Source organism: Crinia signifera, chromosome 2 (assembly GCF_055691185.1).
Source record: "Crinia signifera chromosome 2, ASM5569118v1, whole genome shotgun sequence".
NCBI lineage: Eukaryota > Metazoa > Chordata > Amphibia > Anura > Myobatrachidae > Crinia > Crinia signifera.
Window position 1 is genome coordinate 392,760,115 of NC_139218.1, and position 282,694 is coordinate 393,042,808.

Consider the following 282,694-nt stretch of genomic DNA (forward strand, 5'->3'; position numbering starts at 1 on the left):
TGTTTGGCTAGGGCCGGCACACCCAGTTTTGGCAGTACAGTGGGGGTTCTCTGTGAGGAGGATCTGTCCAGAATGGGCGAGGATATTAAGTTGAGGTCACCCAATAAGATTAGGGAAGAGGGGTTATACGGGAGTAGCCTAGTAATCAGGGAGGTGAAGAAAGATTTCTTGTATACATTTGGGGCATATATCGTACAGAAAACATAAGGTACATTGTCAATAGTAGTTTCAGCTATAAGATATCGACCGTCGGGGTCAATGTCGGTCTTTGTAATAGAGATATTTAAACAGCGTCTAACAAGAATAGCCACACCACGAGATTTGGAATTGAATGGGGCAGCTGCCAGTAATTTCCAGCCCATCATCTGTAATTTGAGATGTTCGGCTGCAGTTAGATGTGTCTCCTGGAGACAAGCCACATCCAATTTCAACTTGGTTAGATAGGTGAGAATTTTCCTTCTCTTGGCCGGGGAGTTAATGCCTCCCACGTTCCAAGTTCCAATTTTTAATGACATTTAAGTAATAGGAGAATTGTATCTGCACCAGTGTAAGACATAAATACTGAATCCAACAGAAGCTGAGTTATAGGAGGGGGGAAGGGAAAGAACACAAGGAAAGCAACATACGGACAGGGGGGGACAGTACGACTCATGAAAAAATAGGGCTGATAAAAGGTACATTGGCCCAATTCTAATAATCTGAAATAAGCAACTAAGCATGAACATATAATTTATCATTGTTGTGAAACCGAACTTTATCACTATGGTGATAGGAGGTAGAAACAATGAACCTCAAACCTGAACACTTTGAACAACCTACGTGTATAGAATGTATGTTAAATACGCTCTGACATTAATTTCTCTCTAATGCTCTATATGTTATTAGGAGCAATACTATTATATTCAAAACATTTAAAGAGCTATGAAAGCCGTTGAAACTAACTATGAACATTTTTTATGAAGAAAACCTGACAGTTGTTAGGCTGTAATTCTGTGGAGATCATCCGTGACCTGAGGGAGGGTCAGATATATCCGAAGTATGGTCACTATGTTGTCTGTCCTCCCTGAGGAACGACTCGGCATCTTGTGGGGTGTTGAAGTCTTTGAAAGAGGTCCCGTCAAAGATTCTCAATTTGGCGGGATATATCATTGCAAATTTTTTCTGCTCTGTCACCAGACGAGAGCAAATCGGGGAGAAGGCTTTCCGCGCACGAGACAGTTCCACAGAAAAGTCTTGGAATAGGTATAGTCTGGAGGACTCCCAGATAATTTCTTTTTTGCTCCGGGAGGCTGACCAGATGGCTTGTTTGTGGAGATAGTTAAGGCAACGAAACAATACCACTCGGGGGCGGTTGGATGTGGATGAGGAATTCTGGCCCACTCTGTGGACTCTTTCGATCACCATGTCTCGACAGTCCGATTCTATGCCCAAAAGGGAGGGCAGGGTGTTCCGGACGAAGTGGGCTAGTGCTGGTCCCTTGACTGCTTCTGGGAGGCCTACCAGACGGATATTGTTCCGTCGAGACCTATTTTCGAGATCATCCACCTTGTTCCAGAGCTGATAGTTGCTTTTGTCTAGCCGTGGTACATCTCTTTTAAGGCGGGAGACATCTTGAAAAATTTCGCCGACTCTATGTTCAGTCTCCTCGACTCTGTGGGTGAGGTGGTGTAGCTGAGCAGTGATATCTGCTACCGCCTTTGATAGTAATGGGCCCATAGTTGCTGTAATTGCATCTACTACAACATTATATGTGACATAAGAGTCTTGAGCTGCCACCGCTTTTTTATGAGCAGGTGATAGATCTTGGTTCTCAGAGTCGGTTGTCGTATTCGGGTCAGCACGTCTCTTTTCCTGACGTTGCTGATGGGACTGCATGGTAGAGAGTAGCAAGGAGGGTTTATTTATGAAAGATGTTCTAAAAGTATACGGGACAGGACAGGAGAGTATGTCTGAATGATATCCGTATCAGAGCGTATTGGAGGAAGTGGTCTAGGTGAGGCTCATATAAGATATGTTCAGTGCATGACCACGTTAATTAGCATAGAGAATTAAATAGACAGGATCAGTTGTGAATGAGATTCAATTAGAATTGGCTATCTGTAGAATGTGAGTAGCAGACTGACCAGCATGTCTGCAATCACTGAGGAGAGGTTTTGTCTACAGATGTATAGCATACAGTCAAATGTGAAGGTCACAAAGATCCTTTAAGGGGGTGGTGAAGGATGGCAGTGTCCACTTGTGGCTGCAGACCGAATAGGGGAGAGACTGAGTCTCAGTAAGCAATAGTAAGCTGGAGTGTGGCACCTAGCTGCTAATAAAGCTTATATACAGCGATTGTCTGGTAGCTGAGGAGTTGCTGCTAAGTATGATTAGCGTGCAGAGACGCTGAGGCAGTTCAGCAGGGTTAGGATTATACTCACTGTTGTGTGAGGGAGCTTTTCTGTGTGCTGCTGCTGCACCAAAGAAAATGGCCGCCGGTCTGTGGGGATGAGAGCTTTTAGATGGCGTCTTCTGCCTTTCCAGCCCAAGTAAGCTGCGCTGGAGGTCCCCTGGGAGCGTCCACGTAGGTAGGAGAGATGGTGAGGGGTATGTGAAGCGAGCTATGTGCCTCCAGCGGGTTTTCAGGCCCGCGAACGTAGCTGCGGCGTCCGCGCCCCGGCTGGGTGTTGAAATCGAGGCCCCGGCTTCTCCGGCGGGTAGGCCGCAACCCGCAAAGACGTTATATAACGTCCCCCGGCTCCGCTGCGCTGCCCGCCGGGTGTCTGCTGTGTCCGTGGGGTGGGGAGAGTCTGCTGGTGTGGGGATATGGGGTGTAAGACTCCCCAAAGGGCTTGTTTGAAGAAGCTTGATCGCGGAGCTCCAGGAAGGTGCGTCTGCTCCCTATCTCGGTCAGGCCACGCCCCCCTGTATTATATGTTATATTAATAGTGGTGATTATATAGCGCTCCCTGTATATAACGCAGCCCCATGTCCCACCAGGCCTGCGCCTGTATTCTGGTGTGGGGTCTTTGCTGGCAGTTAGGATACACTTAGATTTATACTGTATTATATGTTATATTAATAGTGGTGATTATATAGCGCTCCCTGTATATAACGCAGCCCCATGTCCCGCCAGGCCTGCGCCTGTATTCTGGTGTGGGGTCTTTGCTGGCAGCTAGGATACACTTAGATTTATACTGTATTATATGTTATATTAATAGTGGTGATTATATAGCACTCCCTGTATATACCGCAGCCCCATGTCCCGCCAGGCCTGCGCCTGTATTCTGGTGTGGGGTCTTTGCTGGCAGTTAGGATACACTTAGATTTACTGTATTATATGTTATATTAATAGTGGTGATTATATAGCGCTCCCTGTATATAATGCAGCCCCATGTCCCGCCAGGCCTGCGCCTGTATTCTGGTGTGGTGTCTTTGCCGGCAGTTAGGATACACTTAGATTTATACTGTATTATATGTTATATTAATAGTGATGATTATATAGCGCTCCCTGTATATACCGCAGCCCCATGTCCCACCAGGCCTGCGCCTGTATTCTGGTGTGGGGTCTTTGCTGGCAGTTAGGATACACTTAGATTTATACTGTATTATATGTTATATTAATAGTGGTGATTATATAGCGCTCCCTGTATATAACGCAGCCCCATGTCCCGCCAGGCCTGCGCCTGTATTCTGGTGTGGGGTCTTTGCTGGCAGTTAGGATACACTTAGATTTATACTGTATTATATGTTATATTAATAGTGGCGATTATATAGCGCTCCCTGTATATACCGCAGCCCCATGTCCCGCCAGGCCTGCGCCTGTATTCTGGTGTGGGGTCTTTGCCGGCAGTTAGGATACACTTAGATTTATACTGTATTATATGTTATATTAATAGTGGTGATTATATAGCGCTCCCTGTATATAACGCAGCCCCATGTTCCGCCAGGCCTGCGCCTGTATTCTGGTGTGGGGTCTTTGCTGGCAGTTAGGATACACTTAGATTTATAGATGAATCATCTGTAATAATATCACATGTGAATCACTAGTATAATATGTCAGATATGGAATAAAGTGTCTCTATATGGCTGATTTACTCATCTGGTCTAATGCTGGCCACACATCAGACCAACTTTCCTCCAACCATCCAACTAGTTGCTTGGATGGAATACAAATCCGGTACTGGATGGGAGCAAAGGACAATCAGAAATGTTCTCACAAACCCAGGAAAATGGACAAAAATATTCAGTCAAATTGTTTAAATCAGTACCGGTCTGAGCGACAGTTTTTGTCCTTTTCTAGATTTTGGGAGCTAATTTCTGAAGTAAATATTACATTAGCCCCCATCCAGTACCATATTTTTATTTCATCCAAGCAACTAGTTGGATGGATGGAGGAGGAAAGTTGGTGTGATGTGTGGCCAGCATTAGTCTTACATTTATGTATATTAGGTGTGTTATTGTATGTTTAGTGTAATATTGTGTAATGCTGACATACACATCAGTGTTATGTATATTAGGTGTGTTATTGTATGATTAGTGTAATATTGTGTAGAGATGAGCGGTTCGGATTCCAAACATCGCCGGCCCGCGAGCCACACTCACGAGTTTCCGGCTTTGTTCAGGAACCCGAGCGCGGCTGAACGCGGGAATCTGGCGTCGGATTCTCGCGAGACGCCAAATCTATAAAGGCTCGGCATCCCGAGAATTCAGCGCCATTTCACACTCACGCTTCCATCTGCGCACAGCTCGGGTCATGGCCGGCGGGTCTAGTAGGTGTGCTGCGTGCAGGAGCCTGAGGTGAACTTGAATCATCAATCACTTGTCACATCAATCATTAGTGTTCAGAGGGGTGTATATATATATATATATATATATATATATATATATATATATACTTAGAATGGCACTCCATGTGACAAGAATAATAATGACCGGGGTGCACACACAGCAGGGTAGATAGACGTAGGGAACAGTGGCACGCACTCGGCTTTGCACAAACAGAGTCAGACTACTGCTGTAGTCTGACTCTGTTTGTGCAAAGCCGAGTGCGTGCCACTGTTCCCTACGTCTATATATATATATATATATATATATATATATATATATATATATATATATGCTTGTTTGGAGCTGAGCAATGTACACCTATCCATTGGACCACAAATGCCATTTGTGGATTTTTCAAAAAAAAAAAAAATTATATATATATATCTTTGAAGGCCGTTTCTTTCACCAAAAAGAACCTGAGGTGCTGTCATTCTATATAAAACATACAGCAGCCAGTGGATACCTTGTCGTTTGTATAAATATTTCCCGAGAATCCCCTTGTTATACCATTATACCGCCTTGGAGAATTTTGTCCCATTTTATGATTGTGCGATCATCTTGTCCAATTGTCGTATCGTGCCCCTGATGAAGTCACGCTTATGACGAAACGCGTTGGGCTTATGGGCTTATTGAAATACCCATTGTGACTGTTCATCATTTGGCAAAAAGGATATTATTCACTGTAATTGTATCAAATCAAACCTTTGTTGTACACTGCTATGCCCTTTGGGCAGTTTTATATTAAATAGTTTTACTGTATTTGAATGATTCTGTTCAATCAGAAAAGGTTAAGCGCACCCTGAAACCCCCTTTTTTCTTCATACAGATGGAGCACTGTACATCCTGGCTGGCGGATCGCCAGAACGTCCCTGCTGGCGATCCGCCAGCAGCCTCGCCATCCATTATACTGAGACTCCGCATCAGGGAGATGGACAGGATTAGGGGGGTGAGGGGGGGGTGCGGGCAGGCGGCAGGGACCCCGGGTTACTGCCGACAAGCCGGCGGGGACCCGGGGGGAGCGGATGGAAGCGCCGTCGGAAGGGGACGCGCGCGCCTCTCGTGCGCACGCGTCCCCTTCTCGCCATCGATATGGCGCTGGCGGGGGATGGCGGCTGGCGTCGCCAGCGCCATCCCCTGCAAGGATGGGACATACTCCATCTGTGTATATATATATAAGGAGCAAGAGGCTTTTTTGGCTTAATAATTGAAACCACTACACCTGAGTATGTGGTGCTATACAAAGTCACAGTCCTCCCTCCCTTTTATTATACAGGGGGAGCAGCCTGACCCTTTGTAATGTAGCCACTCCCACTAGTGTCATATGGCCACGCCCATGACCACACCCATTTTCCACCGTGCACCTTCGGCAGGAGACTTGAGCTCTGGCTCAGCCGGGAAGGCGGGCACAGCGGGGAGCTGGAGAGCTGGGCGGGTGAGGGCGCGGGCTTGGCAACAAGCCAGGTCGGTCCCCCTTGGCAACGAGCAAGGTCAGTCCCCCTTGGCAACGAGCAAGGTCAGTCCCCCTTGGCAACGAGCATGAAGTTCCTAGCAATGAGCATGTAGGTAAGTGGCACTTATGTATCAGATGTGTAATAGGCATTACGGTTTGTTATATAGTATGTAATGGGCATCATATGTGGCCTTATGTGTAATTGGCATTACGGCATGTGGCTTTATGTGTAATGGGTATTACAAAGTTCGCCAAAATGTGCAATGGGCATTACGGTGTGTGGTATAATGTTAGGCCACGCCCCCTTTTCGCAGCACAAGAGCCTCACCTACTACAAATCAGGGGGGGGCGCACAACACTCCCTTTCTCCGGGCACTGTGGCATCCCTCTGACGGGGTGGCATCAGGGGCGCCAACAGGTCATCCGGGCCCTGGTAAAATGGAGGGGGCATGGCCACCAGTGAAAAAACAAACAAGAGGGAGAGAGATGACAGGCTGCCTGCCGCTGCTGCCTCTCTCCCCAGCTCAGCCCACAGCACTGAGCAGCATGTACTGAACTGGGAAGAGAGGCTGTGCTGCAGCCTGTCATCTCTCTCCTCACTGCCCGGCTCCCTGCAACGTATCCCAGGCCCCTCCAGGAGACCAGGGCCCAGGTAAAAAGTTCCCGCATCCCCCACCCCTCTTGAAGTCACTGGTGGTGTATACCTAATCGCAGGGCTCTGCATAACCCCCTTAGCCTTAATCTCACAGCCACCCGCTCACACTCCTCTAAGGGGAACTATAAGACAATACAGGAGAGGAAATACATCAGCAGTTTTAATCGTTTGCAGACAGGAGGCACTGCGGAGGTGTTACATACCGAGACATCAGCAGGACAGAACCACAAACCTCTACCTCAGCAGCACATTCATGTGTAACCCTATCTGCTGTATACTGACTGGAACATTTGTCATATACCCATTGGGCGGTATTCAATGAGAATACCTGCGAGGTGCAGCGAATCCTTTTTAGGATTCGCTGCACATTCGCCACGTTCCGGAGCCGGTGGGCTCCGGTATTCAACGTGTCAGGGGCTCGCTGCCCCTGACTGGCGAATATGAGCTCCTGCGGCAAATGCCGCAGGGAGCCTGAGGACGGTGGCAGGCAGAGAGATGGAAGTCTCTCTGCCTGCCCCAGAACGTTTGTGGGGGGGGGAGGTGGGCTCCCCGGGTGCCAGGCAGCACAGGCTGCCCCCCGGGGGTGCCAGCAGGGGACCGTATATTCACTATACCCGATCGTAACGATCGGGTGCAGTGAATATATGAATATGTAATGAGCGGCTCGGCTCCGGCGCCCCCTGCTGGCTGCTGTGTAAAAAAAATATATATATATATATTTTTTTTTTAATTAAATATATATTCATGTGCTTACAGCACATGAATAAAAGTAGCATGCCCCTTCTCAGAATAAAATTCCTCATTTTTTGACACCAAATGTAAAAAAACAAAACACTTTATTTTAAAAGTTCACCTTCCACTTCACCATAAAAAGATAGCGATTGCTACTCGGTGAATCATGGCGAAAAAAACCTTCAAATGTATTCGCCATGTGGTCATTGAATAGGGTGATTCACCGTTTTAGTCCAAAATTCGCCAAACAGCAAATTCGCCATAAAAACATGGCGAATCAGGCTCATTGAATACCGCCCATTGTCTGCGTCACTACATCACCAAATACCAGGCATTACCAACACAGTTGTTAACACACTTTTTCCAATATTTACATTTTTGGTACTTTTCATACTACAAGTAGGAACATAAAAGTGTGAGGGAACCCGGTACGCCAATTGGATTTCCATGTGCTACAAAAATGACAAATTGATCATTTTATAGAGCAGCCATTTTTCACGTTGACCTTTTCACTGTCCACCGAATGAGCCACACCGCCCTGATTCTACCCATAAATCTCCTCCCCTGCTACTGTGGGTGTTGTTAGACAGGCCGCGATGGGGTTATTGCCCCTCTTCTGTCACTGGCAGGACCGTGGGGTCTATTAGTTTGAGGGCTACCCACCTTAATAAGGATCTGCAGCCCTGTATCTGACCTCCTGCCACACCAAGGGATCACCATTACCTAGGTGACTACAAGATAAACCTTTTACTTTTTTCCTCATTCCCTCCCGGTATATTTCAGTTTTAGATGAATGGAACCTTTGACTATTTTTTTGTACTCTCATTTTTGTATTTAATAAAAGTGTCCCAGCATGCTGGCAATGTTCCTATGTTTCCCTAAACAGATGCATCCACATACATCTATCCTCCATGCGTTACAACCCACTTTATACATAACGTGTGCGCTCCGTGTCACTCCGTAGCGCCGGCATTTTCTCTTTGCGAGTTTTTTCGTTAGATAGCATCTTATTTGCAAAATGTAGTGAATAGGAAGCACAAGCATCTTCTACGGATTAAAATGATATTCAGTGTGTGACTGAGGCTATATCTGTGGAAGAAACTTCGGTACTTGTGTAATATCTGGGCGCCCAATTTTTTTATTGCATGCTTGTACTTAAGGCATGCGATGCGTCGCGATTGGACCCGATTTTGTTTTTTTTGGGACGTTCCTGGTACAATGTAAAAATCGGTCACAACGCATGCCATTATAATGGCATGCGATGCGACCGTCCCGATTTTTACATTGGACCCAATGTTAAATGGTCCCGATTTTTCATGGTATACCCACCCTGATGGTTAATTATTAGGTCAAATGCCCCCCCCCCCCCCCCCCCCATTGTTAACGCCACCCCACGATTAATGCCAACCCGAAGTGTGGCGAGCGCAGCAAGCACGCGAGGGGCGGCGGTACGTGTCCTCCGACCTTTTCATACCCCCACTATCCACGTCGGCGTGGCGTTAATAATGGGGGGGGGGGCATTTTACCTAGTAATTACCCATCAGGGTGGGTATACAATTAAAAAGCGGGGTCTGGGGGGGCATTTAACATTGTAATCAGCCATCAGGGTGGCTGTACAATGGAAAATCGGGTCGAATCGGTCGCATCGCATGCGATTTGGTCGCATGCGATGCGACCGATTTTTCAGACCCAATGTCAGAATCGGGCCCCCAGATATTACACAAGTACCGAAACTTCATATGCAGATAGAGCCGCAGTTACACGCTGAACACACACACACACACACACTGAAGCTACTTGTGCATCCTTTTTACTACATTTGCAAAAAAATGCTATTTACTGGAAAAATGATGGTATGGCATTAAGGGCTGTTTCATGCGAAAGGAGGCTATATGCACTGGACATACATTAAGTGATGTCCTCGGATGTACACAGTGACATCACTCTGTATGTATATAATGTCCCCCCTCTCGGATGTACACGGTGACATCACTCTATGTATATAATATCCCGACTCCAGGATGCACACCGTGACATCACTCTGTATGTATATAATGTCCCAAATCCCGGATGTACATAGTGACATCACTCGGTGTGTATATAATGTCCCCCCTCTCGGATGTAGACAGTGACATCACTCGGTATGAATATAATGTCCAGACTCCCGGATGTACACAGTGACATCACTCTGTATGTATATAATGTCCCCCCTCTCGGATGTACACAGTAACATCACTCGGTATGTACAGATGTAGCGGGTCCCACCTTCGCAGGGGATGGCGGAAGAATCGCCAGCAGCCATCCCCCATCTGATCTGCGAAAGGGGATGCGCGCGCTTCCCCTTCCGACAGCGCTACCCCCGGGTCGCCGCCGCTTTCTGGCGGTCACCCGGTGTCCCCACCGCCTCCCCGCTATCCCACCTAACCCTGTCACTCTCCCCACTGCCCGGAAACTGAGACACGCGTCTCAGTCAGACGGAGCGCCTTGCCGCTGGTGGATTGCCAGCGGAGACAATCTGTCGATTCGCCAGCAAGAGGGAGGCTGGCTCCATCTGTATATAATGTCCCCCCTCTCGGATGTACACAGTGACATTATTCGGTATGTATATAATGTCCCCACTCCCGGATGTACACGGTGACACATCACTCTGTATATATATAATGTCCCCCCTCTCGGATGTACACAGTGACATCACTTGGTATGTATATAATGTCCCCTCCCTCTCGAATGTACACAGTGACATCACTCGGTGTGTATATAATGTTCGCCCCCTCTCGGATGTACACAGTGACATCACTCGGTATGTATATACTGTAATGTCCCGACTCCCGGATGTACACAGTGACAGCACTCAGTATGTATATAATGTTCACCCCTCGGATGTACACATTGACATCACTCGGTGTGTATATAATGTTTCCCCCCTCTCAGATGTACACAGTGACATCACTCGATGTGTATATAATGTTTCCCCCCTCTCGGATGTACACAGTGACATCACTCAGTATGTATATACTGTAATGTCCCGACTCCCGGATGTACACAGTGACAGCACTCAGTATGTATATAATGTTCACCCCTCTCGGATGTACACAGTGACATCACTCGGTGTGTGTATAATGTTTCCCCCCTCTCGGATGTACACAGTGACATCACTCGGTGTGTGTATAATGTTTCCCCCCTCTCGGATGTACACAGTGACATCACTCGGTATGTATATACTGTAATGTCCCGACTCCCGGATGTACACAGTGACAGCACTCAGTATGTACATGTTCACCCCTCTTGGATGTACACAGTGACATCACTCGGTATGTACATAATGTCCCTCCTCTCAGATGCACACGGTGACATCACTCGGTATGTATATAATGTCCCCCCTCACAGATGTACATGGTGACATCACTCGGTATGAATATAATGTCACCCCTCTGAGATGTACACAGTGACATCACTCGGTATGAATATAATGTCACTCCTCTGAGATGTACACAGTGACATCACTCGGTATGTATATAATGTCCCCCCTCTCGGATGTACACGGTGACGCATCACTCAGTATGTATATAATGTCCACCCCTTCGGATGTACACGGTGACGCATCACTCGGTATGTACATAATGTCCCACCTCTCGGATGTACACAGTGACATCACTCTGTATGTATATAATGTCGTCGTCCCCTCCCTCTCGAGTGTACAGTGACATCACTCGGTGTGTATATACTGTAATGTTCCCTCCTCTCGGATGTACACGGTGACGCATCACTCTGTATGTATATAATGTCCCCCCTCTCGGATGTACACAGTGACATCACACGGTATGAATATAATGTCACCCCTCTGAGATGTACACAGTGACATCACTCGGTATCAATATAATGTCACCCCTCTGAGATGTGCACAGTGACATCACTCGGTATGTATATAATGTCTCCCCTCTCGGATGTACACAGTGACATCACACGGTATGAATATAATGTCACCCCTCTGAGATGTACACAGTGACATCACTCGGTATCAATATAATGTCACCCCTCTGAGATGTACACAGTGACATCACTCGGTATCAATATAATGTCACCCCTCTGAGATGTACACAGTGACATCACTCGGTATGTATATAATGTCCCCTCTCTCGGATGTACACAGTGACTTCACTCTGTATGTATATAATGTCGTCGTCCCCTCCCTCTCGAGTGTACAGTGACATCACTCGTGTGTATATACTGTAATGTTCCCCCCTCTTGGATGTACACGGTGACGCATCACTCTGTATGTATATAATGTCCCCCCTCTCGGATGTACACAGTGACATCACACGGTATGAATATAATGTCACCCCTCTGAGATGTACACAGTGACATCACTCGGTATCAATATAATGTCACCCCTCTGAGATGTACACAGTGACATCACTCGGTATGTATATAATGTCCCCCCTCTCGGATGTACACAGTGACTTCACTTGGTATGTATATAATGTCCCCCCTCTCGGATGTACACGGTGACTCATCACTCAGTATGTATATAATGTCCCCCCTTCGGATGTACACGGTGACGCATCACTCGGTATGTACATAATATCCCTCCTCTCGGATGTACACAGTGAAATCACTCTGTATGTATATAATGTCCCCCCCCCCCTCGAATGTACACAGTGACATCGCTCGGTATCAATATAATGTCCCCCCTCTCGGATGTACACGGTGACGCATCACTCTGTATGTACTGTATATAATGTCCCCCTTCTCGGATGTACACAGTGACATCACTCGGTATGTACATAATGTCCCTCCTCTCGGATGTACACGGTGACATCACTCGGTATGTATATAATGTCCCCCCTCTCGGATGTACACAGTGACATCACTCGGTATGTATATAATGTCCCCCCTCTCGGATGTACACGGTGACATCACTCGGTATGTATATAATGTCCCCCCTCTCGGATGTACACAGTGACATCACTCGGTATGTATATAATGTCCCCCCTCTCGGATGTACACAGTGACATCACTCGGTATGTATATAATGTCACCCCTCTGAGATGTACACAGTGACATCACTCGGTATGAATATAATGTCACCCCTCTGAGATGTACACAGTGACATCACTCGGTATGAATATAATGTCACCCCTCTGAGATGTACACAGTGACATCACTCGGTGTGTATATAATGTTCCCCCCCTCTCGGATGTACACGGTGACGCATCACTCTGTATGTATATAATGTCCCCCCTCAGATGTACATGGTGACATCACTCGGTATGAATATAATGTCACCCCTTTTAGATGTACACGGTGACATCACTCGGTATGAATATAATGTCACCCCTCTCAGATGTACACGGTGACCCGTTACTCTGTATTTATATAATGATACCCACTCAATATTTATAAAATGATCGCCACTCATTAAATATATAATTCCCTCACCCCTCGCAAATATATATATATATGTATATGTATACAGTGGTCCCTCACTCAGTATGTATATAATAGTCCTCCCAACTATCTCGGGTGAATGTCCCCACTGGAATGTACTGTACATAGTTACACCCACGAGTCATCATCTTGGTGTCACCCCTCAGCTCCCAACACCACTGTCATCGGCCCAAGGATATTTCCAGATTTATATGGATGTGTAGGAGGAAAGACATCTCTTGGCTGTATAAAGCACATTGTTCTGTCCCTACGACCAGAGGCGTAATTCTGGGAGACATCTGCCGCCGGGCTCCTGCTCCCAAGGGGGCACCTCTCCTCCCCTGTGAGTTTGAATCAGAATCAGTGAATTGAAAGCCATCAATATAGCTTATGTGTCTGACTCCCCCTCCTTGCAGGTTACACTCTTTTTATTTTAAACGTAATACAGTATTTGCAAGTGTCACACTCGGTATTAGAACTCATGTCCTGTTCCACTAGAAGCAGACACCTTACTGATGGAGCGATTTGCTCCTCTATAGGAAACATGCGAATTGTAGCTCTATGAAGTTACTACACTGCATAGCTCTGCCTAATGGTAATGGTTTTGAACTAACAATTATACATAGTCAGAATCTGCATACTTACTGTGCAGGAGCAAATAGCTCTATCAGTAAGGTGTCTGCCTCCAGTGAGACCGATCCCGGGTTCTAACCCTCCCCTCATTGGCTGCACAGGAAGGAGGTGTGCCCTCTGTGAATCCTCTTGTGCCTGCAGAGATTTGACTTGGCAGCAAAACACTTCCCGCACTCGGAGCAGGAAAATGGCTTCTCCCCGCTGTGCGTCCTCTGGTGTTTGATGAGCGTGATTTTCTGTGAGAAGCATTTGTTGCACTCGGAGCAGCCGTATGGCTTCTCGCCTGTGTGGACGCGCACGTGTATGGTGAGGTAGGCCTTGCACTTGAAGGACTTTCCGCACACCGTGCACACGTATGGCTTGCTGTCCGTGTGCGTCTGGAGATGCTGCAGAAGGACCAGTCTATCCGCGAAGTGCTTTCCGCACCGGGAGCAGACGTGTTTCTTCGGGTGACCCTGCTCGTTGTTGGTGACGTGCGACATCTGACTGGCAGACGCCGCACACTCGGGCTGGCTGAATGGCTTCTCACTGGCGTGACTCTTGAGATGTCTAATGAGAAACGATTTCACCGCAAATGTCCGGTCACATTCAGAACAAGAAAACGGCATCTTCCCCGGCTGCGCCCTCTGGTGTATCGCCTGACGTTGTCTGCAGGACGGACACCTCCCACACGTGCAGCCTGTGTAAGCGCTCTGGTGGGTGGTGGGATCCGGGTGCTGGGCCCACTCCCAGGTGTAGAACCTCTCTGGGTCAGGTGGCACCGCTGGGCCTGTGGAAAGGATGACAGTTTTAGTAATCTGCTAAATAAATCCTACGCGACATGTTTAATATACACACGGTATAAGGGACACTACACAGACACACAACTGCAAAAATCCAACTAAAGGGAGGGGGGGGGGTTTCTAAAAGTGGAGTTAACTCCTCCATACACTAGTAACATAGCACAGATGACTTACAGTATACCACCAGCTTAAACTACATTTTGTGTTATTAAACTGGTGATAACATTTACTACAGAATAAGGAGCTAATTTATCACTAGAACACCCAAAGTGAATCCTATTTCTGCAATTGCAGAAATTTGGGTAGACCCATGCCACCGCCATTTATTGCAATATGTGAAATCATGCAGCCCCCAAGATTGGTCCGGATGCACCTGTGTTGCTGGGGGACCCTGCTCCGACCCCCCCCCCCCCCTCCCATATAAGTCCTCACTGACACATCACTCATCTCCCATCTCCTGCTGGGTACCCTGCTCCTCCCACTATATAACTCTCAGTCTGTGGTTTCCTGCTGCTTCCATTCCCCTCCTCACATCATGTCATTCCCCCGTCACATGCAGCCCGGTCCTCACTGACACATCACTCATCTCCTGATATACTCTGTGCTGCTGGGGACCCTGCTCCTCACACTATATAACTCTCAGTCTGTGGCTTCCTGCTGCCTCCATTCCCCTCCTCACATCATGTCACTGCCCCTGTCACATGCAGCCCTGTCCTCACTGACACATCACTCATCTCCTGATATACTCTGTGCTGCTGGGGACCCTGCTCCTCCCACTATATAACTCTCAGTCTATGGCTTCCTGTTGCCTCCATTCCCCTCCTCACATCATGTCACTGTCCCGTCACTTGCAGCCCTGTCCTCGCTGACACATCACTCATCTCCTGATATACTCTGTGCTGCTGAGGACCCTGCTCCTCACACTATATAACTCTCAGTCTGTGGCTTCCTGCTGCCTCCATTCCCCTCCTCACATCATGTCACTGCCCCTGTCACATGCAGCCCTGTTCTCATTGACACATCACTCATCTCCTGATAAACTCTGTGCTGCTGGGGGACCCTGCTCCTCCCACTATATAACTCTCAGTCTGTGGCTTCCTGCTGCCTCCATTTCCCTCCTCCTATCATGTCACTGCCCCTGTCACATGCAGCCCTGTCCTCACTGACACATCACTCATCTCCTGATATACTCTGTGCTGCTGGGGACCCTGCACCTCCCACTATATAACTCTCAGTCTGTGGCTTCCTGCTGCCTCCATTCCCCTCCTCACATCATGTCACTGCCCCTGTCACATGCAGCCCTGTCCTTACAAACGGATCATCAGACAGGAACCAATAATATCTGCATGATCCCTTAAATACTCTCAGCTCATAGGCTAATAAAATGGGCATATTATGTTTGAACATGTAATGAAGATTATATACCGTCCACCATTGGTTATTCCATATTTATGAAATCAGACTTTGCATTTGATGGTAACAAAATATATGAAATAATGCTACATATACACGATGGCCTTCTATATTGTCACACAACCTCTAAGGTCAATCACTACAAACATGTGATTAATGTAGATCCCGTTGGGACTTCTGCACCTTTAGCAAACTGTTCCACCTGTCTCAGGTGTGATGGTAACTTCTCCAGGTTGCACATCTCAGCTATTTCCATAGAAGGTCTATAGGGTTCATATCAAGTCTCATAGAGGCCACCTCAGAACAGCCCAATGTTCTGTTCTTCTCCGTATTTGAGTCATAATCCTGTTGGAGGACCCAAGAGCTTTAGCTGGGACGGAGCTTTCTATACTGGGGTAAATTTACTAAGATGGTGGTTCTATTGAAGAAGGGATGTTCATCATAGCAACTATCGGAATCTACGTCTTATTTATTTAGAACCTTCTAGAAGTTAATAGACAGATCTAATTGGTTGCCCAAAGTGACATCTCATCTTCAATAAAACTCCTTAGTAATTACACGCCTACGTGCCACTCCAAATTGCCTTTATAGTCCTGAGATTTGGCTGTGCTCTGCATAGGTGCAAGGAACCCCATTCCATGGGGATAGGGGCAGCAGTGGCGTAACTACTGTAAGGCATCCCCAGCTGCCGCTTGGTGGAGCAAGCGGTAGTGGGGTCTGTGTGGGCGCCGGCACCCGCTCGATGCACTGACATGCTGCTGCCTGCCGCTGTCCACTGGTTGAGCGCCGGAGGCGAGTCAGCCGAGTGCGGCCATGGCAGAGATGACAAATCTCCCCATCTGATTCAATTGACTGTACACAGAGCCGGCTACAGGTACAGGATGGGCAGGAGGATGGGCGTGCTGGGGCGGCCTGGGATGCGTCGGAGCCAAGGAAAGCAGCAGTGTCTACTGGTCTCTCTTCCTCTCTCCTGCTTCACCTTCTCTGTTATGCGTGTGATGTCATCATGTCTCTCAGGATTTGAACCCACAGCTTCTGTCTCTACAGTCTGCTGCTCTACTGACTGAGCCATTCTGGCTGCTCGACAGCTCCCTGCCCTCACTCTGTGTACTACTTAGTTTATCTGGTTTCCTGATGTTCTAGCATGTTCTAACTCCACCCCTTGAGCTTCCTATATAAGCCCAGCCTGTTCCTGCCTCCTTGCCAGATTATTGTGCTTCTGCCAGTGATCTAGTTCCTGTTGCTGTTTCCTGCTTTATATATCTACTACTTGTGTACCGAACCTTGGATTGCCCTCGACTAAGCCTCTGCCTTAACCCCACGGACTTGTTGTTGTTGTTGTTTAACACTACCTTCAAGTATCCTGTCTCCTCCTTGTAATCGGACTCGAGTTCTGTCTCCTGACCATAACAATGTTACACGCTGGAGAGGAGCCCGGGTCGGAGGGGCGGGGGAGCAAAATTCATAGTTACGCCACTGAGGCGTAGACTAGATGGGCCAAATGGTTATCTGCCGTCAAATTCTATGTTTCTACGCGTTCCATGTGAGTATGGTGATCTTTTGTTTGAAAGCTTCATTTTGTCATCTGTGTACGTACGGTTGATGCGAGTACTCAAAATTCTCCAGCTGCGACTTATCTGTGCAATGGTCAATCTCCCGGATACATATTGCCTGATTCAGATCTGATCGGTGGGAGATTTAGGACAAACCCATTTCCTCGCCCATTCCCTCTATATATTCTATGGTTGATTTTCCTCTTGCCGCAACATCCAGAGAGGTTGGCTGCAGTCTCATAGACTTTAAAATTCCGGAATAATATTTGCAGGAACATCAGGCTGCTCGGAGATAGTCTTATCCTTCACATTTAACATGAATTAATGATTGGATATTGGGGGGTTATTCTGATTCACTTGGAAAGGCACAATCACTCTCTAATGAACAAAGCCATATGCAGTGCAGGTGGGGCTGATGTAACATGTGCAGAGAGTTAGATTTGGGTGTTTTATAGTCTGAGTTTGTTCATAGGTTCAATCCCTCCAATATCCAAACTGACCTTATCCTGCCCAAATTCCTTCAAGTCCTTGGGATTGCTGTGGTGATAGGTGTGTCAGGCTACAGAGCCAACATGTTCTAAGATATGATGTTTCAGTGTCCTCATGATGATGCCGACGTTTCACATATTCATGTTCATATTTCATTGGAAATGTCCAGAGAGGAGCCGCTTCAGAATACTTCACAGGGAAGCACTGAACTCTCAGGTCATTAGGCCCCACCCCCTACACACAAAAAAAAACACTCACAATTCATGGGTCTGTCACAAGGGGGTCAGAACCAAATGATACAATTTGACTTTTAGTCCGGCCCCCTAGTGATTGCTGGTGAATGTCACACACATGCGCAGTTTCCAACAATCAGAAGACTGCGGCTTGGGTTGCACAACCTTTAGCTCCATAGTGAAATATTTTACACACAACTAATAAAAGTACATTTTTAGTTAATTTATAGATAATAGAATGAAGACTCTTTGTCACTGCCATTATTTCAGTTGATACACCCATTAACCCTTTCACGCACATGTATGAGGGCTAAAAGCAGATATTCTATTTTTACTTTTTTTTTTTCATATTCTTGTTTTTGCTTGTTGTTGTTCTTTATTTAATGGTAAACAATTGGTATACTGATATATTGTTAATAAATAATATATATTTTTTAACTATTGGTGTTGTGTTGTCTAGCGCCACATAGAAGTATCTTGCAGTTCTAAAAGCAGATATCTCTTTAGGTCTTGGCAAGACTCTTCCTTCATTCTGTTATCTATATAATGGGGAATTATTCCATTTATTGAAGGATTGTGGATTATCACTGAAACGCTACAGTTAGATGTACAGTTTAATTGTTTTATAACCAGAATATATTTCAGCCAGAGTATTTATTGCATAACAAACTGTACACATATTACATGAAGTTTATTTCGTAAAAACAAAACCCCTCTCCCCCCCCCCCCCTCTCATTATATCTGGGAATTGCGACACCAATAGGTGATAGGGGGTTATGACGTAGGGATTTCTATCCATGCGAGTCAAATGATTAAGGAGCAATTAAATCGATATTTCATGAGCGTGACTCCTGCAGTGTGTACACGCTCTTAGTTATGTTTGTATGTTTTGTGAGTCCACTTTTGGACAATTAAAAGTAAAACATGACCTATTTTAATAGTGCCCTGACAATAAAGAGTTTACTGTTCTCTCCTCCTATGCTGTGTGTAATTTACCCAAGATTGAATCATTGTTGCCTATCCTCCCACATCCTGCAGGAGGCTACCGTTTCAGTCATAGATCTCCTGGTGCCCTGGATTGTACTTCTAAAGTCCTAGATTCTTCAGATTCTGCCAGGGGTGTCACTAAGGAGTTTCTTTGCAAGGACCCTGATTTGCTGTAATCACTGTTATTTGCTGTAGGTCATGAGTCCCTGCTGACAAGTCTAATTATCCCACTTTGTGGGTCTTGTCATCTGTGCTGGTGTGCACTCATCCATAGCGTGTTGCTGCTAGTGAGTAAGAATTTTTGCTAGTAATCTTTAGTTAAACACATTTGTTTAATTAGAGTACATGGGGCTGGATGTAATGCTGCCTGAGTTTGGTGACTGTGCGGGATGCCGGACGAAGTCCTGACTTTTTTTTGTAAAGGGGCAATCACTTAAAAGGCATTTACTTTGTAAATGATAGGCCTTTAAAAAAAAAAGTCTGAGGTGACATTAAATCCCACCCTTGGGGGTTGATCCTATTAGCCGTGATTAATTTGCATGTGCGAATCATCAAGACACTGGACACACTTTACAGCAGACGAAATTCTCACAATAGTTTTGCGCAAATTCAGGCTGAAATTGGGTGCGGTTGCGAGCGTTTAAACGCCGTTGGAATGGCACCTCCCACCCTTCGCAATTAATAGGATCGACCCCTAAGTGTCCATAATGATTTGGCTAATGCCATAATGGTATGGAAAACAGTTGAAGACAGTTTAGGGGTCACAATAAATTAGCACTTAATATGCCAAAAATATAATAACATTCTTAGGGATGAAATCACACAAGGTCAAATTGAATTAGGAATTTATTGCATAGGCATCATATTAATCATGTATAATTTGCTGAATGAGAATAAAATAAATATCACAGCATATATATATATATATATACAGTAGTTGCAAACAAGAAATCCCATATTGCAGGCAGCAATGTTAGTACCAATACTTGCAAAACTTCCCAACATATATTGTTACTAATGTTATATAGAAATATCTCGCAACAACAAGCCTAGACATACCTATATGTGAAGCTAGACACGCCTCTTGGCAGCGTGTGACACGTCTCCCCAAAGGCACGGCGCATTTCGCTTGGCGCATCCTACGGTAATCTCTCTTATTCTACAATTAAAAAGTATGGATTGGATATCTGGTTGGGAAATTACCCATATCCTCACAGTCTCTTTAAGGTAACTTATGGCAGAGTGGTATGTGGGGTGTTATGTGGAGGCAAGTGCGGAGGTTAGACTGGTATGTGTAGTAGTGTGTCTGAAAATACATTGCCAGACACCAATAATGCCACTGCCCACCAGCCTCTACTTTTGAAAATAATAAAATGAAATGAACCTGACCACACTCCTTCCCTGTTGATAGAACATGGCCCTCATTCCATTCCAGCATTCCAAGTGACCCAACACAGTCATTAGATCCCCTCGAGTGACACAGTTCTTATCCCATTTTGGCATTCCTGGTGACCCTACACAGCCATCACATCTCCTCTTCGGGTATCATGGCCTTATCCCATTCTGGCATTCCTGATACCCCTACACAGCCATCAGATCCCCTCAATTGACATGTCCCTTATCCCATTCCAGCATTCCTGGTGCCCCTACACAGCCATGAGATCCCCTCAAGTGACACAGGCCTTATCCAGTTCTGGTATTCCCGATGACCCTAAAACAGCCATCAGATTCCCTTGAGTTACACTGGCCTTATCCAATTCTGGGATTCCTGGTAACCCTACACAGCCATCAGATCCCCCCTCAAGTGACTTCCCATATCCCATTCTGGCATTCCCAGACCCTACATAGCCATCAGATCCCCTCGAGTGACACTGGCCTTATCCAGTTCTGGGATTCCAGGTGACCCTACACAGCCATCAGATCCTCTTGTGTGACATGGCCCTTATCCCATTTCGTAGAAAGAAAAATACCAACTTAGTCCTGGGCGCTGATTGTAGTGATCCCCACACTTTCTTCCCTCATTCAGGGTATTAAACCGAAAAATAAAACAGAGGGGGGGACACACAATAGCGTAATATTGTTTAGATACACATAAATTATATCAACAAAATATATGATGTTTCTGAGAAACTCGTACCCTTTAGAGTAGTCTGCTTAAATAGGCAGACAATAACGCTCGTGCAGGGGCGGTAACGTCACCGAATCGTCATCAAGGATGTCCAATTGTAATCAAGCGTACATGCAAAAAAGTTTAAAAGCTGGTATAGTGTGATACCACTTTGTTTATTTGACATATAAACATAAAAACAATGGTGTAAAACATCAGCCTCTCACCGGATGGAGTGGTCTACAAAAACAATGCAGACAAACAGGCACAGATTGAATTCCCAGGCGTCCCCGGAGCCCACTGTCCAAACCAGTCAGAGTCCAAAAGTTCTCCACCTTCTCTCCAAGGCCTCACTACAAGGATCACTACAATCAGCGCCCAGGATTAAGTTGGTATTTTTCTTTCTACTATATGTCTATTGTGTATGATAGGTGATTCATACGTTACCAACCAGATCCTTGGCTGCAGATAGCGCAAGAATCAATCTCAGAGAATCTATTTGTTTCAGAACTTATCCCATTTCGGTATTCCCATATCCCATTCCGGCATTCCCGGTGACCCTACATAGCCTTTAGATCCCCGCAAGTGACACATCCCTTATCCCATTCTGGCACTCCCAGACCCTACACAGCCATAAGATCCCCTCGAGTGACACAGGTCACACATGCGATTGAGGTTAATTTCACCTGGTTTCTCGGCCCAATCCCCCGAAATCAGAAGAAATCTGGCTTAAATCGTGTAGTGTATGGGGGCCTTTAGCATGGTAAGACACGAGGATCCACAGCATGTAATACGCAGCTTCACAGTGATGCTACAGAGCATTGTATACAATAGCAGTGGATGAATATGGCACAACAGATTACAATTACAAGCTCTGACAGGCGGGCCAATCATGTACACAAAACATGGAAACATAGAAAGGGACGGTAGATAAGAACCACATGGCCCATTTAGTCCGCCCATATACATATACACACTAAGTTTTATTTTTGTCTGGAGCTAATTAATCAGGATATTTTTGGAAAGTGGGAGGAAACCGGAATATCAAGAGGAAATCCACACAAGCATGGGGAGAATATACAAACTCCACACAGATAGGACCATGGTGGTATTCAAACCCATGACCTGAGTGTAGTGAGGCAGTAATGCTACCCATTACATTTCCGTACTGTACAGTGTAAACCAGGCATGTCCAACGTTGGCCCTCTAGCTGTTGTGAAACTACACATCCCAGCATGCTTTACAATAGTTTTAGCATTCTCTAATAGCAAAACCGTGGCAAGGCATGATTGGACCTGTAGTTTCACAACAGCTGGAGGGCCAAGGTTGGACATGCCTGGTGTAAACGGTCTTCTAATTACAGCATTTTGGACGATCAGCCAGGACAACACCGGAGCAGCAGTTTATTTTGTGTGTCCTACACATTGTTCTGTAACCACCTTTTAGCGATGATGAGCAGCACTCACAAACAATTGGGGTTGGTAAAGTTGAGGGATGCTCTATGAGATCGCCCCTCCACTACAACTACAAGTCTCAGCACAGAAAAAGGGTCTGTTTAGACACAGTATGTGCAACTTTTGACTAACTGCTAACAAACATACATACACACACACACACACACACACACACATATGTAGCGTATCTATAATGGGTGCAGTAATTTTTTTTTTAATACTTACCCTCCGGAGGCCATTTTTTCGGTGATCTGCGCTTGCGAAGTAGAGTCTGAGCGCTCTATTGCTCAGACTCCACAACGCTGCCGGGCAGCAGCCGCAGCGATACAAGAATTGCCAGAAAATTGTAATTTTTATAATCAACCTTTACAGATCTGTAATATGTATAGCTTACCATTCATTTTATTGTTACTCAATATTTACACTAATACCTATTACATGAATATATTAGAGTGGCACCTAACCAATAACCAGATTACCACAACATGTGGTTTCCACTAGTTATTTTACTTCCTGTTTTAAATAAAGTTTTTTTTACTATAACAGAAAAATTGACTGAAATGCATTGGGACGACATACGGACCCCACAAACACTATGAGAGCTTACAGTGGAGCGGCACCAGCTATCACATCTACCCTGCTGCACACGGGAGCTGGAAACTGGTAGCTGCAAAACAACTTTACTTTGCCGCCACTACGAAGACCAGCCCTACCTCCGACCCTGTGTACATGGGGACTGGATTCGGAGGCTGCGGCCTCCTGAAAAAAAACACCGTCTGGTAAGATAGAGACAGATAGGAACTAATGGTCCAAACCTCTCTAGAGGTCTGAGCACTCTAGTGATCACACACTACTACACAGGGCCGCTCCTGGAGAGGTTCCAGCTGGCGGAGGCTGCATACAGTTCGCCTCCTCTCTTAAGACGCCTCTGACACACAGGCTCAGTAATTATCACTATAAATACACACACTGATCGCTATGTACCATATTCACCTTATACTGTACAGCATACCGCACACACATATACTGATCGCTGACGCTACGTCCCAGGTGCTATAAAACCGCACCTTTAGTGTGTCATAAAATGATGGGGTTCTCATGCTGGGAATTGTAGTTTCACTTGGTTGTCAATTTTGGAGCAAAATAAAAACAACACCCTTTTTTAATTTAATTTGAAAGAAATATAGTAAACAGGCGCACCATGTATCCGTCACACCGTTCATCTAGGGCACATCATATTTCCTGAGCTGTGACTTCTCTGATGCCGGACAAAAGCTGAGCCGTCAGAAAAGCAGCGGTCGCACTGGGAACATGCGAACGGCCTCTCTCCGGTGTGGAGGCGGCGGTGTTTCACAAGGCTGGATCTCTGAGAGAAACACCTCCCGCATTCTGTGCAACTAAAGGGTTTCTCCCCAGAATGAATCCGCTGATGCGCAACAAGTGTAGAACTTTTGGCAAAGCATCTGCCGCACTCTGGACATGAAAATGGCCGCTCCCCGGTGTGAGTCCTCTTATGGTACAGAAGATGTGATCTCTGATGAAAGGATTTCCCACTATAACTATGAAACAGTTTTCCCTCGGTGTGACATCGCTGGTGGGCGGTGAGAGCCAGTTTGGAGCTGACGCACATTCCGCAGACCAAGCACCTACACAGATTACTGGCGCTATGCGTTTGCTGATGGGTGACGAGGGCTGAATGATTAGGGAAACATTGCTGACACTCCGAGCACTGATGCGTCATCTCAGGATAGTGTGAGGAGGCGTGCGGACCTGTTGGGGACAAAAGTACTGAGATAAACCCTCTGTACATCAGCGGATGGGCGGCGTCATCATGTGTGAGACATTCAGTGTAGTTATACATATAGATATCACATTTTAAACATATTCAGTATAATTTACAATTGTTCATTTACAATTAGCCCTGTCATTCCAACATTAAATTTTAATGTGTCTTGAGTTATTATTTAATACATATTCACTATTTGAGTGACAACATCTCTGTGGAAGATGTGCAAAATTTTTGCTTAAAATGCCAGCATCACTCATATTTGTTATATACGTTCAAATTAAAAATGCTGTGTGGAAACTTATTATATTTCCCATATATATAGTACACATTACAGGTCATTATGAGGAATAAAAAGGTTTGCTTGGCAATTTTCACACCTATTTTGTCAAATCCCCTTGGCAAGGGTTAAACCAAAAAGGACTGCAGCACTGCGTTTTATTTACTCCAGTACAACGGAAGCAGCCATCTTTTTTTTTTTTTTACAGTACTACAAAGTTGCTGAATCCGCCTCCTCCCCACACAAGGAAGAAGGGGATGGGGCAGGTTTAGGAAGACGTAGGGTAAAATGATGTCAGACATCCACATTTACGTTACATTACTAAGTGGGATTATATGTCTGACGATGCACGTGTGGATGGTGAGGGACACTCTTCCTCTGCAGCATATTATTGTGGGTGCTGGTCCAAGGGGCAAACGCAGAATTTCTACATGAGGTCTCCAAATGAAATCCACAATCTCCCACTTGAAGCTCCATATTGAAGCTAGCGCGGGAGTCTGAGCGATCGGTACGAAAGAACCCAGTAACGACCCTGGACATTATGAACTTTGTATACACTGGATAATATATGTAATACAGTATTGATATAACACTATAGATGTAGAGGCTGTATCAAACATTTATCTAATATAAATAACGGAACTGATCAGGAAAAGATTAACCATCCCATAATAATTACACAAACATAACAGAACCAGCAGGAGACAAAACTGCACTTTATAAACACATATTCTCTCACCTCACCGTAAGGCTCCTGTCTCTAGTTCCTTACTGCTGCTCTCTGGTGCATGGGAACACCCATGACACTTTGGGTGTTCCCATGGTCCAGCACCGTCACCACCCTCGACCCTCCCTCCCCACAAGGAACGGCCTGTCAAGTGAACTCACTGAAGCCGTTCATTGCCAGGGTCGGAACATGTTGAAATACACGCTTGCGCAGACCCCCCACACATAGAAACGGGTCAGACTTCGCTCCGTTCTGAGTGCATGCGAATAAGGGTCTTGTAGCATAAGCTGCTGCCTCTGATGTGCAGCAGCTGTGCTCTGTTCCTTAAGGTGCCCATACACGGTACAATTATTCTCGTGCGTTCTGAACTAGATCGCATTGCATCGCATGCGATGCGATGCGATTGGTACCTAGTTCAAAAAGCATGCGCTGCAGAAACTTTATGTGCTGTGCGATGGGATGCCCGCGGGAGAGCATATCGCATCGCTGTACCCAGCTGGAAAAGGGGGAGGTCAGGGGGTTCCGTGAGGAAAGGGGTCAAAGGACAAAGTGAAGCTGACAAAGGGGAGGACAAATGTGGGAGGGGACTGGCCTGGTCCCAGAGGTGGGGCCGGCCCACGGTAACTAGCAACACACTGTTGGGCCATGAGCTGGATGCAGGGGGGTGGGGCCTGGACATGGGTAGAGAAGCGTTATCGGGAGGGTGGAGACTGAGCAGCCTGGAAAGGGTATTTCTTCCTTCTGACACTGCCCATATTAACTGTAAATGGCTGCCGCACTGAGCCCCTCCACACAGTAATTTGACTGGCGCATATCAAATAGGTAATTAACTCAGGAGAGGATGCGGGTACACTACAAAGTGTACAGGGGTGGGGTCCTGGGGTGCACACCAATTGAGAGGTGCGACCCTGCGGAGACCTTTCAGTAGAACTGCATACAAAGTCAAAGGTGCAGGTGCACAAATTAAACTCCCAATTTCAAAATTTTTGCAATAAAATTTTGCATTTTTAGCGAGGTTCTTCGCTTAGTTATGGCCATAAGTAACGGCTTGCCCACCACGACCAGGTGACCTCATTAGTCGGGCAAGTCCCTAACATTTTGCGGGGTACAAATCTAGGGCACAGGGCACCCCAAAATGGTGCAGCTGAGTGACCCCAGGGCAACACAAGACTGAAAGAAATATATAGTGAAACAAAGTGAGGATAGGTTAGTGAGAGAGGCTGCTAAAAGATAGCAGGGATAAGTAAGTGAGAGGTAAAAAAATGAGAGATGAAGTAGTGAGAGGTGAAGTAGTGAGAGGTAAAGGTTAGAAATGAATTACATTGAAATAAAACACACAATAGGGATGAAAGTGAAAACTACAAAGTGACTTAATTAAACTGATAAATGTAAAGCTATTCATTATGGGATCAAAAATGAACAAGCTACTTATAGACTGAATGGAGTTATTATAGGGAATTCTGCTGTAGAGAAGGACTTGGGGTCATCATAGATGAAATATTGGGTAATAGTGCACACTGCACATGCATTAAAAGGGGAATGGATTCAAGGGATGCCAATGTGATAGTGCCTCTTTACAAGGCATTGGTAAGACCACACTTGGAATATTGTGTCCAGTTCTGGGCACCACACCTTAAAAAGGACATAAATGATTTGGAACAGGTACAGAGAAGGACGACTAAGCTACAGTAGTAAAAGGTCTTGAATCACTAGAATACAAAGATAGGTTATACCAGGCTGAATATGTTTTCACTGGAGAAATGGAGGTTGAGAGGTGATATGATTATTATGTTCAGATACAGGATTGGGAATCATATGGAACTGGGAGATGATTGGTCACTAACAGGCCTATACTTAGGACACGCGGGCATGTACTGAGGCTCGAGGAAAATAAATTCCTACTGAATTAAGAAGAGGATTCTTCACTATTAGAGCAGTAACATTCTGGAACTCATTGCCGGTGGGGTGATTACAGCAACTATTGATAATGAATTTATATCAAAACTGGATGCATTTTTGGCCACTAAGGGAATCCTATAGATATGTATTACTTAAGTCAGTAGTTACAAGTCAGATAGATTGAACTCGATGGACTAAAGGGTACTTATGTATTAGCAGGGCGCCCATTACGTAGTTTGCGTAGTGGTGTATTGAGAATACCAATACACCACTATGCTGGCTACGTAAACTACATAATTTACATAACTGGAGCCCTGCTAATACACAATGGATCATATCCCCACTATCCACGTCATACCCCCATTATCCACGTGGGTGTGGAGTTAATTTTATAAATTTTGGCGAGGGCAGCGAGCCGCGCGAGGGCCACAGATACGCGTCCGCTCGCTGCACTTCGGGCTTGCTGACTCGCCACACTTTATAAAATTAACTCCACGCCCTCATGGGGGTATGACGTGGATAGTGGGGATATGTGTGTGCGTAGTGCATTATACTTACCTAATGTCCCCAGTGCCAGAGTTCCCCTCGCAGCCTCCTCCAGGACACCCCTGCGGCAGCGTTCCTCTACTCCGGCAGCGTCCTCCATGACACCCTGGCGGAGACAATGTACGCAATTAGCGTAGTGCCGCTGGGGGAGCAGGGAAACCATGTGATGCTCCCCCAGCGGCAGTACGTTGAATTACGGCCATGACACGTCTCCCCCCCGCCCGGTGCTGCTCAGATGTCCCCCCTCCGCCCGGCCAAGCCCCGCCGCCCGCCCTTCAGCCCGCCATCTGCCCGCTGTAAGTATAAAAGCACATATTAGCAGGGCGCCCGGCTAGGCTACGCTGACAACGTAGCCTGAGGTACGTTGTCAGCGTAGCGTAGCCGGGCACCCTGCTAATACATAAGTACCAACTAAAGTATTTTTTCAGACTTTATTACTATGGTTTTATTTTTTATGTTATTACCATAATTTGATCTGCTGGCCAAGAGGCGTAGTGTTTCCAGGCACCAGAAATCCCCCCCACCCCCCTCCCCCCTGCCTACGGATTCTCTGGGGTAAATTTACCATGGGAGATCTATTAAACTTATGGTAGGTGCAGATTTTCCATCTGAATATGGCCTCAAATGTGAGCACGTAATCGCAAACTGTCCATGACATGCCCAAAACACGCCCATAAGCAGTGCTATTTTTCAGCAGGAACCAGCAGGAACTCAGTTCCTGAACCTCTAATTAAATATGACATCATCAGGAACTAAAAATGTACTTTCCATAAGATAAGTTGTATTTTAGAGTCACCTGTGAGTGCCTTTGTTTCTAAATACAATATATACATCTATCTCTCTCTCTCTATTATATATATATATATTTTTATTTAATTGATCCACCCCCAGACCTGGAGTTCCTGGACCTATTTTTCCAGAAAAATAGTACTGCCCATAAGTCAGACCAGTCAACCCCAAGTCACCGCACTGACCACTCTCCAACTCTCTATAGAACCAGCAACCTTTATTACATCCTGGAATTGCCGCTGCCAATAACATATTACATACAAAATAAATCAGTACAGTTACAGTATGTTTACCCGCATCAACAAGTTACAATAATATCGTGTGGTCAAAAGCTAAGATTAGATTCAGTGGGGGCTCCAGAGGAGGGGCCTGCAGGACAGTTAAAAATTCAAATAGGGGAGAAACAATAACTGCCAGTAAGTCAGTTTGGAATGTCAGTTGGTGGCAGTGGGTGTGAATCCACTATTTGAAATTTGAACTGTGCTTCAGCCACACCCCTTGAACCACCACTGGTTATATTTACTATGGAGTGGGTTGTTCCAGTCGGCGATCATCGGAGCCTTTGACAACTTGCTCCTTAGTAAATCTACCCATAACCCTCTACATGGACAGCATTAGCAACACTGACACCTGCAGGCTATAGAGGAAAACTACAGTGGATTTGTTATTGCGCAAAGTGGAAGCTGCAGTCTGATTCCCAGTGAGCTTGGAGCTTTCTAGATGGCTTTGAACTAATAAAAACCCTGACGGTCATTAATAATATAAGCTGAGAAGTAATGCATATCGCCATCATAATGTACATATTGTTTATAAGAAAAATGTTCCCTTTATAGGCGCCATTCCAAGTCCTGCATTTGGCGGGAAAAGTCTGTTTGCAGTTTGTAAATAAGTCTTGTTACTTCTGTGACGGGCGGTTTATTCACCTAGCCCGGCGTGGACCCTCTTATGTTGCCGAAGATTTGAGCCGTCAGAAAAGCAGCGGCCGCACTGGGAACACGTGAACGGCCTCTCCCCAGTGTGTATGCGCCGGTGTTTCACAAGGTTGGATTTCTGTGTAAAACATTTCCCACAATCTGTACAAGTAAACGGCTTCTCTCCGGAGTGAATCCGCTGATGTCTAACAAGAGTAGAACTTCTGGCGAAGCATCTGCCGCATTCCTGGCATATATATGGCCGCTCCCCGGTGGGCGTCCTCTTAAGTGACATAAGGCGGGACCTCTGATGAAAGGATTTTCCACTGTAATACTGAAACAGTCTGTCCTGTGTGTGACATCGCTGGTGGGCGGTAAGAGCCAACGTGGAGCTGAATCGCACCCCGCAGACGGAGCACCTATACAGATTACTGGCGCTATGCGTCTGCTGATGGGTGACGAGAGCTGAATGATTAGGGAAACATTGCTGACACTCCGAGCACTGATGCGTCATCTCAGGATAGTGTGAGGAGGCGTGCGGACCTGTTGGGGACAAAAGTACTGAGATAAACCCTCTGTACATCAGCGGATGGGTCGCGTCATCATGTGTGACACATTCTGTGCAGTTATACATACAGTATGTTTGATACAGATATCAGATTTTACATATATTCAGTATTATATACAATTGTTTCTTAACAGTTAACTCTGTCATTCCAAAATAAAATCGGAATGTCTTCCAATGATACTTAATATGTATTCAAACTGAAAGTGACTGCTGCACTGAAATATAATTGACTCCGGCACAATGGAAGCAGCCATCTTACTTTGTTATTGTACTACAGTGTTGCTGATTATGTGTAATGTGCTTTTATTAGGGATTACACTATTTAGGCAAGGACAACATTCCTGAGGAAAGGGCTGTTTGCATTTTCTATGTGCGATGAGCTTTTATAAGGGATTACACAATTTAGACAGGGACAACAATCCTGAGGAGGGGACTATTTGCATTTTGTATGTGTAATGTGAATTTATTAGGGATTGCACTATTTACCCTTAAGACAATATTCTGTATGTGCATTGTGCTTTTATTATGGATTGCACTATTTAGGCAGGGACAACATTCCTGAGGAGAGAATTGTTTGCATTAACTATGCGTCATGTGCTTTTATTAGGGATTGCACTATCTAGGCAAGGTCAACATTACTGACGAGTTGGCTGTTTGCATTCTCTATGTGTAATGTGCTTTTATTAGGGATTGCACTATTTAGGCAGGGACAGCATTCCTGAGGAGGGGACGATTTGCATTTTGTATGTGTAACGTGCTTTTACACTATTTAGCCGAGGACAACATTCTTGAGGATGGGGCTGTATGCATTCTGTATGTACGATGTTCTTTTATTAGGGATTGAACTATCTAGGCAAGGACAACATTCCTGAGGAGGAGGCTGTTGCCTTCTCTATGAGCAATGTGCTTTTATTAGGGATTGCACTATTTAGGCAGGGACAACATTCCTGAGGAGGGGGCTGTATGCACTATGAGCTGCTGCCCATTGTGACATTTGTGTTACTTGTAAGCTTATGTAACCAGTGTTAATGTAAGTCATCCTATACTTTCTCTGTAACTGCTAGAATATAAAAACAATACGAGGGCGTTGCCCAGGGAGATGTAAACTTTGCAGTTTTTGGTAACGTTTGAGCTATGAAGCCAGGCATTTCCTTGGAAATTTCGCTGACTTCAGGAGCGAGAGGTAGAATTGCTGATTGTTATACTTACAACGTACTGTACATAGATTCAAAATCAGTAGCTAAGTATTACAATTGTAGTCATTATCGCCGGGTATAAGGTCGCTGAGCAATTATTTTTCATTAACCTTTTTATGATTTTGTTTTAGCCTTTTTGTTATAATATTACTGTGAACTATCGCTATGCATATGAAACCTTGACCTTTTAATACTGTCTTACATTAGAAAACCAAAGTTATTTGGCCTTGATAGGATTTCTTTGAAATCTTTCAATAAAACAAATTTCAGACAAAACCTAATTAAAACATGTAAAAGTACTTTTCAGAGAAACACACAAACACAAAAAAAAGAAGGAATTAAGCATTAGTATTGGATATGTCACAAGGTTTTGAATTGAGGTAAACATGAAGATTACATCATGTGTTTCTCTGTGTATTGAGTGTTTATTGTGTTGGGGGGGTTTACTCTTTAAGATTGTGAGTGTTAACTGTGGTTCCTGTCCTGTGGGAATGTTGGGGGAGAAGCTTGATGCTAGGCAGATTTAGTACCTCTCTTATCTGATCCACCTTCCTTCTTTGTTGTGTGTGTGATTTACTGCATTGGTTCAGCTTACTTAGATGAAGACTACAAGCAGCAAGAATGTGGAATATAATTTTTTTTTTAAAGAAGTCACGGTGTTGTGCCTGTAGTCACCGCATATATAAAAAAAAGGTTTTGTTTTTTTTTTTTACTTTTTTATATGTTTAAAATAGCCAACCTTGGGTTTTATGCTTATCATTTATAATCAGCTGTTCACCAGACAAGAAACTGAATACTCAGTAACTGGTGGGAAGGTTTGGGTGCTTCCTGCTGTACAGCAAACAGAAATTAAAGGGAGAAATAGTGGCCAAAGGATTAGGCTGAGTTATTATGTGTTACTGGAAGGTGATACTAACCCTGTTTATTTTCCCACTAGCTTTATCCAAGAACCACCTAAAATGGCTGCCAGAACCAGTAGACTTATTGGACATCGACGCCAGCACCGCGGCCAGCCAACTACCAACACAGCATCAACCAGCCCAGGAAAAGACCACAGCGGCTAGATCAGCGCATCTCCCCAGCATGCCTTTTGCCTCTGGTGTTCCTACGTCCCCTAGCAACGCAGAGGATGTGTGTGCCAGCTTGTTGTATCCTGTGAGGGTGCCCAGCGATGCTCCTGTTCCTAGTGGTTTGCCAACTCAAGCGGTGAGTATGAGTGACCACACTGACCTGTCCATGACTGAACCCAACCATAATGACCCTAGATTCCCCTGTAGAGTGTCCCCCTTAAGAAGAAAGTGAGGGGCACTGGCAGGGGGTTAGGGAGGCTCCACTCTCTGACCCATCCCTGACAGGCATAAGGTGCCAAGCTTGCAGTGGCCTTGATGGGGTGGGGGTAGGGAGTGTGCCCGGGCAGGAAGGGTTCAGGCCCAGGGTAGTCAGGAAGTGTAGAAGGGGATACACCCGACAGGGTGGGTTCTCCAAGATGTAGGTCCTTTGAGGAGGACAGGAGGGCAGGTCTGACAGTTATTGCAGATGGGTGCCCGGGAGAAGTGACAGAGGTGCAGTGCCTGGTAGATAGTGTGGGAGGAGACAGGGGTAGGCCCAGACCAGTGAAGGCAGAGGCGACCAGAGGCTGTCCCCGGCCCACAACCCCCAGACAGGTACTGACCTTAGAGACTGTAAGGCCCTACAGACCAGTTGTCTCTGACTTATTGGACAGACACAAAACCGGCCGAGGACATCCCAGAACTATGTTACACCACCAGGAACTCTAATATCATTGATTTAAGAAATTATTTTGCCATAATTACACTAATGTAATACCAGATTCCAGTCTTTTTCTGGCTAAACCCTTCCAATTGGTTCTCAGGAATCAAAGGCCGGGTAGCAGGCATAATACTTAATGTAATGCAAGATGTGAAATGAAAGTGTAACGGGCAGAGACCAGAGCAACCCCTAAAAAAGCAAGGTTGGTTTGTGATAGGCATACAACCACCAATGTTCATTCTCAATAAGAACGCAAAATAAAAATGGATACAGCACATCCAGTCTGTATTTAATTGAGAGCGGAAGCCGGCTAACTCAGGGTTAAACTTATCCCCTTAACTTATTCCCTTTAGACCAAACTTCTGTAACCGCTAAAAACAAAAATGAGAAGCGCATTAACAAAGTCCAACTCATGTATCAAAAATAACACTGTTTAATAGAATACATGGAAACAAACGTTACATAGACAATCAACGGTAAAATGTTATTGGTTACAGCCATATAAATAACACTTACAATTCTAAACAAATAAATACATAGAGGGGGGGAATTCTGGTTAATTTGCTCAGATGTGAATTCACATCCTTGCGAGTGATCCAGATCCGGCCTTGTGAATGATGGTACGCCGGGCCCCCCATTCGCGAGGCGTGTATGTTTGAACTGGCTGCGAATGGATGCTTTACATAAACATCATTCGATGGTCGTGGAACCATCGAATGATGTGGAACGTGGACGCAGATCTAAGGTTGCTCAGAGCAACCTTAGATCTGCGTGCACATTCGGAGGGAGGTGGGCGATGGTGCGGGTGATGTCAGCTGCCCGCACCATCGGCCCATTAACATAGGAATGCCCATGAAATGCTGGGCGTTCCCATATGCTAATGGCCCCACCCCCCAAAAAAAACATCGGCCCAGTGTGAACGGACCACAATAAGGTCCAAAGTACCCTTTTACTTTTAGAACAGGATGTTTGGCCCGTGTTCCTTAGTGCTCCAGGGGTCCCACTGCTGGCATGAACAACCCACTGCACCAAATGATGGACAATCACTAGTGAAAGGCACAGAATAAACCCTTAGCAAAGTATTTAATATTCCTTACAGATATTGTGAATCCAGCTCGCATCTATTCATTGGCTGGAATCCTCGGGCCCATGCCCTGCAAGTAGTAGTATACGGCCCAGAGCAGCCTGTAACTGCGGCTATTCCGCTGGTGGGTGACGTTGGCACAATGATAGGCTATTCTTGTATCCTGCCAGCTGTAAGTGCTGGCTGCAATGTACAGTCTCAGGTAAAAGGGCACTTACAGATGTTCATTCCCTATGTGTGATGTTTTTATTAGGGATTGCACTTTTTAGCCAAGGTAAACATTCCTGAGGTGGGGGCTGTGTGCACTATGAGCTGCTGCCCATTGTGACATACTGTATATGTGTTACTAGATTACTTTTTTATTTAGCAAATATAGGGGGTGATTCAGGGAGAGCACAATATGCAGCGGTCATCGCAAACAAATGCCTGCCCCATGCATCCCCTCAGAGGCACGTGAATGGATGTGTGCGCTGATCGCCGTGCGAGCGGGCGGGCGGAAACATTCATTCAATGGTCACCAAAACTGACTTTTATTTGGCTCGGGAACGTCCGAGAACGGGGCATGTGATGTTGGTGTCCCGCCCTGTGCAGGCTTTGCCACGCCTGTGTTGGGGACGCCCATTGTTTTTCTGGGTGCACCCATTGTTTATTTGGGCACACCCAGGAAACCAGCCACCCGCCTGTCCGCCCCGATGTATGCGAATGGGCCTCGGTGACTGTGAAAGTCGCACAGGGGTCTGCACGTGCGCATAATCGTCTATGCGCAGTCCTCAAAACATTGGAACGGGGACGAATTTGGCCAAAAGTGACCGGAGCTGAATCACCCCCATAGTGTCTACACGTAAGCCACCCTATACTTATATATACAATACTGTAGTAGACGTTGCGTGGGGAGTCGGAGACGGTTCAGTTCTTAGTAACATTTGCACTATGAAGTTAGGCTTTTCCTTGAAAGATTCACTGAATTACAGGAGCAAGTGAAGGAACTGTTGAGTGTTATAGTTACCCCCCCCCCACCCCCCCCACGTCGATTTAAAATCTGATATTAAATATCTACCTAAGTCTTACATGCTGTAGTGTGTGTCATTTTGTTTTCACATAATACTCCATTACACTCCTGAACCCTCGCCAATAACCAGGCTGTGAGTCACTGTGGTGTCAGCACAGTGATGTCACCCACAGCAAAACCAGCAGAGAACCTTCCAACAGGGCCAATATGACTCGACCGCCATAGGTTTCTTTGCATGTGGTGGGTGAGCACGAGAGGTCAATATCAATGTGACTTCTAATCCGCTAAGTCCCCCCCACCACCAATAATAGGGCCTGATTCTCAGTTTAAAGTCCTGCAACCATTATATCATCTTTTTTGTTGCTGCAGTCACAGCGAAGACTTTACACTAATACTAGTATCTGTGCTTCCCCCGGTGTATATCCGTGCAAATGACTGTGCAAGGACTGAGACGCACACTTTGTAATACGGCTGAGTGCGTCAGTAGATGCTATAATCAATCGCACCATTGGCCCTAACACCAGCTATTTGGTAGGTGTCCATTTTTCCATATGGGTATGGCCACGGATGTGTATTATTACCCTTCATTTATAGGGAGCCACAAGGGTTCCGCAGCGCATAACAAACTACATAAACACATTGGGCAAAGCATGGACTTAGAGTACAAGACAATGCAAAACAATGACATGGTATATAGACATTGCTGCATCAGTGGACACGACACTGGCTCTCCTTCCCCTTAAGGGATTCATTTCAAGCTTCTCACACTCAATTACGAAGCTCTCACACCTCTCTCATTACATTTGTGACCTTCTCCCTTTAGACTCCTGCCTATAAAGGGTATGAATACAATAAACAGTATACTTATGGTTACCCTCTTTAGTATGTTACCTATGACGGCATGTAGTCCAAGGCTAAGGGTGATTTACTAAGAAGCGGGTTGTCACAACAGCAATCATTGGTACCTTTGACACCCTGATCTTTAGTAAATCTACCAGCAACCCCCTACATCAGTTGTTCCCAACCTGGGGTACGCTGCAGACAGGTTGGGTGTACTCGAAAATAATAATGGTAAAGGTGGAAGAAGTCTCCCAATGGCGGAAGAAGTCTACCGTTGCGTAGACAACCATGTAACCGGTTCTGTCTGCAATGCCTTCTCGTACTTTTGCCTGACCAGCGATTCACTGGAAGCCGCCCTCCGACATCAGCGATCATCTGCCCTACACTGACACAGGTGGAGAAAGCAGCAGCATTAATCCTACAGGCATCAGCGGGAACTCTGGAGACAGTACACAGCCAGCAGCCAGGCACAGAGGGACCCGATTCCTGACAGCACACTACTGCTCCACTACCGGAGACAGTACACAGCCAGCAGCCAGGCACAGAGGGACCCGATTCCTGACAGCACATTACTCCTCCGCTACTCCTTAAGATATGGACACGCATAACGCTCACTGCCACTCCACTCGTAAGTACTGTGGATATTTGAAATTGAGCTACTCATAAATGAAAAGCCTAATCAAAAAGTTTGAGAACCGCTGCTCTACATGGACAGTAGTGGGTACCCTGACCCCTGCAGGTTGTAGATGAAAATAACAAAACACTACAATAGACTTGTTGTACACACAAAGTGATAGATGCCTGCGCTGAAGCAATATATATGGTTATATATTATAGGTAGACATGGAGCTTTCTAGGTGGACGGAAACCAAGAATGAGAACAGAGAAAAGTAACATACCAAAAAGAGCACCTAACTGTGTGATTACATGGGTTTCATCCCGCAATCCATAAACATACTGGTAGGGTTATTGACAAACAGAACCATTGTACGTAAGTGTGTGTGCGTATGTGTGTTAAGGGCAGAGTAGATCGGCCAAGTGATTCTTATCTGCCATAAAAATACTACGTCTCTACAAAGTAGTGCATATAACAAGCAAATTGTAAATGTTTATATGAAAAAACAGGCGTTCCCCTAACATGCGCAATTCCAAATCCTGAATTCGGCGGGAAAGTCTTTTGCAGTTCGTAAACAAGTCTTTATTCCCCTAAACCGGCGTGAACCCTCTTATGTTTCAAAAGATGTGAACCATCATAAAAGCAGCGGCCACACTGCGTACACGCAAACGGCCTCTCTCCGGTGTGGATGCGCTGGTGTTTCACAAGGTTGGATCTCTGAGTGAAACACTTCCCACATTCTTTGCAATTAAAGGGTTTCTCTCCAGAGTGAATCCGCTGATGTGTAATAAGAGTGAAATTTCTGGCGAAACATCTCCCGCATTCCAGGCATAAAAATGGCCGCTCACCGGTGTGAGTCCTTTTATGGCACAGAAGACGTGATCTCTGATGAAAAGATTTTCCACAGTAAGAGCAGTGAAACCTTTTTCCCTCAGTGTGACATCGCTGGTGGGCGGTAAGAGCCAATGTGGAGCTGAATCGCACCCCGCAGACCGAGCACCTATACAGATTACTGGCGCTATGCGTTTGCTGATGGGTGACGAGGGCTGAATGATTAGGGAAACATTGCTGACACTCCGAGCACTGATGCGTCATCTCAGGATAGTGTGAGGAGGCGTGCAGACCTGTTGGGGACAAAAGTACTAAGATAAACCCTCTGTACAGCGGATGGGTCGCGTCATCATGTGTGAGACATTTTCTACACTTATACACATGTACCATATAGATATCACATATTACATATATTCAGTATAAAGTCAAATTGTTTCTAAGCAAGTAATATCGCCATTACGACATAATATTGGAATTTGTCTTGAATTGTTAAACATGTATTAAAACTTAAAAGTGACTGCTGTTGAATCAAGGCTAAAAGATTCTAAAAAAATTGTCCACTAGATTAAGAGGGATGCTGCCAAATCTTCTAACACCACACCAACTCGGTTCACGACAGAACGACATTTGGTATTGTGAATTCATTTTGCCATAGCAGTAATAGTTTCCTCATCAAGGAACTATACCACGTCCACAGTGCTACTAAGTTTAGATGCCAAAAAAGCCTTCAACAAAATCTTATGGAAATATTTATTTAAAATTTTAGAATACAAAGGCTTTGGACTCACTTTTATAGACACTATTAAATACTAATATCTAAACCCTACTACTAAATTATTGGTTAATGGTCTTCTTGGCAAACCTTTAATGATGCAACAGGGAACACGACAGGGCTGGCCACTGTCACCTTTGCTATTTAATATGGCATTGCTTCCGTAATTACACCATCTACAACAGTGGACAGTCCTGCAATGACCAAAAATTGGGATACAGGAATTAAAATTGCATGCTTTTTCCAATGACCTACTGATATTTATCTCTAATCCTGAAAATAGCCTGGAACCTTTGGTTGACACTCTTCATCAATATGGCTTACTTTCGGAATTTAGGATTAAACTTTCTAGGTCAAAAGCATTAGTCTTAGGCAATCGTCCATATAGATTGACTAATCCTTTTGGAGACTGAAATGGGCCCCTTCCCAGATACAATACTTGGGGATTACATTGACCAAGAATCTGCATGACCTATATTATTCCCACTTATTACAAAAATTGGGATGGAACTAGAAGGTTGGCAACACCTTCAATTATCATACTTGGGAAGAGCCAACTTAATCAAATGAATCACTTTTCTAAAACTGTTATATCCACTTCAAGTCCCCTCAATAGTTCTCACCCTAGCAGACGAAAAGAAAACCACAGAAATGTTTAGAAATTGAATCTGGTCAAAGAATAAACCAAGAATCAATCTAAAAATACTACAAAGAACTCTAGAGGGGGGAATACATTTTCCCAACATCCAATTATACAACCAGGCAGCCATTTGCAGATACATTAAGGACTGGATCCATCACAAAGACCAATATGCCAATTATACGATAGAACGACAATTTCTTCCTAATCTCAACATGACCTGCTTTTTACATTTACCCAAATATGAACTTTCCACACAAATACTGGAAAACCCTCATGGTTATCATGACGCACAATACGTAATAAAGCTAAACTTCGTACCCTATATTCTTTACATCTTACTTTTTTAGGAAACTATAATTTTTCAACATGGTTCGGCTACTCAACCATTTGGATCATGGTACGAACAAGGAATACGTTCAAAGGCAAAAGAAGAAGAAAGCACTCTCTCTTTTTTTTCTGGGGCACTCTTATGGAAGAAAGAAATTTCTCAAAGAAATATGTATGATAAGTGTTTAAGCATAATATAGCAAACTACACTTATCTGTGTCCAAAGTATGGCTGATCTGTGTTTTGAATGAGGGACAAAATGTATCTAATACATGACTTTTCTTCTTCTTTTGCCTTTAAACTTATTTTACTCTCCAGGGTGCACCTCCGCGACAATTACTACGGACGAGAACACATCTCATCATAAACATTCCGAATTGTGGATGACTAATATCAATTACCGTACGATATTGACCTGTGCACTGGTTTCCCCTTCTCCCCCTTTCCCTTACCACAATAAGGAATACGTTCAGTTAGACAACTTGCAAACTCAGAAACAAAAAAGTAACTCACTATGTACAAGTGAAATCCCACCATGACTTTTTGCCACCATGTAACTTAGCTTTCTCCCAGGCCCAACATTATACTAATAAGGTAATAACTTTCTTAAATGATACAGATTGGGATAACCAACTGGATACAGTTCTCTTAAATGAGAATTACTCCAGAAGAGCTATAACCTACTTTTACCTTTAAAAGGTAAACTTTAACTTTGCGAAAAAGCGATCTTGAAAACTTTATTATATTCTATCAAAACAATATCAGCCACATCCTATGAGGATGTTTTTTAAAATATTTTACAGGGGTTACTTGTCTCCCCATTGCTGTAACTTAATTAATAGGCTTAACTAATTCTTTAACTTAAATGTACTCATTCTGATCCAAACTTATACCACTTTTTATGGGAATGTCCGGCAATACAACGATTTTGGTTGACAATCAGACATTTCAAAGTAGATCATCTAGTAAATTATATTTCACTAATTCCAGACGAGTGGGCTATCTTGGGATTCTTACCAACTACCCCCAAAATTTTGATTGTTGTAAAAAGCTAATGTTATGCCTATCAACGGTAGCTAAATAATGTTACAACAGAAGATTCCTACCACCCCTCCTTCACTTAATATGTTTAAAGAAAAATGATTCCAAATATGCAAACTCGAATGGACAGAAAAAACTCTCCATAAAGGAAAGACAAACGGAAACATTCTTTGAAATATTGGAAAGTTACATAGACACGTTACCAGCGGAAACGAAATAACAAATACATAAATGTTTCTTCCCTTTTTACCCCTTTTTATTTTTCTTTCCACCTCTTTCTCTTTACTGGGTTTCATGTATGATCATATGATCTATATATTTTTTTCAAATAGTGTTGTAAGTGTTTAAAGAAGCCCTTATGAGACCTTTAATTCACCAAAAGTGAACATACATACTATGGACTCCTACATTATACTCATTTATTGAAATTGAAAATACGATACTCACAATTGCTTGTAGGAAAATAACATTACTATTGTACAGTTTGTAACACTACACTTCATACTTATTATAATATTATGACTACATGCAAAATTGTTATACAATTTATTTATTGTACAACCTGCTATCAAACTACACAATTGTTAATTTATAAAGATAGTAATGAAAAAATGTATGCATGCAAACAAATGTATTATTGTTCAATGTTGATGCAATAAAAACATTTATGGCATTCACTCCAGCACAATGTGTATATGTATGTATGTATGTATGTATGTATATACAATTGTGGAGTACAATGGAAAATGCTGCACTATGTAAACTGTAAACAAATAAATAAATGTGTGTGTTATTAAAAAAAAAGTTTCAATATTATTCAGAAATTCTGTGCAAGTTTATGGAGTAAACAAAAACATATAAACAACAAGCATAAAATTACATGGATCAAATGAAATAAAGAACCCTATAGATGAGTAAATTAGAACTAATTTTGTAAAATACTTGGATATCCATTCATTTATTAGAAATACAAAGAGACTGAATAAAAAAAAAATGGTTAACCACCAATGTAAAATATAATGACCTTGGTATGAGTTGGGTACACAAAATCCTGATAAAAAAGTAATGTAATTAATAGTGCTAAACGCCACATTATAAATCATTGACAAAGAACACCATCTTCACTTGGACTGTGTATGGCGGTTTGGCTGGAGATCCGTTTCTTGATTAGTATATTGTATCTGGTCTCCGATTCCACGGACGTTTCTCTGCTCTAAAATCACTAGTTGAGAGACATGAAGCGTCCGTTAAATGCACTGGCTGGCCTAGCGTTCCCGGGTTCCGCTGTAGAAGGCTGTTACGGAAAGACAAGCTGGGTGCTCGGGAATAACGAGTGATATCGGTCGCAGTTAATCGCCACATTTTGCAGTGCAATATGGTTTTCCCAGTTGCTTGTTTTTTTTTGCTTCACTTGCATACATGAATCAGGACCATAGTATCTGAATACTAAGAATAACACAACAAACTGCATTCATGAATTATATTAAAGAAACCCTAAACATTGAGAATTTGTGATTACTCTTGAATTGCTGAGTATAACCAGTTTGTCAGCAGGATGAGGCCTAGAGATATCATTAGACCAGTGCGCAAGCTCCAATTCTCCCGTTTGTGGTGTTACAAGGGAGAAACAAAATTGAACATTTCAGCTATGCTGTTATTTCAGACTGTCGGGAACAGAACTCAGTGGTCATCTGCTGCTTCCAGAGGATACTCTGGAACAAGTAGACAAAATATGAAAAGTCACCAGAAAAAAAGATTTTCTACTTCTCCAATGAGTCAGCCGCACAATTTAAAAACAAGGAAAGATTTGGGGACGCTGAATACATGTGAAGTAATCCGCATCCCCTCGACATGCTTCGGGCTTGGTGGCTCGCCACACTTTATAAAATCAACTCCACGCCGACGTGGATAGTCGGGGTATGAACAAGTCGGGAAGACGCGTAACGTCCGCTCGCCACGCTTCGGGCTGGCGTGGATAGTGGGGGTGTTTTAGGAACACATTCACACCGCCCATATCATACATCTGAGACAGTAATGACGACGTATTAACTGTTAACTGGATTTTACTTAATAACAGGTTCACAGGTGACAGGTTCTGCAGCCATTACGCAGTCACTGACAGGGACGCTGACTCTCTGGCTGTGGGAACACTACGCTACTTCTGACTGACTACGCTATCTACACTAGCCGTGCGAACACTACGCTGATTCTGACAGCGCCGTGCTAATACACAAGTACCAAAACCTGTAATGCCAATGCTAGTATCAGCCCTTCCCCTGGTGGACATCCGTGCGTCTGAGGTCTGAACCACTTGCTTTAATTGTCTATGGATGCTGTACCAATTGCGGCAGGTTGTATGCTGACTAGTGACAATTCCGTTTCAGTTCATGTTTTTAAACTTCATTTGGCAATTACATCACTGATTTATTTTGTATACAATGTAATCTTTAAAAGCGTGGTTGATGTTTGTCATATAAATAGAATATGCTTTTTAATATGACAAAAAATGGGTGTATGTGTGTGTGTATATATATATATATATATATATATACATACATACACACACACACACACACACACATACACCCATTTTTGTCCTATTAAAAAGCATATTCTATCTATGGTCGCTGAAATCATTCGATGGTTGAATTCGGCTCTGTGCAATCAAAACTGAATCACCCCTAAATTACTTAGGTTGCGGCCTATTAGATCTACAGGTTCTAGGTCTTTTGACTGTCGACCAATAGTTGCCATCCTAGACACTGCAGACCTAATCCCAGGATACCAGTTTTCATATCTCGAGCCTAATGGACTCATAGAACGTATGCTGGGTGTAGGTTTTGCCTAAAATCTTCATCTAGGCGCGCTATACCTTTTACCATAATGTCTGGCAAAGTTCTAAGATCAAACGATTCTGGTGGAAGGTTCCCACATTTCGTTCAGCTAAGTGTAGCCCTCCTTGTGCCATATTCATGGTCATCAGTCCTCTTAGCAGATGTCACCACCTGGTCACCTACCTCTAGCCAGAAAGATAATCTTGCAATATTGTCTGTCTCCAAAATGCACTGACAGCGGAAATTGGAGTCATTAACTAGTTTATACTGTGACAGGAGCTATGCAATGTAATATATTCTATTGAGAGGCCAATAGTGGACACTGACGGTACTTCACCTCATAGAGGTGAGGAGTAGTTAATCTTTTATATATATATACATAGGCAACGAATCTGTCTTCTGGTTCCCCTTCCTTCCCCTGTTCCCATTCTCTTTTCCCTTTCTCTCATTTTCAGTCTCCCCTTCATCGCTTTATCTCTTTCTTATTCTTTGCTTTTCTACTTATCAATCAAATAAAGGATGAAACGTGAATTCAGTTTTGAGAACTTTATTAGATTCCGTGTTTATATTTTTACATTGAATCCTTGTTGGATTATTATATACTGTACATTTGTTTAGGTCTTTGTATGATTTACAACTCATCATTTGCCGCTTAATTGTATCATGCTTAGTTCCATAATAAAATTGTTATTTTTTTCAATTATACTGTTTTATTAGAATTTCAAATAAAGCAGTCAGGTATAATACAATATCTCATGGTAATCATTTCAGAATTCCAAGTATACATGTAGGTCGTGAGAAAACGTACATAGAGGTATTAGGGAAATTGGCCAATACAAAGAACGTAGTCTAATGTCAGTAACAATCTCTGCGGTGACTGTAACTGAATGCAGATTGGACAGCCAGATTTACAGTATATTATCCATATTCTCAAAATACCTCCCTCCTGGATACATATCAATAATCCAATATCTGATCAATAACTTTCACATTTTGCATCAACAACAGAAACAGAACAGAAAAACTTATAATGAATCCATATATGACCTATGAAACATTTATATACCTACAGTAGAGGGAAATAGGACAGGGATAGGGAGAGGAGACGAGACAATCGCTCCGAGTATGCCATGCAGGAGAGGAATAAAATGAAGGCCTAATTTATTCCATGCTTGTTAGCCGTCACCCGTCCCGATGTAATGTGGGGGGAAACGTTAGTAAGGTGACTGCCAGGTGGCTGTGCCAATGTAACGTACTGATGGAACCATTACTTTATGTACATTGTGCTACAGCGCCAGCTGGACAGCCTAAAGCCAAAGTCTCCTTCACACGCCACAAGCATTAGATCCTACATTCCGGTTGTATGACCTTCATTACACGCAAATGGGCAGTATGAATGGCGAGTCCCTGAGCGCCCAATCTATTTGCCAAACCACAGGATGTACCCTAAAACTCCACAACGCTGCAAGATGCCTCTCTTCAACTTACTGGATCCAAGACCATAGAGTCCTTAGGAGATGGATTGGGGCATCAACTCTACCCGCAGTTGGAGTGATATTAATTGTGTGGCAACTGTGCAGGAAATGGATACTTAATCAGCATGAAAGTCATACTAGTGCGAGAAAAAGAAGGATTCGCGTTGGGGCGGATGTAAATGACGGTCGTGCAGGATTCTGGCTGAACTTGGACTTCTTTTAAAAAGAGGCAATTATCCACAAGACACGGTTTTTGCCTTGAAAGTCATTGCCCCTTTAAAAGGAAAACATTCGAGTTGGGCCAACGTCCTGCATGACCACTGAACTCAGGCATCAATACATATTGAAAATGACTGATGACTGGGACAATCAGCCATTGTATGTGTCTGGTTAAATTCAGCCTCCCTGTGCAATCGGTCAGGGTAATAGCTGTGTAGAGCCAGGAACTAGCCATTTAGTAACTTTCTATGCCAAACCATTGGTTCTTAAAGCGAGTAGAACACTTGTAAACTATTAACAGATAATGTATAATACCAGTAATGAAAGATGGGTACAGTATCTAAATTAATCAAGTGTGGCTATTCTGGTAAAATCCAGCAAATCGGTTTGCTGCAATATAAAGGTGGCTCATAGGAATCCTAACCAATTAGGATATGGGTTTTCTTATGTTTTTAGCAATATATTTGGTGATTAAATGTGATACATGGTTAATAGGTAGGCTTTGTTCTAGTTTTTAAAATGTTAAACCATATCCTTTTAAGGATAACTGCAACTTGGTGAGTATTTGGTGCAAGGGCGGACTCAGAAGTGATTAAAAAATAAAATAAAGTTTCACTGTTTTAGATGTTATTTTTCCCTGTTTTCGGGCAGCTGAAAACCAAATACAGATTATTGCAGTGTTTTTGACTTGGACATACAGTAGGTCAACATTGGAATCCTTGGTTCTTAATCATGGGACAATATTGTTCACCTTGTGTCTTAAACCTATATATTCCATGTAATACAATGAATTATGATTCTATTTCTAACGCTCAAAATTGAGGCAACAGTGCACCCCACAGGGAATTAGCATTTATGTAAATTTCATAATTTTGATCTTTATACCTATGAGTTTTCAGCCTAGATAAGCTAGAATCTGTCATTGTTAAGTAGCCTGATGCCTGGGTCCCAAAACAATCTGAATATCTCAGCCTCTAGGTGCAGAGGGCGGGGCTTCTGAGTTTGCTGATGTGGCTTTATTGATCATCTGTCGAATTGATCATGCCTAAGTATACAATAAATCCATATTTATATTAAAGTTATTTGCTGAAGTACATTTCTGGGAATCTACACATGGGGGTCTCCTCAAACTAAACCCACCTGAAACAGCATCTGTGTACACAATCACTTCAGCACTATACCAGTGACACTACCATATCATGCCCATAAGACCGAACAGCCACCTCTCAGTCACCTCTCTGAAAACAGTCCAGCTTCCTGGAAATATAGCATGGCCTTTATTACATTCCAGTAATGGTCCTCTAGTGGTGCAGCCCAAATAAAATCATCAATACATGTTATGGAAATATAAAAATACAGTTATGTTTACTCTCTTTACCATGGTACTCTGATAACATGTGACCAAAGGCTCAGGGTAATTTACTAAGAAGTGGTTTGAGGGAGCTGGATATCATTGGCGCCTCTGACTTCCCACTCCTCAGTAAATCTACCCATAACTAACCACATCGACCGTACTAGCAACACTGACACCTGCAGGCTAGAGGAAACTACCCAAAAACTACAGAGGACTTGTAACTGCACAAAGTGGAGGCTACCATCTGTGGGCTGGAGCAATGTCCATGGAGATGTCACTTGGTCCAGTGTAATAAAGACAGCAGCGATTGTCCCTCAGTGTCATGGATACTGTAATGTAAGTTGAAAAGTAAAAGTTCTATGAAAAAAAGAAGACGATCCTAATGTAGTACTAGGTCCGACCATGACGTGATATCGGTTTTACCTATACCAGGTCAGATTTTCAGATGTATCCATTACACCAGGGAGCACGAAATGCAGCACAAAGTGGAGAAGTTAGTAGCAAACAGGCGCACCATGTATCCGTCAGACCGATTATCTAGAGCACAGAATATTTCCTGAGCTGTGACTTCTCTGATGCCGAATAAAAGCTGAGCCGTCAGAAAAGCAGCGGTCGCACTGGGAACAAGCGAACGGCCTCTCCCCGGTGTGGATGCGCCGGTGTTTCACAAGGTTGGATCTCTGTGTGAAACGCTTCCCACACTCTGCACAACTAAATGGTTTCTCTCCAGAGTGGATCCGCTGATGCGTGACAAGAGTAGAACTTTTGGCAAAGCTTCTCCCGCACTCCGGGCATGAAAATGGCCTCTCCCTATTGTGCGTCCTCTTATGTGCCAAGAAATGTGACCTCTGAGGAAAGGATTTCCCACTGTTACAATGAAAGACTCTGTCCTCGGTGTGACATCGCTGGTGGGCGGTAAGAGCCAGTTTGGAGCGGACGCACACTCCGCAGACCGGGCACCTATACAGATTACTGGCGCTATGCGTTTGCTGATGGGTGACGAGGGCTGAATGATTAGGGAAACATTGCTGACACTCCGAGCACTGATGCGTCATCTCAGGATAGTGTGAGGAGGCGTGCGGACCTGTTGGGGACAAAAGTACTGAGATAAACCCTCTGTACATCAGCGGATGGGTCGCGGCATCATGTGCGAGACAATCTCTGCAGTTATACATATGTACCATATAGATATCACACATTACATATATTTACTAACATATAGAACTGTCCCTTAACAGGTAACCCTGTCATTCCCACATAACATTGGCATTTGTCTTGAAACGTTCTTTAATATGCATTATGGTATAGGTCATTAGGTCGACAGTCAAAAGGTGGACCACTTTTGATCGGCAGTCAGTTGACATGCATTAAGGACCTTATTCTGGTTGATTCGCAAGGCTGCCTTGCAAGTTCCCCAGATGCCACCTGCACGGCCGCCCACCCCCCACTCGCACGCTGCAATCCCTCGCAGGGCTGCGAATGGATTATTGCATAACCATTCATTCGCTGCTTTGGCTGCTGGGAAGAAATAATTTGATGGTCAGGGATCATTGAATGATTTCTCCAGCGCTCGCAGATCTGAGACACCTTTGTGGTGTCTCAGATCTCCGAGCACCCTGTGTGGGAAGTGGGATGGCAGCTGCACTCAGCACACCATTATATCCCCCCCCCCCCCCCCCCGATGCCCACTGGGATGGTAACATATGAACGTGCCATTTTAAAAAAAAAAATCGTGAAAAACTGACGTCAACCTTTTGATCATGTCTACCCGTCGACCTAATGACTGCTTACCATGTATTATAGCTTAAAATAGCGGTGTCTATCACCCTGCCCTATCATATTATCAGCCCCAGCACTGTGAGATAGAATAGCAATGGGGCTGTGTGTTACAGTGATGTCAGCAGTATGACATCACTGTGCTGGGTTATACTATTCCAGGAAAGCAGCTTCCAAAAGTGTCAATGTGACAACAGCCATAGTTGTCTTTTTACCTGTTAATACCATTTATAGTGCATTCATGTTCCACTGCACTTTACAATCAGGACAAACCTGTAATAAAACAGGACTTGGCAATAGCAGCTGGACATAGCGGTAGGAGGGCCTTGCTCACAAGCGTAAACTCTATCGGGGAATAGGCACCGATACAGAAGGATAGGTGAGATATATTGCATGCTAATCCAGACAGATTTCACAGGTGTTTGGTGGGCTGTATATATAGATAGATATGACAGTCACACAGCAATGTCGGCCTAGGGTCAGGAGAATGTGAAAGTGGAGAAATACGTGAGGTTATGTGCGGACTGTATGGAGTGGTGGTAATTGGGTAGGATAGTATTATATGGGTAGGTCTGGATATTGATGGGTTTAAGTTGTCTTTGTGGGGGTGAGCACCACTCTTCCCCTGCATAGAAGGGGTTAAAATCGGTGAGTGTGCTGGTCATCTATGTCACTCCGACCAATCAGAGGGCCTGATTTCCTTTGTGAAAGGCATCACAAGCCGGGTCGCACCCGGGTTGGAGCCGTGGCTAAAATCCCGGGTGTGATCCAGCTTGATGGTGTAAAATGGGTATTAGTTCTGACAATCACACAAGTAAGGAGGAGAGCAAGGTACAATGGCACCTTTATTACACAAAAAGCAGACATACACCAAGTGCAATACAATAGTCCCTATAAACAACACAAAGTGTAACACAATAAATAACATACCAGGGTATTATCATTCTCAAAAATATCCCCCATGAAGTCCAAATCAGCCCACAACAAGGCGCAGTTCCGGTGTCTCACTATGTAGCAAGGAGAATTCCAAATGAGGTAGCCATCTTGGCGAAACGGCCGTCTACCAGAAGGGTCTCCCGCTGTGCAGGGCCAAGCCATGTCATCTCACCCAGACCATGGACCAACTGCTACAGCTCTGTTCAAACAGGCCAGCAGGTATCCCCGTACGTACTGTACCACTCTCCCTCTCTATTTCCCCCTCTGCACATTGAGCCCAGGCTCTCCATACACAGAACTACCTAGCGCCAGACCAGGTAGCAGTACCGCTCACACCTCACCAATACTATACAGCTAGTGAGGGGCAGCAGCAGACTTTTTGCATGTGGAGGACACGGTCTGCCTCCCCAATTTTGCACCCTTCGTAGGTACTCCCATCACAGCCACACAGTGGCAGCGATCCTGCAATGAATTAATATTCAGTGCTCCAATATGGGGAAGTGAAACCAGATATCTACTGACCTATTCACCCTGTGTGGACTGCAGCCTGTTCACTTGCCAACCACATAACAGTATTAATACTGGTGAGTGGTCACCATTATTCTGCTTGGGGCAGATCACAGGCAAGCAGGGTCCATGTTCTCCCCCTACCCATCCCTAACCCATCCCAAATTAATGTGATGCAATATGAAGGATTTCAACTGAAAAGTCAGCCTCTGAGTACACACCAGAGATGAAACTACCATTGGTGCAGCAGGTGCAGTGCACAGCGACCCCCGCGGATTAAGGAGCCCACTGCTACCCCTGTCCCCCTCTTCCTGTCACACTCTGCCTCCCCACTGCCTTTCTCTGTCACCCCCTGCCTTACACTGTTAACCTCTGCCTCTCCCTGTCCCCCTCTGCCTCCCATGTCCCCCTCTGCCTCCCCCTGCTAACCTCTGCCTCCTCCTGCATCTCCCTTTCACCCTCTGCCTCCCCCTGTCACCCACTGCAGTGTTGCACATTGTGAACTTGGGTTGGGGTCGAGAAGGGGGGCCAAAATAATATTTTTGCACCTGGGCTTACAACCCACAAGTTCTGCCACTGGTACACACATTTTTTGTTATCCTGATTACTGGTCCTGTTTACCTACCTGAACCGTTATATTAGCAACTGGGTTGTTGAAACTATTAGAATATTGGCACTTATAATTCAAAGACCATATACTGTAACCTAATATGAGCCGGCTCAAAGCAAATGCTTTAAAAGCTAGTAGATGTATGTTCACAGCAGTCTGCTACTTATCTAAGGAAATAGTCCAAAACTATTAACTAATAATCACCTATGACATTTTGGTGTCTATGTATTTAGTTTTGTGTGTGAATTGTTAAGGTACGACGACCCCTAGTTTTTACATATTTTGAAATAAAGGTTATATTTTAATTAGAAAAGACCACACAAGAGTGCCACCACCAAAAGAGAGTACTTTGCTCTTCCTTTTTGTGAAAATCCCATTACGCTGAGGAGCGCACCTCCATATTCAGTACACCCGGGAGAAACCCTCCACTCATGGAATAAAACATTGTGGACTGATAATTCACGAATACACTTTATTATCCCATAATATTCTCATTTTACCCATTCCCTCGATTGAGAAATAAAATGTTATAAAGGTAATCCTATAAACAGACTAATCGCTGCCTTTCTTACACTGCCTCGGGTTCCAGTCTTTGTTGTCTACTGTCCGCTTGACCAAGCTCTCCACCAACATGGTGGGACCTGAGATCTCACCAGCAGGACATTACTGCAGAGCGAATGAAAGAGCTAGTCCCAATGGAGAGATGCACTTAATGTGTTCTTAAAGGTGAATTAGGTTTGTTAGCAGTCAAACAGTATCTCTCCCATGTATATCCTAGGTGCTGGTAGAGATCAATATCACAACACCAGACCAGATGTAAGTACAGACTTTTTACAAAGACACCAATTCCCATTGGGGTAGACCTGCTTACAAGGGCTGTCCAAGGGGTGGTGTTGGTCTGCCTTTCTCACACTGCCTCCCATTCCAGTCTTTGTTTTAAAGGTCCTGGTCTCTTGGCCAAGCACCAGACCTCATCTAAATATCATATAGCTGCACTTGTGATGCTACTTTGACAATGTCACCATTTCCAATATAGCTAGTCAAGGTCTGATCAATGTGTTATTAGAGATCCAGAAAATTGTGATCAGAGATGGGATGGAGGAGGGTCTGGTTCTGTGAAGCCAACTGCTCATCCTCTACCACAAAGCTCTAGGAGAGAACACTAGGGGTTGATGAGGATAGCCATCCTAAAGATCTTAGTTCAAGTCAGTCCAAGAAAGCATGTCGCTTTCTGTGACATCCAAGTAATTGAAGCAGATATTAACTTTCTGGCTGGCAAATGCTTTTCATTAGTGGTCTAAAATGTGGCAGAACACCAGGTGGCATTTAACAAAAGGTTCAGAGCTCAGTGGTGCCCTTGTGCTTCCATAAATAATTATGAGTTCATTAGTACAATCCCTAGGTAAAACATTCTTAAATAATCCCAAAGTAGTCCTGTGGACAGGCCGTTAGTGTTAGTCCAATGCCCCTATCCTGTTTGCACTATCCCTATGTCCATCTAAGTATGACCTCCTATGTGAGTAAGAATCTGTATACCCTGCTTCAGCAAACCATCCATGACCCAGAACAAGGCCATAAGATGGACCAGCCAAATCCCAGTCACTGCTTTGACCACACGCACTAGATAAATAACACGGCCTTTATTATGCTATAGCGTTACCAGTGACCTTACCTGGTCATCAGTTCTCTAGTGATACAGTCCAAACCAAATCATAAAAATAACATGTTGAATACAAGGTTATAAAACAGTACAGTTGTTTTTTTTAGCAGTTACTATGAATGGCATGTGGTCAACGGTTATGGGTAGATTTACTAAAGAGCGGGTTTTCAAAGTCGTTGATCATCGGCAACTTTGTCAACCAGATCCTCAGTAGATCTACTCAAACCCCTCTAAATGGACAGTAATAGCAAAAATTACACCTGCAGGCTACAGGGGGGATCTAACCAAGCACTACAGTGGACTTGTCATCACAAAATGGAAGCTGCTACCGGTGGGCTGAAGCATTGTCATGGTGATGTCACTGGTTCCCAGTGAGCGGAGAGCTTTCTAGGTGCAAATGAACCAATGTGATACATGAACAATCAAACGTTACACATAAAAAAGACAGCCTCATTGCACCCTCATTGTCATGAATAATGTAAGACAAGATAAGTAATGTAAAATCATCATCATCGTCAATAAGCAAAAGTTTATATGAAAGACGAGGCTGTTCCTTTACAAGCACAATTCCAAGTCCTGCGTTCCGTGGGAAAATATGTCGGTTTCCAGTTAGTAAACAAGTCTTATTATGTTTGTGAAGTGCAGTTTATTTACTTAGATCGTTGTGAACTCTCCTATGTTGCCAAAGGTTTGAGCTGTTGGCAAAGCAACGGCCACACTGGGAACACACATACGGCTTCTCTCCGGTGTGGATGCGCTGGTGTTTAACAAGGGTGGATCTCTGAGCGAAACACTTCCCACATTCTGCGCAACCAAAGGGTTTCTCCCCAGAGTGTAGCCGCTGATGCGTAATAAGTGTAGAATTGGTGGCAAAGGATCTCCCACAGTCCTGACATGAAAATGGCCGCTCCCCGGTGTGAGTCCTCTTATGGCAAAGGAGATTTGACCTCTGATGAAAGGATTTCCCACAGTACGAACAATGAAACAGTTTGTCTTTGGTGTGACTTCGCTGGTGGGTGGTAAGAGAAAATCTGGAGCTGAAACTCACCCCGCAGACCGAGCATATATACAGATTACTGGCGCTATGCGTCTGCTGGTGGGTGACGAGGGCTGAATGATTAGGGAAACATTGCTGACACTCCGAGCACTGATGCGTCTTCTCAGGATAGTGTGAGGAGGCGTGCGGACCTGTTGGGGACAAAAGTGCTAAGATAAACCCTCTGTACATCAGCGATTGGGTCACGTCATGTGTAAGATGTCAGATAGTACAGGGTCATTCCACATCAGATCAACACCCCACCCCCCCACCACCACCCAAAATCAACAATATGAATTGTCCACCACCCATCTCAGATATTTACATTTAAGTTATAAGATGTCAAAATAACGATTTCTCCCTAATATCTCCACTGTCTGCCAATTAGGTTATTAAATATAGATTTTTCTGTTTATTAAATTATTTACTCATCGCAGCTTCTTCATCCAGTTTATTTGAAGTAACATGGTTTTTTTTTCTAAGTAATCACCACAAGATTTGGACTCCTAATGTAACTTTCTCCAGAATCCAAACCAAATGACTTTCTTTATCTTATGTTTCATGGAATGGTTAAAAACGCTAATTTTTCAAGAAATTTAAATTCTAGGTTGAATCGACATTAGATATCTCATTTTTAGGTGCTTAACAAAGGTATACATTATTACCACAAAAAAAATCAGCATGGCAATCTGTTTAATAGCGGAGAAAAAAAAATACTTTCCAATACTGTTGTACCGCATACATGATTAACACAAGAAATCATAAAATTTAAAAACTTTAACTTAACTTGAGTCAATAACTTAAATTGAGTCAGCTATGCCATTATTTTTCCATTTTTTGGAACCTAATGGTCTGTAATTTTCCTTAACCTTTTAAGCTACAACATCTCTGTGAGAAATGTGCAAAATATCTGCTAAAAAAATGCCAGCGTTGCTCACATTTGTTATATATAAATTCTTATTTAAAATTGTTGTGTAAAAAAATAAAAAGTATATTTCCTTCATATGGTGAATTTGTGAGATAACTATGATGAATAGAAATGTTTGCTTGGCAATTTTCATACCTAATTTGACAAATTAATTTGGCACTCGAAGGGTTAAAGTGTCAGCAGAAAGTGTATACGGTCTTCCAGTACTTCCTTGGATAGTATGCACTTTTGTTTGAGGCCAGGACAGCACGTGGTGAAAATAAAAGTGGTGCATTATGAAATTTGGACCCTTCTATCCAACCTTAGATTTTATATATAAAAAAAAGCACATGCACAGTACAAAAACCAAGCACCTCACTTCTGTGGCTGAAGTGTTTAGTTTGAATGGGCACCCACAAAAGATTAGATCTTTGCGTTTTGGTTAAACCAAACTAACACAAAGCTTAATGTAGTTAAACAAAGTCACATTTGGAAAAAGTCAGACTCATCACTTCCCTCTCCACTCGTTAATATCTTCATTATCATCATACAATATTAACTCCTCTCCCCAGTTACAACAGAAGAGTATGTTTGGTGTAATTGGCTGCCCAGGGCTTTGTCATCATTTATAGTTGATTTTAATAAACATCAGTTTTTCAAAAATTTTTGGATGCAGCCGCTTACTCCGATCAATCACAAATTACCTGGCTGTACTAAAAACCCTTTCAAAGGGACTGCTAATTTTGTCAATGTCATTAAATTAATCCTCCACTATTCTATTGATGCTTACTGTATCAAACCGAATCATGATACAAGGTGCCCCCACCCAGAGTTCTCCTTTCTCTCTCTCCTCCTTTGGATATACATAATCAAACTGAATCATGGAAGAAGTGTCAATACGTGTGTACAATTTTTTTTAGCTTGTCTAGATGTCATAATATTGCTATAATTAAACAGGATATTTCAGTTTTTTTTATCATTTACATGAACTTGCTACAAATGTCATAAAAGGGACGAGATGCCTAGATGGTGAATGTCCCTACCTCTTCATTCCTTGGCCTCACAAACGGTAGAAACATCTTGGCAAATGCTAGGATTTCGGTAAATTTGATTCAAAAGTTGGATTTTTTGTGCCCGGGCATGACAATAGCCATAGTTGTATCATCAAGCAGTGGCTTAACTATAGAGGGTGCAGGGGATGCAGCTGCTATGGGGCCCGAGGGCTGGGGGGCCCGAGAACCAGCAGGCAGTCCCCTGCATCCTCTATAGTTACAGCACTGGCTGCTACCTTTTGTATATTTTTCGTAGCTGTTCACTTTTTTGCGGCGCTGTGCTGAGTTAAGGAGTGGGGACTCGGCACTTCCTGGCTCAGAATGAGGACGGGAGCTGTGCTGCTGGGGACCTAATAGGGCAGGCTTCTGCAAGCGCCAGACTAGAGAGCGCTGCGACTGCCCCATCCATTTGCCGGGCGCTCGCTGAGATTGTTACAAGCGGGCGCCCGGCGGCTCTTGCAGGGACATTTGAGTGAGAGCGGTGCAATGCTCTCACAGTCACCGCTACCCGCCGCAGCAGCACAGCAGAGAGGGTAACTGCATGGGATCTAGACACTACCCAGCAGGGAGTCGGATGGCAGCTGTTTATCCGTGCTCACACCTGGCCAAGTGCAGTCCACACTATCTGACATCAGGTAACAAGGGGTGAGGGAAAGGGGAGATTACATGTTCAATTTTAAAAAACTTTGTGCCTGTTTCCCATTTCACCTAAATATTCCTACTACCCCTGTGACAGCCTGCCCCTCTCCCCCACCTGCGCTTGCCTATCCACCCCTCCCCCCAGCCTGCTTCCTTCCCTCTCACCATAATGTGTCTGCCACGGACACCCACCCTGTGACAGCCTGTCTGTCCCCCTCTCCAAGCAGCACGTACCTGCTGCCCCCCCCCCCAGTAAGTGATAGCCTGCACCCCCACTCTTAGGGGGCCCATAGCAAAATCTTGCTATGGGGCCCATAAAGTTCTAGTTACGCCTCTGTCATCAAGTCAAGAACTGCTGCAATTGGTGGCTGACCTACATCTTTCTCCTGGATTTGAGCAACATTTTCTTGACCAACACATTATCAGTATCCTCAAAAGCATCAGATACACAAAATTTCCCTCACACTAATTCACTTCCAGAGAAGAATCTTCAATTTCCATGTCTGACTCAGTCTAGATCATTACCATACTTACTTTTACTACGATAAATAAGCCGGGTCGCTGACATCAGAAAGGGGGGGGCGCAGAGGAGGTACGTCATTGGGGCATGGGAGGAGGCAATGCTTGTAGCTGACACAGCCTCCTCCCTATAGTGTGATCGAGACCCGGGTCGCTCAACCTGGGTTACCCGTTCACACTGCACAGCAACCAGGGTCCGTCACAGGGTTATAAGCCTTTTTTTTTTTTTAACAAGTCAGAATGCCGGGTTGCTGGACCCGGGTAATTTTGAAAGGCCATTTCACACCAATTTTTTTTTTTTTTAAACAGTCAAGACAACACTCTAAAGATGGCATCTTGGGGTGCAGCTTAGAAACAGGATAGTTTTTGGACAAATAGTGTAAAATCAACACAGTCTCTGCAGGACTCGCACACAAAAGACAAGCATATTGCAGAATAATTTCCTTTAGGGGAAAAAAAAATGTAAACATTTTTTGCAGCCCCGCGTTTGCATTGGAGGTGTGTTAGTGTGCAGTGTGCGACAGACACACACACACTGACAATGATACCCGCCAGTCAGACAGTCACCTACTCCTGCCTCCACCTACCGACTATTAAAAACTCTAAAGCTAAATGAACTCAGAGTGGCGCTCTAAAGTTGTGCTAATGGAATTTGGGAAATCGAAGTGCTCCAGTCCCCTCCCACACCCTCTCTCCACTCTCCGTTGTGAAATTAAGCCTGATCACAAAGGATTTTTCATATGGAATCCACAACACACTAGATCCAACTCTGGTAAAAAAAATCACTTTGTCTCCCCCGTGATCTGAGTGTGGCGGGAAAGGTAAATTATGGGTGCCTGTCCCCATGACCTATCAGCACAGGGAGATGCAATAGCGTTGGGGCTGTGAGTCACAGTGATGTCAGCAGTATGACATCACTGTGCTAGGTTATTCTATTCTTGGAGGTGTGCAACCAGCAGAGCACCTTCCAACAGCACCAATGTGACTTCATGGCCATAGAAGAGTTTGATTTTTACGCGGAGAGTGAACGTTACTCTTCTACCGCCGTAAAAGGGTTATTATTGGTGTGAGTGCTGACCATCGTTGTCCCTACACACCGGTCATAGGGCCTTATTCTGAATTATTTTTGAGACAGTTGCCTAAGACATTATATTAATGTTAGTATCAGTGCTTCTTCGGGAGTATATTACGCGTCTGTGTGTGCAAGGGCTGAGATGTCTGCTATGCGGCTCTTGGTGTTCCGTCGGCACTTGCAGCTGTCCTATAATAGGTGTAGATTTTCCATCGGAGTACAGCCTCCATTGTTAGTAAGGATCAGTGTACGCAACCACTTCAGCAACCCGTCCCCAACCCTTCCATTATACGTCCCATAACACAGACCAGCCACCTCCCAGTCATCATCAAAACATGTTGATACAAAAAAAATAAATTCACAGATCTGGTTACCCTCTTTAGCGTGTTACTATAAGAGTGTGCGGTCATAGTCGAAGTGTGATTTACTAACTAGCGATTGTCACAATAGGCGATTATTGGAACCTTTGACATTGTTCTACATAGTAAATCTACCAGTAACCCTCTACCTGGGCAGAAGTAGCACCACTGACACCTGCAGGATATAGAGGAAACTAAACAAATACTACAGTACAGTGTACTGGTCATCACCAAACAAAGTGGAATCTGCCACCTGTGATGTCATGGTGATGTCACTGGTTCCCAGTGAGCTGAGAAATTTCAAGGTGGAGGTGAAAAAATACAGCTGTGATGTTCCCTCACTGTTCCGAATAATTTAAGAGAAGTAATGTATGTCACCATCCCAACGTAAACGTTTCCATGAACGATAAGGCTGTTCCTTTACGTGCGCCATTCCAAGTCCTGCGTCCCGGGGGAAAATAAATCTGTTTGCACTTAGTAAACAAGTCTTGTTATGTAGGTTTATTATGGCAGTTTATTCACCTAATCCGGTGTGAGCCCTCATGTTGCCGAAGATTTGAGCTGTCAGAAAAGCAGCGGCCGCACTGGGAACATGTGAACGGCCTCTCCCCGGTGTGGATGCGCCGATGTTTCACAAGGTTGGATTTCTGCGTGAAATTCTTTCCACAATCGGTGCAAGTAAATGGCTTCTCCCCGGTGTGAATCCGCTGGTGCGTAACAAGAGCAGAACTTCTGGCAAAGCATCTCCCGCAATCCGGGCATGAAAAAGGTTTTTTCCCGGTGTGAGTCCTCTTATGGCAAAGGAGAGTGGACCTCTGATGAAAGGATTTCCCACAGTAAGAGCAGTGAAACGGTTTGTCCTCGGTGTGAGATCGCTGGTGGGCGGTAAGAGCCAGTTTGGAGCTGACACACACCCCGCAGACCAAGCACCTATACAGATTACTGTCGCTATGCGTTTGCTGATGGGTGAAGAGGGCTGAATGATTAGGGAAACATTGCTGACACTCCGAGCACTGATGCGTCATCTCAGGATAGTGTGAGGAGGCGTGCGGACCTGTTGGGGACAAAAGTACTGAGATAAACCCTCTGTACATCTGCGGATGGGTCGCGTCATCACGTGTGACACATTCTGCGTAATCATACATATGTACCTTATAGGTAGCACATAAAACATATATTCAGTATCATATAACTTGTTGCTTAGCTAGGATTCACAGTGACGTCAGCAGTATGACATCACTTTGTAAGACTATACTGTCCCGGGAGGTGCCAAAATGACTCAATGGAAAAAGGTGACTTTCAAGGGATCCACCATTTAACAATTAAGTCAGCTGTGAATAATGTGGGGTGGCATTTGGGGGACAAATAGCACAGGTACTCCTGAAATCACACCAGGGATCCTCTGGACCCCACACAGTTCACATTTTACAGGTCACCTGACAGGTGCATTCATTACTGACTGACACATTTTAAAAGATCCACAGGTGGAGCTAATTATTTCAGTTGATTCTGTGAGGAGACCTGCAAAACATGCACTGTATGGGGTCCTGAGGTCCGAGTTTGAGAACCTGAGCCCTAGGCTATACCAGCCAGCTCTAGTGGCATTATAGCAGGCCCACCTTTTCAGCAGCGGGCAGTATTGTCTGTTCTCTTCAGCCTTCTCTGCTTTGTCTTTATATATAACTACTACCTGCACACTGTATTTTTGTATCTCTGTGAAATTATTTACGGTCTGTCTTATGTTGTACTTATGCATTTTGTCAGTTTTATCATCTTGTACGGCGCAACAGAACCCTTTTGGCCACTTCTTAATAAAATACAATAGAATAATAGCAATGTTTTTTTTTTTTTTTTAAATATAGGGCCCTATTCATAACTGATTGCATGGCCACAAATTCGTACGGTGGACATATATCGAAAAACCGCACATGCGGGACTCCAGCCATCGATGAAGTCCTGCAACTTTTTCTATTCGCATCTACCTGAACACAGGTCGCTGCACATTCGCTGTGTCGCCTACGACAGGCGTAAGGTGACAACACAAGCTGGTCCTGCTCCTCACAAGACACAAGTAGTGCCATCGGCAGATGACACAGCTTCTTCACCATAATCTATCCACTTTATAGACCCACGATAAGGCACAAAGCTGGTCATTAAGCTGTGCGCAACTCTACTAAGGGTCCTCCGACGGTGTTTTACCTGAGGGTGTCAGGTCAACTTTAGCGCGGCCCCCCTTCACCCAAATCCAATCTGATTGTTAAGAATATTACTTAGAAAAAATACTTTCAATTTATTGCACTAAGTACAGATATCGATACACAGACAAAAACAAATCATGAACAGAATCAGTTTACATACTGATTAGTAACACATACACAGAGGCGGCCATTTTGTATGTTTATCTTCTGTAGTATGTTACAGTAGACAGCTGTTAATGACAGGATAAACCTCAACCCCACATACATTGCCGACCGTTCATCCACCACCACCTTGCACACTGATGCTGCCCCCCACCCAGGACATGGCAGCTAGTACTGCAGGATGTGAGGTGGGGGCAGTTTGATGGGGCAAGGTTGTGGTGGGTGATGGTGGGCATGATGACAAATAGGGGATGAACCAGGAGTGTGACAGCATGAGTGTGTCATTGTGGCCATTATGAGCCACAATGATATGATTCTGCGCTAATTGTGTCATCAGACTTGCCCTGGACCTCAACAACTATGGTGGTGGTGGGGGGTTTGGGGGGACCAAGGGAGGGTGTTGGTTGCAGGGGGCTGTAACAAACACCCATTCTTCTAGGAGGTCAGGAGCTTCACCTGATTTCTGGGAGCCTCTTCTATGTTCCAGGAGTTTAGGTATGTATGTTGCAACAGACTGCAGTAGTGACAGTGAGACAGGCAGGTAATGGGGAACGCTAACGATACACTACAGAGAACTTGTTATCACAGTTAGAGCTAAGCAAATATGATAACCCGGCTGTTATTTAATGCGGATCTAGTGATATCACTGCTTCCATGTGCTGTGATAAAAATCTTATTTTTATCTACTCGGTCCATAAAATGGCCGCCATGCCTCACCGATGTCAGTGGTTCCTAGTGAGTGTATAGGTGGCACTGTCATGAGTCATAAGCTCGGCCCACAATATGAATGCCACCACTATATGCCTACAGCACAGCTAAATCCGCGTCAATTTTTTTTCCTTAAATGCCATTCCAATAATGTATTATATTATAAATTATTTATAATTTTTTATTACTTTAATTATACATCACGCAACATGTGAAGGCTCATTTACAAAATGTATAAAAGTGCAAACGCCATAATCTGATGTCACCTGGCTAGCTTGACTGTGCATTTGCTTTATTGGCTGGAAAATGGATAGGTCAGCCAACATGGAGGTGTCTGAAGGGGAGGTAGGAGTTAGGCCATACTTTGATGCTTCCTCCTCCAGGAGGCGACAGCTGGACCAGTCCATAGGGGGATATCCAGGGGCGTGGTGGCAAGATTACATTATTTTGGCTCCACCCTTTTCTACAGTGCTGAGAAAACAGGCACTATATAAGGGGGAGGAGATATGATGACAATACACCACAAATTGCATCATTGGGTCCGCTCGCCCCACCCACTCCTGATCTAGTGTGGGCAATCGAGGGGAGGGGGAAGTGCACAGAGCGGGAGGGAGAAACGGGAGACTTGCCAGCCTTTGCTGGGAGGGCAGGAGAGCCACCCGATGTTTGGAAGCCTCCCGGACATTATGGTAAGTTAGGCAAGTATAAGGTTGCAGAAGCCTATTGTTACAATGAAGTAATTTGGAAAAGAATGTGCATTTTAAGTGGTGTTCCAGTAGGCTGCTGAAGGATCATAGGGAAAGACAGCAAGAATTAGCACAGACTTTCACAGATGAACCAATACAATCATAAAAAGTCAAACAAAAGCGAGAAACAGAATAAGGACACCCCTAATATAATCTCTCTGTATGGCTATTACAAGATTAAGTATTTCAAGAGACAGTTTCATTGTTCCCCACCATACATTTTCAGATCAATCCACAAAATGGCTGCCACTAAAGGTCAAAACTGGGTGCACAAAATGGCTGCTGGATAAAGAAGCAACGTCAGGTAAGATTTTTTGCAGTCTGTATACAATTCTCATGTATCCGGATGGCTGTGCGTCCACCTAGAACACAGGAGAGGTCAATATTTCCCCCCGGAGTGAATGATCTGATGCCGAACGAGATTTGAGCTCTGGGAGAAGCAGCGTCCGCACTGAGAGCACACAAACGGTCTTTCCCCGGTGTGAGTGCGCTGATGCTTCACAAGGTTGCAGCTCTGGGTGAAACGCTTCCCACACTCCATGCACTTGAACGGTTTCTCGCCAGAATGTATCCTCCAGTGCCGTACAAACGTAGATCTCTTCTCAAAGCCTCTACCGCACTCCGGGCATGAAAATGCACTGTCCTCGGTGGGAGTCCTTTTATTTGATAGGAGACGGGACCGCTGGTGCAAAGATTTCCCTTTATAAGGACGATGGAGCATTTTGTCCTCGGTGTGACCTCGCTGGTGGGCGATAAGAGACAATTTGGAGCTGAATGGCACCCCGCAGACGGAGCATATATACAGATTACTGGCGCTATGCGTTTGCTGATGGGTGACGAGGGCTGAATGATTAGGAAAACATTGCTGACACTCCGAACACTGATGCATCATCTCAGGATAGTGTGAGGAGGCGTGCGGACCTGTTGGGGACAAAAGTACTGAGATAAATCCTCTGTACATCAGTGGATGGGTCGCGCCATCATGTGCGATAAATGTTGAGTTTCGGTTTGAATTAATTTGTTCAATATTATAAAGAATGGTCACTTTAAATTTCACCCTGTCCTTCCCAAATAAAACTATCTAGATTCTGTACCTATATTATCGTATCACAAGTATTCCACAACGCCTAACAATACATAAATGAGTAAAAACAAGCAAACAACGACTTACAGTACAAAGCAAATAAGGAGAAGTACATGGTAAATAAAGATTTCTGCATAAGGGGACAGGACACAGATCATTATTAGGGGGGCAGAAACCTGGGGTTAGGTGCCATTGAAAGAAGTATGGAGAAAAAAAAATTCTAAAAGAGGACGGTGCACATGTGGGAGAGGGCCCTACTCCTGAGAGCTTACAGTCTAAAGGGGAGGGGCACACAGGGGTGGCTCAGAACGGGTATTATTACATCTTATTTATAAAGCGCCGCTGGTTGGCAGCGCCATACATATAGCACATATTAGTACAATACAGGGTACACAGAACTACATATTAGAGTAACTGAAGAACTAAAACAGAGCACAGGTGACTATTATCAGCACAATTATCAGTACACAATACAGCTGGGATGTGGGGAAGCAGAGGAGGTGTCCGCATACTACCAGGGGCAGCGGTGGTTGGTAGAGATGAATGATTACAAGTGAGAAGAGATGTGGGTATAGATGGTAGATTGGTAAGAGAGCCGTAATTGATGTGCGGGAGAACAGGGTGGTGAGAACATGAGGTAAGAGGGCCCTGCTCCAAGGAGCTTACAGACTAGAGGGAGCGGAGACAGACAGGTGACATGAGGTGTGGGCAAGAAGGCCTAAAATGTAGAAAGTGGGGATGGCCTAAAATGTAGAAAGTGGGGACGGCAGGTAAGGAGAGTGGCCTCAGTACTAGGTTATGTGGAAGGGCACGCTTTGATTAATAGGAGGGTTTCCAGTGCCCGTTCTAACCTTTGCAAGGTTGGAGGGAGGGGGGGGGAGCAGGGGCATGTCCTTGGATATGCAAATGGTCATTGTGACCAGGATAGAGGAGAGGTGATAGTCATTGGCCAACCAGAGAGGGCGGGAGGGAGCATGTAGGGAAATAAGGTTGGAGATGTAGGGAGCAGTGGAGTTGGAGAGGGCCTTGTATGTGAGGAGAGGAATCTGTAGGAAATGGGAGATGCCACATTTTTGGTGAAGGGGCTTGGCAGAAGTGGAGCGGTAGGAGAGGAAGATAAGTCCTGCTACAGAGTTGAGAACAGACTGGAGGGGAACGAGCTGGTAGTGCAGAAGGCCAGTGTGAACAGAATGGAGGTGAATGAGCTGGGAGGGTGAGGAAACTGTTGCAGGAGTCGAGCCGTGAGATGACCAGTGAGTTAATACGTTTAGTCGCAATCTGGGAGAGGAACGGCCTTATGCACGCAATGTTGTGTAGCTGGATCTGACAGGTTTAAGTCAGAGATTGGAGGGGCAAAAGACAGGGAGGAGTCAAGAGTTAAACCCAAGCAATGGCACTGGGGAACGGGGGAGATGATGTCAACAGTGATGGCATTATGGGGTATGTGTGTGTGGAGACTGTGGATGGAGAAAAGATGAGGAGTTCGCTTTTGTCCATGTGGAGCTTCAGAGAGAGCACCAACATAGCAGAGGGGTAGCTATATGCATGAGAGAGGACAGAGCAGGAGAGGTCAGGAGAGGAGAGATATAGTTACGCGTCATCAGCCTAGAGGTGCTATTGGAGCTAAGGAGCTTATAAGTGCACCCAGGGAAGAGGTATACAGAGAGAAGAGAAGGGGGCCTAGGACAGAACCCTGTGGGCCTCAAAAGGGAGGAGGAAAAAGGGTGAGGTGGAGCCAGAGGCCAACAGGGAGAAGTAGTAGTTTGAGAGGTTAGAGATGAACCAGGCCAGAACAGTGCTAGAGAGGCCAATAGTCTAGAGGGTGTGGAAGAGAAAAGGATTATCCACAATGTCAAACACAGTAGAAAGGTCCTGTAGGATAACAAGGGAGTGGAGCCCCTGTACTTGGCTGAAACCAGGTCACTGGAACCTTTGACCAGAGCATTTTCAATGGAGTGGAGCAGATGAAAGCCTGACAGGAGGAGACCGAGGATATAGTGAGGTAGCTGGTCAGATTTTTAGATTTTTTTTTTAAAAGGTAAGACAAGAGCATGTTTGAATGGCGAGGGAAAGATGATGTAGAGAGTTAAAGGTTGAAGAGTTGAGCAACTAGAAAGCACTCAGTGGAGGAGAGAAGCATAGAGGAGAGGGGGAAGGGGAAAGGATAAGATGAGGGAGTTGACTTTCTTATCTGTGGTGGGGTGGAAGGAGCACAAGATGTGAATGTTTGAGATAGCATGGTGGGTCAGAAGGGGGAAGAGAGAGTTAAAGAAGTTATAAGGATCACAATGGTGAGTGAAGACAGGGACATGGTAGTAACCAAGTTTGTGAGTGGGGGTGGAGAAGGGAGTCCACAGAGAAAGGCCAAAAGGAGAAGAGGGCAAGAAGATTATTGGACACTGGGTAAGTAATGTCAATAGGGTTGTTAAAGTCACCGAGGGTGATGGAGGAGAGGTCAGAGGAGGGGAAATAAGGAATCCAGGAAGTGAAGTTGTTCAGGAATGGGGAGGAATGCCAAGGGGGACGGTAGGTGAATGGGGTAGAAGAGTCAGATAGAATGGACCTCAAAGCTGGAGAAAATGAGCAAGAGTTCAGATGACATAAAACAACAGTGCAGTTCGGGGAGAGTAGGATGCCCACTTCACCACCTTGGCGGTTATCAGGAGTCACAGAGGGTAATGGAGAGACCCGCAAAGAAGAGGGCAGCAGGGAAGGTGGAAAGCCATGTTTCAGGGATGATGTAAAGGTTAAAGAGAGTGGGAGATGATGAGGTCCTGGATCTGGCAGCTTGATCTGGCATTCCAGAGAGTACAGAATATAAGAATGGAAAAGACAGGTGAGATGTGTATCAGGTTGATGTGGGTGCAGGGGTGGTGGTCTGGAAGCATGCAGAGTGGATTGGTATGGGATAAGTGAGCAGAAAAGATCTGTTCCAATCACTGTCACCACAGGAAACACTGGATTTACACTACAGGAATGTTGCGGAGTCTGTCAATTCCCCATACTGGCATAAATATCAGAACATATGTAGGCATACTCATACCTGTATGTACATTTTTATATGAGACGAATACAACCTCTAATATATGAGGGAAACTTACTAATATGCCATTCTATTTCAATGTCAAAGTGGAAGAGGGGCCATTCATCAAGTCCTTGAGGTAACATCTATATGATCAATGACTATAAACAGAAAACCGAAATGGTCTGACTTCATCCTTTCCTTCACCCCTCTCCTCTACCTGAGGATGTTTTAATCTCTTCCACTGCCAATGGACCATTGTAAGTCTTGGCATCATGTCAGTCAATGCAATTGGCCCAAATGCATCTAAAAACATACACTATTAAGCGCAGAGTTCCTGATCCTGGTGTAAGAATGTGTAATGCTCGGACTGAACCATAACGCGGTCATACAAGGGCTATGAACTGATTCTGAACAGTTTAAAAAAAAAAATGTTGTCACCGGCCTCAAAACTGGGCATCAGGAGAGGTATAACGTTCTGTAATCATCTTGCCGCACACAGTCTGTTGTCTAAACTCAGTAATGATTCCAGATCTAAATACTGAAGACATACCAGCTGCCACCAGCCACCCATGTACTAATACAAAGCACAGTCATCCAAGCAAACTCCAAACAGATAGGGCCATGGTGGGAATTTAACCCATGACCTCAGTACTGAGAGGCAGTATTGACAACCATTACACCATCCGTACTGAAGCCTGAACGGTTAATAAAGCCCCTACTGTGTGTGATAGATCATCATTAAGTCTTCAATAAGCAAAGTGTTCACACACACATTCACATTTTCTTGTACACGTTGTAGACTAAAATAATGCAACAATGTACTGGAGGTTTATTGGTTTTTTAAAGCATGTATTTCCACATTTTAAAAAAAAATAATAATTAAAAAAAAAAAAAAAAAAAAAAAAAAAAAAAATCGGTAAAACATTGTTACTTTACACAAATTATTCCACCCAAAACCTTAACTCCAAAAAGATACAAACTGGTACAATAAATGTATTTACAATTGAATTGGTACAGGTTGAGTATCCCTTATTCAAAATGCTCGAGACCAGAAGAATTTTGGATAATGGATTATTCCGTAAATTTTGGAATATTTTTTAAATATGAATGAGGTATCCTGAGGTATCTTGCATTTATGTTGTATAAACACATCAAACACAAGAAATACACACAAATATATTTTATTTGCACATGAAACAAGGTTTTAAAACATGAAACAAAGTTTGCGTACTATCTGAGAAACTGAATTTGAATGCCAAGCAATAATTTTCTTGGATATATTTAGTGCCAGTTACATATCATGTCCCCAGTAGTGTCAGTTACAGATGTACCCAGTATGTTATAAAAAAAGTACATTCTGGAGAGGTTTTCGGAATAATTTGGATAACGGATATTTGGATAAGGGATACTCAACATGTATTGGAAATTCTGAACACATTGTGTGTGTGCTTTCCTCGGTTTACTAAAACTTGTTATTGTCCCCCCAGCTGAAGTAACTGCCCACCGCTGTGTTCCAGCTCCAGGGCAGATACCAAAGAGGCAATATATTTGTGTTATAATGCATTATGTGCAGATGTCAGTTCAGCTTAACCAAGGGGTCTCTGGGCACAAAACCCATAAATATATAATTGGCGCAGATTACACAGTCAAGTGTAAGCAGACACAATCATGTCATCAAAATAAGTGAGTCAATGTTATATAGACAAGAACATCGCATAAGAATTATATTATATAGAAACATAGAATTTGACGGCAGATAAGAACCATTTGGCCCATCTAGTCTGCCCCTTTTTGATCCTTATTTCTTTGTAATGATATTCATATGCATATCCCAAGCATGTTTAAATTGTTCTACTGTCTTAGCCTCTACCACCTCTGATGGGAGGCTATTCCACTTATTCAAACGATGCCCCTTCACTTTCAAAACAAAATGAAGCCACAAAGAAACGTCACAGTTCCAGTTCATAAACAGGGCTTATTAGTGTATGTATCCCACGGGTGGCTCATTCACCTAGACGCAGAGGATTTCCCCCCGGTGTGAATTTTCAGATGACGGCCAAGATTTGAGCTATCAGCGAAGCTACGGCTGCAGTAAGAACACACGAACGGCCTCTCCCCGGTGTGAGTTCGTAAATGTTTGACAAGATGGGCTCTCTGAGCAAAACACTTGGTACATTTAGTGCAATTAAATGGTTTCTCGCCAGAGTGAATCCGCTGATGCGTGACAAGGGTATATCTGTCCGCAAAGCATCTCCCGCACTCCGTGCATGTATATGGACTCTCGCCGGTGTGAATTCTTTTATGGTACAGGAGACGTGACCTCAGGTGAAAAGATTTACCACAGTAAGAGCAGTAAAACAATTTGTCCGCTGTGTGAGATGGACGGTGGGCGGTGAGAGCCAGTTTGGAGCTGAATTGCACCCCGCAAACAGAGCTTCTATACAGATTACTGGCGCTATGCGTTTGCTGATGGGTGACGAGGGCTGAATGATTAGGGAAACATTGCTGACACTCCGAGCACTGATGCGTCATCTCAGGATAGTGTGAGGAGGCGTGCGGACCTGTAGGGGACAAAAGTACTAAGATAAATCCTCTGTACATCAGCCGATGGGTCGTGTCATGTGCGATAAACGTTGAGTTTAGGTTTGATTTAATTTTCTCAAAAATGATTTAATTTTTCTCATTAAAAAGTTCACCCTGTCATTCCTGAACACAACTGTGTAGTTTACGGTTTAATAAAAACAAAGGAGCATTGTGTATGGATATATTATTATCCTTTATTTATATGGCGCCACAAGGTTCCCGCAGCGCCTAACAAAATACATTAATGAGAAAAAACAAGAAAACAACAGCTTACAATACAAGGCATGGTAAATAAAGACTGTTGCATGAGGAGACAGGACACTGAAGTCATTATCAGGGAAATTCACTAAAAGTGGACTTTGGTCAAATTCTTTGCACCAAAGCTATGATTTTGAAAACTGCTGATTTTCTCAGGATTAATTCACGCGGATGTCTCATGTTAAACGTTCATATCACAACAAATCGGCCATTGGTCCATACATCATCCAAATAACATTGGTATCAGTGGGAATCACACACTTCCTAAGAATCGCCTTCGTACCAGCTCATGCCAAAATCACAACAAAATTGTAACTCAATGCCCAAAACCAATGCAGTGTTTTTGGAGCGTATTGTGATGCGTGAACCATTATTTTGCCAAAGGCCTATCCAGAGCCCCACCATAATTGCACAAAAATTGCACCACTTCTAATAAGCAACAGGCGCAAACCATTATAATTAACCATTAGGGGCAGCTGTATTAACCTTGAAAAGTGATAAACTGGAGAGTGAGAAACAACCAGCCAATCAGCACCTAACTGCCATCTCACAGGCGCAGGTGTTTGAAAAATGACAGGCAGGAGCTGATTGGTTGGAGGTTTATCACTCTCCATTTTATTACTTTTCAAGGCTTAGTACATCTCACCCGAAACCAACCAGAATGCTAATAAAAGCCCACCAAAGTTACCTGCAGCTCTCACTTTTAACTATGGCTGAGGCAGGTTTTGGTGTAGCATGCATCTAAGGTGGTGATTTTAGGTGGTTTGCATCGGCTGACTGAATGGAGATTTTAACGCTTAATGGCAACTTGTGCTGCAAACTGAGGCATGAGTTCCTTTATTCTGGCATGCAACTCTCAAATGTACCCATGCTCACCTAACCTCCCTTTGGTGCATAGATCGATACACTAGGCAGTAGCGCGACCGATCATGTTGCAACGTGGTGAATTGTGGTTTAGTGTGGCCAATGGAGTTGCCAGCAAGTGTAACACTTATGTTTGTCCACCACATGTTACTTTTGAAAATCACCATTGCACGTGTGTGAGGTCTCCAATGAAATACAGTATAGTAATGTAGTGCAAGAACTACTTTACTGTATGTTATATGCAGTATACAAGTGTGGCGGCAGCTCATGCTTTTGCGATGAGCTACAGGATCACTGAATACAGTAACCAGAAATGCAAACATACAGTACATACGGTACAATCGCTAAAGCGTTATTTTCCAAAAGGATGCTGGGCTGCAGGTCACATTATAAATTCACTAGGATAGTAACTATGAATATCAACAGAATAAAATATTTACTTTCACTATGCTGGTTCAGCATCTAGGACACCGGAAGCCAAAGAAATTCACTGAGTGTACCTATCTCACTGCAGGTGATCATAACTTGCCTCAGTGGCTGTCTTGGCCAAGTGGGTTTGCCGATGGTTACCATGCCATTTCCTTGGGGTTTGGGTCCCACAAAGGACACAAGGTGTACACTTTTGACAAAAACTGTTATGTAGAACTCTGATGTTATCAATTTCATGCTGGATATGTTTTCATTTTAATACACACAGCAACTCGTGATGCTCACAAAGCATTTTACACAGTGAGCTCAGTTCAGAAGCTTCATGTTTGGTTATTCTGCTGAACGGTTTCCATATTGCCACAAGTTACTGTAGGCACCTCCAATCATGCTTTGCATTACACTGTTACTGTACGCTAGGTCCCAAAGTTTCTTTGTATGCTAAACTGCCTGATCGGAAAAAGGTAAAGAAACCTTTTTTGTAGAAGAGGCGCTCGCAAAGCATTTCACACAGTAAGCTCAGTTCAGATGCGGTAATGTTCAGCTACCCTTCTGAATTCTTTCCATACTACCATAAGCTACTGAAGGCCCTCTTTAAACATTCTTTGATGTGTACTGTTACTGTACACTTTGGCCCCAAGCTGCATTGGATGCTTTTTTTGTGGAAGAGATGCTCGCAAAACATTTCACGTGAATGATTTTTTTTGTTTACTTTTATTATAATCAAGTAATCATTATCACACACATAAAAGCTATAGATGTAACACACAGTTCTGTTGTACCTTCACTTTCAAAACAAAATTAAGACAAAAATAAGTTTCTTGGACACTTACTCCAATTAAATCAAGGTTTATTACTGTATGTATCCGAGTGAAAGCTCATTCACCTAGATGCAGACTATTTACCCCTGGCATGAACTTTCTGATGCCGGACAAGATTTGAACTATCACTAAAGCTACGGCCGCACTGAGAACATACAAATGGCTTCTCCCCTGTGTGGGTGCGCAAATGTATGACAAGATGGGATCTTTGTGCAAAACACTTGCTACATTTAGTGCATTTAAATGGTTTTTCGCCAGAGTGACTCCGCTGATGCTTGACAAGAGTATATCTGTACTCAAAGCATCTCCCACACTCCGTGCATAAAAACGGACTTTTCCTGGTGTGAGTCCTGTTATGTGACACAAGATTTGACCACTGGTGGAAGGACTTCCCACAGTAAGAACAGTAAAACAGTTTGTCCTTGGGGTGACATCGCTGGTGGGCGGTAAGAGCCAATTTGGAGCCGACACACACTCCGCAGACCGAGCACCTATACAGATTACTGGCGCTATGCGTTTGCTGATGGGTGACGAGGGCTGAATGATTAGGGAAACATTGCTGACACTCCGAGCACTGATGCGTCATCTCAGGATAGTGTGAGGAGGCGTGCGGACCTGTTGGGGACAAAAGTACTAAGATAAACCCTCTGTACATCACCGAATGGGTCGCATCATCATGTGTAATAAACTCTGCAAAGTTATACAAAATTATGTACCATTCAGACTTCAGGTATTATAGAATATTGAATTATGCCTTAAATGTTAGACCTGTCCTTCCAACATCCCATTGGAGTTTGACATTGTCTGGTTTAGGGTCAATTAAAAACATAAAAACATTTTTTGGGAAGGACATTGTCCCCACCATCATGGAAGCAGCCATCCTTATTTTTACACTTCTAGAATGTTGCTGATTCCAGGACAGCGCTGGATTGGGTCTGGATGTGCGACGCAGAGCTAGTTTATGGTGGGCTTTAAGAAGCATCTCTAGATTATGGTGGGCTGTGACGCATCATTGGTTTATGGTGGGCTATGTGATGCAGTGCTGATTTATGGTGGGCTATGTGATGCAGCGCTGTTTTTTGGTGGACAGTGCTGGATTTTGGTGGGCTGTGGGATGCAGTGCAGAGCGGTAATTTTAATACATCACCACGTACCCATTGATTTGGTGTTGTCATTTGCCAAACAAGGGGACAAATATGTACTTGCCGAAATAAAAAAATGTCATCATCATCATTATCTCCTTTGCAATGTATACGCCCCGAATGTTTATTCCAAGCTATTCTTTCCACCCTTAACATTTTTTGGCAAACCTCTAAAACGGTCATCAGGGGTCAAATAATGTCCTATGTTACGACACAGAAAAAAACTCTTCGCGCAAAAAAATGATGCTTACATTTATACTGCTATACCTTCCCCCACCTTAAAAGGGTCTTAACGCAGGCTAAAGTTACGTTTGATGGTGTTCTCACTAAGCTAGAATCTACTTATTTCTTACAGAAGGATTACAGATTTTATTGGTTTGGCAATAAAACTGGTAAATTATTGACCAATTTATTAAGAGCACAATCTCCGCCTATAGTAATACGTCCCCTTCAGCTTCCTGATAATACTCACACCACCAGCAGTAAACCAAACTTCTGAGGTGATGCTTTATTTTTTATTAAACGTTGTACCAATCCCCTCCCTCTACATTTGTGACTTCCTCTCATTTTTGTATGACCTCCCATTGCCCTCTATCCAACAATCTTTCCTCGACATGTTGATCTCCCCTATTACAGAAGATGAAAATATGTTTGGGTATTACTAGTGTCAAACCAGGTAAATCCCCCGGCACAGATTTCTCTTCTTAACCTAGACTACAAAACGTCTACAAACAAAGATCCTGACAAATAGACTCAAACACATACTTCCAACAATCATACTTTAAGACTAAACTGGGTTTATGGGCCCCATTTATCAAGTAATATTTGCGGCAAAATCCCTGAAAACAGGTGTTAAAGAGGGACCGCAGCAGGAATCTCCGATCCCTGCTGCGATCCCCCCCGCAGCGCCGCCGGCGGCATCCCCTATAGGTTTCTATGGGGGATGCGAAGCTGCCCGATGTATCAACATCAGGCAGCCCGGCGTATCAACATCAGGCAGCCCGGCTACGCATCCCTGGGCTATCGCCATTCTGGGATGGTGATAGCCTATTGTAGCCTATGGCTACACATGGCACAGCCCGGGCGACAGTGCGGTCAGCGGGGTCGGGGGGTCAGATACATATATGACTGGCTATTATGTAAAGATTACTATTCTATTACAGCCTAAGATGACACCTTCAATTCTACCTATTACACTTATGCTCTTCTTCATGCACCCAAAACTAAAACTCCGAAACTCTCTTCCAAAATATTCTGTTTTGTGACACTATTAACTATTTTTATCATTGGTGGGTATGTGGAAAAATTAAGAGTTTTTGGAGTAAAATGGTTAACTTTATAAATTACTCATTTAATGGATCAGTTTCCTTAGACCCTATTAGCTATAGTCAATTGCAGTCTAAAGACGGCAGTTTCCCACGTGAATAGGTCAGAAGGGGTTCTGACCTATTCAATAAGGGCTACAAATGACAGTTGGAATGGATTCGACTGTAATTGAATATGCCATTATGTCTTTTCGGTTCGCTAATTTTTCAATTTGGTTAAATGGTGGTTTAAATAAAATGTTTATTCCGATACTCATGATCTTGGTAATGGTGGCAAAAACAAGTGATTTTAAAAGACTAGATATTGAGCTTACTGTAGCTCCGCTTACAGGGGAAGACATGATTTTGAAAATATTATTCTATGACAGTCTACCTTACCAGAGGTAGGAAGGGGTGTATTGCTTTTTTACAAGTGAGGTCCAACTCCCTGAGACCTCAACTGCTAACTCAAAATTTTCTAAATTTCGAAAACACTAATTGGTGGTTATACAAGACTCAAGTTACTGTACTTACTTTACTTTGTTGGTGCTATTTACAATACACATGTGCATTTATAAAACCTCCCCCCCCCCTTCCTTGTGTTGTTTTCCCTCTTTGGTCTTCTCTAATGTCATTTGCAATATGTTTTATTAACCATGCCTTGCTAAGAAATTTACGGTCTAATGAACATTGGGTTTTTATTTTTCATATGAAAACATTACTTAATCATTTTCAAGTTATGGACTTAATATTTCATACATGACACATTGGGGGGTATTCGATTTTGATATGGGTTTCCGACAGTTGGAATCCCAGGCCCTTTTCACATAACTCACCTGCAACTTGACAGCCAATATTCATCGTTCGGGCTGCCAAGTGTCGAAAAGTGCGTGTTGGCGAAAATGGCCGCGGAATGTAAAAAACAAAGGGGCTTGAATTCCATAATCTGCGTCCATTTCCGACAAAACGGATCAGACTTGTTTTACAAATCGGATCTGTTTTGTTGGAATACGCCTTCAATGCTGTTGAAAACGTCGGCATTGAATATGTGTGGGCCGCTTTTTTCCACGGCGGAAATAGCGGCCGATATTGCCTTCATGGTCTTCTTGGAATAATCGTGACTTTTTTGGACCTTTGCAAGACTTTACGCTGGATAATATGTGGTAAGACAAACGTTCTACTAAGTTTCAGGGTTCTATGCAATGCCATTGACATATTTGTCTGATGTGGTATTATTCTAATTGATTTGACAACTTTTTGCTTCTTTTGTATTTATCTCTTGAACCTACAAACCTAATTAACAGGTTTAAAAAAAAAAAGATTTACCGTAATTTCTGAATAAAACAACGTAGTTTACAATTAATAAAAAGAAAGGAGCATTGCGTACTGATATATAATTATAATTTATTTATATGGCGCCACAAGATTCCTGCAGCGCCTAACAGGATACATTAATGAGGAAAAAAAAAACAACAGCTTACAATACAAGGCAATTTAGGTCAAGAGCATGGTAAATAAAGATTGTTCCAGTGACAGAGGGTTAGGGTTAGCGTGTGGAGTAAAAAATAGCCTACGACTGGAAAGAGACAGGAGAGGTCCCTGCTCCTAAGAGCTTACATTCTAAAGGTGTGTGTTTGTATGAGTGTGTGGACAGACAGGAGTAATATAGAAGGGCTAGAACTGAACACACACAGGGATCTGTCACAATCATGATAGAAGGAAACACTGTTTTTACACTACAGGAATGTTGCCGAGTCTGCCTCCTCCCATTACTGGCATAAATATCACTAAATAAGCTGCTAGACAAAACTAAGAAGAAAGGAACAGAACATAGTAATAACATGTAAGTCATTCTTTGTCAGAACATATGTTAGAGAGATACCCATACCTATTAGAGCTCGAATTTGTCTAATAACTACCAAAGAATTTGCCTTTTACCAGCTCACGCCAAAATCACAACAAAATCACTGTTTTTGGAACGTATTGTCATGCGTGAACAATTCTTTTCTCAAAGGCCGATCCAGAAATCCCAATAAAATTGCACCACTTTGAAAAAGCAAGAGGTGCAAACCATTATAATTAAAGTCCGAATGCTAATAAAAACCCACCAAAGTTACTTTCAGCTATCACCTTCAACTCTCAACTATGAGCGCTGGGCTACAGGTAAATACTGTAGAAATGTAAACATACAGTACATGCGGTACAATCGCTGAGCATCATTTTCCAAAAGGATGCTGGGCTGCAGGTCACATTATACATTCACTAGGATAGTAACTATGAATATCAACATAACAAAATATTTACTTTCACTATGCTGTTTCAGCATCTAGGATCATAACCTGCCTCAGTGGCTGTTTTCGGCAAGTGGGTTTGCAAATGGTTACCGTGCCATTTCATCAGGATTTGGTTCCTGCAAAGGACTCAATACTTTTGGCAAATACTGTTATGTAGAAATCTGCTGTAATCAATTTCATGCTGAATAGGTTTTACATTGTAAGGCTCATTTCAATACACCATGCAACTTGTGATGCTCACAAAGCATTTTACACAGTGAGCTCGGTTCAGAAGCGTCACGTTTGGTTATCCTGCTGAAGGGTTTCCATATTGCCACAAGTTACTGTAGGCACCTCCAATCATGCTTTGCATTATACTGTTACTGTACGCTAGGTCCCCAAGTTTCATTGTAGGCTAAACTGCCTGATCGGAAAAAGGTAAAGAAACTTTTTTTTGTAGAAGAGGCGCTCGCAAAGCATTTCATACAGCGAGCTCAGTTTAGGTGCAGTAATGTTCAGATACCCTTCTGAATTCTTTCCATACTGCCACAATATACTGTAGGCACCCTCGATCATGCTTTGATTTGTAGTTACTGTATGCTTTGTCCCCAAGCTGCTTTGGACACTGCCTGATGAGAAAGTGGTAAAGATATCATTTTTGTAGAAGAGATGCTCGCAAAGCATTTCATGTGAATGATTTGATTTTCTTTTTACTTTTGTTATAATGAAGTAACCAAAACCAAACACATAAAAGCGTAACAAATATAGTTCCAATGCCCCTTCACAAATTAAATAAGGCAAAATTACATTTATTGGACATGTACTTCAGTCAAAACAAGGCTCATTACTGTATGTATCCGAGTGACAATTCATTCACCTAGATGCAGACTATTTACCCCTGGTGTGAATTTTCTGATGTCGGACAAGATTTGAGCTATCAGCGAAGCTAAGGCCGCACTGAGAACAAACAAATGGCCTCTCCCCAGTGTGAGTGCGCAGATGTATGACAAGACTGGCTTTCTGTGAAAAACACTTGCTACATTTACTGCAATTAAATGGTTTCTTGCCCGAGTGACTCCGCTGATGCTTGACAAGGTCATGATTGCCTGCAAAGCATTTCCCGCACTCTGTGCATGAAAAAGGATTTTGGCTGGTGTGAGTCTGGTTATGTGACAAGAGATTTGACCACTGGTGAAATGATTTCCCACAGTAAGAACAGTAAAACAGTTTGTCCTTGGTGTGACATCGCTGGTGGGCGGTAAGAGCCAATTTGGAGCCGACACACACTCCACAGACCGAGCACCTATACATATTACTGACTCTATGCGTTTGCCGATGGGTGACGAGGGCTGAATGATTAGGGAAACATTGCTGACACTCCAAGCACTGATGCATCATCTCAGGATAGTGTGAGGAGCTGTGCGGACCTGTTGGGGAAAAAAGTACTGAGATAAACCCTCTGTACATCAGCAAATGGGTAGCGTCATCATGTGTAATCAACTCTTCATAGTTATACATAAATATGTACCATTCATACTTCAGATGCTCCTTAAATGTTAGAAATGTTGTTCGTACATCCCATTGGAGTTAAAAAAAAAAAATAGTCTAGGTTAGTGTCTATAAAAAAAACAAATAATTTTTTGGGATTGACATCCCCACCATGATGGAAGAATCTGTCTCCTCTCCAAACTGCCATTAAGGAGAAAATGCATAAAAAAAATCAGGGATAGAACTGGATTGTGGTGGGATGTGTGATGCATCGCTGGTTTATGGTGGGCTATGTAATGCAGCGCTGGTTTATGGTGGGCAGTGTGATGCATAACTGCATAATGTTGGGCAATGCTGGATTGTGGTGGGTTGTGTGACGCAGCGATGGATTGTGTTGGGCTGTGTGGTAGAACAATTGAGTTCAGCACTGCTGGTGGTTTTCCATTGCTGCCCTACATGCACAATGTCAGCATGATTGGCTAACTAAAGGAAATTTTAACTTTCAAGATGGGAGTGATGAGCCAACTGCGATGACCACTGAACTGTGGTTCAGTGCTCATGTAAAATAACTTAACAGCTGTTGCCCACCAGGTGGAGTTGCTGTATAATATATTACATTTGGTGTCCTGTATTTTTCTTTACAGGCGGACAAGAGGTCCTTAATATCTGGGAATGCTGGCATGTCAGAGCAGGCATTCGGGGACTTGTAGGTTACCTGTAAAGAACTATATTAAAATACCATTAGACACGTACCCACTGTGACCAAGAGTGTGGGGGAATAGCTTGTTATTGCTTGGGAGGGGGAACACCATTTTATTTTTGGGATCTTGACATTCCATGGAAATTCTGCCCTGGTCTGACCAGTTTGGTGTTGGTTGATGTGATAGAAGGGTGCACCCATGCTGTGTGTCCCCCTGCTATGGCATTATTACCCTGGCTAGTACAGCCTGGTGCTGGTTGTTTGACAATAGTGGGAACCCCCCCAAACCACCGGTGTGAGTGTCCTCACCTCTATTCTACAATGCCAAACCAGAGCCTGTTATGGATTTGATTTTATTTAGTTTACTTTTCTTTAGCCTACATCATACTGTGCAGAGTGTTGTTACACACATAGGGCCTAATACAGCACTAGTTGTAGTTTTGAAATAACGCATACGGGATTTGGGAGGGGGGGGAAGAGTTGTATTTTTGCGATTATAGGTGGTTATAGGTTCGACCTCCGGATCAGGTCTGATGCGCATCTGTCCAGAGGGGGTGCGTCAAACACCTTCGAATTGGGCGGAATTCTTCGCCTGAAGCATCGGGATTGGGTGAAATCGGCCCAAATCGGACTAGTGTATGGCCACCTTAGACTGCGGTCACAATTTCCAGAATACGACCATAGTTTGAGGGGATGTGCGAACGGAATTACCAAATAGTGAATTTTGCTATTCTAGGTCCAATCCTAAATTAGGCACATGTAAAACAGTCCTTTATTTATATTGTCCTCATGGGAATAGTAAAATGCTTTGAGGTGACGCTGATGAATGGGGTTTGAACCCAAGGAGAGATTACTTTTTAACCCCTCATTAATCACTGCTGAAATATAGAGTCTGCATCTTTATACGGTGTCTGGTCTGTGCTACAATTGCAAACAATAAGAAGAGCTTAGATGATCCACAATTAGCCCCCCACACAATTACCCTGTACGGACACAGCCAGGTGTATAGTCACAATTTATACTAGTTGCGTCAAATAGCGGGTGTGACTTCCTAGGTATAATTCTATTGTATCCAGTAAACACATTAACATGGATAGAGAACGGAACATCGCTCCTTCTGCTTCATTCAATGGTAAAAGTAGTCTGTTTGCAGTTGGCAGAAAGGTCTTGTTGTGCATAGGACGGGCAGTTTATTCATCTAGACCGGTGTGAACCTTCTTATGTCGCCAAAGATTTGAACCGTTAGAAAAGCAACGGCCGCACTGGGAACACGTGAACGGCTTCTCCCCGGTGTGAGTGCGCTGATGCTTGACCAGATCGGATCGCTGAACAAAGCATTTGCCACATTCCGAGCACTGAAACGGCTTCTGCCCAGAGTGAATCCGCTGGTGCATAATGAGAGCAAATCTGCTGGAATAACATCTCCCACACTGCGGGCATGGAAACGGACTCTCCCTGGTGTGAGTCCTGTTATGGTACAGGAGTCGGGACCTCCGACTGAAGGCTTTGCCACAGTAGCCACAGTGAAACAGTTTGTCCGCTGCGTGAGATTGATGATGTTTTGCAAATATCAACTTGGAGCTGAATCGCTCTCCGCAGATGGGGCATGTATACAGATTACTGGGGCTATGCGTTTGCTGATGGGTGACGAGGGCTGAATGAGAAGGGAAACATTGCTGATACTCCGAGCACTGATGCATCATCTCAGGATAGTGTGAGGAGGCGTGCGGACCTGTTGGGGACAAAAGTACTGAGATAAACCCTCTGTACATCAGCGGATGGGTCGCAGCATCATGTGCTATTGACTCTGTATAGTAATTGTTTGTACAACGAAGCCATCAGCAGTTCAGTATATAAACCCTGTTGTTTTTTTTTAATACACGAGATTGGCTGAAATGATGTTGTTTAGGGTATATTAAAAATATAAAAGAAGTGTCATTTTATTTAATTGCAGCAGAATGGGGTCAGAACAGTACCATTAAATTATAACATAAAACAGAAATTAACTGGGACAACAGAGTTAGACTGAACTCCATATTTACTTTATATTTTTATATGTAACCCATCCAGGGAACACCGCTGACATCACTCCCTGCTCTATATTACATCACCACCTGACTGGGGTTGGGGTACACCAGGCAGCGGTGAGTGGGAACCTCATCCTGCCCTATTTTAGGGATTCCCAGTCCCAGCATCATTATAGCATTTGGGCTCACCGTGCTCAGGGTGACAGCGGCAGCGCTGGACTACTTGATGGATTGTGGTGGGCTGTGTGATGTAGCACTGGATTGTGGTGGGCTGTGTGATGCTGTGCTGGACTAAGTGATGGAGCGCTGGATTCTGGTGGGCTATGTGATATTGTGCTGGACTACAGCACAACAGGCAGGCAGTGAGCACAGGAGTAATGTGGCTCAAAGATCTAGGCTTAAAGAGATCCATAGGGATAAAGTAACCGGCGTGGTGATGCCAGTTTCCTCAGGAGGTTAGTACCAGGTATGCTTAATTTCAGATATTTAAAAGGTGCTCCATTCAATCACCCGGGGGCTCTAATTAGAACACCAAGTGAATGTGCATTGCTAAATAGCCAAACAAGGGACCACCACAAATAACTCATCATAAAACAAATTATACCGCTTTCAGATCGCATTGCAGGGCCGGACCTGGTATCTCAATCTGGCACTTTTACATTAAACCCATTCTACACATGGTGACCCGGGTTTAACCCTCCTTATATCACACATCGATTTGCCAGATTGGACTACCCTGGATATAAGTTTTGGTGCTTTCACACCACACACATTGACCTGGGGCAAACCGGTTATATATTAATATCTCTTACTCAACATTCTACCAAATACGTGACCACCACAGATAAATAATTATAAAACACTGTTTTTATTTTATTTGAACTTGTTCAGCATCATTTCGGAATGGAAGTAATCATAAATATATTTGGCTCTGTTGCTTCATAAAGAACTCTTGTGGCTCAACGGATAGGGCTCCTGTTCTGAGAGCAGCGGCGCCCCGAGCACAGAACCTCATCTCTAGATCCAGGTTTAAATCTTAACACAATCACAATACTCGCAATTTGATCTTGGAGAAGTTGTAAATATTTGTTTAAAAACCATTACAAAAAAACAGAAAAAAAGCAAAATAATCCAAAACTAGCTCTAAAATATTTATACTTACCCTATTGCATCTAGATACAATATATTCTATATCTTTTATTTTACCAAGAGATCCTACTGTACATAATGCTTCTGTTACTAGTGACTAGTTTTTAGTTTTCTACCTCTGACCTCTGGAACTCTCCACCTCCCTACAAAACTCCAAATGGGCTCTCAAGACCTGCTTCTTCACCAAACCCAGACAAATCTCACCTTTGGCTCTATGTTCAATGCAAATTGTCTAACCCATCCATGTCGCACGCTTGTCTGTCCCTCCCCTTTAGAAGGTAAGCTCTCTTAACCATCTTTGAATGGCTTCAAATCCTGCAGTTTTCTGCCATGATAATACTTATTCCAGTGTCAACTACGGATGCAGCTATGGTTATGTCCCCTGTACTTGTTCTCTATTGTATTCACAGTTTAGCTTTCTCATTTATATACTCTGTAACTGGGCGCTGCAGATCCCTTGTGGCGCCATATAAATAAAGGATGATAATAATAGTGCAGCACCAACCCACAAACAGATTTAAATCCCCAGCTCAGATACAGACATCTCAGATACAATTACTGTGTGTATTACTTTCCATTGTCATTTACATTTGGTTAGTAAAAGACATGGAAAAAGCAATGAATATTCCTTCTAAAACATCGGAGATGCAAAAAAGCCAAGAATAAAAGGTTTTACATATGAAAAGCGTCAACTTAATACTTGAAAAATGTTATAATCATTGGATGCTGTGATACTTATTTGTGAATTTATATATTAGTTGGGCCTAGGATATCTTATTGAATAGGACTAGACCCCCTTCAAGTTTTTTTATATACTCATTGCAAATGATAAATCACATTGATCCCAGTTGTTTTCTTGTTCTAAAAATAAAACGGACCCCATACACGAAGGTGATTCCACAGCATTTTGGTCACATTTAATTTGATTCCGGCGAGAAACCGGATGGAAATTGTCAAAATCGCATGTGTTTGACATCATGTCCAAAGCGATGTGCAGTCCCGTGAGCATCGGATCAGAGCCTGAAGATTGAACGTGCTGTACTATAGACTTATTGCATTGCCAAGCCTCCAGCAGGCTAGGCTGGGATAGCATACGATACATCGTATACAAAAGTACTGCATTGTATTTTATACAGACCTACCACAGGTCAAGGGGGATTCCCGAAGACTTCTATGGACTAGGATAAGCCCCCAGTGACAGCGTCCCTAGAGAGAAAATCTGCAAGGATTCTTGTTCAGTCAGATAATTAAATCGGTCTCCACCTCTTTTGGTATTTGTTATATGTTAAATCCCTTGTACTTGAAGGACACGAACATTACCATTGTGTCGAGAAAAACTAGGTTTAAGGTTTCCTTTTGTTAAAAAAAAATTCTGTGTTCTAGAAATATGACATTTAACATACGGGTTGTCCTGTGAATATATTGTGTTCCACAGCTACATGAAATAAGATATCACAAAAAGTAATATCAAAACAGTGCACAACAAAATAAACTGGCAACTCCTATTCATTATAAAATCACAGGTAATGCATCCAATTTTATTGCACCTCGAGTGTTATCGAGTGACTAGAGTCTGAGAGACTGTGAATCTGGGCTGATATTACTTTGTTAGATGCTTTTCAGGTTTCTGGCTTTTTTTATAATAAAATGGCATCGTTTATATGTATGTTTTGCTTACTTTTACCCGATTAAGAATACAATTTTGATATAAACATAGGTTTTAAAGTCTTTTTCTCCGTAAGCTGTACTTTTGGTTTAGTTTTTGTTTGTTTCTTCAAATGCTTGATGAGATATATTATTTGGATAATCTTGTTCTCTCACAAAAATAGTTAGATTGTTTGCTTATTTAAAGAAAGTTTTCTATTACTGTACAATCTCTCAATACAATTGAACTTTAGGAATGTTATTTCAGCCATGGTCGGTAATAACAGCTTGCATAATTAAGGAACTTATTACAGTCCACTTCTATTTTGAAAGTGGAGGTGATATTTTTTTAATTGTGGATTGTTGGTAGATATCCAAAACGAAAGTGATTTCAGATGTATGTGCTGAATGTGTAAATTTCAAACCAAATTTGATGGTAGTCACATAACTAATAAAATTCACATCCTAAATTGTATTAATTTAATCAATATAGCACCAATACTGCATGAGGTTCACCCAATATCCCAGATTTTCTGTCCTTCAAATTGTTCCATATAAAGATTGGTAAAACTTGGGGGGAATCTGGTGCCCATGGCTGTGCCGTGCAACTAAATAAAAGGTATTGTTCAACTTAAAGTAATTATGTGAAAGTATATATCTTGGCACATTCAAAACAAGACTTTTTCTTGGCTTTAAGGTCAACATCAGAGCCTAGATATTGTCTCAAAACATCTATACCATCATCATGAGGAAAATTTGTATATACCGACTCTTTAATAAGATTAAGAAAATGGATCTCCGATGTACGAGTCTAATGAGAAAATGTGGTTTGTAAAAAGAGATCAACAAAGGCAGGATACATTGGTAGTTAGGGACCCAACATCAGAAATAATGAGACGCCAAGGACGTGAACGCAAGTATTTGTGAATCTTCGGCAAATAGCAAATATATGGGGACTGATCGTGAAAAAGTAGGGGTAAGAGATTAATGCACAGCCTGGTAACATGTGTTGCCAGTATTCACCAGAACTATGTATTCAAAATGGGACAAATTGATGGTCTTATACATATAATGGATTCCTGACTGGCGGTGCTCCCAAAGAGTTTGATATAATAGTCAAGAAACCTAAGATTTTTTTGCATAAAACAATTAATTGAATAAAATAAAGTTGAGAAAAGACATTTATTTATTTATTAACATATTTATATAGCTCTAGCATATTTTTTTATGTTCGGGAACAAAAAATAGTGATAACGAAACTGGGTAATATCAGACAAACAAAAAGAGAGACTTGCGCACAGGCTTACAATTGAGTGAATGTTCCTGCTTTACATTCAGGCACCATCTTTTTGCTCATTGCAAAAATACTTTTATTTTCTTTTCACCATCCACAAAGTAAGAATTTGAGAACAACAACAACATAAAAGTGTACGAGTCAGGTGATCTCAAAGTGGCAGCATGAGGGACGAGTGATGATTTAATGGTTTCCAGAATTCCCATTTGTAACCGGACATGGCCCTTTTTAAACACCCAGTTCCAAGGACCTGAGAGCAGTCACAATCTGCAATCAGCTGCCAAACAAGCATTGAGAATAAAAATTATAATAATTAATTATATTTATATCATAAACAAGCCTTCTTACTCCTATATCTCAAACCACTGCTCTTTCACCTAGAACACAAAAGATTTCCCTCGGTTGTGTCTTCTCTGGTGTCGAACGAGATTTGACCCATCAGAAAAGCAGCGGCCGCACTGAGAACACGCAAATGGTCTCTCGCCAGTGTGAATGCGCTGATGTTTCACCAGGTTGGATCTCTGAGCAAAACGTTTGCCGCACTCTGTGCACTTAAACGGCTTCTCGCCGGAGTGAATCCGCTGGTGCATAACAAAAGATGATCTGTCTGCAAAACATCTGCCACACTGTGGGCATGAATATGGCCTCTCCCCGGTGTGAGTCCTGTTATGGTACAGTAGACGTGACCTCTGGTCAAAAGATTTCCCACAATAAGAACAAATAAACAGCTTCTCCTCTGCGTGAAGTTGCTGGTGGGCGATAAAAGTCAATCTGGACCTGAAACACACTCCGCAGACTGAGCATCTATACAGATTACTGGCGCTATGCATTAGCTGATGGGTGACGAGGGCGGAATGATTAGGGAAACATTGCTGACACTCCGAGCACTGATGCGTCATCTCAGGATTGTGTGAGGAGGCGTGCGGACCTGTTGGGGACAAAAGTACTAAGATAAACCCTCTGTACATCAGTGGACGGGTCGTGTCATTATGTGTGATATATTATACATACTTATACATATGTACACATCAGACATCAAGCTATAATGTATTTAGCATAATAGGGACTTGATAACTAAAAGTTACACCTGTTCATCCCATATTAAATTGTTATATTATTGGAAAGAGATTGAAAAGAAGATGAGGTGTTTTAAATATATAATTATACAGCATAATAGGGGAAATAGTGTTCCCCTGCAGGAATCTTAGATGGGAACCAGTGGGTGAGGCACCAGAGGTCTGTCCAAAGACGACTGGACTCCACCAGACAAGGCTGCCCTGTGTTTATAAGATGGAGAGAGATCATGCTCTTTCATTTAGAGTGGACAAATGCATTTGATCTCATTATCTGTCACCTTTGTGTTAGAGATGGTACAGAATCACACAAATGGGGTACAGTTTGCAACTCTATACAGTGTCCAATCTAAAACGGTCAACTATAAAATCACAGAGATTAGATACACCACACAGCACCCAAATAGATAATGCACATTACTATGAAAATCTCAAATGGATGAGGAATCTCATCACAGAGACAACAAAGACCCTTGTCTTCTCACTGGTAATCTCTACACTGGATTACTGTAACCCATCTTCCTCTATTCCAAGTTGTACTTAATTGTACTGCAAGGGCTCCTCTTCCTCTCCAAACGTACTGCCTCTGCTCTTCTAAAAAAAAGGTACTACACTAGCTGCCCTTCAGAAACAAAATAAATGCCCTCCCACTGACCTATAAAGTCAACACCTGATCCTCTCCCCCCATTGTCAACCTCATCTCTGTCTCCACACTCCCACCCACCCACTTCACTCTTCCAATGACTGTTGCCTCTCCTCTTTACTGCTTACATTCTCCCACTCACCTCCAGGACACCCCATAACCACTGGAACTCACTCCCTCTCCTTTTCAAAACTCTCTGAAGCTTAAAATCTGTGCTCAAGACCCACTTATTTATCAAATCCTTCCAGTTCTCACTTTAACCCACCGCTCTATGCTCCCTTCCCATTGTCTCTCCCCTCTGTGTCACCCAGGTCTACCTCCCCTCTCCATGCAGGGCACTCCTCCCTCATGTGCTTCTCCCACCCTCATTTATACAATCATCTTCTCTGCACTTCACATAATGGCACCAAACATGTTCTGGATATTATAACTGCATATACTTATATAGTCTGTATCCCATGCCAAGCAGTTTTGTACTGTATTTTGCACTTTTAGAGTGAGACAAGTGGAGGTTTTCTCCACAACATAAAAAGTTACAGAAGTCCATACCCTCTGAGCATCAGACGATATAGAGCACAGGCCCTATTCTATAGCAAGAATATACAACACAACAAGTTACTGACTGACTGCACAGTCTTTATTAGTTAGCAAATAACAAGGCTGCCACCTTTGTGGTGGACAGAGGACACGTTTTAACACGAAACCCATCAGAAGGTCCTTTTTTTATTGACTAAATACATTCACTTCATTGCAGAATTAGATGTAATGTTACACAGCCTGCTTACAAATGTACAAAAGTGCAAATGTTCTGTGACGTTACTCCTACTATTACACACTTCTACAAGTTTTGATTTTCTTGTAGATTATGGATTGGAGAGCCAAGATGGGAGTAGTAGTGCTCAGACAATAGACAGCAGAGTTGGGTAGATCAGCGAAGGAGGGGGTTTCGGTTGGTTGACAGGTGCAGATTGAAGTATCAGTGCATGAGGTACATTGAACGGAATGAATTTATTTAAATGTGTTAAAAGGGGAGGAAGTTAAAAAAGGAGGAAGAGACCTTTAAATTTGCCATTCCCAGCAGTGTAGGAGGGGAGGGGGGGGGGGGGGGGCTGCCTATTTCCTCTCTGTGAAGACTTTTTCTATCTCCTTGAAAATGGTGGAGATTGGGCCTCATCCTATACTAGGAACTGGGGCATTTTCTTGCCCTTATGGAAAACGCCCGTTCAAAATGTTCTTCAACCAATGGATTAATAATAAACATACAAAAGGTATATCATCGCACAAGTAATTTTGAGAAGTCAAATATTTTATTAAAAGAAAATGTAAAGATTTGAATGACCGTAGAGCAAGCTCGTGAAGTGATTTCTTTCAGCTACATGCATTTTAGAAGGCTCTGTTTCCAAGACCAGATAGATGGCATGCAGATTAAAATGCAGGTGGCGGAAAAAGTAGCAATGTAAGTCAACAATGCTTGTGGTATGTCAACCAGCCCCCATGATGCATCTCAATGCTTATTCAGCTAGAACACAGAAGATCTACCCCAGTGTGTAGTCTCTGGTGTCGAACAAGATTCGAGCTCTGGGAAAAGCTGCGGCCGCACTGAGAACACACGAACGGCCTCTCCCCGGTGTGAGTGCGCTGATGCTTCACAAGGCTGGATCTCTGCACAAAACGTTTGCCACACTCCATGCACTTAAATGGTTTCTCGCCAGAGTGTATCCGATGGTGCGTAACGAGAGCAGATCTTTCTGCAAAACATCTGCCACAAACTGGGCAAGAATATGGCCGCTCCCCGGTGTGAGTCCTCTTATGTGACATAAGACGTGACCGCTGATGAAAGGATTTCCCACAGTAAGAGCAGTGAAACAGTTTGTCCTCTGTGTGGCATTGCTGGTGGGAGGTAAGAGCCAATTTGGTGCCGAAACGCATTTTGCAAAACAAGCACCTATACAGATTACTGGCGCTATGCATTTGCTGATGGGTGACGAGGGCGGAATGATTAGGGAAACATTGCTGACACTCCGAGCACTGATGCGTCATCTCAGGATAGTGTGAGGAGGCGTGCGGACCTGTTGGGGACAAAAGTACTGAGATAAACCCTCTGTACATCAGTGGATGGGTCGCGTCATTATGTGTGATATATTCTACATACTTATACACAGGGCTATTTTTTAGCAGGCTCCAGCAGGAACTGTGGCCCTTATTCTAGTTCACTCTGACAAAATATTTCTTAAGATGGACAAAACCATGTGCACTGCAGGTGAGGCAGGTGTTACTTGTGAATAGATAATTAGATTTGGGTGGGGTTTTACCCCTGCCTCACCGGCAGTGCACATGGTTTTGTGCATCTAAGAAATATTTGGTCAGAAAAAGTGAACTAGAATAAGGGCCACAGTTCCTGCTGGAGCCTGCTGAAAAATAGCCCTGCTTATACATATGTACACACCAGGCTTTAAAATTAACTTAGTCAGCATCATAGGGATTTGTTTACTAAAATTACACCTGTTCTTCCCGTAGAAAATTGTTAATATAGAAAAAAGAAGGAAAAGAAAAGCGGAAGATAAATGATTTAAGGTTATCCTTATACAGCACAGTGGGGGACACCGTATTCCCCTGTAGGAGGCTGAGATGGGGACGAGTGGGGGATGGACCAGAGATCTGTCCGAAGATGACTGGACTCCACCAGACAGGAGCTCAGGGCAGTCCTGTGTTTATAAAATGGAGAGCAATCACCTTCTGTCATTTCAAACGCATTTTCTCTCATTATCCGTCACCTCTGTGACAGTGATGGTACAGAAGCGCATGCATGGGGTACAGTTTGCACCTTTATACAGTGTCCAATCTAAAATTGTAGATCACAAAGAGGTCAAATAAACCACACAGACCATGCGCAATACTATGAAATTGTCACCATGGAGAAACGAAGACCCTCATTCATTTCATTGGTCATCTCTAGACTAAGCTCCTATCTGGCCACAGCATCTCCCACCTCTCCACTCCAAACTAATGCCTGGTTCATTTTCCTCTACAAACATAGTGCATCTGCCAATACTTGAATACAGGACCTACACTGGCTCCCCTTCCTTTTCAGAATCTAAATCAGACATTACCAACCACGGTCCTCAAGGCACACCAACAGTGCAGGTTTTAGTGATATCCAGGCTTGAGCACAGGTGACTTAATTAGTACCTGAGTGATTCTGATTAAACCATCTGTGCTGAAGCCAGGAGATCACTAAAACCTGCACTGTTGGTGTGCCTTGAGGACCGTGGTTGGGAATGCCTGATCTAAATCAATGCCCTCCCTCTGACTTATAAAAAGTCACCACCCAATCTTCTCCCCCCTATACCATCACCCTCATCTGTTCCCACACTCCCACTTCATTCTTCCAATGACTGCTGCCTTGCCTTCCAACTGTATACCTCCTCCCACTGTCACCTATAGGACTTCTCGGACACTTTCCCATACCACTGGAGTCCACTCCTCCTACTTGCCAAGTTTCTGCAAAGCTTTGTGCAAGCTCTTAAGACCAACTTTCTTATTAAAGCTTTCAACCTAACACACCGCTCTATTCTCCTCGCTCGACATCTCTCCTCTGTCACCCCTGTCTGTCTGTACGCCCCTCCCCTATGGAGTGTAAGCTCTCAGCCTAACCCAACGCTCTATTCTCATTGCTCACTGTCTCTCCCCTCTATATCACCCCTGTATGTCTTCCCATCCCCTTTAGATTGTAAGAGGGTTTATATCGAAAAATAGAGAGGGCGCTCCGCGATGAGCTGACAGGCCAAGTATATGGACTGTACACAATAATCCATTGGGCTTAATAGGAATGGATATTTGCACCAGAACCTATTCACAGCAACCAAGTGGTACCAGCGGGTGAATATACCTAAACAAAACATTTTATTGATTGTATTATTTTATTGTATTTCATTTTATCTTATTCATGCAATTGCATTATTAATATTAAAATGTATTAAGCATTTGAATCCGGTGCCCAGCGCGGTTACATTTTCTCCCTTTAGATGGTAAACTCTCACATGCAGGGCCCTCTTCAGTCGTGCATTTCCCTCTCTCAGTTACACCGACATCTACTCCAAGCTTCCCATAATGGCACAAACCTGTTCTGGACATTATACCTGCATACGCAGAAATAGTTATATGATCTGTATCCCATGCTATGCAGATTTGTTCCGGATTTAGCACTTTATTGAACCATGTTTATGTTTGCTCCACAGCATAAAAAAAGGTTACAGAAGTCCGTACTCAGGGCTTAAAGTGGTCCTGGAGAGGTGGTGGAACTCCGCTTCCCTAACACCGCCCCCTACCCCCATTAGGCAGAGCCGAGAACAGTGCTAGGGAATTGTGCCTTACCACCCATAAAGGGATAATGGTCCCACCATACATGGTAGCACAATCGGATACACATTACACCGCATGTAGTCCCCTTGATTCATATTAAGTCACACAGTAATTCCCCTTATACACATAATGCCCACAGTTGTTCATCTTAACTTTACATTATGTACGCCGTGACAGAAGAAGAAGCCTATGGGACAGGTTTTTCTGTTGGAATTACTGTTCAGGGCTATGGTGGAGGTGGAACTCAGTTCCCCCTACCATTAGAGGTGGTGGAACTCAGTTCCACCCAGTTCCCCCTCACTTTAACCCCTGTCCGTACTCCCAGACAGTCTGACGATAGAGTTCACAGGCTACGTTTTATAGCAAGAGAACACATCACAACAGACTGCAGTGTACTGACCGACGTCATAATTACACAGCCCACAAAATGGCTGCCATGACTGACTGTTGACAGACAATACCTTTTAACAGCAGACTCGCTAAAAGTTTATTTTTATTAACTAAATACATTCACTTCATTGCAGAATTAGCTGTAATGTTACTTACAAATGAACAAAAGTGCAAATGTTCTGTGATGTTCAACTATTAAGTTTTGTAATTTTCATGTAAATTACAGATTGGAGAGCCAAGATGGAGTAGTAACACTCAGACAAGAGAAAGCAGAGTTTGGTAGACCAGCGAAGGAAGGGGGTTAGGCTGGTGGACAAGTGCAGATTGAAATATCAGTGCGCCTAGTTTGCACCCACAGATAAAAGCAAGATATCCTTGGACTGGACTGGAGTTAAGTGGAGAGACAGACATAATTTGCAATTCCCTGTAGTATAGGAGGGGGAGCTGCCTATTTCCTCTTTGTGAAATGACTTGAAAATGGTGGAACTTAGGCCTCGTTCCTTATTCGGAACAGGGTCATTTTCAACCTGCCTCCTGCACTTATGGAAAACCATAATTTTAGACGAACTTCAACCAAAGGAGTAACAGCAAATATACAAAAGGATTACATGAAAAAAGACAGCGGTACTACTCTCTCACTCGCATAAGTAATGTAACAGAAGTCCAATAATATATTATAAGAAAACTTAAAGATCAAAAAATGACAGAAGAGCAAGCTCTTCAAGTGATTTTGTTTCAGCAACGTGCATTTTGTATGGATCTGTAACTGGACGGTTGGCCTACAGATAAAAATTCATTTGGTGGACAAAGTAGCAACGCAAGGCAAAGATGTTCGTAATCCTTTAACCAGCCCCCTCATGATGCATCTCAATGCTTATTCACCTAGAACCCAGAAGATCTGCCCCGATGTGAATTCTCTGATGTCGAATAAGATGCGAGCTCTGGGAAAAGCAGCGGCCGCACTGGGAGCACACAAACGGCCTCTCCCCAGTGTGAATGCGCTGATGCTTCACAAGGCTGGATCTCTGGATGAAACGTTTGTCGCACACCATGCACTTAAATGGTTTCTCACCAGTGTGAGTGCGCTGATGCGAAACAAGAGAAGATTTTTCTGCAAAGCATCTCCCGCACTCTGGGCATGAAAATGGCCGCTCCCCGGTGTGAGTCCTCGTATGGCAAAGGAGATTTGACCTGTGGTTAAAAGATTTCTCACAGTAAGAACAGGGAAACCGTTTGTCCTCGGTGTGACATCGCTGGTGGCTGGTAAGAGCCAATTTGGAGGTAAAGCGCTTTCTGCACAAGGAGCACCTATACAGATTACTGGCGCTATGCATTTGCTGATGGGTGACGAGGGCTGAATAATTAGGAAAACATTGCCAACACTCCGAACACTGATGCGTCATCTCAGGATAGTGTGAGGAGGCGTGCGGACCTGTTGGGGACAAAAGTACTAAGATAAACCCTCTGTACATCAGCGGATGGGTCGCGTCATACAGTACATACAATATGTACACCTCAGACATTTGGCTTTATTCAATGTATTCTTTATTAAAAGGATGTGGAAAAAAAATTACAACTCTCCTCCCACATTATAACTGTTAAAGTAAAGGCAGAACTCAAGGGAGTTGTACTGGTATATAACAACCATGCTGTAATACAGGGGCATAAATATGTCCAACATTTCAGTTCTGGATAACCTTTTTAAAGAACATATGAGAAATTATTAAAAATGCAAACATCGGGAACATTCAGCATCTGACAGCATGGATTTCATATACTAGTACAAGTCCCTTCTATGTCCTTAGATGCTGTTATTACCTATGTATTAAATGGAAACTTTATCTGTGCTGTAGCGCCAGACACGGTGGGTGGTCCTTTTACATACTTGCTGTGATAAGGACGTCGCCACATAGCGGGAAGAGACATTCGCAAGCTCCCACTATGCCACTGAAGTGAATGGGATCCAACGCAGGCATGCGCCCACCTACCAGTCATGTCAATGCGACCAGGCGGCAATGTGAACGATCATAGCCTGCAGCTCTCTGCTCACATTGTGCGCCCACTCAGTGGCATAAGTTCGTTCCAGTTGCCCGGAGGCAAGATATATTTTGGTCCCCCACACACACAACCCTATATAACCTTATATAAAATATAAATTTCTGTTGATAGATCGATCGATCGATATATAGAGAACACATTAGGAGGAGATGCAGGTCCTGATTAGCACATGGAGTAAGATGGGGTTGATCCAAGGTAGGTAGCTCTTAGTTTAGATATAGTTAAGTAAGGAGCCATTAATGGTGTCAGAGACTCTGCACCTCTGCGGTGCTCCCCTATGGCAGTGAGAATGAATTCCCCCCTTGCAATCGCATGAAACCACCCCCCTTGGCAACAGGCATGTAATCCCCCTGACAATGATCATAGAACCCCTGGCAACGAGATTGTAGGTAAGCAGCACTTATGTGCCGAACAATGTGATTAATTGCAAAAATTTCATGAGATTAAAAATTTCAATCGTTGCCCACCACTAATTATATATATGTAGCAGGACATATCTGTATATAAACAGATATATACAAAGCAAACAAAATCTTTAGAAATTAGCTTTCAAATCAAAACTAATGTGGGGTACACACCAGGACAATATGGCCCAAAACGAGTCAATTTAGACCAATTGTACTGTATGTAAATTGCCCATGTTTTGGGCCATTTCGCTTTCCTTTTGATGCAATCCCAATCCGATGCGCGGGCCCGTGGTCAGTCGGTCTTTCCGGAGATCCTACCGGCTGCAGGTAGGATCTCAGAACCGACCATTGCAGTTGGTCGACGGCGCTGTCAGCTCATGAGTGGGTCGTACGTTCCTGTGACGACCCGCTCACGAGCACCATCGTCCTGGTGTGTACCGGGCATAAATCTATTCAATGTGAGATTAATTCATAGAATTTACTAGAGAATGCAAATGTCTAATGTTAGAACACTCAAGTCTTATATTAAAGTATACAAAGTTTTTTTTTAATTAACATAATTGAAATGTTCTTTCTTTACTTACATGTGATATTTATTTCAATTTACTCAAACATTTCTCATGATTAAGGTCTAAAGACTGTAGAATACTCTTAAACAGGATCTGACTATGTCATGAGTTAAGGGACTTTAAAGTCGTCTTATTTAATTGTGATCACATTTATTTTTATGTGACAATAAAAAAAATTGCAAACACGTGGTACTGCCATGGGTACCAGGTCTCTGCTGAGTACTTCCAACCAATACATAGGCTGTTTGACAAATACAGTCTGAACCTGGTCCTCTATGGTCAGTAAATAGAGTGCTTTTTTATTGTTTGGGATGGTGATATACACTCCCTTTAACAAAGTAACAATAGTTTTTACACCACCACTTGTATTTTCTCTATATTATTTCTCTAGGTACTTATGTATTAGCAAGGCGCCCATTATGTAGTTTGCGTAGTGGTGTATTGAGAATAGCAATACACCATAATGCTGGCTACGTAATTTACGTAACTTGTTCAGGAGCTATGCTAGTACACAATGGTTCATATCCCCACTATCCACGTCATACCCCCAGTATCCACGTGGGCATGGAGTTAATTTTATAAAGTGTGGCAAGCACAGCGAGCCCGAAGCGTGGCCAGGGGACGCGGATCCGCATGTGCTCGCCACACTTCGGGCTCGGTGGCTCGCTGCGCTCACCACACTTTATAAAATTAACTCCACGCCCACGTGGATACTGGGGGTATGACGTGGATAGTGGATATGACTTTGTTAGTGTGTGTGTTGTGCTTTATACTTACCCTCCTCCGGTCTGGCCACCGCGTCCATCGCCCACGATCCCCGCTGGCGGTCACTCTCTAGTGTCAGCGTTCAGTCCACCTCCTCTGGCACTCGCCGCGGATAATGTACGCAATTAGCGTAGTGCTGCTGGGGGAGCAGGGAAACCATGTGATACTCCCCCAGCGGCAGTACGCTGAATTAAGTACATTGGCATGATGTCTGATGTGTGCCGCTCTCCTGTCCTGCAATCTCCCTTAGCCCAGAACGTGTCACCCCCCACCGGGTGCTGGTGTCCGTAATCAAGGCGGTATCTCCCCCCTCCGCCCACACTCCGCTCAAGCCACGCTGCCCACCCTTCAGTACCGGGACCCCAGCTCAGCCCCGTCCCGACCAGCCCCGGCGCGCATAACGTCACCCTAAGCCCTGGCCCGCCAGACACCAACCACCGAGCCAGTCCACACCAACCGGGACCCCGGCCATGATGCCACAGGGACTAGAGCGGCATATTAGCAGGGCACCCGGCTACGCTACGAACATAGCCTAAGGTACATTGTCAGCGTAGCGTAGCCGGGCGCCCTGCTAATACACAAGTACCTTTATCTACCACTAGTTAATAATAAATTGACAACTAAAAACATATGCATAACCTGTTGAACAAAATATCGAAACAAGAAGTTAACCAAGACGGAAAAGTAATTGATGAGAAATCAAATAATTTAAAGTCTCAGCTGGTATCAAGTCATTTTCAAAGAGGAACAGAAGCACCATTATGCACAAAGAGTAAACCCAGAGACTAGTGTGGTGTCAGATGTGGCAGGACAAAAGGTTTAACGTATAAACATAAAGTAAAAACAATAAAACAATAATGAGTGTCATTTTAAAAATAAATATTTTTCAACATTAAAGGCTTCTTACAAGAATTGCACAACTACTTTTGTTATCTATCTTGTTTAGATATGTAGGCTGTACTACTAGAATGCTTCATACATTTTGAAAGAATGTCAAGTTTCTGTTAAAGCCATTGACCACATTCATAAAGCAGACGGGGCAATTCTATATGCTCTGCAGACATATAGAATATTGGATCTATGATTTAGGAACATTCATATCAAATATGCTAAATGTATTATTTAATAAAAGTTTCTTCTATAGCGCAGCATATTCCGTTGTGCTTTGACACAAGAGAACTAAATTATGTTTAAGGCTGACGTATCAATGTTGACATCTCAGCAAGTGGACCCCCCAATTAGTGTAGAACGTACACTTGCCATGCTTCAGGCCAGGGCCTCGCCCACCTACCGATGAACTAGTTACACTTTACTGTTTTTATTTGGTGTGTATATGGATGGTAAACTATGATAAAAGCACCCCCCCCCCCCCCAAAAAAAAAATTATTCTGAAATACCCATGTTGGACCTTTTGTCAATATCGACCTTCTGACCGATTAGTCGATGACCTAGACATTGTCAAACTATCATCCAAATCCCCATTCTTAACATGGTGCTGCAATGACAGAGATTAATTGATTATAGGAGGTTTAGAAGCTTCTTTGAGAGTGGCTATTACTATGACTTGGAATGGGTAGAAAAACAGCAGCACCGAACTGAACAACATATGTTTGCACACGTGTGTGCATAATGCTATTGACTGGTGCTATGGGGCCTAGGCAGAAATGACCGTGTGCCTGTGCTCCGCTTTCTGACGTACACAAAAGGATTTGCCCGTCAATGTTTATTCAGCTTTCTGAAGACGCCGCCGACTGCGAATGAAGGCAGGACAATATGCTAAGAAGCAGTGCGGAGTATAAATTAGAGACATTCGCACACGGCGAACCATTCTATAGAACATATGACGAACAGGCAGGTTTATTGTATTACTGCTTAAACCACTCTCTCATGTCTAACAACTGATCCTGCGGCCGATCACGTGATCCGGATGTGGTCTGAGTCAACATTACCTGTCAGTCTTGTATTAAGGAGTGTCGAAATGCACCAGGTCACACTCAAAAGGTCAAGTTTTTTGTGGGTTTTTTTTGGGGTGTAGACTGTCTGGGTTCATACCTTACTATCCAAGTGGGCATAAAGTGAGAATATAGTGGGCCAAGCCCATGCACACTTACACGTTGCCCACGTCGATATAAAACACTATGTAAAAAATTTTTTTTACAAATATACTATGTACAAAAATACGTTAGTGCCGATCTTAAGCTTGTGTCAACTGCCTGGCAATGTCGACCATTTTCACCATTAGTGGTCAACTTAGACATTGTCAACCCTATACCGTGACCGCCTCCTGTTGGCTGCATTTTATGGACTCGCCAGCAGCTGGGAAAAAAACACAACCTGCTACAAACTGCAACAAAGTTGAAACAACATGGATATATTGACTGCAACCTTTGGGTTAGATTTATATAAAATAATAGGAGTGGCTTCCGTACCGAATACATCTGCTGACTCTGTGCACACTCACAAGTTTATTACATCACTGCTGTGGCTTTCCTTCTGGAGAGAGGCAATTTATAAAGAGTTTGTGTCTTCGATACCTGCGGCATGTGATTGTATCGCTTTTATTGTATCAGTAACTAAGTGAATTCTGATAAACAGCAGAAGCAGATTTGAATGTCCACATTTATTTCTATTTCATACTGGATCCCAATCAGCCCAGGCGATATCGCCCATAATGCACCAGCTTCCTAGTTGGAATACTGTATCTCCGGTCACTTGTACAACTTGATACTGTGTGATCCCCATAGACACAGATGCACAGTAGAACCAGCTTATTGTGAGTGTTCCACCTGCACTCAATAGTCATTACCTTCTGTAATCCACCACTACTACAGACACTACATATGTAAGTCATCTACAACAAATATAAAAAAAACTCATGCATCAAATTTTTCTATTCTGTAGAGAAGACATTGATTGTATAAGAGAAAGAAAACAAAGGCTTTACATTAGTGGTACAATGACCTATATTATACGTTATGGCGCCACAAGACATCTGCAGCGCCAAGTTACCGAGCACATAAACAAATAAGCGAAACAGTGACCTACAGCTGTATACAATAGAGGACAAGTACAGGGCACATAACCATAGCTGCACCATCATCATCGGACACTGACATAAGTATCATCGTGGCAGAAAAGCGCAGGATTTGGTGCCATCAAAGAGAAGAGAAGAAGCAAATGGGGAAAGGAGGGCCCTGCTGGCAAGAGCTTAGATTCTAAAGGGGAGGAGCAGACAAACAGGGGTGACAGATGTGGTAGTGAAGAAGTGGGACTTCAGAGCCACTTCTGAGGCTTTTATTTTATTTATTACTTTGTATCGCCATGTACCGAACACCTACTGTAATATAAGTGCAAAAGACATTGTAGTGAATAAACAATGTAATAAATAGAGCTGGTTATTAATGACCCCCTGTGTAGAGTTGCACTGATCAGCAGATTAATTCAATACGGAATCCTCATAATATTAAGAATGTTACATAGTTACATAGTAGGTAAGGCTGAAAAAAGACTTGCGTCCATCTAGTTCAACCTGGTATAGATATCCATTGCTGATTTGGTTGGTTCTGGTATTTTACAGACAAATTATATTTCTTATTTGTACCCATGGATGTTTTTCTCCAGTAAATGTTTGTCCAACTTTGCCTTGAACGCATTTAATGAGCCAGCCGTTACCACCTCTCTGGGAAGAGAGTTCCAGAGTTTGACTGTTCTGACCGTAAAGAAATTCTTTCTACTAGCTGAATGAAATCTTTTTTCTTCTAATCTATACTCGTGCCCTCGTGTCCTAGATTCCTTTCTAGTAGAAAATAGGGTGTGTGACAGTTCCTTATATTGGCCCTTGATATACTTGTACATGTTGAGCATGTCCCCCCTTAAACGTCTCTTTTCTAATGTAAATAGTCCCAAATTGCTTAATCTCTCCCCGTAGCTTAAATTCTCCATTCCCCTAATAAGCTTTGTTGCTCGCCTTTGGACTTTTTCTAATTCTATGATGTCCTTTTGTAATGAGTTCATGTCTACTGCACCCAATGAGCAGCAATCAGTCTCCCGTCAGCCAGAAGGAGCGCCCAATGAGCAGAGATCAGTCTCCCGTCAGACAGGGGGAGCACCCAATGAACAGCAGTCAGTCTCTATGGTAGGAGCAATCTGATTATGGCCTCCAATGTTATTGAACATCTTTGTACGCAAACGATGCAGTGCCACTCCCAGAATGCAGACCGAGTCTGTTTATACACCTGTATTTAACTATCCAGACACAAGCTACACTTCCAAGATATTTCTGTTACCGTGTATCTCAACAGAACCTTTGTGCATGCACTGTAACACGTGCGCTAAAGACGTTACTCAGATTTATCATGCATTTAACAGTAGCAAAAGAAAAAATAATAATCTTGTTGAACTCCTTAAGCATCGGTATAGCAAAGTGGATTGTAACAGTTAACTGTTATTTTTAAATGACAAACCATCATCTGTCCACTAGAGGCAGTGTTCCCCCGCAGCCTATACAGGATCACTCACAGGTATAGTACACACTACCTAACATCAGATCTGGCCACTAGAGGCAGTGTTCCCCCGCAGCCTATACAGGATCACTCACAGGTATATATCACACTACCTAACATCAGATCTGGCCACTAGAGGCAGTGTTCCCCCGCAGCCTATACAGGATCACTCACAGGTATAGTACACACTACCTAACATCAGATCTGGCCACTAGAGGCAGTGTTCCCCCGCAGCCTATACAGGATCACTCACAGGTATAGTACACACTACCTAACATCAGATCTGGCCACTAGAGGCAGTGTTCCCCCGCAGCCTATACAGGATCACTCACAGGTATAAGAACACACTACCTAACATCAGATCTGGCCACTAGGGGCAGTGTTCCCCCGCAGCCTATACAGGATCACTCACAGGTATAGTACACACTACCTAACATCAGATCTGGCCACTAGAGGCAGTGTTCCCCCGCAGCCTATACAGGATCACTCACAGGTATAGAACACACTACCTAACATCAGATCTGGCCACTAGAGGCAGTGTTCCCCCGCAGCCTATACAGGATCACTCACAGGTATAGTACACACTACCTAACATCAGATCTGGCCACTAGAGGCAGTGTTCCCCCGCAGCCTATACAGGATCACTCACAGGTATAGTACACACTACCTAACATCAGATCTGGCCACTAGAGGCAGTGTTCCCCCGCAGCCTATACAGGATCACTCACAGGTATAGTACACACTACCTAACATCAGATCTGGCCACTAGAGGCAGTGTTCTCCCGCAGCCTATACAGAATCACTCACAGGTATAGAACACACTACCTAAAATCAGATCTGGCCACTAGAGGCAGTGTTCCGCCGCAGCCTATACAGGCTCACTCACAGGTATAGAACACACTACCTAGCATCAGATCTGGCCACTAGAGGCAGTGTTCTCCCACAGCCTATACAGAAATCACACAGGTATATATCACACTACCTAACATCAGATCTGGCCACTAGAGGCAGTGTTCCCCCGCAGCCTTTACAGAATTCCTCACGGGTATAAAACACATTATTTAACATCAGACTAAATATGGAGGCATATTATACCTTATACACAGCTTGTGGGTAATTTTCTACAGTTTTTTGTAATCTTGTGTGCATAACATAAAATGTGTGTGCAGTGACCAATCAAGGAGAAGAAGTGTCTCTGTCACTCAAAACTTTTTCGATATGGGAAACTTTTTTTTAAACTTTTTGCCACAAGACAAGGTTGAATATAGATGGATCCAATAGTAGTTTTTGTGCTGAATTTAATAGTTTTAGAATGTTTCTAATCACATAATTATTTTAAGTTACTCCCAATAAAATAAAAGTTTACAATATTATGTTTATTACCAATACATAAATAACAAAAGAAATGACTCACATAGAACTATAGTGTTTCCTGCTCTATCCTGCCTCAGGAACATCCAAGGGTCAAACAATAGTCAGCAGGCACACTTGGACTCAATTTACCCTGATTGCTACTTTCCCATCACATACATCTCTTGGTATAACCGTTCCAATGTTCCTCACGGACTGCTCCAAGAACTGAAAAGAAAACCAAGTGCGAGTCCAAGAGATGGTTTTCCAAAGACACGTTACTTCCCATCGAGAGGATAAGGTAAGATCGTCCATTTTTTCTATATAGTTGTCTGCCTTAGGTCTTTCTAAAATGTTCTGTCAAATACTATAGAAAGACTCCCATGGATCTTCTGCAGTCAGATTTATCTGATCATTGAAGCTCTCCTCTTGAACCTTATTTGAGGTCCTACAAAGTATGTAAATCCAAGTCCAGTTCGATCCATTGCTTTAAGAAATTTTTCCGTATGGTCAAGCTTCATATGGAGTGGAGGTAGATAGACTATCCGGAGTGACGAGTGGTGTATTGACATTCTTTACCGGGGTTACGGATATTCACTTTAGCCACTACTTCTAAGAGTAATGACGTCTCCGGTATCAACTGCCCACAGTCATGCCAAGTTGTAGCCCAAGCAATGAAGCAAGTCACCATAGCCATCCCCTTAGTATTCTTCATACTTTATTATATTCAGCAGTAGTCTCACACTCTCATGGTAGCATGAGCTAGCCGACCCGATGGAAACGTATTCCCATTGTGGAGAATAGGTTGCAATCATGTATTGTAGGACATGAGACATGGTTGTGTTGTGGTATATTTTTTAAAGAGTTTTATTTGAAACATTGTTGGTGTAAATAAAAGCATTACATCTCCATAAAAAGTGTATATTAGTTCATTTTTGCTTTAGTAGGAAACAACCAGACCACCATTTTGAAATACATTTTTGGGGGTGGATTCCCGTTGTCTGATTTTGTATTTGTTATTCAGCCACGATTCCTAAACTAGATACCATTTAAAAAGCTTCTGAAGCGCATTTGTCCAGGTCTACAAACAGCCTGGACTACTATGTCTATGTTAAAAACTCAAATATGTTTCTGCACGGAGGAGACTCCAACCTTTCAACCTGGAGCTTAAAAGTTCTACTTGCCTTTCAGAAAGGTTCTAATATCAGACAAGGTCCCTGAGATCTCTTTGGTTCAGAAAAGAAACCGAAAGCTTCAGAGGTTGGACCATCACTATGCTCTACACAGAATTCCCAACCATGGTCCTCAAGTCTCACTAACATCCAGGTTATAATGATCACCATTCTTTAGCACAGGTGACTTAATTAGGACCTCGGTTCTCTTGATTTAACCACCTGAGCTTAAGCATGGGTATGCCAAAAACCTTGATGGTTAGTGTGCTTTGAGGACCAAGGCCGGGAAAGACTTCTCGATGGTCTATTTCTTGGTCATCAGTAAGTATGATACTTTCTGGAGGATTCAGCACACGCAATTCTTCAGTATGAGGCACAGGCCTTATAGCAGATTCATTAGAGTACGTCGGTGTGTGTGGACCTAAAATTGATGCCTGAAAAAGCTTGGTAGACAAAACAGCTAAACGCATCTACTGAGAACCTTTTGACCAATGTGTATGGAGTCGGATGCAAGCAATACAACAACATTGAGGGGCCCGATCTTGGTCTCTAACTTTGCATCGAAACTAAAATTCATAACACTTTGTATCGAGTGGAACAAAATAACGTTTCTGAAATTAAAAAGTTTACGCGCCACAAACATAGCAAAAAGATTCCTGATGAATAACAAGTTCTAGGCATGGTGCGGCGTGGTTTATAAACATTATAAAAATATGTGCTGAACTATATAAACATCAACTTATGATTGAGAAACACACAGCATTAAATGTTTACAGACGAACTCTGTACCCCCACCGATTGGGTCGTGCATTAACCTGGGATTTCCGCGTCCTGGATTCCCGACCATGCTCTTTACCACTATTAGCTATTAGACCTGGTGGTATTACTATGTCTCATGTCCAGCAGAACGTGACTGGTTACTACTCTGTACCCTTCTTATACTAATCTTCCCTGAATGATATAATTAAAGAAAAAGTTTTTTGGAACTGAAGGAAACTGCCCAAAACATCCAAGGTTATATATCGTAATGTATATACTTAGAGGGCAACACATTAAATGTAAATCGGTGATCCAAACAATCGAAAACCATTTATGAAATCAGCATAGAAAATACACATATCATATCACATGGTTTCCCTGGACAAAACCTGTTTATCAGTGTACTTATTAGATTACATTGTATGATGGGATGTTTTAGTACCCGTGTATATTGATGGTTTTAACACAATGAGGCAATTAAGCTTAAACTGTATACACAGAAGAGTAAAAATCAGATCAACTTGGACAGTAGAATCGGTCATATGAAATATCCGATAGGCTGTAGTGCATAATCCTTACACCAGGCATGGCCACACTATGGCCCTCCAGCTGTTGTGAAACTACAATTCCCATCATGCCTTGCCACAGTTTTGCTATTATGGAATGCTATAACTATGGCAAGGCATGCTGGGATGTGTAGTTTCACAATAGCTGGAGGGCCATAGTTTGGCCATGCCCACCTTACACCATCAGTAAATAAATCCCCATGGAGGCTTAGTAAATACCGTGCTATACATGAAGTGTAACCTGTAGCCCGCAGGTGCCACCTGTGTTCCCCCATTCAGCTTATACCAGAGAAATAGACCTTCAGACCCAGAGTCCCCCAGACAATGTGACCGTGTCTCACCCATCCTGACATCACCAACACTGTAGCGGGTAACTAAGGTGGGGGCATCTGGGCAACACCCAATCCAGGAGCTTGCTGGTGACCGGCCTTTCCCTGCCCACATTGTCACTATTCCATTAGCCACAAGCGGGCGATATCCTGCGTAGACCTCACCTACAGTACACTCCATAGGTCCAAATAATATCATACCCCAACCTTCCCCTCTACCCTCAGTCTGACTACACAGGTATGTGGGCAACTGGGCATCACCCAGCTGTCAGACCCCTGGGATTAGTGGTCAGATCACTTGGCGACAGGTAATTTAGGCAGAAGACTGCGTCAGGGGTCATTATCAGGTAATCTCAAACAGGATCCTTATCAGGGTTTACATATACTGCTAAAGATATGGGGGTAACTGCCTGTATATCAGCTGTGATATTGCAGTAACTCCCTGCCTGTGCGTGGAGAGATATCTTTGTGTCACAGCTATAGATGGGACGTCTCACAGGAATGTATCCTACGTGGGAGAACAATAGCAGCTTTTTTTCCAGAAAAGCAGCCATCAAGAGGAGAAAACCCCAACCAGGAGAGCGGACACAACAGGAAAACCCCCCAACCCTAACTGTAAGGGCGTGGGGGTGAAGGCCATGGTGGGGTGACCAACTACTTTAGCCTAACTTTTTTTGTAGTTTTATCAGCGTTTGGCAGGAAACTGCTGATGATCATTTGCTTCCACAAACTGCCAGGTTAGCATTCCATCTAGCCAGCTAATGCGCGACAATATGGTTCCGTTGTGTGGCCAGTTTTACACAACATGTCTGATAAAGGGGAGAGACTGGGCACGAGAAGGGCTGTCCTGCAGAGAGACACCGTCTGACTAAGTTCCCACGACTTCCCCTGGGTAGATCCCACCAGGAAATTACCACTGACAGCGGAACCTTCCCATCCAATGTCTGTGTCCTGGTTGGCCAGCAGGTGGGTTTAGTAGAGCAAAGAGAACAGAGTACCACAAATCATCTCCTCTTCGGCTCCTGTCTTCTCTGCCAATATGGCTGATATTGTGTTGGTAACATGGGCAATCCTAGAACTTACTCAACCCTGTGGGTCGTGGTAATCACATGCAGAAAGGAGCGTTTACTGGAGAGAAACTGCATTTTACCCAAAAGATCAGCCTGACGAAGAACCAAGGCCATCAAACCCAATTGGGATCCCAGCTTGCTGCAGATATCTCAGTGTAAGGCTTAGCTTGGTAGATAATACAATACAGGAGGCCAAATGATCTCTGACGAGATGGAAGTCAAGCTCATTTCTTCAGGGCCAACTGTCTGATATCATCCAGAATGTCTGGGATTTAGTTGCAATCCAGCCAGACCAAGACCTAAAAAGGTATATTACCATAACAATAACCCAGAAACTACCATGTAGTATTCTATGATCCTGGGAATCAGCATCAAATGGAGGAAATGCATCTCTGGGTAATATATTATATAACGTTCACATGGTTCGCGTACTACACCAGTTACGTAGCTCATAGATGAACTAAAGAGATTGCAACCAAACACAATTACCATCTTCATAATGGTGTCATCTAACTTTCCTGGTGACATCTGTCCTGTTGTGCAACTGGTACATACATGTCTTCTGTATCATGCCCCGGACGGGCTTCAGTCCTTTCCAGATGGGTGGAGGTGATCTGTAATCAGACTTCTGGGTTGCAGAACATGGACCTTGGACTGCCCTGTTCTGAAGGTGCGCCCCACATACATCTAGCAATGAGTCCTGCAGTTACCAGAGGATACTCATTGCTCAGACTGTCTTATCCCATCCACCATAATAAAGCCCTTCTCAGCAATGTCTCACTGTGCCCTAGAGTCCTGCTGGTAATCGCAGGCACGCACAATTACCAAATGCAATCCAAGGACTGATGCAGCCTCTCAGACAGAAATCCAGGACTGATTCTGCAATCACCGGATTATTTGGGGGATTCCCAGTGTCTCAGCTGCTAGAAGTCTCACACTAATAATTTCTCCCAAGACGGCAGAAGACTCAACTTCCCCACATTTATTACCCATCTCATTGAGGACACAGCTTCCAGGTATTTCCGAGAGAGAAGACAAAGGGCTCTGCAAAGATGGCTGTAGCCAACAATTCTCCAAGACAGGGCACAGACAGAACCCAGAACAACATGAATATTCTCCATCTCCCGGTGCGAAAGCTAGTCATACATCTCACTTCTACCTCCACTGGATGGAACAATATTGTAACTCTTCTCTCTTGGTTCATCTTTTAAAATGTTTTCTCAGCAGATAAACCAAAGACAAATTTTCTTTAGAAAAGAGTAATTCTCCTTGGAATGTGATGCAGAAGTCTAGAAGACTCATCTGCAGGTCTTTAACCATTTCGCTGTCCTGGCCCAATGGGAGAGCAAGCATATTCCTAAAAGCCTTCCGACAGAATCTGCGAGGAGCCAGAGATGGAGACCACCACCTTAATAAGAAAAGAGCCCATAACCTGTCCATTAGGTGTGATAGTCTTGGGGTCCGATGCAAAGCACCTTATTGCTGGGAAAATGTGTAACCTCGCTCTATGCATGCTCAGATGCGGATGACGATTAAGTTGCTTGTGCATATCTGCAAGCATTTTGCACGTATCGTCCCTTTCGGCCCCACAGGTGGAAAGTAGGGGATAAGAAAAGATCAGCAAGGCCTCAGCGACTCAAATGCAGCCAAGTAATTGTGTACACATATGCTAGGATATGTACCCTCTGCATCTCTTACAGGCAGGTGATGAGGACGTTACGTAAATAAGTGCATATGCTGCAGATGGGTAAAGTGCATGCTGGGAGTAAGCCTGTACGAGGATACGTCTGTGATCTGGAATCAGTGCCCTGACCGGCACATAACAATACTGTTTACTGGAGGGCTGGTAACCAACACCCTGCCTGCTCTTCGATCCATGTGAGGGTCTGGTGTGAAATTCCTGTCCACAGGGTATATCGTAATATCTCTTTTGGAAGCTGTCACATGGATGACCTTGAGAATTGACCTTTACATAGCAGTTATAGGGATGACCTGGAGAACTGACCTAATCGTAGCAGTTATATGGATGACCTGGAGAACTGACCCGACATAGCAGTTATAGGGATGACCTGGAGAACTGACCTAATCGTAGCAGTTATATGGATACCTGGAGAACTGACCCGACATAGCAGTTATGGGGATGACCTGGAGAACTGACCTAATCGTAGCAGTTATATGGATGACCTGGAGAACTGACCCGCACATATCAGTTATAGGGATGACCTGGAGAACTGACCTAATCGTAGCAGTTATATGGATGACCTGGAGAACTGACCCGCACATAGCAGTTATAGGGATGACCTGGAGAACTAAGCTTACGTAGCTGTCAGCTAAGTGATGCCTTTAGAATTGTGAGAATCTCTGCTGTAAGTTAACCCTCACATGTGTCCTCATACATTTAGAGTCAATGTAATGCAACTAGGACAAACAAGGAGACAGTGCTGATTAATTTGCAACTGGCGGTAGCTCTGGGCTTTAACGCCCTGGGCTATTCAAATGGACCCCTGAGTTCTGATAGCTTATTCAATGCCCGTTTACTTCATGTGTGAACAAGCTTGAACACAAGTTATTGGGCATTAACTAACAGAATTCATGAATAGGTCAGGGACTCGTGCGATAATTTGGTCGCAAAGAGTGTCGAAAATAACATCCATGATAACGGATGGCTTTGGGCTATTGGATTGCCCCAGGGTTGATCAATTAGAATTCCCCTTAAGAAAAATAGGTGGCCAGAGGAGCTGCCCGATCCCCATACTCTTCGGTCACACATCTATTCCCCCAACATATTACAGAGCAGCCATAGAACCGGCTCACACCCAGAACAGCCGCCAGGCACAGTCTATGGCCTCCCGTTTTGTCCGGCAATGTGATATAGGGCAGTCTGGTATAAGTCACATTATAGGAGAGCGAGCAGCACTGACCTGCACTGGATTCTGGGAGGAATTCCTGCAGCCCCTGATGGTCACCAGCATCCAGCTCTACACCGGCCTCAGCTCCTGTGTATGACAATAAGCAGACCATTCTTTAATTCAGATTCTTGGAATTAAGTCTCATGTTTTCAGTTCCCACAGAAGCTTCCACAAAGTAATTTCTCATCTACTAAGCCAAGGGTCCCGATTCAAATCTTCAACTCTGATCCGTGACATGTCAGAAATCTACACCTTAATACGGCCACTGATCACTACTGGAACTCGCTCATGTGATCTGATCTCATCAGCATAGACCTCTGTGCGTATCACCTGTATGACACTACTGTCTATGTCAGCCTCTCTCACCTGATCTGATCTCAGCAGCATAGACCTCTGTGCATATCACCTGTATGACACTACTGTCTGTACGTCAGCCTCTCTCACCTGATCTGATCTCAGCAGCATAGACCTCTGTGTGTATCACATGTATGACACTACTGTCTGTAGGTCAGCCTCTCTCACCTGATCGGATTTCAGCAGGGATGTCCTCTTCTTTACATTGTTGGTAAAACATCCCATCTTCTGGCATAGCCTGTCATACAAAAACATGTGTCACATAGGTGTCCCACCCACATGTTACAGGACATCTCTATAGGACACACACAGGGCGGGGACACGGGAATAACAATATCCTGTAATGTGAGGAAGCAGAGCTGGGAGAGGTCAGACCAGGTTCCTCTACCTGATAATCCTGGCTGATCATCCTGTTCTCTTCTTCTGTATATCCCGGAGTATAGAGAGGGGCCTCACATGGGTCTGCGGGATGTGTAGGATTACAGCCACCTGTGGGTAATGGACATAGATGTAGATATATATATTTTTTGATTACTTGGGAAGAGTCATATCCAGCAGTTTAATTGCAACTTGGCAGACCCCTGCACAGCAAGTGCCCAGTCTTCTATCACAACAGGTTACAGATGCAGTAGAATATAATGCAGTAACAGCAGCAGATACTCAACCCACGCTTGCATACATGAGATCGGCAATTCTTCCTGGTCTTGGCACTGCAACATTCACCACCACCTGGCCAACATGTTCAGCATCAGGAGCACTGCTGTAGGACAGCTTACAGGACAGTCTGCTTATGCCCCAACCATACAAGCTCCACTCACAGTGGTGTAGAGTACATTAGTGTAAATATTTTGTAGTTGCTGGTCATTTTGGACTTACAATAATGAAACTTAAGCCCAATTGTCGCCCCTAAACACGCGCCTAATGGGAAATTTGCCACATTTAACCTTTTTTGTATCATCATCAAGGTGTGAATGAGCATTCCCCATTTAGTATAGCACATTCAGAGTTAACTTCCTCTCACAGATCAGCATTCAATAGCATGGTCCTTTTCAGGAACATTCACTGTTACAGAATAATCACAGATTAGGGCCCTTATTCAGATCTGATCGCAGTACAAATATGTTCTCAAAATGGGCAAAACCATGCGCACTGCAGGTGGGGCAGATGTAACATGTGCAGAGAGAGAGTTAGCTATGGATGGGGTGTGTTGAAACTGAAATCTAAATTGCAGTGTAAAAATAAAGCAGCCAGTATTTACCCTGCGCAGAAACAAAATAACTCACATAAATCTAACTCTTTCTGCACCTGTTACATCTGCCCCACCTGCAGTGCACATGGTTTTACCCATTTTGAGAACAAATTTGTACTGCGATCAGATCTGAATAAGGGCCTAGAGCTGGATACACACTGGGCGATATACAGTTAACGCTATGCATGATACCGATATTTTTATTGTATTTGCTCAATATCATTAAACATACTCGATCCCATGCACCATTAACAGCCCCCACTTGTCTGTACATGTATAATAATATGAAAATATCGTCAGAGCCGGCATGTACGGAGCAGGGGGTGAATAAGAGCATTATCAATACCATGAACGATCGTATGTATGCACTACATCAGGGGTGGCCAAACCGGTCCTCGAGATCTACCAACGGTCCATGTTTTCCAGATCACCTAGCTGCTGCACAGCTGTAGTCAATACTAATTGTCACATTTTAAAACCTGCTGCATTCATTCCTACTATAGATCCACAGGTTGCCTGGAAAACATGCACCATTGGTAGATCTTGAGGACAGGTTTGGCCACCCCTGCACTACATCATACTCATGCAGCAATGACTACATACATAACTAGATCTAGCACACGCAGGAGATTGCTAAGAGTGTGCCCAGCTTAAGTTTCATAAAAGCCATGATGGCAAATTGATACCCAGTCAGCTCCACAACTAAACAACAAAGTAAAAGGAGTTGGCCAATCGAACAGGTCATAAAAATGCAAGCACATGGGGCAGAGAAGCACATGGTGTGTGTTACTATGGGAACAAGGTGAAACTCCCACCACTGGAGGCACATTCTTCAACCCATGCGACCCCCCACATTCCCAGTAATATACATATTCCCCCATACAGCTATATTGTATCCCCAGAGCGTCTGCGTCTCTCACCTGGGTTGATCTCAGCAGGAACAGCCTCTTCCTTACACTGCTGGTGATAGATCACGGGTCCCGGCTCAGCCTGTCATACAAGGACATGTGTCACATACGTGTCCCACCTACACATTACACGGGAATATAGGACTCACACACAGGGTGGGGACATGGGAATAACACAATATCCTGTGGATCTACAAGGAGGAGAGGTCAGAGCAGGTTCCTCTACCTGATATTCCTGTGTCACTGTCCTGTTCTCTTCCTCTATACAGCCCGGAGAGTACAGAGGGGTCTCACAGGGGTCTGCGGGATTTCTAGCGCTGCGCCCACCTGCGGGGAATGGGTACAGAGCATTACATTACAGTAGGTATAGTTATTCTATATACAGCCCGGAGAGTACAGAGGGGTCTCACAGGGGTCTGCGGGATTTCTAGCGCTGCGCCCACCTGCGGGGAATGGGTACAGAGCATTACATTACAGTAAGTATAGTTATTCTATATACAGCCCGGAGAGTACAGAGGGGTCTCACAGGGGTCTGCGGGATTTCTAGCGCTGCGCCCACCTGCGGGGAATGGGTACAGAGCATTACATTACAGTAGGTATAGTTATTCTATGTACAGCCGGAGAGTACAGAGGGGTCTCACAGGGGTCTGCGGGATTTCTAGCGCTGCGCCCACCTGCAGGGAATGGGTACAGAGCATTACATTACAGGAGGTATAGTTATTCTATGTACAGCCGGAGAGTACAGAGGGGTCTCACAGGGGTCTGCGGGATTTCTAGCGCTGCGCCCACCTGCGGGGAATGGGTACAGAGCATTACATTACAGTAGGTATAGTTATTCTATATACAGCCCGGAGAGTACAGAGGGGTCTCACAGGGGTCTGCGGGATTTCTAGCACTGCGCCCACCTGCGGGGAATGGGTACAGAGCATTACATTACAGTAGGTATAGTTATTCTATATACAGCCCGGAGAGTACAGAGGGGTCTCACAGGGGTCTGCGGGATTTCTAGCACTAATCCCACCTGCGGGGAATGGGTACAGAGCATTACATTACAGTAGGTATAGTTATTCTATATACAGCCCGAAGAGTACAGAGGGGTCTCACAGGGGTCTGCAGGATTTCTAGTGCTGCGCCCACCTGCGGGGAATGGGTACAGGGCATTACATTACAGTAGGTATAGTTATTCTATGTACAGCCCGGAGAGTACAGAGGGGTCTCACAGGGGTCTGCGGGATTTCTAGCGCTGCGCCCACCTGCGGGGAATGGGTACAGAGCATTACATTACAGTAGGTATAGTTATTCTATATACAGCCTGGAGAGTACAGAGGGGTCTCACAGGGGTCTGCGGGATTTCTAGTGCTGCGCCCACCTGCGGGGAATGGGTACAGAGCATTACATTACAGTAGGTATAGTTATTCTATATACAGCCCGGAGAGTACAGAGGGGTCTAACAGGGGTCTGCGGGATTTCTAGCGCTGCGCCCACCTGCGGGGAATGGTTACAGAGCATTACATTACAGTAGGTATAGTTATTCTATGTACAGCCCGGAGAGTACAGAGGGGTCTCACAGGGGTCTGCGGGATTTCTAGCGCTGCGCCCACCTGCGGGGAATGGGTACAGAGCATTACATTACAGTAGGTATAGTTATTCTATATACAGCCCGGAGAGTACAGAGGGGTCTCACAGGGGTCTGCGGGATTTCTAGTGCTGCGCCCACCTGCGGGGAATGGGTACAGAGCATTACATTACAGTAGGTATAGTTATTCTATATACAGCCCGGAGTACAGAGGGGTCTCACAGGGGTCTGCGGTATTTCTAGCGCTGCGCCCACCTGCGGGGAATGGTTACAGAGCATTACATTACAGTAGGTATAGTTATTCTATATACAGCCCGGAGAGTACAGAGGGGTCTCACAGGGGTCTGCGGGATTTCTAGCACTGCGCCCACCTGCGGGGAATGGGTACAGAGCATTACATTACAGTAGGTATAGTTATTCTATGTACAGCCCGGAGAGTACAGAGGGGTCTCACAGGGGTCTGCGGGATTTCTAGCGCTGCGCCCACCTGCGGGGAATGGGTACAGAGCATTACATTACAGTAGGTATAGTTATTCTATATACAGCCCGGAGAGTACAGAAGGGTCTCAGAGGGGTCTGCGGGATTTCTAGCGCTGCGCCCACCTGCGGGGAATGGGTACAGAGCATTACATTACAGTAGGTATAGTTATTCTATGTACAGCCCGGAGAGTACAGAGGGGTCTCAGAGGGGTCTGCGGGATTTCTAGCACTGCGCCCACCTGCGGGGAATGGGTACAGAGCATTACATTACAGTAGGTATAGTTATTCTATGTACAGCCCGGAGAGTACAGAGGGGTCTCACAGGGGTCTGCGGGATTTCTAGCGCTGCGCCCACCTGCGGGGAATGGATACAGAGCATTACATTACAGTAGGTAAAGTTACTCTATATACATCCCGGAGAGTACAGAGGGGTCTCACCGGGGTCTGCGGGATTTCTAGCGCTGCGCCCACCTGCGGGGAATGGGTACAGAGCATTACATTACAGTTGGTATTGTTATTCTATGTACAGCACGGAAAGTACAGAGGGGTCTCACAGGGGTCTGCGGGATTTCTAGCGCTGCACCCACCTGCGGGGAATAGGTACAGAGCATTACATTACAGTAAGTATAGTTATTCTATATACAGCCCGGAGAGTACAGAGGGGTCTCACAGGGGTCTGCGGGATTACAAGCGCTGCGCCCACCTGCGGGGAATGGGTACAGAGCATTACATTACAGTAGGTATAGTTATTCTATGTACAGCCCGGAGAGTACAGAGGGGTCTCACAGGGGTCTGCGGGATTTCTAGCGCTGCTCCCACCTGCGGGGAATGGGTACAGAGCATTACATTACAGTAGGTATAGTTATTCTATGTACAGCCCGGAGAGTACAGAGGGGTCTCACAGGGGTCTGCGGGATTTCTAGTGCTGCGCCCGCCTGCGGGGAATGGGTACAGAGCATTACATTACAGTAGGTATAGTTATTCTATGTACAGCCCGGAGACTACAGAGGGGTCTCACAGGGGTCTGCGGGATTTCTAGCGCTGCGCCCACCAGCGGGGAATGGGTACAGAGCATTACATTACAGTAGGTATAGTTATTCTATGTACAGCCCGGAGAGTACAAAGGGGTCTGCGGGATTTTTAGCGCATTAGCCCTGGCTACAAGAACCCTTCCAAGCCATATTGTGATAAGGTAGAGGACAGATGATGCACACAAACAATACAGTACAGCAGCAAGGAAACACAAAAAAACTGTATCCATTATAAAACTCCATCCGGCTGAGGTCTCACCTGAGCTGCTGGGATCAGGGATCGGCTCCTCTTCCTTACACTGCGGGTGATACATCCTGTGTCCCGGCTCATCCTGTCATACAAGGACAGAGATATTATTACACCGAGCGTCTATACCAGAAGGATACACAGGATAAGGATATGACAGTAACATAATACAGAAGAGATAATGTAGCCAGTCCCACTACCTGATCATCCTCTATGAGAATACAGTCCTCTTCCTTTATATGATGCCGGGAATACAGAGGGGTCTCACATCGTCCTGGGGGGCTTCTAGAGCTACACTCACCTGCGGGCAGAAGAGACAATGACAGCCATATAGCAATGCTTAGTAATAACAGCAGCACATATCACTGCACAGGACCTGTCACTAGGTGTCGCGAGTAACAGCCCTGCACCGTTACGTGTATCTGGGTGGGATGTCACCTCCCGAGGGTCATCATGACCAGTGACACTGGGGGAAGAATGTGTCATCCAACCTTCCACCAGCCCCAACATCCGATAGACGGGGGTCAGATGTCAGCTGGAATTGGCAGTTGCTTTGGACCCACATGCAAAGTGATGGAGGCCAATTAGGGCCAATCTGCAGCGATCAGTAACAGCCAATCACCCGGGAGAGGGGCGGAGAGAAGTGACTGGATGGTGCAGGATACAGACACACCCCCTGACAGACATCCTCTTACCCACTGAGTCAGGCAGCTGCGGAGGGTCCATTACATCGTCCTTGTGTCCACCTGAATAGTCCCACTCTGTCACAGAGAACGAGACCTCCATATCCTTACACTTCCCAGGCACCTGCAGCATAGGAGAGCTGGTTACATGACTTACCCCCACACCTAGGCGTACCGTGTAATACATTCCCCTGCAGGGCACTATGGGAAAAGTTCTATTTCACATGAAATGTTGCTATGGGAAACCAATCAGATATGATTATCGGTACTGGTTTCCTAGAGCGGTGCCCACTGAGCAATTTGCTTAGTGGGCTATTCTGCGTAGGGAAATCGCATCGCATGGGACATTTTAGTGCGATGCGATTTTCCTATGTAATTTATTCACTGCTCTCTCAGCCCCGGGCCATCGCATGCGATTTTATAGGGTGTGCGATGCCATGACATTAGGTATACAATAATATGATTGTATGTCCTAAAAATAGGCCCCCCCCCACTATCATGTCATGGCATCGCACACGATTTTGCGAGACATCCGATGCGATATAGTGGGGTACAATGAGCATAGAAAAAAATGACATAAAAAAAAATAAAAAAATAAAAAAAAAAATCGCATTGCGTGCCGCTATAATGGCCCATGCGATGCGATGCGATTTCCCTGCGGTGCCGTAAGTAGGAAAAGTGGGCGCCGTGCTAGGAAACAAGTACCTGATTATCTTCTAGAGGGTGCTAAATAAATAAGTACATTTTGATTGGTTGCCCATAGCAACATACCATGTAAAACAGAAATCCAATCAGTACATTTCCCCCAATGGGTCAGGAATCAACTACCGAGTGTGCCCTGACAAATCACCAGGGGTCCAGTACTGGCAATATAAATATTAGTCACTAAACTCCCTTATAGCCTTTATCCATGAAGACAAAAAAAAAAAAAAAAGCCACGTTCTACCTGGAAATTTACATCTATATGTACAATAAGAGCGCTCACCTCTTTTGTCTCTCTGTGATGTACCTCAGTAGGTGCCCGGATACGGTTCCTTTCCCTTGTTGGCGCATTAGGCGGAGCCTTCATTTTTGGGCTCTGGGTGTGGCTGCTTTTGTCTGACACAGGGGGGGTGCTGACGTTGGTCACCTGGTCCCCCGACTTTCTCACAACAATGAAATCCTATGAGAGCACCAATATGTAAGACACCGCCCTATGTATATAATACAGTAATCTCCCCACATACAGTAATCCCAGCTGTATATAGGCGGGATAGCAGCTCTGCACCATCTCTGTGTAACAAAGGCTGCGCTGTATATATGGCTGTACCCATAAGAGGCAGGAGACATACACAGAGGGCATCTGCCTGCTCCTACCCACAATTCCTGGCGGCCACTGCTCAGCGCCTCTCACCTCTCTCGTCAGCAGACAGATAATCTCCATGGTGAGGCTCAGCAGCTTGTCTATGATCAGGTCTTTGTTCCTGTCAGTCAGTAGCGAGTGCCGGATATGTTCCAGGACCAGGACCTCCATGGTTGGTCTTCAGGTGACGTCTCCTGAGAGAAGGGAATACAATGTCAGCTCCATATAGTTGAACTAGGCATTTTCTGAGCAATGTAGTAAAATTAAGTAACATCGCTCATAAAATGCCTGTATATCGCCACATGTTTAGGGCACCATGGCATAAATATTAATCATTCGGTACTGCAAGTGGGGCAGATGTAAATGGTGCGAAGAGCCCATCACTTACTGCACCATAAGGACAAGTTGTCCTTAGGACAAGTCGGACTAGTTTGCCCTTGAGAGTCCCCCCGGCAGCTCCCCGGGAGGCTCGCTTACGATTTGGCACTTTGCCACTTGATTTGCCATTTTTACATGCAATAAATCTCATGTAAAGGGGGATATTCCATCCCCCGCCGCTATTTCTGACGGGGGAGTTAGCGTCGGGTGCCTATTCAATGCTGTCTTTCCCAACAGCATTGAAGAGGACTCTCAGCAAAACAAGCCCGAACGCGAGTCGTGCTCTCTTTGCCGAGAACGGCCGTTGAGCATTGAGCTGACAGCCAGATCTTGCCGATCCACTGCCATTTCTCATGGCCACGCCCCCTTTACGATGCTGGCAGGCGGGACATTGAATACCATCTGCCAATTATCAGTCCAGCAGGCAAAGAATGGGACGGGGTCTCGGCTGTCGGGACGTTCTGACAGTCATGACCCGGGGTTGAATATCCCCCTAAATCTTTTGTATCACACATACACGTGAAATACAAAGCCTCGGTAAAATACGCAAAGATTTGGTGGGCGCTTTGTTCCATCCATCTAAAACCTCTTAGTGAATATGTTGCTCTGCTTTTGAACACAGTATTTTTACGACGCACAGAAATAACGTCTTCCAACAAGTACAGAATAGTTAATTAATAGCCGCAACTCGTAATTCATTTCCAGTCCACTTACGGAATTCCTCATCATGCCTGATCAAACTCACCAGCAGTTATCACATACACAAGTGCTCTCTGAGGCCGCATTCCTTTATTACAGCTTATCCTGTGTCCACCTACACACATGCCAAACTCCCACCTGTACATTCCCCGTACTCTACACCTAGCTTACCCATAATGCCACCACAAATGCTAATCTAGTGTTCATTCCCCCTTCAAAGTCTGTGCAGTTGTCCATTCCTGCCGGGGTGTCGCGCCCTGCTGTGGTGTTGCTAACAGAGACCGCACTGTGCAAGAAGCACATCCATAGGCATTCCCCCCTCCTATAGTCCTTATGGCCGCAAGTGTCCCTCTGTCCTACACACACCACAGATGACTCACCACAAGCCTGCAACACTAGAACATGACAGATCTTATCAGTGTCTCCACAAGGTGCCAAGTAACAGACCAGGAACACCCACTTCACGCACAGAGCGATGTGGCCAGGCTCCATCCATGACTGTATACATGACGAGGTGCTCAGGCAGTCTGCAAATCTGGAGCTTGTTTCCAAAAGGTACCAAATCCCCACCCCAAAAAAATTAAATGATGTTCTAGGTATCAGAACATTGTTATCTAGGTGTAGAATGTGACTTCCTGAGCCAAACTAACAATGTGTTCCAAATCCATACAGGGATTGGGAAATTCCATAGTACAGATGCCCTTTAGATGTAAACCGAGCAAAATCTTTCTGTCAGCATCTGAATCAATGTGCACCAGATTCAGTAACCATTAACTATGAGCTAATGCAAAACTCAATACTGTTCTACGCAACTTACAGGCGCTCCAGGTGTCACTATCCCCATCGCCTCCAGGTGTCACTACCCATATCGCGCGGCGCCTCCAGGTGTCACTACCCATATCGCGCGGCGCCTCCAGGTGTCACTACCCATATCGCGCGGCGCCTCCAGGTGTCACTACCCATATCGCGCGGCGCCTCCAGGTGTCACTACCCATATCGCGCGGCGCCTCCAGGTGTCACTACCCATATCGCGCGGCGCCTCCAGGTGTCACTACCCATATCGCGCGGCGCCTCCAGGTGTCACTACCCATATCGCGCGGCGCCTCCAGGTGTCACTACCCATATCGCGCGGCGCCCCAAGTTTCATTATCACTGTCGTACTGCACTCCAGGTGTCATTATCCTTTATAATAAAACAGCTAAAGTTGAAATGGGGGCTTTGTTTTGTCAGAATCAGCCCAATGTGCCACATACAGGGAAGCTGAATCACTCATCGGTTCCAGAACTAGGGAGACATCAGTGCCCATCACTTACTGCGCCATACAGCCCTCAATACCCTAGTCTGACTCATCTTTAGGACAATTCAGACCAGTTTGCCCTTGAGAGCCCCCCCGGGAGGCTTGCTTACAAGAACTCTCAGCCAATCAGTGGCTTCCCATTCATTTGTATGGCCTTTTTTTTCTTGCAGCTTGGCTCCCTGCTCTCACCGGTGTACCCCACCCGCTGCCCCCTGCTCCCTCCACCTGCAACTCCCCAGGAGTTGCATGTAATTTATCACATGCAAAACATGGCACATCAAGTGCCTAATCATGTTTGACCCCTCCCAGGGAGCAGCCGGGACATCCAGGTCCGACGTCCTTAAGACGAGCGCTGCCAGCCCTCGCTGTTCCAGTATTCTATGCCGCAGGGGCTCACTGAGCCGGGTGACTGCATCAGGCAGGGAGATGGAAGTCTCCCCGCCTGCCCCAGAATGTATGTAGGGGGGGGGGGGGGGAGGGCTCCCCAGGATCCATGCAGCACAAGCTGCCCCCCGGGAGAGCTAATAGGGGACCGGGTAGGAGCCGCTAGCACTGCTCCCGATCGTGCATATGTAACGATCAGGAGCAGTGTATATACGAATATGTAATGAGCGGCTCTCGGCCCTCTGCTGGCTGTTATGTGTAAAAAATATAAAAAAAAAATTTTAAATAAATATATATTCATGTGCATGCCCCTTCAGATAATAATTTTTTTTTTACACCAAAAAAAAAAAAAAAACTTTATTTTAACAGTTCACATTTCACTTCACCATGAAAAGATGGCGATTGCTACACGGTGACACGCGGCGAAAATCACTTAGAAAGCAGACGGCGAATTGTCCGTCATTCACTGTTCGCAGACGGTGAAAAGTGCATGTTGAATAGGGCGATTCACTTTCTGACACCAGAAAAATCACCTTCCAACGTGAAAATAGCACAAATTTGCCGTGAAACATGGCGAATTGGCCTCATTGAATACTGCCCATAGTAGTTAAGACTGAATAAAGATGTGCGTCCACCTAGATCAACCTTTGGTTAGCCTGTATGGTCTATTTGCTACATCCCTTTATATACATTGTGTATTCTGATTTAATTATAGACAGACTATGATTGTTGTTTGTACCCATGGGTGTTTTTACCCAATAGATGTTTGTCCAACCTTATTTTAAACGTATTTATTGTGTGCTGACACCACCTCTCCATCTGCCGACACAACCTCATCATCTGCCGACACCACCTCTCCAGGAAGAGAGTTCCACAATTTAACTGCCCCGACAATAAAAAAGTTTTTTCTTCTAAGGGAACGAAATCTTTTCTGTAGTCTATACGCATGTCCACATGTCATAGAGTCCTTCCTCAAAGCAAAAGGGGTGGATGACAGTACTTTATATTGGCCGCTGATATATTAGTACAGGTTTAGCATCTCCCCCTTAAACCTCTCTTTTCAAGGGTAAACAATCTCAAATTGTCCAACGTGTCCTCATAGCTTAAATTCTCCATTCCCTCTATTAGCTTTGTTGGTTTCTTTGGACTTTTTTTTTCCAGTTTTACGACATCCTTTTTGTAGTACGGGGCCCAGAAATGTAATCTGTATTCTAGATGCTTCGGATTAGGATACGAAAACTGGCCAAATCCCACCAGTGTATGTGCACCTTAGCACATTCAGTAGTCCCCAGACTGTCAGAATGACAGATCATCATAACAGTAATGTCATGGACAGCATCTGTGTGCGCCTGAACAGGGCAACACTATAATCGCTCTGTCAGCCGCCATCCAACAGCATTTCCACCACATATAGGTGAGGAGCAGTGCTAGCCTTTAACCATATAGGTAACCAGTGCCATAACAGAGCTGTGCCCCTATACACTCCATACTGGGGACAGTAACTGGTCCCATAACACAGCTATGCCCCTATATACCCCATACTGGGGACAGTAACCGGACCCATAACTGCTGTGCCCCTATATACCCCATACTGGTGACAGTAACCGGACCCATAACACAGCTGTGCCAATATACGCCCCATACTGGGGGCCGTAACCAGTGCCATAACACAGCTGTACCCCTATATACCCCTGCAGACAACACTGTCATTCCACTGTCATTCCTTTTAGTATGTCCCACTGTAACTGGTCCCATAACACAGCTGTGTCCCTATATACCCCATACTGGGGGCAGTCACCGGTCCCATAACACAGCTGTGCCCCTATATACCCCATACTGGGGACAGTCACCGGTCCCATAACACAGCTGTGCCCCTATATACCCCATACTGGTGACAGTAACCGGTCCCATAACTGCTATGCCCCTATATACCCCATACTGGGGGCAGTCACCGGTCCCATAACACAGCTGTGCCCCTATAATGCCCATACTGGGGACAGTAACCGGACCCATAACTGCTGTGCCCCTATATACCCCATACTGGGGACAGTAACCGGTCCCATAACACAGCTATGCCCCTATACGCCCCAGGTGACAATAGGCGGTGGGGGAGGGGCGGCGGCCTGTGTTTTCCTCATGCCTGGTGTAATACAGAGGGCACCACATGCCTCATGGCCTCCGATATAACAACACTTCTCACCTTATCTCCGCAATAGGATGCGCACCGGGGCCGACGGACGAACGGAGGTAAATAGCTCTCTCCTTTACGCCGACTTGCGCCGCAAGGGGTGATGGGACGTGTAGTCCTGCCCGGTGCACACTGGGACATCTAGCAGAGCGAGGACTACAACTCCCAGAATGCCCTCTGGCCGCCCGCGGCGTTGTCCGGCGCCCAGAAGAGCACACGTGACAAATGACAGCCAATAGCCTATCAAACAACGCTCTTTAGAGCGCCTCAATACGGGGCGGCGGCCATGTTGCCGACGACCAACGCCATTCGCTGCTTCGGGAAATGTCACAGACAAAATGGCGACCATTGAGGAGTCAGAGTTGTATGTTGGTGCTGACAGAGCAGGCTGCTGACTGCTGCAGGTCTTCAAGGCGTGTGACTAAATATACCTGGTGTCACATGACTGGACTGGAAGGAGGCAGAGAAGCCAGGCCGCCATAGTCGGCTACTCACAGTCAAAACTCTGTGTACTTCACCTTCACTCTGTGTACTGTGTACACCTTAACTTATTTACAACAAAATAAATATGATTTATATGAAATAGGGTACCCCCCCCCCCCCCCCCCCCCCCCCAAAAAAAATGCCTTGGATTCAATCGATACATCATATATAATAAAAGGCTAGTGTTGCTCCTCCCTATATGGTTGATTCAAGTGTCATTTATTTACTTATTTATTAACAGTTTCTTATATAGCGCACACATATTCCGCAGCGCTGTACAGAGAATATTTGAACATCAGTCCCTGCCCCAGTGGAGCTTACAATCTATATTCCCTACCACATGTACACGCACACAGACATACTAGGGTTAATTTTTGTTGGGAGCCAATTACCCTACCAGTATATTTTTGGATATCATGCGCACTGGCAGACAGTACATAGTGCCCTATGGATGGGGTTACCACCTCACTGGTCATCGATTCCTGGAGATTTCGATCCCATATACTAATGTGCGTGGTGCTGGAGTACATCTACATTATATAACACATACATTATATATACATACATATAGTGTGTGTGTGTGTGTGTGTGTGTATATATATATATATATATATATACACACACACACACACACATATATATATATATATATATATATATATATATATATATACATACCTCCCAACATGATCCATTCCAGGAGGGACACAATGCCCTGTATCTGGACTTCCCTCTTAATATATGATTGCCATCACCTGTTTTAAACTGGTTAACTAAGGTGTAAGGTGCTTCACCACAGGTATATATATATATGTGATACCCCTGTACCTAATGGGGGATGGCTCTGGGTTCTGGGGAGAGGATATAGGGCTGGAGGCTTTTTCAGATACCCAGATTCCAGGAGAATCCCGGAATCCGGGAGACTGGTAAAGCCTCCTTGAGGGTTGCCGCCCAAAACGGGAGAATCCCGGAAATCCGGGAGAGGTGGCAACCCTACCTACGGAGCAATACAAATTTTGCTTTGCTCTGCTCAGGTGCTGACATCGACCGATGCTGGCATTACTGTTATATTATTCCACTTACCTCCCAACCATCCCCCTTATAGCTGGAACGTGCTGTTTTTTGGGGGAAGTTCCCACGTCCCTCCCACGGCCGGCAGTGTCCCACACAGAGGCGGAACTAGCGAGTTATGTCTGGCTCAATCACTAAATGCGGCTGGCGGTCCGTGAACTTTGATAGGCTGGTGGGCAGGTGCCATATTTCAAATGTCCATCTGTGATGGTTTCAGACCCTCAGCACTCCATACCCTTCTACCCCAACATACCCTATTCCCCCTATCTCCTTTAAACACCCCATATACCGTTACTCCCAACACATCTTGCACTTTAGTTCCTGTCACCCAACATACACCCCATAACCCCCTATCCTGGCCACACACACCCTATTCCACCCAAGTACACCCTATAATCCTCTACTCCAGTGGTTCCCAACCTTTTTTGTCTCCTGTACCCCTTGATTAGGCTTTTCATTTATGAGTACCCCCTCGTGAAATTTTTAGGGGGCGTGGCCTAAAAAGGGGTGTGACTTAACAGGGGCAAGTCATACTTGCAATGACGAGAAAAAAAAAAGTGCAACCACTTGACCACAATATAAGCTCAGCCCATTCTGCGGACAGCGTATAAAATAACAGAACCTTGTCAAATCTCTATTACTGAAGCAACAGACATTCCAACGGATCACGTTAGCCTTCCAATAGTGCCAGATACACATATGCCCCCAAAAGTGCCAGATACACATATGCCCCCAAAAGTGCCAGGTATGCCCGCACAGTGCCAGAAACGGGAATGCCACCACGGTGCCAGGTATGACCCCATGGTACTGGGTATGTGCCCACAGTGCCAACAATGCCCCTACAGTGCCAGCAACAAGTATGCCCCACAGTGCCAGCAATGCCCCACAGTGCCAGTAACAAGTATGCCCCACAGTGCCAGCAATGCCCCACAGTGCCAGTAACAAGTATGCCCCACAGTGCCAACAACGCCCCACAGTGCCAGCAACAAGTATGCCCCAAAGTGCCAGCAATGCCCCACAGTGCCAGCAATGCCCCACAGTGCCAGCAACAAGTATGCCCCACAGTGCCAGCAATGCCCCACAGTGCTAGTAACAAGTATGTTCCACAGTGCCAACAATGCCCCACAGTGCCAGCAATGCCCCACAGTGCCAGTAACAAGTATGCCCCACAGTGCCAACAATGCCCCACAGTGCCAGCAATGCCCCACAGTGCCAGCAACAAGTATGCCCCACAGTGCCAGCAATGCCCCACAGTGCCAGCAATGCCCCACAGTGCCAGCAACAAGTATGCCCCACAGTGCCAGCAATGCCCCCATAGTATTTCCCAGCAGCAGCACACTCACCATTGACGCTGCTGCTGGGGAGAGGACAGTCCAGTGTTCCCCTGCCATGTAGCTGCCGCGCTGCAGTGCTTCTCTCAGGGAAGGAGAGTACAGCACACTGCGTATCTCTCCTTCCCTTTAGTGTGACTGGGCTGCCCGTCAATCAAAGTTCGCGGGCCGGCTCCTGATTGGCTGCCGGCCCGCAAGCTCTGATTGATTGGCGGACGGGCGACCAGTCACAGGGAAGCACACTGAGGGGTAGGAGAGATGCGCAATGCACTCTCCTCCCCTCCAGCGACCTGTCTGACTGCCGCGGCCACCATTACAGGCCGGGCCGCGGCGTACCCCCCAGGGGTACGTGTACTACAGGTTGGGAACCGCTGCTCTACTCCCATTATCTACCCTGCTTCCACTTACTGTGCCCAACATACACATCCCATCACCCCCGTTCCCCTCACATCCCACATACAGTAACCTCCTTTATTTTTGATATGTTGGTCCCCTTATTCTGGTTTACTCGCAAGATCTATCAGTATTTACCCTTTATTTACCCTGCACAGAAACAAAATAACTCACCCAAATCTATATCTTTCAGCACATGTTACATCTGCCCCCCTGCAGTGCACATGGTTTTGACCATTTCTGAAGGAATTTGCCTTTGCGAGTAAACCAGAATAATGGCCATTGTGTGTACGTATTATTCGGGGACCGTAGCTAAGGATGATTAGGATATTGGTTATAGGTACTCATTAGTTAAAAGCCTATCGACATGACGGCTTCTGCCATGTTTGAGCTGTGATAGTTGGAAGCCCACAAACCTCCAATCTCTGTCTTCACATCACAGCTCCCTCCCTCCATATCCAGCAAATACTAAACAGATCAGTGTCCCTGCAAAATAGCTTTCATTTTATGACATCTTTTAGCACACAAATGAGCAATTTGGTTTGTTGATTGGCCGCTAATGATCAGTGCCGGTACTTCACCTCAAAGAGGTGAGCAGTAGTTAGCCCTGGGATGCAGTTAAAATCCCGGCGGTCGGGATCCCGGCGTTCAGAATCCCGACGCCGGAATCCCGAACGCCGAAATGCCGACACATTCTCCCTCCTGGGGTGTCCACGACACCCCTGGAGGGAGAATAAATTAGCGTGCCGAGCGTAGCGAGGCACCGGGCCCGCTGCGTGGCGAGCGCAGCGAGCCCGCAAGGGGGGGCGATCCACGTCCCCCCCTTGTCGGCATTTCGGCTGCCGGGATTCCGGCGTCGGGATTCTGAACGCCGGGATCCCGACCGCCGGGATTCAATACTGAATCCGTTAGCCCTTTATATATATTATAGATGCGTATCTTTGATTGGTCCTTAATCTTTCTTGATTGAGACTTAATCACAGAAGTGTGGAAATCACTATTTGGAGCGCCCATACACAAGCCCTGAAACTACGATCACATGAAACTGCTCCCCTAGCAGCTGGGCAGCCCCCGCCTCTCTCCTTGCACTGAGATGCTGTGCGCTTTTACATACCTCCCAACACTCACGATTTCAGCGGGACAGTCCCGATTACCGGGTCCTGTCCCGCTGTCCCACCCGCGGCCGGAGGTGTCCCGCTGCGGGGGGGGGCAGTTGGGAGCCCCCCCAATTTAACAGAATAGACGCTGTGCGCATGCGCACAGCGTCTATTCCCGGTCGAAAACGGGGACGCGGCTCATTTGCATAAGCCTCGCCCCTCATTTACATAAACTGCGCCCCCATTTCTGCAGCTACAAAGTTGGGAGGTATGCTTTTATGGCCCTATGCCATATAGCAGAAATAGATTGTGCTACACCCAGTGGTCGAAATGGACATTTTTAAGTAGGGGTATGGAAAAGTGGAGGCTGTAATTATAAACTGGAAGGTTGCAGGCAGGATAGGAGTACCTTCAGTGTGGACTAGGGGTGAGCTGGAAGGTTGCAGGCAGGATAGGAGTACCTTCAGTGTAGACTAGTGGTGAGCTGGAAGGTTGCAGGCAGGATAGGAGTACCTTCAGTGTAGTCTAGTGGTGAGCTGGAAGGTTGCAGGCAGGATAGGAGTACCTTCAGTGTAGGCTAGTGGTGAGCTGGAAGGTTGCAGGCAGGATAGAAGTACCTTCAGTGTAGTCTAGTGGTGAGCTGGAAGGTTGCAGGCAGGATTAGGAGTACCTTCAGTGTAGACTAGGGGTGAGCTGGAAGGTTGCAGGCGGGATAGGAGTACCTTCAGTGTAGTCTAGTGGTGAGCTGGAAGGTTGCAGGCAGGATAGGAGTACCTTCAGTGTGGACTAGTGGTGAGCTGGAAGGTTGCAGGCAGGATTAGGAGTACCTTCAGTGTAGTCTAGTGGTGAGCTGGAAGGTTGCAGGCAGGATAGGAGTACCTTCAGTGTAGGCTAGTGGTGAGCTGGAAGGTTGCAGGCAGGATAGAAGTACCTTCAGTGTAGTCTAGTGGTGAGCTGGAAGGTTGCAGGCAGGGTTAGGAGTACCTTCAGTGTAGACTAGTGGTGAGCTGGAAGGTTGCAGGCCGGATTAGGAGTACCTTCTGTGTAGACTAGTGGTGAGCTGGAAGGTTGCAGGCAGGATAGAAGTACCTTCAGTGTAGTCTAGTGGTGAGCTGGAAGGTTGCAGGCAGGATAAGGAGTACCTTCAGTGTGGACTAGTGGTGAGCTGGAAGGTTGCAGGCAGGATTAGGAGTACCTTCAGTGTGGACTAGTGGTGAGCTGGAAGGTTGCAGGCAGGATTAGGAGTACCTTCAGTGTAGTCTAGTGGTGAGCTGGAAGGTTGCAGGCAGGATAGGAGTACCTTCAGTGTAGGCTAGTGGTGAGCTGGAAGGTTGCAGGCAGGATAGAAGTACCTTCAGTGTAGTCTAGTGGTGAGCTGGAAGGTTGCAGGCAGGGTTAGGAGTACCTTCAGTGTAGACTAGTGGTGAGCTGGAAGGTTGCAGGCCGGATTAGGAGTACCTTCTGTGTAGACTAGTGGTGAGCTGGAAGGTTGCAGGCAGGATTAGGAGTACCTTCAGTGTAGACTAGGGGTGAGCTGGAAGGTTGCAGGCAGGATAGGAGTACCTTCAGTGTAGACTAGTGATGAGCTGGAAGGTTGCAGGCAGGATAGGAGTACCTTCAGTGTAGGCTAGTGGTGAGCTGGAAGGTTGCAGGCAGGATAGAAGTACCTTCAGTGTAGTCTAGTGGTGAGCTGGAAGGTTGCAGGCAGGATAAGGAGTACCTTCAGTGTAGACTAGGGGTGAGCTGGAAGGTTGCAGGCAGGATAGGAGTACCTTCAGTGTAGACTAGTGGTGAGCTGGAAGGTTGCAGGCAGGATAGGAGTACCTTCAGTGTAGACTAGTGATGAGCTGGAAGGTTGCAGGCAGGATAGGAGTACCTTCAGTGTAGTCTAGTGGTGAGCTGGATGGTTGCAGGCAGGATAGGAGTACCTTCAGTGTAGTCTAGTGGTGAGCTGGAAGGTTGCAGGCAGGATAGGAGTACCTTCAGTGTAGGCTAGTGGTGAGCTGGAAGGTTGCAGGCAGGATAGAAGTACCTTCAGTGTAGTCTAGTGGTGAGCTGGAAGGTTGCAGGCAGGATAAGGAGTACCTTCAGTGTGGACTAGTGGTGAGCTGGAAGGTTGCAGGCAGGATTAGGAGTACCTTCAGTGTAGTCTAGTGGTGAGCTGGAAGGTTGCAGGCAGGATAGGAGTACCTTCAGTGTAGGCTAGTGGTGAGCTGGAAGGTTGCAGGCAGGATAGAAGTACCTTCAGTGTAGTCTAGTGGTGAGCTGGAAGGTTGCAGGCAGGATTAGGAGTACCTTCAGTGTAGACTAGGGGTGAGCTGGAAGGTTGCAGGCAGGATAGGAGTACCTTCAGTGTAGACTAGTGATGAGCTGGAAGGTTGCAGGCAGGATAGGAGTACCTTCAGTGTGGACTAGGGGTGAGCTGGAAGGTTGCAGGCAGGATAGGAGTACCTTCAGTGTAGACTAGTGATGAGCTGGAAGGTTGCAGGCAGGATAGGAGTACCTTCAGTGTAGTCTAGTGGTGAGCTGGAAGGTTGCAGGCAGGATAGGAGTACCTTCAGTGTAGTCTAGTGGTGAGCTGGAAGGTTGCAGGCAGGATAGGAGTACCTTCAGTGTAGGCTAGTGGTGAGCTGGAAGGTTGCAGGCAGGATAGAAGTACCTTCAGTGTAGTCTAGTGGTGAGCTGGAAGGTTGCAGGCAGGATAAGGAGTACCTTCAGTGTGGACTAGTGGTGAGCTGGAAGGTTGCAGGCAGGATTAGGAGTACCTTCAGTGTAGTCTAGTGGTGAGCTGGAAGGTTGCAGGCAGGATAGGAGTACCTTCAGTGTAGGCTAGTGGTGAGCTGGAAGGTTGCAGGCAGGATAGAAGTACCTTCAGTGTAGTCTAGTGGTGAGCTGGAAGGTTGCAGGCAGGGTTAGGAGTACCTTCAGTGTAGACTAGTGGTGAGCTGGAAGGTTGCAGGCCGGATTAGGAGTACCTTCTGTGTAGACTAGTGGTGAGCTGGAAGGTTGCAGGCAGGATTAGGAGTACCTTCAGTGTAGACTAGGGGTGAGCTGGAAGGTTGCAGGCAGGATAGGAGTACCTTCAGTGTAGACTAGTGATGAGCTGGAAGGTTGCAGGCAGGATAGGAGTACCTTCAGTGTAGACTAGTGGTGAGCTGGAAGGTTGCAGGCAGGATAGGAGTACCTTCAGTGTGGACTAGGGGTGAGCTGGAAGGTTGCAGGCAGGATAAGGAGTACCTTCAGTGTGGACTAGGGGTGAGCTGGAAGGTTGCAGGCAGGATAGGAGTACCTTCAGTGTAGACTAGTGATGAGCTGGAAGGTTGCAGGCAGGATAGGAGTACCTTCAGTGTAGACTAGTGATGAGCTGGAAGGTTGCAGGCAGGATAGGAGTACCTTCAGTGTAGTCTAGTGGTAAGCTGGAAGGTTGCAGGCAGGATAGGAGTACCTTCAGTGTAGGCTAGTGGTGAGCTGGAAGGTTGCAGGCAGGATAGAAGTACCTTCAGTGTAGTCTAGTTGTGAGCTGGAAGGTTGCAGGCAGGGTTAGGAGTACCTTCAGTGTAGACTAGTGGTGAGCTGGAAGGTTGCAGGCCGGATTAGGAGTACCTTCTGTGTAGACTAGTGGTGAGCTGGAAGGTTGCAGGCAGGATTAGGAGTACCTTCAGTGTAGACTAGGGGTGAGCTGGAAGGTTGCAGGCAGGATTAGGAGTACCTTCAGTGTGGACTAATGGTGAGCTGGAAGGTTGCAGGCAGGATTAGGAGTACCTTCAGTGTAGACTAATGGTGAACTGGAAGGTTGCAAGCAGGATTAGGAGTACCTTCAGTGTAGACTAGTGGTGAGCTGGAAGGTTGCAGGCAGGATAGGAATACCTTCAGTGTAGAATAGTGGTGAGCTGGAAGGTTACAGGAAGGATAGGAGTACCTTCAGTGTAGACTAGTGGTGAGCTGGAAGGTTGCAGGCACGATAGGAGTACCTTCAGTGTAGACTAGCGGTGAGCTGGACGGTTGCAGGCAGGATTAGGAGTATCTTCAGTGTAGACTAGTGGTGTGCTGGGAGGTTGCAGGCAGGATTAGGAGTACCTTCAGTGTGGACTAATGGTGAGCTGGAAGGTTGCAGGCAGGATTAGGAGTACCTTCAGTGTAGACTAATGGTGAACTGGAAGGTTGCAGGCAGGATTAGGAGTACCTTCAGTGTAGACTAGTGGTGAGCTGGAAGGTTGCAGGCAGGATAGGAATACCTTCAGTGTAGAATAGTGGTGAGCTGGAAGGTTACAGGCAGGATAGGAGTACCTTCAGTGTAGACTAGTGGTGAGCTGGAAGGTTGCAGGCACGATAGGAGTACCTTCAGTGTAGACTAGCGGCGAGCTGGACGGTTGCAGGCAGGATTAGGAGTATCTTCAGTGTAGGCTAGTGGTGAGCTGGAAGGTTGCAGGACAGTGTGTGGAGCAGGATATGACAGGCACTGGTAAGCGGTGATCCAATGGGCAAGCACAGCAGGAGCAGGTACCGGGATTGAACTGGAGTGCAGACAACAATGCAGGTTACCAGGATGTACAGATGAGCAGAGCAAAAAAGGTGCAGGTACCGGGATTGAACCGAAGTGCAGACCACAATGCAGGTTACCAGGATGTACAATGAGCAGAGAAGAGCAGGTGCAGGTACTAGAGTGCAGACAGCAATGCAGGTTACCAGGATGTACCGATGGGCAGAGAAGAGCTAATGCAGGTACTGGAGTGCAGACAGCAATGCAGGTTACCAGGATGTACCGATGGGCAGAGAAGAGCCGGTGCAGGTACTGGATTGCCGACAGCAATGCAGGTTACCAGGATGTACCAATGAGCAGAGAAGAGCAGGTGCAGGTACTGGAGTGCAGACAGCAATGCAGGTTACCAGGATGTACCGATGAGCAGAGAAGAGCAGGTGCAGGTACTGGAGTGCAGACAGCAATGCAGGTTACCAGGATGTACCGATGAGCAGAGAAGAGCAGGTGCAGGTACTGGAGTGCAGACAGCAATGCAGGTTACCAGGATGTACCGATGAGCAGAGAAGAGCAGGTGCAGGTACTGGAGTGCCGACAGCAATGCAGGTTACCAGGATGTACCGATGAGCAGAGAAGAGCAGGTGCAGGTACTGGAGTGCAGACAGCAATGCAGGTTACCAGGATGTACCGATGAGCAGAGAAGAGCAGGTGCAGGTACTGGAGTGCAGACAGCAATGCAGGTTACCAGGATGTACCGATGAGCAGAGAAGAGCAGGTGCAGGTACTGGAGTGCAGACAGCAATGCAGGTTACCAGGATGTACCGATGAGCAGAGAAGAGCAGGTGCAGGTACTGGCGGGCAGACAGCAATGCAGGTTACCAGGATGTACCGATGAGCAGAGAAGAGCAGGTGCAGGTACTGGAGTGCAGACAGCAATGCAGGTTACCAGGATGTACCAATGAGCAGAGAAGAGCAGGTGCAGGTACTGGAGTGCCGACAGCAATGCAGGTTACCAGGATGTACCGATGGGCAGAGAAGAGCCGGTGCAGGTACTGGAGTGCAGACAGCAATGCAGGTTACCAGGATGTACCGATGGGCAGAGAAGAGCCGGTGCAGGTACTGGAGTGCAGACCACAATGCAGGTTACCAGGATGTACCAATGGGCAGAGAAGAGCAGGTGCAGGTACTGGAGGGCAGACAGCAATGCAGGTTACCAGGATATACTGATGAGCAGAGAAGAGCAGGTGCAGGTACTGGAGTACAGACAGCGATGCAGGTTACCAGGATGTACCGATGAGCAGAGAAGAGCAGGTGCAGGTACTGGCGGGCAGACAGCGATGCAGGTTACCAGGATGTACCGATGAGCAGAGAAGAGCAGGTGCAGGTACTGGAGGGCAGACAGCAATGCAGGTTACCAGGATGTACTGATGGGCAGAGAAGAGCCGGTGCAGGTACTGGCGGGCAGACAGCGATGCAGTTACCAGGATGTACCGATGGGCAGAGAAGAGCCGGTGCAGGTACTGGAGTGCAGACAGCAATGCAGGTTACCAGGATGTACCGATGGGCAGAGAAGAGCCGGTGCAGGTACTGGATTGCCGACAGCAATGCAGGTTACCAGGATGTACCGATGAGCAGAGAAGAACCGGTGCAGGTACTGGAGTACAGACAGCAATGCAGGTTACCAGGATGTACCAATGGGCAGAGAAGAGCAGGTGCAGGTACTGGAGTACAGACAGCGATGCAGGTTACCAGGATGTACCGATGGGCAGAGAAGAGCCGGTGCAGGTACTGGAGTGCAGACCCCAATGCAGGTTACCAGGATGTACCGATGGGCAGAGAAGAGCCGGTGCAGGTACTGGAGGGCAGACAGCAATGCAGGTTACCAGGATGTACCGATGAGCAGAGAAGAGCAGATGCAGGTACTGGAGTGCAGACAGCGATGCAGGTTACCAGGATGTACCGATGAGCAGAGAAGAGCAGGTGCAGGTACTGGAGGGCAGACAGCAATGCAGGTTACCAGGATGTACTGATGAGCAGAGAAGAGCAGGTGCAGGTACTGGAGTGCCGACAGCAATGCAGGTTACCAGGATGTACCGATGGGCAGAGAAGAGCAGGTGCAGTTACTGGAGGGCAGACAGCGATGCAGGTTACCAGGATGTACCGATGGGCAGAGAAGAGCCGGTGCAGGTACTGGAGTGCAGACCCCAATGCAGGTTACCAGGATGTACCGATGGGCAGAGAAGAGCCGGTGCAGGTACTCGAGGGCAGACAGCAATGCAGGTTACCAGGATGTACTGATGAGCAGAGAAGAGCAGGTGCAGGTACTGGAGGGCAGACAGCGATGCAGGTTACCAGGATGTACCGATGAGCAGAGAAGAGCAGGTGCAGGTACTGGAGTGCAGACAGCAATGCAGGTTACCAGGATGTACCGATGAGCAGAGAAGAGCCAGCGCAGGTACTGGAGTGCAGACAGCAATGCAGGTTACCAGGATGTACCGATGAGCAGAGAAGAGCAGGTGCAGGTACTGGAGTGCAGACCACAATGCAGGTTACCAGGATGTACCAATGGGCAGAGAAGAGCAGGTGCAGGTACTGGAGTGCAGACCACAATGCAGGTTACCAGGATGTACCGATGAGCAGAGAAGAGCAGGTGCAGGTACTGGAGTGCAGACCACAATGCAGGTCAATAGGATGTACCGATGGGCAGAGAAGAGCAGGTGCAGGTACTGGAGTGCAGACCACAATGCAGGTTACCAGGATGTACCGATGGGCAGAGAAGAGCAGGTGCAGGTACTGGAGGGCAGACAGCGATGCAGGTTACCAGGATGTACCGATTAACAGACACCAGTGTAGGCTACCGGATGAGCAGATGACGGCAGGTGCAGGAGCCGGGATTAACCGATGAGCAGACAGCAGTGTAGAGCAGCTACCTGGAAACACCGGGGTAGAACCTATGAGAGCAGTGGTGCAGCTACACAGGATAGCCGTGAAGCCAGGCGGTGCTAGAGGTGAGATACCAGGAGCAGCTAGCAGACTGCATACACGGGATGTACAACCAAGCACTTGCCATTTCCCCAGTACTGGAGGGTAGACTTATACTCAAGGCAGCCGAGAGGGGGGGGGAGCGGGTACTAATTACCCGGGCCCAGGCTTGCTGGAGGGGCCCCACAGGGGCCCTGGTCCGACCCCTCCCTTCCCCCTCCATCCCTCCCGGCTAGCAACAGCAGCACACACCTACAGCATGTGCTGTGCTGACGGCAGGCTCAGCGTGAGAGGTCATGCTGAGCCTATTGTCAGCACAGCACATGCTGTAGGTGTGTGCTGCGTCTGAGATTACAGCTTTTAGAGTTTTCTTTCACCCTCCTCTAAACATTTTGGGGGCGTGGCCTAAGTGCGGGAGGCACCCACACCTTCCACACTTAGGCCACGCCCCCAACATTTTACCGGGGCCCGGCATTCCTCTCGGCTGCCCTGCTTATACTCCTGGCTGACAGGTGATTGGCTATGACACTGATAACCCTTTCAGACATAACACCTGGGATTTTAAACCCAGTACAATCTGGGGTTTTTAAATATCCTGGGTCAATTGCAGGTGCGCAGGACCCGGGAATAGGTTTTCAGACATACGCTAGTCCCGGGATTATGCGCGTGCACGTGAAAAATCCCAGGATTTTTGCGTATGTCTCAAAGGTGTATTAGATGACCGGAGATTGTGAGGTCATTGGGTCCAGAGTTGTCAGCTGATTCAGACAGTGTCATGGCTGCCCCCAGTATTGGCCTGTAATGGCTGTAGAGGCAGGAAAGGCCATGAACATGCTGGGATACATGCACAAGGCCAGCAAGAGCTGAAGTGTGTGACATCCGTGCAGACAGGTAAGTGCACAGCAGGGCTGCCAAATCACACATTTTGACAGGAAAGAGACAAATATCACATTATGCAACACAGAATGAGACAACATTCATGGAAAGAGAGAGTGACAGCAGAAACAGGTAGAGTTACAGCAGGGACATAGGGACAGAGAGAGTGACAGCAGCGACAGAGAAAGAGAGAATGACAGCAGGGACAGAGGGAGTGACACAAAAATATACCAATGCTGACGCTGACACACCAACACAGACAGACGCTGACACACTGACAGATGCTGACACAGAGACAGATGCTGACACACAGACACTAACTCACAAACAAGGACACAGGCAGACCTTGACTAATGCCGACCCATAGACAGATACTGACACAGACAGACGCTAACACACAGATGTTGACACACTGGCACACTAACCAAGACACATACTGACACACTGATGCTGACACACTGATGCTGACACACAGACAGATGCTGACGATGAAGCTGACACAGACACTTACCATTTGTGCCAGACACAGCCGGCAGGAGAGAGGAGTGGCTGGCGGACACAGCCGCCAGATGGATTTTGGGGGCCATACTGCCCACACGGCCCGGCAGCCTGGTGGCCCAGACAGCTCCAAGTTTGGACCCAGCCCCATGTGATTTGGGGGGTAGGAGGAGAGGAGATGAGTGGCACAGCCGACTGGATGGATTTTGGGGACGCACAAGACAGCTTCCTTCATTGTGTGAGTGGGGGGGGGGGGGGATTGAAGCTGGACACTGCACATTTCGAGCACTGGCTACATCCGTGAGACGGACGTCAGGGACATACATCCCGCCGATAGGATTGCGTATTGCAATGCGATCCTCAATGACAGGACACTAGAAACGGACCCACGTTAAAAGGTAAATTACTGCTTGAATGAATTGAATTAATGCTTGACCTGGTAATTTGCTTTGCAGTGTGGGTCATAGGGTGACATCATACATCCTACCTGCGTTACACAAAAGCTTAATGATATACCTAAGGTAGTATCTAATGAACGTACTTAGTTATGTGACCACAACACCTATGTAATGAATGTACTCTTACATTGGGGTTGCATACCTCCCAACTGTCCCGATTCCGTCGGGACAGTCCCGATTTTCGGGTCCTGTCCCGACGTCCCACCCGCGGCAGGCATTGTCCCGCTGCGGGGGGTGGCAGTTGGGAGACCCCCCAATCTAGTAGAATAGACGCTGTGCGCATGCGCACAGCGTCTATTCTCGTATGAAAATGAGGTCGCGGCTAATTAGCATAAGCTGCACCCTCATTTGCATACGCCCCGCCCCCTTTTCGGGCGCTCATCCGGACACAAGTTGGGAGGTATGGGGTTGCATCTGGGTTAAATGAATGGGGATGGTGCTTGGACCGGTCGGATACACCCTATACACGGAGGCAAATAGCAGGTTCTAGCTTATGGTGCTTGTGCAGCAGATTTACCCATTTTTATGTATCTCTGAGTCAGACTGATCAAGGCCGGATCTCTCTATGAAATGGGCATATTGCAGGTTTGCCATCAGGTTCCCCTCCCGCCCCCTCTGGAAAGGTGGGCAACCCTCCCGGATACCGGCACCCCCCTCCATCTCCCCTGTGGCAGCGTTAATTTCCCACGATTCGCGGCTTTACAGGAGAGGGGGTGGTTCTAAAGATGCAAATCATGGCATTTAGCCCCGCCCCCTCCTCGTAGACCCACAATTTGCGGGATTTGCAGTACTGGAGGCCGAGCTTGATTACGTTCATTAGTAGCAGCCTAGCAGGAGAGCCGGGATCGTAGGCAAGTAGATCTGCAGGCGGCAGTGGTGCAGCGGTAGCCCCTGCGCCCACACTTACTCAGAGCCTTCCTGCCACCACGGGGTCTGCGGGTCTTAGGGTTACCAACTCATCCCTTTAATCCGGGACACATATTAATTACACAGGTTCTGTGGCTGGCTGTCACCTGGGCCCTTATTCTGATTGACGCGGACTTTACCGCATACTTTCGGATCGCGTCTTTTCGGCGTCTGCGCATGCGTGGAGAACGCAACGCGCATGTGCCACGCCTTGACTCCGTACCTGTTCGGCCAAATCCCGTACAAAACTGTTCCCCGCAATCAGTCGGGAAATATGGGCGTATTATGGGCGTCATGCGGAATGACACATGGGCGTAGTTTCAAAGTGGGCAAAACGGGGCGGAAACATGGGCGGACACGGGGGAGTACACTTATGTTGGGGGGCGTACATTCGGATACCACTCCGAATGTACGCGATCAAAAAGGGAAGAAATGTGCGGTGTCCACAAGTGTACTATTGCTTTGCGGACACCACTCGTTCATGCGGTAGGCGAACGTACGCCTAATGACTACAAGCATTAACACCTGAACCCAATAGAATAGACTCCTTTACTCATTACTCACTAATAGGACGCTTGTCAGTGCTTTAATTGAAACCATTGCTGCTTCAAGGAAACCGTACTAATCCCCCACATATGCTGTACTTGTCACACACTTTAAAACTGCTAACAATGGACATGACTGAATATTAATACTAGCAATACACATGTGTATTCGACATGTACTCATGAAACCACACATTTTTGGTAAAGTAAACAAATTTATTTCTTTTTTTTTTTGCATGTTAAATTTTTATTTGAGTTAGAATACAAATGAAAGGTTACAACAATGGGAACATTTTCTTTTCTTTTTTGAAAGGCTCATACTTAAACAATCTTATCTGTCACAAAAAAAGAAAGTATTATAGTCAAGTATAAATCAGGAATGTGACTTGAGGGAAAGCATTACATTTGAATATAATTCCCAATAAACATTTTAAGCATGAACTTGCTGTGTGCAGTTTTAACAGAAAATATGTCTCAGTAATATATTATGAAGGAAGGAGAAGGGGGGAAAGAAAGAAAGAGAGAGCAAGGGGAAGGGGAAGAAGTTGGGTGTGGGAACCAGCTAAAGCGTCTGGCAGGGATTGCGCTGTTTCCTATTTGTGTGCTTGGGCTCAAGACGGGGGTTGAGGCTTGTTAACAATACTTTTGTATTTGTCTGTCTCACAGAATTCTAGCCAAGGGAGCCAGATCATGGAATATGTTTGGAATTTGTCTGGGGAGGACATTATAATGTCATCCATCGATCTGTAAAGCTCTATTCTTTGGAACCAGTTTAAGAGGGATGGAGGGGAGGTGGATCTCCAATGGACTGGTATGACTGCCTTCGCTGCGCTATTGAGATATTTCAGTACAGATTTTTTATATTTTGATAGGGGGGAGGGGTGTAGGTTGAGTAGCCAGAATTCTGGACTGTCTGGAATCTCTGGACCCAGTATTTCTTTTGTGATCTCGATCACATTGTTCCAGAAGGGTCGTAATGTCGGGCATGTCCACCAAATGTGTAATGGGGAGCCAAGATCAGAACCACATCTCCAACAAGTTGCCGAGACCCCCGGAAACATCTTGGAAAGCACGGATGGGCAGCGGTACCAACGGGAAATAACTTTGAAGTGGGTTTCTAAAGTGAGTGTGTTAGTGGAGCTGCTCCATGACTTCTCAAAAATGGAAGTCCACTGTGACCCGCTAATTGTCAGGTTCAGGTCATTCTCCCAGTCTGTGGTAAATTTTGGTAGGGTGGAAAATTGATTTTCAATTAAGTATTTGTATATGTGTGCTGTAATATGCGATGACATGTTCTGTGAACAAACTAGTTGTTCAAAGGGCGTTAGGTCTCTAGAACCTGCCTCCTTCATTTCCTTAGACTGGAGGAAGTGTTTGACTTGGAGGTATCTCCAAATTTCCTTATTGGGGAGGAGCCATTTGGATTGAACCTCTGGGAATGGCAACACACCCGAAGAATTGTATAGTTGGCCTATTCTCGAGATGCCTGCCTCATACCATGACTTGAAAGCTATTTTGGAGTCTCCTGGTAAGAACTTTGGGTTATCAAACAGTGGTGTCATAGGGGAGTATACTGATGAAATGTATTTCTTACCTCTGTTTCGTTTCCATATTTCAAGGGTTGGGCCTATAGTCGGGTGTGTGATCTTGGGTATGCGAGGCAGCCATGGCACAGTCCCCAGGGGAGTCCTATAAAATGAGTTTTCTATGGCCACCCATTGTCTTGTTGTTTTAGGGTTGGCCCATTCGTAAATTCTGTTTAGCAGAATGGCTACATAGTAAGTTTCAAAATGGGGGAGTTGGAAGCCCCCCAAATGTTTCCTTCTATATAAGTAGTCCTGTCTGAATCGGGGAGATCTACCACTCCATACAAAATTTCGGACCATCCGGTGAAGTTCTACGAACCATCCCCTAGGGATTAGGACCGGCAGTGCCTGTAGTAGATAGAGGATACGGGGTAACACATTCATTTTTATTACATTGATCCTCCCCAACCAAGATATGCCTTTGGAAGACCATGAGGAAAGGTCGTGTCGGAGTTTAGTAATTGTCGGGTTGAGGTTTAGAGAGTATGTCGATGCAAGATGTTTCGGGACAAATTTATTTCTATACATGTCACAGTCAATGCCACTGTGATGCAATGACCAAAAAATAAAAAATCCCAAACAAAAACAACATGGCAGGAATGTACAAAAATAAATAAGAATACAAAACAAATATAATTGCACACAGATGGACTACAGCACCTTCTATGTGCCACTGCACATGCAGCCAGTGGGAAATGAGGAGGCTGCTGGCCCTTCGACAGCAGGCCAACCTGCACCTGACCATTCTACAGCAGGGCAACCTACACCTGGCCCTTCTGCAGCAGGCCAACCTGCAGCTGGCTCATATGCACCATCAGCAGAATCATTTGGAACACAACCGGGGACTTCACAAGATAGTACCATGGCCATCACTTCAAGTACAGCTGACAGTAATGGCAGGCAAAAGAGGGCAACAGGGGCACCAAAAAGGACATATGAAGCAAGGGCTCATCTGGTTACCCTCAGCACGTGATTGGACACAAGAAGCTGACACACACAGCACAATGGAAGATTTGGGACCACATAACGGTGGAGATTAATGCAGCCACAAGTTCATTTGCGACCACGTTTGGCCTTGGGAGGCTCCTTGGCCTGTGCAGCAGCTCTTCTGGCACGGCCAGATGCTGGGGCAGGTGGAGCAGATGATGTTGAGGGGTTGGCTGGTCTACCCCTCCTGCCAGCAGGGAGTGTTGCCGGTGGTAATGCACCAGAAACGGATGACATTAGGACCCTGTTGCTGGTAACCAGCTCCACCATAAGCTCATTATGGTGGAGGAGGAGATCATTTTGGCGGGTGGCTTGCTCGGCCAGCACCTGAGCACTTGCAGCCATGGCCTGATGTGACTCAGCCATGGCCTGCATGCTCGCAGCGATGGCCTGCTGGGTGCTGACCAAGCTCGCCAGGATCTCCTCGGTCCTATGCATCCGTTCTGATGCCAACTCTCCCTGCTGGTTGATGTCCCCAAGCATGTTGGCCAAGGCGGCCAAATCGGCTTGGTCCGATGGCTGCTGCTGCACAGGCCTACCCCTGGGGCCAGGTGGCACGGACTCCTCCACCTCCTGAGCAGAGTCGGCACCAAGCGGTGGGTTGTCTGTGGAAAAAGATAAACAAAATTAGGACACATTCTACGATAATTACTTGCACAAGTTTATGGCATGACCAATATTTACCTTCAATAAAAGACCCAAACACTTCAGCTGGGGCCTCGCTATCCATCGTGCTCACCCCCCTGATCTCCTCAACTGATATACAGCTCTCGGCCAGCAACTCCAGGGGGGTGAGCTCTAGCCCTGATGGCATGGGCCCGGCCCCAGATGTCTGGCTGTGTTCCCACCGCTTGGTCATCTTCCTCTTCAGGTTGGTTTTGAAGTCCTGCCACCTGCAATGTAAGTTGACATATTAATACATGTCACTCCAGATGTTAGCTGTTGCAGCCATTGCTCTGTGCTACATATTACGACATGTGATTAATGTCCAATAGATAATATTACATGCAACTATGATATCAACCGTTACAATACACATTCACAATCACCCTACTCTAACTCTCAAGGAAATAACATGTCAATAATGTCTGTGTATCGTAACAACCTCACGGGCAATTTGCAAAATCCATCTAAGCATCAATTAAATCATTACTTGGCTATTACTGGGCACATGTATCACAAAACAACTTGCCTCTTCTTCACATGGTCCGTCTCACGAACTTGTGGCGCTACTTCATTAATCTCTGCCGTTATCTGTTCCCAAATCTTCCATCTGCGTGTGTGTGTCAGCTTCTCCGATGGACACTCAATCCAATCACGTGCTCGGGGAACCAGGATGGCAAGCTCCTGTGCTTCATATGCCTTATTTTTTTTTGGTGGTTCCTCTGTTGCCCTGGCTCTCCCCTTGCCACGTCCATGGCCACGCCCCCTGTCACGTGTCGCTGCACTTGAAGGGCTGGCCATGGTACTACCTTGTGAAGTCCCCGGTTGTGTTCCAAACAATTCTGCTGATGGTGCATATGAGCCAGCTGCAGGTTGGCCTGCTGCAGAAGGGCCAGGTGCAGGTTGCCCTGCTGTAGAATGGTCAGGTGCAGGTTGCCCTGCTGTAGAAGGGCCAGCAGCCTCCTCATTACCCACTGGCCGCATGTGCAGTGGCACATAGGTGGTGCTGGAGTCCATCTGGTCAAATAGTTGCTGCAGGTCTGGGTCCACCTCTGGTTGTGATCCAGACATGTTAGCAACAACATTGTCACCTTCTAATACACCTTTATATACTGTTTGTGTATCCTGTTTGGCGGACATCAGCGGCAGCTGCGTTCCGTGCGTGAGCGTACGTCGCTGTTTTTTCGCGCCGCATACGGTGGCGGAAATTCCATTGTGTAAAACCTGGCGAAAGTTCTACATGAAATACTGGTCACCAATGCTAACATTGCATAGAATCTTCTGATACACCTGTGACTATTGCACAATACACATGCTATTTGCTAGCATGACATTTGATTCATGACTACTGTGGTATTGTGGCGTTTGATTGCAAGCTAAAAGTGGCCCAATCCCTTAGATAATCCAGGCCACAAGTCATGCAATACTCATCTCTACTGTTATAGACCACACATGTGAGAGGCCTATAAATAGTGACTTGCTGCTAGAATCATTTGTCTCCAGATCTGGACTTGTCAGGGTCTAAGGTAAGCTCTTCCATGCTCCTTGTAGATATGGTATCCATTAACAATGTAAGTGTATGAATGTATGCACCATTGCCTCACTGACTACAGATTGTTGGGCCAGCAAAGTGCGTGTAGCATTATTGCAACATGTCACATGTTCACTATTTCACTCACAGGTCTTAAACCTGTGTGGGTTCATCTATTGCAGGACAACATGTCCCAGCAATAGATGAAATGTCTCATAGTACATGATGTCGGCAAAAAATGCTGACACCTTTATCTGTGTGTTTTGGACGGTGTGTATTGAGTTCATATTATTGTGTCATCATTATAGAGTCAAATGGATCTGAGGGATTTCACGGGGCGGCCATCTATTGTACGTATTGAAGGCTACAAATCTATTTGTAGTGGGATATGGCCATTATGTGCATAGGTGCATCAGTATTTATGTTCATTTCTTTATAGGTTGCTGAAGCAATGATGCGCTACATGGAGAGGAGGCTAAGGGCACTTGCGGCTCTCCCCACTCGTCGGCCAAGGAGGCCAGGACGTGCTAGAATCTATCGCACACGGGTGACTCTGTTTGCTATGCCCGATGATGAGGTACTTACTAGGTACCGGTTACCGCCACATGTAATTCTGGATCTGCTCACCAGGGGCTGGCTGGCAACTTTTAGCCTAGGGGGCAAGTCCAGAGCACTGGCCCATAATCAGCCAAGTCACCGTCGTAAGGAATGCTTTTGCGCGCCGTAGGCGCGCCGAAAAATTAGGGGCGTGGCCTATCATAAGGGGCGTTGCCTGTACCATGATTGTATTGTGTACCTGCAGATTGCACATTTTAGCGAACCTTGTAATACCCATTACACATAAAACCACATGCCGTAATGCCAATTACACATTATGCTGAACACCATGATGCCAGTTACACATTACGCCCAACACTGCGATGCTAATTACTCAATACACCGCACACTGTGATGCTAATTACACATTATGCTGCACACCTTGATGCCCATTACACCCCATACTGTGATGGCAATTACCCAATGCTCCCCACACCGTAATGTCCATTACGCCCCATACCATGATGCCCATTACACCGCACAATGTGATGTCCACAGTGCCAGATATGCCCCCACAGTGCAAGATATTCCGCCACAGTACCAAATACACATATGCCCCCACAGTGCCAGACACAAATGCCGCCACAGTGCCAGATATTCTACCACAGTGCCAAATACGCATATTCCTCCACAGTGCCAGATATGCCCCCAGAGTGCCAGAGACACATATGCCCCCACAGTGCCAGAGACACATATGCCCCCACAGTGCCAGAGACACATATTCCCCCACAGTGCCAAAGACACATATGCCCCCACAGTGCCAGATATGCCCCCACAGTGCCAGAGACACATATGCCCCCACAGTGCCAGAGACACATATGCCCCCACAGTGCCAAATACACATATGCCCCCACAGTGCCAGACACATATGCCCCCACAGTGCCAGATACACATATGTCCCCACAGTGCCAGATACACATATGCCCCCACAGTGCCAGATACACATATGCCCCCACAGTGCCAGATATGCCCCCACAGTGCCAAATACACATATGCCCCACAGTGCCAGATACACATATGCCCCCACAGTGCCAAATACACATATGCCCCCACAGTGCCAGATACACATATGCCCCCACAGTGCCAAATACACATATGCCCCACTGTGCCAGATACACATATGCCCCCACAGTGCCAAATACATATATGCCCCCACAGTACCAGATATGCCCCCCACAGTGCCAGATACACATATGCCCCCACACAGTGCCAGATATGCCCCCACACAGTGCCAGATATGCCCCCACACAGTGCCAGATATGCCCCCACACAGTGCCAGATATGCCCCCACAGTGACAGAAACACATATGCTGGGGTGAGGGAGGGGGGGGGGGGAGAGCGCTTACCCACTCGCTAGCTGCGGGCCGTGCTGCGGCTGGATCAGCTTCTCCAGCCCTCCTGCGCTGGCCGCGGCTTCCAGAACACGGCCGCGGCTACAGGAAAATGGCCGCCGGCCTCCTGCACTGAGAACATGTCCTCAGTGCAGGGGGCCGGCGGCCAGTTTCCTGTAGCCGCGGCCGTGTTCTGTAAGCCGCGGCCAGTGCAGGAGGGCTGGAGAAGCTGATCCAGCCGCAGCACGGCCCGCAGCCAGTGGGTGGGTAAGCGGCCCGGGGGGCATATGGCACTCTGCCCCCCGGCCCAGCCCGCCCCTGCTGCTCACCTTAATTCAGAGCGATCTGGAACCTCTACACGGGATCACGACAGCAATTCCGCCTCACACACAGCTGCTGGCGGTGTTGCATTTCTGCGCCTCAGGATCATTCCAACAAGTAGTGGCAGTACTTGCTGGAATATCTCAGCCGGCCTTCTGCCGAATCCTGAGGCGTGTGACGTCGGCCATGTTCAGGCGCAAGGGGCACTTCATGGCCATGACATTTGCCACCGAGACCCTGCGCAGAAGCCAGCAGGCCTTCCATCAAATTGCTGGCTTCCCTAATGTGATAGGGGCTGTGGATGGCACCCATGTACCATTTGTGCCTCCATCTCGAAGTGAGAAGATATATAGGAACCGCAAATTGTTCCACTCACTGAACGTGATGGTGGTATGTGGCCCATCCATGGAAATTCTCGCCTTCAACTCGAAGTTTCCCGGAAGTGGCCATGACTCTCATGTCATCCGACAAACCGGGATATGGCAAAGACTCCAAGAGCTGGAAGGCCGTGATGCGTGGGTTCTGGGTGACTCCGGTTACCCATGTACGCCCTGGCTACTTACGCCGTACAGCTCCCCAGCACCGGGCCCACAGGAGGCATTCAATCGGGCGCATGTTGCCACCAGGCAAGTGGTGGAGCGCTCAATTGGCCTTTTAAAAGGTCGATTTAGAGTGCTCCACCGCACTGGTGGTGACTTACAATATGCGCCTCAAATGGTGTCGAGGATCGTGGGCCTGTGTATATTTTTCCACAACATTGCTGTGCGGCGTGAGATACCCTTTGATGAGTGGGAGGTACCATCTGAGCCGCAAGATCCGCCCATGCGCCCATCCCGCGCCCCTGAATGCCGGAGGGGATACCAGCTGCGGGACTCTGTGGCGCAAAGATACTTCAGGTACATGTTATCGAGTTGACAGAACACACCAATTTTAGTCAAAATCAGCCCTTCAAATAAGTACAGTGTGTTAGTTGTCAGTGTTACAAAACTAAAATTAGCCAGCCTGCCCTCCTAATGGCAAAGAAATAGGAGATATTTATCATATGTGCTTAGTTTTGGGGGAAGTTCAATATAGGTGCTAATTATTATACCTTGTACAAGGGATCTTATGTGTTTGTTATATCTTCATTATTGTAGTTGATACTATCCCTGATGACTGGTGAGTACATTGATTTATTCTCTAATGTGTTGGGGATTTTTTCCTGTGTTGATGTATGATTTGTTTGCAGATATATATATATATATATATATATATATATATATATCTATATATATGATATTTGAATTTATTCACATGTTTCAACATTTCAAGGAGCAGGCACCCAGGCAGGCAGGCAGGCAGGCAAGCAGGCAGGCAGGCAGGCAGGGCTGGTGTATAATGCTGGTCTCAGGATACCTGCAAGTATGTGTATGTGTCTTTTACACATAAATGTACGCATACACATAGATGCATAGAGTAAGTAATGCTAACTACAGCTATGCGTTGCTAAGCTATAGCACGCGTTGCTTGGCGGAGCGAGGCGTCATTGGATTTGCTAAGTGCATACACACTGTGTTTTATATATATCAGATTTGTTCATTGCCATACATCAGCACTACTGTTTTTAAGGCATGCGAATTTGTCACCATTTGTGTTGGCGCAGAGACGCTGTTCATGTAAAGATGAACAATAAAGTTATTAACACAAATAACTGTGATCAACCAATGCCACCACCTGATTGGTTGATAGATGCCATTGTTAACATGGCGGAGACACGAAGGGCAGACCCCTTTACACATGCGGAGCTGAGGGTTCTGGTCTCCGTCATGGAGACAAGGCTGGGCCGTGCGGGGCCCTTTATCACTAACCGCCATAAGCGGAGGGCCTATGCTGCGGCAGGGCGCCGTATTTACGCCCGCACTCGGGTGCGGAGGTCCCTCGGGCAGCTCGAGAGGCGGTGGTCGGACCTCCGCAGGCGCCAGCCCCAGCTGTTGCAGCAAATCAGGGGCGAAATTGCTGATTGTGAGTATTTTAGCTATGAAATTTCGCACTTACAACATAGCATATATAAACAATAACAGGTGTCTCATGATAAGTGGGTGTCCATGGGTTTAAAAGTCCATAGACTGTTATGTGTGCTTCTTCCTGGTTAACATGCAGTCATGTGGCTTTTATATGTAATGACATAGCATTGAGGATTCTGATGCATACAATGTGCCAGATCTAATATGTGTTACACATTGATAAATGCCAGGGTTGTAATGTTTGAACAAATTACTAACAATCACATAATAATTTAAATGTCACATTTTTTAGTCCATTAACAGTAAGGAGCTACTTGCCTGCATCGTTTGCCATCATTATCACCCTTCCATGTATGTCTTGTTATGGATTAATACATGTGCCCCAATGACCCGACATTGACCATGATTTTTTTTTCTACCACACAGCACGAGCCCGAGCCCGACAGGCCCGTGAAGAGGCCGAGGCAGCCCTGGACCAGGAGGAGGCCCAAGACCCTGAGGAGGAGGTGGCGGCAAGGGTGGAGGAGGAGGAAGTGGAGGAGGAGGAAATGTTGGAGGAGATGGTGGAGGAGATGGTGGAGGAGGTGGTGGAGGAGGAGGAGGTGCCTGAGGAGGTGGTGGTGGAGGAGGTGGAAGAGGAGTTGGTGGCAGAGGAGGAGGTGTTGGTGGCGGAGGAGGAGGTGGAGGAGGAGGTGGTGGTGGTGGAGGAGGAGGTGGAGGAGGAGGAGGTGGAGGAGGAGGAGGAGGTGGAGGAGGAGGTGCTTGTGGCGGAGGAGGTGGACGTGGTCATGGTGGCAGAGGAGCTGGCGGAGGAGGGGGCTGAGGAGGCCACGGTTGCCCCAGAGGATTCAGATTCAGAGGGGGAGGAGGCGTGCCAAGCCCCGAAGTCCCAGCAGATCGGTATGTTTACATAATGCATCATTCATGAAGTAGTTGTAGTGGTATTTGTTATGTAGCACTGGTGATTAAAAATTTTGTTCCAATACTATTCATATAGACCCCAAAGTGGGTAGCTACAGATACAGGTACGGGTTAGATGGGGTGTCCAAGGCATCCCTTTCATCCAGGACACCTCTCAATTACACAGGTTTGTGGGATGGGTTGGAGCTCCATTTTGACTGCCACATAACCGTTGTAGTTAAACAGGATCCTGGAGTAAAGGGATGAGTGGATCATTTGTGGATTAAATTCACCTGCTGCAAGCGTTGATTATGACCCATCAAATAGTGGAATCTATATTGTTGGTGAATGTTATTTATAAACTCTAGGATGTATGCTATAAATGGAGTATGGCCCGGCCTACCTTGGAATGGAGTCAGAAGTTGCCAGTGTCCCAGGAGCCTCCTCTACCTAAACACCCCCTGTAGTTCAGATTGTTTTTTTGCCCTCACAGAATTGTAGGTTGGTTTAGACAGAATTATGATTTTGAGGATGTGTACTGTGCATTCCTGACATTTGCATAACTCCCATGCCACAAACCATCACTGAACTTAGACTGAGCAGATTGTGACAAGTTGTTATTGACGGAGGCCATGACATGCTTGTCATTGGTTAGTCATGGGTGGGTTGTGACTGAGAAGAAACACTATGACTGTTATGTCTTCTGCAGAGTAAAGGGTAGAGGCAAAAAAAGACAGTATGTAGTAAATAAGTTTGCATGTATGTATATATGTATGTGTCATATCTATTTATCTATGTGTGTCTCTATCTCTCTACATAGATAGATATATATATATATATATATATATACACACACATGTCACCTAGCATTTGTGCAATTTATGTCGCAGTATGTGAAATGTATGCATGAATAACATGACTAATTTTTTCCCCTTTGACATGCCCACAGATGACACCACACCGGCCGATGAGGGGGTGCGTGGGGCCCTCCTGCGGGCGGAGCACCACTTGAGGCTCCTGCTAGCCGACCTGCAGGACCTCAGAGATCTGCTGATTTAATTTATTATTTGATATTTTTTTATTTATATGTTCATTGTGTTTTCTAATAAATTGTTTATGCAAGTTCACAGTTGTTGGTTTTCTTTGCACATTAAACAGTATATGTGTAGATTGTTTATAATCTTTTACACAGGGTGTAATACAAACCATTGCACTTCAATTGCTGTAAGGGTTAATGTGTGCAATGCATGTGTTAGGCATGCTTGTAAGGATATATTGGCATCTAATTGATTCCAATTCCAAATAAGCAGTTTTTTATGAGGATAGGTAATTGAATAAGTGGGTCATGTGATGTCTTGCAGAAGATACTTAATAGTGGGTTGTTTGGCGTAAATACTCCGCTTACGGGCGGTAGCACCGCTTGGCTCCCGGTCGGATGCGGTATTTCCGAGCATACTCTGTAATACTCTGTAATACCGTGCAGAATCGGAGTGTTTCTCCCGCACACGCATGGTTTGTATGTCGTCCGTAAACACGCCCTGTTCTTAAAGAGTGAGTCCGTCCGAATGCGGAGGACACGTGGGCGTTTCTACGGACGATGGCCGCATGCGGCAAAACACCGTGGCGTGCGGACCGCTCCGTAAGAATGCGGGAATATCCGCACCGATCTGAATAAGGGCCCTGGTTTTAAACTGCCACACCTCAAGACTCCATTTCACCTGGTTTTAAACTGCCACAGAACCTGTGTAATTAATATGTGTCCCGGATTAAAGGGATGAGTTGGTAACCCTAGCGGGGATTTAGTATGAAATCCCGGCGGTCGGGATCCCGGCGGCCGGAATCCCGACCACCGAAATCCCGACAAGGGGGGGACGTGGATCACCCCCCTTGCGGGCTCGCTGCGCTCGCCACGCAGTGGACCCGGTGCCTCGCTACGCTAATTTATTCTCCCTCCAGGGGTGTCGTGGACACCCACAGAGGGAGAAAGTGTCGGGATTTCGGCGGTCGGGATTCCAGCGTCGGGATTCTGAACGCCGGGATCCCGACCGCCGGGATTTAAACTGCATCCCCCCTAGCGGGCTATTGTTACAACACTGCATATTAGGGCTGTTCCATCTTGTGGAAGCGCTGTGGACATGTAACTAGATCTCTGTGATTGCAGGGATGGGAAGCCTGTGTTAAGGCCCCCATACACTATGCGATTTGGGCACGATTTCACCCGATTCGGATGAATCGGGCCGTGAAATCGGCCCAAATCGCACTTGCAGACACCCCGTCCGATCCGATGTGCGGTCCCGTGCACATCAGATCGGGGTCGGGAGGTCGGACGGGCTGCACATAAGATTTGCTAAATCTTATGTGCAGCCCAGCCCCGGAGCCATGCGGGGGATGACAGCGGGCGGGGGATGCTGGCTATAGAGAGCCGAGCAGGGGGAGGCTGCATAGGGAGCCGGGCAGGAGGAGGGTGACAGCGGGAGCAGCGCGCCGGGCAGGGAGGATGACGCTGGCTGCTGGGCAGCGGCGGGAGCCGGGAGGAAAACAGATAACTTGAAGAAAAAAAAAGCCCATACAGATGACTAGCAAGCCATTGATTGTCTGAGACCTCTCTCAGCCAATCAGCGATTGGCTGAGAGAGGTCTCAGCCAATCAATGGCTTGCTAGTCATTCTGTATGGGCTTTTTTTTTTTTTTCAAGTTATCTGTTTTCCTCCCGGCTCCCGCCACTGTCCGGCAGCCAGCGTCATCCTCCCTGCCCGGCGCGCTGCTCCCGCTGTCACCCTCCTCCTGCCAAGCTCCCTATGCAGCCTCCCCCTGCTCGGCTCTCTATTAGCCGGCATCCCCCGCCCGCTGTCATCCCCCGCACGGCTCCCTCCTCCTGCAGCTTCCCGGGGACCGCATATGATAAATCCATGCGATTTATCATATGCAAACCTTGGCACATCAAGTGCCTAATCGCGTGTCCCCCTCCCGGGGAGCTGCAGGGGAAATCAGGTCCGACTTGTCCTTAGGACAAGTCGGACTAATGTATGGGGGCCTTTAGACCGGGGAAGTGCTTAAGAATCTGTCAAGTTAATTTAGCCCATTTTATCACAACCCAGCAGGATATGATCACACTACAATGGATCAGGCTGGCCATAGTAAATAGGACAGTGACTGTACAACCTCTCTGACTGTAGTGTGTAACCCCAGGTCAGATTTGCCTAACTGACCCTCTCCATAAGGGAGAAAATGCTCTGTCCCTGGGCTTCCCATGATTGCCATCACCTATGGTGAAACACCTTTCTTATCAATTACCCAGCTCCCCACAGGTGATGGCAATCATACATTACAATGGAAGTCCAGGAACGGAGCATTTTATCCCTGAAGGAGAGGGTCAGGTAGGTAAGTATACACCCATACTTGCCTACTTTTGAAAACTAGTTTCAGGGAGATTATAGTTGGTAGCAGAATTTTGCGCAGCGCCCCATTGAGGGGGCGTGTCATGCTTCACCCAAAGGTGTGTCTAGTTCCATATATGGGCCCTTATTCTGATCGGTGCGGATATTCCCGCATTCTTACGGAGCGGTCCGCACGCCACGGTGTTCTGCCGCGTGCGGCCATCGTCCGTAGAAACGCCCACGGGTCCTCCGCATTCGGACGGACTCACTCTTTAAGAACAGGGCGTGTTTACGGACGACATACAAACCATGCGTGTGCGGGAGAAACACTCAGATTCTGCACGGTATTACAGAGTATTACAGATTATGCTCGGGAATACCGCATCCGAACGGGAGCCAAGCGGTGCTACCGGCCCGTAAGCGGAGTATTTACGCCAAACAACCCACTATTATGTATCTTCTGCAATACATCACATGACCCACTTATTCAATTACCTATCCTCATAAAAAACTTCTTATTTGGAATTGGAATCAATTAGATGCCAATATATCCTTACAAGCATGCCTAACACATGCATTGCACACATTAACCCTTACAGCAATTGAAGTGCAATGGTTTCTATTAGACCCTGTGTAAAAGATTATAAACAATCTACACATATACTGTTTAATGTGCAAAGAAAACCAACAACTGTGAACTTGCATAAAACATTTATTATAAACCAAAATTAACATGTCAATCACAAAATATAAAATTATAAATTATATCAGGAGATCGCGAAGGTCCTGCAGATCTGCTAGTAAGAGCCTCAAATGGTGCTCCGCCCGCAGGAGGGCCCCAATAACTCCCTCATCTGCCGGTGTGGTGTCATCTGTGGGCATGTCAAAGGGGCAAAAATTAGTCATGATATTCATGCATACATTTCACATACTGCTACATAAATTGCACAAATGCTAGGTGACATGTGTATATATATATATCTATGTAGAGAGATAGAGACACACATAGATAAATAGATATGACACATACATATCTACATACATACACACTTATTTACTACATACTGTGTTTTTGTCCCTCTACCCTTTACTCTGCAGAAGACATAACAGTCATAGTGTTTCTTCTCAGTCACAACCCACCCATGACTAACCAATGACAAGCATGTCATGGCCTCCGTCAATAAGAACTTGTCACAATCTCCTCAGTCTAAGTTCAGTGATGGTTCGTGGCATGGGAGTTATGCAAATGTCAGGAATGCACAGTACACATCCTCCAAATCATAATTCTGTCTAAACCAACCTACAATTCTGTGACGGCAAAAAAACAATCTGAACTACAGGGGGTGTTTAGGTAGAGGAGGCTCCTGGGACACTGGCAACTTGTGACTCCATTCCAAGGTAGGCCGGCCCATACTCCATTTATAGCATACATCCTATAGTTTAGAAATAACATTCACCAACAATATAGATTCCACTATTTGATGGGTCATAATCAACGCTTGCAGCAGGTGAATTTAATCCACAAATGATCCACTCATCCCTTTACTCCAGGATCCGGTTTAACTACAACGGTTATGTGGCAGTCAAAATGGAGCTCCAAGCCATCCCACAAACCTGTGTAATTCAGAGGTGTCCTGGATGAAAGGGATGCCTTGGACACCCCATCTAACCCGTACCTGTATCTGTAGCTACCCACTTTGGGGTCTGTATTAATAGTATTGTAACAACATTTATCATCACCAGTGCTACATAACAAATACCAGTACAACTACTTCATGAATGATGCATTATGTAAACATACCGATCAGATGGGACTCCGGGGCCTGACACGCCTCCTCCCCCTCGGAATCGGACACCTCTGGGGCAACCGTGGCCTCCTCAGCCCCCTCCTCCGCCAGCTCCTCCGCCACCATCACCTCGTCCACCTCCTCCGCCACAACCAACCCCTCCACCACCACCACCTCCTCCTCCACCTCCTCCTCCACCACCACCACCTCCTCCTCCACCTCCTCCTCCGCCACCAACACCTCCTCCTCTGCCACCAACTCCTCTTCCACCTCCTCCACCACCACCTCCTCAGGCACCTCCTCCTCCTCCACCACCTCCTCCACCATCTCCTCCACCATATCCTCCACTTGCTCCTCCAACATTTCCTCCTCCTCCTCCACTTGGTCCTCCTCCACCCTTGCCGCCACCTCCTCCTCAGGCTCTTGCCCCTCCTCCTCGGCCATGGCTGCCTCGGCCTCTTCACGTGCCTGTCGGGCTCGGGCTCGTGCTGTGTGGTAGAAAAAAAAATCATGGTCAATGTCGGGTCATTGGGGCACATGTATTAATCCATAACAAGACATACATGGAAGGGTGATAATGATGGCAAACGATGCTGGAAAGTAGCTCCTTACTGTTAATGGACTCCAAAATGTGACATTTAAAATATTATGTGATTGTTAGTAATTTGTTCAAACATTACAACCCTGGCATTTATCAATGTGTAACACATATTAGATCTGGCACATTGTATGCATCAGAATCATCAATGCTATGTCATTACATATAAAAGCCACATGACTGCATGTTAACCAGGAAGAAGCACACATAACAGTCTATGGACTTTTAAACCCATGGACACCCACTTATCATGAGACACATTTTATTGTTTATATATGCTATGTTGTAAGTGCGAATTTTCATAGCTAAAATACTCACAATCAGCTATTTCGCCCCTGATTTGCTGTAACAGCTGGGGCTGGCGCCTGCGGAGGTCCGACCACCGCCTCTCGAGCTGCCCGATGGACCTCCGCACCCGAGTGCGGGCGTAAATACGGCGCCCTGCCGCAGCATAGGCCCTCCGCTTATGGCGGTTACTGATAAAGGGCCCCGCACGGCCCAGCCTTGTCTCCATGACGGAGACCAGAACCCTCAGCTCCGCAGGTGAAAAGGGGTCTGCCCTTCGTGTCTCCGCCATGTTAACAATGGCATCAATCAACCAATCAGGTGGTGGCATTGGTTTATCACAGTTATTTGTGTTAATAACTTTATTGTTCATCTTTACATGAACAGCGTCTCTGCGCCAACACAAATGGTGACAAATTCGCATGCCTTCAAAACAGTAGTGCTGATGTATGGCAATGAACAAATCTGATATATATAAAACACAGTGTGTATGCACTTAGCAAATCCAATGACGCCTCGCTCCGCCAAGCAACGCGTGCTATAGCTTAGCAACGCATAGCTGTAGTTAGCATTACTTACTCTATGCATCTATGTGTATGCGTACATTTATGTTTAAAAGACACATACACATAGTTGCAGGTATCCTGAGACCAGCATTATACACCAGCCCTGCCTGCCTGCCTGGGTGCCTGCCTGCCTGCCTGCCTGCCTGCTCCTTGAAATGTTTAAACATGTTAATAAATTCAAATATCATATATATATATATATATATTTCTGCAAACAAATCATACATCAACACAGGAAAAAATCCCCAACACATTAGAGAATAAATCAATGTACTCACCAGTCATCAGGGATAGTATCAACTACAATAATGAAGATATAACAAACACATAAGATCCCTTGTAGAAGGTATAATAATGAGCACCTATATTGTACTTCCCCCAAAACTAAGCACATATGATAAATATCTACTATTTCTTTGCCATTAGGAGGGCAGGCTGGATAATTGTCGTTTTGTAACACTGACAACTACCACACTGTACTTATTTGAAGGGGTGATTTTGACAACAATTGGTGTGTTCTGGTCAACTAGATAAAATGTACCTGAAGTATCTTTGCGCCACAGAGTCCCGCAGCTGGTATCCCCTCCGGCATTCAGGGGCGCGGGATGGGCGCAAGGGCGGATCTTGCGGCTCAGATGGTACCTCCCACTCTTTAAAGGGTATCTCACGCCGCACAGCAATGTTGTGGAAAAATATACACAGGCCCACGATCCTCGACACCATTTGAGGCGCATACTGTAAGTCACCACCAGTGCGGTGGAGCACTCTAAATCTACCCTTTAAAAGGCCAATTGAGCGCTCCACCACTTGCCTGGTGGCAACATGCGCCACATTGAATGCCTCCTGTGGGCCCGGTGCTGGGTAGCTGTACGGCGTAAGTAGCCAGGGCGTACATGGGTAACCGGAGTCACCCAGAACCCACGCATCACGGCCTTCCAGCTCTTGTAGTCTTTGCCATATCCCGGTTTGTCGGATAACATGAGAGTCATGGGCACTTCCGGGAAACTTCGAGTTGAAGGCGAGAATCTCCATGGATGGGCCACATACCACCATCACGTTCAGTGAGTGGAACAATTTGCGGTTCCTATATATCTTCTCACTTCGAGATGGAGGCACAAATGGTACATGGGTGCCATCCACAGCCCCTATCACATTAGGGAAGCCAGCAATTTGATGGAAGGCCTGCTGGCTTCTGCGCAGGGTCTCGGTGGCAAATGTCATGGCCATGAAGTGCCCCTTGCGCCTGAACATGGCCGACGTCACACGCCTCAGGATTCGGCAGAAGGCCGGCTGAGATATTCCAGCAAGTACTGCCACTACTTGTTGGAATGATCCTGAGGCGCAGAAATGCAACACCGCCAGCAGCTGTGTGTGAGGCGGAATTGCTGTCGTGATCCCGTGTAGAGGTTCCAGATCACTCTCAATTAACGAGAGCAGATCCAGAATTACATGTGGCGGTAACCGGTACCTAGTAAGTACCTCATCATCGGGCATAGCAAACAGAGTCACCCGTGTGCGATAGATTCTAGCACGTCCTGGCCTCCTTGGGCGACGAGTGGGGAGAGCCGCAAGTGCCCTTAGCCTCCTTTCCATGTCCCGCAGCATTGCTTCAGCAACCTATAAAGAAATGAACATAAATACTGATGGACCTATGCACATAATGGCCATATCCCACTACAAATAGATTTGTAGGCTTCAATACGTACAATAGATGGCCGCCCCGTAAAATCCCGAGGATCCATTTGACTCTATAATGATGTAACAATAATATGAACTCAATACACACCGTCCTAAACACACAGATGCTTACAACATCGAACTACTAAACACTACTTGAGTATCCAAGGTGTCTGCATTTGTTGCCGACATCATGTACTATGAGACATTCCAGCTATTGCTGGGACATGTTGTCCTGCAATAGATGAACACACACAGGTTTCAGACCTGTGAGTGAAATAGTGAACATGTGACATGTTGCAATAATGCTACAAAGACTTTGCTGGCCCAACAATCTGTAGTCAGTGAGCCAATGGTGCATACATTCATACACTTACATTGTTAATGGATATCATATCTACAAGGACCATGGAAGAGCTTACCTTACACCCTGACAAGGCCAGATCTGGAGACAAATGATTCTAGCAGCAACTCACTATTTATAGGCCTGTCACATGTGTGGTCTATAACAGTAGTGATGAGTATTGCATGACTTGTGGCCTGGATTTTCGAAGGGATTGGGCTACTTTTAGCTTGCAATCAAACGCCACAATACCACAGTAGTCATGAACCAAATGTCATGTCATGCTAGCAAATAGCATGTGTATTGTGCGATAGTCACAGGTGTAGCAGAAGATTCTATGCAATGTTAGAATTGGTGACCAGTATTTCATGTCGAAGTTTCGCCAGGTTTTACACAATGGAATTTCCGCCACCGTATGCGGCGCGAAAAAACAGCGACGTACGCTCGTGCACGGAACGCAGCTGCCGCTGATGTCCGCCAAACAGGATACACAAACAGTATATAAAGGTGTATTAGAAGGTGACAATGTTGTTGCTAACATGTCTGGATCACAACCAGAGGTGGACCCAGACCTGCAGCAACTATTTGACCAGATGGACTCCAGCACCACCTATGTGCCACTGCACATGCGGCCAGTGGGTAATGAGGAGGCTGCTGGCCCTTCTACAGCAGGGCAACCTGCACCTGACCATTCTACAGCAGGGCAACCTACACCTGGCCCTTCTGCAGCAGGCCAACCTGCAGCTGGCTCATATGCACCATCAGCAGAATCTTTGGGAACACAACCGGGGACTTCACAAGATAGTACCATGGCCAGCCCTTCAAGTGCAGCGACAGGTGCCAGGGGGCGTGGCCATGGACGTGGCAAGGGGAGAGCAAGGGCAACAGAGGAACCAACTACAAGAAATAAGGCATATGAAGCACAGGAGCTTGCCATCCTGGTTCCCCGAGCACGTGATTGGATTGAGTGTCCATCGGAGAAGCTGACACACACACGCAGATGGAAGATTTGGGAACAGATAACGGCAGAGATTAATGAAGTAGCGCCACAAGTTCGTGAGACGGACCATGTGAAGAAGAGGCAAGTTGTTTTGTGATACATGTGCCCAGTAATAGCCAAGTAATGATTGAATTGATGCTTAGATGGATTTTGCAAATGGCCCGTGAGGTTGTTACGATACACAGACATTATTGCCATGTTATTTAGTTGAGAGTTAGAGTATGGTGATTGTGAATGTGTATTGTAACGGTTGATATCATAGTTGCATGTAATGTTATCTTTTGGACATTAAGCACATGTCGTAATATGTAGCACAGAGCAATGGCTGCAACAGCAAACATCTGGAGTGACATGGATTAATATGTCAACTTACATTGCAGGTGGCAGGACTTCAAAACCAACCTGAAGAGGAAGATGACCAAGCGGTGGGAACACAGCCAGAGATCTGGGGCCGGGCCCATGCCATCAGGGCTAGAGCTCACCCCCCTGGAGTTGATGGCCGAGAGCTGTATATCAGTTGAGGAGGTCAGGGGGGTGAGCACGATGGATAGCGAGGCCCCAGCTGAAGTGTTTGCGTCTTTTCTGGAAGGTAAATATTGGTCATGCCATAAGCTTGTGCAAGTAATTATCTTAGAATGTGTCCTAATTGTGTTTATCATTTTCCACAGACACCCCACTGCTTGGTGACGACTCTGCTCAGGAGGTGGAGGAGTCCGTGCCACCTGGCCCCAGTGGTAGGCCTGTGCAGCAGCAGCCGCCATCGGCCCAAGCCGATTTGGCCAGGTTGGCCCAGATGCTTGGGGACATAAACCAGCAGGGAGAGTTGGCATCAGAACGGATGCATAGGACCGAGGAGATCATGGCGAGCTTGGTCAGCACCCAGCAGGCCATCGCTGGGAGCCTGCAGGCCATGGCTGAGGCGCATCAGGCCATGGCTGCAAGTGCTCAGGTGCTGGCCGAGCAAGCCACCCGCCAAAATGATCTCCTCCTCCACCATAATGAGCTTATGGTGGAGCTGGTTAACAGCAACAGGGTCCTAATGTCATCCGTTTCTGGTGCATTACCACCAGCAACACTCCCTGCTGGCAGGAGGGGTAGACCAGCCAACCCCTCACCAGCATCTGCTCCACCTGCCCCAGCATCTGGCCGTGCCCGAAGAGCTGCTGCACAGGCCAAGGAGCCTACCAAGGCCAAACGTGGTCGAAAATGAACTTGTGGCTGCATTAATCTCCACCGTTATCTCATCCCAAATCTTCCATTGTACTGTGTGTGTCAGCTTCTTATGTCCAATCACGTGCTGAGGGTAACCAGATGAGCCCTTGCTTCCAATGTCCTTTTTGGTTCCCCTGTTGCCCTCTTTTGCCTGCCATTACTGTCAGCTGCACTTGATGTGATGTTGCTAAGTCCCCGGTTGTGTTCCCAAAGATTCTGCTGATGGTGCATATGAGCCAGCTGCAGGTTGGCCTGCTGCAGAAGGGCCAGGTGTAGGTTGCCCTGCTGTAGAATGGTCAGGTGCAGGTTGGCCTGCTGTAGAAGGGCCAGCAGCCTCCTCATTTCCCACTGGCTGCATGTGCAGTGGCACATAGGAGGTGCTGGAGTCCATCTGTGTGCAATTATATTTGTTTTGTATTATAATTTATTTTGGTACATTCCTGGCATGGTTTTTTTTTTTTGGTATTTTTATTTTTTTGTCATTGTATCACAGTGGCATTGACTGTGACATGTATATAAATAAATTGCTTTACTTTACAACAATTGTGTGGTTTACTTAGTACATGTCGCATACACATGTGTATTGCTAGTATTAATATTCAGTCATGTCCATTGTTAGCAGGTTTAAAGTGTGTCAGAAGTACAGCATATGTGGGTGATTAGTAAGGTTTCCTTGAAGCAGCAATGGTTTCAATTAAAGCACTGACAAGCGTCCTATTAGTGAGTAATGAGTAAAGGAGTCGATTCTATTGGGTTCAGGTGTTAATGCTTGTAGTCATTAGGCGGTCCGTTCGCCTCCCGCAGGAACGAGTGGTGTCCGCAAAGCAATAGTGGCCTTTTGGACACCGCACATTTCTTCCCTTTTTGTTCGCGTGCATTCGGAGTGCTATCCGAATGTACGCCCCCCAACATAAGTGTACTCCCCCGTGTCCGCCCATGTTTCCGCCCCGTTTTGCCCACTTTGAAACTACGCCCATGTGTCATTCCGCATGACGCCCATAATACGCCCATATTTCCCGACTGATTGCGGTGAACAGTTTTGTACGGGATTTGGCCGAACAGGTACGGAGTCAATGCGTGGCACATGCGCGTGGCGTTCGCCACGCATGCGCAGACGCCGTAAAGACGCGATCCGAAAGTATGCGGTAAAGTACGCGTCAATCAGAATAAGGGCCATGGAGAGATTGTGAAAAGAGATTGTGAAAGTGGCACCTAGAAGCGTTGGTGTGTACTGCTACATCTGAGAGGAATCTTCTAAAATAACTTATATCCAAATGTAGATGAGCCCCAAAGCAGTTAGTAAGAGATACTATCAGGGTTGCCGACCCTCCCGGAATTTGCGGGAGTCTCCCGAAAATCGGGTCCTTCCTCCTGGCCCCCGGAAGGGTGGGCAACCCTCCCGGAATCAGGGGGACCCCCACTGAGCCCCCCGATCGAGGCATTTATATGCCGCAATCCGCGGGTCTCAGGGGAGGGGGCGGAGCTAAAACGGCACAATCGTGTCGTTTTAGCCCCGCCCCCTCCATGGATAACAGTTATTTCGAGTATTTGCCGTAATGGGGGCAGGGCTTAATGACGTCACAGTTAAGCCCCGCCCCCAAAACGCGTAATGCAAGATTCCTCTCCGGGCTTCTCCCGGAGAGGATTTTTTTAAAGTCGGCAACCCTGGATACTATACTTGGTAATGTGCTGGGAAATGGTGCTGATGATTCAATGTGATTGTATCTATTTCTCATTCCTTCTTTCCCCCAAAAATGTAACAGTGTAATGTGGGCTAGGTGACATGAGGGAGATTGCTGGACTAATGAGGGAGAGAGGGAGATTGCTGCTATATCAGGGAGTCTCCTGCTAAATGCAGGAGGGTAGGCAACTATGTATATACACCACGTTAATTTACAGTCGCACTCCTCCTTCTCCTAGAACCTGCAGTCAGCTGCCTTATTTGTCGCCAGTATATTTTCTGACTCCACAATAGTCTCCATTTTGTTATCGCCATTTCCTTTAGCAGCACATAATTTGGGTCTTCGACAACATGGCCGCCGCACTATCTGTTCGCTCTGAGCTATGAGTGATGGATTAGACGAGCGTTGGCGAGAGACGACTATCTGATTTCAGTCACGTGTGCTATGTTGAGCCATGGACGACGCCGATGGCGACCAGAAAGGTATTCTGGGAGTTGTAGTCTTCGCTCCTATCGAAGGCAAAGTCGGTGGTACAGGGAGGGACTACATGTCCCGTCAACCCCTGCGGCACAAGTCTGAGTATAGGAGAAACCTATTATCATCAGAGCGGTGAGCATCCTGCTGCGGAGTTTAGGTGAGAAGTGTTATTGTTATTATTACGTACGGAAGCTATGTGGTATAAAGTGCTCAATCCCCCCTCTGTATTACACCATGCATGTAACATATAGTGTCACCTGGTGGCTGCAGGGCCCGGAGTGTATAGGGCCACAGCTCTGTTATGGGACCAGTCACCAGTTACTGTCCATAGTGTTGTGTATGTCACGTCCCTCCTCCAGTCCAGTACACCAACCACAACATGGCGGTGGTCTGAGGTTGGCAGGTTGCCCGCCTGGGCCCCCCATGTTGGTCATCTGGTAACCGAAAAGAGTAGGAGGAATGTGGGCGCCGTACCATGCATAGGCTGTATTACTCATCGCTTTCTGTATATAGCGTAGATTGGGGCCAATTCAGGATCGCTCGTAGCAATCCAAATTAGCCGCTCGCTGCGGGGAGTGAGGGCTGGGGGTGAACACAGGGCTAGACCATGGGAACCCCCAGCATTTTATGGGCGCCACCACGAAACACTGGGTGTTCCCATGCCTTCCGGGGGCAACTAGCTTCAGTTACAGGACGTTAGCCCCCCGCCACGTCTTCCTCCGAGCGCTTGTAAATAAGTCAGTTTAGACTGGATTTTATTTGCGAAGGCAAGAGAGGAGATCGTCCTATGGTTAGCGAGCCCCAATTCTATATCTGACTGCGCAGCTAAGTGTCATGTTCCCGCCTCCCACCTGCGCGTTATCTCACTGATCCTGCAGCTATTGGCGGCCCTGGAGAGAACGGACGTGCAGGAAGATACAACGGGAACATTCCAGGAGACGTCTGGGTTCTTTGTCATCTTCTACGGCCCATAGTGAATGCCGCATATACGTTTACTTTGATTGCATGCAGGCTGAATACTGGCTGCTTTTGCATGTAGCTCTTAAATGCTTTATTTTTACACTGCAGTTTAAACATAGGATGCGGCCCTCCCAAATCCAAGTCTCTCAGCACAGTTTACATCTGCCCCACATGCAGTACTGAATGGTTATACCATGGTGCAGAGTCTGGGTGCGGTTATGGGTGTTTACTCGCCCCTGCATTGGCATCTCACACTCTGGGGAATAGGAATCCTCCCTCAGAATCAAACCCTGTAGCAACAGTTCAACAATATGGAGCTGACATTGTATTCCCTTCCCTCAGGAGACGTCACCTGAAGACCAACCATGGAGGTCCTGGTCCTGGAACATATCCGGCACTCGCTACTGACTGACAGGAACAAAGACCTGATCATAGACAAGCTGCTGAGCCTCACCATGGAGATTATCAGTCTGCTGACGAGAGAGGTGAGAGGCGCTGAGCAGTGGCCGCCAGGAATTGTGGGTAGGAGCAGGCAGATGCCCTCTGTGTGTGTGTCTCCTGCCTCTTATGGTTACAGCCATATATACAGCACAGCCTTGTTACACAGAGATGGTGCAGAGCTGCTATCCCGCCTATATACAGCTGGGATTACTGTATGTGGGGAGATTGCTGTATTATATACATAGGGCGGCGTCTTACATCTTGGTGCTCTCATAGGATTTCATTGTTGTGAGAAAGTCGGGGGACCAGGTGACAGACATCAGCGGCCGTCCTGTGCCAGACAGAAGCAGCTGCACCCAGAGCCCAAACACAGAGGCTCCGCCTCGTGCACCAACAGAGGAGAGGAACCGTATCCGGGCACCTACTGAGGTACATCACAGAGAGGTTGAAGAGGTGAGCGCTCTTATTGTACATACAGCTGTATATTTCTACAGAGAACGCTGAGTTTTTTTGTTTTTATAATAATAAATACTATAAGAGAATTGATTGGGCACTGATTTATGTTGTACTATAGTGTAACAATACCGATCTCACTGGACCCCTGGTGATTGGTCAGTGCGCACTCTGTAATTGATCCCTGACCCATCGTTTTCCCGTAGTGCCCTGCAGGGGAATGTATTACACAGTACTCCTAGGTGTGTGGGTAAGTCATGTAACCAGCTCTCCTATGCTGCAGGTGCCTGGGAAGTGTAAGGATATGGAGGTCTCGTTCTCTGTGACAGAGTGGGACTATTCAGGCGGACACAAGGACGATGTAATGGACCCTCCGCAGCTGCCTGACTCAGTGGGTAAGAGAACGCCGTTCAGGGGGTGTGTCTCTATCCCGAACCATCCAGTCACTTCTCTCCACTCTTCTCCCGGGTGATTGGCTGTTACTAAGCATTGCTATATGGCTGTCATTGTCTGTTCTTCCCGCAGGTGAGTGTAGCTCTAGAAGCCCCCCAGGACGATGTGAGACCCCTCTGTATTCCCGGCATCATATAAAGGAAGAGGACTGTATTCTCATAGAGGATGATCAGGTAGCGGGACTGGCGGCATTATCTCTTCTGTATTATGTTACTGTCATATCCTTATCCTGTGTATCCTTCTGGTATAGATGCTCGGTGTAATAATATCTCTGTCCTTGTATGACAGGATGAGCCGGAACACAGGATGTATCACCCGCAGTGTAAAGAAGAGGAGCCGATCCCTGATCCCAGCAGCTCAGGTGAGACAGCAACGGGATGGCGGTCACATAACTTGTACATTGTGTGTAATTATATACTATATGGGGCCGGTTCTCCAGCCCGATGTCTGACCACTGGGAGTTGAATTCCTGGATGCTGCATCACTGCAGTGCTGTGGTGCACAGAGCTGCTGCCGGGGGACTGGGACAGCCAGCTCCCATTGCGGCACTGGCTAACCACTGGAGGAAGAACTATGGACCTGATGGATATGCCCATGCTGTCCTCTCTAGAAGGCGGGGGAAGCAAGGATCCAATGATCAGAGTAGATGGAGTTAAAGGACCGGAGAGTTAAACTTGGGACAGACGCGTTTCACTGTGTTTTCTTCAGCTTTTCCAAGGATTCCTGTCAGTCAAGTTGCGATGGGGATTGTGAATAGATGAATCGCTGATTTGTTTGCCACTGTTTAGCCTTGCGCATGCGCACTACAATCCCTACAAGTGCACGGTCATTCAATTATCCATCGAATTGCAAATTCGCACAACAGCAATGAGGCCTGAATTAGGCCCCTGGTCAGAGTCCCAGACTGCAAGACGGAATATAAAATGTGCATACTCTCTTCTCTGATAGACAGGAGGAGCCTGGGGCTCTCTGTGGGCTGCTGGGTCCCCCAGTCCCTCTCCCACTGCAGCCTCCTATAGCAAAGTGTCAGGAGACAGTATAGAGCATGGGTCTTCAAACTGCGGCCCTCCAGATGTTGTGAAACTACAAATCCCAGCATGCCTTGCCACAGTTTTGCTATAAGGGCGTGTTAAAACTGTGGCAAGGCATGCTGGGATTTGTAGTTTCACAACATCTGGAGAGCCAAAGTTTGAAGACCCATCGTATAGAGAAAGCTATCCAACCCTGACTGCTCATTATTCTCCTGCCGCTCCCTGGCCAGGAGTCTCTGCTTGGCGACCTTGATTGCCCATCTCTGGAGCCTAGATTCAGGCTGGAGGTGGCAGGCTTGGTCCCTTAGCAGCATCCTGGTAAGTACATGTTCGAGGGGTCTTTCCCCCGGACTATATGTGCCTGCACCTAGGGATCGGTGATCACTGCAAGTGGGCCCGGGCATAGTGTTATAGGTGAGCATACCTTGTGCATGACAGGAACATGCACGTAACGTGACTGGGTAAAAACTACAGGGGGGAACTTCCCCCTGCGGTAATGTGTTGGATTAGGGTAACGCTAGGCCTGTGTGTAGATTCTGTGACATCAAGAAGAATTGTAACTGGCAACACTGCATGCTGGGAAGGGGAAATAAGTGCTGGTGAGCGTCTCCTACAGATTGCTGTACATAGAATAACTATACCTACTGTAATGTAATGCTCTGTACCCATTCCCCGCAGGTGGGTGCAGCGCTAGAAATCCCGCAGACCCCTGTGAGACCCCTCTGTACTCTCCAGGCTGTATATAGAATAACTATACCTACTGTAATGTAATGCTCTGTACCCATTCCCCGCAGGTGGGCACAGCGCTAGAAATCCCGCAGACCCCTGTGAGACCCCTCTGTACTCTCCGGGCTGTATATAGAATAACTATACCTACTGTAATGTAATGTTCTGTACCCATTCCCCGCAGGTGGGCGCAGCGCTAGTAATCCCGCAGACCCCTGTGAGACCCCTCTGTACTCTCCGGGCTGTACATAGAATAACTATACCTACTGTAATGTAATGCTCTGTACCCATTCCCCGCAGGTGGGGGCAGTGCTAGAAATCCCACAGACCCCTGTGAGACCTCTCTGTACTCTCCGGAATGTATATAGAATAACTATACCTACTGTAATGTAATGCTCTGTACCCATTCCCCGCAGGTGGGCGCAGCGCTAGAAATCCCGCAGACCCCTGTGAGACCCCTCTGTACTCTCTGGGCTGTACATAGAATAACTATACCTACTGTAATGTAATGCTCTGTACCCATTCCCCGCAGGTGGGCGCAGCGCTAGAAATCCCGCAGACCCCTGTGAGACCCCTCTGTACTCTCCGGGCTGTACATAGAATAACTATACCTACTGTAATGTAATGCTCTGTACCCATTCCCCGCAGGTGGGCGCAGCACTAGAAATCCCGCAGACCCCTGTGAGACCCCTCTGCACTCTCCGGGCTGTATATAGAATAACTATACCTACTGTAATGTAATGCTCTGTACCCATCCCCTGCAGGTGGGCGCAGCGCTAGAAATCCCGCAGACCCCTGTGAGACCCCTCTGTACTCTCCGGGCTGTATATAGAATAACTATACCTACTGTAATGTAATGCTCTGTACCCATTCCCCGCAGGTGGACGCAGCGCTAGAAATCCTGCAGACCCCTGTGAGACCCCTCTGCACTCTCCGGGCTGTATATAGAATAACTGTACCTACTGTAATGTAATGCTCTGTACCCATTCCCCGCAGGTGGGCGCAGCGCTAGAAATCCCGCAGACCCCTGTGAGACCCCTCTGTACTCTCCGGGCTGTATATAGAATAACTATACCTACTGTAATGTAATGCTCTGTACCCATTCCCCGCAGGTGGGCGCAGTGCTAGAAATCCCGCAGACCCCTGTGAGACCCCTCTGTACTCTCCGGGCTGTATATAGAATAACTATACTTACTGTAATGTAATGCTCTGTACCCATTCCCCGCAGGTGGGCGCAGCGCTAGAAATCCCGCAGACCCCTGTGAGACCCCTCTGTACTCTCCGGGCTGTATATAGAATAACTATACCTACTGTAATGTAATGCTCTGTACCCATTCCCTGCAGGTGGGCGCAGTGCTAGAAATCCCGCAGACCCCTGTGAGACCCCTCTGTACTCTCCGGGCTGTATATAGAATAACTATACCTACTGTAATGTAATGCTCTGTACCCATTCCCCGCAGGTGGGCGCAGTGCTAGAAATCCCGCAGACCCCTGTGAGACCCCTCTGTACTCTCCGGGCTGTATATAGAATAACTATACCTACTGTAATGTAATGCTCTGTACCCATTCCCCGCAGGTGGGCGCAGTGCTAGAAATCCCGCAGACCCCTGTGAGACCCCTCTGTACTCTCCGGGCTGTATATAGAATAACTATACCTACTGTAATGTAATGCTCTGTACCCATTCCCCGCAGGTGGCCACAGTGCTAGAAATCCTGCAGACCCCTGTGAGACCCCTCTGTACTCTCCGGGCTGTACATAGAATAACTATACCTACTGTAATGTAATGCTCTGTACCCATTCCCCGCAGGTGGGCGCAGCGCTAGAAATCCCGCAGACCCCTGTGAGACCCCTCTGTACTCTCCGGGCTGTATATAGAATAACTATACCTACTGTAATGTAATGCTCTGTACCCATTCCCTGCAGGTGGGCGCAGTGCTAGAAATCCCGCAGACCCCTGTGAGACCCCTCTGTACTCTCCGGGCTGTATATAGAATAACTATACCTACTGTAATGTAATGCTCTGTACCCATTCCCCGCAGGTGGGCGCAGTGCTAGAAATCCCGCAGACCCCTGTGAGACCCCTCTGTACTCTCCGGGCTGTATATAGAATAACTATACCTACTGTAATGTAATGCTCTGTACCCATTCCCCGCAGGTGGGTGCAGCGCTAGAAATCCCGCAGACCCCTGTGAGACCCCTCTGTACTCTCCGGGCTGTATATAGAATAACTATACCTACTGTAATGTAATGCTCTGTACCCATTCCCTGCAGGTGGGCGCAGTGCTAGAAATCCCGCAGACCCCTGTGAGACCCCTCTGTACTCTCCGGGCTGTATATAGAATAACTATACCTACTGTAATGTAATACTCTGTACCCATTCCCTGCAGGTGGGCGCAGCGCTAGAAATCCCGCAGACCCCTGTGAGACCCCTCTGTACTCTCCGGGCTGTACATAGAATAACTATACCTACTGTAATGTAATGCTCTGTACCCATTCCCCGCAGGTGGGCGCAGCGCTAGAAATCCTACAGACCCCTGTGAGACCCCTCTGTACTCTCCGGACTGTACATAGAATAACTATACCTACTGTAATGTAATGCTCTGTACCCATTCCCCGCAGGTGGGTGCAGCGCTAGAGATCCTGCAGACCCCTGTGAGACCCCTCTGTACTCTCCGGACTGTACATAGAATAACTATACCTACTGTAATGTAATGCTCTGTACCCATTCCCCGCAGGTGGGCGCAGCGCTAGAAATCCCGCAGACCCCTGTGAGACCCCTCTGTACTCTCCGGGCTGTACATAGAATAACTATACCTACTGTAATGTAATGCTCTGTACCCATTCCCCGCAGGTGGGCGCAGCGCTAGAAATCCCGCAGACCCCTCTGTACTCTCCGGGCTGTACATAGAATAACTATACCTACTGTAATGTAATGCTCTGTACCCATTCCCCGCAGGTGGGCGCAGCGCTAGAAATCCCGCAGACCCCTGTGAGACCCCTCTGTACTCTCCGGGCTGTACATAGAATAACTATACCTACTGTAATGTAATGCTCTGTACCCATTCCCCGCAGGTGGGTGCAGTGCTAGAAATCCCGCAGGCCCCTGTGAGACCCCTCTGTACTCTCCGGGCTGTATATAGAATAACTATACCTACTGTAATGTAATGCTCTGTACCCATTCCCCGCAGGTGGGCGCAGCGCTAGAAATCCCGCAGACCCCTGTGAGACCCCTCTGTACTCTCCGGACTGTATATAGAATAACTATACCTACTGTAATGTATTGCTCTGTACCCATTCCCCGCAGGTGGGCGCAGCGCTAGATATCCCACAGACCCCTGTGAGACCCCTCTGTACTCTCCGGGCTGTACATAGAATAACTATACCTACTGTAATGTAATGCTCTGTACCCATTCCCCGCAGGTGGGCGCAGCGCTAGTTATCCCGCAGACCCCTGTGAGACCCCTCTGTACTCTCCGGGCTGTACATAGAATAACTATACCTACTGTAATGTAATGCTCTGTACCCATTCCCCGCAGGTGGGCGCAGCGCTAGAAATCCCGCAGACCCCTGTGAGACCCCTCTGTACTCTCCGGGCTGTACATAGAATAACTATACCTACTGTAATGTAATGCTCTGTACCCATTCCCCGCAGGTGGGTGCAGTGCTAGAAATCCCGCAGGCCCCTGTGAGACCCCTCTGTACTCTCCGGGCTGTATATAGAATAACTATACCTACTGTAATGTAATGCTCTGTACCCATTCCCCGCAGGTGGGCGCAGCGCTAGAAATCCCGCAGACCCCTGTGAGACCCCTCTGTACTCTCCGGACTGTATATAGAATAACTATACCTACTGTAATGTATTGCTCTGTACCCATTCCCCGCAGGTGGGCGCAGCGCTAGATATCCCACAGACCCCTGTGAGACCCCTCTGTACTCTCCGGGCTGTACATAGAATAACTATACCTACTGTAATGTAATGCTCTGTACCCATTCCCAGCAGGTGGGCGCAGCGCTAGTTATCCCGCAGACCCCTGTGAGACCCCTCTGTACTCTCCGGGCTGTACATAGAATAACTATACCTACTGTAATGTAATGCTCTGTACCCATTCCCCGCAGGTGGGCGCAGCGCTAGAAATCCCGCAGACCCCTCTGTACTCTCCGGGCTGTACATAGAATAACTATACCTACTGTAATGTAATGCTCTGTACCCATTCCCCGCAGGTGGGCGCAGCGCTAGAAATCCCGCAGACCCCTGTGAGACCCCTCTGTACTCTCCGGGCTGTACATAGAATAACTATACCTACTGTAATGTAATGCTCTGTACCCATTCCCCGCAGGTGGGCGCAGCGCTAGAAATCCCGCAGACCCCTCTGTACTCTCCGGGCTGTACATAGAATAACTATACCTACTGTAATGTAATGCTCTGTACCCATTCCCCGCAGGTGGGTGCAGCGCTAGAAATCCCACAGACCCCTCTGTACTCTCCGGGCTGTACATAGAATAACTATACCTACTGTAATGTAATGCTCTGTACCCATTCCCCGCAGGTGGGCGCAGCGCTAGAAATCCCACAGACCCCTCTGTACTCTCCGGGCTGTACATAGAATAACTATACCTACTGTAATGTAATGCTCTGTACCCATTCCCCGCAGGTGGGTGCAGCGCTAGAAATCCCGCAGACCCCTGTGAGACCCCTCTGTACTCTCCGGGCTATACATAGAATAACTATACCTACTGTAATGTAATGCCCTGTACCCATTCCCCGCAGGTGGGCACAGCGCTAGAAATCCCGCAGACCCCTGTGAGACCCCTCTGTACTCTCCGGGCTGTACATAGAATAACTATACCTACTGTAATGTAATGCTCTGTACCCATTCCCCGCAGGTGGGCGCAGCGCTAGAAATCCCGCAGACCCCTGTGAGACCCCTCTGTACTCTCCGGGCTGTATATAGATTAACTATACCTACTGTAATGTAATGCCCTGTACCCATTCCCCGCAGGTGGGCGCAGCGCTAGAAATCCCGCAGACCCCTGTGAGACCCCTCTGTACTCTCCGGGCTGTATATAGAATAACTATACCTACTGTAATGTAATGCTCTGTATCCATTCCCCACAGGTGGGCGCAGCGCTAGAAATCCCGCAGACCCCTCTGTATATAGAATAACTATACCTACTGTAATGTAATGCTCTGTACCCATTCCCCGCAGGTGGGCGCAGCGCTAGAAATCCCGCAGACCCCTGTGAGACCCCTCTGTACTCTCCGGGCTGTACATAGAATAACTATACCTACTGTAATGTAATGCTCTGTACCCATTCCCCGCAGGTGGGCGCAGCGCTAGAAATCCCGCAGACCCCTGTGAGACCCCTCTGTACTCTCCGGGCTGTATATAGAATAACTATACCTACTGTAATGTAATGCTCTGTACCCATTCCCCGCAGGTGGGCGCAGCGCTAGAAATCCCGCAGACCCCTGTGAGACCCCTCTGTACTCTCCGGGCTGTATATAGAATAACTATACCTACTGTAATGTAATGCTCTGTACCCATTCCCTGCAGGTGGGTGCAGCGCTAGAAATCCCGCAGACCCCTGTGAGACCCCTCTGTTTTCTCCGAGCTGTATATAGAATAACTATACCTGCTGTAATGTAATGCTCTGTACCCATTCCCCGCAGGTGGACGCAGTGCTAGAAATCCCGCAGACCCCTGTGAGACCCCTCTGTACTCTCCGGGCTGTATATAGAATAACTATACCTACTGTAATGTATTGCTCTGTACCCATTCCCCGCAGGTGGGCGCAGCGCTAGAAATCCCGCAGACCCCTGTGAGACCCCTCTGTACTCTCCGGGCTGTACATAGAATAACTATACCTACTGTAATGTAATGCTATGTACCCATTCCCTGCAGGTTGGCGCAGTGCTAGAAATCCCGCAGACCCCTGTGAGACCCCTCTGTACTCTCCGGGCTGTATATAGAATAAATATACCTACTGTAATGTAATGCTCTGTACCCATTCCCTGCAGGTGGGCGCAGCGCTAGAAATCCCGCAGACCCCTGTGAGACCCCTCTGTACTCTCTGGGCTGTATATAGAATAACTATACCTACTGTAATGTAATGCTCTGTACCCATTCCCCGCAGGTGGGCGCAGCGCTAGAAATCCCGCAGACCCCTGTGAGACCCCTCTGTACTCTCCGGGCTGTACATAGAATAACTATACCTACTGTAATGTAATGCTATGTACCCATTCCCTGCAGGTTGGCGCAGTGCTAGAAATCCCGCAGACCCCTGTGAGACCCCTCTGTACTCTCCGGGCTGTATATAGAATAAATATACCTACTGTAATGTAATGCTCTGTACCCATTCCCTGCAGGTGGGCGCAGCGCTAGAAATCCCGCAGATCCCTGTGAGACCCCTCTGTACTCTCCGGGCTGTATATAGAATAACTATACCTACTGTAATGTAATGCTCTGTACCCATTCCTTGCAGGTGGGCGCAGCGCTAGAAATCCCGCAGATCCCTGTGAGACCCCTCTGTACTCTCTGGGCTGTACATAGAATAACTATACCTACTGTAATGTAATGCTCTGTTCCCATTCCCTGCAGGTGGGCGCAGCGCTAGAAATCCCGCAGATCCCTGTGAGACCCCTCTGTACTCTCCGGGCTGTACATAGAATAACTATACCTACTGTAATGTAATGCTCTGTACCCATTCCCCGCAGGTGGGCGCAGTGCTAGTAATCCCGCAGACCCCTGTGAGACCCCTCTGTACTCTCCGGGCTGTACACAGAATAACTATACCTACTGTAATGTAATGTTCTGTACCCATTCCCCGCAGGTGGGCGCAGCACTAGAAATCCCGCAGACCCCTGTGAGACCCCTCTGTACTCTCCGAGCTGTACATAGAATAACTATACCTACTGTAATGTAATGCTCTGTACCCATTCCCCGCAGGTGGGTGCAGCTCTAGAAATCCCGCAGACCCCTGTGAGACCCCTCTGTACTCTCCGGGCTGTATATAGAATAACTATACCTACTGTAATGTAATGCTCTGCACCCATTCCCCGCAGGTGGGCGCAGTGCTAGAAATCTCGCAGACCCCTGTGAGACCCCTCTGTACTCTCCGGCCTGTACATAGAATAACTATACTTACTGTAATGTAATGCTCTGTACCCATTCCCCGCAGGTGGGCGCAGTGCTAGAAATCCCGCAGACCCCTGTGAGACCCCTCTGTACTCTCCGGGCTGTATAGAGGAAGAGAACAGGACAGTGACACAGGAATATCAGGTAGAGGAACCTGCTCCGACCTCTCCTCCTTGTACATCTTCTTCTCACAGTGCAGGATATTGTGTTATTCACATGTCCCCGCCCTGTGTGTGAGTCCTATAGTGATGTCCCGTGTAACGTGTGGGTGGGACACGTATGTGACACATGTTCTTGTATGACAGGCTGAGCCGGGACCCGTGATCTATCACCAGCAGTGTAAGGAAGAGGCCGTTCCTGCTGAGATCAGCCCAGGTGAGAGACACAGATGCTCTGGGGGTACAATATTACTGTATGGGGGGGATATGTATATTACTGGGAATGTAGGACATCACCGCCACCATCTTTACCACGCAGGGATCAGTCTCTCCAGTCTGATGTCACCGCTCCACCCATAAGATTGGGAACCTGATGACCCCAACTGGGCATCTACCTTATAACCAGCTGCACTGACTGCAGGGGGAGCTCTCTGTATCTGTGATCATTCCCAGCACTGGTGATCTCTCGGACATCTGCATATTAATCACCTACAGTATATAATGATTTGTTATGAATATTACTGGCTTTGTTATCTAAAGCACAACTGCACAGTATCCAAGCCAGAACATACAATGGTTACATAATGTCTTTAGCGCTAGGTCAAGCAGTTGTGTAATATAAACCTCAGCAGCCACCACGACGGAGCAATGCCAAGCTCCAAAAACACACAGCTAAAGTAAAGTATACTCAAACCGTGTATAGCTCAATAATGTATAGAAGAAACAATTTATAATAAAAAATAGTACAATGTATTAATTAATATAATTAATAAAACAACCTCTCGGGGGAATTAAATAAAAATAATGGCATGCACAGTATCACATTTACTGAATAATATTAAATACTTGCAACATACGAATGTCCTCATATTATTTTTGTTGTATCGATTTAAGTCTGAAAGGCAGATAATTGGCAGGAGGGTCCCGCCGCTGGCGTCCCTGCGGGCCCTGCTGTATTGCCTTTGCCGCTGATAGGCAGAGAACGATACAGTGATAATCTGGCTTCCCTGGAGCACGGAGTGGCGTATCGTGGCCAGCAGCACCTCACCAGCCAATGCGAGCATCCATCTAGGACACTGGAGTGATGGTTGCTGGAAATGGGCCTCTATACACCTATGTAGATAATACTATAAGACGTTTGCAGCTCGTATAGTCGCTTACCACATTAACAATGTATAGGGCGTAGTTCTGATTCATTTAATTTTGTCTTCATTTAAAAAAAAACAGGGTACTTCTATGTTAGTTGGGCGCCCACTATAGTTCGAACGCTCATACACAGACTATCCATGTCCGTGTGGAGTTGATTTTATATAGTGTGGCGGTTATTTTCTTCTAGGTGACCCCAAATGTTTGAACGGTAATGTAACTAAAATGTAATAATAATAAAACTCCTGCATTGTGTGACCTGGGAGACTGGAAATCTCCCACATAGTCAGGAGAGGTTTAGGGGGACATTTACTAAGATTCTGTTAGTTCTGTTTAACATGGGATGTTGCTATAGGCAACCAATTAGATACTGTATATTATCCTATAGAAGGTGCTAAATAAATAAGAAGTATTCTGATTGGTTGCCCATAGCAACAACCATGTGATCTAGAACTCCCATCTTAGTGAAGTCCCCCCTTAGAATCTGTGGGCTGTATTACATGTCTCCTGTGTTTGGTCTTCACCTTCCTTTAACCCCAAAGCGATCTCCGAGTACCATCGTTTTTAGGGCAGTTAGGGTTCCGTTCTAGAAATAGCGAACTCTCCACTATCCGGATGTGATGAGAGCTGTAGGGCCACATCTCCATTGGGCCTGTTACATACGTGGGGGTAGAGAGAGCACCACCTCCCCATCTGCCCTATCCCCTCCCACCCATCCTTCCCTACCTCTCTCCCTCCACCTCTTCAATCCCTCCCTCTCATCAGGCACCACCCCCTCTTCCTTCTTGCCTCACCTATCCATAAAACCCCTCCCTTGATCCAAATACCATCACCACCTACTGACCCATCCCTCTCCTCCCTTTTGCTTGCAAACTCCTTGAGCACATGATCCCATTCCATTCCTGCTTCCATCCCCTCCACTGTCACTGTCTTCACTTATGTCGGCAATGATCTTCACGCTGCCAAATCTAAGGGCCACTACTCCCTGCTTATTCTCCTTGACCTTGCTGCTGCTTCTGATACGGTGGACCACCATCTCCTTCTCCATATCCTTCACTCCCTCAGTCTGCGTGATACTGCCCTCTCCTGGCTGTCTTCCTACCTCTCTGACCACTCCTTCTCTGTCTCCTCTCATGGCTCCACCTCCCCTGCACTTCCATTGACAGTAGGTGTCCTGCAAGGCTATGTTCTTGGTGTTCTTCATCTCTCTCTGTGTCCTCTGGGTGAGCTCATTCACTCACTCGACTGCAAATATCACCTCTATGCTAATAATACTCATATCTACCTCTCCTGACCTCTCCTCTGCTCTCCTCACTCTTATTTCCAACTGTCTCTACGCTGTCTCTTCTTGGATGTCCCAGTGTTTTCTTAAACTAATCGACTGTGCAGCGATACTACATTATCTCCGAACAAATGTCATACTACTCCTGCCAGCAGTTTCCGGCACCCCACCAGGTCCTGGGGGCTGCTTAAAAGCCTGTCATCTCCAGATTGGACTACTGTAAGCTCCTTCTTTCTGGCCTCCCTATAAAACACCTCTCTCCTCTCCAACCTATCCTCAATCTATTCTTGTTTTGTGATCATCTATGTATTGTCAGGCGCTGCGGAACCCTTGTGGCGCCTTACAAAACGATAATTAGTGGTCCTCTTGGTCTAAGATGCCTATAAGGGAGACCATTGCTTGGTGACTTTATTTGATAGTTCACCAGAGCTACATGATCATATTCCGGAACCACCCATATAACCTGCGTAAGCTCTTTTACTCCGTTACATCCCCACTATAGGTAACATAAGTTCCCTTTATTCACATTCATATCTTCCTGAACCTTTCCCAACAATCCTGACTGACTGGGTCATACAGCTCACCAAGAACCTCTGCAGTACGGCCGATCAATGATCCACTGTCTGTCTTATTTAATTACTATTTGTTCCTAATAGTAAGGCGCAACAGTTGTCATTGTATAAGTAGCTGTTAATAAATAAATATCTGGTTATAAGTCATGCAGCCGATTCCCCTTTCTGCCGATCCGATCCATCGGGGAAATTCATCACGTTACATTCTCCCAACTTGCTGATCATTTACAGTTCTCCGATTCACCCATCGGCAGAATGGGGCATTGCGGCAGTCTGGGCCCCGATACTCCGCCATATCAATCACTACGTGTGTGTGTGTCCTGGGTTGTTCATTTATGCAGATAAATCTTTGTCTATTCCCTGCAGGTGGAAGTAATCCTGCTCACCGTACAGACCACTGTAACAACCCTCTCTATACTCTGGCATGTATGAGAGAAGAGAACAGGATGATCAGCCAGAATTATCAGGTAGAGGAACCCGGACTGACCTCTCCCAGCTCTGCTTCCTCTCAGTGCAGGATATGGTGTTATTCCCGTGTCCTTGTCCTGTGTGTGTGTCCTATAGAGATGTTCTGTGTGGGTGGGACACGTACAGTATGTGACACATGTTCTTGTATGACAGGCTGTACCGGGAGATGGCATGTGTTACCAGCAATATAAAGAAGAAGCCTTCCCTGCTGAGATCAGATCAGGTGAGATAGGCTGATGTGCACACGGTATTGGCATTATTATTATTTTATTTATAAGGCGCCACAAGTGTTCTGCAGCGCCGTACAAAGGAACAATACAGGGAGACAAAACTTACAGTAAATAAATAACAGAAATAGATTACAGGTAAAACGAATGCCACAGTTCAATACACATTACAGCTTAAATGTAAGTAGTGAGGACTAGATACGTACTACTAGGGGCTGGTGGTCAAAGATGGACACTGAGTGTCTGAGTATGGGACAGCTGTGAGTGACATGTGAAGAGAAGAGGGCTTAGACGACAGGTGGGAAGAGGGCCCTGCTCTGAAGATCTTACAATCTAGTAGGAAGGGGAAACAGACAGATTACATGGGGTTGGAGAAATATGACACAGGTGCTTAGGGTTAGATGTTTTTAAAAAAGGCACAGTTCGGTCCTCATAATGGTTGTGAGAAAATTACTGTTATTTCTTTCTATATATGAACTGTAATTTTCGAGAATCAATCCGCAGCTGGCGGTGAGTCAGACGGTCATTTATTCATTCAACCGCTGACTACAAATAAGTGCAGTGTGTAAAGACGGCAGTGAAGGTACGGACTAATCCTTCCCACCCTGCTAACACGGCAGTGAAGGGACAGACTTTCTAAACTGGACTTTTGTTTTAGTGGCTCTTTTTACTTGTTTTTTTTAATCCATTTTTTTTATTAAAGGACTGTTTCTCGTAAATTACAGTCCATATATAGAAAGAAAAAATGTAACCCTAGTCTAACCCTAAGCACCTGTGTCATATTTTTCCAAACCCCTTTATTTCTACTAGTGTTGTTTGCTGGCTGATTGAACCGGCTGGAAATGTAATCAGGTTGCTGGGGGAAAGGCGCGCTTGATTGGATTAACACACCACACCATATCTTGTATAGATTACATGAGGTGCAAGCAGGTGGGAGGTGGGTTGATGGCAGAATGTAGGCAGGCAGAGATGGTCAACACGTGTGGCAGGGGAAAGAGGACAAGCCTCAGGACTTAAGCTGGGTACACATATATACAATCCATGTCTCTTTTAACCGTTTGGCCGACTGTACTCCCGTCGGACCGTCCACAAACAACAGCCGATCACGCGCATACACACCTGTACAATTTTACTTGCGACGTCCGATGTACTCCCTTCCAAACAGTCGCAAGAAAAAGATTGTACCACCGTACACACACTCTCGATTTGGGCTTTTGACATGATATATATGAACAAAATTATCATAATGGGCTGGGTTAAGGGCATACCAAAACAAAGAGGCGTGAGTACAGAACCTAAACAAAAGTGACGGGGTACGCGTCTAAAAATTAGTCAGCCTGCAAGGTGACTAAACTTCTATATAGAAATGCCGGTCTGGTCCCGCAGTTAAAGTTTAGACGCTGACTAGTCACCTCCAGACATGATTTATTCAAGTGTGCGTTCTGAATGCAATGTACTTATTATTCTACACTGCAGCAACTAGTGTAGTTCATTATATGTGACTCACCCCAGTCTATTACTATATACTTGCATATAGACTAGGGTGAGTCACAAATAATGAACTACACTAGTTACACTATAATAAGTACATTGCATTCAGAACGCACACTTCAATAAATCATGTGTGGAGGTGACAGGGTTAATGTAGTTCACGGAGCCGCGGCTCACTGCTCATGATATATCAGGCTGTCACAACATAAAGGAATTTGAGAGGCACAAACAGACAGACAATAGCCCTTAAAATGGCTAAGGATAAAACAAGGCACAGTTGCTAATATTTCAATATGCATTACATAATGTGACACACACGGAGCACCAAACTTCTATAAAGCCGGGTATGCGACTAATCAGTTTGCGGTAGTCACCCTGCCTAACTGCTATAAAGCCGGGTATGCGAGTATAGTCAGTTTGCGGTAGTCACCCTGCCAAACTGCTATAAAGCCGGGTATGCGAGTATAGTCAGTTTGCGGTAGTCACCCTGTAGTCTCGCATACCCGGCTTTATAGCAGTTTGGTGCCTCTCCCTGACATCACTGGGAAACCACTAATAGCATTATTTCACAGGTATGTCAGAAAGATTATAGAGGTTCACCAGCGCTCAGGTACTGAAGGAGGTATCGACTATTCTAATGAAAATGGAGCCCCAAATGTGTAGCAGCAAATGATATCAGAAATAAAAAGAAGGGGAGATTTATGAGGTGAATATACTGAACATAGTTTATTTAATCAGATTTATCGGAAATCGGCCAATCGGCCCAAAAATCGTTCTAGTGTGTGGGCACCTTTAGTCATACAGGTGATACGCACAGAGGTCTATGCTGCTGACATCAGATCAGGTGAGAGAGGCTGACGTACAGACGGTAGTGTCATACAGGTGATACGCACAGAGGTCTATGCTGCTGGGATCAGGTGAGAGAGGCTGACATACAGACGGTAGTGTCATACAGGTGATACGCACAGAGGTCTATGCTGCTGAGATCAGATCAGGTGAGAGAGGCTGACGTACAGACGGTAGTGTCATACAGGTGATACGCACAGAGGTCTATGCTGCTGAGATCAGATCAGGTGAGAGAGGCTGACGTACAGACGGTAGTGTCATACAGGTGATACGCACAGAGGTCTATGCTGCTGAGATCAGATCAGGTGAGAGAGGCTGACGTACAGACGGTAGTGTCATACAGGTGATACGCACAGAGGTCTATGCTGCTGAGATCAGATCAGGTGAGAGAGGCTGACGTACAGACAGTAGTGTCATACAGGTGATACGCACAGAGGTCTATGCTGCTGAGATCAGATCAGGTGAGAGAGGCTGACATACAGACGGTAGTGTCATACAGGTGATACGCACAGAGGTCTATGCTGCTGACATCAGATCAGGTGAGAGAGGCTGACGTACAGACAATAGTGTCATACAGGTGATACACACAGAGGTCTATGCTGCTGGGATCAGATCAGGTGAGAGAGGCTGACGTACAGACGGTAGTGTCATACAGGTGATACACACAGAGGTCTATGCTGCTGAGATCATATCAGGTGAGAGAGGCTGACGTACAGACGGTAGTGTCATACAGGTGATACGCACAGAGGTCTATGCTACTGGGATCAGGTGAGAGAGGCTGACGTACAGACGGTAGTGTCATACAGGTGATACGCACAGAGGTCTATGCTGCTGGGATCAGATCAGGTGAGAGAGGCTGACGTACAGACGGTAGTGTCATACAGGTGATACGCACAGAGGTCTATGCTGCTGGGATCAGATCAGGTGAGAGAGGCTGACATACAGACGGTAGTGTCATACAGGTGATACGCACAGAGGTCTATGCTGCTGACATCAGATCAGGTGAGAGATGCTGACGTACAGACGGTAGTGTCATACAGGTTATACGCACAGAGGTCTATGCTGCTGAGATCAGATCAGGTGAGAGAGGCTGACGTACAGACAGTAGTGTCATACAGGTGATACACACAGAGGTCTATGCTGCTGAGATCAGATCAGGTGAGAGAGGCTGACATACAGACAGTAGTGTCATACAGGTGATACGCACAGAGGTCTATGCTGCTGAGATCAGGTGAGAGAGGCTGACATACAGACAGTAGTGTCATACAGGTTATACGCACAGAGGTCTATGCTGCTGGGATCAGGTGAGAGAGGCTGACATACAGACGGTAGTGTCATACAGGTGATACGCACAGAGGTCTATGCTGCTGACATCAGATCAGGTGAGAGATGCTGACATACAGACGGTAGTGTCATACAGGTGATACGCACAGAGGTCTATGCTGCTGGGATCAGCTGAGAGAGGCTGACATACAGACGGTAGTGTCATACAGGTGATACGCACAGAGGTCTATGCTGCTGACATCAGATCAGGTGAGAGATGCTGACGTACAGACGGTAGTGTCATACAGGTTATACGCACAGAGGTCTATGCTGCTGAGATCAGGTGAGAGAGGCTGACATACAGACAGTAGTGTCATACAGGTTATACGCACAGAGGTCTATGCTGCTGGGATCAGGTGAGAGAGGCTGACATACAGACGGTAGTGTCCTACAGGTGATACGCACAGAGGTCTATGCTGCTGAGATCAGATCAGGTGAGAGAGTCTGACGTACAGACGGTAGTGTCATACAGGTGATACGCACAGAGGTCTATGCTGCTGAGATCAGATCAGGTGAGACAGGCTGACATACAGACGGTAGTGTCATACAGGTGATACGCACAGAGGTCTATGCTGCTGGGATCAGGTGAGAGAGGCTGACATACAGACGGTAGTGTCATACAGGTGATACGCACAGAGGTCTATGCTGCTGACATCAGATCAGGTGAGAGATGCTGACGTACAGACGGTAGAGTCATACAGGTTATACGCACAGAGGTCTATGCTGCTGACATCAGATCAGGTGAGAGATGCTGACGTACAGACGGTAGTGTCATACAGGTGATACACACAGAGGTCTATGCTGCTGAGATCAGATCAGGTGAGAGAGGCTGACATACAGACGGTAGTGTCATACAGGTGATACGCACAGAGGTCTATGCTGCTGACATCAGATCAGGTGAGAGATGCTGACGTACAGACGGTAGTGTCATACAGGTTATACGCACAGAGGTCTATGCTGCTGAGATCAGATCAGGTGAGAGAGGCTGACGTACAGACAGTAGTGTCATACAGGTGATACACACAGAGGTCTATGCTGCTGAGATCAGATCAGGTGAGAGAGGCTGACATACAGACAGTAGTGTCATACAGGTGATACGCACAGAGGTCTATGCTGCTGAGATCAGGTGAGAGAGGCTGACATACAGACAGTAGTGTCATACAGGTTATACGCACAGAGGTCTATGCTGCTGGGATCAGGTGAGAGAGGCTGACATACAGACGGTAGTGTCCTACAGGTGATACGCACAGAGGTCTATGCTGCTGAGATCAGATCAGGTGAGAGAGTCTGACATACAGACGGTAGTGTCATACAGGTGATACGCACAGAGGTCTATGCTGCTGAGATCAGATCAGGTGAGACAGGCTGACATACAGACGGTAGTGTCATACAGGTGATACGCACAGAGGTCTATGCTGCTGGGATCAGGTGAGAGAGGCTGACATACAGACGGTAGTGTCATACAGGTGATACGCACAGAGGTCTATGCTGCTGGGATCAGGTGAGAGAGACTGACATACAGACGGTAGTGTCATACAGGTGATACGCACAGAGGTCTATGCTGCTGAGATCAGATCAGGTGAGACAGGCTGACATACAGACGGTAGTGTCATACAGGTGATACGCACAGAGGTCTATGCTGCTGGGATCAGGTGAGAGAGGCTGACATACAGACGGTAGTGTCATACAGGTGATACGCACAGAGGTCTATGCTGCTGGGATCAGGTGAGAGAGGCTGACATACAGACGGTAGTGTCATACAGGTGATACGCACAGAGGTCTATGCTGCTGGGATCAGGTGAGAGAGACTGACATACAGACGGTAGTGTCATACAGGTGATACACACAGAGGTCTATGCTGCTGAGATCAGATCAGGTGAGACAGGCTGACATACAGACGGTAGTGTCATACAGGTGATACGCACAGAGGTCTATGCTGCTGGGATCAGGTGAGAGAGGCTGACATACAGACGGTAGTGTCATACAGGTGATACGCACAGAGGTCTATGCTGCTGGGATCAGGTGAGAGAGACTGACATACAGACGGTAGTGTCCTACAGGTGATACGCACAGAGGTCTATGCTGCTGAGATCAGATCAGGTGAGAGAGGCTGACGTACAGACAGTAGTGTCATACAGGTGATACACACAGAGGTCTATGCTGCTGAGATCAGGTGAGAGAGGCTGACATACAGACGGTAGTGTCATACAGGTGATACGCACAGAGGTCTATGCTGCTGGGATCAGGTGAGAGAGGCTGACATACAGACGGTAGTGTCATACAGGTGATACGCACAGAGGTCTATGCTGCTGAGATCAGATCAGGTGAGAGAGGCTGACATACAGACAGTAGTGTCATACAGGTGATACGCACAGAGGTCTATGCTGCTGGGATCAGATCAGGTGAGAGAGGCTGATGTACAGACAGTAGTGTCATACAGGTGATACGCACAGATGCCTATGCTGCTGGGATCAGATCAGGTGAGAGAGGCTGATGTACAGACGGTAGTGCCATACAGGTGATACGCACAGAGGTCTATGCTGCTGGGATCAGATCAGGTGAGAGAGGCTGATGTACAGACGGTAGTGTCATACAGGTGATACGCACAGAGGTCTATGCTGCTGGGATCAGATCAGGTGAAAGAGGCTGATGTACAGACGGTAGTGTCATACAGGTGATACACACAGAGGTCTATGCTGCTGACATCAGATCAGAGGATCTCAGCCTCCATGTACTGGGCTCTTACCTGTCATTGCTCCCAGCCTCCATCCTAGGACAGGCCCTCTCTGACTCCACCATTTCTGGGCATATCACACAATGAAGTTCTGCAGGCTGCTGGGAATTGTAGTGTAAAATAGAAAAACGTATCATGCGATTTACAGAGCGTACATCGCAGAGCTGGACTACAACTCCCAGCAGCTCCTGTGGTACTTAAGGATGCACATCCAATCGGTAATAGCCGCTATGCTGTAATAGAAGCCTGGCGGCCATAGTGTTATTGGTGACCAGCTATAACCATACAGCTCATAAACACAAGAGGTGACAATCTGATTTGTGGTGTTATAATGGACATGTGAGACGGGTGATGATTCTGTCACTAAAATAACTTTATATTAATAACGCGCTAGAACTTCATCCATGTGTTGAAGGATTTGCTTTCCCAAAAACATGGTTTCCGGTATTAGAGTCCCTAAAGTTTAAGCTTCGGTAGTTTCTAGTAGATCTTCCCCTGGAAGTGGTATAATCTGTAGGGGGAGCTGGCACAGAGAGAAGGTGAGCTGTCAAAGGGTAGAGTAATGTCTGAGCTAAGTGGTTCATTGGGTTACAGCTTGCTGTCATACCTGGTATTAGACCATCCCGATACACCGAAGTGTAACCATATACCAAGAGGCTTCCCCATTGTAGCCGGTGTCTGTATCAGTGTCGGGGAGAGAGGTGACCGGTACCTACAGGCATCCGATGTTGGGTTGAGTGTAAGAGCTATATCTCAGGCAGCCACAACTACATCTCGCGCACTTCATTACACATGGGGTTAGAGTGGCAAGGCGGTGCCAGCACTTAATGAGATAGCTAATTAGCTCGATAAATGCTCCCCCCCCTCTGACCCTGCTCAGATGTTCATTAAGTGCTGAAGGAGTACGTCAAATCTTGAGTTGGCTCCAGAGACAAGGCCGTCGGTGTTCCCTGATTTTGAATGAATTTTGAAGATCTGGACTGGGCTTAGCTGATGACCTATTGAAATTGGGAGCCTTGAGGAAGCTCCTGCTAGTCTGAGCCTTTACCCGAAAGAGTAGCGGGACTTCCGAGGGTAGTGGAGTCTGAACCAGAAAACCGAAGCAGCAAACACAGGACTAGAACTGGCCACAGGACATTAAGAACTGAACACCGGTGCATAGACATGGACTCAGTTGGAAGGAATCACAGGAAGTGGCACTGGTCAAAGTCAAACAACGGGAAACTGAAGCCATGGTGATATCTGTAAGATGGATAGAGGAGGATGCTATGGACAGGGCCAGAAGCCCATGGTACTGCAGAATGTTGAGTCAGGAGCACTTGGAACTGCAGGGGCAGTATCGGAGCCAGGAGACCTTCATCTAAGGACGAGAGTTGTTATGGCAGTGTGCCACCAGCAGTTCTTTGGTTAAGTAGGCCATCCTGTGCACCGATTGGCTGGCTGAATCATGGGACCGCAATAGCTTGGACTGGTTTGTCAGAATTTATCATGTGATGCAATCCAAGACAGCCACACCCTTAGGCTTGGAAGGCGAATATCCTTTATAGCCACTGTGTAATATAAATAGCTTTCCTGTCCATTCTATTATGGCCGTTCTAAAGCAGACTGTGTGTAGCATGTTCCCTACAGCTTACGCCTCCACTCGCATGTGGGCGCACTTAGGAGAAATCCCTGGATGGTTGCTCACCATCGGATGATTTCTCCAGCCTTTGCTCTGAAAAGCAAGTCATTACTTTTTCCTTTCAGATGGCCGCTACCCGCTGAATTGGGGGCGGGTGCTGAAGTCATGTGGCGTCAGCCGCCTGTCCCGAGGATGCGTGGGCACGCTTGCATTCGCAGGGGTACGCCCAGCGTTTCCATGGGCACACCTGTCATTTTTTTGTGGGCACGTCCATAAAACACTGGGCGGTCACATGCGTCCGCCACCTTCCCGGCCACCATTGTGCAAACACCTGGGCGAGAGTGAAACTCTCGCCTAGGTGTTTGTCTATGTGGCTAGCAGTATCATTACAGAGAAGATCTGGGAAGTCTATGTGGCTAGCAGTATCGCTTCAGAGAGGATCTGGGAAGTCTATGCGGCTAGCAGTATCGTTACAGAGAGGATCTGGGAAGTCTATGCGGCTAGCAGTATCGTTACAGAGAAGATCTGGGAAGTCTATGCGGCTAGCAGTATCGCTTCAGAGAGGATCTGGGAAGTCTATGCGGCTAGCAGTATCGCTTCAGAGAAGATCTGGGAAGTCTATGCGGCTAGCGGTATCGCTTCAGAGAAGATCTGGGAAGTCTATGCGGCTAGCGGTATCGCTTCAGTGAAGATCTGGGAAGTCTATGCGGCTAGCAGTATCGCTACAGAGAAGATCTGAGAAGTCTATGAGGCTAGCAGTATCGCTTCAGAGAAGATCTGGAAAGTCTGAGGCTAGCAGTATCGCTTCTGGGGAGATCCGGGAAGTCTATGCGGCTAGCGGTATCGCTTCAGAGAAGATCTGGGAAGTCTATGCGGCTAGCGGTATCGCTTCAGAGAAGATCTGGGAAGTCTATGCAGCTAGCGGTATCGCTTCAGAGAATATCTGGGAAGTCTATGCGGCTAGCGGTATCGCTTCAGAGAAGATCTGGGAAGTCTATGTGGCTAGCGGTATCGCTACAGAGAAGATCTGGGAAGTCTATGCGGCTAGCAGTATCTATGTCTATGTGGCTGGGGAGATCTGGGAAGTCTATGTGGCTAGCGGTATCGCTACAGAGAAGATTTGGGAAGTCTATGCGGCTAGCAGTATCGCTTCAGAGAAGATCTGGGAAGTCTATGCGGCTAGCGGTATCACTTCAGAGAAGATCCAGGAAGTCTATGCGGCTAGCGGTATCACTTCAGAGAAGATCCAGGAAGTCTATGCGGCTAGCGGTATCACTTCAGAGAAGATCTGGGAAGTCTATGTGGCTAGCGGTATCGCTACATAGAAGATCTGGGAAGTCTATGCGGCTAGCAGTATCTATGTCTATGTGGCTGGGGAGATCTGGGAAGTCTATGTGGCTAGCGGTATCGCTACAGAGAAGATCTGGGAAGTCTATGTGGCTAGCGGTATCGCTTCAGAGAAGATCTGGGAAGTCTATGTGGCTAGCGGTATCGCTACAGAGAAGATCTGGGAAGTCTATGCGGCTAGCAGTATCTATGTCTATGTGGCTGGGGAGATCTGGGAAGTCTATGTGGCTAGCGGTATCGCTACAGAGAAGATCTGGGAAGTCTATGCGGCTAGCGGTATCGCTTCAGAGAAGATCTGGGAAGTCTATGCGGCTTGCGGTATCGCTTCAGAGAAGATCCGGGAAGTCTATGCGGCTAGCGGTATCGCTTCAGAGAAGATCTGGGAAGTTTATGCGGCTAGCGGTATCGCTTCAGAGAAGATCTGGGAAGTCTATGCGGCTAGCGGTATCGCTTCAGAGAAGATCTGGGAAGTCTATGCGGCTAGCAGTATCGCTTCAGAGAAGATCTGGGACGTTTATGCGGCTAGCAGTATCGCTTCAGAGAAGATCTGGGAAGTCTATGTGGCTAGCGGTATCGCTTCAGAGAAGATCTGGGAAGTCTATGTGGCTAGCGGTATCGCTTCAGAGAAGATCCAGGAAGTCTATGCGGCTAGCGGTATCGCTTCAGAGAAGATCTGGGAAGTTTATGCGGCTAGCAGTATCGCTACAGAGAAGATCTGGCTGCTGGGAAATATATATATGCTGCTTATGGCAACTTTTGGACTAGCAGCTGCACGTAACGTAACTGCTGGGATATCACTTTTGTTTTTTTTTCCATATCTACCACCTTATTAGTTGGTTGCCTGCCATCTTTGGCAAATACCTTAATGGTTTTCCCACTTAGATGGGTTATTATATGGTATATGGTCTTAAAGTCATGCTAGATATGCCCCATTTATGGTAATTTAGCCACTGTTGTGTTGCACTGACTTCTGTCTGTGACCTGTCTTGGAGAATTGTTGGCTGCACCCATCTTTGCAGAACCCGTTGTCCTCAGAACTACAGAGAAACTGTAATAGTGTAATCTTTTTTTTTTTTCAGAATAGTTTTTATTTAATCAGTACAAATTTTGAACATGAAGTAATTCACATAAGGCCACAACATCAATTAACAATAGCAGAATAGTAATGTAAGGTACAGATGAGTTCATATAGCATCAAACTATAAAGTACTGACGTATTTAACAGGTCAGAAGGTAAAGACTCTGACCAATATAAACAAGGGGGGGGGGGGGAACTAGACATAAGACAGGAATATAAAGACATGGAGACATAGGTAGTAAGTCGCAAAGGACAGACACACAAGGGAAGAGACATGTGGGTAAGTGGGAGGTAGGGGGAAGGGAATCCAGGGCAATCATTCATACATCAACAGAGACATTTGACAGTACTGAGGCAGGGTCCACCTGGAGGGAGATTCCTAGTGGGAGGTTTCTTTTCTCTCTATAGGCACCACTTAAGCCACTTAGATTGTATAGAGTTGGCGGAAGAGGAATATTTGTAGTCAATCGTTTCAAATAGATAATGTTTATGAATTTTACCCAAAATGAGATGGATATCAGGAGTCTCCGGGGACTTCCAGCACTGGCCAATCGCTGCTTTAGTGGCAATTAGGTTCTGACCTATCAAATAGCTATCTTGTTCTGAGATGGAGGGAGATAGATGGAACAGCGCGGTAACTGGATCCATAGGTAGATTCCTCTCAACAGGGCAAACACTTCCCCCCATACCGGCCGTAGTTTTGGACAGTCCCAAAAGATATGCAGGAGGGACCCAACAGATCCACACCCTCTCCAACAGAGGTTAGAGACTGTCGGCCAAATTGTATGCATCCGCCGAGGGGTGAAATAAGCTCTATGGCATAGCTTGTAATACATTTCCGAATGACTTAAACATTTTGAGATCTTAAAGCAGGAGAGTGCGATACGGTCCCATTCTTCCCTAGTAAGGGCCCTACCCAAATCGGTCTCCCATCTGACCTGGGATAATAATTTGTCCGACTGTAATCTATTGACTAGTATGTTGTACCATCTAGAGATGCCTCCTTTATTGTTCTGCGAGGTCAGGACCAGTCTTTTTGGAAAAGAGAGTGACACTACAGGTCTACCAACAGCTGCAGTCAGCCAGTGTCTTAGTTGTAGATATTTATATAAATCATGTCGTGGTATATCAAATTTCTCTGAAATTTCTGTAAAGGACATAAGATTACCTACTGGACAAATATCTCTGAGTGTGGCTATACCGTTTGTTACCCAGTTATCTAATTTTAAATTGGGGATGAGGGATGCTATAGTCATGATGGCCAAGTCCGGACCAGGCAGGGAGGCCTCCGTGTCTTTTGCTATTAAGTCATGCCAAGTTAGTAGGGTATCTCTAATAGCTATTCCTGGACCCACCCAGGAGGGAATTTCCCCCCTGGGCAGCCAGAACAACTCCGACAGGCAGACTTTAGGCAGAAAGGACTGCTCTATAGACACCCACGGTTTCACCTGCCCAGTGGCGAACCAGTCCCTTGCCTGGTTCAGTACACAGGCTGAGAAGTAACACCCCAGATCCGGGTATGCCACCCCACCCAGTTGTTTGGGAAGAATAAGGACTTGTTTAGCTATGCGAGGTCTAGATCCTTTCCAGATGTATCTGGTAAATAGTTTATTGAATTCCAAAAAATAGGATTTAGGGGGTATCCTTGGAATGGCCCTAAACAGATATAATATCTTCGGGAGCAGCACCATCTTGGCTGCTGCGATGCAGCCCAACCATGAGATTTCGTGAAGACCCCATTCCCCTATCAGTTTATCTAACGCTCCTAGTAGAGGCTTATAGTTGCACCGAAAAATATCAGGGGCCCTAGCGATTTGGACACCTAGATATTTAATCGATGTCAATTGCCAGGCATATTGGTATTGATCTTTCAGCCGCTTAACTCTCTCTAAGGGAATGTTAATAGGGAGAGCTTCCGTCTTGTTGGTATTCAACTTTGTAGTATGATACACTAGAGTAGAGGGAAATAGTGTAATCTTTGAGATGGGTGATAAATGTCAGGAAAATTAGTCTTCTACCCCCTACAGTTCACGTTTCCCAGGTCAACCGGCATGTGCACTCTCTATTCACACACATTTTAAACGATCCAGCTAATTATTTCACTTGTGATTCTGTGTGGAGACCTGGAAAATGGGACCTGTTGGGGCTACTTGATGACCATTGATGACGATGAACGTGTTGGTTGGAAGGGAGAACTGTCCCAATCTCTGCTGTTCATCTTTGAGCTACTTAGCAGGAGCAGTAATTGAGTTGTGTTTGGCAGAACATTATATATATATATATATATATTACACAGAGATGAGGGCTCTTGGCCTAGGCCTGTTCATTGTCAGGAAGACAGAGGAATGTTACCCTACTAATACCATAGGCTGCCCACAGGAATTGGGTGCTTTCCCCGAACAAGGGCTTTTCCACTGTGTTATGGCTCATGTCCAGTCTGAGGAACACTGAATACTGACTGTGTGCAGAAGATACAGCCAGGTGTATAGGAAGTAAATATCTTCACTGAAAACACTGCCCCACTCCAACTCGTCACATCCCCATGAACCCCCAGTATTTTCTTTTACTGCCTAGGAGTAAGGGACTATTGCCAGCTGTTAAACCGCTTTATGATTGACCTCTCTCAGCTGCTCCCATTTCTCTGCTTGCAGGGCAGAGTGCCAGGGCAGTGACTTAGACAGCTAGATAGGTCGTCTGCTCCGGAGTGAGCCACCACTCCACTGGCTCAGAGCATCTGTACCGTTGGAGCTGCAGCCTGCTACTTATTGCTCACACTGTCCTCGGTACATGGCTCCAGTCAGGCCCACGTCACCAGGTGCTGGGAAGACCACTCAGCAGTGATAGGCTCCTAGCCGGTGCAGGAGTTCCGGAGGGTTTGGGCACCATTCCTCATGACTGCACTGACTGCCTCCTTGTGGTGCCATCTTACAGATGCTGAATACACTTACAGGGGCTGCAAGTACTATGCACATTTTCTGGAGGTTTTACAGTTCTTTAGTTCCCGCTGCTCCTGGGAATTCCTTCTGTTACTGGGGACTTGTTCATAACCTTACAGGCTTATGGGTCTCCCTACGCATACTACTATTGTTACTGCATTATTCACTGGTTCTGCAGTTCCGTGCGCTATCTTTCCATAGTTTAGGCAGGAGCATTGTTTGATTACTGTATAATAGTTTGTTCCCTTTATCAGGGCTATATGCTATTACTGTTCTTTATGTAGTGTTCATTCTAGCACCTTGCCAGCCATCTGGTGCTAAGGTGGATGAGCCGGCGATTCCCATTTGGGCTAGGTCTATGACTCAGGCCACTGACGAGCTTACATGACATATGGAACATCAGTCAGAGGTTAGTTCCCTGTTCCAAGTCAGAGACATCTTTCATCTGTTTATCCCACTGAACCCACATGGGCTCGTAACATTGAGGAAGCAGTTTTCTACATTCTTAGTTTTTCATGATTTTCTGATGTTTTAAATTAAGCGTGGCTAAAACCTGATGAAAGGTTTCAGGTACCTAGATGTTTTTGGTACTTCAACCCCTTTGCAGATGATGAAACCACTTCTTGAGATGTCCCACTGTGTGCAATTGAAGCACAGATGACCCAGTCACTTCCGTAGTTGGTCGTGGCATGATTGATCAAGTTCTAGAATTTCTGTCTTTGGTCAACCCCAGATCTTTGGGTAAGAATTTTGTACAGAGGTTGCAGCCAATATTTGGACGGTCCCATGCCCCAAAGATCTTTTGACAGATGGACATCATTGCGTCCAGAAGGATACTTCCAGTTTCCTTCTGCCAGCGAGGGTTAGGTTTTTATTCAAACATTTTTCTGGTTGGCAAGCTGAATGTATCTTCCGTCTATCTATACGTTTCTTTCTCGACTTTAATATGGAGACCGTGCACTCAGTCATCAGCCCGATGTAAGGTGGGAAGTTTTTCATATACATAGGTAGAGAGAATGCTTATAACCATGTTCCGGTCTAGTAATGTCGTCAACAATTTCTTTGCTTTGCAGTGGTCGTCTTTATGACCCTTTTTTTAGGCCTTACTCTACATTCTCTATGGTTCCCAGAATATTTTTCAAAGGTCATGGTCCACGTGATTTTTTTGTTAAGGAATCAGGGACTTATTTGGACAACCTTTTGATAAAAGCACCTTCTGTAGATGCTGGAAGTTCTCCAAGATCTACAAATTGTGGCTTCCACCTTGGAGAGACACAGCTGAAAACTGAATTATGCAATTAATCAGCTGCTTACAGAGGGTGATCTTTTTTGAGTCTATAATTTGAAACTTGCTGTCAGAAGTTGTACCACCCTCCCCTGAAAGTTCAGGACCTTCAGTTCTTGGTGAGGTCTTTCCTGCATCTACCACAGGTCTTTGTCCACCGCTTCATGCTTCCACTGGGGGGATTTCTTAGAGGCAATCCCTTTCTACAAGTTTTATGCTCAGACTCTACAGTATCAAATTTTACAGAGATGGTCCAGGATGGATTCCTGCGTAGACATCCAATTTTTAGCAACTCTCTCCTCGAAAACAAGTGGGTCACTCCTGTGGTGGCTCCACACAGAATCACTCAAGGGGGTTCTCCATTCTTGATCTGAAATAGGGTGTTATAACAGATGCCATCCTGACAGGCTAGGGTGTGCTTACTCCAGGCCTTCATCTTGAGAGTCTTTGGTCTGAGATGGCGTACACTCTCTCTATCATCATGGCGCTGAGGGTGATCAGATAATCTATTTCATGCCTGTTGGAGCTCTAAGGTAGACCTATTTGAATTAAATAGGATCACCACTGTGGCCTACATATGAAAGCATGGCGGATTTAAGCATCTTCGGGTGATGAGGGAAGTGATTCATATTATCAAGTACAGACATGTCCAAACTATGGCCCTCCAGCTGCAATTTCCATCATGCCTTGCCAGAGTTTTGCTATTAGGGAATGCTAAAACTTTAACAAGGCATGCTGGGATGTGTAGTTTCACAACAGCTGGAGGGCCAAAGTTTGGACATGCCTGATCTAGTGGATAAAGCATTGGATTTACACCATTCACTTTTCTGTGGGGAGAATTCGGAGGTGGATTTCCTTGATTGTTACACCGTCCATCCCGGATAACGGCACTCCATCAGAATGTGTTTCAGCTGACTGTTGACCAGTGGGGCTTGCCAGACATAGACCTCATGAAATTCTGCCTCCCGGTGCTGGGCTCATTCAAGAGATCTTTAGGCAGTCTCTGCCGATGCCACTTTGGTCATTTCGATGGGGATATCTGTTCCAACCATTGTCCATGCTAGCGAAGGTTCAGTGGGGTTTGACAGGAAGACCTTCCAGATGTTCTTGTAGTTCCATCGACAGAGTTACAGTTGGCAAATGGTACAATCTCCTTTAGGACATGCGAGAAGAGGTTCCTTTTTACTTAATCTACGAAAGGACTCCAGATTTAATTAATCTGGGTTTGACAGCATTGCTCTTGAGACCCAGATCTAAAGAACGCATGTTTTTTGTACATCGGTGATCCAAGCTATGATCTGTGCCGGGCACTTCCCAGATACACTATTAGGTGTGCCAGCTCTACGTTTGCTGCTGTGAACATCAGGTGCCTGTATTTAGCTTACCACATCATTTGTGCTTCTATCGTATATCAAGGGTCACATCTCTGCCTTTTCTATGGTTTTTTCTGAAGTGTATGGCTGCCATTATGGACGTACAGACCTTCCTTCAAGACGTACTGTGGATCCAGGCTCCACACGTCCCAACGATTATTCCTTGGGATTTTATTATTGTATTAAAAGATCTTCAGATGGCTCCTTGGGGGTTGTTGAAACTTTCCTTGAAGGACATTTATTCTGCTTGTATTTGCATCTGCGAGATGTGTTTCAGAATTGGCCACTATTCAGACCCATCCCGGGGAGGGTCTGGGAACCAAGAGTCAGACATAGGTGGGGGGGGGACTTTCGAAAATATTTTGTGTTGGGGTGTCATTACCATGTTAACTCAATGTGAGCATCTGGTCTGTCCTATATTTACCCTATAACTGTCCCATCCCATTTTGCCAGGGTGTTTTCCCCTTATTACCTTAGAGGAGAGCAGACAGATTCAGCAATATTATAGTTGTGTTAAAAAAAGATGGCTGCTTCCATTGTGCTGATGTGAATAGGGCGGCGATGTTAGCACAACGGTCCTTTTAAGGTTGTAAATACACCATAAACTAGACAAACTCCAAGGTTATGTGGGAATGACAGGGTTGGCTTATGAGTAACAATTGTATATGGTACCAAACACATCCAACAATATCTGCTATCTATATGGTCCATATGTATAACTGCACAGAATGTCTCGCACATGATGCCGCGACCCATCCGCTGATGTACAGAGGGTTTATCTTAGTACTTTTGTCCCCAACAGGTCCGCACGCCTCCTCACACTATCCTGAGATGACGCATCAGTGCTCGGAGTGTCCGCAATGTTTCCCTAATCATATAACCCTCGTCACTCATCAGCAAACGCATAGCGCCAGTAATCTGTATAGGTGCTCGGTCTGCGGAATGAGTTTCAGCGCCAAACTGGCTCTCACCGTCCACCAGCGATGTCACACTGAGGGAAAACTGTTTCACTGCTCTTACTGTGGGAAATCCTTTCATCAAAGGTCCAGTCTTCTTTACCATAAAAGGACTCACACCGGGGAGCGGCCATTTTTATGCCCAGAGTGCGGAAGATGCTTTTCTGGCAGATCTGCGCTTACGGCGCACCAGCGGATTCACTCCGGGGAGAAACCCTTTAGTTGCACAGACTGTGGGAAACGTTTTACGCAGAGATCCAACCTTGTGAAACACCAGCGCATCCACACCGGGGAGAGGCCGTTCGTGTGCGCTCAGTGCGGCCGCTGTTTTTATGACGGCTCAAATTTTACGCAACATAAGAGGGTTCACGCTGGCTTAAGTGAATAATCTGCCTCTGATACAGGAATCGTGGATTACAGACCGATCTCCCTCAGACGCAGGACCTGGAATTGCTTTTACATAGAAACTTTGTCATACATTACGGTTACATTATGATAATGGTATACATTACTGAGCAGTCCTCTTCAGGACAGTGAGGGACAATGGCTGCCGTCTTTATTGTGTGTTCTTGTATTACATTGGTCCTCCTAAAAACTTCTCCGCTCCCTGGGAACCAATGTCCTGGATTATGTCATTGTTAACGATCTCCTCAGGATCATCTTCCTGTTTATAGCATTGATTAAAACCCATTATTGATCATGTGCCTCGGAGGGGCGGGATCAGCTTGTGGTATTGTGGGGCGGGATCAGCTTGTGGTATTGTGATAGGCTGGCTGGGCAATAAGGACCAACACTGATAAGTCCCACTTGTCACCTGCCAGCGATAGCCCATGACAACGGTACTCATTACTGCTGGGTAGTCACTGCCAACATGTCAGCGTGGTGTGATTGCTGATGCACGTGATCACGAGACAAGATATCTGGGAATTCCAATTACCCTAGATGGGGAAGACACCATGCATCCCTTCACTACAAAGTGTATGTCCTCTTAGTAATTATTGTCTGGTGACTGATTCTCAAACTATGCCCAGAGTTTCCCATCCTTCTAGGTTAATAACTGATAGGCCTTGTAGGGTAACCTATTGCTGCACATGTTACATCTGCCCCACCTGCAGCGCAGCATGGTTTTGTCCATTAAAGGTGGAGTTTGCTTTTGCAAACCAGCCAGAATAAGGCCCGATGTGTGAAAATAAAACAAATGTTTGCAGGGATATCAATAAAACAGAGAACATCAGCCACTTTGCTTGTGTCAATGATTACCCTGTATTGTAAAAACTGAGGTAGAGTCGAGTGCGCATCGAAGTGCAGAATGCTGAGGTAGAGTCGGGTGCTCATCGAAGTGCAGAATGCTGAGGTAGAGTCTGTGTCGGGTGCGCTGGGAAGTGCAGAATGCTGAGGTAGAGTCGGTGCGCTTGTAATGCAGAATGCTGAGGTAGAGTCGGTGCGCTGGGAAGTGCAGCATGCTGAGGTAGAGTCGGTGCGCTTGTAATGCAGAATGCTGAGGTAGAGTCGGGTGCGCTTGTAATGCAGAATGCTGAGGTACAGTCAGGTGCGCTTGGAAGTACAGAATGCTGAGCTAGATTCGGGTGTGCATCGAAGTGCAGAATGCTGAGGTAGAGTATGTGTCGGGTGCGCTGGGAAGTGCAGCATGCTGAGGTAGAGTCGGTGCGCTTGTAATGCAGAATGCTGAGGTAGAGTCGGTGCGCTTGTAATGCAGAATGCTGAGGTACAGTCAGGTGCGCTTGGAAGTACAGAATGCTGAGCTAGATTCGGGTGTGCATCGAAGTGCAGAATGCTGAGGTAGAGTCGGGTGCGCTGGGAAGTGCAGAATGCTGAGGTAGAGTCGGGTGTGCTTGGAAGTGCAGAATGCTGAGGTAGAGTCGGTGCGCTGGGAAGTGCAGAATGCTGAGGTAGAGTCGGGTGCGCTGGGAAGTGCAGAATGCTGAGGTTGAGTCGGGTGCGCTTGGAAGTGCAGAATGCTGAGGTAGTCAGGTGCGCTTGGAAGTGCAGAATGCTGAGGTAGAGTCGGGTGCGCTGGGAAGTGCAGAATGCTGAGGTAGTCAGGTGCGCTTGGAAGTGCAGAATGCTGCGGTAGAGTCGGGTGCTCTGGGAAGTGCAGAATGCTGAGGTAGAGTCGGGTGCGCTTGGAAGTAAAGAATGCTGAGGTAGAGTCAGGTGCGCTTGGAAGTACAGAATGCTGAGGTAGAGTCAGGTGCGCTTGGAAGTGCAGAATGCTGAGGTAGATTCGGGTGCGCATCGAAGTGCAGAATGCAGAGGTAGAGTCGGGTGCGCTTGGAAGTGCAGAATGCTGAGGTAGAGTCGGGTGCGCTTGGAATGCAGAATGCTGAGGTAGAGTCGGGTGCGCTTGGAATGCAGAATGCTGAGGTAGATTCGGGTGCGCTTGGAAGTGCAGAATATTGAGGTAGATTCGGGTGCGCTTGGAAGTGCAGAATGCTGAGGTAGTCGGGTGTAATTGAAAATGGAGACTGTTGAGGCAGAGTCGGCTGCACTTGGATATGCTGATCCTGAGGAAGAGTCAGATACTTTTAGACATGCAGAGTGCGATTCTTCGTATAGGGGTGATCTACAGATCATCAGGTCAGGAAGAGGAACTTGACAAGAGCCTATTGCAAGACTTCAATAAAATGGCATTAAAAGGAGAGGTGATAATCATGGGAGACTTTAATCTGCCTGATGTAAACTGGGAGCTGCCTGTTGCAAGTTCCACCAGAAGTAGGGACATCCTGAATTCCTTGCAAGGAGCATCCCTCCAGCAATTGGTGAGGGAGCCCACTCGTAAGGACGCAATATTAGACTTAATACTGAAAACCTGGGATCCAGTGACCATCAAGCAGTGGTTAAGAATAAAGACAGAGACTGACTCATCGCACACAAAAACAAAGGTGTTAGATTTTAGGAAGGCTGATTTTGTAGAGATGGGAAACTTTGTAAGGGATTCTTTGGCAGAGTGGAGGAACTTGGAAGGCGTGCAGGAGAAGTGGGAACATTTAAAAAGTGCAATTCTAAAAAAGTTGGCCTTTAAGAAATATAAGCAGACACAGAATAATGAGGACAAAGAGGTGTATCTTGTTAGACAGAGGGAGGCTAAGAAGGTAATCAGATGTGCAAAAGCACAGGCTGAAGAGAAAATGGCCCAGTCAGTGGATAAAGGGGGGAAAACTTTTTTAGGTATATATATGAAAGGAGAAAAACGAAAAGTGGAATAATAAGACTAAAGGCAGAGAGTGGAAGTTTTCTTGAGGGGGAGAATGTAATAGCAGATCATATTAATAATTGTTTCTGCTCGGTATTCACTGCTGAAAGAGAGGAGAAGGGGCCACAGTTAAGTTGCAAGTATAGTAAGTGAGAATCAATTACATTTACAGAGGAGAAAGTCCTCACAGAACTCTCAAAACTGAAAGTGGATAAATCAATGGGGCCAGATGGGATACATCCAAGGATACTAAAAAAGCTTAAAGGGGAGCTGGTAAAACCAATACCAGAATTATTCAACTAGCTACTGGAGTAATCCCAGAGGACTGGAAAACAGTGAATGTAGTCCCACTGCACAAAAGTGGAAGAAAGGAAGAGGTAAGCAACTATCGACCAGTGAGCCTTACATCAGTAGTAGGGACATTGATGGAAACACTCTTAAAACAAAGAGTTGTACAATATTTCTAAACCAGCAAGTTATAGGATCCGAAACAGCATGTTTTACTGGGGGAAGATCATGTCAAACAAATCTTATTGACTTTTTTGACTGGGTGACTAAAGTAATAGATCAAGGTGGGGCTGTAGATGTAGCTTATCTAGACTTTAGTAAGGCTTTTGATACTGTCCCACATCGCAGACTGCTAAATAAACTTGAAAGCTTGGGATTGGATTGTAAGATAGTTGAATGGATAAGAGCGTGGTTGCAGGACAGAAAACAGAGTTGTAGTGAATGGAGTACAGTCAAAGGAGGGAAAGGTTACAAGTGGAGTACCCCAGGGATCTGTACTTGGACCAATGCTTTTTAATATATTTATTGATGATATTGTAAATGGAATTGAGGGTAAAATGTGCCTTTTTGCAGATGACACAAAGGTATGCAACAGGGTAGACACAACAGGAGGGGTAAAACAAATGATTGATGATCTAGGTAGATTAGAGGAATGGTCAAGAGCATGGCAACTACAGTTTAATGCCAAAAAATGCAAAATCATGCACCTGGGTCTCAAAAATGCAAAGACTAAATATAGTATAAATGGCACTATAATGGAAACTACTGAGGAAGAGAGGGATCTAGGTGTCACTTTTTTAGGGGACTTAAAGACAATGTAACAAAGCAATGAAGAAGGCAAGTCAGATGCTTGGTTGCATAGGTAGAGGTATCAGCAGTAGAAAGAAAGAAGTAATAATGCCACTGTATATATAGGTCATTGGTGCGGCCTCATCTAGAATACTGTGTTCAGTTCTGGAGGCCGTATCTCCAGAAGGATATAAATAAATTAGGGACTGTACAAAGAAGAGGAAACTAAAATGGTGCATGGCCTACATCACAAAACGTACCAGGAAAGATTAAAGATCTTAATATGTATACTTTGGAGCAGAGAAGGGAAAGGGGGGACATGATAGAAACTTTCACACATACCAAGGGCTTTAACAAGGTAGAGGTGGGAGACCTTCTTCACAGGAAGAGGAGCAGCAGAACACGAGGAAATGCACTGAAACTAGTGGGAGGAACATTCAGGGGAAATGTAAGGAAGAATTACTTCACAAAAAGGGTAGTGGATAAGTGGAATAGCCAACCATCAGAGGTGGTAGAGGCAAATACAGTAGTACAATGTAAACATGCTTGGGATAGGCATATTGATATCCTTACAAAAAAATAAGGATCAAATATGGTTTGAGGTAACATGTTTAACAAAAGGGGCAGACTAGATGGGCCAAGTGGTTCTTATCTGCCATCATATTCTAGGGGAAATTTACTAAAGGAAATTTGTAAAAAATAGGTGTATTTGTATCCAGAAATGCACTTATTTTTGACATTTACTATCCCGAAAATACGGCAATTCGTATTTGTATCGATAGCACATCAATAGGAATACGAATTGCCGTATTTTCGGGATAGTAAATGTCAAAAATGAGTGTATTTCTGGATACAAATACACCTATTTTTTTTTACAAATTTCCTTTAGTAAATGTCCCCCTCTATGTTAAGTGTAGAGGTAGAGTCGGGTGCTCTTGGTAATGCAGAAACAGGATTAAAGCTAGGAGACCGTCACATAAGGATGAGAGTTGTTCTCTTCGTCTCCCAACGTTCCTGGTTGGCTGAATCATGTGATCATAATCGCTGGAGAATGGTTTGTAAGAATGGATCATGTGATTCTATCTAAGATGGCCACACCCATTAAGCAGAACAGCATGGAGTGTTTTTATACATATTGTGAGTGTGGTCTCAAAGACCCCTACATGCTAAGCTATATTACAAATGTTATTGCTCATTTTGGATCTTCTGAGCGATATAGTTATAATATCATTTAGTGTTTACACTCAATATCATTATCGATTCGCGATATGGTGACCGGTAATGGCCAAGCTTGCCACTAATACAGCCATTGGTATATCGCCTCCATACACACATATACACCAGGGGAGGAAGGAGGAGTAAGCATGTGATGGAGGCACACTGGCTGCTGCTAACACGTATGTCCGGATATTCCTCCCGTCACATATGATAGCAATTACTGCTACACACAGACACCGGCCCCTTCTGTCTCTGCACACATGTGTCTATGTGTAACACTGGCTGCTGCTAACACGTACTGTATGTCCGGATAGTCCTCCTGTCACATATGAGAGCAATTACTGCTACACACAGACACAGGCCCCTTCTGTCTCTGCACACGTGTGTCTATGTGTAACACTGGCTGGGGGTAACACATATGTCCGGATATTCCTCCTGTCACATATGATAGTAATTAGTACTACACACAGACACCAGCCCCTTCTGTCTCTGCACACGTGTGTCTATGTGTAACACTGGCTGCGGGTAACACGTATGTCCGGATATTCCTCCTGTCACATATGATAGTAATTACTACTACACACAGACACCGGCCCCTTCTGTCTCTGCACACGTGTGTCTATGTGTAACACTGGCTGTGGGTAACGCGTATGTCCGGATATTCCTCCTGTCACATATGATAGTAATTACTACTACACACAGACACCGGCCCCTTCTGTCTCTGCACACGTGTGTCTATGTGTAACACTGGCTGCAGGTAACACGTATGTCCGGATATTCCTCCTGTCACATATGATAGTAATTACTACTACACACAGATACAGGCCCCTTCTGTCTCTGCACACGTGTGTCTATGTGTAACACTGGCTGGGGGTAACACGTATGTCCGGATATTCCTCCTGTCACATATGATAGTAATTACTACTACACACAGATACAGGCCCCTTCTGTCTCTGCACACGTGTGTCTATGTGTAACACTGGCTGGGGGTAACACGTATGTCCGGATATTCCTCCTGTCACATATGATAGTAATTACTACTACACACATACACCGGCCCCTTCTGTCTCTGCACATGTGTGTCTATGTGTAACACTGGCTGCTTATTGTCATACACAGGAGCTGAGGCCGGTGTAGAGCTGGATGCTGGTGACCATCGGGAGCTGCAGGAATATCTCCCAGAATCCAGTGCAGGTCAGTGCTGCTCGCTCTCCTATAATGTGACTTATACCAGACTGCCCTATTTCACATTGCCGGACAGAACCGGAGGCCATAGACTGTGCCCGGCGGCTGTTCTGGGTGTGTGCCGGTTCTATGGCTGCTCTGTAATATGTTGGGGGGGAATAGATGTGTGACAGCTGTAGAGACCTGACAGCCGTTTCAACTGCCTCCCTACAGGTCTCTACAGCTGTCATTTTTTGCAATGATGTGTTTGCAATAAAAGTTATTTTGTTTTTTCACTTACATCACTGAGTGCTGGCTTCAATTCCTTCTACACAGAGGGGGTAAGTGTTTTATATATCTATATATATCTATATATAGATATATAGATATATATAGATATATATTTATATATATCTAAAACGTCCACTGCCCCTCTCGGTGAGACAGGTGACTCTGCTAGTGCCGGGTGACTTTTTTGCATGTTTCAACCCAAAAATGCATCTTTGTCTCAATGCAATATGACTAGGACGCATCGGGAGACTCTGCTGCTCACTTGTATATCTGCATGAGACTGAGTTTGAATTTGTTATATGGACTACTCTGGTGCAGCAGCCATATGCACTGTATATTCACGTGCGTTGTGCTGCATATACAGGCTCAGTCACACACAGATGTACAAGTGTCCCATATCAAATTAGCACAGTCTCCGTCTGGTGGTACCAAAGTGCGATTCAGGTACAAACATCGTGCTACCAGTCACACAGGACCTGGCGCCTAGCTTCACATAGGTTATTGGGCTAGTTGTGAGAGGACACATCTGTACATCACACACAATTATACAAATTACATTAATCAACGCGACCAGCATCAGTAGAGCTGCATCAGGCCCAGCGGCTCACTCTGAGAGCACCCCTTCCTGACAACTTTCACTATCCATCACTCACCCATAAGTGCGGCATCACATGGCAAACTGCTGTAATACTTGGCTAGCATTCATTTTCTGGCCCCTGGGAAGACACCCGTCAGAAAAATGAGTCTGTACATCAAATTGGAAAAAAAATATGTAATTTACCGCTGAGTACACTGGATGCTTGAGTAGAATACTTAGTAAATACTAGAGAACCAGCGTCTGTACGCTTCATACCGTATATCACCTCTATTTGTGTAGCCAGGTTATTATTGCTTGGGCTAAGCCACCTGGAGATTCCCTTGAGTACTACAACTCCCAGCAGAGACTTCCTAGCCTTGTGGTATTAAGGCGGAGGTTTCCATCACTGGCTGCTCAGCAGATTCAGTCAGTCAGAGTGGTCTCAGGAACAGCCGCCCTCTCCCACTCAGCCAGGACATCGCTATGGTTACAGACCTGGGAATACGTTGCCACTTCCAGATGTCTGCATCAGATTCCAAAAATAATTTCTATTTTCCGTATAAGACCGAACAGAAATCTAAAGGAAACCTAAGAAAACATAGTTGAAAAACAACAAAGATAAACGAAGAGACAAGAACAGGGCTGGCTCTGCGTTAGGCAGCTGCTTGGGTTGCGGGATATCGGGGGAAGCCAAGGAATCTGCCTATCACAAAATGAAGATGTCTACGAGGAATCCATCCTTGTAGGTGGCGGCAGTGGAACTTCTAAGACGCCATCTTCACACCGTTGGGAGTATAAGGAAAGATCACCTGTTTTATTGTAGGAACATAGTCCAGACTTTGAAGGGCAACCATGAAACTCTGGGTATGGCAGGATGACCATAGAGTAGAAGTTGTCAGGAACAGACACAGGGATCCCAAACTCTTGCTTACAGTGCTGGAATTATATTTGGTAATTGTGAGGGCCGCGGATTACCGGCAGGAATCTAGGGCATAGAGTTAGACATTGCTGAGGAGAACTTTATCACGGTGGATGGGATTAGTCAGTCAGAGCAGTGAGTGTGCTCTAGTATCTGCAGAACCTCATGCATGGGGGCGGGCACCATTAGAACCGGACAGTCCAGAGGTAACGGTCTGCAATCCAGAAGTCAACATCAGATTACAGATTATTTCTGCCCATCTAGTAAGGACTGAAGCACAGGAGACCTGTGTGTACCAGGCACACAACAGGACGGATGTCACCGGGGGAACCAGGAACGTGAGGTTACACCATTACGAAGAAGATGATTGTTGGCTGGAAGGGAGTTTGAATTATCTTTGAGCTACTTTGCAGGAGTAGTAAGTGAGACCAGTCAGGAAGCTCTGGGCCAAGCAGAACATTATATATTCATATATTACACAGAAATGGGGACTCTCAGCCAATAGGCCTGAGCATGACCAAGTTAGATCTCCTAAGACGTAGGCTGCCCTCAGGACATAGGTGCTTCTCCCAAATACGTGCTTTCCCACTGGGTTCTGTATCTCCTCCACTTGGTGCTGAGTCCCAGGATCACCAGGTATAATAGACATTTTGGGTGAAATGTAATAGGATGAGAGATTCAGAAAGTGAGAGATTTGGTAAGAAATCTCCAGTTTTTTTAAAGTGGCAATCATTGACACAGCAAAATCACACTGGTTTTGCTGTGTAAATGATTGCCACTTTAAAAAAACTGGAGATTTCTTACCAAATCTCTCACTTTCTGAATCTCTCATCCTATTACATTTCACCCTTAGTGTTCGGTCTGGTTTGCAGCAAAGTTTCAGACATTCTGGATGATGGCATACAATTGGCCTAGATCCCTGATGGCTAATCTTGACACTCCAGCTGTTGTTGAACCACACATCCCAGCATGCTGTGCATCAGGTTTAGCATGGCCAAAATAGCAAAACTGAAGCAGAGCAGGCTGGGATGTGTAGTTGAAAAACACCTGGAGTGTCAAGGTTAGCCATCAAGGGCCTAGATGAAATGCGCGTAGCAGGTAGTATTTCCAGTGTCCAGTTGGTCTTCTCCTCTATTCTATATAAATTATCAGACAAGCCTTATACAGAGGTATCTACAGCACGCTGGGATCCCAGTTGGGTTTGATGGCCTTGGCTCTTTCTCAGTTTTTCTGAATTGCATGGACCTTTCTGCGTGTTATTACTGTGGCCGACCGGATTGCGGAAGTACAGGCTGTAAGTCTCTGTACCTGAGTAAATTCTAGGATTGCCCATGTTACCAGTACAATGTCAGCTATTCAGGTGGAGAAGGTGGATTTGTGGTACACCGTCTCTCTGCTCAAACCCATGTGCTGGCCAACCAGAATCCAGATATGGGATGCAAAAGTTCTAGTACAGGCAGTGATCTCTCTCTAAGGATGTTCTATGTAACAGTCTCCTGGTGGGCCCTATCCTAGGGACGGGTCTGGGAGCTGAGAGTCAGACCTATCCTAGGGACGGGTCCAGGAGCTGAGAGTCAGACCTATCCTAGGGACGGGTCCGGGAGCTGAGAGTCAGACCTATCCTGAGGAGGGTCTGGGAGCTGAGAGTCAGACCTATCCTAGGGACGGGTCCGGGAGCTGAGAGTCAGACCTATCCTAGGGACGGGTCCGGGAGCTGAGAGTCAGAACTATCCTGGGGAGGGTCTGGGAGCTGAGAATCAGACCTATCCTATGGAGGGTCTGGGAGCTGAGAGTCAGACCTATCCTATGGAGGGTCCGGGAGCTGAGAGTCAGACCTATCTGAGAAGGGTCCGGGAGCTGAGAGTCGGGCCTATCCCGGGGAAGGGTCCGGGAGCTGAGAGTCGGGCCTATCCCGGGGAAGGGTCCGGGAGCTGAGAGTCGGGCCTATCCCGGGGAAGGGTTCCGGGAGCTGAGAATCGGGCCTATCCCAGGGAAGGGTCCGGGAGCTGAGAGTCGGGCCTATCCCGGGGAAGGGTCCGGGAGCTGAGAGTCGGGCCTATCCCGGGGAAGGGTTCCGGGAGCTGAGAGTCGGGCCTATCCCGGGGAAGGGTCCGGGAGCTGAGAGTCGGGCCTATCCCGGGGAAGGGTTCGGGAGCTGAGAGTCGGGCCTATCCCGGGGAAGGGTCCGGGAGCTGAGAGTCGGGCCTATCCCGGGAAAGGGTCCGGGAGCTGAGAGTCGGGCCTATCCCGGGGAAGGGTCCGGGAGCTGAGAGTCGGGCCTATCCCGGGGAAGAGTCCGGGAGCTGAGAGTCGGGCCTATCCCGGGGAAGGGTCCGGGAGCTGAGAGTCAGACCTACAGTATCCTGGGGAGGGTCTGGGAGCTGAGAGTTAGACCTATCCTGGGGAGGGTCTGGGAGCTGAGAGTTAGACCTATCCTGGGGAGGGTCTGGGAGCTGAGAGTTAGACCTATCCTGGGGAGGGTCTGGAAGCTGACAGTTAGACCTACAGTATCCTGGGGGGGGTCTAGGAACTGAGAGTCAGACCTATCCTGGAGAGGGTCTGGGAGCTGAGAGTCAGACTTTATCTCTATCCAGGAATCCTCCAGAATCGTGCTTCTTGAGTGTCTCTCATTTATTAAGGGTGCTGTGTAAGTAGTATATGGGTCTGTCTCACCCTCATTTCCTTACTATCATGGTTGGGGTCATTTCATGTACAAAAGGGGATGTGTTGTCAGCTCTCGGGAGCTGCTCTCCTTGTGTATCTCTGCCCAATTATCCAGATCTACAGTATCTGTGTAGCCTGGGGTCCTAGATCTGTGCATGAAGCCTCCCATTTCCTCCATGTCTCTAAGCAGCTCACCGACGGCCAAACTCCTGCACTGTTCTATACCGCCACCATCACTGTGAGCCTCTGACCAAGCGCTATTAAATATCATAGTGCTGGGGCAGATAATCCAGACCTAGGAAAAGGGTAGGAATAGATTCTCCCCACTGCTGCCTGGTACATAGTAATCTGAGTGGCTGTAGTGTAAGATAGAGGTGGGCGATATCCCCAGGACAGACTGGGATTGCATATAACAATGTAACATGGACGTTCCTCTCTATCTTCCCATCCCCTTCTTCTTGGTGTTTCCACCACTTATTGGAGTAACAATGGTGTAACACTTGGGAGAAACCTCTAGTGGTGTATAATGGGAGATGGCTGCTTCCATTGTGCTGGGGAGGCTAGGATGTCTGTGTCACACACTTTGATATTTGTAACAAACCGCAATGTAATGTGGGAAGTAGAGGTGTAATTTTAGGGAACAAATCTCTATAATGTTGAATATGGTAGATGTCTGAGGTGTATATGTATAAGTAGGTATAGTGTGTCACACATGATGACGCGACCCATCCGCTGATGTACAGAGGGTTTATCTCAGTACTTTTGTCCCCAACAGGTCCGCACGCCTCCTCACACTATCCTGAGATGACGCATCAGTGCTCGGAGTGTCAGCAATGTTTCCCTAATCATTCAGCCCTCGTCACCCATCAGCAAACGCATAGCGCCAGTAATCTATATATATGCTCAGTCTGTGGGGTGAGCGTCAGCTCCAAACTGGCTCTCACCGTCCACCAGCGATCTCACCCCGAGGGAAAACTGTTTCACTGCTCTTTCTGTGGGAAATCCTTTTATCAGAGGTCACGTTTCCTGTCACATAAGAGGACTCACACCGGGGAGCGGCCATATTCATGCCAGGAGTGCGGGAAATGTTATACCGACCGATCTGCCCTTACTAAGCACCAGAGGATTCACTCTGGCCAGAAGCCGTATGAGTGCTCGGAATGTGGTAAATGTTTTGTCAATAAAAGCAACTTTGGTCAGCATCGGCGCACTCACACCGGGGAGCGGCCATATTCATGCTTGGTGTGCGGCTGTTCTTTTACACTCAAATCTACCCTAACTACGCACCAGCGGATCCATTCCGGCGAGAAGCCGTTTTCCTGTACGGAGTGCGGCAAATGCTTTATCCAGAGATCCAGCCTAGTCGCACATCGGCGCACTCACACCGGAGAGAAACCGTACTCATGTTCTCAGTGCGGGCAAAGCTTTTCTGACCGCTCAAGTCTCTGTCGACATAAGAAGGTTCACACGGGTCAAAGTGCATAAACTGCCCATCATACGCATAACCAGACTCGTATACAAACTGGAAATAAAATGGACATAATTTCCCGCCAGATGCATTATAAGGAGCAGGGCTGTGTTGTTTGGTCCTTCGTCCTGTAGAGGGCGCTGTGCCTAGTTATGGATCCATCTAATAATGTACATAGTGGATACAGTGATACCATCACGTGAATTACTTCTTGGTCTGTGTTATATTGGGAATGAGAGTGACGGGACATTGGGATCATATTTCACATGGCTGCTACTTTATCTTTCTTCATGTACTTGCTGTGCTGAGTGAGAATAAACTGGTTTGTGCGTTCTGTCTGTACTGACTGATTATGGATTGGGGTTTAAATCACTGCAGATTGTGTTGGTCCTAGTTGACATTTTCGTACAAGTCTTTGATACCTAGAGATTGACTAAAATCAAACATGGGAGCAAAAAACACAATTTCAACTACAAGCCATGCCCGACGCGGCACGTGGATGTCCATGCACCATCAAACCAACTCGCAAGCATTTTCCATACAAAGAATACACACAGATGTTTTCTAAGTGTTTGCGAACAGAGCAAAGTTGGACTACAACAGACGGTTCAAATAGGCAACTTTATCAGCCTAGGGACCATCCGAAAAAAAAGGCCCCCCCACCGTGCCCATACGGGCATTTGAGGGGTGCCGCCGGTGATTTCTGAGCATTCCCCAGCAGTCAGGATGGAGGGCCGTAGTTTATTCCTTCCTCATATAAGATCTGTCACCTGGGACCAGGTGTTACATAGGATTTGGTCAGGATACATTTCCTCCTAAACATCATACTGCCCACCATAATCCAGTACTATATCACACAGCCCACCATAATCCAGTACTATATCACACAGCCCACCATAATCCAGCACTATATCACACAGCCCACCATAATCCAGCACTATATCACATAGCCCACCATAATCCAGCACTGTATCACATAGCCCACCATAATCCAGCACTATATCACACAGCCCACCATAATATAGCGCTACATCACCCAGCCCACCATAATCCAGCGCTGCATCACACAGACCGCCATAATCCAGTGCTGCATTACACAGCCCACCATAACCCAGCACTGCATCACACAGCCCACCACAATCCAGCCGGCCATAATACAACGCTGCATCACACAGCCTGCCATAATCCAGCACTGCATCATACAGCCCACCATAATCCAGCACTGCATCACACAGCCCACCACAATCCAGCACTGAATCACACAGCCCACCACAAACCAGTGCTGCATCACACATCCCACCATAATATAGCGCTACATCACCCAGCCCACCATAATCCAGCGCTGCATCACGCAGTCCGCCATAATCCAGTGCTGCATTACACAGCCCACCATAATCCAGCACTGCATCACACAGCCCACCATAATATAGCGCTACATCACCCAGCCCACCATAATCCAGTGCTGCATCACGCAGTCCGCCATAATCCAGTGCTGCATTACACAGCCCACCATAATCCAGCACTGCATCACACAGCCCACCATAATATAGCGCTACATCACCCAGCCCACCATAATCCAGCGCTGCATCACGCAGACCGCCATAATCCAGTGCTGCATTACACAGCCCACCATAATCCAGCACTGCATCACACAGCCCACCATAATATAGCGCTACATCACCCAGCCCACCATAATCCAGCGCTGCATCACGCAGACCGCCATAATCCAGTGCTGCATTACACAGCCCACCATAATCCAGCACTGCATCACACAGCCCACCACAATCCAGCCGGCCATAATCCAACGCTGCATCACACAGCCCGCCATAATCCAGCACTGCATCATACAGCCCACCATAATCCAGCACTGCATCACACAGCCCGCCATAATCCAGCACTGCGTCACACAGCCGACCATAATCCAGTGATGCATTACACAGCCCACAATAATCCAGCACTGCGTCACACAGCCCACCATAATCCAGCGATGCATTACACAGCCCACCATAATATAGCGCTGCATCACACAGCCCGCCACAATTCAGCCGGCTATAATCCAGCGCTGCGTCCTACTGCTGCCTCTGCTCTGATTCCTAGCCCACCTGACGTTATATCTGCCAGTGCCAGGACTGCTGGTCCTGTAGGTGGGGCAGGGTGATCTGACCCCCAGGTGGGCAGCAGTTATAGGAATATGTGGGAGTGCTTGAAAAATATTCTCTAAACATCAAGTAATTCTGGGCATCTGTCTAACATCTTTTCTGTCCCTGAATTACTCTATACTTGCAATTTCCTCTTATTGCCAGTCTCTAGGGGAGGACTAAAAAAACTTAGGTTGAAATTCAACCAATCAGGCGCAAACACTATATCTCACACTTGGAATATGAGGTTATATTGAAAGGTAGACGGCTGCTCCCAATTAACAAATTGGATGGTTTGTTAGAGTAGAACAATAAACAAATGGATATATGTGAATGAACACATGTATCCATAGAGCGCCACACAATTGGAATTAGTTCAACGCGTTTATAAATTTATTGTTACAAACATATATAAAAATAATTATACCTTAGGTACAAATTTACAGTTAAAAATACACATAATAAAAATGCAAATAAAAAAAGGAACTTATATAGGGGTAATTGCAGCAGATGATAGTCCCAATAATTGGTAGTGCTAATAATCTCTCCTTATTTGATAAATACAATACTCCCTGTATACGAGTTGAAGGTGGTATTTTCAGGGAAACTGAAAAGATATTCAGTGGCCGATTATTTTAGGCTTTATGAATACAGTCCATCCTGTCCATGGACCGCTCAAGCTACACTGTCAGCTGCCGCCGCCTGTTGAAAATCAGCTGATGTTCTGTGTGCATTGAGCAAGCCGTCCACCTTCGGCGCACAGTCAGATGGAAGCCGCTGGACTGCCGGGGACTAGAAGGAATAGTGTAAGGTGCAGGTAGACTCACCCAGGCCACTCTGGTTTATCTCCCCTGCGAGAGAACGCCTTGCATTGTTGGTGCCAGGGCACTGGGGGTCTCCCGTTGATCACTGGCGTGAATTAGCCGGCTCAAAATGGTGATAAAGCGGTCTTGTGGAGGTAGCACGGAGAGCTGCTGGTATAGGGTTCAAATCAGCACCAGATTTGCCCTAAATGGGCCCCCCCCGGTACTCCTCCTCAATAGATTGGCAAAATTGGGGGCGAATCTAGTGCCCATGGCGGTACCCAGAATCTGTAAATAAAAAAGATCCATTGAAAGTGAAGTAGTTATGTGATAAAATAAAGTGAACTGCATTCAACAAAAAATTACGTTTGTTGTCACTGAGGCCCTCATCTTGATCTAAATAAAATTGGAGTGCCTCTATACCTCCTTGATGTGGGATGTTGCTGTATAGAGATTCGACATCGCATGTTAGAAAAAGGTAGTTAGATTTCCAGTTGACAGTTCTAATACATTTAAGGAACTGTGAGGTATCTCTGATGTAGGACCTCAGTGACACCACAATTCTCTGAAGGTGTGCATCTACAAAAGCTGATAAATTGGATGTGAGGGACCCAACACCTGAAATAATGGGACGTCCAGGAGGTGAAGTGATGGATTTATGTATTTTAATTCTTTCCTTTATTAATATAATTGTTGATACAATGCCAATATTATGTGATACTTAGATAGACCTATAGACACAATGCATTCACACCCTTGCTTAATTGGGCTGAAATCAGCATACTACTTTGATTCAACCTGTTAAAGGTTAATGAACCATCTGGAAACACTAATTAATGACTGAACACGATTGGTCATCAGTGTTTTAAAAACCATGGTCTGAGGACTCTGTTTATTTCCTTCTGAAAAAAACGCTATACGCCAATACAGCTGAGAAACGCGTCAAGGGGCAGAGCCAATGCATACTTCTCATTTAAACCCTATACCAGCAGCTCTCCGTGCTACCTCCACAAGACCTCTTTATCACCATTTTGAGCCAGCTAATTCACGCCAGTGATCAACGGGAGACCCCCAGTGCCCTGGCACCAACAACGCAAGCCGTTCTCTCGCAGAAGAGATAAAACCAGAGCGGCCTGGGTGAGTCTACCTGCACCTTACACTATTCATCCTAGTCCCCGGCAGTCCAGCGGCTTCCATCTGGCTGTGCGTCGAAGGTGGACAGCTCGCTCACTGCACACAGAACATCAGCTGATTGTCAACAGGCGGCGGCAGCTGACAGTGTAGCTTGAGCGGTCCACGGACAGGATGGACTGTATTCATAAAGCCTAAAAAAATCGGCCACTGAATATCTTTTCAGTTTCCCTGAAAATACCACCTTCAAGTCGTATACAGGGAGAGATTACCATATATACTCGAGTATAAGCCTACTTTTTCAGAACATTTTTTTTGCTGAAAAAGCCCCCCTCGGCTTATACTCGAGTGAGGGTCACACTTGAGAGTCAATACGTTTTCCGAGTTTTTTGTTGTAAAATTAGGTGCCTCGGCTTATATTCGGGTCGACTTATACTCGAGTATATACGGTAAGTTATCTGCATTTATCAATTAAGGAGAGATTATTAGCACCACTGATTATCGGGACTATCATCTGCTGCAATTACCCCTATATAAGTATGCGTTGTTCCTTTTTTTATTATGTGTATTTTTTTCTGTAAATTTGTACCTAAGGTATAATTATTTTTATATATGTTTGTAACAATAAATTTATAAACGCTTTGAACTAATTCCAATTGTGTGGCGCCCTCTGGATACATGTGTTCATTCACATATATCCATTTGTTTATTGCTCTAGGGGAGGAGACAGATTAAGCAACATTCAGGTAGATGGCTGCATCCACTGTGCTGATGTGAGTGGTGTGTCACTTCAACAGTTCATATTTGTTTACTTGCTAATGCTTCGAAAGCTAGTAGATGTAGTTTCACTTGCTGCCAACAGTTTGCAGTGTGTTGGAGTCACACGGACACTAGACACACATATATATATATATATAATGATAATGCTTAGTAAATAAGATCATTCTAGACAAACTCCAAGGACATGTGGGAGTGTCAGGGGTCACGTATGAGTAAAGGCTGTATATTACAGAATACATTCACTAATATCTGATATTTATATCCTACAGTATGTATAATTCTGCAGAGTTTATTGCTTATGGTGACCTGACCCATCCGCTGATGTACAGAGGGTTTATCTCAGTGCTTTTGTCCCCAACAGGTCCGCACGCCTCCTCACACTATCCTGAGATGACGCATCAGTGCTCGGAGTGCCAGCATTGTTTCCCTAATCATTCAGCCCTCGTCACCCATCAGCAAACGCATAGCGCCAGTAATCTGTATCGGTGCCCGGTCTGCGGGGTGCGATTCAGCTCCAGACAGTCTCTTACGGCCCACCAGCGATGTCACACCACGGAAAAACGGTTTAATTATTACAATGGGAAATCTTTTCTTCAGAGATCACGTTTCCGGTCACATAAGAGGACTCACATTGGGGAGAAGCGATTTTCATGTCCGGATTGTGGGAAATGTTTTACCAGAAGGTATGGCCTTACAGTGCACCAGCGGATTCACTCAGAAGTGAAACCTTTTCAGTGCACAGAATGCAGCCTTTGCTTTGTTACAAGCAGCAGCCTTGCCAAACATCAGCGCAGTCACTCCGGAGAGAGGCCGTTTTCCTGTCTGGAGTGCGGGAGCTGTTTTACCATCAGGTCTGCCCTTACCCAGCACCAGCAGATTCACAGTGGCGAGAAGCCGTTTCAGTGCACAGAATGTGGGAGATGTTTTGGCCGGAAATTCAACCTTATCACACATCAGCGCACTCACACCGGGGAGAGGCCTTATGTGTGTTCTGAGTGCGGCCGCTGCTTTTCTAATGGGTCTAGTCTTGGTCGACATCAGAAAGTGGCTCACCGGTTTGGGTGAATGAACTGCCGCTCACTTCTTTCCCTGCAATGTGCGGTTAAAGGTACACGGCTACATTTTTGATCCTCAGTCCTGCGGGTATAGAGGGCGCTGTGCCCAGTTATGGAGCCAGCTAAAAGTCACCTGTCCAGTCCTGTTAAAGCCTAACCTGCACCCTTTCCACCCACCTACTGCAGAAGTTTTCCCCATCTTACCTCCACAAACGAAGGGTCTAATTCAGAGATGATTGCAGGGCAAATTTGTTCTCAAAATAGGCAAAACCATGCTGCACTGCAGGGGTGGCAGATGTAACGTGCAGATTTGGGTGGGGTGTGTTGAAACTGAAATCTAAATTGTAGTGTAATGGCCCCCATACATTAGTCCGACTTGTCCTAGGGACAAGTCGGACCTGATTTCCCCTGCAGCCCCCGGGATGGGTCACACACGATTAGGCACTTGATGTGCCAAGTTTTGCATATGGTAAATCGCATGCGATTTATCATATGCAACGCCCGGTGAGCTGCAGTGCGAGAGACGGGCGGGGGATGCTGGGGAGCTGCAGGGGGAGAGCTGGGCAGGGTCAGCTGACATATAGGCAGCGGATGGGGGACGCCGGTAAAACAGGCAGGGGGAGAGGCTGGCTGGGGCAGCGGACACGGAGGACTGCAGTGGGCGGGGGACGCCGGTAGCTGGCGAAGGGAGCGGGTGAGCTGGGCGGGAAGATCAGGGAGCTGCAAGGGGAAAAAAGCCCAATACAAATAAATGGGCAGCCAGTGATTGGCTGAGAGATCTCTCATCCAATCAGCAATTGGCTGACCCTGCCCGGCTCTTGCCCTGCCTGGAGGCTGCACATAAGATTTACCAAATCTTATTTGCAGCCCATCCGACCTCCCGACTCCGATCTGATGCACGCGCGACCGCGCATTGGATCGGACGGGATGTCTAAACATGCGATTTGGCCCAATTTCGCAGGCTGATTCATCCGAATCGGGTGAAATTGGGCCCAAATCGCATAATGTATGGGGGCCTTAAGAAAAAAGATAACTCCCCCAAATCTAACTCTCTCTATACAGGTTACATCTGTCGTCGTCCCCCCCCCCTTCCCCCCCCTGCAGTGCAGCATGGTTTTGTCCATTTTGAGAATATATTTGTGACCTGGTCTGAATCAATGATTCTCAAAACTGGACATTTGCACAGTCTGACGTCACACAACAGTATATGTGCTCAGTGGGGCTGGGATTTTTTTTTTCTTTAAATAAAACAAAATTTGTTGCATGAATGTTTTCATTAAAAAAAAAGATGGAATCCTGTCTATTATATTATTACTGTGAAACATTGTTACAGTATGTATTAGAAACCTTGTTTTAATGCTTTGTAATGTGGCATACACACGGGGAGATTTCTGCTTAATTTTTTAAGCAATTTGGCTAATTCGCTTAGAAAACAAGCACAAATCGCACAATGCAGGGTTGCCTACTTTTAGGCTGTCTTCCCCGGGAGATGGCCGCCAGATTGAGGAAGCAGGGGGCGGGGCCGATGGGTGTGCCGTGAAAGGGATGGGGCAGGAGGCGGAGCTCAACAACTGAGCCTTGTGTGGGGACGTGGCCTTGCCCCTCCGCTGTGAAATGCCAGTATTACATGCATTGCATAGCGGGGGTGGGGCAATGATGACATAGAAACATAGAATTTGACGGCAGATAAGAACCATTTGGCCCATCTAGTCTACTCCTTTTTTATCCTTCAGGTAATCTCAATCCTTTTTGATCCTTATTTCTTTGTAAGGATATTCATATGCCTATCCCAAGCATGTTTAAATTGTTCTACTGTCTTAGCCTCTACCACCTCTGATGGGAGGCTATTCCACTTATCCACTACCCTTTCTGTGAAGTAATTCTTTCTAACATTTCCCCTGAACCTACCTCCTTCCAGTTTCAGTGCATGTCCTTGTGTTCTATTACTTCTTTTCCTTTGAAGAAAATTTCCCTCCTGTACCTTGTTAAAACCCTTGATATATTTGAAGATTTCTATCATGTCCCCCCTTTCCCTTCTCTGCTCCAAACTATACATGTTAAGATATTTTAGTCTTTCCTGGTACGTTTTGTGATGTAGGCCATGCACCATTTTAGTTGCCCTTCTTTGTACACTCTCCAATGTATTTATATCCTTCTGAAGATATGGTCTCCAGAACTGGACATGGTATTCCAGATGAGGCTGTACCAATGACCTATAAAGTGGCATTATTACGTCTTTTTTTCTGCTACTGATTCCTCTCCCTATGCAACCAAGCATCTGACTTGCCTTCCTCATTGCTTTGCTACATTGCTTTCCTGCCTTTAAGTCACTTGAAATAGTGACTCCTAGATCTCTTTCCTCCTCAGTAGTTATAGTACCCTTGATACTATATTGAGCCTTTGAGTGCATAATTTAGCATTTTTTAGCATTAAACTGTAGTTGCCATGCTCTTGACCAATTCTCAAGTTTACTTAGATCATCAGTCATTTGATTTACCCCTCCTGGTGTGTCCACTCTGTTGCATATCTTTGTGTCATCTGCAAAAAGGCATACTTTCCCTTCAATACCATTTGCAATGTCACTAACAAAGATATTAAAGAGCACTGGTCCAAGTACAGATCCCTGGGGTACTCCACTGGTAACATGTCCCTCCATAGAATGCACTTCATTTACTACAACTGTCTGTTTCTTATCCTGCAACCAGGTTCTTATCCATTTAATTGTTTTATAATCCAATCCCACACTTTCAAGTTTATTTAGCAGCCTGCAATGTGGGACAGTGTCAAATGCCTTACTAAAGTCTAGATATGCCACATCTACGGCCCCCCTTCATCTATTATTTTGGTCACGGAGTCAAAAAAGTCAATAAGATTTGTTTGGCATGATCTCCCTGCAGTAAAACCATGCTGTTTTGGATCCTATAAGTTGTTTAATTTAAGATAGTACACTATTCTTTATTTTAATAGTGTTTCCATTAATTTCCCTACTACTGACGTAAGGCTCACTGGTCTGTAGTTACTTGCTTCTTCTTTGCTTCCGCTTTTGTGCAGTGGAACTACATTTGCTCTTCTCCAGTCCTCTGGAACTGCACCTGTATTTAGTGACTGGTTGAATAAATCTGTTACTGGCGCTACCAACACATCTTTTAGTTCTTTTAGTACCCTTGGATGCACTCAGTCTGGCCCCATTGATTTATCCACTTTCAGTCTTGAAAGTTCTGTTAGGACTTTCTCCCTAGTAAATGTACTTCCATCTACCTTATTTTTATGACTGTCCTTGCAACTTAACTGTGGTCCCTTCCCTTCTCCTTCTATAGTGAATACAGAGCAAAAGTAATTATTTAGATGATCTGCAATTGCCTTGTCTCCCTCCACCAAATTCTCAGTGTCTGTCCGCAGTCTTATTATTCCTCCATTTGATTTTCTCCTTTCACTTATATACTTAAAAAAAAGTTTTGCTTCCTTTATCTACTGACTGAGCCATTTTCTCCTCAGCTTGTGCCTTGGCACACCTGATCACTTTCTTAGCCTCTTTGCGCCTGGCATGATACACTTCTTTGTCATTATTATTTTGAGTCTGCTTGTGCAGTATGTCCTAAAGGCTCTTTTTTGCTTTTACACTAGTTGTTACCTCTTTAGTAAACCACACTGGCTTCCTTTTCCTGGTACTTTTCTTAACCCTTTTGATAGAAAGGTCCGTTGCCCTTAGTATTAGTATGATGCAGGCCCCTAACCCCCCCTCCGAGGGGGGTTGAAGGAGACTGTGGGGATTACGGGGGGCTTTGTCCATCTTCCCCGGGGGGGGGGGGGGGGGGGCGGCAGGCGGACCTCCGTCTCAGAAGCCTCCTGGCCATTCCGGCAGGGTAGACAGGGTATGGCTCAGTGTGTATGCCCCATATCGATGGTAATGTACGGCACTGCTATCACCGGTCTAGATCATTCAAGCACGCAGTATATATCTAGTCAGATCTACGTCACCCTCACTCCTGTAATACCCACCTATTTTTGAATCTTTTTTTTTTTTTTGCTTAATCTCCCGTACTAAATCTCTCAGCACAAATCTCTTGTGCAAATCTCTCAGTGTGTATGGTAGATCTAGACTGTGGGAAATCTCAAATCTCCATAAGAATACAGGGGCATACAACAGGGAGATTTAAGCCCCATTTCTAGTTGATCGCTCAGCACACAGTCATGTGACAGCGATGGGTGCTGAGCGATCTGTCGGGGCCAGGGTTCTCCGGTGAGAACACTGGCGATATGACTAGATTTATCATGCATGATCTACATCGGCCGGCGATAGCGATGCGCGGATTAGCAGTGCTATCACTATGGCCCCTACACACAGAGCGATGTACGGTCATTTTTCTAAGCAATCTAGTCAAGCTGAAGGGGTGTACACCCGGAGAACTTTTAACAGGAGATTTTGACTAGATAGTAACAATCTCCTAGAACAGGGGTGGCCAACCGGTCAGAGGTAAAGAGCCGAAAAATATCAGTCGTCAAGCCAAAGAGCCAACATCATGCGCATGCCGTAGGGGCGTGATCGGGGGAGTGGTCAGGGGCGTGGTCATATGACACAAGGAGAGTGGCCACATGACAAAACTTTATGCCCCCAGTGCCAGATATGCCCACCACAGTGCCAAACATCATATGCCCCCCACAGTGCCAAACATCATATGCCCCCCACAGTGCCAAACATCACATGCCCCCCACAGTGCCAAACATCACATGCCCCTCAAAGTGCCAAACATATGCCCCCCACAGTGCCAAACATCATATGCCCCCCACAGTGCCAAACATCATATGCCCCCCACAGTGCCAAACATCATATGCCCCCCACAGTGCCAAACATCATATGCCCCCCACAGTGCCAAACATCATATGCCCCCCACAGTGCCAAACATCATATGCTCCCCACAGTGCCAAACATCACATGCCCCTCAAAGTGCCAAACATATGCCGCCCACAGTGCCAAACATCATATGCCCCCACAGTTAGGAAGCTGGGCCCTCCAGCACAGGTGTTGCCCACAGTGCAACACCTATGCTGGAGGGCCCAGCTTCCTAACTAAAGGGCCCACCTAGAGGGCCAGGAGGGCCCAACAAACAAATGAGCCACGGGCCAAGAGGGCCCGACTAATGCGCACACAGGCCAGAAGGGCCTGAATTTGCCCACGGGCCTAGTGCCCGACACCCGGTGGTCTAGGGTGGATGGAGGGTAGGAGGCCAAAGGCCCCTACCTGGTGTTGGGAGAGGCCGCTGGGGGGAGCTTCGTCAGCTCTTTTGCTTCCCACCCCCGCTGGCCTCTCCGGGAGCCATCTTCTTTTTTCTTGCAGAAGGCGCCGGAGATCTTCTGTCTTGATCCCGGCGTCTTCTGGCCTCTTCAGCGGCGCCGGAACTCTTCTCCCCGCCGCCGTCTTCTGCGCCATCCTCAGGCGGCTTCTCGCGTCTTCAGGAGCGCTCCTGCGCTCCGCCGGCGTGGAGAAGACTTTTCGCCCTCCCGCTGGCGTCTGATGTCAGACGCCGGGGGCAGGGCGGAAACGGCGCGGCGAGCGCTCATTGGCTCGCCGCGGCCGTTTCCTATTGGCCGCCGATGCAGCGTTTTGAATTTGGCAGCCGAATTGGCGCCAAATTCAAAACTCCGCTATGCAGACGGGATGGGAGGCTGGAGCCGCAATTTACAGCGCGGCGAGCCGCGGGTTGGCCACCGCTGTCCTTGAAGGTTAGCCAAAATCTCCCTATTTAGTCAATCTCCCATATTTAGTCAATATTGTCTAGCAGAAATTGCTTAGCATAGATTGGCTGTGCAGGCAAGGCAATTTTCCCTAGATCAGAGACTATCATTGCTTAGACAAAACAGCTTAGACAAAACAGCTTAGTCAAAATCTTCAGTGCATCTAGCCAAAATCTCTCCCAAAATTGCTTAGTCAAAATTGTCCATTAGTCAAAATCTCCCCGTGTGTACACCCCTTATGTCAGATCGCTTAGAAAATGTAGGCCCCATAAGCGAGTTGACTAGATAGCGTAGAAATGAAGCACAAATCGCTGTATGAGTAGGCCCCATAGAGATAGCGATGCATGTTATTTGGCGGGCTAGATTATTCATGCATACAGTATATATATCTAGTCATCGCCCGAATCTCTCCATTGAGAATACAGGCAGTGTCAGATCGCTGGTGCAAAGCTCAACTCGTTCCGTGTGTACGGGGAATAACAATCCAAAGTTAGATTTATAGAATTTATTTTACATATTTCAATAACATTAATTTTTGTATTGTTTATTATCATTTATCTATCTATCTATCTATCTATCTATCTATCTATCTATATATATATGTTTAGTGTCCATGAGTCTCCGATACACTGCCATCTGCTGGCAGAGAGTGAAACTACATCTCTTTCTCACACATGCACAAACACAGAAAATAGCAGACTAGCTTTCGAAGCTTTTGCTTCGAGCAGGCTTACTAATTGCTATTAAATCTGAATATATGTATATAGGATAAACATAATAAAATATACAAAGAACTCTCAGAGACATCTTTAATTGAACTGGACATGAAGCATGCCTCCCAACTTTTAAAGTAAAGGAATTTAAAAGGGGCGTCGCCTCACAGGAATGCCACAGTCATGAGCCCCCATTCCCCATCACTATTGGTGGTATGCCCAGCACTCGTGAGGTGACGGTGTCACCTTCCTCTCACTGACACTCGCTCATTCAGGGAAATGTGGTCATTGGGTCACCTGCATGATAGTCGACAAGCATTTAGGTCGACATGACTTAACCCCTTCCCGACATTTGACGTACATGTACGTCATGGTCGGGAAGTACTTCCCGACATTTGACGTACATGTACGTCATGGCTTGTAACTGTCACTGCGTCTATAGACGCGGTGACAGTTAGGAGATGTCTGCTGTCCCTGACAGCAGACATCCCCCCTCGCCGCCCAGGGGGGGCAGGGGTGCCCCCCCCCGGTCGGCGATCGCTGTGATTGGCTGTTCAAATCTGAACAGCCATTCACAGCGTTTCCTGTGTTACCGGCGGCTAAGCCGCTCGGTAACACAGAAAACGGTGGTGATCGGTGCAGCACCGATCACCACCGATGAGCAGCACCCCCCTCCCACCCACCCGGCACTCACCCGGCAGCTCCCTCAGGTCCCCCGGCAGCAGCAGCAGCACGCCAGGTCCCCCGGCAGCAGCAGCAGCACGGAGCCTCAGCGCACGCAGCGCTTCCCCCCTCCCACCCCAGCAATGAGTTAAAAAAATAAAAAAAAGGTACTGAAATATATATATATATAAATATATATATATATATATATATATATGTGTGTATGTGTATATATATATATACACACATATATGTATGTGTATATATGTATATATATATATATATATATATATAGACAGATATATGTGTGTATATATATGTGTGTGTATATATATATATATACACACACACACACACACACACACACACACACACACATATATATAGAAAGATATTCCCGACATATGACGTATATATACGTCATGGTCGGGAGGTACTTCCCGACCGAAGACGTATATATACGTCATGGTTTTAAACTGTCACCGCGTCTATAGACGCGGTGACAGTTTGGAGATGTCTGCTGTCCCTGACAGCAGACATCCCCCCTCGCGGCGATCGCTGCGATTGGCTGTTCAAATGTGAACAGCCAATTGCAGCGTTTTCTGTGTTACCGGCGGCTAAGCCGCTCGGTAACACAGTGATCGGTGGTGATCGGTGCTGTTAGGTACAGCACCGATCACCACCGATCGCCAGCCCCCCCCCCCTCCCACCCGGCAGCCCCCCTCACTCCCACCCACCCGGCTGCCGCAGCGCCAGCCCCCCTCCCAAAGCTGGTGACCAAAATGGGGTCACTTGTGGGGGGGTTCCACTGTATTGGTGCTTCGGGGGTCTTGCTAATGCGACATAGCACCCACCATTCATTCCACCACCAAATATCACTCCTTCCCTTCTGAGTCCTGCCATGCACCCAACTGGTATTTTTTGGTCACATGTGAGGCATTGCCGTACTCGGGAGAAATTGGGGCACAGATTTTGGGGTGCTTTGTATCCTTCATTCCTTGTGAAAATGAAAAATTTTGAGCCAGAACTGCATTTTTCTGTAAAAAATTACATTTTTTTACACAAAAATGCAGATCTGGCTCAAAATTTTTCATTTTCACAAGGAATGAAGGAGACAAAGCATCCCAAAATCTGTGCCCCAATTTCTCCCGAGTACGGCAATGCCTCACATGTGACCAAAAAATACCAGTTGGGTGCATGGCAGGACTCAGAAGGGAAGGAGTGATTTTTGGATTTTGCAGCACAGATTTTGGTGGAATGAATGGTGGGTGCTATGTTGCACCAATACAGTGGAACCCCCCCACAAGTCACCCCATTTTGCAAACTACACCCTTCAGGGAATTCATCAAGGGGTATAGTGTACATTTCAAACCCCCAGGGGTTTCACCAATTTTGATACAACTGAGCTGTGAAAATGAAAAATTAATTTTTTTTATTTTCACTGCCCAGTTGTACCACAATTGGTGAAACCCCTGGGGGTTTGAAATGTACACTATACCCCTAGATGAATTCCCTGAAGGGTGTAGTTTGCAAAATGGGGTCACTTGTGGGGGGGGGGGGGTTCCTAACTTTTAGCATCTTATGGTGCCTAGAAACCTACATGGTGCCTAAAAAATAATCTCATAAAAAGGAGGCTCCAAAATCAAGTAGGTGCTCCTTCTATTATGAAGCCTGTGGTTTGGTCACCGTGCACACTAGGGCCACATATAGGATATTTATGAAAACCAAAGAATTGGGGGAATCAATTTTTAGTCACATTTCTCTAGTAAAATCTACTGTATTCGTTAGAAAAATGTATTAAAATTGAAACTCTGCAAAAAAAATGAAATTTTGAAATTTCACCTACACTTTGTTTTAATTCCTGTGAAACACCTAAAGGGTTAACAAACTTCCAAAATGCTGTTTTGAATACTGTGAGGGGTGCAGTTTTTGAAATGGCATCATTTATGGGGGTGTCTCACATACAAGTCCCTCAAAGTCACATCAGAACTGAACTGGTCCCTAAAAAAATCAGTGTTTGAAATTTTCTTGAAAATTTGAGAATTTGCTATTCATATTTTAAGCCTCCTAGTGTCCAAAAAAATGAAAATGAGGTTGAAATAATGATGGCAACATAAAGTATACATATGGTCTATGTTAGTTATTAACTATTTTGAGTGGTAAGATTATTTGTCTCACAAGCAGAAAATTTAACATTTTGCAAATCGCAAAATTTTCCATTTTTTTACGACATTTTGGTATTTTTCACAAAAAAACACAGACTGTATCGACCAAAATTTACCACTAACTTGAAGTACAATGTGTCACGAGAAAACAATCTCAAAATCACTGGGATAAGTAAAAGCAAAAAAAAGTTATACCCACTTAAGTGATACATGTCAGATTTGAAAAAAAGGGCTCTGTCAGGAACGCAAAAACTGGCTCTGTCAGGAAGGGGTTAAGGTCCACATGCAGGAAGGTCGACATGAATAAGGTCATTAGGTCGACAGGGTCATTAGGTCGACATGGGTAAGGTCGATAGGGTCATTAGTTTGACAATGGGATACTTACTGTCTTTTGAGCTGACATGTGCCGACAGGTGGTATTAAATGTCCTACCAGCCACTAGGGCGTGGTGGTAAAAGAAAATAGAGTGATGAGCACAGCGAGGCACCGTGCCCGAAGAATGGCGAGCGTAGCGAGAGGGGACCCGGTCCTGTTTTTCGGTGTCCATGTCGACACAACATGTGCCGACAGGAGGTATTTAATGCCCTACTATCCACTAGGGCAGTGGTTCCCAAACTTTTTTGAATCACGGCACCCTAGAGCAGGGATCCTCAAACTATTTTGCTCTGGGACCCCATTAGACAATATAAATAATTACGGGACCCCAGCAAGTTACTGCAGTAGGTCATCACATCACATGTGTAGGCAGCAGACAGCTCATACATGGCAGCATTGTGGAGGCACAAAGTCATTGGAGGAGTCTAAAATAACAGACCATTCAACAGATTTTTCAGACTCCTTGAATCACTGTCTGAGATTAGAAAACTCATCAGCCTGATGGTCAGCAACATGGAGCTGTGACCCCATGCTGAGAAGGTCGGGACCCACAGTTTGAGAACCACTTCCCTAGATCATCAAAATAATTCGAGAAATTCAGAAAAAATATATTAAATGAATTACATTGTGTGCATATGTCACAGTTATCTGGTGAGGGACAGGATTTGCTTCTGTTTGTCCACATATATTATGATTGGCAGCCACCAGCACTGGTTTTGCCTGGTACATTGTCCATAAATAACATGAATTGATCTTGATCCACCAACCCAAGGCACCCCTGCAAGTGTCCTGAGGCACCCCAGGGAGCCTATGCACACAGTTTGGGAACCACTAGGGCAGGGGTGGCCAACCGGTCAGAGGTAAAGAGCCGAAAAATATCGGTAGTCAAGCTAAAGAGCCAACATCATGCGCGCGCCGAAGGCGAAAGCGCAAAAAAAAGGGCGTAGTCTATTTTGACCCCTTGGGTAGGTGTGACACAAATATGCCTCCAATAGTGCAGTGCCATATATACATATGCCCCCAATAGTGCCAGATACACATATGCCCCCCACACGGTGCCAGAAAGCTGGTATGCCCCCACAGGGCCAAAAAGCTGGCATGCCCCCACAGTGCTACAAACTGCTATGCCCCCACAGTGCCACAAACTGCTATGCCCCCACAGTGCCACAAACTGCTATGCCCCCACAGTGCCACAGACTGCTATGCCCCCACAGTGCAAATTTCCCAGCAGCAGCACTCACCGTTGTTGCTGCTGCTGCCGGGCGGGGAGAGGACAGTCTGGCGTCCCCCTGCAGTCCTGTCATGTCACTGAGGGGAGGAGAGCACAGCACAGGACACGGCGCGTCTCCTTCCCCCTCACTTCCCTGTGACTGGGCCGTCCACCAATGAAAGCTCGCTGGCCGGCTCCTGATTGGCTGCCGGCCCGCGAGCTCTAATTGGCGGACGGCCCAGTCACAAGGATGCACAGTAAGGGGTTGGAGAGATGCGTGATGCGCACTCTCCTCCCCTCAGAAGGAGAAGGGATTCAGGGAACCGGCAGCAGGGGGTACTGGGACGGACGGTGGGCGGCGGGCACCACGGGTTGGCCACCACTGCACTAGGGTGTTGTAAGAAAATAAAAGTGTGCCCGAAGCATGACGAGCAAAACGTAGCACCGTGTCCCCTCACATGGCTCGCTACGAACCATGTGAGGGGACGCGGTGCTACGTTTTAGTGTTTATGTTGACATTCCGGTTAAAAAAAAAAAAAAAACGTCGACTTTCTCAGTGTTGCTTTTACCCATGTCGACCTAATGACCCTGTCGACCTAAAGTCATGTCGACATTCCTGCATGTCAACCTTAACTCATGTCGCCTAAGTGCATGTGGACCTAATGCTTGTCGACCATAATGCTGGGGACCTAATGATCCACACCCTCTCTTCAGCTATCGCACAGCATACTCAGACTGAAAATCAAGTGACCTGTTGGTAGCCCCTGAGGACTAGGGTTGGCTACCCCAGGTGTAGAGGAACGATGGACCCAGGAGAGACCAATATCCACACTTAACAAGTTCAACATTGACCAAAAGTGTCGACATTTTCCTTGTGTCAACATATTTTCATGACAACCTTTGCTGTTTTGACCTATTGCCTATCAACCAATAGTGGTCGACCTGCTATGTAGAGTAGAGCTGTCATGCCTATTAGTATCTCTTTATTATAATGCTTGTTATTAGACTATCCAGGACCATCTCCACAGCAGGACCAGTAGCATGCACTGCAGGATGACTCCAATGTGCTGTGACACACGCACACATACTATAGCTAATGCCTGGCAGCCGCAGACACAGCCACGTCCATCCTGCAGGTGTCACACAGACACACACTGTAGCCAATGCTCGACAACCACAGCCACATCCTGGCAGGCTCCCTGCCAGTGTCACACACGTCCACACAGACACACCACAACAAGTTACACACTACGCCCCGCCCCCCTTGGCCACCAGGTGACCGGGCCTCCCTCTGCTGGATAAGAATGTCCCACAATGCATCTCTCCTCCACCATGAATGAGGGCTACGCTGCCTGTCACATGATTGGCTGCAGCAGCCGCCACTCTGAGAACTAAGGATGTGATTGGGCGAGAGGTCGGAGCATCCAGGAAGTGATCGTGTACCGGGCGGCTGCCTGCTGGTGTTGTGTTGTGTTGGGTGATACACATGTTGGAGCTGCAGGACACCCATTGGATGCACACAGGGGTCCCACTATTGCTCAGCTATTGCCTCTGAGCTCAAGGTATCCTCTCTCACCGGTCATTTCTCTTTCCGCAGAGCTCTTACCAATGAGTCATTACCCCCATAGCTGTCAGCAGCTGGAGGAGCTTCCAAAGTCTCCTGGTATTGGATGTAGTGGGGTAGGGGAGAATACCAGTGTATTCTAGCCTTATATAGTTTCTCCTGTATCATAAAAGGCTAACACTGCTCCTCACCTCTACAGGGGGAATTCAATGTTGTGTTTGTGTCAGTGGCTACTAGATGGCCCCTACAGAGCAATTCAAATGTTTCCTTCGGGCTGGCTGTGGCATGAGTGAGGGGTGGGTGTGTGTGTGTGAGATGCTCGAGCACCCCATTTGTGGCAGTGGACATGCTGGCATGTGTGACGCTTGCGTGTCCCTGTCTCGGCGACACGGCGTACTCTCAGGATGAATGACAGCAGCTTAATTTACATATCCTCCTTACACCCGCATCATCTATATACCTTCTGTACTCTCACTGGCTTCTGTTATCTGGAACAGCAGATACAGGAAATCTAACGCTGGGCACACACTACACCAGGCATGTCCAAATGATGTCCCTCCAGCTGTTGAGAAACTACAAGTCCCATCATGCCTTGTCACAATTTTGCTATTAGGGAATGCTGAAACTATGGCAAGACATGCTGGGATGTGTAGTTTCACAACAGCTGGAGGGCCACAGTTTGGGCATGCCTGCACTAGATGATGTGTGTATGAAGCGACATCGCAGGCAGTGGGAGCCGTCATTGGTGAAGTTAATATACTGATGTCTTCTGTCCCCGGAGTAGATGAGCGATGCGACTTCCTCTATGTGGCAGAGACTATGGCAGCAAATGACCTACATGGAGCTGACATTGTATTCCTTTCCCTCAGGAGACGTCACCTGAAGACCAACCATGGAGGTCCTGGTCCTGGAACATATCCGGCACTCGCTACTGACTGACAGGAACAAAGACCTGATCATAGACAAGCTGCTGAGCCTCACCATGGAGATTATCTGTCTGCTGACGAGAGAGGTGAGAGGCGCTGAGCAGTGGCCGCCAGGAATTGTGGGTAGGAGCAGGCAGATGCCCTCTGTGTATGTCTCCTGCATCTTATGGTTACAGCCATATATACAGCGCAGCCTTTGTTACACAGAGATGGTGCAGAGCTGCTATCCCGCCTATATACAGCTGGGATTACTTTGTGTGAGGAGGTTACTGTATTATATACATAGGGCGGCGTCTTACATATTGGTGCTCTCATAGGATTTCATTGTTGTGAGAAAGTCAGGAGACCAGGTGACAGACATCAGCGGCCGTCCTGTGCCAGACAGAAGCAGCTGCACCCAGAGCCCTAATACAGAGGCTCCACCTCATGCGCCAACAAGGGAGAGTAACCATATCCGGGCACCTACTGAGGTATATCACAGAGAGACAGAAGAGGTGAGCGCTCTTATTGTACATATAGCTGTATATTTCCAGGGAGAATGCTGCTTTTGTTGTTATATAATAAATCTACTGTATAAGGGATTTGATTGGTCACTAAATTATATTGTACTATAGTGTACATCACTGGACCCCTGGTGATTGGTCAGGGCGCACTCTATAATTGATCCCTGACCCATCGTCTCCCATAGTGCCCTGCAGGGGAATGTATTACACTGTACTCCTAGGTGTGTGGGTAAGTCATGTAACCAGCTCTCCTATGCTGCAGGTGCCTGGGAAGTGTAAGGATATGGAGGTCTCGTTCTCTGTGACAGAGTGGGACTATTCAGGCGGACACAAGGATGACGTAATGGACCCTCCGCAGCTGCCTGACTCAGTGGGTAAGAGGACGTCTGTCAGGGGGTGTGTCTGTATCCTGCACCATCCAGTCACTTCTCTCCGCCCCTCTCCCAGGTGATTGGCTGTTACTGATCGCTGCAGTTTGGCCCTAATTGGCCTCCATCACTTTGCATGTGGGTCCAAAGCGACTGCAAATTCCAGCTGACATCTGACCACCATCTATTGGATGTTGGGACTGGTGGAAGGTTGGATGACACATTCTTCCCCCAGTGTCACTGGTCATGATGACCCTCGGGAGGTGACATCCCACCCAGATACACGTAACGGTGCAGGGCTGTTACTCCCGACACCTAGTGACAGGTCCTGTGCAGTGATATGTGCTGCTGTTATTACTAAGTATTGCTATATGGCTGTCATTGTCTGTTCTCCCCGCAGGTGAGTGTAGCTCTAGAAGCCCCCCAGGACGATGTGAGACCCCTCTGTATTCCCGGCATCATATAAAGGAAGAGGACTGTATTCTCATAGAGGATGATCAGGTAGCGGGACTGGCTACATTATCTCTTCTGTATTATGTTACTGTCATATCCTTATCCTGTGTATCCTTCTGGTATAGACGCTCGGTGTAATAATATCTCTGTCCTTGTATGACAGGATGAGCCGGGACACAGGATGTATCACCCGCAGTGTAAGGAAGAGGAGCCGATCCCTGATCCCAGCACCTCAGGTGAGACCGCAGCGGGATTAGGTCACATGACTGATACATTGTGTGTAATTGGGCGTTACACAATGGATAAATAAAAAAAAATTGCATGTACTGTGGTGCCTATGGCAGCATTAGATTACACCTGATTTTCCTGTGTAGTTGCACACCCTGACTCTGACCTCCCAGCTACATTTTCCCTGTAACCATTTCAGTGTGCCAGATTCCACATCAGTTCTATCTGCACTGTATATGTCCCTCTGCACTGTATACTGTATGTTCCTGTGTACTGTATATGTCCCTCTGCACTGTATACTGTATGTTCCTTTGCACTGTATATGTCCTGCTACACCGGCTTCTCACGCTTACCCTAACTCTGTATTTCTTTCTTCACTCCATGTTGACATTATCTAAACTACACTATTGTACCAGACCATGGTTCCTCAATCCTGTGCTATACCTATTCACTGTACATGCTTTCTGCCCCCTAGAGGGGTGTGTTGTGGCATGGGCCACAGCGAAGGGCTGTTAGGGGTGAAGGGTGCAGGCGGAGGGGGGAGAGGACTATGTCCGTCCTGCTACCATCCCTGCCATAATCACGTCTTGCCTTCAGGTCTCCTTACCTGCACCTTATGTCACCTGTCTGTCTCCCCCTCCCTCTAGACTGTAAGCTCCTTGGAGCAGGGCCCTCTTCCTTACTCTTCTTGCATTTCAATTACAACTCTCTTACTCACCTACCATCTATACCTGCATCTCTTCTCACTCCCCTACATCTCAGCTCTAGTACTCACCTACCATCTATACCTGCTTCTCTTCTCACTCGCTTCCCTACATCTCAGCTCTCTTACTCACCTACCATCTATACCTGCATCTCTTCTCACTCCGTTTCCCTACATCTCAGCTCTCTTACTCACCTACCATCTATACCTGCATCTCTTCTCACTCGCTTCCCTACATCTCAGCTCTCTTACTCACCTACCATCTATACCTGCTTCTCACTCGCTTCCCTACATCTCAGCTCTCTTACTCACCTACAATCTATACCTGCATCTCTTCTCACTCGCTTCCCTACATCTCAGCTCTCTTACTCACCTACCATCTATACCTGCATCTCTTCTCACTCACTTCCCTACATCTCAGCTCTCTTACTCACCTACCATCTATACCCGCATCTCTTCTCACTCGCATCCCTACATCTCAGCTCTCTTACTCACTACCATCTATACCTGCTTCTCTTCTCACTCACTTCCCTACATCTCAGCTCTCTTACTCACCTACCATCTATACCCGCATCTCTTCTCACTCGCATCCCTACATCTCAGCTCTCTTACTCACTACCATCTATACCTGCTTCTCTTCTCACTCACTTCCCTACATCTCAGCTCTCTTACTCACCTACCATCTATACCCGCATCTCTTCTCACTCGCATCCCTACATCTCAGCTCTCTTACTCACTACCATCTATACCTGCTTCTCTTCTCACTCACTTCCCTACATCTCAGCTCTCTTACTCACTTACCATCTATACCCGCATCTCTTCTCACTCGCTTCCCTATATCTCAGCTCTCTTATTCCCCTACCATCTATACCTGCATCTCTTCTCACTCACTTCCCTACATCTCAGCTCTCTTACTCACCTACCATCTATACCTGCTTCTCACTCACTTCCCTACATCTCAGCTCTCTTACTCACTTACCATCTATACCCGCATCTCTTCTCACTCGCTTCCCTATATCTCAGCTCTCTTACTCCCCTACCATCTATACCTGCTTCTCTTCTCACTCGCTTCATTATATCTCAGCTCTCTTACTCCCCTACCATCTATACCTGCAACTCTTCTCACTCACTTCCCTACATCTCAGCTCTCTTACTCACTTACCATCTATACCTGCTTCTCACTCACTTCCCTACATCTCAGCTCTAGTACTCACCTACCATCTATACCTGCTTCTCACTCGCTTCCCTACATCTCAGCTCTAGTACTCACCTACCATCTATACCTGCTTCTCACTCGCTTCCCTACATCTCAGCTCTAGTACTCGCCTACCATCTATACCTGCTTCTCACTCGCTTCCCTACATCTCAGCTCTCTTACACATTTACCATCTATGCCTGCTTCTCTTCTCACTCGCTTACCTACATCTCTGCTGTCTTATGTACTAAGTATTGTGCTGCTTATTGTTACCTGTGGTCTGTTAATGGTTCTAAATAAAAATTTAATAATGGTGCGTCATTAGCTGCTGCCAGTGTTACAGCTGGTGACACTGCACTAGGAAGGGGGAAGAGGTGATGGCCATCTCTTCATACTGCCGGTGCATGTAACTACTGCTGTCAGACCTCCGTAGGTCCTCCAGGTCTATGGAAGATACAGGTCTCTCCTCACACTGGGTGTATGGAGCTGTGGTAAGCTGCACTCTGCACCCGGTCACAGGGCTGGCACACATAAGAGCACAGCCTGCTAAGGTGGCAGGTGATGGGTGACCTCAGTCATCTTCCTCACTCAGCTCTGACAGGAGACATTGTACCGCTGCAGCCTAATTCCTGTCAGTGTATGTAGTATAGTCAGTGCTGGTCCTGAGGAGGGGGAGGAGCCTAATTCCTGTCAGTGTATGTAGTGTAGTCAGTGCTGGGCCTGAGGAGGGGAGGAGCCTAATTCCTGTCACTGTATGTAGTGTAGTCAGTGCTGGGGAGGGGGGGGATTGTAATTCCTGTCAGTGTATGTAGTGTAGTCAGTGCTGGGCCGGAGACTTCATCAGGTTTTTTTTTTAACAATCTCAACAACAATAAAGTTTATCTTGGTTCAAATGGATTTGGGTCTGTTGTATTAAGACTCCAAGCAGCTTCCTCAGAAGGATACATATCCTTCTGAGGAAGCCGCCGAGTGAAAGGCGGGGAAACGCGTTAAGGAGCCACACAGGTGCCGGCACCTCAACGCAGTTACACAGACGCTAACCTTGCTGCCCCGTTTCCAAGCGTGGAAGATCCCTGAAAGGCTGCATTGCATATGCAGAGAATCAGCAGCCGGGACACCACCACCTTGTGACCAGGACATTATCGGGAGAGTGGCTACTTATAGCTCAGTAGAGCTTTGTTTATCTCTGTCAATTCATTGGCTGAAATTCGTTCTGTACTAATCATTGAAGCATGCATGCTATCACTAACTAACAAAGAGGAGCTGTGAGAGAGCCAATTGTTGGTTGTAAGACTAACTGTTTATACTTGCTGATTACGGATTGCTAACAACTGTACTAACCTGAAGTTTAATATCATACATCCAAAAAAGCACCCTATAATTACTACATATATTGGGCTATGCTAAGATTCCTAAAGCAACAGGCACAGTAAAATCATAGTGAAAAGCTGCGTGTATATGTGTAGTACCGGCCGGTTATTTGTGTGTAATTATTGTTATATATTGTACTTTTTATTGAATTACATTTTTTTTTTTTTTAAATTACCTGGATCAGCGCTATCTCTAAGTCTTTTGATTGTCCTTTTGGTTGTAAGGGGTGGAGTATCACCTTAATAGAGACAGCTGCAGACCCAGGAGGGGATCTTAAATATAGATTTGCGCTCTGACACATTTTTTTTCCTTCTACTGTATTTGCCTCTACCACCTCTGATGGGAGGCTATTCCACTTATCTACTACTCTTTCTGTGAAGTAATTCTTCCTCACATTTCCCCTGTACCTTCCTCCCTCTAGTGTCAGTGCGTGTCCTCGTGTTCTGCTGCTCCTCTTCTTGTGGAGAATGTCTCCCACCTGTACCTTGTTAAAACCCTTGATATATGTGAAAGTTTCTATCATGTCCCCCTTTCCCTTCTCGGCTCTAAAGTATACATATTAAGATCTTTAAGTCTTTCCTGGTACGTTTTGTGATGTAGGCCATGCACCATTTTAGTTGCTCTTCTTTGTACAGTCTCTAATGTATTTATATCCTTCTGGAGATATGGCCTCCAGAACTGAACACAATACTCTAGGTGAGGTCGTACCAATGACCTATACAGTGGCATTATTACTTCTTTCTTTCTACTGCTGATACCTCTCCCTATGCAACCAAGCATCTGACTTGCCTTCTTCATTGCTTTGTTACATTGCCTACCTGCCTTTAAGTCCCCTGAAATAGTGACACCTAGATCCCTCTCTTCCTCAGTAGTTTCCATTATAGTGCCATTTATACTATATTTAGTCTTTGGATTTCTGAGACCCAAGTGCATGATTTTGCATTTTTTTTGGCATTAAACTGTAGTTGCCATGCTCTTGACCATTCCTCTAATCTACCTAGATCCTCAATCATTTGTTTTACCCCTCCTGGTGTGTCTACCCTGTTGCATACCTTTGTGTCATCTGCAAAAATGCACATTTTACCCTCAGTTCCATTTGCAATATCACCAATAAAGATATTAAAAAGCATTGGCCCAAGTACAGATCCCTGGGGTACTCCACTAGTAACCTTTCCCTCCTTTGACTGTACTCCGTTTACTACAACTCTCTGTTTTGTAACATGGGGCGTTGTGCCATTGTCTATACACTTACACAAGTTAGTATGTGGTGCCCGCTGTTCCTGTAACATGTCCAGGCTGTGACATACATGTAACGTGGTACTCGGGGGCAGGCGGTGGTCTCCTCATTGCTGAGTAGGGAAGTTCTCCCCTCCCCACATCGCTATACCTACTGTAATGTAATGCTCTGTACCCATTCCCCGCAGGTGGGTGCAGTGCTAGTAATCCTGCAGACCCCTGTGAGACCCCTCTGTACTCTCCGGGCTGTATATAGAATAACTATACCTACTGTAATGTAATACTCTGTACCCATTCCCCGCAGGTGGGCTCAGCGCTAGAAATCCCGCAGACCCCTGTGAGACCCCTCTGTACTCTCCGGGCTGTATATAGAATAACTATACCTACTGTAATGTAATACTCTGTACCCATTCCCTGCAGGTGGGCGCAGCACTAGAAATCCCGCAGACCCCTGTGAGACCCCTCTGTACTCTCCGGGCTGTATATAGAATAACTATACCTACTGTAATGTAATGCTCTGTACCCATTCCCCGCAGGTGGTGGCAGCGCTAGAAATCCCGCAGACCCCTGTGAGACCCCTCTGTACTCTCCGGGCTGTATATATAATAACTATACCTACTGTAATGTAATGCTCTGAACCTATTCCCCGCAGGTGGGCACAGCGCTAGAAATCCCGCAGACCCCTGTGAGACCCCTCTGTACTCTCCGGGCTGTATATAGAATAACTATACCTACTGTAATGTAATGCTCTGCACCCATTCCCCACAGGTGGGCGCAGCGCTAGAAATCCCGCAGACCCCTGTGAGACCCCTCTGTACTCTCCGGGCTGTACATAGAATAACTATACTTAATGTAATGTAATGCTCTGTACCCATTCCCCGCAGGTGGGCGCAGCGCTAGAAATCCCGCAGACCCCTGTGAGACCCCTCTGTACTCTCCGGGCTGTACATAGAATAACTATACCTACTGTAATGTAATGCTCTGTACCCATTCCCCGCAGGTGGGGGCAGCGCTAGAAATCCCGCAGACCCCTGTGAGACCCCTCTGTACTCTCCGGGCTGTACATAGAATAACTATACCTACTGTAATGTAATGCTCTGTACCATTCCCTGCAGGTGGGCGCAGTGCTAGAAATCCCGCAGACCCCTGTGAGACCCCTCTGTATTCTCCGGGCTGTACATAGAATAACTATACCTACTGTAATGTAATGCTCTGTACCCATTCCCCGCAGGTGGGCGCAGCGCTAGAAATCCCGCAGACCCCTGTGAGACCCCTCTGTACTCTCCGGGCTGTATATAGAATAACTATACCTACTGTAATGTAATGCTCTGAACCTATTCCCCGCAGGTGGGCGCAGCGCTAGAAATCCCGCAGACCCCTGTGAGACCCCTCTGTACTCTCCGGGCTATATATAGAATAACTATACCTACTGTAATGTAATGCTCTGTACCCATTCCCCGCAGGTGGGCACAGCGCTAGAAATCCAGCAGACCCCTGTGAGACCCCTCTGTACTCTCCGGGCTGTATATAGAATAACTATACCTACTGTAATGTAATGCTCTGCACCCATTCCCCACAGGTGGGCGCAGCGCTAGAAATCCCGCAGACCCCTGTGAGACCCCTCTGTACTCTCCGGGCTGTACATAGAATAACTATACTTAATGTAATGTAATGCTCTGTACCCATTCCCCGCAGGTGGGCGCAGCGCTAGAAATCCCGCAGACCCCTGTGAGACCCCTCTGTACTCTCCGGGCTGTACATAGAATAACTATACCTACTGTAATGTAATGCTCTGTACCCATTCCCCGCAGGTGGGGGCAGCGCTAGTAATCCCGCAGACCCCTGTGAGACCCCTCTGTACTCTCTGGGCTGTACATAGAATAACTATACCTACTGTAATGTAATGCTCTGTACCATTCCCTGCAGGTGGGCGCAGCGCTAGAAATCCCGCAGACCCCTGTGAGACCCCTCTGTACTCTCCGAGCTGTATATAGAATAACTATACCTACTGTAATGTAATGCTCTGTACCATTCCCTGCAGGTGGGCGCAGCGCTAGAAATCCCACAGACCCCTGTGAGACCCCTCTGTACTCTCCGGGCTGTATATAGAATAACTGTACTTACTGTAATGTAATGCTCTGGACCCATTCCCCGCAGGTGGGCGCAGCGCTAGAAATCCCACAGACCCCTGTGAGACCCCTCTGTACTCTCCGGGCTGTATATAGAATAACTATACCTACTGTAATGTAATGCTCTGTACCCATTCCCCGCAGGTGGGCGCAGCACTAGAAATCCCGCAGACCCCTGTGAGACCCCTCTGTACTCTCCGGGCTGTACATAGAATAACTATACCTACTGTAATGTAATGCTCTGTACCCATTCCCCGCAGGTGGGTGCAGCGCTAGAAATCCCGCAGACCCCTGTGAGACCCCTCTGTACTCTCCGGGCTGTACACAGAATAACTATACTTACTGTAATGTAATGCTCTGTACCCATTCCCCGCAGGTGGGCGCAGCACTAGAAATCCCGCAGACCCCTGTGAGACCCCTCTGTACTCTCCGGGCTGTATAGAGGAAGAGAACAGGACAGTGACACAGGAATATCAGGTAGAGGAACCTGCTCTGACCTCTCCTCCTTGTACATCAGCTTCTCACAGTGCAGGATATTGTGTTATTCCCATGTCCCCGCCCTGTGTGTGAGTCCTATAGAGATGTCCTGTGTAACGTGTGGGTGGGACACGTATGTGACACATGTCCTTGTATGACAGGCTGAGCCGGGACCAATGATCTATCACCAGCAGTGTAAGGAAGAGGCCGTTCCTGCTGAGATCAGCCCAGGTGAGAGACGCAGACGCTCTGGGGGTACAATGTTGCTGTATGGGGGGGATATGTATATTACTGGGAATGTGAGGTACATGTTACATTACGTATATGGTCATCCCTGACCGTTCCCTGGTCCCATCACAGTAAGTGTAACAGTCTGTGTTTCCCGGTCGCTGGTGACTGCGGCGCTGCAGGAGAACGGACCATTACCCGTGAGTCGAGATACGGTGGTTTTTATTTGCATGACTTTGGTTCTATGTTACTCCGCCATATCCGTCACTATAATGTGTTTGTGTCGGCTGAGTTCTTTTGCATTACCATTTATACAGATACATGTGTGTGCCCCTTCCCCACAGGTGGGTGTAATCCTACACATCCTGCAGACCCATATGAGACCCCTCTCTATACTCCGGGGTGTATGGGAGAAGAGAACAGGATGATCAGCCAGGATTATCAGGTAGAGGAACCCGGTCTGACCTCTCCCAGCTCTGCTTCCTCACATGTCTCACAGTGCAGGATATGGTGTTATTCCCGTGTCCCCGTCCTATAGAGATGTCCTGTGTATTGTGTGGGTGGGACACGTACAGTATGTGACACATGTTCTTATATGACAGGCTGAGCCAGAAGATGAGATGTGTTACCAACCATGTAAAGAAGAGGCCGTCCATGCTGAGATCCGATCAGGTGAGAGAGGCTGACATACAGACAGTAGTGTCATACAGGTGATAGGCACAGAGGTCTTTGCTGCTGAGATCAGATCAGGTGAGAGAGGCTGACGTACAGACGGTAGTGTCATACAGGTGATATGCACAGAGGTCTATGCTGCTGAGATTAGATCAGGTGTGAGAGGCTGACATACAGACAGTAGTGTCATACAGGTGATACGCACAGAGGTCTATGCTGCTGAGATCAGATCAGGTGAGAGAGGCTGACGTACAGACGGTAGTGTCATACAGGTGATATGCACAGAGGTCTATGCTGCTGAGATTAGATCAGGTGTGAGAGGCTGACATACAGACAGTAGTGTCATACAGGTGATACGCACAGAGGTCTATGCTGCTGAGATCAGATCAGGGAAGAGAGGCTGACATACAGACGGTAGTGTCATACAGGTGATACGCACAGAGGTCTATGCTGCTGACATCAGATCAGGTGAGAGAGGCTGACATACAGACAGTAGTGTCATACAGGTGATACACACAGAGGTCTATGCTGCTGGGATTTCCATGCAGTCTTCATGTTGGCCTATAACCGGTGTCTAGTGCCGTCTCCTGTAGGGTGTTCTACTTGTGGAGATATGGAACAAAGGACTCACACACACTGCCTGATTCTATTTTTCTTGGTAGCGAGCACCAGAGAGTAATTACTACTACACACAGACACCGGCCCCTTCTGTCTCTGCACACGTGTGTCTATGTGTAACACTGGCTACGGGTAACACGTATGTCCGGATATTCCTCCTGTCACATATGATAGTAATTACTACTACACACAGACACCGGCCCCTTCTGTCTCTGCACACGTGTGTCTATGTGTAACACTGGCTACGGGTAACACGTATGTCCGGATATTCCTCCTGTCACATATGATAGTAATTACTACTACACACAGACACCGGCCCCTTCTGTCTCTGCACACGTGTGTCTATGTGTAACACTGGCTGCTTATTGTCATACACAGGAGCTGAGGCCGGTGTAGAGCTGGATGCTGGTGACCATCAGGGGGTGCAGGAATATCTCCCAGAATCCAGTGCAGGTCAGTGCTGCTCGCTCTCCTATCATGTGACTTATACCAGACTGCCCTATATCACATTGCTGGACAGAACGGGAGGCCATAGACTGTGACCTGCGGCTGTTCTGGGTGTGAGCCGGTTCTATGGCTGCTCTGTAATATGTTGGGGAATAGATGTGTGACCGTCGGGTATGAGAGGGATCGGGCTGCTCCTCTGGTCACATATAATGATGGGAGGCCGTGGTTCTGGCTGTAGGGGGCAGTATGTGAGGTGAGGTGTAAGGACAGATACACAGATGGCTATAGGTGACCGTACAGCAGAGGCTCTCACACTTCTACACGGCATCAGTCGGCTACGCCAGCTGAGAGGGGTTCTTCAGGACATGTAGTGATCTGCACCCTTATTGGTGGTTGGGTGTATTGGATCTCCAAATGGCTGTGATGCTGAGTATGCCTGTGGGTGCCAGTAGCAGCATACAGTACACCCTACCCATGTGACAGCAGTGACGTTACATGTCCCTGGGCTCCCAATGTAACTAGCGGTAAGAGCATGGATGAGTGTAACAGAGAGGAAGTTTGGGCTTACCTATGGTGCCAGAGTGTACATAAGGGGTGTTGGTTACACCCTCTTACTGGCTGCGCTGTGTAGTACGCTGAGGTTGCCGGCCTCCATCGGGAAGTCGCTGGTCCTGCGTCCGCCCCTCCAGTGGTCAGTATTGTTTTGTGTTGATCACGGTACAGGTTCCAGCTCAGAGAGGTGACCTCAGCCAGGCTTACTCCCAGCATGCACTTCTCCATCTGCAGCATGTGCACCTAACACATAAACAGAAAGCATGTAAACAAACCAGACAGAAGTGATTACAGCACAGGCAACTGGGATAACGGGCCACTTTTGCATCCTGGTTTGCCTAGTTACTGATTGGCCTCATGGCTTCAGCCGGACACCTGTCTCTTATTAATTACCTGTCTGCAGCTAGATATCCGGTCATTGGTGGGAGTGGGTTTCCTTGCCATGTCTCCCTTCCGGTGATACTCGGTTGGTGCGTGCACGTTGCATATTCTATGGTCCTATCTCATGAAGATTCTGTGGATACTCTGTTCTGGATGCCCCTGTCTGACCTACATTCTCTCTACTTCGTGTGCAATTAAGTCCCGGACAAATGACTTGATTTCTGACCTGAACAGGCTGACCTGCAATCTCGCAGCATTTCCATCATCACCCTGGATTACAATTCTATGTAAATGTAAAGAGCTGGCCTGCAATCTTTCAGCACTTGCACTGCTGCCACTTGAGACTATCTATTTTCTGAACTTGCATACCTGAAAACATGGCCTGCACTGTCCTCTCTTCAGTGCTTCTTTGCTACCACACAGTGGCTTTAAGAGGGCTTGTCCAAATCAGTGGGCAGAAGTTCCTCAGTATCAGACTATCCTCAGGTCAGTCCTGTATTCCTGTTTATTGTTTTTTCCACTGTATCACGTAACATCTGTCAGTATCAGGTGACCCAGACAGGGGGCCACGAACCGTACGCTGGGTGCTGTGAAGCCCTTGTCCCCTTACAGGGGCCTCTATTGATTACCCTCAGTCTGTTGTTAGACCCTGCTCATCTGTCTTGGGTTAAGTCCACTACCTAGCAATATTTCTGACGCATCCGAGCACTGGCATTACTCCAACAAAAACGTATCCATTTTTTTTTTTTTTATTCAACACATAAATAGCAAAAGGTTAAAAAAGGATAACCTATATTCCATATATGTAATGTTAGCAGTAAAAGCGTTACTGAGGTTACAGCTAAGGCAGAAGTGTTAACCACTTTTGTTTTTTCATCAATTTTCACTAGCAAACGGGAGAATCTACAGGCACCATTAAGGGAGCCCCGCAATATTAACTATAGAATTCACTGCAAAGTATGTCCATAAGCGAGACTGCAAATTAAAACCAAACAAATCCCAGGGACCAGAGGGAATTCACCCAAGGGTACTGATGGAACTAAGGGATAGAAATTCTTTGGCATTCCATGTTTGAGAAATCATTTTTTTTCTGGTATGGTTCGAAGGACTGTAGATTATCAAAAGTAGTACCGATATTTAAAAAGGGAAACCTAGAAGTCCCACAAAGTTATAGACCAGTGAGCCTAACCAATTTTTTTTTAGGGAGTATTAAGAGATGGTATCCAAGATCATTTAGTGCTAAATAAAATAATCTGTGGGAACCAGCATGGATTTATAAGGGACCGTCATGCCAAACTAACCAAATTAGTTTTTTTGAGGAAGTCTGCATGAATCTAGATGCAGTCGGCGTTGTCTACCTGGATTTTGCACAGGCCGTAGACACGAGACTAATTCATATAATGCAGTATCTGGGAATAGGGGAAAAAATTGTATCTGGGTAAGAAACTGGCTGCTGGACAGCAAACCGAAAGTGGTTTTAAACAGTGCATTTTCAAATTGGATGCCAGTATTTAGTGGTGTACCGTATGGTCCATGCTCGGGCCTCTTCTCTTTAACATATTTATCCACAATGTAGAGGATGGTCTACTAAGCACTACACTACATAGGTAGTGTGATATATACCTGTAAGTGATCCTGTATAGGCTGTGGGGGAACACTGCCTCTGGTGGCCAGATCTGATGTTAGGTAGTTTGTTCTATGAGTGATTCTGTATAGGCTGTGGGGGAACACTGCCTCTAGTGGCCAGATCTGATGTTAGGTAGTGTGTTCTATACCTGTGAGTGATCCTGCATAGGCTGCGGGAGAACACTGCCTCTAGTGGCCAGATCTGATGTTAGGTAGTGTGATATATACCTGTGAGTGATTCTGTATAGGCTGTGGGGGAACACTGCCTCTAGTGGCCAGATATGATAGGTAGTGTGATATATACCTGTGAGTGATTCTGTATAGGCTGCGGGAGAACACTGCCTCTGGTGGCCAGATCTGATGTTAGGTAGTGTGTTCTATACCTGTGAGTGATCCTGTATAGGCTGCGGGAGAACACTGCCTCTAGTGGCCAGATCTGATGTTAGGTAGTGTGTTCTATACCTGTGAGTGACCCTGTATAGGCTGCGGGAGAACACTGCCTCTAGTGGCCAGATCTGATGTTAGGTAGTGTGTACTATACCTGTGAGTGATTCTGTATAGGCTGCGGGAGAACACTGCCTCTAGTGGCCAGATCTGATGTTAGGTAGTGTGTTCTATACCTGTGAGTGATCCTGTATAGGCTGCGGGGGGAACATCTCTAGTGGCCAGATCTTCTGTTAGTGTGTGTGTGTGTGTGTGTGTGTGTGTGTGTGTGTTTATATACCTGGGAGTGATGCTGTATACGCTGTGGGTGGAAGGGTTAAAAAAATAATAATTGTGGGACCACTCGGACAATGGTTGCTGTCTAGTTAATTAAAATCGGGTAATATCTTGGTTAACAGGAGCCTAAATATTTAGGATTTACTCTTTATGGTCATGTGCGCATAACTACTGCAAAGTGCGTTGGCATCGCTTTTTTTTTTCATTCTGTTTGTTGCTAAGTAGCAGACTACAATTAATCCAACCGTGCACATTTGCATGAGTACATCTGAGGTTATATTATAGACCTTATTTATTTTATCATTTTTGATAAATTACATCCAATATAAAAAAAATATATACTTCTATTAATAACGTTATGCAACATAAACACATTGGCATGTGACGTAAAACATTTCATTATTAGAAAACCATAATGAACCAGAGGCAGAATTAAGTATGGAACCTGTAATCTTTATATTGGAGAGTCTAATGTTTATTCTAAAACACAACTATTTCTGGTTTACTCTTAAATTCTTACTACAAAAAAAGGTACAGCAATGGGAATTATGTTTGCACCCTCTTATGCCAACTTGTTTCTAGCTCAATGGTTATAAGACAACATATGGATAAACAACCCATATATAAACGATCTAATCTTGTTGGCACATTTCATCGAAGATCTAATTGTTATACGGAGAGGAACAAAAACAACCTTAGAATTATTTAAAACATGAACAAAAAATGACAATTTGGAATTTACAAGCACAATAAATAAAAATGGGAAATACATTTTCTAGATCTGATGATCTAAGACCCAAAAGCTAAATATAGTATTAATGGCACTATATTGGAAACTGCTGACAAGGAATGGGAATTAGGAGTCACATATTAGGTGACATTAGGCAATTTAACAAAGCAATGAAGAAGGCAAGTCAGATGCTTGGTTGCATAGGGAGAGGTATCAGCAGTAGAAAGAAAGATGTAATAATGCCACTGTATAGGTCATTGGTACGACCTCATCTAGAGTACGGTGTTCAATTCTGGAGGCCATATCTCCAGAAGGATATAAAGATGGTACAAAGAAGGGCAACTAAAATGGTGCATGGCCTACATCACCAAACTTACCCAGGAAGACTAAAACCTCTCAATATGTAGAGAAGGAAAAGGTGGGACATGATCGAAACGGTCACATATATCAGGGGTATTACCAAGGTCCAGGAGGGAAGATTCTACAAATATAAAAAGTGTTAGAACATGAGATTTGAAGGGGAAGCAGGTTCAGGGGAGGTCTGAGGAAAAATGACTTCACAGAAAGGATAGTGGACAAATGGAACAGCCTCCCATCAGCGTTGGTAGAGGTTAACACAGTAAAACACTTTAAACATGCATGAAATAGCCCTAAGAATATCCTTAAAAAGAAATAAGGATCAAATAGGGTTTAGCATTCTCAGCATCGTTAAAAATAAGGACAGACTACATGGGCAGAATGGTTCAAAAGCTTTCCTAAGTAGATTGTAACCGTTACCTCAACGCCACCAGCAATCATGCTTGATTGAAAAATATACGAGGTGTCCAACTTAGAAGGAACTGCTCCAAACGAGATACCTTCAAGAAACAATTTCTGGAAAAAGACTTTAAGAAAGATTTTCTGGAGACAGAACTAGAAACATCAACAAAACCTGAAAGGACAGAACTTTTAGTCTATAAAAACAAGAGAGGGAGAGAACAGGAAGTCCGCCTTTTCATAACTGACCACTCAAGCCATGGTAAGGACTTGGAAAAAATACTGAAAAAACATTGGACCATCCTAACCATGGAAGAAGAAATAAAAAAAATCATTCCAGAAAAAAACAAAAGTGCACCCAAAATAAAGACCATAATAGTAAAAAGTCACTTGAAGGAAAGAAAACATGAAGAACACACACAATCTCGCGAATGAACTTTGATCTCTCCGGGTTCTACCAATGCATAAATTGCACAGTGTGTAAAAACGAAAAACCACAACAAGAAACCATCAAATCGAATTGCAATGTGTGGAGTTTTTAAGATAAAAGAAAAATATCACATGCCACATGAAAGACCAAAAGAAAACTCCATATCCAGATTTCAGGAAGATTTATAGAATATCATGAACAAAATAGAAAACCATACATTTTTTTTTAACCCCTTCCTGACATTTGACGTACATTTACGTCATGGCCGGGATGTATTTCCCGACGCATGGCATAAATGTACATCATGCCATTTAACTGTCACCGCGTCTATAGACGCGGTGACAGTTTGGAGATGCCTCCCCCCCCCGTCGGCGATCGCTGTGATTGGCTGTTCAAATGTGAACAGCCAATTACAGCGTTTTCTGTGTACCGGCGAATAACGTTCGCCGGTGACACAGGGATCGGTGGTGATTGGTGCTGTAAAGTACAGCACCAATCACCACGGGGTGTAAGGGTGACACTGGTGTCACCCCACCCGCCCCCAAAGGCCGTGATTGGTTCGTCGGACCGACGGACCAATCACAGCCATGGAGGGTGATTTAAACTAACGGTGACTGCACTGCAGACGCCATTCCGGTCTGGAATTGCGTGCAGTGCGGTCCGGTCACCGTGCCTATCTGCCGTGATATACTGACCTGATACTTGCAAATACTTACCTGATCACTGCTTGTAGCGTGCTGGATGCTTCCTGGATCTTGTGACTTCTTGTGACTTCCTGTGTTGTGCTGCTGCAGTGTGATAGTTATAGATAGAGAGATAGAGAGAGATAGAGAGAGATAGTGACAGAGAGTGCTATATTTTGTGTCTGCTGCCCCCCCCCCCCCCCCCCCTGTTGTGCTGATCAGTATATCTGTGCTGATCAGCAACTTTTTGGGGGTGCTGGTTTTTTTTTTATATATATATATACAGCTGTGCTGCGTGTGCAACTGACTGCTGCCCCCCTTTTGTGCTGATCAGTATAAATTAACTGATCAGCAACTTTTTGGGGGTGCAGAGTTTTTTTTTTTATATATATATATATATACCTGTCAGTGCTGCTGCTGCAGTGTCATAGAGTGATAGATAGTGAGAGATAGAGAGAGATAGTGACAGAGAGTGATAGAGAGTGCTATAGTTTGTCTGCTGCCCCCCCTTTTGTGCTGATCAGTATATCTGTGCTGATCAGCAACTTTTTGGGGGTGCAGAGTTTGTTTTTTATATATATACCTGTCAGTGCTGCTGCTGCAGTGTCATAGAGTGATAGATAGTAAGAGATAGAGAGATAGTGACAGAGAGTGATAGAGAGTGCTATATTTTGTGTCTGCTGCCCCCCCTTTTGTGCTGATCAGTATATCTGTGCTGATCAGCAACTTTTTGGGGGTGCAGGTTTTTTTTTTTTTTTATATATATATATATACCTGTCAGTTGCACCAAAGGTTGTGCACCTGCTGCCCCTCACTGGTAATCAGTGTCGCATCAGTGATCACCTTTTTTTTTTTTTTTTTGAGGGTGCTGTGGGGTCTTTTTTAAATTTTTTTTTTACACACACTGTGATTTTGTGGGTGTCCTGTGGCCACTGTGCGCTGATCAGTGACGTACATCACTAATCAGCTTTTTCGGCACAGGGTTGATCTATTTATTTTTTTTTTATCAAATTCCTGTTTCCTTTGAGCGCTGTTCAGTGACGGACGTTACTGACCAACATCTGTGCTCAATTTTTGGCGCAGGACCTTTTTTTTTTTTTTTTAACCCCTTCAATTTTTTTTTTTTTATTGGGATCAAATTCCTGTATAAAGTATTTTTTTTTTCTGCACTACATACACACTACACACTACATACCCCCCCGGGTTGAAATAAAGTTTGTACCCCCCCTACACTATACACGTGTTGAAACATTTCACTACCAGAAACACAAAAATAAAAATGGCATCCCAAATGTCATCCCAGTCATCCAGAAGAATGTATTCAGCGGAGGAGGCATATGCCATGCTTGCCTTCTGACACAGCCAGTGATGCAAGCGGGGAATTTGAAGGATTCATCTTAAGCTCCTCTTCCTCCTCTAGTGATGAGGGACCCCCTCAAAGACGCCCCCGTAGAGCAGCTGAGACCCCCACCCCCCCAATAATTGATCTCGTATGGACCCCACCACCAGACAATTTTGAACTCCAGGTTCCTGAGTTTTTGGCCATCCCAGGAATCCAATTTGATTCCACAGGTCTCAGAGAAATTGACTTTTTCAAATTATTTTTCTCTGATGATTTTATAAATTTAATGGTGGACCAAACTAATTTATATGCCCAGCAGTTTATTGCTCAAAACCCCACGTCATCATTTGCTAGGTGGACCCCTGTAGATGCAGTAGAGATGATGACGTTTTGGGGTCTGGTGTTTCATATGGGCATAGTAAAAAAAAGCCAGAAATTAGGCAATATTGGAGTACAGATGTTCTGTACAGCACCCCACTTTACCGTATGGCCATGACCCGGACTCGTTTTGAGTTAATCCTTAAATTTTTGCATTACAACAATAATGCACAGTGCCCACCCAGAGATGATCCCACCTTTGACCGGCTATTCAAAGTCAGGCCGGTCATTGATCATTTCAATGCCAAATTTGCAGAGATGTACATCCCAGATAAATTCATTTGCATAGACGAAGTCCCTTATACATTTTAAAGGAAGGGTTAAATTCCGCCAGTACCTTCCCAATAAGAGGGCAAGGTATGGCATAAAAATGTATAAGCTGTGTGAAAGCACCTCAGGGTACACCCACAGGTTTAGGGTATATGAAGGGAAGGATTCAAGAATTGAACCGCCAGAATGCCCCCCCTCCCTCGTAGGTGTTAGTGGAAAAATTGTCTGGGATTTAGTGCACCCCTTCCTGGATAAAGGTTATCACCTCTATGTGGATAACTTTTACACTAGAATCCCCCTGTTTAAGGCCCTTGGTTCAAGAGGTACAGCAGCTTGCGGTACTGTGCGCAAGAACCAAAGAGGCCTCCCAAAAACGCACATTGCCCAAGTAATGAGAAGGGGTGAAAGCAGGGCACAATCCACCGAAAATATGTTGTTGGTCAAATATGAGGACAAGAGGGATGTCCTTATACTGACAACAATTCACGGAGACAGTACCACCTCCGTCCCTGTACGAGGTACCAGTACCCACACCTCAAAACCTAATTGTATCCTGGATTACAATAAGTACATGGGCGGAGTGGATCTTTCAGATCAGGTACTGAAGCCGTACAGTGCCCTGCGGAAAACAAAAATCTGGTACAAGAAGCTGGCCGTGTATATCATCCAGATGGCACAGTATAACGCTTACGTGCTATTCCGTTCTACCGGCCAGAGGGGGACATTTATGCACTTTCAAGAGGAAGTCATAAAGGGCCTAATATTTGGGAACCAGCAGGCAGAGGGCCCCAGTACTTCTAGTACTGGCCCCCATATTGTACCAGGGCAGCATTTTCCTGATGAAATCCCCTATGTATAAAGGAGTGTTTTAAAATATACCACACATCTATGGATTATTAGGTTCATCATTTCACCGTGCTTCGGGGGTCTTGCTAATGCCACATAGCACCCACCATTCATTCCACCAGAATCTGAGCTGCAAAATCCAAAAATCACTCCTTCCCTTCTGAGTCCTGCCATGCACCCAACTGGTATTTTTTGGTCACATGTGAGGCATTGCCGTACTCGGGAGAAATTGGGGCATAGATTTTGGGGTGCTTTTTCTCCTTCATACCTTATGAAAATGAAAAATTTTGAGCCAGAACTGCATTTTTGTGTAAAAAAATGTAATTTTTCATTTGCACAGCCCAGTTGTATCAAAATTGGTGAAACCCCTGGGGGTTTGAAATGTACACTATACCCCTAGATGAATTCCCTGAGGGGTGTAGTTTGCAAAATGGGGTCACTTGTGGGGGGGTTCCACTGTATTGGTGCTTTGGGGGTCTTGCTAATGCGACATAGCACCCACCAACATTCCACCAGAATCTGTGCTGCAAAATCCAAATATCACTCCTTCCCTTCTGTGTCCTGCCATTTTTTGGTCACACATGAAGCATTGCCGTACTCGGGAGAAATTGGGGCACAGATTTTGGGGTGCTTTGTCTCCTTCATTCCTTGTGAAAATGAAAAATTTTGAGCCAGAACTGCATTTTTGTGTAAAAAATTTAATTTTTCATTTTCACTGCCCAGTTGTACCACAATTGGTGAAACCCCAGGGGGTTTGAAATGTACATTATACCCCTAGATGAATTCCCTGAGGGGTGTAGTTTGCAAAATGGGGTCACTTGTGGGGGGCTTCCACTGTATTGGTGCTTTGGGGGTCTTGCTAATGCGACATAGCACCCACCAAAATTCCACCAGAATCTGAGCTGCAAAATACAAAAATCACTCCTTCCCTTCTGAGTCCTGCCATTTTTTGGTCACACATGAAGCATTGCCGTACTCGGGAGAAATTGGGGCACAGATTTTGGGGTGCTTTGTCTCCTTCATTCCTTGTGAAAATGAAAAATTTTGAGCCAGAACTGCATTTTTGTGTAAAAAATTTAATTTTTCATTTTCACTGCCCAGTTGTACCACAATTGGTGAAACCCCTGGGGGTTTGAAATGTACATTATACCCCTAGATGAATTCCCTGAGGGGTGTAGTTTGCAAAATGGGGTCACTTGTGGGGGGGTTCCTAACTTTTAGCATCTTATGGTGCCTAGAAACCTACATGGTGCCTAAAAAATAATCTCATAAAAAGGAGGCTCCAAAATCAAGTAGGTGCTCCTTCTATTATGAAGCCTGTGGTTTGGTCAACGTGCACACTAGGGCCACATATAGGATATTTATGAAAACAAAAGAATTGGGGGAATCAATTTTTAGTCACATTTCTCTAGTAAAATGTACTGTGTTCCTTAGAAAAATGTATTAAAATTGCAAATCTGCAAAAAAAATGAAATTTTGAAATTTCACCTACACTTTGTTTTAATTCCTGTGAAACACCTAAAGGGTTAACAAACTTCCAAAATGCTGTTTTGAATACTGTGAGGGGTGCAGTTTTTGAAATGGCATCATTTATGGGGGTGTCTCACATACAAGTCCCTCAAAGTCACATCAGAACTGAACTGGTCCCTAAAAAAATCAGTGTTTGACATTTTCTTGAAAATTTTAGAATTTGCTATTCATATTTTAAGCCTCCTAGTGTCCAAAAAAATTAAAAGGAGGTTGAAATAATGATGGCAACATAAAGTAGACATATGGTCTATGTTAGTTATTAACTATTTTGAGTGGTATGATTATTTGTCTCACAAGCAGAAAATTTAACATTTTGAAAATTGCAAAATTTTCCATTTTTTTACGACATTTTGGTATTTTTCACAAAAAAACAAAGACTGTATCGACGAAAATTTACCACTAACTTGAAGTACAATGTGTCACGAGAAAACAATCTCAAAATCACTGGGATAAGTAAAAGCAAAAAAAAGTTATCCCCACTTAAGTGATACATGTCAGATTTGAAAAAAAGGGCTCTGTCAGGAAGGCAAAAACAGGCTGCGGCGGGAAGGGGTTAAAGAAATACGCGACCGCAATCCTCAAGATTTTTACTCCATAAGTATTTAAAAATAAAGCGATGAGAGTGCAGAGTTGGTAATCTGGACCTGAAATTATCAAAAGAGCAAACCGAGATGATCTACAAACTTAAGCATTAAATCTAGAATGTTATCTTTTACTATAATCAACTGTTTTATATCAAGAAACCTAGCTATTTGTTTATACATTTTTACATATATGTATAATTTATACTTAGACTGTATAATTATTAATCACTATTAGTTAAATAGTTTTACTTCACAATTTTATTTTTATTTCATTTTATTAATGAGGTGAACATTGTCTTTATTACATAAATGCAGCATACAGTTTACTATTATACTGTAACTGTCTACCCAAATTATCCTTTTTTTTGTCTCACCACTTCTGTTTAAGTCCGGGTTGGGTGGTTTAAACCAAATGGGTTTAAAAACAAAACAAATATATTTTAATATACTGTGATTACAGGCACAACACAGTGACTTCTTTAAAAAAAAAAAAGAAGCCTATTGTAAGGGAATCACTGGTATTATTCCACATTCTTTTCAGTCTTCATCTAAGTAAGCTGAATCAATTTAGAAGATCACACACACACACACACACACACACACACACACACACACACACACACACACACACACACACACACACACACACACACACACACACACACACACACACACACACAACAAAGATTTAGGGAGGTGAAACAAATAAGAGGTGCTAAATCTTCCTAGCATCAAGATCTTCCCAACATTCCCATGGGACAGGAAAAAAACAGTTAACACTCACAATCTTAAAGAGTAAACAACACCAATACATTAAAGAGTAAACAATACCAATACATTAAACAGGCAATACACAGAGAAACATTTTTTAATATTCATGTTTACTTCGATTCAAAACCTTGTGACCTATACCGTGCTAATGCTTAACTCCTTTTTTTTGTGCTTGTGCGTTTCTCTGAAAAGTACTTTTTACATGTCTTACTTAGGTTTAGTCTAAAATTGGTTTTATTGAAAGATTTCAAATAAATCATATCAAAGCCTAATGACTTTGTTGAAGCATCAAAACACGGTTTCAAATGCATAGCAATGTTTCACCGTATTATTATAACAAACATGATTACGTTTTTCCATTAATAGGTTAATGCAAAAACAACAAAAAAAGGTTTAAACAAAAACAGGTGTTTTTTTTTTTTTGCTTTTTGCTTTTGTTTTTTTTTAAGTTGTTTCCTACCGATCATGGTTTTAATATCACGGTCCTATTGTGTGTCCCTGTCTATACACTTGTCGCTACATTTCTGTCTTTATTCAATCTAGATATGTACTAAAAATGCCTAATGTCTATACTGATGATGAATTTTTGAGTAAATCTTCATGAAATACAATTGATCAAACACACCAGCGTCAGCCTGGCGGCTCTGCGACGTTTCCCAGGTTATGAGCTGGTAGTACTTTGATGCCCTTATATTGATTTCAGATATTTGACATATCGCCACATTTTCAGATGGAGCATCACTCGCTCTAACCAACTCTGATTAGCTCACAGTGATAACCAATCAGCGCATAGCCTGACCTTCTCCCCCGCTGTAGCTTCTACTGTCACAACCACAGCATGATGAGCAGGGAAGCAGCAATTTGCAAACCTTCGTACAATGACCTGGGATGTGGGCCAGCCGCCGGTATAGGTTGTGAATCTGTATCTCCCGCTGGATTTTTTTTTTTTGTACAAAACCGCCTTTGTTGGATTTGGTTTTGGACTAAAAGATGCTTGTGAAAAACCGCACCAAACAGTACACAGATTAAATGTGTTTGCTTTTATTACAAGGCTTACATTTGCGAGGCATGAAAAAAGATGTAATACAGAAATATTTTTTTTTCTTTTTGACTCACGTTAACACACAGTGGGGTATACACAGTGGTGAATGGCCAGCAGTCACAGTACTGTATACACAGTGGTGAATGGCCAGCAGTCACAGTACTGTATACATAGTGGGGGCTTATGGCCAGCAGTCACAGTACTGTATACACAGTGGGGGCTTATGGCCAGCAGTCACAGTACTGTATACACAGTGGGGGCTTATGGCCAGCAGTCACAGTACTGTATACACAGTGGTGAATGGCCAGCAGTCACAGTACTGTATACACAGTGGTGAATGGCCAGCAGTCACAGTACTGTATACACAGTGGGGGCTTATGGCCAGCAGTCACAGTACTTTATACACAATGGGGGCTTATGGCCAGCAGTCACAGTACTGTATACACAGTGGGGGGTTACAGCTAGCAGTCACAGTACTGTATACACAGTGGGGTTATGGCCAGCAGTCACAGTACTGTATACGCAGTGGGGTTACGGCTAGCAGTCACAGTACTGTATACACAGTGTGGTTACGGCCAGCAGTCACAGTACTGTATACACAGTGGGGTTATGGCCAGCAGTCACAGTACTGTTTACGCAGTGGGGTTATGGCCAGCAGTCACAGTACTGTATACGCAGTGGGGTTACGGCTAGCAGTCACAGTACTGTATACACAGTGTGGTTACGGCTAGCAGTCACAGTATGCACAGTGGTGTCCAGTATTTTAAAAAAAATAAAAACTATTGCAGAGTGCGCAGTGAAGCATTCTGACTCTGCCAGACTCCGATTCCCCGATGTTCTGATTCTCAAGAATCCGAACCACTCATCTTTTAATAATGATGTGACCCATCCGCTGATGTACAGACGGTTTATCTCAGTACTTTTGTCCCCAACAGGTCCGCACGCCTCCTCACACTATCCTGAGATGACGCATCAGTGTTCGGAGTGTCAGCAATGTTTCCCTAATCATTCAGCCCTCGTCACCCATCAGCAAACGCATAGCGCCAGTAATCTGTATAGTTGCTCGGTCTGCGGGGTGCAATTCAGCTCCACATTGGCTCTTAATGCCCACCAGCGATGTCACACCGAGGACAAAGTCTTTCACTGCTCTTACTGTGGGAAATCCTTTCATCAGAGGTCACGTCTTCTGTACCATAAGAGGACTCACACCGGAGAGCGGCCATTTTCTTGCCTAGAGTGTGGAAGATCTTTTACCAGACGCTACGGCCTTACCACACACCAGCGCATTCACTATGGTGACAAGCCGTTTAACTGCATGGAGTGTGGTAAACGTTTTGTCCAGAAATCCCGCCTTGTCAAGCACCAGCGCACTCACTCCCGGTAGAGGCCATTTGTCCACCCCCCCCCCCCTCCATTCTACAAAACTTTGCTATCAGTGTGTTGGAGCACCCCTACTTGGCACCTCCATCTTGGCTATCAAAATCTGTGGCCAACAAGTAAAAAGACTCCGCTGTGGAATTGTCAGACTGTTACGTTACAGAACATTTGCAGTTTTGTACATTTGTGAGGAAGCTTTAATAGGCCATGTAACATTACATCTTGATCTGCTTTCTAGCGAACACCACAAAAAAACAGCGGTGGCAGCCATTTTGTGGCTTAAATAGTAATATATGTCTGCGTAGCCTATCAGTACACTGGAACCCAGTGCCCTCAACAAGACAAGATGGCTGTTATGTGGGCTGAATGGAAAAAAGTTATAGCCTATCATGTCACTTGTAATCAATGAGGGACGCTCATTCCTAGTAAAAAGTTGAATATTTAGTATTAAATCATCCTACAAATGGCAGCTTCCACTCTGTGTGGGGGAAATTTACGAAGACGGGAGTTCTGTTGAAGAATAATAATAATTTTATTTATATAGCATGCTTTCTCCAATAGGACTCAAGGCACTTAACAAAATAAATTATACAGTACAGAAAAGTTTTATATAAATGATACTTAAGGGAATTAAGGAATTGCTTGAGTAAACAGGAAAGTCTTGAGTCTGTTTTTGAAAGGGGGCCTTGCACAGGGTAGTGGAGCTGCAACTCAACTCTATTGAAGATGGGATATTGCCCAAAGCAACCAATCAGCACCTCCTATAAGATAGTAGAATCTGATTGGTTGCATCTGAGTAGTTTTACTCCTGTGTGTGTATGATACAGTACGTCTGCTGGTGCTGATGTGTTTGGCTATTTGCACTTCTAAACTGCCGAGGTCACTTGCTGTTGCTGTTTATATAGAGGGGTATCTAATGATGACACTTTTACCCCTTTCACATCGCAAATGCCGATTCGTATTCTGGATTCGTGCATGCGTCCATCCTGGGAGCATATTGCTGGGTTGCTGACCTCAGTTAGGGGCGGGGCAGAGTGGCAGTGCGTCAGAAGTCCCTTTCACACTACACAGAGACCTGGGTTATTTTTGCAATGTGAAAAAGAGGTATTTTATATTCTATAGAGGCACAGCTAAATATATGGTCATTTATTAACCGTTTCTTATATTCCGCAGCGTTGTATAGAGTATATATGAACATTCACATCAGTCCCTGCCCCAGTGGAGCTTACAATCTATATTCCCTACCGCATGTACACGCACACACAGACATTCTAGGGTTAATTTTATTGGGAGCCAATTAACCTACTAGTATATGTGTGGATTGTGGGAGGAAACTGGAGTACCCGGAGGAAACCCAGGCAAGCATGGGGAGAATATACAAACTCCACACAGTTAGGACCATGGTGGGAATGGAACCCATGACCTCAGTGCTGTGAGGCAGTAATGTAACCATTACACCGTCCGTGCTGCCCCGTATATATAACACATGGTGGAATAGAACCCATGACCTCAGCGCTGTGAGGCAGTAATACTAACCACTACACCGTCCGTACTGCCCTGTATATATAACACATGGTGGAATAGAACCCATGACCTCAGTGCTGTGAGGCAGTAATACTAACCACTACACCGTCCGTACTGCCCTGTATATATAACACATGGTGGGAATAGAACCCATGACATCAGTGCTGTGAGGCAGTAATACTAACCACTACACCGTCCGTACTGCCCTGTGTATATATAACACATGGTGGGAATAGAACCCATGACATCAGTGCTGTGAGGCGGTAGTGCTAAGCATTACACCATCCGTATTGCCCCGTATATATAACACATGGTGGGGATAGAACCCATGACCTCAGTGCTGTGAGGCAGGAATGCTAACCATTACACCGTCCGCACTGCCCCGTATATATAACACATGGTGGGGATAGAACCCATGACCTCAGTGCTGTGAGGCGGTAGTGCTAACCATTACACCGTCCGTACTGCCCTGTATATATAACACATGGTGGGAATAGAACCCATGACCTCAGCGCTGTGAGGCAGTAATGTAACCATTACACCGTCCGTACTGCCCCGTATATATAACACTTGGTGGGAATAGAACCCATGACCTCAGTGCTGTGAGGCAGTAATGTAACCATTACACCGTCCGTACTGCCCCGTATATATAACACATGGTGGGAATAGAACCCATGACCTCAGTGCTGTGAGGCAGTAATGTAACCATTACACCATCCGTACTGCCCCGTATATATAACACATGGTGGGGATAGAACCCATGACCTCAGTGCTGTGAGGCGGTAATGTAACCATTACACCATCCGTACTGCCCCGTATATATAACACATGGTGGGAATAGAACCCATGACCTCAGCGCTGTGAGGCAGTAATGCTAACCATTACACCATCCGTACTGCCCCGTATATATAACACATGGTGGGGATAGAACCCATGACCTCAGTGCTGTGAGGCAGTAATGTAACCATTACACCGTCCGTACTGCCCCGTATATATAACACATGGTGGGAATAGAACCCATGACCTCAGTGCTGTGAGGCAGTAATGTAACCATTACACCATCCGTACTGCCCCGTATATATAACACATGGTGGGAATAGAACCCATGACCTCAGTGCTGTGAGGCAGTAATGCTAACCATTACACCATCCGTACTGCCCCGTATATATAACACATGGTGGGGATAGAACCCATGACCTCAGTGCTGTGAGGCAGTAATGTAACCATTACACCGTCCGTACTGCCCCGTATATATAACACATGGTGGGAATAGAACCCATGACCTCAGTGCTGTGAGGCAGTAATGCTAACCATTACACCATCCGTACTGCCCCGTATATATAACACATGGTGGGGATAGAACCCATGACCTCAGTGCTGTGAGGCAGTAATGTAACCATTACACCGTCCGTACTGCCCCGTATATATAACACATGGTGGGAATAGAACCCATGACCTCAGTGCTGTGAGGCAGTAATGCTATAACCATTACACCATCCGTACTGCCCCGTATATATAACACATGGTGGGAATAGAACCCATGACCTCAGTGCTGTGAGGCGGTAATGCTAACCATTACACCATCCGTACTGCCCCGTATATATAACACATGGTGGGAATAGAACCCATGACCTCAGTGCTGTGAGGCGGTAATGCTAACCATTACACCATCCGTACTGCCCCGTATATATAACACATGGTGGGAATAGAACCCATGACCTCAGTGCTGTGAGGCGGTAATGCTAACCATTACACCATCCAAACTGCTAAAATTGACTCACAGTTGTTAATGGTGGTTTAAGGGGAGTAAGATGGGTGGATTCCCAGAAAAGTACTTCAACAAATGACTTAAGTATATAATAATTTCATATTTTAATATTAATCTATGATTATTATCAGCATACTTTCCAATACAGCCTACACATCAGCAAACGCAGGAGCTGTGACAGCGGCATTAAGAGGCTGAGTTGGTTTCAATTCTTCCCGGCACTTCTGCAGTCAGTGTTTTCATCCAAGAATGAGGCTGCTCAAACACTGATAGAGTCCTGCTTAACATAGGCTACAGAACTTCCGAGTAAGATGTTTTATAAGTGCAAAGTCAACACTGCAATATCATAAATGCGAATAACCGTAAATGGCGCTGTTGCCTCAATTATAATTATTTGGAATTGCACATTAATTACAGTAGAGGGCGCTGCTGCCTCAATTATGGCTGTTCATACTAATATATTGACAAATGTGCAATGGATTACAGTCGATTAAAGATACAATGTGAATGTATTGTCCCCGGATTAAGAAACAAGGTGGAAAAACACTTGACTTAGTTCTAATATAACCGTTGTCCTTTTGTCTATTGGGAAAAAAACATGTTAGAAACTAAAACAGCCTATATCAGCTCCTTAGGGTCCACAACCCCCGTAGATAGAGATTACAAACTTTGGCGAGAGCAGCGAGCCCGCAAGGCGCTTTGTTGCGCTCACCTTCCCCCCCTGCTGGAGTACCGACAGTCGGGATTCCGATGGCTGTATACTGACCATTGGAATATCGACTGTTGGCCCACATACCACACCCTCTCCGTTTTGTAACATTTGTTAAAACTTGGGACTCAGAATGACTTTTACATATGTATAAATCTGCAATATTTTATAACACATTGAAGCGAACTATTCACTGTACAGAGGGTTTATCTTAGTACTTCTGTCCCCAACAGGTCCGCACGCCTCCACACACTATCCTGAGACGACGCATCAGTGCTCGGAGTGTCAGCAATGTTTCCCTAATCATTCAGCCCTCGTCACCCATCAGCAAACCCATAGCGCCAGCCATCTGTATAGGTGCTCGGTCTGCGGGGTGCATTTCACCTCAAAATTTACTTATACCACCCACCGCCAATGTCACACCAAGGACAGATTGTTTCACTGCTCTTTCTGTGGAAAATCCTTTCATCAGCGGTCCGGTCTCCTGTCACATAAGAGGACTCACACAGGGGAGAAGCCATTTTCATGCCAGGAGTGTGGGAGATGTTTTACCAGACGGTCTGTCCTTACTATGCACCAGCGGATTCACTCTGGTGAGAAGCCATTTGCCTGCACGGACTGTGGCAAATGTTTTGTCCAGAAATCCGACCTTGTGAAGCATCAGCGCACTCACACCGGGGAGAAGCCATTTGCATGTTCTCAGTGCGGCCGCTGCTTTTCCCAAAGCTCAGATCTCGCTCGTCATCGACGAACTCACACTAGAGTGGAATCTTTTGTGTTATAGTTCTCTCACAAATCCATGGCCTAACCAGATCATCCCGGGCATTGTGCGAAAGTAGCCGGGTGATGTCACAGAATCTTCAATTGCACCTTTCTATAACCGTTTGTGTTACCTCCTCATATTCCACCTCTCACTCTAGCGCAGGACTTTTTCCAGATTGTACTTGTTTAAACTATCCATAATAAACTTACTAATATGTTGGAAATTCTAGCCTAAAAGTCAATTATTTTCTGTTTGTGGAATGGCGTATTTGGGACAGTGTTACTGTACTTCGCACGCACTAACACATCTAGCCGCCTTAAGCTTATTCCATATGTGTACATTGATGCATAAACTTAAAACACCTGAAAAGTCACATTAAGGGGTACATTTAACTAAACAGCGGCTATGGCAGTGGTTCCCAAACTGTGTGTAGTTAATGACCAATTCTAATAATTTTTGGCCAGTGTAATAGGCAAATAATGGACGAACAGAAGTTGATCTTTTCCATTCCCACATAACTGACCTAGGGGGTGACGTGAGAGAAATTTGGGATACTCCGGGGTGCAGTGATTCTAAAATGTTTGTATTTCTGCTGGTACCTGCTACTAGGAGTAACTGCAAATAGCCACCAGACCAGGGACCTATTCTGCAGCATTCATTCGATTTGTCCCTAAAGTTTTTGCTTTCTGGTGTAAGATGCCAAACAAAATAAATACATAAGATGAAAAAACCTTTGGTGCTTACTGACAAATTCCTTTTCTCTGATTCCATAAGGGATACTGGAGAGCCTTTAACATTTGGGGTATAGACAGGTGATCAGTGGAGCCAAAACGTAAACCAGTTAGGAAACTGACCGGGGAGAGACAAAACCACAAACTGCAGAGGAGGTTATGGAACTCGAAGAGAAGAAAGAAACAGGAAAACATATAAAAAGCCGCTCAAACAGAGTCAAAGCTGTAACCAAATCCGTAATCTCCAGGAATAGCACAGCGCAGGGTGGGTTTCCAGTGTCCCCTATGGAATCAAAGAGATTTATCATTAAGTACCAAAGTTCAGTTTTCTCCTTCATCCATAGGGGACACTGGAGAGCCTTTAACCATGGGAACATCGTATAGCTCCTACCGCGTGTGGGAGAGTGCTGTGAGCCAAACTACACCTGCAAACTGAGATAGAGGCTGTGAGGGTATAAAACCTATAACTGTTGACAAAAATATGTCATCCCAACCATGTAGCAGCAAAATGTAACTGCAAAACATACACCCTGCGGGCATCTCAAGAAAATCCACCGATCAGGTGGAATGAGCCGAAAATGTGAAGATGGTAGAACGAGAAGATGCGGTATATGCCTGGTAGATAGCGAACCGGATCCAGCAGGGAAAGGACTGTTTGGAAATAAGCCAACTCTGATTATGCGCATCATACAGGATAAACAAGAGTACAGCTAATCGACAAAATGTGAAAAACCCGCACCACATCCAAGCACCCGACCGGAGAATCTCCAGGGAAAGCCGGTACCACAATAGGTTGGGTTATGTGGAAGGCAGAAAACCCCTCTGTAAAAAAAAAAAAAGCAGAACGAGGTATGAAGCTCTGCTTTGTTTGCAGGAAACATGAGATACGAGAATGGACAAGATAGATGCTCCCAACACAATTGGTTGTGGCTGTTGTGGAGAGGGAAAGACTGGCACAAGGCATGGATCCTCAGGGCACCAGTAGGTAATAGGCAGGGATGAATCTTGTGGTGACCAACAGCCCTTGGAAATGAGTGTTCATGGTCACTGCCCCCCAGCCACAGAGGCAGACATCAGTCTTCAGGAACACCCAACTCCATGTTACGAAGTGATGACCCTCTAGCCAATTTTCCCTTTGCAGCCACCACAGAAGAAATATTTTCGACTGGGGGGGGGGGGGGGGGAGGTGAATCAACTGATGTGGGTTCAGGTGAGACCCTATCCATGTGTATAGGAGATCCAGATGAAAGGTTCCGGATCGAAAGTGCCCATAATAATAAGGCAGCGACCAGCTTGCTTAGAAGTCGAACACAAAGGTGAACTGAAACCCCCCCAGAGAATGCAATATCAATCTGACTGACTCCTGTATGGACTGGGCCATGTACAGAGGAAGGAACACCTTTTTAGGCACCGTGTCCAGGATCATTTCCAAAAACTGAAGTCCAACCATGTTAGATGAGCTTTAAAACAACTTGGATGGAGCCCTGATCAGCAAATCGTCCAAGAAAGTGATGATTTGCACAGTTGTCACATTATCATTACTATGATCTTGGTAAATTAATTGTTGCATCGAAGATAGGCCGGAGGTTAACTCCTGAAACTGGTAATAAGAGTTGCGTAATAAAAATGAAAGATGGAACCTTCCGGCTTGGGAGCCACAAACAATCCCTAGTTTTGTTGCTATGGCGGGACAGGAACCAGGACTCTTGGAACCATCAACCTGTTGATGATGTCCTGTAAAACTTCTCTTCTTCTGTCCAGACCTGGTAAACTGGAGGTGGAGAACTGATGGGGAGGCTGGGAATGAGACTGACCCAGGCATCTTTGCAAGATTGATCCCAAATGTCACTGAAATATTTGAGAGATATTCTGGGGACCTTAGGTGAGATGGAAGGCCATCAAGCTGTAGGTTTGCAAGTAGGCGTGGGATCCTGCTGAGAGGTAGCGGCAGTTGGCCGATCACAGCCTCGGGATTCACGGCCAGTGAAGGAGGTCTCTGGATCTAGAGAGCGGAAAGAGGCTGAGGCAGAGAAGAGGTATGCAGAAAAATTACCTGGAGAAAGGCTGTTAGGGAGGACACACAGAGAGGCAGGAAAACAAAAGCTGTTAAGAGATCCTCAACAGCGAAAAAACACTGAACAGTCCCGGCAGGTAGTCACCGGTGGTGCACAAGTTGATCGATTAACATCCAACCATCACATGATGAGATTTTCCACAAAAACATGAAACCAATATTCACGAGGCTGCAGAATATAAGTTGGAAAGTAGAACAATTATCACATGTGATGGCGTTCGCCGCCAGGAGTACAGGATACAAAACCAGTTCTAGATCCTTCAACTAGTAACCCCACATTGATCAGAAGACGCGCACAATAATGATGGAACAGGAACTTCTGATTATCCATAGAGGAGCACCTGGGGTGTACAATACAGCGATCATGTCCCAAATGCCACATCACACGCGTGTACACCAGCACCGTGCACACTACAGCGTCATCCCTCAGTCCCCTCACAATACCAGTGATGGGCGGTTCCAGCTTATCAGACTGTAGAACCGGGGACAGTTACATTAGGTGCGGTTACCAGGGGTGACAGAAATGCTGGAAGTGGCGTTATCTAGCGAGCGGCCTCTCCAGTCTGAGGTGACGCAGGTCTGGGATGTACGACTCTGCCTTATATTGTGTAATAAGGGGAAGCAAAGACCCTGATGTGGCCACTGAGGGGGACGTCTGTGACGTGAGCAGATATTAGGGTTCCTCTGCACTGGGGTGCGTGTTGTTCGGGGTTCGCATACAGCACTAATACCTCTGTTGTCTGCTTTCATTATTATCCGCCCTCCGCTTATACAACATGTTTCGTAATTATCTCTATATATTCTATTATTCTGCTTCTCTTCTGGTGGTGTCCGAGGCAGTTTGTAGCATTTTCAGCGCAGGAATTACTATACGTTAGAATATCACTGACAATGGAAATAAATTGCAATATTAGAACTGATCCGGTAACTTCCATTCTCCATGATTTATCCCCCAAGGGTCTGTATAATGGGCCGGATTCAGACCCATATGATTGGCAGCCCTGTGAAATGACCATGCGAAGTCTAGCCTTCCCTAGCCACTAGCAAGGTGATTGACAGATGCTGGGCATTTGGAGGCGTAATGCTGGCATTATTCGGGAGTGTCCTGTAAATCACAGGCATTCCCCGGGCTGTTGGGAGGGAGCTCCGCTAATGTCTTAGAAACGGATTCGGTATGAAATGCCGGCGGTCGGAATCCCGTCCGCCGAAATGTCGACAAGGGGGGGGATGTGGATCGCCCCCCCTGCGGGCTTGCTGCGCTCGCTACGTTCGGTACACTATTTTATTCTCCCTCTATGGGTGTCGTGGACACTCATAGAGGGACAAAGTGCTGGCATTGCGGCAGTCGGGATTCCAGCGTCTGTATTTCGTCCGTCGGGATTCCGACCGCCGGCATATTGACCACATCCCTTAGAAACCTAGAATTTGATGGCTGCCCCTAACATGTTTGAAATGGTAACATTTCAAACATGTTACCTCTCCCTATTCACCTGCCTTCAGGTCCCCTGAAATAGTGACACCTAGATCCCTCTCTTCCTCAGTAGTTTCCATTATAGTGCCATTTATACTATATTTAGTCTTTGGATTTTTGAGACCCAAGTCCATGTTTTTGCATTTTTTGGCATTAAAAAATGTAGATGCCATGCTCTTGACCATTGCTCTAATCTACCTAAATCATCAATCATTTGTTTTACCCCTCCTGGGGCCAAATGTGATAGGATGAGAGTTTCAGAAAGTGAGATATTTTGGGAGAGTTTTCCCCTTTTTTTTAAAGCCACAATCAATTACATGGCAAAACCAGGTTGATTTTGAACTCTCCCAAAATCTCTCACTTTCTGAAACTCTCACCCTATTACATTTGGCCCCTGGTGCATACCTTTTGTGTCATCTGCAAAAAGGCACATTTTACCCTCAATTCCATTTGCAATATCACCAATAAAGATATTAAAAAGCATTGGTCCAAGTACAGATCCCTGGGGTACTCCACTTGTAACCTTTCCCTCCTTTGACTGTACTCCGTTTACTACAACTCTCTGTTTTCTGTCCTGCAACCATGCTCTTATCCATTCAACTATCTTAGAATCTAATCCCAAGCTTTCAAGTTTATTTAACAGTCTGCGATGTGGGACAGTGTCAAAAGCCTTACTAAAGTCTAGATAAGCTACATCTACAGCCCCACCTTGATCTATTACTTTAGTCACCCAGTCAAAAAAAGTGAAAAATATGATCTGCTATTACATTGTCCCCCTCATGAAGACTTCCACTCTCTGTCTTTAGTCTTATTACTCCACTTTTTGTTTTTCTCCTTTCACTCATATACCTAAAAAAAACGTTTCCCCCTTTACCCACTGACTGGGCCATTTTCTCCTCAGCCTGTGCTTTTGCACATCTGATTACCTTCTTAGCCTCCTTCTGTCTAACAGGATGGGTGCCGGACGGGTTCACGACAGTCGGGATCCCGACAGTCATTTACCCGACGCCGGGATCCCGACTGTAAAAACGCAGACAGCCGGGTGCCCGACGGCCACCAGCTATTTTCCCTCGTACCCCCATAGAGGGAGAATAGAATAGGTGGCTCGCTATGCGAGCCACCGTGCCCACATCGTGGCGAGCCTGCAAGGGGCTTTTTTGCGCTCGCCATGCTGTCTGACTCCGGAGTCCCATACCACACCCAACTCCGGACCCCGGAGTCCCATACCACACCCAACAGGATACACCTCCTTTGTCCTCATTATTCTGCGTCTGCTTATATTTCTTAAAGGCCAACTTTTTTGCTTTCACAGTACTTGCTACATCTTTCGCAAACCACAATGGCTTTCTTTTCCTTGCGTTTGTCCTAACTCTTTTGACACAAAGTTCTGTTGCTTTCAGTATTGCACTTTTTATTTTTCCCACTTCTCCTGCACTCCTTCCAAGTTCCTCCACTCTGCCAAAGAATTCCTTACAGAGTTTCCCATCTCTACAAAATCAGCCTTCCCTAAAAACACCTTTTTGTTTTTGTGTGCAATGGGTCACAAAAACACAAAGCGGCCTCCTTCTCCCCGCGACCTACGCAGCGCCGAGTGAGTCTAGAACTTAACCAGGAAAGTCAGTGATGCTGGGTCAGTAATAACGCCACTCCGCCTGCTGGTTGCCTTCTGCACATACAGCGCCCCCTGCTGCTGCCTGACCAGCATGATGCTGGATTAGTCTCTCCTGTTACTCAACTTGGGGATATACCCCTGGTATCTGTGGATCTCTCACATTCCTCCCACGGCCGGCCATATTCCAGTGCTGCGTCCTACTTCTGCCTCCGATCTCAGAGCCTTTTTCAGACCCGTTGGGCCAGGTCCGTATTTGGGTGCTGGCCGATGTTGGGCTATTGGGCATATGCATTGGCTGCAATAGAACGTCTGCGATCGTCTTAAAAAAAAACATTTCTATTTTCAAGCTGATTGCAGCGTGTTGGGGTGGATCCCGGCGGTTTCATGGGTGTGTCCCTAATCACGGTGGGCGCACCCAATGAAACGTTTGTAGTGTCCAAGAAAACACAGGTGTTTATGCCTGCTGGGGGAGGGCGGAGGACCCAGGTCTGAATCGGTCCCTGATTCGCAGCCCACATACTGTTAAATCTGCCAGTGCTGGGGCTCTATGCCATCCGATTCTGCTTGGTATCATTAACCCTTTGAGTGCCGAGTGAATTTGTCCAAATACTGTTGGTGTGAATTATGGGCAAGCACACATTTGTAATTCCTCATAATGACCTGAATGTTACCTTATATAGGAAATATAATCTTTTTTTTACCCAACATTTCTAATTTGAATTCATATAACAAACGTGAGCGACGCCGGCATTTTTAGTGGCCATTTTGCTCATATCTCACAGAGATGTTGGCACTCAAAGGGTCAATGCCAATGAGGGAAGTAGACAGATTTCGTAATGTTTTAGATTTTAACATGAGATTTTAAATACTTAGTAAACTTGACCGTTCTAGACAAACTCCAAGGTGGGAATGACCGGGTTAGCTTATAACAATTGCATATGGTACTGAATACAGCTAATAATATCTGCTATCTATATGGTCCATATGTATTACTGCACTGAATGTCTCACACATGATGACGCGACCCATCCGCTGATGTACAGAGGGTTTATCTCAGTACTTTTGTCCCCAACAGGTCCGCACGCCTCCTCACACTATCCTGAGATGCCGCATCAGTGCTCGGAGTGTCAGCAATGTTTCCCTAATCATTCAGCCCTCGTCACCCATCAGCAAACGCATAGTGCCAGTAATCTGTATAGGTGCTCGGTCTGTGGGGTGTGTTTCAGCTCCATATTGGCTCTTACCGCCCACCAGCTGTGTCACACCGAAGACAGAATGTTTGAATGTTACTGTGGAAAATCCTTTCATCAGAGGTCACGTCTTCTGTCACATAAGATGATGCATACCGGGGAGCGGCCATTTTCTTGCCCGGAGTGTGGGCGATGCTTTACCAGAAGTTGTGCCCTTACAGCGCACCAACGGATTCACTCTGGCATGAAACCTCATCAGTGCACGGAATGCACTAAGTGCTTTGTAACAAGATCCAGCTTTATCAAACATCGGTGCACTAACGCTGAAGAGCGGACATTTTCCTGCCTGGAATGTGGGATGTGTTTCACTAACCGATCTGCTCTTACTATGCACCAGCAGATTCATTCTGGCGAGAAGCTGTTCAAGTGCTCAGTATGTGGCAAATGTTTTGTACATAAAGCCAACCTTGTTAAGCATCAACGCACTCACACCGGGGAGCGGCCATTTTCCTGCCTGCAATGTGGGAGATGTTTTACCAACCGATCTGCTCTTGCTATGCACCAGAGGATTCACTCTGGCACAAAGCCGTTTTCATGTACGGAGTGCGGCAAATGCTTCATCCGTAAAGGCGACCTTGTCACACATCGGCGCACTCACACTGGGGAGAGGCCGTTTGTGTGTTCTCAGTGCGGTCGCTGCTTTTCTAATGGTTCAAATCTCTGTCGCCATCAGCGAGTTGTTCACCGGTCTAGGTGAATAAGCTGCCCGTCACATACATAACAAGACTTGTATGCAAACTGGATAAAAAAGTGACTTATTTTCCCACTAGGGGGGTTCTTCAACACTGCTTGCTAAGCGCGCCCGGCTGGGAGAAACTCAATGTGACTCAAATGTGACAAAATACAGTGTTGCGAAGCGGCGGCACTCCAATAGCAAAGGAAACAACCTGCTGTTACGGGTTTCCTTTGCTATTGGAGTGCCACCACTTTGCAACACTATATATAGATAGATATACATTTGTATATATTGACCCCTCCAGGATCAGGGCAGGGTGTTGGGGGAAAGAGGGCACCTTGAGTTCGGTGACCCTGGCCTGCCAGCGTCACTAAGGTGGGCGGGTCCACCTGCTCATGTCAGTAAGTGGGCGGGCCTGGGCCGCCAATGTCACTGTTGGGGTCATGCCCGGCACCTACATAGGTATTGGCCTGCCCCCAAGTTCTCTTCACACTTCGGTGGGGACCCACTGGCCTGGCTGTTTTAGCAGGGCGCTGCTAAACGGGCAGGGCATGGCGCCCTACTAAAAATTTTTTACCCAATTCTCATCCTATTCAAAATCCCCATATTATATTCATATGACAAACAACAACCACACTTCTAAATATTACATTGTATGTAAAATATATCATTGATGTATGCAAAATTAGTTTATAACATGAATTGAATGGAATAGTCCGCATACATGGTGTATATAATGTATAACTACTATCTCCCCCTCCGCATGAATACTTACGCTGTATATGTAATCTGTATTTGGTGCAAAAACAGACCGAGAACAGAATACAATCTATTGAAACTATTGGGACAGGGGAACCATGTAAATAGAGTAATAAATCTTGCCATCCATCTAACATCTGTTTGGTCTCAGAATTACTCTATACTGTTATTATTCTGTTCCGTCAGACTGTGCTTGGCGTTTTCCCCTTATTTCCAGTGAAGGAAGGAGACAGATTCATCAACATATTCTAGTAGTGTAAAAGAAAGATGGCTGCTGGTGTGACTGGTGTTTGTCAGTCCATTTATGTTCTAAATACACAGTAAGCTAGACAGATCTAGACAAACTCCAATGTTACAGGTGGAGCCATGCTCACCTAGCCTGCCTATGGCGTTTGTCTCGCCTACTCGCACACAGCACGCCTAGTTGCATGGGAGCGCAATAAGTCGCACAGTTTGGCGTATGGTGTTACCGGATGAGTGCAATACCAGCAATCATCCACCAGATGTCGCTTTTAAAATCACCACTGCACATGCGCAGAATCTGCATTGCGTGAGGCGTGAAGTGAAATGCACTATAGTGCAAGAACTACTTTACTGTACAGTACAGCGAAGGCAGCAAAGATGACGGCGGATTCATACTGTAGGGTACACTTTTGTGTAAGGGCACTGCTGTACGTGCGTCTCATTATGCCACACTGATTAAACATAGAATTACGCTACAGTATGAATTTCATACAGTACGATCAGGCCAGACATGAGCACCGGGGGTTAACAAAATGGCTACCGGGTTTCAGCCAGGGCTTCAAGGGAGCCCATATCTATGGAGCTAACAATTATTACACTGGTTCCTGCTGTGTGAAATACAGTACCGTATGTACCGTAACAACTGTAGTACAGTGCTTACAAAATTTTCTGCAGCAGTGCAATGAACAACTTACAATAATGTACAGTAGGTCATTTCTACAGTACAGTATGCCTCATACACATTTCCTATGGGAAATGTATGGTCTGTTTATACATTGTTCAATAGTAAGGCCTCATTTGATGACAGCCATTTAATAAAATATCACAAAAACCCTCTAACAATGATTATTTTTTTATTTTAAGTAATTTACTGTACAGTTCTAAGTATTGTAGGACAACTTACAGGGGCAGTACAGTATGAGCTTGTCCTACAGTATATTACATCCAAAAGAATCATGTGATATACTGCACTGTATTGCACTGTATTGCACGCAATACAATACAGTACTGTATAGAATACAAACCTGCCGCCCTGCATCTTTCAGTGCAGCTTAGCGGTTGCTAATGTATAGGTTCCTTAAGAATTTTGCTGGTACACTGGATGTATTCTCTACTGCAGGGTGGACTAGGTGTGCAACATTAAGGACCACGGTACAGTACTTTGCACAGATCCTTCACTGTAGCAGTCATACAGCACCAAGCGCTGTCCATCCATACAGTACATATTCCTTGGACGCACACATAATATACAGTACAGGCCAGTAAGCCCAACTGAAGACCGCATCTGTGAAATACATCTGGTTAACGCTGGCTGGTTAAACGCCCACCCCTTCTTCCTTTTCTGGGAGACTGCTCTTTTCACAGAGAAGGAGGTTGGTGTGGAAATGAAGGGCTGATACAGCATTCAGGCAGTCTGGCTGGGGGAAGGTACTATAGAGAAAGTACTGCACAATACATTGAGTTCAGTACTACAGTATGCTGTGGACTGTGCGTATTGAGATGTTTCAATAGACCTTCCCCCTGCCCCCCCCCCCCCCCCCCCCCCGGACGCTACACCTGAGTGCTGTACATTACAGGGCCCATTTGTCAGAGCTTGTATTGTACTGTACTGTACAGATGGAGCCGCAGCACCATTCACTGAGAATGAAACGTGCAAGAGTCTTACACACAAGCGCGTCCCATTCTCGGTGGTGAATTGTGTGACTCCATCTTTACTGCATATCACTGGATTACTGGAGCATTATCCACCCAGCCGTGGGGATGTGTATTGCATGCATATTGTATGGCATGCCTCAATGCGTGTCAGCACGCTACAAGTGGCACGCCAAAACCCTCGCCGAGGCGCGCTGACTAAATGGATGAGCGTGGCTCCTTCTGTATGTGGGAATGACCGGGTTAACTAATAAGTAGCATTTATAGATGATCAGATATAATTGGATGTTTTAAGTACCATATACATGGTACATATGTATAACTGCACACGCATGATGACGCCACCCATCCGCTTATGTACAGAGGGTTTATCTTAGTACTTTTGTCCCCAACAGGTCCGCACGCCTCCTCACACTATCCTGAGATGACGCATCAGTGCTCGGAGTGTCAGCAATGTTTCCCTAATCATTCCGCCCTCGTCACCCATCAGCAAACGCATAGCGCCAGTAATCTGTATATATGCTCCATCTGTGGCGTATGTGTCAGCTCCGACATCGCTCTTACCGCCCACCAGCGATGTCACACTGAGGACAAACTGTACCACTGCTCTTACTGTGGGAAATCCTTTCATCAGAGGTCCCGTCTCCTGGCACATAAGAGGACTCACACCGGGGAGCGCCCGTTTTCATGCCCGCAGTGCGGAGAATGCTTTTCCGGGAGGTCTTCCCTCACTAAGCACCAGCAGATTCACTCTGGCGAGAAGCCGTTTCAGTGCGCACAATGCGGCAAATGTTTTGTCCGGAAAAGCACCCTGGTCATGCATCAGCGCACTCACACGGGGGAGAGGCCGTTTTCATGTACGGTTTGCGGAAAGTGCTTTGTCCAGAGATCCGACCTAGTCTTGCATCAGCGCACTCACACTGGGGAGAGGCCGTTTTCATGCGCGATGTGTGGGAAGTGCTTCGTGCGGAGGTCCGACCTTGGCAAGCATGAGCGAACTCACACCAGGGAGAGGCCGTTTGTGTATTCTACCGGCTCTCATCTTGGTCAACATCAGCGAGTTGTACACCGGTCTAGGTGAATAAACTGCCGTCATATATACAGTATATACCAAGACTCGTTTACAAACTGGATAAAATAGTGGGCTTCTTTTCTCACCCAATGCATTATAAGGTGCAGGGCTACATGTGTTTGGTCCTCCGTCCTGTTGAGGGCGCTGTGCCCAGTTAAGGATCCATCTAGTAATGCACAGAGGGGCCAAATCAGATCCGCAAGCACAGGTCCAAATATTGACCCATGTTCGATGGTGGGGCTGCTACTGCACATATGCGGGAGCCTTCCACCAATTTCTCCATTGGCAAGGCGCTCACAGCCTGATTGACAGGTGGGGGGGGGTGTGGCAGGGTGGTCCCCTGGCATTTTAATTGGTGTGAACACAAAAAAAGGTGGACGTGCCCATAGGAATGCTAGGCGGGCCAATGTGATCGTATGCATACCTTTTCCTGGTGGGGGGTGGGGAATGATGTCTTCTCCCTCCCCGATTTTACCTCATTGCGGGCAGCCACCGAGTGACTCCTGGGTCACGCGGTGGCTGTGAGCAGTGGGGAGAGGAGGAGAAATCCTTCAATGGTAAATACCATTGAAGGGTTTCTCTTCTGTGAGGGCACTAGCTCTCCTTCCGTGTTGAACAGCCATTGTAGTTTCATCATGGCGTGACGCCCTAGTGTGTGTGACTTTTTTCCCCCAATTCGTTGCATTTTATAAGCAACACAGTGCGGACATGACGCACAAGCAGCTATTGCTGATTTAAAAGGATATGCAGAATCCCTATATTTTGTGTGTGACCGTGGGTGTATCTGCATACGAATTTCTACATTATTGTGCCAGTGGCTGTTTTCAATATAGGCCTACCACATATCATTGTAATAAGCAGATGATGCTTGTGCCCCCACTTTGCACCACTTTACGAATAAGACATTGTAATAGAAAAAGTTGCACGCAAAGACGGTCAGCTAGCGAGTCACACAGAGCTTGTAGCACACGGAGGGTAAATGTATGTGGATACATTTGTAGGACTGATACAGAGTTAATCCAAAAAACAACCACTGGCCCTTTTTCCAGAAATTATTATACACCTCCCCCACGAGTCATTCAGTGTCAAATCCAGTCTTTTTGTTAAAATTTTACCAGCTCAGATTTTGTGCTGATTTGGTATATGGAGAGTATATATATGTAGTCTAAGAACAATACAAAATTGTATTTCAAGATCTTATTCCATTTCCAAATTCTGGCTATGTAAAATAATAAAATCTGTTAAATGCACAACCAGCATATTTTGGAATCCCCCTAGCTGCTCGTCTAATAAAGCTAGCAGATGGGTGTCGTACCATTTTACTGGTTTTATTATGTCCTTTTCTATGATATATAACACAATAGGCTTTGTGAGGAAAAACTTTTAGCAATTTCAAACTGACATTTTTTGCCATGATTATCTCAAAAAGTGCATTGACAAAGTTAAAAAAATTTCAGGAAATGGACTCTGTACCAATGTTAAATGTTTGTAAAAAAAAATGTAACTATGTGAGGATAATGAGTTCATAGATAAAAATAGTTTTAAAGCTAGGTATTTTATAAAAAAAACAAAACAGGTGTATTACAATTAGTAATAGGTAATAATAGATTTGGAGGCTTCATTCGTTTAATTCTGTAAGTGGAATAGTAAGACTTGTGGTTAGTGTCGTCAGGATACATGACATAGATTCTTCCCATTGGAGTTATAGGGTGGACTTAGCAGAAGACATTGATTTAGAGGTATCCATACTACACCAGGCTGCCTTGGAGAGATAAATGGTGGTTGAGGTCCAGCTGGATGAAGGAAGGTCCTCTTCATTCTTGACCACCACAAGGCCACTGTTTCTTGTTCTACACAATGGATATATAGCCATTTATTTGTGTCAAGTGGAGTTTGTCTGGAGATTGCGTAACAAATACTGGTAGAAGATGTAGCCTTAGGAAATGTTTTTCAGATATTTTTGATGTATTTGAATCAACAGGTAAAAAAGCATGCTACTGTTGTGTTCCCTGAATTTAAGTACATCAAAAATATCTGTCACAGACGTGCCCAAAAAATGTCAAACCTCTGGCGAGAGATCAATGATCTAATTTCCCTGGGCCTTCAGACCCCCATACCAGGTGAAGCTAAGATTCTCCTCCTTCCTTTGGGACTCCCCAGAGGCAACAGAACAATTTGTTACGGGACATTGCTTCTGCTGATTGGAAACAGCCTCCCCGGCTTGAAACTCGGCCTTCTCACGTATCTGGTATACATACCGTGTGGAATATATGACTAGAATTATATGCAATTCTTCTAAAATATTTGATAACATTTGGGAGTCCTTGGCTTGCCACTCAAAAAGTCCCTTCTCCATTCGATAAAGGGTTAATGCGTGCAGAGGTGTACGCTTACACATGCTCTCGCATGCGGCCTCAACGAGGAAAAATCATTCGATGGTCAATCACCGTAGAATGAGGTTTCCTCCCTTTGTAGATTAAAGGAATTTTAGACTTACTATTTATGTATATGTGTTACACAGATGACATCACTAAGGTGGGCAGGCCCAGGCCGGCGATGTCATTGTTGGAGGTGGGCCTGGCACCTACGGAGGTTCTGTGCTTCCCCCAAGTTCCCTGGTCAATGCGAATAGATGCAGTGTGCATTTTCCCCTACTTGTCCTATAAAAAAAAACATATTATATTCATACGACAAACAACAACTACACTTCTAATATTACATTGTATATAAAATATATCATTGATATATGCAAAATTAGGTCATAACATGATTTGAATGGAATAGTCCGCATACATGGTGTATATAATGTATAACTACTATCTCCGCCTCCGTATGAATACTTACGCTGTATATGTAATCTGTATTTGGTGCAAACACAGACGAGAACAGAATACAATCAGACGGTGAAACTATTGGGACAGGGGAACCATGTAAAAAGTAAAATAAATCTTGCCATCCATCTAACATCTGCTTGGTCTCAGAATTACTCTATACTGTTATTATTCTGTTCCGTCTTACTGTTCTTGGCATTGTCACCTTATTTCCAGTAAAGGAAGGAGACAGATTCATCAACATATTCTAGTAATGTAAAAGAAAGATGGCTGCTGGTGCGACTAGTGTTTATGTCAGTACAACAGTCCATATATGTTCTAAATACACACAGTAAGCTAGACCCAATGTTATGTGGGAAAGACAAAGTTAATTAATAAGTATTCGGTATTATTGGATGTTTTCAGTACCATATTCATGGTACATATGTATAACTGCACAGAATGTCTCACACATGATGCCGCGACCCATCCGCTGATGTACAGAGGGTTTATCTCAGTACTTTTGTCCCCAACAGGTCCGCACGCCTCCTCACACTATCCTGAGATGACGCATCAGTGCTCGGAGTGTCAGCAATGTTTCCCTAATCATTCAGCCCTCGTCACCCATCAGCAAACGCATAGCGCCAGTAATCTGTATATATGCTCAGTCTGCGGAGTGAGTGTCCGCTCCAAATTGGCTCTTACCGCCCACCAGCGATGTCACACCGAGGACAAACGGTATCACTGCTCTTACTGTGGGAAATCCTTTCCTCATAAATCACATCTCCTGGCACATAAGAGGACTCACACCGGGGAGCGGCCATTTTCATGCCAACAGTGCGGAGAATGCTTTTCCTGGAGGTCTTCCCTCACTAAGCACCAGCAGATTCACACTGGCGAGAAGCCGTTTATGTGCACGGAATGCGGCAAATGTTTTGTCCGGAAAGGCACCCTGGTCATGCATCAGCGCACTCACACCGGAGAGAGGCCATTTTCATGTGAGATTTGCGGAAAGTGCTTTGTCCAGAGATCCGACCTCGGCTTGCATCAGCGCACTCACACCGGGGAGAGGCCGTTTTCATGCACCACTTGTGGAAAGTGCTTTGTACGGAGGTGTGACCTTGTTAGGCATCAGCGCACTCACACCAGGGAGAGGCCCTTTGCATATTCTCCCAGCTCACATCTTGCGCATATCAGCAGCGTTGGATGAGGCCCGATTTCAACCATTTCAGCGGAGCTAGAAAAGTTAGGTCTTGTTTCTACAAATAAATTCCTTCTCCTCGCCTTCCTATTATTAATTTATTCCTGTCCCATAAAACCCTAATCACCACTCCTTCTGGCCACCTCCTGCCAGTTTTTTAAACCCACCCCCCCGCCAAAAAAAACCCAAAACATTTGTGCAAATGAGGACACATCAGTTCCTACGCTCAATATTCAACCGCTGTTTGTAACCTTTTTGTCAAGTTAGCACTCATGCCTTTTGTGCTGTACATACGTGTCCACGTACATGACACTGCTCTCCTTCCGTGATGAACAGCCGTTGTAGTCGCACCAAGGCGTGACTCCCTAGATCAGAGTGTCTTTGTTTGTGACTTTTTTTCCAATTCATTCCATTATATACACAACACAGTGTGAATAGGATACACAAACAGCTTCTGCTGATTAAAATGATATGCAGCATGCCTATATTCTGTGTGTGTGTGACCGCAGGTGCATCTGCATACAAATTGATACATTACCGTGCCAGTGACTATTTTCCAGGAAAACACTGCAATGTAGCATTACAAATGTAGATACAGTGGCAGTTGCACACATAATATAGGCATGTCACATATCAGTGTAATCAGCAGAAGCTGCTTGTGTAGTAGTAGTAGTGCACAGCAATAGAAAACATTGCATGCGAAGATGCTCAGCTAGCGAGTCACACAGAGCTAACGCGTTGTGTGAAGGAGCGCATGGATTGTAGATGTATGTGGATACATTTGTATGACTGATACAGAGTAAATACAAAAAAAAAACGCTGGGTCATTTTCCAGCTATGATTATACACCTCAATTTTATCAGTTCAGATTTGGTATATGGAGAGTGTATATGTAGTCTAAGAAAAGTACCAAATTTTATTTCAATATATTTTGCCATTTCCAAATTAAAGCTATGTACATTTTTATAAATTAAAAAATCTGTAAAAAAAAAAAAACCACAACCAGCATATTTTTCAAATCGTCCTAACAGCTCTCCTAATTAAGCTAGCGAGGTGGAAATGGTGTAATTTTACTGGCTTTATTATGCCATTTTCTATGATATGCAACACTATAGACTATAGGCTCACTATAGTGAGGAAAAACTTTTTGCAATTTCAAACTGACATTTTTGGTCATGATTATTTCAAATAGTGCATCAACAAAGTTCAAAAAAATTCAGGATATCATCTATATTAATCTTTAATGTTAATGGATTCATAGTTAAAAATAGTTTTGAAGCAAGGTAGTTGATTTAAAAAAACAAACAGGTGTTTTTACAAGTAGTAATAGATTTGTTGGCTTCATTAGTCTAATTCCATAAGTGGAATAGAAATAGTTGTGGTTGTTAAAGTATCATTAGAAGACATTTATTTTTGATGTACTTGAATCAACAGGTATAAAAGCATGATACGGTTATGTTCCCTGAATTCGAATACATCAAAAATATCTGTGAAAGTCACCCAAAAATGTTGATCCTCTGGAGAGAGATCAATGATCTAATTTCCCTGGGTTTGCAGACCCCCATAACGTGTGAACCTAAGGTTTTTCCTTCTTCCTTTGGGACTTCCAGAGGCAACAAGACCCCAAAATAATTTGTTACGGGACATTGCTTCTGCTACAACTTTCCAAATTGCAGCTGATTGGAAACAGCCTCCCCGTCTTTAAACTCAGCCTGATCACGTGTCTGGTGTACATACCGTGTGGAATATATGACTAGTATTTGCAATTCTTCTAAAATATTTGATAACATTTTGAATCCCTGGCTTGCCTTACAAAAAGTCCCTTCTCCATTCGAAATATGTTAATGTTTTTGTCTTTTTCACTTTTTATACATATATTTGAGTTTTGTGGCCACCTAGTAAGACTCCTCCTTTCTCTGCTCCTTGGTTCAATACCCACCCCCCCCCTCCTACTTTTAGGGTCCGCCACACTGTTACTTTTCTGATCTCTTAACCTTTTATATAAAGACCAATCATTCTGTGATTCACAATATTTTTTAGGCATTGGTCTTGGACTATTTTTGAGGTTTAATGTTCATTGTATGTATTTCATTTCCTTCTGCTGTTGTGACTGTCTTAATAAACTTTTATATTAAAAAAAAGTCATATCTGTGAAATCCTTTTCTAAAGGCTACATCATAATCTACATCATAATCTACAGTATTTATTACAAAATGTACATAGCCATAATTTGGAAATTGAATAAGATATTTAAATAAAATTTAGTATTTTTCTAAAGGTCCATACACACATGGTGACTGCCCAGCGTGTCTGGACAGCGATGATGACTATCATCACTGCGGGGAAAGGCACTCAGTGCATACACACTGAGCGGCTTTCCCCCTGCCCGGCGCCGACAGAGGGGGGAGGACGGCGTTGCATAGCGCTCGTCCTGAAAGCCGCTCATCAGCTGGTATAACCAGCAGATGAACGGCTTTCCTGGCGATGTTGCGGGAGCGTGCAGCAGCGCTCATCGCCGGGCCATACACACTGGGTGACTTTGAGCTGACAGCCGCTCAAACATGCTGTTTTGAGCGACTGTCAGCTCAAAGTCGCCCAGTGTGTATGGGCCTTTAAACTACATATATACACCCCATCTGTGTTGGTGATGTAAAAATCTGTTTGCTGATTTGACACAAAATGACCCCCGCTCACTATTAATGTTGCGAATATTTTCACCCCCTTCTTCAGTTAATTCAGGAGTGGCACACTCCAAAGAGGGACGAGCGCGAAGAAGCCTATTGTGGACTTGGTGCCTCGCCATAGGTTCTGTTCACTCTTTATGGGGGTCGTGGACCCCCACGGGGGAGAATAGCCCCATTAAGTTGGGATCCTGACTGTCAGGCATTTAACAGTCAGGATTCTGACCTCAATTTAATGACCGTTGGAATCCCGACTGTCGGGTGGTCATCCCGCACCCATGGCTTAAGGCACAACTGCTAGATGAATTACAGGAGATTCTAGGTACTGCTGAGAGTCTTTTATCTACAGATCGCAGTTGGACACTTTTAGTGGGATATACAAATGCGTGTTTGACGTTTGGAAGATATTCAAAGGGAATGAAGTGTTTGATTTCGGGCTATGTTCCTCGAATGCAAGAATAAGGATTTAATTGTGGCTGAGATCTAAAGTTTAAGTGTCAGATGCCACCATCCAAGATAGCATCAAGATGTGTTGTGTAATTCTGAACCCCCAAATATACATTTGGTTGGTCACGCTGTAGTCTTGATCTTTGAAGTTGAGTCCTATCATACGGACCTCTGTTTTATCATCAGGATTCAGTCGCAACCACCTGGTGCTCATCCTCTCCGGGAGCTCAGCTAGACAGACATTAAGGGTTATTATTGGTTCTCAGTACCCGGGGTAAAGGACAGATACAGTTGGGTATCATCTGGATAGCAGTGGTAGTCCTATGCTATGCTGACTGATTGTTTCAACCAGGGGTATCATGTACACTGCAAAAATATGTGGACAGCACAGGGCAGTGGCACTGGTGAGGATGAGTATACTCCAGATAGAAATCTCTGTAACCTGATGCTGAGAAATAATTTAAACCAGCTTTGGACTGTGCCATCCGGTCCACAACAAATGTTTTAGGTGCTCAATCAGAAGCCCATGGTCCACAATATGAAATGCTGCAGAGAGATCCAGAAGGATTAAGATTGAGCAGTCACCTCTGTCTCTTGCCAACAAGAGATCATTTTACACACATGCCAGGGTTCTTTCAGTCTTCTTAGAAAAAAGGAAACAGTGGTCCTCAAGTGGTGGGCAGCCGTTCACAGAAAGGATTCCTTTTTGGAGGCACACTTTTAAATGATTAAAGATAATGTTTAATGAGTAAGATAAAACTTAACTTTTAATTCCATTTATTTTAAAATAATCATAACTCTATATTTACATATGATGCATAATTTGCCATGAAGAGGTAAATAAACAACAAATGCTTTTAGTGAAACAAAAAATGCCCACTGAAATTTACCATGTACTTATATCGACACAGTGGTAGTTGGTGGTGTTATTAAATAATCATATATTGTTGATATATGATTTACTTTGGGTCCTTCAATAGGACAGCTGATGACACGTCCAGATAGTGTGACGGGTCTGTACTGTTCAATAATCATACAGTCACAGAGAATTTTCAAGGAAAAATGTATTAAATTTGTACATACAGTTAGTCACACAAATACCCGTTGGTGGTAATATGCCGTCAATTAGTTAAATGAGAGAAGATGTATGCATTCATAACATATCAGGTATCCTTAGAGAGATGGGAAAAGGGGAGTACAGTGAGTTGGACTCCATTCTTTCTGCTACATAGTTACATAGTAGGTAAGGCTGAAAAAAGACTTGCGTCCATCTAGTTCAACCTGGTATAGATATCCATTGCTGATTTGGTAGGTTCTGGTATTTTACAGACAAATTATATTTCTTATTTGTACCCATGGATGTTTTTCTCCAGTAAATGTTTGTCCAACTTTGCCTTGAACGCATTTAATGAGCCAGCCGTTACCACCTCTCTGGGAAGAGAGTTCCAGAGTTTGACTGTTCTGACCGTAAAGAAATTCTTTCTACTAGCTGAATGAAATCTTTTTTCTTCTAATCTATATTCATGCCCTCGTGTCCTAGATTCCTTTCTAGTAGAAAAGAGGGTGTGTGACAGTTCCTTATATTGGCCCTTGATATACTTGTACATGTTGAGCATGTCCCCCCTTAAACGTCTCTTTTCCAATGTAAATAGTCCCAAATTGCTTAATCTCTCCCCGTAGCTTAAATTCTCCATTCCCCTAATAAGCTTTGTTGCTCGCCTTTGGACTTTTTCTAATTCTATGATGTCCTTTTTATAGTGTGGGGCCCAGAACTGCACTCCGTACTCAAAGTGAGGTCTCACCAATGCTTTATACAGTGGCATAATTACCCTTGAGTCCCTAGTTTCCATTCCCCTCTTAATACATGCCAGAATTTTGTTGGCCTTTTTTGTAGCTACATTACAATGGGCACTACATCCCAGTTTGCTGTCTATTTGGACTCCTAGATCCTTTTCAAGTATGGAATTACCCAGTTCCTCTCCGCTAAGGTTGTAACTTGCACACTGGTTGTGTCTCCCAAGGTGCATAACCTTACATTTATCTACATTGAACCTCATCTTCCATTTTTTTGCCCACTCATCTAGAATTGCAAGATCATTTTGAAGCATGGTGATGTCTTCTGATGATTTGATGACTTTGCTAAGTTTTGTATCGTCCGCAAAGATGGATACATTGCTCAGTAACCCTATCCCAATATCGTTAATAAAAATGTTAAACAAAATGGGCCCCAAAACCGAACCCTGGGGCACTCCACTTAGTACCGGTATCCAGAGGCGTAACTAGAATTTAGTGGGCCCCATAGCAAAATCTTGAATGGGGCCCCCCTCATTGGCACTCAGTGGTGAAAAAAATTAAACACACACATTGGTACTCATATGAATAAAATGTAACCGGACCAGGATAGAGCTGACAAGGAAAGGGCCAACACATAGTTGACAAAATCGGGACACAGGCGACAGGGACACGACTGAACAGAGGGGCAAGAGAGACAGGTGACAAGACAGAACAAAGGTGACATGACAGTGGAAACAGGAGAGAGGGGATGGCAAGAAAGAAGTAAAATTGTCAATACAGATGTGACAGGGCCAGGATTGACCTGACAGGGAGAAGGTAAGGACAGATATTACAGGACAAGGACAAGACAGTGGGGACAGGACAAAAGACAAGGCAGGACAGGGTTAGGCTGTGGAGGGGGGTTAAAGGCTGTGGGAAGGTGGGGGTTGTGTTAGGCTGCATGCTGATTGGGTTAGGTTAAGGCACTAGTAGGGAGGGATATGGTCAGGCTGCAGGGCAAGGGATTTAGGGTAAGGGGGATAAGGGGAGAGGATTATGGCACTTACAATGGGTGACAGCACCAGGACAGAGGGGACAGGACAGGGACAGAGAAAATAAGAACAGGAGAGAGATGAGTGACAGAGGGGACAGAGACATGTCAGTGAGAACAGGACAGAGGGGAAATAACAGATCAGTGGGGTCAGGATGAAGGGCAGTAGTAACCACAGAGAGGGCAGTAAAATTTTTATTTCTTTAATTTACTCACTGCCAGCTCTATGTGTCTGATAGCCGCGCCGGTGCCTGATCTGTGGTCAGCAGGTCCTTGCAGTGCAGGTCAGTGCCGCATGTGCATGCATCTTCCCCTGAGCACCAGTCAGGGAGACCTCCGCTGGATCAAAGAAGCCAGCTCAGCTGGGGAGAGGCGCGCAGGAAACAGGTGCTTAGAGCGAGCACTTGAAGGAGGGAATCGCTCTAGTATTGCTTGCTTCCGCACTACCGCCGCTGCATATATTCCTGCGCTCGTGAGATGATGTCACTATCATCTCACGAGTGTCTCCTCTCTCCTCTAGGCACTGCTCCGGCCGGGCGCAGTGAGTTCAGGGTCCCGGAGACCCCCCGCCCCTTATTAACCCCTTTCACTACTGGCGCAACTATGGAAGTGCGGTGCAGTGGAGTGCTTACTGGGCTTTGGGGCCCCCCAAACTGGCCGGGCCCCATAGCAGCTGCACCCCCTGCACCCACCATAGTTACGCCACTGCCGGTATCGTATCTGATACGGCACCATTCACAACCACTCTTTGTTCTCTATTACATAGCCAATTCCCTACCCATCTGCAGATATTTTCACCCTATCCTAGGTTCTCCATTTTATTAATCAATCTCTTGTGTGGGACAGTATCAAATGCTTTAGCGAAATCTAGGAAAATCACATCTACAGCATTTCCATTATCAAGGTTTTTGCTAACCTCTTCATAGAACCCTAGTAGATTAGTTTGGCATGAACGATTTTTCACGAACCCATGTTGGTTAGTACTGAGTAGACGGTGATGGTCTGAATATTCCTGGATACCATCCCTTAAAAATCCTTCAAATAGTTTACCCACAATTGATGTTAAACTAACAGGTCTGTAATTAGCGGGGATCTTCCTTTTTTTGAATATTGGCACTACCTCTGCTATTCTCCAATCTTTTGGTACTATACCTGACGATAGTGACTTGCTAAAGATATAATGTAGGGGGGTAGCTAGTTCATCCCTTAATTCCATTAATACCCTCGGATGAATCCCATCTGGCCCTGGTGATTTATTTGTTTTGAGTTTGCTTAGCCTCAGTATTCTTTCCTTCGGCGTGAAATCCACAATGAGATCTGGCTTATTTGTCCCGTTTGTGGTAAATGTTCGTTCCACAGTCTGCTCTCCCTTAGTAAATAGTAATACTGATGAGAAGAACTCATTTAACAGTTTTGCTTTTCCCTTGTCCTCAGTAAAACTTTTTCCACTAGTATCAGTTAGTGGGCCTATGTTTTCCTTAATTAAACGTTTACTATTTATGTATTTAAAAAACTTCTTTGGGTTGGTTTTGCTTTCAGTGGCTATGCACTCTTCATATAATATTTTAGCTGCTTTGATTACCCCTTTACAAGTTTTGTTTGATTCTTTGTATTTTGCGAAGGCCTCCTCATTCAAGTTATTTTTATAGAATTTAAAGGCTCTGGTTTTATTGTTGATAGCTGACCTTACTTTTTTGTCCAACCATGGTGGCTTTTTTGTTGTTGAATTTACCCTTAGTTACTTTAGGAATGTATTCAATAGTTAGTAAATCAAGCACCTTTTTTAGAGTATCCCACATTTCCTCTGCATTTTTTCCCTCCATAACCGTTTCCCACCCAATTCCTGTTAGGGCTTCCCTGAATAATTCAAAGTTCGCTTTTCTGAAGTTTAGTATTTTTGCAGATCCTTTTTGATGTAATTTACTGAAGTTGATTTCCTGTGAAACCATATTGTGATCACTGTTCCCTAATTGTTCAATTACTTTTGTGTTTGAAACTAAGTCTGTGTTATTTGTTAATACTAAGTCCAAGATTTTCCCAATCAATGTCGGGTAAATTAAAATCCCCCATAATTAATACCTGACCCTGATTTGATGCTTGTTTGATTTGGTTTAAAAGAAGAGACTCTTCCCTTTCATTTATATTTGGTGGTCTATAGCAGTGGTTCCCAACCTGTGGTACGCGTACCCCTGGGGGTACGCGTCCACACGCTTGGGGGTATGCGGCGGCCCAGCCTGTAATGGCGGCCGCGGCAGTCAGATAGGTCGCTGGAGGGGAGGAGAGTGTGCTTCCCTGTGACTGGCCGCCCGTCCGCCAATCAATCAGAGCTTGCGGGCCAGCAGCCAATCAGGAGCCGGCCCGCGAACTTTGATTGGCGGGCAGCCCAGTCACAGTGAAGGGAAGGAGAGATACGCAGTGTGCTGTACTCTCCTTCCCTGAGAGAAGCAGCGCGGCAGCTACACGGCAGGGGGACACTGGACTGTCCTCTCCCCAGCAGCAGCGTCAATGGTGAGTGTGCTGCTGCTGGGAAATACTATGGGGGCATTGCTGGCACTGTGGGGGCATATTTATTGCTGGCACTGTGGGGGCATTGCTGGCACTGTGGGGCATACTTGTTGCTGGCACTGTGGGGCATTGCTGGCACTGTGGGGCATACTTGTTACTGGCACTGTGGGGCATTGCTGGCACTGTGGGGCATACTTGTTACTGGCACTGTGGGGCATTGCTGGCACTGTGGGGCATACTTGTTGCTGGCACTGTGGGGCATACTTGTTGCTGGCACTGTGGGGCATTGCTGGCACTGTGGGGCATACTTGTTACTGGCACTGTGGGGCATTGCTGGCACTGTGGGGCATACTTGTTGCTGGCACTGTGGGGCATTTCTGGCACTGTGGGGCATACTTGTTGCTGGTACTGTGGGGCATACTCGTTGCTGGCACTGTGGGGCATTGCTGGCACTGTGGGGCATACTTGTTGCTGGCACTGTGGGGCATTGCTGGCACTGTGGGGCATACTTGTTGCTGGCACTGTGGGGCATACTTGTTGCTGGCACTGTGGGGCATACTTGTTGCTGGCACTGTGGGGCATTGCTGGCACTGTGGGGCATACTTGTTACTGGCACTGTGGGGCATTGCTGGCACTGTGGGGCATACTTGTTGCTGGCACTGTGGGGCATTGCTGGCACTGTGTCGATTATCTCTGCCCACACTGTCTCCGAGTTGTCTTCTTCCAGGTCTGTGCTCATATTTTTCTCACATGATGTTAAGTTATTATTTACATATAGGCACACACCCCCGCCCCTTCTATTTTCCCTGTCTTTAGAGTGTATATCCCTCCATGTTTAATGCCCAGTCATGCGACTCATTACACCATGTTTCTGTAATACCAATGATGTCGTAGTCGTCCCTACTGATCACCATTTCTAGCTCCCCGATTTTACTCACTAAGCTTCTTGCATTAGCCAGTAAGCATTTTAATTTATGTTTATTTTTAGATATGGCTCTAATATTGTGATTAGTTTCACCCCAGGACCCATTTGAATTCTTTACTAGCTTCCTCTTTCCCCTCTCCCCTTCAGTAGACTCTCTACAGCCCTCCCCACCATGCACACTGCCTGCCCTATTTATAGTTCTGGGAATTCTTCCTCTGTCCTTCCCTGCTGCCCAACGTCTTCACAAAAAGGAGCTGATGGAGGGTGAGAGAAGAGATTGATACACTGATAGAAAAATAGCAAGTGTAAGGAGGACACTTCTGTAAGTGGTGTTAGGTCCACCCTGATACTATAGCATTGCGGAAATGCACCACCAGAAAGTCTCTCCTACACGGAATAAGGGAAAAATTGTGGTATTTAAGACAATTGTATGATTGATAAGTTCAAATTGGATAAGTCCAATGTGTATGGATATTGGATTAAACTGAAAAAACAAATTGAACCATATCTCTTGCTGCAAAAGCTTATTGATCAAAACATGTCCGAATTAAAGCCAAACGATATATATAGTAACAAGGCAGCAAAATATAAAAGTGTTGAAATGCCGGGATCAGGCACTGCCGTCCCATCTTCAATGAGCAGATGGGAGGTGATAGTGATGAAGCCAACACACTGTGGAGGAAGAGGTTAGGAGCAGTGTGTGGGGACAGCAGCTGTGCGCGGTGTTAGGTCTGACCTGATGCCGTAGTAGAGAAGCCTTCCAGGTGATCAAGCCCACAAGGTGAAACGCGTTCTGCTTACGCTGTATAGGCTACAGCAACTCCCGGTTCAACGGGAAACTGTTAGCCCTGACAATGCTCCAGCCACCCGGTGCTACTGCAGGTATCCTCCCCCGATCCTTCTTCCTTCTCTGGGTGTGACGGACACGCTGGCGGCGCATCTCTGTCCTGCTCTACTACGGCATCAGGTCAGACCTAACACCGCGCACAGCTGCTGTCCCCACACACCGCTCCTAACCTCTTCCTCCACCTCTTCTGTGTTGGCTTCATCACTATCACCTCCCGTCCGCTCATTGAAGATGGGACGGCAGTGCCTGATCCCGGCATTTCAACACTGTTCCGTTTCTCTCCCTTTCCTCCAGGCTTAATATAACCCACAGTACAACCCATTCATACCTGTAATTTGCTCACTCTTTGGGTTACATTTAATTGCATAGGTATGCTTTTTAGTCAGACTGATAGGTGTATACACTAAAAAAACAGCAACACACTTTTGTGTAGATACATTCTGTGGATTGGTTCTTAGCACAACCTTCTCTTCAAAAAAGTTCAAATAAGGTTGCTTCGTCCAAAGAGCTTGTAGCTCAGACACTTTCCTGGCCGAGGTAATGGCTATCAAGAAGACCACTTTGATTGTTAACCATTTTAGGGCAACCTCATGTAGCGGCTCAAATGGTGGATCTACTAAGGCGTTAAGCACCAGGTTGAGGTTCCATGGTGCTAAAGGATTATGAAATGCCGGCTTGATTCGTCTTGCTGCCTTCACAAACCTCCTTACATACTTATTCTCAGCCAATTTCCAGTCAAGCATTGCTGATACTGTAAAGCTGAAATTTGAACTTTGATGGAGCTTGTAGACAGGTTTCTATCTAACCCCGCCTGCAGGAACTCCATTACCGTAGGTAAATCTCTCGAATTTTTATTGGTCATTCTACAGAAGGTAACGTATCTTCTCCATACTCTATGATAGGTTTTCGAGGTTGACCCTTTTCTTGCTTTAAGAAGAGTCCCTACTACCTTCTTAGAAAACCCTCTTTTTGCTAATAGCTGGGTCTCAGTAACCAGGCCGTTAATTTCCAGCTTGGTGGTTGAGCTTGCTATAATCCGTTTTGACTGATCAGGTCGCTCCGTTCTGGTAGTACCCAGGGATCGTCTATCGCCATTTCTAGCAGCTTGGGAAACCAGGCCCTCCTCGGCCAGTATAGAAGAACTGCAATCACCGTCGCTTTTTCTTTCTGAATCTTTGCCAACAGTTCTACTATAATTGGAAAAGGGGGAAACACATATACTAGAGTCCTTTCCCATTCCACAGTCAGTGTGTCTGATTGTTCTTCCTGTGGCTCCCAGTGTCTCAAGAAGAATCCCTGTACCTTCGAGTTCTTTACTGTTGCCATCAGGTCTATCTTAAAATTCCCCACTTTTCCACTAATTTCTTGAAAATTTCCGGGTCAATTCCCATTCTCCTGGTCTCAACTGATGCCTGCTGAGGCTGTCGGCTTGCCAGTTTTCTTTGCCTGCAACAAACACTGCTCCTATGCTGTTCACATGGTCCTCTGCCCAAGTAAAGATTTCTGCTACTTCCGACATTAATTCTCTGCTCCGTGTTCCGCCTTGTTTGTTGACATAAGAAACTACCGACTGGTTGTCTGATCTTATGATTACATCTATTCCCCTTAAAAAGTCTTGCAGATGCAGGCACGCCATACGAACTGCCCTTAATTCTCTGACATTCGAATGTTTTCGACTCATTTCTTTTGACCAGATTCCTTGAACTAAGCGACTTCCGCATACTGCCCCCCAGCCTGACTGGCTGGCATCTGTGGTTAATATAATTTGCTGCCTTTTCACAAACACTTTTCCTTGATCCAACCTTTGTACGCAAGACCACCAACTTAGATCTTGCCTTGCTCCTTTTGATAACCGGATGAACTGTCTTTTGTTCTTCCCGTCTCCATCCCACTGTGTGAGGAAACTATTTTGTAGGGACTGCATGTGGAACCTGCCCCAAGGAACAGTATCCAGTGCTGCCGAAATAAACCCGATTACTTTCATAAAGTCTGCTGATGCTGCCCCTCTTTTGTGCCGAAGCTTGACTACTTCGCTGACCAATTTTCTCTTTCTGTCTTCTATCAATTTTATTGTCATTGATGCTGTGTCTATTGATACTCCTAGATATTTCACCACGCGTGAAGGTTGTATTTTACCCTTTTTTAAATTTATTATCCATCCGTGATCCTCCAGGTACCGCATTACCTTCATTGTGTATTCCTCTGACTGCACCCTTGTTTGGGCCATAATCAGAATGTCGTCCAGGTAGGGCCACACTGATATGCCTTGTTGTCTTAAGTTGGCGATCATAACTACCAAGACTTTTGTAAAAGTTCTGGGTGAAGTGGCTAACCCGAAAGGAAGGGTGACAAACTGATATACCTCTCCTTTTATGCAGAACCTTAGAAACCTGTGATGTCCCGGGAATATGGGGACGTGTAAGTAGGCATCTTGTAAATCTATGGTTGTTAAAAATGCCCCTCTTTTGATATCTGGTAGAATAGTTCTTACGGATTCCATTTTGAACTTCTTTACTATCAAATAGGAGTTCAACCTTCTTAGGTCTAAGATAGTTCTGAACCCCCTGGATGGTTTTCGGACCACGAAAAATCTTGACTGCCAACCTTGGTGCTCTTGATCTCTTGGCACTTTTACCACCACTTTCTGGTGAATCCATGTTGGATAGGCTGGCCAATAAGGCTGACCTTTCTTCTGGATCTTGAGGGATGGGGGACTGCGTTCTCCAAGTCCCTGGGTGTTTCAGGAATTCGATCTTGTATCCGCAAGTTACTACTTCTAACACCCACCTGTCTTCGACAGATTGGGACCAGACTCGTCCGAATTCGAGTAGCCTGCCCCCAACTGTCAATCTGGCGTCATTGGTTAAATTGTCTGGAGGGATATCTTCCCTCTCTTCCTCTTTGGCCACGAAAAAAGTTCCTGTTGCCTGGCCAGGATCTTCTATAACTTCTCCCCGGTCTATAGGTTCTTGCCTCCCTAAATTCATTCTGTTGATATCTAAAGGGTCTGGCCGAAAAACCTTTTTTATTCTTATCTTGTGGCAACCACACAGACTTCCCACCGGATAGCTTTGTAATAATATCATCTAGCTTTGTGCCAAATAAATATTGTCCTTGAAAAGGTAATGAGATTAGTTTTTGTTTGGACTGCGTATCCGCTGCCCACGGTTTTAGCCACAAAGTTCTCCTCGCCACGGTTGCTGTGGCGCCCGTCCTGGAAGCCAACTTTACTACATCTAACATACCTCCCAACATTTGGCTTGAAGAAATCGCGCCGCGCGAGCGCCCGAAAAGGGGGCGGGGCGTATGCAAATGAGGGCGCGGCTTATGCTAATTAGCCGCGACCTCATTTTCATACGAGAATAGACGCTGTGCGCATTCGCACAGCGTCTATTCTACTAGATTGGGGGGTCTCCCAACTGCCACCCCCCGCAGCGGGACAATGCCTGCCGCGGGTGGGACAGAGGGACAGGACCCGAAAATCGGGACTGTCCCTCTAAAATCGTGACAGTTGGGAGGTATGCATCTAATGATGCATCACAGAAGAATTCTACCGCCACTTGAATATTTTGCATCACCTTTACCAATTCAGATCTTTTGATCCCATCTAAGGTATCTGATTCCAGATCTTGGCACCAGGAGCGTAGTACCCTGGATGTAACCGCCATTGCCGAAGATGCCTTCATAGTTGCACCTGAAATAGCATGCTGCTTTCTTAGGCTACCTCAATTTTCCTCTCCATCCTTAAAAATGTTGGCTTCCAATGGTAACGTTGTTTTTCTGGAAATTCTGGCAATGGCAGTGTCCACCTTTGGGGATTCTTCCCAACTTTTTACCTGATCAGAGACAAAAGGATACATTTTCGCATTTTTTAATGGTACCGCCACTTTATCTGGGTATCGCCACTCCTCTTCTACCAACTCCTTAAGGGTTTTTGAGAGGGGAAATTATTTCCCTTTTTTCTTCTTGTCTCGGAAAAGCAAATCCTGTAACTTTTCTTCCTCTTTGGTCTCCTCAATATTGAGAGACTTGTGTATGAGGGCCAACAGGTTTTCTATTAATACAGGATTAAAGTCCATATCGGTTTTATCCTGATCTAGCTCCCCTTCTTCCAAGTCATTTTCTTTAATGCAAGGGCCTTCTGCGGAATCATCAGATCCCTCCGAGAACACAGCCCTGCTTCTTTTAGTAGACATTTTTTTATATGTCTTGCTTCGTGACAAACGTGTCAGCTAACGCTGTTTTTAGCATGCTCACAAGTTCCGTTATCTGTGGCAATGTCCCCTGCTGAGCAGTTTTACACGTTTCACAGGTGGATCCTATGCATTTGTCAGATAACACCTTGTCACATAATGTACATTTAGAAGGGTGATGCTTCTTATGTTTTGCCTTGACATCCGCCTTTCCTTTGCTGGTGTCAGATCTAAAACAGTATAAGTACAGGTTGAGTATCCCGTATCCGTATATCTATTATCCGAATTATTCCAAAAACCGTGGTTTTTGGAATCATTCGAATTTTTTGTTTTTTTTTTACCCTCCCTAACCCTCTTTTTATACTTACCAAGTCCCAGGGCGTCCACAGCAGGCCTCCGGCATCTTCTCCAGGGTCTCCAGCGGTCCCAGGAATGCATTGCGCGAGTGTGCGCGCGCGCCGGTGACGTCACCGGTGCGCGCGCACACTCGCGCAATGCATTCCTGGGACCGCTGGAGACCCGGAGAAGATGCCGGAGGCCTGCTGTGGACGCCCGGGGACTGCGTGGACGCCGATGGACCACCGGACACCACCAGGGGACAGGTAAGTATGGCTAAAACAATTTATTCTAAAAACCGGAATATTCCCCTATCCGGAATGCTCGTGGTCCCGAGCATTTCGAATAGGGGATACTCAACCTGTAATAATAAACACTTGCTCATAGTACCATTACACCAGGGCTCGACAAAACCCGGGGGCCAGGTCGCCATGGCGACCAAATTCTGCTTCCTGGCGACCAGATTTGCCAGGAAGCAGAACCCCCGGGCAGAGTAGTGGCTTTACAGCAGCGGGCCCCGCTGTGGGCTATACTGTAAGAGCCACCGCGACAGCAGCCGGCAGAGCAGGGCACAACTCTCCCGGCTGCCGGGAGAGGGACATGGAGAGGCAGGGAGCTGGCAGCAGCCTCTGCGTTAGCAGCGGGTCCCCGTGGCTTGCTATCCTTTCAGCACATACAGCAGCCTGGGGTGCCCGTTTCAGACCACGTAAACAGATGGTGCCGCGGCGTGTTATTCTGTTCATTATAGCAGGCAGCCCGGCAGAGCGGTGCACAACTCTCCCGGCTGACGCTGCATCAGAGCAGGTCCGCGGCGCGACTATTACATAAGTCAAGGCGGCTCACAAGCTAATCGGGAGCTACCAATGCTGCTCCGTGCTTGAGTTTTGAAATAGGTGCACTGCGGACCTGCTCTGATGCAGCGGCAGCCGGGCTGCCGACGTGCTGGCTGTTATATTGAACATAATAAACCACTGCAGGGCCATCTGTTTAAGTGTCTTTGTTTTAACAGGGGCACCCGAGGCTGCTGCAAATGCTGATAGTATAACTAGCCACGGGGACCCACTGCTCACGCAGAGGCACGAGGCACCAGACACCAGAGGCACCCCCCCCCCCGTCATTTTTTCTCAGTCTGCCCCTGCCTGGCATCATGCCAGAAACCCATAGCAATGAGCATGTAAGTAAGCAGCACTGTGGCATAATATGCCATGGGCATTACGTTGTGTGGTATTATATGTAATGGGCAATGCGATGTTTGGTTCACCATGTAATGGGCATTGCGGTGTGTGTTGTATATGTAATGGCCATTATTGTGTGTGGTATAGTATGCAAAAAGGTTTTTCGGAGTGTGGCATAATGTGTAATGGGCATTGTGGTATGTGTAATGGGTATGTGACATATGTAATAGGCATTATGGTGTTACTTTTTGGCGCACACTGTCACTATTTTTTTTCTGGCTCCTACATTTTCATCCTGGCTCCTAGATTTTTTAGAAATTTGTCAAGCCCTGCATTACACACACCAAGTTCCTGGCTTACCCTGATACCTTTTGCCTTTTATCATCCTCCATTATGCTGCTTACAACTGCTTAACAGCCTTGAGCTAGAAGCAATATAAATATACATCCATCAGTATGAGTATTACAGCATAATCACTCCTTCAGCGAATGGTGTCTCAGGAGTCTTACCGGTCTGCTGGGTTTCCTGGGCTTCTAATGTAGTCTTCCTGGTGCCGCCGCTATTCCAGCACCATTTCCTGGCTTATAAGCTTTTAAAAATTGCCCGGCGCGTCCCCCCGGCGCTGCCCGGCCGCGTCACCTGACGTTAGACGCCGCCGGGTCCACGCCGCATCCAATCACTCTCTGGCCGGGTCCCGCCTCCTGACGTCAGACGCCGGCTGGAGATAGACGCAGCCACAAGCGCCCGCCGTGCGCCTCCTCCACACTGTTTCCCCAGCCGGAGCAGACGCCAACATGTTACCCGGCCGGTTCATACTCATCAGCGCTGTCTTCTCTGACACCGGCGGGCTGCTACGGAGCCCCAACTTCCCGGGACTATACCCAGCAGACACAGGTAGCCCTTACTGCACTCGCCAGC

General features: G+C 45.9%; 3 protein-coding genes across 20 annotated transcripts; 2 read left to right on the forward strand and 1 right to left on the reverse strand.

Moving 5' to 3' along the window:
• Positions 1-9,077: 9,077 nt before the first annotated feature.
• LOC146058240 (uncharacterized) lies at positions 9,078-119,134 on the reverse strand. Of its 11 annotated transcripts, none has more exons than XM_083170421.1 (12): positions 118,963-119,134; positions 114,056-114,198; positions 113,648-113,824; positions 112,675-112,786; positions 112,180-112,280; positions 111,992-112,064; positions 108,872-108,972; positions 108,658-108,727; positions 106,877-106,977; positions 106,657-106,726; positions 106,147-106,221; positions 9,078-14,475 (listed from the first exon to the last, which is right to left on the reverse strand). In XM_083170421.1, the coding sequence occupies exons 2-12, from the start codon at positions 114,173-114,175 to the stop codon at positions 13,793-13,795; spliced, it is 1,683 nt and encodes a 560-aa protein (XP_083026547.1). In that variant the 5' UTR covers positions 114,176-114,198; positions 118,963-119,134; the 3' UTR covers positions 9,078-13,792. The 11 variants fall into 11 exon arrangements, with proteins under 11 accessions (XP_083026547.1, XP_083026557.1, XP_083026555.1 ...); XM_083170431.1 differs by lacking the exon at positions 9,078-14,475 and adding an exon at positions 28,905-30,205 and having other exon boundaries at positions 118,963-119,131; XM_083170429.1 differs by lacking the exon at positions 9,078-14,475 and adding an exon at positions 35,320-37,869 and having other exon boundaries at positions 118,963-119,132.
• Positions 119,135-156,999: 37,865 nt separating this feature from the next.
• On the forward strand, positions 157,000-259,131 carry LOC146058248 (uncharacterized). Of its 8 annotated transcripts, none has more exons than XM_083170443.1 (12): positions 157,000-157,146; positions 158,292-158,434; positions 158,667-158,843; positions 159,127-159,238; positions 159,369-159,469; positions 159,585-159,657; positions 168,234-168,334; positions 168,496-168,564; positions 171,711-171,815; positions 171,970-172,039; positions 195,662-195,736; positions 257,255-259,131. In XM_083170443.1, exons 2-12 carry the CDS (start codon positions 158,315-158,317, stop codon positions 258,124-258,126), a joined length of 1,875 nt encoding a protein of 624 aa, XP_083026569.1. In that variant the 5' UTR covers positions 157,000-157,146; positions 158,292-158,314; the 3' UTR covers positions 258,127-259,131. The 8 variants fall into 8 exon arrangements, with proteins under 8 accessions (XP_083026569.1, XP_083026571.1, XP_083026574.1 ...); XM_083170445.1 differs by having other exon boundaries at positions 168,496-168,565; positions 171,715-171,815; positions 257,255-259,129; XM_083170448.1 differs by lacking the exon at positions 257,255-259,131 and adding an exon at positions 206,839-208,837.
• Positions 259,132-261,619: 2,488 nt separating this feature from the next.
• On the forward strand, positions 261,620-267,777 carry LOC146058252 (uncharacterized). The gene is made up of 2 exons (XM_083170467.1): positions 261,620-261,837; positions 265,179-267,777. Exons 1-2 carry the CDS (start codon positions 261,750-261,752, stop codon positions 265,850-265,852), a joined length of 762 nt encoding a protein of 253 aa, XP_083026593.1. The 5' UTR covers positions 261,620-261,749; the 3' UTR covers positions 265,853-267,777.
• The last annotated feature ends 14,917 nt before the right edge of the window (positions 267,778-282,694 follow it).

What these genes read in the sequence shown, in the direction of transcription:
- LOC146058240 (XM_083170421.1), bottom strand. Translation starts at nt 114,175, where the DNA reads ATGGAGGTCCTGGTCCTGGAACATATCCGGCACTCGCTACTGACTGAC. An exon ending in CAGTGACACAGGAATATCAG is followed by an intron (nt 108,728 to 108,871) that starts GTAGAGGAACCT and finishes CTTGTATGACAG; the next exon opens with GCTGAGCCGGGACCCGTGAT. An exon ending in CCTCCCAGAATCCAGTGCAG is followed by an intron (nt 14,476 to 106,146) that starts GTCAGTGCTGCT and finishes TCCTTTCCACAG; the next exon opens with GCCCAGCGGTGCCACCTGAC.
- LOC146058248 (XM_083170443.1), top strand. Translation starts at nt 158,315, where the DNA reads ATGGAGGTCCTGGTCCTGGAACATATCCGGCACTCGCTACTGACTGAC. An exon ending in ATCACAGAGAGGTTGAAGAG is followed by an intron (nt 158,844 to 159,126) that starts GTGAGCGCTCTT and finishes CCTATGCTGCAG; the next exon opens with GTGCCTGGGAAGTGTAAGGA. An exon ending in TCTCCCAGAATCCAGTGCAG is followed by an intron (nt 195,737 to 257,254) that starts GTCAGTGCTGCT and finishes TGTCCCCAACAG; the next exon opens with GTCCGCACGCCTCCTCACAC.
- LOC146058252 (XM_083170467.1), top strand. Translation starts at nt 261,750, where the DNA reads ATGAGCGAACTCACACCAGGGAGAGGCCGTTTGTGTATTCTACCGGCT. An exon ending in CGAGTTGTACACCGGTCTAG is followed by an intron (nt 261,838 to 265,178) that starts GTGAATAAACTG and finishes TGTCCCCAACAG; the next exon opens with GTCCGCACGCCTCCTCACAC.